Genomic DNA, 275,156 nt, shown 5'->3' on the forward strand with positions numbered 1-275,156 from the left:
GTTCTTTATCCTGCATGCCTGAGAGTTGACCATAATATCCTCAAAGGCATGTGGAGTCCACCAATCCGCAATGGGCCAGCGTTGTGGACTACGGCCTTAACCCTTCTTATCCATCCTCACAAACTTTCGCATTTATAATATTAGTAGGATGGTACGCATGCATTCGATGTTCTTTATCCTGCATGCCAGAGAGGAGACCCGGTAATGACGATGTTGATTAGCATTAAGATAATATATAGCATGATGAATAGCATGACCGGATTCGGTTGCAAAACTTTTCAAACGCGACCTAAAATGTTGCGTGGCCGCTCTGTGTACTTTTTTAATTTCGATTTTTTTAATTGCAAGTTCATAATTTCTTAATATAATTAATAATAATAATAATAATAATAATATTTATTTCCAAAAATCTTAAGTCAAAACAATATAGTAAAACATTTCTTATTATATAGGATGGGGCATCCATGAAATCTTAAAAAATTATATTACTACAAGCTTCTGAAGCTAAACTAAGAAACCTTGTATTTCAGCTTCAGTGCCTTCACCCCCTAGGGTTTTTGATTATTTTTAGCTCAAATATTAAACATGCAGTTATAATTACTTAATAATAATAGGAATATACTAACGGGCTAATTGATTTATAATTTTTGTAAAAGGTTGATTATAAATATGTTATATACTACTTGTTCCTCTCTATAAAAAATTAATAAATATAAAGGTGTATGTCTGTTGTTTGTGTGTGTGTGATGTAGTGAAGAGAGGGTGTGTATTGCTGTATTCATTGATGAGAATGAATGTGTGTAAAGGGTACTTTGTAAATAAAGTTGTTATTAAATAAATTAAACCAAAATAATAGTTATTCCTTGACGGCCGATTGGAGCAGTGGGCAGCGTCCCTGCTTTCTGAGTCCGAGGCCGTGGGTTCGATTCCCACAACTGGAAAATGTTTGTGTGATGAACATGAATGTATTTCAGTGTCTGGGTGTTTATCTGTAGATTATAAGTATTTATGTATAATATATATTATTAAAAAATATTCATCAGTCTTAGTATCTATAACACAAGCTATGCTCGTAGTATCAATGAATGAATGAATACACTTTTATAAAAAAAAAGTAGTTACAGAGATATAAATACATATCAAGAGAGTACAATTTGGTGGCCTTATCGCTACATAGCGATTTCTTCACCAATGGCGTAAAAGGAAAAAACATGGAAAAGAGGTAGGTGGTACAATAAATAATATTTAAAATTATACAAATATATAAATAAAGTATATATATAGAAATATAACTATAATATAGTATGTATATATTTATTTATTTATTATTATAATTCTTCTTAATTTTTTTTTTAGAAAGAGCTTTTTGTGGCATAGTTCGGGGAATTACTACAACTTCTTGTTTCTACCGCCAAGCAGTATTGAAGTGCTCGTAGGGTTTAACATCGCCTTAGAGCGATGTAAACTAGGCGGCACTTGATCGGATGTGTTCCTGGCATGCCCTGCGAAATGTTGCTCTATTCATAGACGATGTTTTCTACTTAACATCAGATGGGCCATGGTCTTGGTCCGTCAATTATTAATAAAAAAAAATAGATCATTATTTTTTGAAGTTACACTTCTTTTGGCGCGATGGAGAAAAAGGAGAAAGTGAGTTTTTACGATGCGCGCGCACACCGACACCTCAATCCCACATCGTAAAGTTAGTTCTAGGTGGCATCAAAACTATGTTCAAGTTGTATGTTCTAGTATTTTTATATTTAGAACACGTGTTTCGTAACAGTGCAAACAGTGTGAATAAATAAATATTATAACGTTAATAAAACATTTTTCATTTAAATAAAATCTTTTTGATTAATTTTAATATTTATTGTTAATCACTACTGCATTTTAGCTCCATACGCCAAAGCAGTATAACTTTTAACGCGTGTACATAAGTACACACACTCTTTTAAGTATTTTTTTTTACCGAATTAAGTAAAGTTTGGCATTGTACTTCCCTTTAAAAATTCATTTATTTGATGTAGGCTGACTTAGTAAGCATTTATAAAATGTCTGTCTAATTGGAGCTTGGTTGTAGTCAGTGGCGTGCACTTCATACATGTACAAAAGCACTGCATACCCTATTTTATATAACCCGTATTGGAGGGGAATTTGACTGTTTTACGCCATGTACCTGCTTTATGCATACCTTGGTCAGAAACCCTTTGCACGCCACTGATTGTAGTAACTCTAGCACTGGTTCGGAGGAGGATTCTATAAATCCAATTAGATCCAACTCGGCATGAAAGTCACGAGAATATAAACATAGGAAGTTTAAAATCTTTCGCGTGTATAACACACCCACGCATACAAGTAACTTTTTTATCAAATAAGCATACCCTTGGTATCGTAACCGTTGCCTAATTCGTTTCCCGGGGATACAAAACCGCTCAAATAACGATTTGTTTACGTTGGAAATGCAAATGGTAATAGGCTTCGTGACTTAATCCACTACAATTTGTCTAATTTATGGGGGTGATCGACCGGCTACTATGTTCATTTATGGCCAATTTTTTAATCTAGTTTCAGTTATAAATTTCGCAGATTTGTCATACAGTCTTAATGTATTTTGCTTTGAGCCTGACTACCCAGTCAGGCTCAGAGCGATTATAGCGATTTGTACAATATAGCGATTTTTACAAAGCAATTGTAAATTTTATCTGCCGTATTAGGGCAGCGTTGTGGCGGTCCTTAAACCCACTCTCTTAAATCGCGATTATGTGGACTTTTTCTTTGTATTACAGTTAAGCCTGAAGACAAAACCCTGAAAACCCGAGGGTATGCACTGTTGATGCATGCATGCAATGCACGCAGCTATATTTAAATATATTGGTGCGATCTGGGTAGGATCTAAAAACGGTTTAATTACATACGTACGGGTATTATCGTCGATTGGGCCGCCCGATTCAGGATCTTCGTGGTCGTTAACCTTATTATTTTCCATGGAAAACGAAGTTAGGCGCGTGAATCAACGTTGCTATAATCAATGGGTATATTCAGAATCATCATCGCCAATCAATCAAATAATTAAAAATACTTTATTGCACACAAGAAATAAATAAAAGAGAACAAAGGTACAAGTCATTTCGCGTATTGTTATGAAATACACGACAGCTATTGCTTGGAATGATTAAACTATTATAAAGAGCACTTGAGTTACAACAATGTTCACTTGTTAAAGTTATTAAGTAACCTACGCAGAAAAAACTTTTTAAAACTAAATGCTTAATAAGTTATTCACATCTTTGTATATACAAAGAGTTGACATAAACATTCCTTAGGCAGAACATAGAATTACTCGTGCCCAGGGGCCAAGAGTGCCAAGAAGATGGTGTAAAGTAGAAAAATCCTCTTACTATACTTATATATGAAAAGTGTTGGGTAGGCAGTGCTTTTGTGAATGTATGAAGTGCACGCCATTGCTCGTTCCTTTGAATTTATGAACCATAGAATGATAGACAATTAGTAGTAGTAAATATAAAGGTTGCTTGGAAGCAAGCCGCTCCGCTTTCATCTCACACAAGATAGAACAAAGATTGTTAATTTGTAACACTAACTAAGGATAACGACTTACTCTTCGTACTAACTCTATGTTCGCCGGTACTGAAAATCTTGAACAGATAAAAAGCCAATAACTAACAATTCATAGCCCGACCAACTACACCAACGCTTCACTTCCTCCCAGCTTATTACAATATAAAATTCAAAATTGAAAACACAAAATTCATTTATTTCAATTAGGCCTAATATAAGCACTTTTGAAACGTTAAGTATGTCTGTTTGTAGTTCTACCGACGGTTCAGAGGGCAGATTCTACCGAGAAAAAGCCGGTAAGAAACTCAGCAGTTGCTCTTTTCCAACATCGTTTTACAATTTAACAAACTTTGTTCTATCTCGTGTGAGACGGCTTGCTTACAGGCTACCTTGTCATTAATACTCCAAATGATCTACTTATGAAATTGACAAGCAAGAATCGATTCAAAGAAAAGTAACGGCCGTTTCTTACACTATGATTGACGCCAACTATGCCGCTAAATTATGAAAGCAGCATAACGATTGCAAGTAATAAAGTATAGATTTATTTCTACCAAACTAGTGTTTAAGAGTTATGAGAATTCTGCACAATGTTAAAAGGTATGAGTGGTAAAGGCTAGCGCCCATTGCCGAAAAATTACGCAATGTGATCCTTACACATATTATAAATGCGAAAGTGTGTTTGTCTGTCCCGCTTTCACGCCCTAACTATGGAACCAATCAACTAGATTTTTGCAATTAGTTGAGAGGATGGAAAAAAACAAAGGCCAAAGGTTACTTTTTTTTTCAGTAATACAATCCCTCGGTAAAAAAACGCTAAGAATGCGGACGGTGATAGAACAGCTGTTAATTTATAATTCTTACTTTATTTGAAAACAAAACTTCCTTCCAATCTCAAAACACTTTCAATAAAACATTTTACGCAAAAGTTGAAGAAATGACACAGAAGTGACCTTCCAAGACTCCAAGGTATGAGCGTCATACCATCAGGTCTCTTGCCATCGTTCCGCGCCAAACCAATAGGTTCTAATACAGCTGGTACGTGAGTGGTAGTAAGAGATCGTCGGATGATGTCGTTGATGGTGCTATGGCGAGAGAAGCGACCAGCGCTTCTTGAACAGGAGAGTCCATGGTGACCGTAGGTGTCAACGCTGTCACCGCAGTGGCATCGATGAGGCTGAATTATAGAGGCGCCAAGCCTAAGACCAATCACCACCGACAGATTTAGCCCAGGTTATCTAAAGGGAGAGCATGTAGCCAGTAGCCGGACTCCTTAGCAGAAAGAGCGAGAAGACGAGCACGGTCTCTTTTAGATGGCATTTGGTCTAAAAGTGTGTCAAAGGTTTTTTTGCAAATAATGTCGTCCCATTGTCTCTGTTAAGAAAAAGAAACCGGCAAAATACTGGGACTAAGAGCAGACCAACTATTTCTTGCCTCTGCCAAGTATGACACTTCTATGGAACCCAAAGAATTGGATTAAATTTTTGAAAAAGTGTGTGTACTGTACACAGAGGAAAGAAAAGCTGGCAGCGAAACTCTCGAAATTTTGCGAATTCCAAGACTGTCATACCCTATCGGAAGTGAGGCCTGGGTCCATGCCTGATTACTTATAGGACAATTTAAAATAATAACAAGAATATTTTTTATAAAAGTATCTAATTTTTGTTTTTATTTTTATTTTAACCATGACTACCAATATACCTTTCTAGTGTAATACTGGAAAGTATAGCATGTAACTATTTTGTTATATATTCACAGATTCAAAGAGTCCTACGTTACTAATATCACATCATACATAATTTTCTTTGTATAGTATTGCAGATATTCAATTTCAACTTTTGCTTTGTTAGCTGATTAGATTTTAGATTATTTTAATTAAGCATGCTGTGGTAATTTCTAGAAGGTTTCAACCTCCGGTCTTTCTCTTAAATTTTTGTTACTCTCACAACCAGTTTAATGATACAATAAAAAATATATATATCACATAATCCCACATTTTTTAAGACATAACAGTTGCAATTATTTATATGGGACTGGGCTGGCTATGTCACAGGAGAGTTACATGTACAGCTACGCCTTTGATTTCGTTTAAATGCCGACATCGTCCTAGCAGAGTCACAACCGTGTATAGGTAGGTCCCTTAATAATGAAGGGCAAGGCAAGTCTCCTGTCCCACCCAAAACGATTGCTTCTTCTAGACGGCTGCATTGGACCTCTGCGTGACAATTTTTATTAACTCTATGACATCTGTGCCACCCAAACAGAGTGCGCTAGCCTTAAGTGTTTAAAAAGGTATAATTTAAAGTTTGTCAAGTGTTAAGCACTCGACACTGTTAAAAATATTTTTAAACTTTCTGCACCAAGAGTTCATAAATTTTCTTAAACCACTTAATTCAACATGAGCAATGTTTTAGGTATTTTAGCTGTGTGGCATTACATTTAATTTCAAATACACCAGCAGGTAAAGGACATCGACGTTAGTGGTAGGCCAAAAAGGCATGTAACCTAACTTTTAGAATGCAGGAGGGGTTTTAGCCGGTAGGAGTCCGGCACTATCCATAGTGAAGTCCATGAGGATTTTCCCCTCATAATAATAAAAAAAAAAATACACCAGCACGATACACATATATTATTTGGATATTATTCCCACTTGTGTGCCAGGGCTCTGGGAGTTGATAAAGCTGTGGGAGAAGATAAATTTATATCCTTTCCCCGGGGAGATAATTGTCTCCTGCCCGTGCTAGCCCTGCTTAGGTAGCTACTTATAACCTTAGTGGGTAAGGCTTCAGCTTTCCTGTCGAGGTTGCAGAGAGTTTCACGAACTTTTACATGATTACTAAAGGCGTTAGGCGCCGTCTAAAGTTGCGAAACTAATTCGGCGGGTCGTAAAGTTTAGGGGGACTCGTAAACTGTTATAACAGCTTAATTCATATTTACATTATTATTTTTAATAGTTTTTAGTTAAATACTTATGTTAGTTTTTATTTTTTTATAATGCGACCGGAGATAACAACGATAATGCTGTAAACACCTATAATTGTAATGGCACTAGACAGAATTTGTAATTCTAACACATAATTTAAGAAAATTAAAAATATGATAAAACAAACACTCAACAAACAAAATTAAGTTAAGTGAGTGCCTAGTGAAAATCATTGGTGAAAGGTAATTTTATGCCAAGGAATCTTTTCTTTTAAAATAAGCGTTACTAACTTAGTACTTACCTACCATTAAGGATTTTATTCCGCTACAAGTCAACTCTTGAGTGCAATCTTACGTTGTGGGCTGACCTGTTTGGGATATGGCAGTTTTAAATCAAACCCAATAAAACCCATCAACCCTAATCGGTACCTACGCGACATCGTTCCGGAACGCTAAATCGTTTGGCGGTTGGGTGGTAACTAGCCACAACCGAAGCCGCCCAGACCAGACCAGACCAGAGAAAATTCTGAAGTTATGAATTTCCACTCAAATTCACAGCGCTACAAAACCAATAATACCAGGGAGGTCGTCAAAATATGTATCGTGATCTTCCCGTACGCAATCAACCTTTAGTAAATGGAACATCTTATTGATCAATGAGTTATATCGCGCATCTGTTGGCCGGGTACTCCGAGACCCGACGAGTTGACGACACACGACCGACAGTGTCCGACGCGTCCGACCTGCATCGTGGTAGGGGGGCTGAACGAAAATATTGCTTCACGAACTCCGCGGGTGCGCCCACATGTTGTATGGTGATGTGCGACTCGAGATTTATCGATATCGATAGCGGTTCCGTCCGGAGTAGTTTGGATAGTATCGTCAAGCGATACACAATACTTGGTAACTCATATTGTATTATCCACATGTGACTTTTCTTGATGGGTTTTTCAGAGTACAGAACTTCTTTTCTTTCGGGTGCGATCATCGAATAACCACGTTTTTTATCAGGTACGTTTTGAAATATACGTCAAGCATGTCAACTTATACTTGGCGATATAACTAATTGATCTCATTGAGCATCAGTTGGCCGGGTACTCCACGACCTGCCGAGTAGACCGACGCGTCCGACCTGTATCGTGGTAGGGGACTGAACGAAAATATTGCTTCACGGAATCCGCGGGTGCGCCCATATGTTGTATGGTTGTGTGCGATTCAAGATTTATCGATATCGAGTACCTGTGTCGTTTTAATTTTTTTGAACTTTGAGCTGAGTTCCTTAAATCGGCTCGCGGTAAATTTCAACTAATATTTATCTATTGATTAACAAAACTTTATTTATCTTATAAATAAGCTAATTCTAAAAATAAAGAATATAAATCACGTAAGTAAAAAGCGTTTTACCCCCGCCAAGCCACTCATTTGGTTCCGTCAGGCGTATTAAGCCACACCTGGCATCTGATACAGTGCTAGTTCTAATAGTTACATCTCTGGGTGAGTACAGAAGATCTTACAGGGGTACTTTGACTAACTACGTCATTTTACTAGGGAGTTAGATGAAAGACTCAGTTCTCAAAATAGGCATGAAATAGACTATACCCACGGTTTTCGTAAAATACCGTAAGAAACATGGACGCAGAAAGCGGGCAACAGCTAGTATCCATACTAATTTTACAATAGGAAAAGTAAGTTTGTTTGTTGGTTCTTACGTTACTCCCTAACGAAAATACTAATCGCTTTGATTTTTGGCATAGAATTAGTTGAAAGGACAAAAAGTAACATTGGCTACTTTTATCCCAGGAAAGCAATTTTTTTTAATAACAAAAACTATTTTTTTTTTAAATGTTAAAAAACACGGACAAAGAACGCGGGCAACATCTAGCAACACGATAATATAAATCAAACACCACGCACTTCCCTAATTCCTGCATCTCCCGTCTTAAGGAGCGGCCGCTCGGCGCTAGAGTAGTCACCCAGTAGCCGGCGCGCGCGCATCCCGCTCAACGGAGCGCGATCCAAAAATACCGACACTACGCAGCCGGGCCGGGCACGCAGCAGTGAGCAGTGTAGCCCCATTTCCACGCGTCACACTCGTTCGATTTTCAAAATCCCATTTAAACCGCGTATATTTCAGCTTGAAATCAGAAAATTCGATATTCAAATAGTTCGATAGTGTTAAAGTGGCTCAAACGACATCCAGGATTCGATATTTATGGATATCCAAAACACTATATTCAAACAGTTCATATTGTTGAATTAGGTCTCGTGTTAGGCATCCCTAATTGGATTATTTATCAGTTCTATAGTGTTAAAAGCTGTTATTTATTGACATCAAGAATTCGACATTTAAACAGTTCAAAGTGTTGCATTGTGTTCCGAGAACCGATATTCAGTTTTCGATATTCAAAAATTTTTCGTTTACCGACATTAATTCGATATTCAAACAGTTTGTTAGTGTTGTCGATATTCAAATAGTTCGATAGTGTTTTATTAGATCCGGTTTGTCGACAACTTCGCATGTGCAGTGCAGTTTTGAGTGCCTCACGTCATACGGATGTGGCGATGTCGCCCACCGCCATCGGCGGCGAGTTGCCCCAGTGGTGCGGGAAGACTGAGAGCTGCCCACAGGCCTTGCTAGGTTGGCTCTATCTGACCCACGATCAAAACGATCAGGTATGGACATCCCTGGTATACAAAACTTTACAATTGTATATAAGCGGTTTTTTTATTCAAATCCAAAACATTAGCTCTACCCACTGTTCTAGGCGAATGTGGGCTGGTGGGCTCTTTAACAACGATAACCTGACAAACGTTAAAGAGCTTTCAAATCGTGACGTTTAGTCTACCACTTTTACAGATTTATTTTGTTATCGATTTCGATACTTACTTGATTTTTTTTACCAGGAGCCCAGAAAGTCAAAAGAAGTATCGACAGTTGTACGCTTTCATCTTCATCCTGAGTCTGGCTTAGCATTAAAAACTGACACATGCAAAATTGAATTTAGTAAAAACGAAGACTCAAATTAAAGAGGAAAGTCATGTTGCTCGTTAAATGATTGGATCTTGAATTTTGAATTCTGAAAATAGAATTTAAAATTTTGATTGGATTTATGAAAATATATGATTCATAAATCCAATTACATTCATCTAGCATTCACTCGGGACTTGATCGCGTAGGATATCTGTTTTCCCATTTCCCGCGATAATATCTGAGACAGACGAGCATCTTAAAAACGTTTAGGCCGTAGTTCCCATACACGCTGGCCCAGTGCGGATTGGTAGACTTCACACGCCTTTGAGAACATTATGAAGACCTCGCAGGCATTCAGGTTTTCTCACGATGTTTTTCGCACATAACTCAGGAAAGAGGTGCATGCTGGGATTCGAACTCAGCCACCCGAAAGTGCAGCCGAAGTCCTAACCACGGGGCTATCATCGGTCTATTAAACATGCTACATTAAAATTTATAAATACCCACCAAAGTTTCTTGTTCCCTCGTTGTTTCTTTTTAAGGGCCTTTTTGCTGAGTTTAGGAATACAAATGTCTCTGCATTTGTGTCCTTAAGCACAGTAGACAGTGAGTCTTCAAAAAGGGTTCTAATAAAAAAATAGACTGAGAGGTTTTTTTGAAAGGGACCTGTACATGTTTGGAGGGTTACCATTTGCAGCTCCTTCATGAAAACATTCTTAAAATATCACTTGTTTTTATATACTATTTACTTACAAATTAATAAGTCGAAATAGTTTTATCAACTAATAATTTATTACTATGGTATGTTATAAGAGAGCCGATCCCGCCAACAAACTGTTCTGCAGTTTGACGGAATGTTTGTAATTTATCTTACTGTGCCGTAATTGTTTGCTGACATTGTTACTGAAAATAAATTTAAAAAGGAAAGGTGCTTATTTTTAAAACACAGAAACGTTACGTGCCTTTCACCTTACAATAAATTTTGTATGAAGTAGAAGATTATGGATGCTCCGGTTTCGGAGCGAAACGTGCATAGAATTGCCGAAGATCTGTTTGGTGTGGAGAGTATAAGGATTGAAGAAATTATAAATTACACCATACAGATTCTCCGGCTTCGTCTACGTAGACTTCAGGCTTGGGTCTAAAACTTCGCTGGATAACAATTCTTAATTCTAAATGTCCTTTTCCATAGCATAGGTGACATGCATACCAAATTTTAAAGCAGTCTGCCCGCGGCTTAGCTCGTAAACAATTTTCAATTTTTCTTCGGGATAAAAGGTAGCCCATGTTCTTTTCATGTTAAGGGCTACATGCATGCCAAATTTTATCCAAATCCGTTCAATCGTTTTTGCGTGATTGAGTAACAAACATTTTAGTAGTAGGATTAATCAAGAAGTTTTTAATATTCCTGAATTAGGTTTGGAGCTAGAGCGACTAATATTTCAGTGTTTCGCGGGATAAAATAATGCCAGACTGCATAGGTTCTTTGAACATTTATGATTGTATCTGCGACTCGCACTAATTAAAGACAATTAAAGAGCCAGCTGTTAAACTAGCCTCTTTGTTTACGAACTCGGCTGGCCTTGAAAGTTAATAGACATCGGGGCCCAGATTCTGGATTAATAAAGAAGAAACTGTGATTTGTGACGTTAACTTGTTACTGTTACAGTTGTCTAAAATTGACATAAAAGAACATGTTACGTATTTAAGACTCTGGGCTTATGATTGTTGAATACGAAGCATTTAATTAATGTCGTGTCCCAAAATTGATTCATAATTCTCATGGCCCAAAGTTAAGTCTAGCAATTAAACGAGGAAATAGCGCTAGAGTTTTGGGTGCCATGATCATAAGCGAATAGTTTGAAGGCATTAATAAATTACGAGAGCTCTAAGTTATGATTTAACTTATCCAAATTAATTAATTATGCTCAATATAACGTAACGCACCGCTACATAATTAAAACAAAGTCGCTTTCCACGTCTGTCTGATTATCCGTTAACTCCAACCTTAACCACGCAACAGATTTTCATGCAGTTTTCATCATTCTGAAGGTAATTTTTCACAAGTGGTTTTTCACATAAAAATAGGTAAAATTCGCTTGCCATTTAAAAATAATTTTAAATAGCTTACGTTGGCTAAACTTTCAGGGTTACTCTAAACTAGTATACAAGAGGATTGTAAATCATTATCCTATGATTCCAAGGTTTTAAAAGTTGTGATAGCCTCGGGGCTTCCGTTTCGGGAGGACTGAGTTGGATACCCGGCACGTATCTCTTACTTTAGAAGTTATGTACGATTTTATTTTCGAGCAATAAACTTCACTTGCTTTAACTGTGAGCATACCTGCATGCCCTTAGAATGTTGTTCTTAAGGGCGTGTAAGGTCTACAAATCCGCATTTGGTCAGCGTGATGGACTACGGCCTAAACTCTTCTCATTCTGAGAGGAGGCCCGTGCTCTGTAGTGGGCTGGTAATGAGTTGATGATGATGACGATATCAAGGTGTTGCATTCCCAGCATACATGTAAAGTACAGCGTTTCGGTGCACAAGTGATGTTAACCATACAGGTAGCGGACTAAAATTAGATCTGTGACGTAGGGTCTCCATGTACTGTAATGAATTAAGAGACATTATTTTTTCTTTATTCAGTGCCACGGATGCGTAAATCAAGACATCAAAATATGTGGACCAGGAAACCACTATTTTTATAAAGTTTTGCGTCAGAATTTAATAGAATTCACGCGTTTTCCATATATTTACTACTAGAACTGCTCGCAGCTTCATGTGAAGAAAGAAGTAGGTACAGTATCTACTCATTCACCAATGTTATATATGCAAAAGTTGCTGCGTGATAGAAATACAAACAAACTCACCTTCGCTAGTTTTTAATATGAATGGCTTTTCAGATCATAAAGTATCCTCACTATTACTCCAAATTCTAAGGAATTTAAATGCCAAATTTCATTAAAATCCTTTCTTCCTATTTCAATAGAAGATGCAATAAATTAATTGGGCTTATAGTTACGAGTATAACCCAATAATTACTTATCAGGATTTTTTTCAGATTTGCCTGATTTCGATTACCTACGTCTTTAATTACTTAATAAAATTTTATTAAATAGGTGTTTTTCTGTCATTTATTAAATTTATCCCAACATTGGTGCCATTTGAAATAAGAAATTTACTTGAGACCAGGTTAATGTGGGATTATGGTTTGATTTGCTAGCGGTAAGTCAAAATTAGATACTAAAATTGTTAGCTTAGGTATTTTTTAAAACAAATCGTTTTTTCTCAGAAAGGTTTTTGTTATTAAATTCAACGAAAGAAATAAAGTCATGTCAGGACATGTCCGAGAAACTCCTAAATGATGTTAGCCCTATTTCCGAACGACTTCCCGATGTACAACATGTGGTCGACTGTACCGTATTTCTATTGGTTTTACTGTACCAGCATCGTGTGGGAATGTTGCTCACATGGTACTGATTTCAATGTTACTGCTTCTTTTTGAACCCCAACGCAATGATGGGGCGTAGAGTTTTACTGAATTTGACTCATTAACTTTAAGTTTATGTTACTGTAACGTATGAATGTAGTTTGAAAAAAAGGATGTACATGTATAGTGAAAGAATATCATGAACGTACCTACTTCGTTCATACCTATACTGAGCTATAATTGAAACGTCAACAAAAGGTTTTTTACATTTTACTTGGTCGGTCTACCCTCATTTTAAATGGTAATGTGTAACATGGAATGATTTCGTAGCATTAAGCTGAATGTAAATATACTTACCTACTAGATTAACCAAGCAAAACTTTGTCTACGGCTGAGTGTACGGAAAAATTCTACTGAGTTTATGCTTCATCACATGAACCCATTGCACGGGTCTCCTCCCACAATGAGAAGGGGTTGAGTCCACCACGCTTGCCCAGTGCGGATTGGTGGATTCCACACACCATTGCGACCATTATGTAGGTTTACCCAGTGCCGGATTAACCACGTAGCAAGAGTAGCAATTGCTATCGGCCCCGCGAAAAGGGGGCCCGCATATTTAATACAACTCATCTCTTTGCGTAAAATTGAGTGAAACTTATTATTACTAGTAAAACAATACACATCAGTCACTCGGTAGCCGACGCACAAGTTTCAGGATATGTAAGTTTAAAAACTTATTTTGGCTTTCTATCGACAACGATATCTCTCAGACAGACAGACATACAGACATTATATTTCGCAAGAATATACTGAAAAATGTATTATTTAACCTTAGTTTTTTTTGCCTAACGTATCGAGATGAACAATTTAATCTATTTTCTATCTATCTATATATATATATAAAAGAGAAAGTGTGTGGGTATGTTCCGTATAGGCTCCGAAATGGCTGGACCTATTTCAATGAAACTTTCAGGGAATCTCCGGATTGACCTGGCGAGTAATCCTGTAAAGTTTGGTGACGATCGGAGCACTCCTATTTTTGAACTGTCCAACTGTCAAATACAGCTTTTATTTACTATGATGATATCCTATTGTTGGGTCTACATGGGTGTAGATAATGATCTTAACCCGCTCGAGAAGAGAATAGAAGAGAATGAATACGGAGATAAATAAATGTTTTTATATATTATGACACTTTAATTAAAAATGTTATGATGTATATTTATTGTTTAAATAAAATAAAGCAAAATCTAGCCCGGCGAAGCGGGCTGGGTACGCTAGTACACTATATAACTTGGTACACACAATCAATTAAAAGTAGACAAAAGGCGATTACCATAGGAAAAAAAAATGGACCGTTTTTCTAATGTTCTATTTTTAAACCTCCCATAGTCCACAGATGGAGTCCTAGTTACGGCAATTTGATTCATATACCGATACGAGTATATAGCAAGAAGCTGCAAGTTAATAAAAATCTTATCTCAATATACATTTATAGAAAGAATAAAGGACTGTATACTACAAAACCCCATCGAATATGGTTTTTTTTTTTAATTAATCAGGAGTATTCGATATTCTAAGCTTAAAGCACGAAAGCCACCTAACTCTCATAAAAATTTGGACATTCTCCTTTTATTTATTTTTATTACTTTTACTTTTATTGGTACCGTTCCAAGCAGATGGTTAGGAGACCATAAACAATGCGGTTCCTTTCTCATCTTCACCGAACTGCTAAAATAAACATACCAAATTAAGAATAGAGATATCGAGTTTATAGACCAAGGGTCGGTTAACGATTATTCAACGCATTTTGTACAGATTCAAAGTATTTCACCGATAGAATTGAAATCCAATTAATAACGGGACATTAAAAAAGGTATGGACTCTTTACGAAAAGCTTAGGTAGTTGTCAACTTAGTCAAAATCCCGATCAGCAGAGCTACATATTTAATGTCCATTCGTACGGTACAAAATTAATGATTGTCATCATCATATTCTATATTTATTCTATATTATTTACATTTTAGTGGTGATAACTGGTGCATATCATGCTCTTCGAGGCACAAAGTGCAAATGCGATTGCGTAAGAAAATCTTATTCATTTGCCAGCTTTAAATTTTGTTTTCATTGTTATCGATGCATTCGTCTTTTATATTATAAAAACACTAGCACGAAAAGTTGTATTATATTTGTTTTATATAAATATTGAATAAAAAGTATTCTACAGAATTTGTCTACAACGATTTTGGGAAGTTTAATAAAAGGGATTATTTCAACCGACGCGACGGATGCAAAATGTATGTAACTTTTTTATATCCAAGTCAACGATATACGTTTGAGCTAGCAATCGTTGATCAGCTCTTAGCCTATAAATATATGACAAATATTAACAATCAGGTGTCAGAACTCAATGGCGGCTCGCAGTCTCGCACGTAATGAGGTAACTTAGAGCAACATGAGATCGTCTGTGAGTCATTATGGAGCTTCAAAACAATGATATTTAGATTTAGTAGAGATTATGTTTGGATCAAACGGAAATCTCCTCGTAAACAAACTTGTGACCTTTTTGCCACTCACATATGCAATCTGCATTGCGTCACTTAGCTAAAAACTTTTATTTATAGTATTAATTGTCGGACCAAGGTGGGATACCATCAGTGGCGTGCATAGAGGGTATGCAGAGGGTATGCAGATGATAAAAAGTGAAGAAAACCTCCAGTACGAGTTACAAATACTTGAGGGTAGGATTGTTATAACTCTTACAATGCCTATCCTTAGGTTTTTAAAACTCATACTGGAGATTTTCTTCATTTTATATCATCTGCATAACCTGTGCATACCCTCTATGCACGCCACTGGATACCATCGACTATAATCAGAGCAATATTTCGCGAAGCCATGCAAGAAACACGTCCTACGAGTGCTCATATGCGTGCAATTACACCCGCAACCCATTAACGGCCACTACAGGGTCTCCTCCCACAATGAGAAGAGGTTAAAGCCGTGGTCCACCACGTTGGGTGGACTCCACACACCTTTGAGAACATTTCACCGAACTCTCAGGCATGCAGGCCTCACGATGTTTTCCTTCACCGTTGAAGCAAGTTATATTGACCGCCGACTGGCGCAGTTGGCAGTGACCTTGCTTTCTGAGTCCAAGGCCGTGGGTTCGATTCCCACAACTGGAAAATGTTTATGTGATGAATGAATGTTTTTCAGTGTCTGGGTATTTATCTGTATATTATAAGTATTTATGTATATTCATCAGTCATCTTAGTACCCATACGCTAAGCTACGCTTACTTTGGGGCTAGATGGCGATGTGTGTATTATCGTAGTATATTTATTTATTTAAAAAAAAAAAACAAAAAAAAATATTGAATTACTTAAATGCGCATAACTTTGCGCGCATAGAAAAGTTTGAGGCGCGTGCTGGGATTCCAACTCGGCCCCCCGAAAGGCAAGTCGAGCTCCTACCCACTGGGCTATCACCGATCCAGTGTGTTATTTTATACCTCAGAGAAAAAACAATAGAGCGATTAGGTCGAAAGCATTAAGCAGCTGTGTGTTGTGTTCCTAAAAGATCCCAGAGCTTCCCAATACGAAGCGAGGGTGGCCACCGAGGAGGTTTTAGTGTAAGAATCCCACATAACCTATACTTGTCCCCCAGGAAGCTGGATATTTCACCAGGAGATTTCCCACTCATAAAAAAGCTAGAAGTAACAATTTGGCGGCCTTATACCGATCTCTTCACACTCTTGGCACTATTCCATTCTCTTGCTGTAAGTCCTATGTACAAGGGTTGCCCGTAAGAGATTGCTTGCAGCAATAAAGCCGCCTTTGCATGTCTACATTGTGTATTGTATACTCCTTACTGTTTCTTTTACTGTATGTTATACGTGCAATAAAGTGTTTCTTCTTCTTTTCTTCAAGGCAACTAAAGGCGTTAGAAGAATTTTTGAAGTTATACTTCTTTTGCAAAAGTTATTCTTCTTTGAAAAATGCTGAGAGTTTCTAACGATGCGCGCGCACACCGTCACAAAAAAACCGACACCCTGAAGTTAGCTATAGTCTACATTTTGGTTTTTCAAAAAAGGTTTCAGTGTATTAAATACCCTTTTTACTGTCAGTGTCGTTTTTCTACAAACTTAGAATAGCGTGAAAGTTTTTTTTTTTGTAAAGATTATTATCTTGTTACGCCAAAGAAGTATAACTTCTAACGCGTGTACATAAGTACACACACGTTTTTTTTTGTAATCGACTAAGTACAAATTGGCCCTTGTCTGCAATCGCACCCGGTAGTAAGTGATGATGCAGTCTAAGGTGACGGCCGATTGGCTCAGTGGGCAGCGACCCTGCTCCATGGCCAACGTCCAAGGCCGTGGGTTCGATTCCCACAACTGGAAAATGTTTGTGTGAAGAACATGAATGTCTTTCAGTGTCAGGGTGTTTATATGTATATTTTAAGTATTTATGTATCCTATTCATAAAAATATTCATCAGCCATCTTAGTACTCATAACACAAGCTACGCTTACTTTTGGGCTAGATGGCGATGTGTGTATTGTCGTAGTATATTTATATTTATTTATTAATTTAAGATGGTAGCGGCCTAACCTGTTAGGGAGTATTTTAGTCATACCCCTAATCGGTTACTACACTCGCTCGCTTAATCGCTTAGCGGACGTCTCTGTCGGTAGGGTGGTTACTAGCCACGATGAAAGCCTTCCAACAAACGAAAATACTATAGATTCATTGTACGGTGGGTGGTGAGTGGTGAGTCACGGCGTCAACGCACGCGTCTCAGAATTGGAGCGAATTGGTACCTAATTCGTTAAACACATGCGCGTGCACAGCGCGTGTGGGGCGACCAGAAGCGCGCGGACATTAGGACAATGTGCTCAGAATTCAGAAACCAGTCAAATCCTCTCACCTATTCTATCTCATCTCATCTATTATTAGGATGTCTTGGATATACCGGCATTGTTCCGCCGCCAGAGCCTCTTCTATTGTCTGGCGCGTGAATGAATGAATGAATACACTTTTATTGTACACCATAGATAAAATTTACAGAGATACAAATACAACAGCACAATAACGTAGAACGTACAATTTAGCGGCCTTATCGCTAAATAGCGATCTCTTCCAGGCAACCAAAAGCATACAAGAAAATGCTATACGAAATTACGCGTGCAGGTTAGATTGACGTTTGATGCCGACCAGATGTGTTTATCGTTCTCCCTCTTACTGGGTCATCGGTTTGTTCCGCCAATTATTACAATAAGAAAACTTTAAGCCACCGTCCTATTTCATAATCCGTTCTGGTGCTTGATTCACTAACTCTTCCAACATGTTGCCAACTGGTCGTCTTTATACATCATATCAACCCATTACCGGGCCAGGGCACGGATCTCATCCCTCAATCAGAAGAGGTTAAAGCAGTAGTCCACAACGCTTGCCCAGTGCGGATTGGTGGACGTCTTTATACAAAATGCATAATTTTATAGCGACAGTTGTAAAATCATCGCATATTTCTGGCAGCCGGTTGCGTAGTTCGCAGCAACCCGGCTTTCTGAGTCCAAGGCCTTGCGTTCGATTCCCGCTATTGGAAATTGTTTGTTTGACGAGCATTTATGTTTATCTGTATTTTCTAAATATTTATGTATATAATTCATAAAAATATTCATCAGTCATCTTAGTTCCCATAACACAAGCTACACTTACTTTGGGGATAGATGGCGATGTGTGTATTGTCATAGCATATTTATTTCGTACTGAATAGGGTGAGGAAGACTTAGCAGAAATCCCGACTTTTTGGGTGACCTGAGATTTAAGGACCTTGATATCATCGGCGGTAGAACATTTTTTTTTTCATTCAACTACAAGTTAGCCCTTGACTGCAATCTCATCTGGTGGTAAGTGATGATGCAGAATAAAATGGTAGCTGGCTAACCTGTTAGGGAGTATGGTAGTTGTACCCCTAATCGGTTTCCCCGCGACATCGCACCGGAACACTAAATCGCTTAACTGCACGTCTTTGTCGGTAGGGTGGTAACTAGCCACGGCCAGAGCCTCCCATCGGACCGGACCAGCAGTGGCGTACGCTGAGTTTCTTCCCAGGGTATGCATAACTTAGGAAAATTGCATAAAACGGCAAAAATCCTCCTATACGAATTATATATCAATTTTAGGGTAAGCAGTGCTTTTTAGCATGTATGAAGTGCACGCCACTGCGGACCAGAGAAAATTCAGAAATTATTTTTCCCAAATTGCCCCTGTTGGGAACCGGGAGCTCCTACTTAAATTCACAGCGCTCACCGTCACGCCAGGGAGCTCATCATATCACGCTAAAAACTAAACTTAAAACGCAATTCTCTAAATTTTAGGACTTTTCTTTGAAATACCCGTATAGTTGGTATTCCTAGTTGAGCAATGGAAGTGCTGGCATCTTATTAACTCCGATTTTATTTGTCTAAATCGACCCCCCTACGATGTTGATTGGAATCACGCACAGTTGTTAGCGTCTGCGGCGATGTGAAAACGATCATATTTTCAGTCCCTGTTAGTTGAGAGACGCTCTTAATGATATTTGCGTCATCATTATCACGACGAACTCGCTGGCGCAACGGTCAGCGCTGTGAATTTAAAGTCCCGGGTGCGATTCCGGGCAGGGCAGTTTGGGAATTTATAATTTCTGTATTTTCTCTGGAATGGTCTGGTCCGTCGACAAAGATGTGCACGCAAAGCGATTTAGCATTTCGGTACGTTGTCGGGTAGAAACCGTTTAGAAAGATGGAAAGAAACGTAAAGACGACTATTATTATTATTTATTTATCTACTCAAATTATTGCTCTAACCAGGTTGCTCTTCTAATAATTTAAAATGACGTTGTGAGATGGTGATAACAAAAAAAAAAAAACACCCGGCTAAGTTTGTTGTGACCGGCTTCTTCTCAGACCAGGACGCGTTTGGAACCCTCGTAGCTTTAGTTTTAAGTTTACGAATGTGGTTATCGCCATCATCTCACTACCGTGTGGTTCTTATGTACGCATCAAAAGTGCCACCTGTGGGCCTACTTGAATAAAGATATTTTTGACTTTGAAAACTTTGACTGTGACATATTTAAGTATTTATGGTATATTAAGATATAAATAAATAAATAAATAATAAATATTTTTTTAATAAATGTAGATATTCGTATGTATGTACTAAATAGTGTACCCCAAATATTGGTTTTCTTTTTAGTTTTCCTAATCCTAAGGTTGCCTGGCAGAGTTCGCTACTTAGCGATAAGGCCGCCTATTGTATCCTGCTTTATTCTTCATGTGTTTGTTCTTTTTTTGTCTCGTTTTTCTGAGTGGTGTAAATAAAATAAATAAAGAAAGAAAGAAAGAAAAATTTATTTTTTACATTGCGCCACACATTACAATATTGTGAATATTGTTATGTGTGGCACAACCTAGAAAAATGGTGCCAGCTCAGCATTGTGCTGCATGCGCCATACAGCACTGTTTTTCAGTTGGCACCTTGTACCAGGTAATACCACGGAAACACGTAGCCATCTACGGACCACATTTGAATATTTAAATTTAAATGCTTAACAAAAATCAATCGAAAAAAATATAATACAACAATAAAACGAATACTACTAAACTAACTAAATAAATCCACAACTATTAAATTAATAATTTAAACTAACATATACTTATATAGACTTGAAAATGAAAATGAGTACAGGTTTCATATAAGTGCTGTACTCCCTAACAGGTTAGCCCTCTACCATCTTAGATTGCATCATCACTTATCACCAGGTAAGATTGCAGTCAAGGGCTAACTTGAAGTAGAATAAAAAAAAAAACAAGGCCACTACAAGGCTCGTGTCTCCTTACCATTTTAGTAATAAATAATAATAAATAAATAAATAAATATACTACGACAATACACACATCGCCATCTAGCCCCAAAGTAAGCGTAGCTTGTGTTATGGGTACTAGGATGCCTGGCGAATATATTTATGAATTATATAAATAAATACTTATAATATACATATAAACACCCAGACACTGAAAAACATTCATGCTCATCACACCAACATTTTCCAGTTGTGGGAATCGAACCCACGGCCTTGAGCTCAGAAAGCAGGGTCGCTGCAAACTGCGCCAATCGGCTGTCAAAAGTAAAAGTAGAAGTATTCATAAATCTTTTAACTTTGTACTATGCTCCCCGTGTGAGCATTTTCCTTTCTTACTATGTAAATTCTATCTGTGATAACTTGTAATTGGCTATACTTGATTAATTTACTTTCATTTTTTTTATTTTCTGTTATTAGCTGTAAGTTTTCCTGTACAATAAAAAAAAAAAAAAAATAGAAGTAGAGCTTTTCGTCGGTCTCCCTGCAACGGTGAACGCTGTGAATTTAAGTAGGAGGTCCCGGGTTCGAATTCCGGCAGGGCCAATTTTTCTCCAGTCCGGCCTGGTGGGAGACTTTGACAGTGGCTAGTTAGGTACCATCATAACGACAAAGACGCGCCGCTAAGCGATTTAGTGTTCCGGTGCGATGGCGCATAGAAACCGATAAGAGTTTGACTACCATACTCCTAAAAGGTTAGCCCGCTACCATTAAAGACTACATCATTTTACCACCAGGTGAAATTGCAGTCAAGGGCTAACTTGTAAAAGGTATAAAAAAAGAGCTCGTCTGGGGAAGTACTAAAACAATGCTTCTTTCTGCCGCAAAGAAACATTGCTGCCATATGAGGCTTACAATCAACGCCTCAGATTAATGCCCAAAGGGCGGCACTTTGCAGGACGTAATATGCCCTCGTATAATATGCGAAGTGTTGCCTTGTTCATAGGCGACGAGTTTCCATTTACCATCAGGTGGGACATCAGCTTGGGCCGACGATAATTAGTTTAAAAAATACTTTACAATGCTTTGCTGCTTGGTGACAGAAATAAGCATGTTGTAGTACTTCCCCGGAACTCTGTCACAAAATCTCTATGTACGGGAGGTGATACGCTCGACCGTAAAAATAGGAAGATCTTCCTCCCAGCGGGTGATCGTGCTCGGGGACCGAGGTCCGAACATTCAATTTTGGAAGTTGTATATATAGGCATTCTTCGTGAACACTTCGCTAGCGCGATGCAGGATTTTTGTGGCGCCATCTGGTTCTGTAATGTGGAGACCGCTACATCTAATTCTACTGAAAATGTTTTAAAAACGATTCACTCCGAGGCACGGGTAAAGACTACATACATTTTGTTGCCACCAATTGAAGCGTACGTAACAATCGACCTGTGCGCTTGACTCAGAATTCAAACTCAGAATTCGTGATCATCATATACACTCATTACTGGCTCACTACAGGGGTCTCCATCCACAGTGGGAAAGTTTTAGGCCGTAATCCACAACGCTGGCCCAGTGCTGATTGGTGGACTTCACACGCCTTTGAGAATATTATGGAGAACTGAGTGTTATCCATAATGTTCATGCAGGTTTCCTTAAGATGCTTGCCTTCACCGTTGAAGCAAGTGATATTTTAATTGCTTAAAAAGTACATAACTTAGAAAAGCTAAGTGTGCGTGCTGGGATTCGAGCTCGGCCACGAAAGTGTAGTAGAAATCTGGGCTATCACTACTGGGCTATCACTGTCTTAAAATTCTTACTTTTAAACAAATTCCTCAGCTATCCCTATCCCTATACTTACTTATTTAATTACTGATATTATCTATGTAAATGTAAGTTGGTTTATTACGCTTTCACGCAAAAACTACTTAACCGATCCTCATGAATTTTTGTACACATATTTTTGGAAGTGTTAGAAGTAATATAGGATACTTTTTATCCCAACATTAAGCTCGGCTCCTTTGGGAGAGAGGATGAATGTGTTTGACACCGTAACTTCGACAAATTGTAACCGATTTAAATAATTATTTTTGTACTGTAGAGGTTATAATATGTGTTTAATTTTGCCCAAAGCTTTGTGTAAATCTGATGAATGTGGTTGGAGATAGAGCACAGAACTCCTCAGCGGACAGCAGCAAACCCCTCATTTAAGGCTTAGCGATACTGAATACTATAATTTTTTTTAGAACTACAACTAAATTGAATGCCACATCAAAAAACAAAATCAATATATATAGCGGTAATAGCTAGTATACTATAAGTAGGCGACATGTTACGAATTAGTGTTGATTAGAAATACTCGCAGATGTTTAGTTCACTCAACGTTAGCATGCGTAGCCAAATCTCATATCACACTTCGCTGTGATTCAAATTTTTCATTAGCCTAAGATGTTAATTCTAACTAATATTATAAATGCGAAGGTGTGTTCATCTGTTTGTCATTCTTTCACGCCCTAGATGATTTACTAGAGTGCTAGGTTTGTTCATCAAAGTCAAAAGATAAAGTCCTATTCTGTAACTTCATTATACTTAGTAAAAGCTAGAGTGCTATATATATATATATATATATATATATATATATATATATATATCAGCTATGTATATATATTCAGTTACAAAATAAATAAGATATAAATTTTCATAATAGTATTTCTGTCTTGTAAAAACAATAAAGAAAAGCGATTGTTAAATCGTAAAATTTTGATGTTGGAAAAGAGCGACTTCTCAGTTTCCGACATACGCCGGCTTCTTCTTGGTAGGATCTGCCTTTTGAACTGGTGGTAGAGTCACTACGAACAAACTCATGTCGAAGTATCTCACTTTATGTTTATAATATCGGCTACATTGATTAAGAAAACCAACTGTTCCCACTGGTTTCATTAAAAAGTTTATAAACATTTTTTGATTTGAAATAATATGAAGCGGTGATAGCGCAGTGAGTAGGAGCTCGACTTCACTTTCGGAGGGCCGAGTTCGAATTCATTCGTCGTTCATCGCAAGCACCTCTAACTTTTCGAAGTAATGTACGTTTTAAGCAAACAAAAAATATCACTTACTTCGGCGGCGAAAAAAAACATCGCGAGGAAACGTGCATGTCTGAGAGTACTACCTGTAACACATGTAACAAAAACATGTAAGTAACACATGTTCACAAAGATATGTGGAGTCCACCAATCCGCACTGGGCCAGCGTGGTGGACTCGGTCTTTAACCCCTTCTCATTGTGGAAGAAGACCCTGTAGTGGTTTTGAATTTTCAAACTCTTTCTCAATTTTCAGTGGGTGCCAGGCTCAGTATGGGGTCCCCTGCCAACAGCGGCGACTGGCACCACGCAGCAAGCAGACGACACCAGCTCACTGGCAGATCAACTGGCAGCGATGTCGCTGCGCCGGCCGCCGCGACATCCGCCGCCGGCTTACATGTGTCACTTGTGCTTCAAGAAAGGTCACTACATTGGCGACTGTCCACAGGTAATTTTTTTTGTTTTTTTTTAATCAGATAGTTCTTATTTGGCGACGGCCGACTGGCGCAGTGGGCAGCGAACCTGCTTTCTGAGTCCAAGACCGTGGGTTCGATTCCCACAACTGGAAAATGTTTGTGTGATGAGCATTAAGTGTTTTTAAGTGTCTGGGTGTTTATATGTATTTTCTAAGTATTTATGTATATATAATTCATAAAAATATTCATCAGTCATCTTAGCACCCATAACACAAGCTACGCTTACTTTGGGGCTAGGTGGCGATGTGTCTATTGTCGTAGTATATTTATTTATTATTATTTATTTATTTCTGCAAACCCCTCTGCTATTATCATCGTTATATCAACCACTGGATCTCCCTCACAGTGAGAAGGGTATAGGCCGTAGTCCACCACGCTGGCCTAGTGCGTATTGGAGGCCTCCAAACGCCTTTGAGAGCATAATTGAGTTCAGGTTTCCTCATGCAGTTTTCCTTCACCGTTGAAACAAGCGATTTCTTAATTGCTTAAAATGCATGAAACTTAGAAAGGTTAGAGCGAGCTGGTATTCGAACTCGGCCTATTAAGCACAGCCCACTGAAAATAAAGCCGTAGTCCTAAACATTAGACTATCACCGCTTATCAGAGGTTGACAACCATTAAGGCTATCTGAATTTTAAACACTTCTTCACGGAACAAGGACTGGGTACTTTTTCCATACAATTGGCGTTAAATTTTCAGCAAATGTCCCTTTTCCACCGAGTGTCCGACGATTTTCCCCTGAATTACGAGCTTCTATAACCCTTTAGTTTAACGTACGTTCATGAATGCCCAAAAATTGAGTAAAATGATATCAAGAACCGTTCATTTGAAATTGTGAAAACATAATTTTGATTCGCATTTACAATTTCAATAGAGGTTTGAATTGAATTGAAACAACGATATCACATCTCGAGTATTCTGACGATGACAAACTGGGCCCGGTGTGGTCGAATATTTCTTTTATAGAGAAAAATATAAAAATATTTTCTTCTGAACGTTCTGGCACGAAGCCAGGGCGACTTATGGCGGAAATAGCCACATTACAGAGACGTTGCTGATTTGAGCTATAATTGAAGATATTTCGAAGAGTAAAAACCTGTCGAGTTTACAAAACACATCAGGGATCTATGACACAGCAAGGTTGATGTCTGCTAGGAGAATCTATTAATATTGGCTTGGCAGCATTGGGATAGCTAAGTAAAGTCTTCTCATATTTAATATCTCAATGTCTTACCACGGTATCCTTTCAATTTAATATGTAAATAATAATGTTTATTTTCAAAAAATCTTAAGTCTATACAATATAGTATAAGGTTTTCTTATTTTATAGGATGGGGCATCCATGAAATAAGTACGTTTTCAGTATCGTCATTATAAACCCTTCAAATATGTAGTTATGGCTTTTTTACAATTTATTTTGTTATCTTCCTCACGTGATCGTTTCATCTTCATAGCTAAAATGAAGACTTACGGATAAACAGATCCACAAATTTCAGTCCCTCACCAAGCTAGGAAGAAAGCTAAGTAACTTTTTCTTGAAGGATATAAATTAGAAACAAAGATAACCAAGGTCACTGACACAGAATTAAGATCATACAGAACCCTCACTCAGACATTATTGCATGCAGCGCATTACGTCCAAAAACAGTGAAAACGCCCCACACACGTCTCACTTAACACTCGCCTGATATTTCTATCTCACAAAATTTTCCCCGTTTTATAGAAAACGTCCAGAAAAATTGAGGTAAAATAATTATTGCCAACTGCTAAATGGAGTGCAGTGACTGACCACCTGTTCGAGAAACACTACTAAAGTGGAGTGGTTTTTGAGGCTTCAATTTAAGTCGTGTACACGTTTTCTGTATGTGCTTAATTCTCTGGTCTCTGGCATAGCCCATTGCAAGCTGGAATTTTAATTGGCAGGCCAGGCCTGTTGTATGTCTAATGGCTCTTAGACGTGGAGACTCCTGTTATGGCGATCGCTAAGGGGGCGTCCATAAATTACGTGAGGTGTTTTTTTTTAATTTTCTGTCCCTTCCTCCCCCCCTGGTGAGATGTCGTGAGATTTTATTCAACCCCCTCCCCCATCCCCTTGGATTGGATTATTATTGTAAAAAGACCAATAGACCAAATTAGTATAATTTGTTTATGTTTCAATCAGAAAACTTAAGATTAGATGAGACTTGACTCGCCCCCCTCCTCCCCTTAAACATCTCACGTATTTTATGAACGCCCCTTACAAGTAAACGTATTGTGAAACGCCAACGACCAATCATATATTTAGACAGTGGCGTGAATGACAAAGATTGTGGAAAGGACCGTGTTGGCGTTTTTTATCAAAGTCCTATGTCCTGCAGCCGTGGACGAACGCAAGCTGAAATGATGATCATCATCGTCATCATCATATCAACCGATCACCCGCCCACTACAGGGGGTTAAAGGCCGTAGTCCACCACGCTGGCCCAGTGCGGATTGGTGGAAATGATGATCATAATTTGTTAATTGATATTTGTGCGATGAATACCGTATTTAATTGGAAATGATTCACTTCAGAGTATATTATTCTATTTGTATCCTGTTTCGCTTGTCAGGTAATGTTGACTTTACAGTTTCAGTTCTATTACCTGTTCCTAGCTTCTGCGAGCCACGTCTGTGCTTGACCGGTCCACGTTGACCTTTAGCATGAGATTGCGAAGTAATAAAAAGTATACGTTTTTGACCCACTTCACAACGCATAAAGGCACCTTTATTCTGGTACAGATAACATGGCACTCAAAGTCCATCGAAGTTTAAAGGAAGCATTGATTGCGTGTCCTATTTCAAAGATAATATTTATTTTGTAAATTTCTACAGATATGTTGAAATTCTGTATATTTTTATGGACGATAAAATTAAAAAGTGCTAAGATTGGTGGAGTCCCATCTTCGACATTTTACACGAATGTCCAAGAATTGTATTGTTTTCTGGGTTCACGTTTGTATGTATGTATGTGAGTTTCTTTATCCCCTGACCCACCATGACATTTACTAACGAATGGTCACAAACTTAGATTGCATTATTACTTCACCTCAGTTGACCAGCGCAAGCCTATCCCTATCCCTATCCCTATCCCTACTTCCCTATCCCTACTTCCCTATCCCTACTAATATTATAAATGTGAATGTAAGTTTGTTTGTTACGCTTTCACGCAAAAACTACTTAACCGATCCTCATGAAACTTTGTACACATACTCTTGGAAGTGTTAGAAGTAATATAAGATATTTTTTATCCCGACATTAAGCTCGGTTCTTTTGGGAGAGGGGATGAAAGTGTTTGACAATTTTACACCATAACTCCGACAAATTATATCAGATTTAAATAATTATTTTTGTACTATAGTGGTTATAATATGTGTTTAATTTTGTCCAAACTGTGGTTGGAGATAGAGGACAGACCTCCTCAGCTGACAGCAGCAAACCCCTCATTTAAGCTTAGCGATACTGAATACTTTTTTTTTTTTTAGATCTACAACTTAATTTAATGCCACATCAAAAACAATATCAAACGTAGACGAAGTCGCAGGCAACAGCTAGTCTAGTATAAAAAATAAAAGGTATCATTAGAATTCTACAATGATCCCGAGTAACACATGCAGTATGCCGGCTGTATTGTATAATTTCCAATATGAAAATGTGTTGTGTTTTTATTTATTTATCTTATTTATCGCTTTACCATAAAAACGGCTACAAAAAACAAAAGGCAGACCTAATGCCAAAGCATTTTCTACCATTCCTTCGGACGTGCGAGCAAAATGAATGAGGTTGGAAGGTGAGGGGAGGAAAAACTTTAGAACGTAAAAATAAACATACAAATACATATATATACATGTAAAATACATAAATATAGATACACAATTTATATACGTACGTATTGGTACGTTTATATCCGAACGTGTATTTAAAATTTAAAAAAACGTGTAGAGAAGAAGAAAAAAAAACGAAATAGATGTAAGAACAGTGTAAAGAGGAAACCATGGAGACATCCTTCTAGGCGTAAGTACTCGTTACTTACGCCTAGAAGGATGTCACACAAACCTTTTTTAACAGATATTCCTTGACCAGTCTCTAAAACGACGGTTTAGAAGTGGCTCTTTTTATCGACTCCGTCAAGTGCTTGTTTTTAGTTGGATTGTTATGTTTTCAGGCTCGACCGAAAGGCGAAGGTTTGACTCCGTACCAAGGAAAGAAACGCTGCTTCGGCGAGTACAAATGCCCGAAGTGCAAGCGCAAATGGATGAGCGGGAACTCTTGGGCAAACAACGGCCAGGAATGCATCAAATGTCGGATCAACGTCTTCCCGCACAAACAGGTACCTTTTTTTCCCTTGGGGAACTCCACATGAATACCACCACGCCACGGTGAGGCACGGTGATTATGTCGGGCTCGTACCGACTAAACCCCCACGGTGTTCCTACCAGTCGCCTGGTGCCTGGGCCACAGGAACGCTTTCCACTTTTATTCCACTACAAGTTAGCCCTTGACTGCAAACGCACCTTGTGGTTGATGCAGTCTATGATGGTAGCGGGCTAACCTGTTAGGGAGTATGCCATACCCCTAATTGTTTTATACGCGACATCGCACCGGAACATTAAATCGCTTAGCGGCACGTCTCTGTCGGTAGGGTGGTAACTAGCCACGGCCAAACCCTACCACCACAACAGACCAGAGAAATTCAGAAATTATAAACTCCCAAATTGCCCCTGCCGGAAATCGAATCCAGGACACCATACTTAAATTCACAGCGCTCTAAATTCACAGCGCTCTAAATTCACAGCGCTCTTAATTCACAGCGCTCTAAATTCACAGCGCTCTAAATTGCGCCAGGGAGGTCGTCATATATATTTTGGTATAGTTTTCGTATTTTATCTCCTTCAAATTAATTTGTGTTAATATCTCCAATTTTCAGAGGCCTTTGGAAAAGCCTGACGGCCTGGACGTGAGCGACCAGTCCAAGATTCATCCCCAGCATCTCTGCCAGAAGTGTCGCTCACTAGGCTTCTACTGTCGCCGGGAATATTGAACTTTAATGCACAATTGACCACGCGGTAGCCATCTGGCAAAAACTAAGGGCTTCATCGAAATTTTATATGTCCATATATATTTCATTGAGATTTCATATTGTTCATTTGACATAATAAAATAATAAAAATCATTTATTCACACGATTATTAAATTGTGACAGAAATCATAGTTTAGTACTATGTATGGTTGAATCACTGGTACCTAAACTGAGTAAAAACTCGTACTATTAATATATATAGATATATAGATATATATATATATATATATATATATATCTATAAATAGATATCAGTGCTCTCCTCTATATAGTTATGTTTGATACAACAACATAAGACTACGACAAGTATATTTTATTTTGGATATAGATTTAACTAACATGCAACATGCAAAAATATTGAAGAAGTCATATCAACCTATCAACCTATCAGTATAACTAAAAGTAGACCTAAATATAAGTAATAACAAGTTTTGTTCTAAGCTACAACCCAAAGTATGTTTGCACATCATTACAGATTTCCGTGTATTATATTCATAAAGATATCCATCAGCTATCATAGTACCCATAACACAAGCTATGCTTACTTTGTGGCTAGAGAGTGATATGTGTACTTTCGTAATATATTTATTTATTTATATAGTAGAGAATTCCAAATTCCACGATCTTGTGACGATTGTGTCGCTTACTCGCAATTTATTACGTCTTTCCACAAAGGCTAGAATTTAACAACACAACGCTTATTGGTGCTGCGTTAACACCTTGGGTCCCCCTGTTCTCAGAGTTATGTAATGCCCAACCCGTTGCCACTACAGGTTTGCGACCTCGGCATTAGCTGCACAAACTAAATAGTCTTGCCTACAAAAACTTACTCAGGTAAACATTGAAAAAATACAAACTTTTTATTCATCAATAGGTGTGTATAATTCAAATTCAAATTCAAAATTTCTTTATTCATGTAGCCCTATCACAGGGACTTATGAAGCGTTCATACATATATGTTTACATAATTGTAAGGGGATGGTGATAACTTTGTTCGCCAACTTAAACCTAAAGCTACGAGGGTTCCGAACGCGCCCTGGTCTAAGAAGAGCCCAGAATTATTTTTTTTTATTTATATATAATATAATACATCATATATTCATCATTATTTTATACATAATACATCATCCTGATCCAAATTTTTAGGAGTCTTAGTAAACACTAATCTAGAAGAGTCTTTATAATAATATGCTCTCTATTTATAGGCCTTCGTCAGGCTGTTATTTTGGACATGGTTATTCCATATATTATGTTTAATGTTATCTTAAACTCAGTTTCATTTTAAAACACCATTTCATACACAATTCTGAAAGTACAGAATGAGAAACAGTTACATTTGATGCTGTTATATTGTTATAATATTATCCCGATAACATCTTTCGAAACGAAAATATGAAAAATTAGTTGCTCTGTACATTACTAAGATAATTCCAAAAGTCTTTCATATCGTATGTTATATTATTTTATTTTAAATTCAGTCTCATTTTCAAACACGATTTCGTTTTCAATTCTGGAAAAACAGAATAGGAAAGAGTTACATTTAATAATGTTTAATTATTATTTTTGTCTATTATTATGATATTAAAATGTTCATTGTACTTAGATTTGTTTAACTCACACAGAGCTCGATCCATAAACCGTTTAACCAAAAACTTATTCCCAAAGTAGGTATAGGTTATAATTTTTTGTATTAAGGAAAGTTACAGTTAGATTTGAACCCATAAATAAAATAATATATATTTAAATTCATGGACACTTATAAGTGCAAGATTTTAGCTTAAACCAATTTTTTTTTTATGGGGTATTCTTTTATTTTGTCTTAAGATTTTAGGTATTACCTTTAGTTATAAGGCTCTAAAGATATATGAAAATGTATATTTCGAAAATGGCTTTTATATAAAAAAAAGTATATAAGTACGTAATTATAAGAATTTATTGTACTCCAAATGGCATTAAAGTGACTTATGAAATTTATATGTATATAAGATATATAAATTCGTAGTTATTGTTTAATTTTTGAATATTATTTTCAACTGTGTATTTTACTAAATATCTAATTTTTATTAACACTAACACGGCGTAAATAATTATAAACGAGAATATTATTCAGTAATAAATTACTGGTTATAACTGATTATTTATTATCAGTAGCTTATTAAATTAGTTAATATTTCATATTAAACGTAAATTAAAAACTTCATTGTTAAAAGGTTACATTAAATAAGAACTAACATCCAAAGAACCAGTGAATTCAACGTGCCAAAAATATTTAGCGATTAAGTTTTTATGTTAAAAAATCGTTATCATTCAAGTGCCATAACATTGAAATTTTAGGTATGTATTTTTAATAAAGTAGGAGAATATATATTTCCCGGCTATGGATATTTGCGCGCATTCGTCTTCACCTAACGTGTTGTCTGAATCTTGTGTGAACGCACTGGGCCAGCGTGGAGAACTACAGCCTTAACCCCTTCTCACTCCGTAGGGGGCCGGTAAATGGGTTGTCATGACGTATAAATTTAAAGCTATCCTTTTCACTATATCGTCCATAGAAAAGTACAGCACTATGTTTGGTAGTGTTAATTTAATTTTCGAGTATTTTATTTTAGAGATTATGCAAACGAGAACCGAAGAATATGGATTATTGAAAAAATACTCTCAAAAATATTTATATTTCATCATCATCATCATATCAACCCATTACCGGCCCACAACAGGGTGCGGGTCTCCTCCCACAATGAGAAGGGGTTAAGGCCGTAGTCCACCATGCTGGACCATTGCTGATTTGTGGACTTTGAGAACATAGTGGAGAACTCTCTGGTATGAAGGTTTCATCATGATTTTTTCCTTCACCGTTGAAGCAAGTTAAATTAGCAAAGAAATAATTAGTTAGGTTAGTCAGTTAGCATATTTTAATTGCTTAAAACGCACATAACTTATTGGATAGAAGCAGGCGTTACTTTGCGGAAATCCATGATATATTATCAAAATTAAGCTTAAGTCTTAACAATTATTCATTGTAAAGTCAACATCTCCTGATGATGCTCCGGTGCCGGAGCGAAACGTGCGTAGAGGGTATATTGCCGAAGATCTGTTTGGTGTGGGGTATAAGGATTGAAGAAATTATAAATTACACCATACAGATTCTCCTGCTTTTCGCGGAGTATAGCAAATTAAGCTTAATTTTGATAATGCACATAACTTAGAAAAGTAAGAGGTGCGTGCTGGGATTCGAACTCGGCCCCCGAAAGTGTAGTCAAAGTCCTACCCACTTTATTTTTATTATTATAAAGGATAAGTAGCTAGCATTTAGTAACACACGTTTGTCACTTTATGCTAGCTACATATTCTTTCTTAATTTAACAATATAAGCATCAATTAATTAATATGTATAAAATGAACTGTAGGTACTTACAATGTTGTATTTTTATAGTAGTCAGGTTTTGGTTTTTAAACTGAATCTTGTTTGTGAGGTATCTATAATTTGTTTCTTTGAAAAATGTTTAATTTTAAGATTGCTGAATTAATGGTGCTTAATGAAATTAGAAAATAAATAAAACACCTGCTGTGAAGCAAGACGGTCTGAAACAACATCTTGTATTTAACTTTATGGCGTGTGTAAATACTTTTTCAAAAACTGCGATTTTGGATCAAGTTTGATCTAATTTAATCTGGCCGACTGGCGCAGTGGGCAGCGACCCTACTCTCTGAGTCCTAGGCCGTGGGTTCGATTCCCACAACTGGAAAATGTTTGTGTGAAGAACATGATTTTTTTTCAGTGTCTGGGTGTTTATCTGTATATTATTAGTATTTATGTTTATTATATTCATAAATATATTCAACAGCTATCTTAGTACCCATAACACAAGCTAAGCTTACTTTGGGGCTAGATGGCGATGTGTGCATTGTCGTAGTATATTTATTTATTTAATCTGTAATCATGGCACTGATCTGAGAAAGTAAACCGTGGTCGTACAAGGCGTATATATTAAAAAAAAGGAAAGGATAAGGAAGTGAAATATCTCAAAGATATTTCAACTATTTGACTAAAGTGTACTTACTATTGCGCGAAATATCATTTTTTTAAGTGTATAAAAATCAGAACTTGCAAAAATTCTATTCAAAAAAGAGACAGCCCTTTTATCAGTCGACTTTTTTTGTAGTTAGACTCATCTAAGTCAAACTTACTTAAATTTTAAATTATTAATTAAATTTTAAATATCTTTAAACTGTTTAGCAAACTTCACCAAAAGTCGAGCCAGAGACAAATCCAATTCTAGGATTTCGATTACACTAGTTTTTAAATTATTAAAAGCAAATGTACTCATCTAAGTCTAATTAATACGGCTAAGACTGATAAAAGGGCATATCTAAATTTCAGCTTGGTTTAGTTTGCAAAACACTGAGGCTGCGTTAGCCAGAAAGAGGCAATCCCACCTTTTCTGAATTCTTTATATGGATTTAATAATTGCTAATGCAATCTAAAATGAAGTACCTACTTACTTATCCACTTATTTTTTTTTTCACTTTTAAAGTATACTCGGTCTAGGACTTACTACATCATAGGTTATAATTATCTTGCGAATCAGGCTTGGCATGGCAATGACTAAAGCCTAGCCATTTTAATAGGCCACTTTTGCATTTCAAATTGGAACCGATAATTCGTGTACACCTACGCTTTATAAACTGTTTTTAAAAAATTAAGTAAGTATTGCAAACTCAATTCCTGACTCTGGCATATTTTAACATTTTTGACAAAATAGAAAGCTTTATATAATAATTTTGTTAAAACCTACTTAAAAAGTGTTTATTCTTTCACTTCGAAGAAATATAAATTTTATAAATTTTCGCCACAGTCGCTATAAGAATAATAAATTGGCATATGATAATTTCGGTATCGATGATATGAGAACCGTGGCTTAATTGGCAGAGTGTTTTGCCATGCCATTGTTTTGTGATGCCAATGTCGGAGAGATTGAATCTATTTACTTTCTCTAGATTAAATTCTTTATCTTTATCTTTAGAAAATGTCTATTTTTGAATTTTTATATAGATTTTAAATTCATAAAATTAAAACAGTTGCCTAAAATACTTACAGAGGCAACTTAGTACTTGTCTGAACGTTATTTACCTCTACCAAAAGTGGCCTTTTGGGTTGGAAATATACTAATTCTTAATGTTGAGATTAAGGTACTGCCCGTCGTGGTGTACGCAAAGCTTTATGGGTATATTTTCTTTCATTTTTCTATTATTGATGGACATATTATTGTAATTTGTTGTGTACTTAGTTTTATTTTATCAAATGTATGAGATTTTAAATTTTATGAATAAAAAACCATTTTTAACTTAAAATCTGTTGTTATTTTATTTACCTTTGCTTTCAATAATAAGCCGCCTGTCAAAATTCAAATTTCAATTATTTCCAGTAGGCCTACTTTATAAGTACTTTTAAAACGTCAAGTATGTAGTAGTTGTAGTAACATTACCACCGGTTCGGAAAGCAGTTTCTACTGAGAAGAGGCAAGAAACTCAGTGTGTCCAGCGGATCCCAGCAACTCGTTTGATGTTGTCTGTATTATTCGAATAGATACTTAAATAATTTGATCAGCTGCTTCCAGCTAGTTTCTGAAGATTGGATATTATCCTAGATATGCTGTCAGTCCTAGGTATGCCTCTCTGGGGGATGACATGCTGCGCGTGTCCGTAGGATTTACCATATCACCCTTCTAGAGAGTCACCTTGGGCTTAAACGTGCCCCTACAGGGAAAGCACAGGCAGGAGAAAAAAATTGTATCCCCTATGTATTTTTATAAATATGAAAAATATAATTGACGTGTCCACCTGCTAAAGTACGGGTACATGGAATAGGAGAAGTTTACCCCCGTTTATTATTACGCACATATTACTTTGATATTATTACCACTTGTGCGCCAGTGCTCTGAGAGTTGAAAAAGCTGTGGGAGAAGACACATTTATATCCTTTTCACGGGGAGATTGCCGTGCTGGGTGGTGCTGTTCTAAGCGTGCAGCAATGCGGAATTTTGGGCGGCATCTAAATATTCAACATCCAAACAACGTGCTGTAGCGGTCTCTACATTACCAAACTAGATGGCGCCACAAAGATCCTGCATCGCGCTATCGAAGTGTTCACAAATATGGACAATATATACAACTTCCAAAGATGAATGGTCGGACCTCGGTCCCCGAGCACGATCACCCGCTCGGAGAAAGATTTTCATACTGTTACGGTCGACCGTATCACCATAGCTTTCGTACAGGGTGGTTTCCAGTGGCACTTGGAATTAAATTTCCATAAAAGACTGTTGCGAAAGGATCTAGGAGCCCACCGTTTTATTATTATCCCGAGAAAATCCCACACTAAAGCTGACTTAGCTGTGTGGCGACGGCAGATCATAATACAGTTGTCTATCCGTCGGTGTCATACGAGGCGACTAAGGGAATATAACGGAAAACTAGCAGCAGCGTTCTCAGTGCAACTATTACCATCATGGAAAAACCCTCCTATTGGCAGAGGTTTTTAGTCCAACAGTGGACTGATACAAGCTATTGATGAAGGCAGACTATATTTGTATAGTATAAGTATTTATTACTAAATTAGTAATATTAAACTAAAAACCAAAACTGAAGAGTTTGTTTGAACGCGCTGATCTCTTAAACTGCCCAATACCATTTAAAAAACACCTGTTGCAGTTAATAATTCTATTCTTGAGGAAGGCTATTTAACAACACAATCCGTTGAGGAACTCACATCGCTTCTTCAATGAGGAGTCGAGCAAGTTGCGGGTTATGCGAAGCGATAGGTCGTAGTATGAAAGTTTGTATCGGTAAAAATTACTTACTAAGTTGTAATCAGTGGACGTGGGACATTAAATATCTGATAGCTTTAAAAGATGATGTGCCTCTTAATGCTTAGCAATAAGTTAAATAAACACATTTGTTTTTTTCATATTATTATATTGTTATTATTCAATTTACAACAGGTATACATATATAACCTGGATAGCAGCTTCATTTTTGTGCCTTTTGGAGTAGAGACTTTGGGACCGTGGGGTCCGGAGGCAAGAGCCCTTTTCAAAGAATTATCGAAAAGGGTTATCGAGTCTTCCGGTGATCCTAGAGCGGGCAGTTACCTTGGCCAACGAATTAGTTTGGCCATCCAAAGGGGCAATGCTGCCAGCATCTTAGGAACTGTGCCTCGCTGCGGTGGTTTCGAGTACGTTTTAGATTTTATTTAGTTTTAAATAGTTTACTTGTAATTGAATAAATAAATAAATATTTCATAACAGCTTTATCCAGTTAAAGTTATTAAGTTTATATTAATTGCAAGATAGGTTTTCACTGGTCTTAAATCATGACTAACAGAAAGCAATGAACCGTATATGTTTGATTAGGGCTAGATATTATAGATTTAACATTTTTATACTTATATTCAGAGTATATAGCCGCGATCAAGAAAAGGAGACAGTTTTAAACATACTTTAGCGTGATTTGCATGACAGTAGATTTTTATTTTATTCCACTACAAGTTAGCCCTTGAATCCCACCGGTTTGTAAGTGACGATGCACGATGCTAAGATGGTAGCGGGCTAAGCTGTCATACCCCTAATCGGTTTCTACGTGACATCGCACCGGAACACTTAATCGTTTAGCATCACGTCTTTGTTGGTAGGGTGGTAATTAACCACGGCCAAAGCCTCCCACTTCCCATAACCAGACCAGAGAAAATTTAGAAATTATAAAATACCAAATCGCCCCTGCAGGGAATCGAACCTGAGACCTCCTACTTAAATTCAGAGCGCTCACCGTTGCGCAAGGGTCGTCAAAAATTGTATATATCGGTGGCGTATTATTTAGTACGATACAATCGTCTTGCAACGACATATTATGGCACTGGGCATTGAAGAATCACGTAATACCACCCGTAACTTAGGTAAAGTGCAACAATGCGTAATTAATTAAATTTTTAATAACTTTAAACTGTTTTGCAAACTGCACAAAAAGTTGAGCCAGAAACATATCCAATTCTAGGATTTCGATTACACAAGTCCTTAAGTTTATTTATTTTATTTACTTTTAATTAGATATAACTTTTTTTGCGTCGCCTCGTTGAACTGTTGTATCATATTGCGAACTTTCTTAAATAATAAATAAAAAACACATTCTTGTTTATGAATAAATAATGTAAAAAATAAAAAACAAATTTCTAACCCCGATGAAAATTTTGTGTTTAATATACATATATAATATCTACTGAAAACAATTTATGTGCATCGCACAAACATTTTCCAGTTGCGGGAATCGAACCCACAACCTCGGACTCAGAGAGCAACATCACTGCCCACTGCGCCAATCGGTCGTCAAAACTTACATGATAATTATCGTTTACGAAAAATCTAGCACTAAAATGGCCGTTGAAGGTCATTTTTCCCTTTATATGCATTATTAGTTAGTCCTCTACATGCGTTATATCATGGTTACATATTTATTTCCCAAGACGTATTCTTATCGTATTAAGACGTATTCTTATACAAGACTCGGTATTCTTATCCGTCGACTTCATTTTCAGTGAAGAAAACCAGGAAGAGCTCGTAATCTATGAGGTCCATCGAAAGCGTTCTCATATCTCACTGGGAAATCCACGTCGCCATCTTGTTCATCAAGGGAACGCTTTTCAAAATGGCGGTTTGCAGTTTCAATGTCCAGAAAGTTATTTTCTTGAAGTTTCTCGTTATTCTGGAGGCTTGATTCTTCAAAAGGTTTCGCAATACTTCCAATAATACAGATTAGTAAAATTACTGCCGTTAATTTCGAGATAAGCTCCATTTTTTATGTTTAGGTAAAACTGACAAACTTTTAGTTGCCTCAAACACTCAAAGCATCAAAGGTTTTTTTTAGTATTTTCTTCTTTCCTGGGCCTTCACCTGACACTTATCAAACACAGTTTATTTTCCGGAAATCACAAAGTATTATAATTACTGAAATAGGCACGAAGGTTTTTATAAATAATTTTGGTACAAAAGTGTACTTCTGTAGCAATACAAGTTTATAAATATCCTGCTTGCATCGTGTTTTCCGTTTTATATTGGATAATGTTTATTATTTCAATTATCGTTGCAAGGCAAAGGATCCAAGCCTCAAGGCATTATCTGTTATTTAGCGCCTGATTATGGGAATATAATGTGTTTCTTCTTCACAATATTTAGTTTAGCCGCTCTAATTTGACCCTTAAGGGCCCCTAACATATTTAAAGGAATTAATTTAAGATATTTTTATTGAATTGAAAATATTTAACTAACGTTGCTACTACAGTTGTACATCATCATAAGGTGTCATTTTAAAACTACTACTTGGAACTAAGCCGGCGATATATATCTTCATAGTTTCCGGATAAAATGTTTTTTTGCCTATCTGCCTTATAATGTAAGCAATCTTTGCGTTACTTTCTAGTTTACAGTTTATTTTAAATTGTTAGGAAAATAATAAAATCACACTTATATAAAGTACTTAAATCGCTTTTTATTTTGTTGGTTTTGTTTATTTAGTAACCCTTGTTTTTTTTATTTTCCTAAAACATACACTAAAAAAATAAAATATTGTTTACATTATAAGACATGTGAGAAAAAATGGAGTGTAGCTATGTTATATGGTCCTATATTATATGGTCGAACTATTCCTATAACTTCCTCCGAAGAGGGTATATAAAGATTATCATCAGCCCTCCTTTATATTTGGCTCGTTGAAATACTCAAGCACCTGAGACGATGTCCATGATAATACAGGGCTAAAGAGTGTAAAGAGGCTAAAGTGGCAGTCTTATGATAATATTTCTTTCGGGGTACGTTGCTTTTGGACCTGTCATTTAAGTTTAGTTTTGGATAATGCGATAACGATAGGTACCAAAAACCTTGATGTCACTAATGATTTGAGTCTTTTTATTACACTGCAATGTTTTTTATTATTCATCACTATGATAATCTAAGTTTCTAGGACCGTCGTGAAGTTTTGTTTGTTTAGAATACTTATAATAAAATTGTAACTGGAAGATTTCTGTACATTAAATATATTTTGAAAATTTTGACCGGGGGATGCTTTATAATCGACACTGGGTCCAAAACAGATTTATATTTAATTTTTGTCTGTCTGTCTGTCCGGGCAGCACGTGAAAACTACTCAACGGATCTAAATAAAATTTGGTATAGTGGTAGCTGATATATGTGGTCAACATATAGGATACTTCTTATTCCGATAAACAATAAGTTTCCTCCGGAAAATGGGATTAAATTTTTTATCAATTTTACTTCATAGCTCCGTTAAATTTCAACCAATTTTTATAATTATTTTTTTATTTGAAAGTGTATACTATCAAGCATGTAATGAAGATCTGATAAATATTATCGGAGATAAAGGACATAACTCTTCACGGATAACAGCAAGTCGCGAGGCAAATGAGACAACGATCGAATGCATGCGTAACATCCTACTAAATACTAATATTATAAATGCGAAAAATAAAGTAATATAAATATTAAGTTTGATTATATACCTGCAAATTCAGTTTTAAAATATTCTTGCAAATAGTTTCTAGGTTTTTTTCTAGGTGCAGACGAAGTTGCGCGGGTCAGCTAGTTAATAATAAAAATTATTACAAAAATGATATTTTTATGGCTATATTTGTTAGCGTATAGAAGGGAATTCTCATTAAATTCCCTGTCATAGTTCAGGCTGGCCCTTAATACATATTTTATTTGCTAAACTGTTCAGTTCTGGTAAATGTTTACCTTTATTTGCGTCAATGAAATTGTATGACGTGAGTTTTAGGAACGAGGAATAACGACGTACCAAATATATTTACACGTTACATGTTATTTTAAATCTTTCTTTGAACCCATTGTCAGAAGCTAATTCTATCAATTTCGAAACTAATATAACGAGCACATTTATGCTGGGTCTATCATGAATCAATAACATTAGATGTTACTATGTCATAGCACGTATATTAAACAGGGTTAAATAAAAAAAAAACAGAAAGCTCTCGGCCTGTAGTTGTTAAAATGAAAATTACGTTCTACGCCTTTTTTTTAACGCGAGAGTTTGTAAAATAACATTAACACTAGCTGTTGCCCGCGTCCTTCGTTCGCTTTTATTACGGTTTGGTTTTTTACAAATCCGGTGAGAAATAGTTTGGTTTCCTGGACTGAAGCCTATGTTACTCTCCGTCCTTTCGACTAACTCCACAGGCAGGCGGGTAGACAGGCGGTCAGGCAGGCGGGTAGATAGGCGGGCAGGCAGGCGGGTAGACAGGCGGGTAGGCAGGCGGGTGTAATGTAACATCAGCAACAGCTCGCCAGCCACGATTATATCGCGTCTATGCGAGGTTGACGAATCACATTTGGATGCGATCTCACTACAGAAATAGCATGGTTTTTTTGGATGAAATAAATTAATACAGAATTTTTTAGTCGTTGAACAAAAGTTGTTACTTTTAATGACAGGAACTTCAAGACCCAGATCTTTCTGGTATGTTTTATTTAACCCTGTAGGTATATAAGGAAAAACACACCTGTAGTAAATACATGCATACATCCATTTGGTGATGCAGAACACACTATTATCAACCCACGGTTTGGGTTAGAAGGAGAGAACGCGAGGAAGTGAGTACAATTTGAATACAGGTAGAGCTCTTTACCACTAGTTATAATGTTGGACAACAGAGAAGTCAGCCACAGTTCTCGCCCGGATATCACGTGTTGCGAGACTCCTAGAGTTATTGAAGCGTGAAAAATACATGTTAATATGCACACTGTGTACTATCACGGTGAAAGCCTAGTCAGTAAGACTTCCTTGTGGCACCGAGTTCGAGCCCCGGACGCACCTCTAACCTTTCGGAGTTACGTGCGTTCTTAATTTAAGCAATTAAATATCACGATTTAACTTAATGAGAAGGTTGTTTGAAAGCAAGCCGCTCCGCTTTAATCTCAGACGAGATAGAACAACGATTGTTAAATTGTAAAATGATGTGGGAAAACAGCAACTGTTGAGTTTCCTGTCGGCTTCTTCTCGGTAAAATCTGCCTTCCGAACCGGTGCTAGAGCCACTACAAACAGACATACTTGACATACTTTCAAAAGTGCTTATATTTAGCTTACTTGAAATAAATGCGGGCGAAAGCTAGTTGGGAGCAAAGTGCAAAATATTAAGTGACAAACGTAAAACCTTTGAAAAGAAACGTCTAGAACACCTTGGCTCAAAGCACTACAACAAAAAGATTAGGCCTAAGCCTTCCGATACATATTATTATAATATAAAATAAAAATAAAAAGCCTATATTCTACTACCAATTATTACATTATTAAATTTTTCTTTGATAACATTTTTCAAAATTTCCAAAAAAAAAATTATATATATTATTATACCAGCGGTCAAATTTGCTGCGGGTCGTGCAATCGAATCTTTAAAACTAAGTTTGGCTATCTAGTCATATCTGTGCACAATCCAGCAGGGCTAACAAGACGGGAGATAAAAATTATATCCCCCATTATATCCCGACAAGGGATACATACTTAACGTGCCCACCTGCTAAATCACTGAAACATGGAAAAGGAAAAGTAAACCCCCGTTTATAAATACACATATATTATTTGGAGATTATTTCCAATTGTGCGCCAATGCTCTGAGAGTTGATAAAGCTGTGGGAGAAGATAAATTTATATCCTTTCCCCGGGGATATCAGTGTCATAAAGCCAAGGTGTCGCCGTTGAGGGATACGTCATGACATCATCATCATAGCTAGTTGGGAATGAAATGAAAAACGTGTAGAACGATTAAGTTCTGATGTTTATTGCGCTAACACGGGCCCTGCTTCACGACGGTGACGTCAGGGTTGTGGCACAGCATGCACATCTCGTTGTCGTACGTGAGGCCGTCAGAACCGCACACGGGCCGCAGCGTCAGCGGACAGAGGCAGAGCACGTACCCCGTGCTGCGCGACACTGTGAGCAGCACTAGGAATATTACTGTGGACAAAACCAATCGGCACCAATTCGGATGTATTACCCGTGTCATTAAATAATCCCTATCCCTATCCCAACTAATATTTTATGATAATTATAAATGTGAATGTAAGTTTGAGAGATTCTGAGATTGCATTTATATATATACAAGAATTGCTCGTTTTAATATATAAGATAAAATGGTACTTACCCAGCTTGATTTTCATATTATTATTCAATGCAATACGCCTCGTGCATGAACAACTAGAAATAAAGTGTGAAGTTATGTCGTACCTATTAAAGTAGAAAATTGAAAAGGTATATTTATTTTCTAATCAACAAAGTGTGGATAATGTTCAACACGAAAATTCGCGATATGTATATAATTGATAAAATTAATTTTCATTTTAATTCACACATCCTTTAATCCCTATCCCTATCCCTACTAATATTATAAATGTCAATGTAAGTTCGTTTGTTACGCTTTCACGCAAAAACTACTAAACCGATCCTCATGAAATTTTTGTACACTTATTCTTTAAAGTGTTAGAAGTAATATAGGATACTTTTTATCCCGACATTAAGCTCGGTTCCTTTGGGAGAGGGGATGAAAGTGTTTGACGATTTTACACCATAACTCCGACAAATTATAACCGATTTAAATAATTATTTTTGTACGATAGAGATTATAATGTGTTTAATTTTGCCAAAACTTTGTGCAGATCTGATGAATGTAGTTGGAGAGAGAGGACAGAACTCCTCAGCGGACAGCAGCAAAGCCCTCTTTAAAGGCTTAGCGATACTGAATGCTTGAATGCCAATTGAATGCCGCATCAAAAAACGAAATCAAACGCAGACGAAGTCGCGGGCAACAGCTAGTCGTATTAAAAATGCACGAGTGTGTTTGTTTATTTCTTTATTTCTTTTATTGGTTGTCCTTTACGCCTTAATTAAGCAACCAGTCGACTTGTTATTTCGCATACAGTTAGTTGAAAGAACGGAGAGTAACATAGGTTTTAACATCACCAACAACCATGTTTACATCTGCCGCTAAGCAGCATTGTTGCAACGCTGTGTTCCGGCTTGAAGGGCGTGGCTGCCGGTGTAATTACAGGTACATGAAGGCCTCAGATTTATGGACACCCTGGCGTAGCCGTAAGCTATGTGGTGGCGATATAGGTGAAGGTCCCGGACAAGATTCCCAGCAGACAAAGACTTGATAATTACTGAATTTACTCTACTCTGGTCTGGTTGGAGGTTTCGGCCGCGGCTAGATACCTATCTTTATCTATTTATATTCTACTAGATGTGCCCCGTGGCTTCGCCCGCGTAATTTTGTGAGGCAGCATACTGCTACATAGTCTACACCTATAGTCATATATGAGATTTTTAGACAAACGTTTTTCTATGTTACGTAATTTTTTTTTTCAATGAAAAGTATACTATATTATTTCTAATACCTTCAAGAATATGTATAAAAAGTTTCATGAAGATCGGTTCAGTAGTTTTCGCGTGTAAACGTAACAAACAAACTTACATTCACATTCATAATATTAGTAGGGATGTATTGATTTCTATATTATTTGTATTTGTATTAGCTGTTTGTGTATTATTGTTGTATGTAAGTTGATGTAGTTAATGTTATGACGGCCGATTGGCGCAGTTTGCAGCGACACTGCTTTCTGAGTCCAAGGCCGTGGGTTCGATTCCCACAACTGGAAAATGTTTGTGTGATGAGCATGAATGTTTTTCAGTGTCTGGGTGCTTATATGTATATTCTAAGTATTTATGTATATTATTCATACAAATATTCATCAGTCATCTTAATACCCATAACACAAGCTACGCTTACTTTGAGGCTAGATGGCGATGTGTGCGTTGTCGTAATATATTTATTTATATTTTTAAAATTGCATTATCCCGTTTCCATAATCATTTTCTTCTTTCATTAAGGATTGTCTGGAGGAGATCGCTTAAAGCGATAAGACCGCCTTTGCGCATTTTTATTTTTCTTGTATTTATGTTTTCAATATATATTATCTTTATCCCTTAATTGTGTGCAATAAAGAATTTATCTATCCATCTATCTATTTATCTGCAAAAACGTTCCGCCAAGCGATAAAGCGTACCGGTATGTCGTAGTGTAGCGACTGATTCGGGTTATACGTTTAATATAACTGCCATACTCCCTAACAATCAACAAAAGGGAGACAATCTTAGACTGCATCTTCATGTCTTACAGAGAGGCAAAGCTGCAATCAAGGGCTAATTTGTACTGGAATAAATAAAAATAATAATGTATATTTATAGGAACTTTTTGTTTTATAGCGCCACATCAGTAATAACGACTTAAGAAACCGGGGGGTATCTTTGCATCGTTCGAGTCCATACAGGACTAAAGTGTATCGAAAGTGCGCTCGTATTTATATTAAAATACCCAGCGGCAAAATGTAATGAAATAGGAATTATCAGCACTTTTGTTAAAATGTTTATCAGTTTAATAAAATATCTGGGACATTTAAACTTATAGTTATGAAAACTTTAATTATTTACCCACTTAATTATTACTGACAGTTTTCTTTCATTTTTGATTCAAAATTATTCCACCAGAGGTTAGCTTTTGAATTGCATCAAATAGAAGAAGTACCAAAACCCAAGGAAAGAGTAGAATACGAAAAACAAAATTATATAAAATAAATAAATCTTTTATAATAAAACCTTTTTAAAGTAAACATTTCTTTGCTCTGTTAAACTTGCTGGGCGAACTTAATAGAACGCCTGACGAAATTAAATAGCACGAGAGTTTTCATGCGGAATTGCGGAATTCTTCATGTTAATATGTACCTTAATTTTCACAATCCGCTAGCCTAACGTCTTCTACAGGGTACCTACAGGGCTCGTCTCCAAAAGGAGAGATAGACTTAGAGCATAAACCCACTATTCTATTCTTGACTATTCATCATCATCAACCCATTACAGGCCCACTACAGAGCACGGTTCTACTCCTCTAATGAGAAGGGGTTAAGGCCTAAGGCTAATAATAAATAAATATACTACGACAATACACACACCGCCATCTAGTCCCAAAGTAAGCGTAGCTTTTGTTATGGGTACTAAGATAACTGATGAATATTTTTCTGAATAATATACATAAACACTTATAATATAGGTACATATAAACACCCAGACACTGAAAAACATTTATGTTCTTCACACAAACATTTTCCAGTTGTGGGAATCGAGCCCACGGCCTTGGAATCAAAAAGCAGGGTCGCTGCCCACTGCGCCAATCGGCCGTCATCATCATATATCATCTCACTTAAGTACACGGATCTCCTTCCACAATGAGAAGCCGTAGTCCACCACGGTGGCCCAATGCGGATTGGTGGACTTCACACGCCTCTGAGAACATTATAGAGTACTCTCAGTGATACAGGTTTGCTAACTATGTTTTTCCTTCACTGTTAAAGCAAGTGGTATTTAAATTGCTTAAAACGCACATGACTGTAAAAAGTTAGAGGTGCGTGCTTGGATTCGAACACGGCCCGCGCAGATTGACGCCAAAGTTATAACCACTAGGCAGTGGCGTGCACTTCATACATGCACAAAAGCACTGCCTACCCAAATTATTTTATTTAACTCGTATTGGTGGGGAATTTTTCCATTTTACCAGCTTTATGAATCCCTGGTTGAAGACCCTGTGCACGCCACTGCCACCAAGCTATCACCGCTTTTAACTTAATGAATAGTAACTAAGCTATTATTAGATAGGATAAGGATTTTTTACGGACAGCCATAAATAAAACAGTCACGTTAATAGAACAAGTATAATTAGAATAAGTTCAACGTTTATATAAAACGTAAGCTTACAGAAAAATCCTATTATAATATTAAGGATTACTTAAAACGATAAAAACAGCTTGGGTGTGAATTGCTCTAGCTTCGTAGCTTAATATAAATCAACTGTGAGATGGTGATAACAAAAAAAAATACCCGGCTAAGTTTGTTGTGGGCTCTTAGACCAGGGCGCGTTGGCAACCCTCGTAGCTTTAGGTTTAACTTGGCGAACAAAGTTATCACCGTCCCCTTACAATTATGTAAACATATATGTATGAACGCTTCATAAGTGCCTGTGATAGGCCTACATGAATAAAGAAATTTTGAATTTGAATTTAGATGAATACTATAGGAAAAACAAAGATCTATACAATTGAAGGTTTAATATGGGGACTTGGGTGCTTTATCGCAGAACGCCTTGACCTTGGGAATAGCTAATACTGTTTCCTGCAGCTTCTTGAAGCTCGGATACTTCTCGTCGAGGTCTGGCATCTGCAGGATCGTCTTTAAGCAGTCATACATGCCCGCGAATAGGAAGTCAGCCCATGTCAACTGAAATTGGAAACAAAATCTTATATATAAAAGCCAAAATAATGGTTCGTTGATATTTGCTTGAAAAAGATACCAGATTACGTAGTTTTATGTTTGTTATTACAAATAGTACAAAACGAAGCTGTTTCCGTCCGTCACAACTTCGTCCGTTGCCCGTTGTGAATATGTCACATGCCAAAAATAAAGGGGATCTGTTTCTTTTGAGACGTGAATGAAGCGCCATTTTCGCCTCATATAACAATGTGAGATGGTGATAACAAAAAGAAACAACCGGCTAAGTCTGTTATGGTCTTCTTAGACCAACAACATAATATGACCAGGATATTATGTAAACATAATACGACCAGGGCTCGGTTTGAAACCCTCGTTGCTTTAGTTTTAAATTGACGAATTTAGCTATCGCCGTTAACTCACTTCTATGTCATATTTTATTTACATGTTCTATTTGAATAAATTAATATTTGACTTTGGCTTTTTTATTATCATTTACCATCATACCGCAGTCAAGTGCTCGTACCTATATACATAAAAAAGCTTTCGTTTTATTAAAGCTTTGAATATACTGATATTATTATAAATAAAATTTAAAAAATACCTTTCCAATAGCCATATGACCCTTGTTCTTTGTGATGATTTCATCCAGCTTCTTCAATGCGACTGGATAGTAATTCTTCTCAAGCTCAGCCTGCTTACTCGCTTTCACCTTCTCGTCTTGCTCGTGGAAGACACTGCCGGCTTCTACGTATTAAAATTACACGATTATTTTATCGTCACCTTCACCCACATTATCAATTTTAGTCCCCTGATTATATTGCCCGTCCCCGATGACGGCCGATTGGCGCAGTTTGCAGCGACCCTGCTTTCTGCGTCCAGGGCCGTGGGTTCGATTCCCACAACTGGAAAATGTTTGTGTGATGAGCATGAATGTTTTTCAGTGTCTGGGTGTTTATATGTATTTTCTAAGTATTTATGTATATTATTCATAAAAATATTCATCAGGCATCTTAGTAGCCATAAAACAAGCTACGCTTACTTTGGGGCTAGGTGGCGATGTGCGTATCGTCGTAGTATATTTATTTATTTATTCACTGACAATTGATAAAGTTGACTTGTCCAATGTCCATCAAATTCAAATTTTTTCAAATTCAAAATTTCTTTATTCATGTAGGCCTATCACACTTATGAAGCGTTCATACATATATGTTTAAATCATTGTAAGAGGATGGTGATAATTACGTTTGTCAACTTAAACCTAAAGCTACGGGGGTTCCAAACGCGCCATGGTCAAAAAAGAGTCCACAACAAACATAGACAGGTTTTTTTTGTCATCACAAGCTCACAGTAAATTTATATCAAGCTATGAAGTTAGAGCAATTCACACCCAAGCTTTTTTATCGTTTAAGTAATCCTTAATATTATAATAGGATTTTTCTGTAAGCTTACGTTTTATATAAACTTTGAACATCTTCCAAGGCACGGTAACAGAGAAGAGGAGAACTTATGAGTATATGTGGATATTATTTCCGTCAGATCGCCCATGATGGGAGAGGGGATAGAACTGTGGGAGATGATAAACATTTTCTCGGTTTACCGTAGAGAAAATGTATCCTGTCTAGCCGTGCAGTGACGTGCGCAGAGTATTTTTACCAGGCTAGGAATAACGCAGTATATAGCATAAATGCTTCCTTGATAAATGGGCTATCCAAAACTGAAATAATTTTTCAAATCGGACCAGTAGTTCCTGATATCATCGCGTTCAAGTTAACAAACAAACAAACTCTTGTGCTTTATGTAAGGTAGTTATATACAGTATAAGATGTAGGCAGTGCATTTGTATATGTATGAAGTGCACCGCCGCTGCGCTGTGTTTGTGCCCCGTGGTCCCTGCCAGAAATACAATGCGGCCGAATTAAAAATTTACCAAGTCGTAATACTTGTAACGTTATAGACATAATATTTACTTGTGCGAATGTCAGTAAAGAACTCGATGTTTTGATCGATTTCGAAGTCTTCCTCGATATTCTTGCCAACGAGCCCGTACTTGCGTCCGAGGTAGCGCACGATCGCCGAACTCTGCGCGTACTTCTTGCCGTCGATTTCGAGTATCGGCATCTGACCGAAGGGCATCGCTATAAACAATAAAGCATTTTTTTAATCATCATCATCATCTTATCAACCCATTAATTTCTGGGTCTTCGACCTCTTCAGACTCCCATTATCCACCAATACCGAAGAACAAAACAACAACCCATCAAGAACACTCACTTGGCTTCACATCGGCCCATTCTTCTTTGGTAATCCTGCAGTCTTCGAACTCCTCGCCTCCGTACGCCAGCAGAAGCCGGATACCTTCGCCGAGCGCCTTCAGAGGGAAGTAATAGACTGCGATTTTAGGCATTGTTCTGAAAAAAAAATATATAAATATTATTACATAAGAAATTGACGTTTGGTCGCACTGGCCACTTTGATCTCAAATATCTCCTCTTTGGTTAAGAATTCCAATTTCAAATTGATACTTGGTATTTGTTTCTTGAAAATTCTAATTCATTTATTTTTCCTTTTTTAAGTTTTTCCTTTCCGTCACTCATTTAACAAAATGGAAAACTAGAAATATCGCGTTATTTACGAGTTTCATCGTGCCACCACTGCAGAAACTGCTCGAAGGATTAACGATGGCGGTGGTATCGCAAAAGAAAACACAGCACACGGTTTTTGGTTTTTACCACCAGTAGAACAGAACGAAACACAGTAACGTTTTCGTTCTGGATATTTCGACCTCCAGAACAAGCCCTGAGGACGCCCGTAGACCAAAGTTGATAATGAATAATTGAAGGCTATTGTGGGAGCGGATCCTTCGCAAACGTCGTCCGGGCTAGTTGCAGGCTGCGGTCATAGTTATAAAACTGTTTTAATCAAGTTGGAGAATATTGGGAAGGTAAAAAGCTAGAAAGGTGGTTACCTCATGAATTGAGTGCAGCAAACCGACAAACGCGCGTCGACTGCTTTGTAACATTACTCAACAAGCACAAAAATCAAAAGTTTTTAAACCGAATCATTCATCACCTGTGATAAAATATGGATCCGGTACGATAGTCGGAAACACTCTAAGCCCTGCTTCAGGGCAACGCTAGACCACCCACTGCACGTGTACCAAATTAGAGGAGCTTCAATTGGAATATCTAACACATCCACCGTGCTCCTCGAACAGAATATTGCTCCAACAGAATACCATTTTTATCGAAATTTGGATAACTTCTTGCAAAGCAAAAAATTCAACTCCGATGGGGCAGTTTAAAACGCCTTCATAGTTTAATTGATTCCCGTCAGAATACTTTTAAGTGTGCAGTAAAACCTACTGAGTATATTTTACTGCTACTTCCTGTTTTGGAATGAGTACACGTTAACGATACAATAGATGTTATGCAGAGTTCTTCCGGACGACGCGTTTGTATGGAATGAGAGTATCAGTTATAGCATGAATAACATAGAGATGTTCGCGACTTTGTCAGCAGATTAGATTACAGATTACAGATTACTCTAACTTCATCATCATCACTGTCAGTACCTACCAGTACCAGTACCTACAGGGACTGGGTCTCCCGTCAGATTGAGAAGAGTTTAGCCCGTAGTCTACCAAGCTGCGCATTGGTAGACTTCACACGCCTTTTAGAGCGTTATGGATAACTCTCAAGCATGCTCTCCTAAACCGTTAAAGCAAGCGATATTTTAAGTTGAACTATTATAAAATTCATTTACAAAACCAAAAAAAATAGATTGAAGTAAATTCCTACTTAATATTATAAATGTCACTGAAAGTTTGTTTCTTACGCTTTCACGCAAAAACTACTGAACCGATCCTCATGATACTTTGTACACATGTTCTTGGAAGTGTTAGAAGTAATATAGGATACTTTTATCCCGCCATTAAGCTCGGTTCTTTTGGGAAAGGGGATGAAATTATTTAAGTACTATAGAGGTTATAATATGTGTTTATTTTGCCCAAACTTTGTGTAGATCTGGTGAATGTGGTTGGAGATAGAGGACAGAACTCCTCAACTGACAGCAGCAAACCCCTCATTTAAGGCTTAGCGATACTAAATACTTTAAATTTGTGTAGAACTACAACTAAATTAAATGGCACATCAAAAAACAAAATCAAACGCAGACGAAGTCGCGAGCAACAGCTAGTAAATTATAAAAAAAAATCAAGTAGGTACACAGCTAATAAAACATATTATACGTTTGTATAGTTAGGTTTATAGTGAGTGAATCATGAATAATGATTTAAAATTAAAATATGTGATTTTAACATTGCAAATACTTATACTTATGTTAGATTCCCAAGCAATGATTGCATAATTGCCAGTGATTTACCGACTTCCGTCCTGTGTGTCAGGAGATTTTCATGTGATAAACGACTAAGACACCAGGAGGTATCTTTACAACATTCGAGTCCATGTAGGACTGCAGTATATCGATAATGCAGTCGTATTTATATCAAAATACCAACCAATTTCATGTTATTAATCAAATATTTAATTATTTACCCACTTTACATAAATTACTGTAACACATGAGATCTTTATCAAATACTAGCAGTTACTCGCGGTTTTCTTCACGTTATCAAAAGCTTGACATGTTTATAAATACCCCACTTCCTTGGCTTTGAACACCACTTTACTGTTATAGTCCTGATATAGGACACAGAAATATGCAATATACACTGTACCAATGCGGGATTTGAGGTGCTGAGAAAAACAGGTTGGAAGATCTAAGATATCAATCTAGTTCTTCACAGAGAAAAAGTTGCTCTGGGAGTTCTCCATAATGCCCTCAAGGGCTTGTCCACCAGTTCGCACAAGGTTAGCGCGGTGGACTACGACCTAATCACTTCTCATTTGTTGACCCATGTCCGATGATTTTTTGATGAGCTTTTCAAAGGAATCAAACAGTTCCATTACACATGAAAGTAATGCCGTATTTTTATGTCACATAAACCAATGAAGTTTCCACAACTTATACATAAACGATAATATTGACCACAATTGCTTAGGAATTAAGTACCAAGCGAAAATTATACAACCAAATTATATTGAAACAAAAAAAACAAAAACTAATATCTTATAATACTTATTTTGCCATTATTATTTCCTAAAAGTGCCAAATTTGACGTGAAAAATGTCCGTCTCACATTTGCTGTGGAAAGCATTGCACGCACGAGATAAAAAGTTATTTGCCGAATACCTTGTCTTCAATCTAGCCCACGCAAAGGGGAACTTTTACGTCTTGCATTTATCCTACGACATGCAAAATCGATATTTAACTTAGATGGTTTTTAAATGATGATGAACCGACTTCTTTAAATCTTTATATATATATTTCTTGTGTGCGTGTGTATGTCACTGAACTCCTCTTAGACGGCTGGACTGATTTGAATGAATTTTTCGGTATGCGTTTGTGTTATGGAGGGTAGAGGTAAGGAGGATCATCTGTGTATATGAAAAAGTGTCGTCAAAATGTATTAAATTAGGATGGCGCCACATTTGCATCAAGGTAACTCCTAAAAGAAGCGCCGCATATAAATATTGTTAGAGTAGGCTTGAAAAATAAACAAGGAAGTAAGGTTATATTTACCACAATATTTTGTACAACGTAAGTTGTTGAAATTCTCAATAATTAACTACTTTAGTCGATAATGACATTAAATTTTTTAACTCGGCATACTTCAATTCATCTACGATTGCTACATTCATACCATACCCTGTGCATCCACCAGCGCCATTGTGGAGGATTTTTGAACTGTTATTTAGCGCATACAACTGGACACTTTTTCAACTTTTCTCCCATATAAGATGACTCTCCTTACCTCTACCCTCCATAGTTTGTGTGGCACCCTGGATGGTTTAGATTCACAAATCAGCCCGACAGATGGCGCTGGGGTCAACTAGTTATATATATATTTTTTAACTTCGATTGCTGCACCAACCCGTTCCTTCGTCTTTTATAACGTCAATGGTTGGAAGAGAACAATTTAGCGATAAAACCTTTTGACACCCTATTTACTATTCTAAGTTTCTTCTATACATGCGTTTACTTTGCATAAAATGTGTGTGTGTAATAAAGTTTTCACACAAACAAATTTCTAAACAGGTTCTCTATTCGTGGGTATTTTTTTTTATTTGTTTCCTGTTTTTTATATTACTTTTGCAATTTTTAGTAGCCAAAATAAAATTAAACTTTAGCTATGTTAATATAAAGAAAATAAACAGTATTCCCCACATTATACCTATGTTATACCTAGTAGGTATAGCATTTTTATATTATCCAAAATTTTTATCAAATAGCTAAGAAAACAGCAAGTTACAAAATTACCTTTAACTTGCAGTAAGTTACGGGTACTTTTTTTTTCACTGCCATACCTACTCCTTTACAGATTAGCTCGCTACCAACTTAGACTGCATCAGCACTAACCACCAGATGATATTGCAATCAAAGGCTAATTTGTAGTGTAATTTTGTTTTCTTTAATTTACATTTTACCTACACCCATCGATATCAATACAGCGCCAGGGGATAACCAAAAACCATTGCCTGGTTAGAATAATTATGGGCACATATCTTTATTCACAGTAAAGGACTTAACAATAGTTAACATTGTTTGAACTTAATTTCGCAATTACCAGAATCTTAATATTACTCAGTTCCCAAGCTCGATTTTAAACCGGTACATTTTAACTTATCACAAAACACATCCTACCGGCCGGCTTTACAGAAACATATTATTAAAAACAGTGTACAAACTTAACCACTTAGGTATATCTAAATACCTAGATTGATATATATTTTACCTCATAACAACTAATGAAAAAGTACGTACTAATAAAGGTACAAAAAATCTATTAACATACCTTTTTAAAGTAAAATCGTTGAACAATCTAGCTACGAGCGAAAACGACGTGGCCTCTGTGTTGAGAATAACAAATTACTAGTTTGCAACTCAAATAGGCAGACCGTTGCGGGCGCGCCCGGTGTCCTTGAATACATGCAATGATCTCGTTAATATAAAACGCCCGAGATCTGAGTAGAATAGAATAGAATATAAAATGTTTTATTTATTGACCCGAAAGACATTTTGTTATGTAATAGCTATTCCCCGCAGTTTGGATAATAGATTACTCACGAATGTTTTTGTGTAGTTCTTTTATCATGTACAAAATATGTTTATGTATCATTAGGAAGAGAGAGAGAGAGAGGGAGAATTATATCCTCTTTCAGCCATTATTACATGGAGTGCATTGTGTCCAAAAACAGTGAAAACGCGCCGCGCACATTTTATTTTTTATTCTTACAATTATAAGTAGGTTAGGTAGGTACTTATAATTGTAAGAAAAGAATAAAAAATAAAATGTGCGCGGCGCGTTTTACTGTTTTTAGACACAAAGCCCTGCATTCAAAAATGACTAAATGAGGGTTCTGTATTATCTCAATTCAGTGGTTATTTAGATTTTATAATTTATAAACAACGAACTCAAGATACGAGCAGTAATAGCCCGGTGGGTAGTGTTTCGTCCTTCATTTCGGGGGAACTTAGTTCGATTCCATGCATGCACCTCCAAATCTTCAGAGTTATGGGTGTTTTATAGTTGAAGCAATTAAACTATCACTAGCTTTAACGACGAGGAAACCTGCAAGCCTTATAACTCTCCCTAACTTTCTCAAAGGCGTGTGTAGTCCAACAATCCGCACTCTGCCAGCGTGGTGGACTACAGCCTACACAGTGGGGTGCATTTAATACATGCACAAAAGCACTGCATACCCAAATTATTTTATATAAGTTGAATTGGAGGGGAATTTTTCCATTTTATGCCACGTGTCCATTGCACGCCACTGGGCCTACACCCTTGTCGTTCTGAACGGAGCCCGTGCCATGTATTGGGGCAGTAATGGGTAGATAATGAATATACTTCCAAGCGAAGCCGGGATGTGTCAGTTAGTGTTGCTATGAAACTCCTGTGAAGTGTTTACGCATTAAACAGCACTTACCCACTTACTAAACAAAGATAACTAATGTAATCTCATACTTATTGCACTTCAGTGTTTCGTAGAAAACACTTTACAACATATCTACTCGCGAAAGGTAGATATTTGTGTGAATGACATAAAAAAAAACAAAATTCAACATTTCATTATTCATATAGGCCTACCACAGGCACTTATGAAGAGTTCATACGTATATTTCAAAATTAAAAAATTAAAATACTTTTATTTGAATAAGGCCTAATGCTTTTGAAACGTCAAGTCTGTCTGCTTGTAGTTACTCTACCGCCGGTTCGGAAGGCAGATTCGGAAGAAACAATTTACATTTTACATTTATCATTCATTTTTCTACCTTGTGAGAGATTAAAGCGGAGCCGGATGCTTCCTAGCAACCTTGTCATTAAGAAATTCATCAATTGTATAGTAACCTATATGTTTACATAATTGTAAGGGGGTGGTGATAACTTCGTTCGTCAACTTAAACCTAAAGCTACGAGGGTTCCAAACGCGCCCTGGTCTAAGAAAAGCCCACAACAAACTTAGCCGGGAAAATTAATGTTATTTTATACACATATCGTATAAATAGGCTAAATTGACAGGTCGCAATGTATTGCGATCTCTTTCACACTGTATCCCATGTCAAAGGACAGCTCTATTTTTATAGATTTCTTAACTATATTGGCAGGTCTAAAAGTAGGGATATCCTTTTCACAATGCTGCCTATAAGAGCGTCTTTTCAAAAGTTATCACATCCTGCCAATAAATTCATATACAGAAAAGTTCTTGTTATGGCCTAACAATGGTTATTTGTTTTCAAGAATGAATGAATGAATACACTTTTATTGTACACCACATAAATATACAGAAAAAAAGAAAATGAAATCTAACGCAAAGTATACAATTTGGCGACCTTATCGCTACATAGCGATCTCTTCCAGGCAACCAATGGCGCAAAACACAGCTCAAGAAGAGAGGTAGATAGTACATGTAAATAAACATATATATGTGTATCATTATCATCATGTCAACCAATCGACGTCCACTGCTGGACATAGGTCTTTTGTAGGGAGTTCACAATACACGGTCCTGGGCCGCTTGTCTCCAGCGGCTCCCAGCGACTCGCCCGATGTCATCTGTCCACCTCGTTGGGGGCCGACCTACGATGCGTTTACCGGTGCGGGGTCGCCATTCCAGCACCTTAAGACCCCAACGTCCATCGGTTCTCCGAGCTATGTGCCCTGCCCATTGCCACTTCAGCTTCGCTATTTATAAATATATATATAATTTTTATATCTTAGGAACTGTGCCTCGCTGCGGTGGTTTCGAGGACGTTTTAGATTTTATTTAGATTTAAATAGTTTATTTTGGGTTATATTATATTTATATTTTAAAGAAACAAATATGTATCATTATAAATAAATTTTAAATATTTAATTTGTATATATATACCTTATATATTATATATATATATATATATATATATACAAGCCGTTTCCCGCCCGCTTCGCTGGGCGAATTGAAAAAGGAAATAAATTACATTTTATGTTTCATTTTTATTTATTTTTTTCATATTTCTATTATTCTCCTTTTTTTTTATTTTTGTATGAACATAAATAGGCCCCGCGGATAGAACTGTAAGCATCGATATTGTTTAGATTTACTCAAATTCCAAATTCCATCGATTTAGCCTGTATCTTTCATCCAGGTGATTTTTCTCACTAATATTTATTGTAACTTTCAATGTGCAATCATTATAACATTTCCGTGCCTTTCTTCCAAAAATTAATAATAATTGACATGAAGAAAAAAATTTGAAATGAGCATTGAAAGTTTAAGTTAAAGTCATTGCAAGTCTCATATGTGAAGTTGAAATCTGTCTAGGTTCAAGTGCGACGAATTTTCTGTTAACTAAAATTTTCTCCGTGACATCAATTTTTTATAGAAAATTAATTGTGCATGTTTTTTATGAATTCTATTGGAATAAGTAACTAAATTTCTTTTCCACATCTCATGTGCTTGGAAAATGCATTCATTTTAATCTGTTACATTTCCGCGATCCCGCAATAAAAGAATTCGTCGGTTATGTAGTCTGCAAAAGTAAAATGAATGTAAAATTCTTAGTCCGTTGATTGGATAGCTACATGTAAAGTTAAGTTTTTGAAACCTCTCAATGACTTTTTCTCCGCTGCCAAAAAGACGATTGTTGTAAGGAAATACACGAATATCCCTACATACACGAAGATCCCCACCAAATTTGGAGTCTGTAGAAGTTACAGGTTAGAAATAAAAATTTTAGATTTTAACACCCACCCCCGCAATTCCTGTCGGAAGTAGACTTTATTGAAATCCATTTTGAGATGTTCTTTATGTGAATAATAAAAGATTCCTACCATATTTAGAATTTTTAGAAGCTATATTTCGAAATTGAAATTTTTTATTGTTAACACCCACCCCCGCGAACCTTATTGGAGGTGATTCATTGTAAAATCCGCTCGAAGATCATTTTTATATTACATATAGAACACTCTCGCTCGCTTGGAAATTGATAATTTTCATTGTTAACGCCCCCGCAATTTGGGGTGGGATATCGTAAAATTTGTTCATAAATCATTTTTACATCACTTATAGAAAATTCCTACAAAATTTGGAGCTTGTAGGAGCTTTAGCTGGAAAATTAAAAATATTAATTGTTAATACCCACCCCCGCAACCCCCTGTGGGGTGAGCTATCGTAAAATTCGTTCATAGCCTATTTCTACACCTCTTACAGAAGATTCCTACCAAATTTGAAGTCTATAGGAGCTATAGTTTAAAAACGGGAATTGTTCATTGTTAACGCCCCCGCAATCCCCTTTGGGGAATGAATTTCTTAAAATCTATTCATAGCTCACCTCTACATAGCAAAAGTAATATTCCTACCAAGTTTCACGTTTCTAAGTCTTATGGTTCCCGAGATTTCGTGGTGAGTGACTATATAGATGGGAATTCTTCGATTATCATCGAAATTTTTAACTTTTTATCGGGCTTTTTTAAAATTTTCTTACATACAGAACTTTCTCCTGACAATTCTGAAGATAAAAAAAAGCCCAATTGGTCCAGCCGTTCTCCACTACCGTGAGTAGATTCTTAGCTGAATGTAAATAATACTATATGAACAACTTATAATGAGGGGTGAGCGCTGTGTGTGGGACGTCCCGATTCCCGGCAGTACGGCTGGCATGGACAGGAGACAATTGTATCCCTGGGGAAAGGATATAAATGTATCTTCTCCCATAGCTTTATCAACTCTCAGAGCACAGAATAAATAAAAAGACCTTATTTACACTCATTCATTTAATAGTTAAATTCTGATTTAGGCGCATTGCCACTGTAGGCTTTCACGGCCGGCACTGCGTAGACGTTGTCCCGGGGAAAGGATATCAATTTATCTTCTCCCATAGCTTTATCAACTCTCAGAGCACAGAATAAATAAAAAACCTTATTTACACTCATTCATTTAATAGTTAAATTCTGACTTAGGCGCATTGTCACTGTAGGCTTTCACGGTCGGCACTGCGTAGACGTTGTCCCGGGGAAAGGATATCAATTTACCTTCTCCCATAGCTTTATCCACTCTCAGAGCACAGAATAAATAAAAAAACCTTATTTACACTCATTCATTTAATAGTTAAATTCTGATTTAGGCGCATTGTCACTGTAGGCTTTCACGGTCGGCACTGCGTAGACGTTGTCAATGACTTGTTTGAAGCTCGGGTACCTCTGTTCCAGGTCGGGCATCCGCAGCATGACCTTGAGGTAGTCGAACACCCCAGCGAACACGAAATCACCCCAGGTCAGCTGGAAACCATATAAAGTATTGTAGAAAACATAATTTCGTTTCATAATTTATTTTATCTAGTAAATTACATACCTACCCTTCCAATGTGACCTTGTTGATCAGATAGTTAATTTCAACAGGTAATCTTTTTTAAATACTCCAAAACTCATTTATTACACCTAATAATATTTTAAGCGGCGTGGAAAGCCGGCCTACGCTTACTCACATGTACACACACACATACACAGACACACACACACACCTAAGAGAAGGCTTTAGAGCATAAACCCACCATACTGCAAAACAATTAATGCAAAAGTAAAGTTTATAAAAAGTAAAATCATCATCATCATATCAGCTCATTACCGGCCCACGGCAGGACTTGGATCTCCTCTCACGTTGAGGAGGAGTTAAAGCCACCACGCTGGCCCAGTGCGTATTCGTGGACTCCACACACCTTTGAGAACATTATGGAGAACTCTCAGACATGCAGGTTTCCTCACGATGTTTTCCTTCGCCGTTGATGCAAGTGATATTTTAATTGCTTAAAACTCATATAACTGAGACAAGTTAGAGGGATGGAGCCTGCTGGGATTCGAACTCGGCCTCCCGAAAGTGAATTCGAAGTCCTACATACTGGGCTTTCACCGCTTCTAAAAAAAAAATAAGCTCTAAAAATAGTAAAATACATATAAGGAAGTCGTGAAGAGGGAAGGTCAAACAAATGTAATCGATATTATGATATGCCTGTAGATTTTAAGGTAAAAAACGAGGTATCCGTTTCGCAATCTTAAGCGACAAGTTTTTCAATATGCAATCTTAATATATATAAATCTCCTGTCACGATGTTTGTCCGCGATGGACTCCTAAACTACTTAACCGATTTTAAATTAAATTGGCACACCGTGAGCATAGCTTAGATCTTTAATTATAGTCGCAATTTTATTTTATTGTAAATTATTTGTCTATAATTAATTGACAGTCACATGTTACATATATATATATACTACTATAGTCATTTAAGGCTTAGCGATACTGAATACTTTAAAAACAAAATCAAACGCAGACGAAGTCGCGGGCAACAGCTAGTATACTATATAATAAGTACAATATGTTGAATAATACGTCTAGACCAAGATTGAAGTCAGTTTGCCGGTCTGAGGAACACAGTGTCTATTTACACAAAACATTTTGAACTGTTTTATACCTCTCATTATTCAGTTCACGATGTTATTGACATATCATGTATAATAGGTATAGGGGGAATAGAAGAGAACGACTCTTTGTCCAGGGAAAAGTGGAAGGGGGTCGATCACCAACGCGTTGGACATCTATACTTATAATAAAACTGTAACTGGAAGATTTCTGTACATTTCATATATTTTGAAAATTTTGACCGGGGGATGCTTTATAATCGATACTGAGTCCAAAACAGATTTTTATTTAATCTTTGTCTGCCTGTCTGTTTGTCCGGGCAACACGTGAAAACTACTCAACGGATTTAAATAAAATTTGGTATAGTGCTAGCTGATATACCGGGTCAACATATAGGATACTTTTTATGCCGATAAACAATAAGTTTCCTCCGGGAAATGGGATGATGTTTTTTATAAATTTTACTTCATAGCTTTGTTAAATTTCCGCCGATTATAATTCTTTTTTTATTTGAAAGTGAGCATCAAGCATTTACCGTCCAATTAATGAAGATCTGATAAATATTGTTGGAGATAAAGGACATAACTCTTCACAGATAACAGCAAGTCGCGAGGCATAAGGGACAACGATCGAATGCATGCGTATCTGCCTACTAAATACTAATATTATAAATGCGAAAGAAATAAAATAATATAACTATAAAGTTTGATTATATACCTGCAAATTCAGTTTTAAAATATTCAAATTGAACATATCGCTTAGAAGTTGCGACGGGTATAGAATAACACGAACGGCCGCGAATAACATAGTTTGGAAATAAAACCTACCTACCAACCTGTTCCTGAATCCTGGTAGGTAGCGCTGCAATTAGTTTCTAGGTTTTTTTAAGATATTAAAACAGTTTGGTGCAGACGAAGTTGCGCGGGTCAGCTAGTACCTTATAAAAGCATAGTCCAATATTCCCAAAACGCTGAAGACCGGATAATATAGAGGCGCATTGAATGAATGAATACACTTTATTGTACACCAAAGAAAAAAGTAGTTACAGAGAAATAAACATAGAGCTGTGATTACAATTTGGTGGCGCATTGTGGGGGCTGGCCAGAGCAAACGCAAATATAACTTCTTCGACGGTGAATGAAAACATCGCGAGGAAACCTGCATGCCTAAGAGTTCTCCAAAAAGTTCTCAAAGGTGTCAAAAGGTCTCAAAGAAGTCCACCGATCCGCACTAGGCCAGCGTGGTGGACTACGGCCTTAACCCTTTCTCATTGTGGGAGGAGAACCGTACCCGTGGGCCAGTAGCAGTAATGGGTTGATATGATGAAGTACGTACATAAAACTGATTTACACACACAAAAAGCTGTGACTTTGGATGTCACTGCGTATTTTTAGAATTTGAATTTTGAACTTGAATATTGATTTTTGAATTTCGAATTTGAATTTATAATTTAGAATTTGAATATTGCATTTAAATTATCCATCTTTAAAAGCCTTATTGAAATTGTAATTGAAATTTATACCTTTCCTGTTGCCAAATGGCCGTTGTTTTTCTTAAAAATATCATCTAGTTTGTCAAGGCTGTTCGGGTATTCTGCCTGGACGTTTTCCTCGTGCTTCTTAGCCTTTATTGCCTCGTCTTGTTCATAGTAGACCGATGATGCCTCTAAAATCAAATTTATTACTGTAAAAAGCCCGATCAATAATAACCACTGTAATTCATTGACGTCATCATCATATCGAATTATAAAAAAAAAAAAGGAATAACTCGACCTGAAATTAACGTAAACCGATATGTACTGAAATTAAAAAGTTTAAATTTAACTAATAATAATGTATTTATTTATCGATACGTTGGATTGATATATTTTTAAATTTTAATTGCTACGTTAGGGTAATTGTTGTACGGGTAAATGTGAATTCACCTTGCACCCACTGCACGGGCAGGAGACAAAAATTATATCCCCCGATTATATCCCCTGACAGGGGATATAAGTAACGTGTCCACCTGCTAAAGCACGGGTACATGGAAAATGAGAAGTTTACCCCCGTTTATTATTAAAATTGCGAACCCAATTTACTATGGTCCATATATTTGTGATCCGTATTTTGTCATTTTTGACAAAATGTTTATTATTTCCAAGATGTTCATGTTTTTTTAAGAATTCTAACAATCGTTGTTGTTACCAAATAAAGTAAAAGTCAAAAATATCTTTATTGAAGTAGGCCCATAGGTGGCACTTTTGATGCGTACATAAGAATTACACGGTAGTGAGATGATGGTAACCACATTCGTAAACTTAAAACTAAAGCTACGAGGGTTCCAAACGCGTCCTGGTCTAAGAAGAAGCCCACAACAAACTTAGCCGGGTGTTTTTTTTTTGTTATTACCATCTCACAATGTCATTTTAAATTATTAGAAGAGCCAAATAAAAATAATTATCGAACTGTAGAAATAAGGCTTATAATTATGAGTTTTATTTCAAAAAATCCTTATGGTGGTCCATAATTGGCGCACGTACTCTAATAATAGAGGAAAAACTGCCTCTGTTGCTTTGTTCGTTAGTTTATCCATTTATATCTTTACCATTTCGAAGGTCATTCAAGTAATCTACATTTTGGTCGATCTCCAAGGCTTCTTCAAGGCAGTCACCAGCCAAGTGATGCTTGTGTCCTAGATAGCGCGCGATTGCTATACTCTGTGCGTACTTCTTGCCTTCGATTTCCAGTACCGGCATCTGGCCAAACGGCATGGCTGTAATCAAACCCAGTGCTTATAGTTTATATTTGTTGTGCACTGCCATAAAAAGAATACGGTAGCAGAGTCACTACAAACAGACATACTTGACGTTTCAAAAATGCTTATATTAGGCCTACATGAAATAAATAAATTTAGAATTGTTTAATTTTATGACTTATTTTAATGTCGGGTTATTTCGGTTTTTATTCAATTCTGCGGGATAAAGAGTAACCTATGTGTTAAGCCAGGATATAATCTATCCCATTTCCAAATTTCAGCCAAATTGGTCAAGAAGAAGTACGTGAAAGAGTAACAAACATCCATCCATCTATCCGTAAAAACTTATAAATCGAACTTTTATTATAAATGCGAAAGTTTATATAATACATAGGCTTTTTATCCCGGGAAAACGTACGGTTCCCGCAGAATTCATGAAAAACCAAAAAACCGCGTACAACGCCGCGGGCAACAGCTGGTTTATAATATTATGGGATGCTGCTTAAACACGAGCGCATTCCTCGTGACCCAGACTTCTGACTTTTGGACGAGGTTTCCATGCACGGACTTCGGTCAGGTATGGACTTTTCTCAGTCGCACCAGTCAATTTCCGATAAGTTTCCCATACAAACTAACTTCCGCTGTACTACAAATATTAGGTTGGGGAAAAAGTTTCTTCGCATTGTAGTTTATTTACATTTAACTACAGTATGTAGGTACCATTTTGTTCGATAACTTTTTGCCATCTCATAGGTAGGGTCATAATCCGATTGCTATAGAAATTTTGGGGCTTGTACCTTCTTTGTAGTAAAATATTAAAATGTATCGAATTACTTCATTAGATTCACTCATCTTCACAATGCGAAAAACAATTAAAAATCACACATTTTCCTAATTTGAATTTGGAATTATCTTCTTTAAAATTTAAAATTTTAATGATACCAAAACCAGCCAGATACAAATAGTATAGCCAAAGAGATTTTATTACAATTTCATACATATTATAATGCGAAAAAACTTTTTCTCCAACCTATTATACCACTATACTATACAAACACATAAGTTTGTATGGGACTTTATTGGCAGTTGTAACGCACGAAGTCGCGACTCGCGGCCGACCGTTAAACTTTAATATACCTACATTCAAAACCACACGCCATTGTACCAAGCATGAGATCTAGCCGTCCTTGCTGAACAATTACCATTGTGGGTGACTCGATTCGCGAATTATTCTATTAGAGGATGTTCCTACTATTTGCGATTGCAATTGATAATTCCGTGTGAAGAGGCAACACCTAACATATCAACTATCTTATTTATTTATTACGTTCGATAGCAAAACTGGGTTGCGGTCTACAGGATAAGTTTGTTAATCACCACGCCGGGCAGACAGGTACGTGATGCAGTACATGGTAGCAGTGCAAAGAAAGTAAAAAGCAATTTAAATATTGCTTTAAACTGTGAAGGAAAACATCGTGAGGTAACCTGCATGCCTGAGAGTAATGCACAGTATTTATGGTTAATCTTTTAATTGTCTGCGGTAAAGAAAACTTCCTGTGTAGTCTTATTCTATGACGTATATGCAGTAGCTTCAAATAGTTAGTAGGGAATAAACGTGTCGACTAGACAAAGTCATTCAATAGATTTCCAACCACCTAAATAATTTAAGAATAAAACATAAAATTAAGTCAAGTATGTCAGAATTAAATGTGAATAGGATTTTAGGCTACTTTTGTGTTTATGAAGATAATTGACACCTAGTTGGAAAGGTGGGTCACTATTGTAATACGTTAGTCGGCCGGGGCGTTGGAAAGGTGTGGTACGGCGTTAAGATAAGATAAGGAAGAAGAGTTTATTGAGATACCACTGACCTAATATTGATATTACGTCAGTGTGAGAAACATTTGTTTAGTCACTCACTATAATATGAGTAAGAACCATACAACTCATCGACTAAGCAGATTATATGATATCTAGTATCTATAACAAAGCTATACCTGAAAATGAGGGCGTATTCAAATACCTACTGCGTTAAAGTATGTAAAGCAATGAAAGGAATAAGAAAATAAGAACCTTTACATAAATGGAGATTCAACACAATCCCGATTCACTAACTTCTCTAAGAGTTGCCAAGCGGTGGCCATCTGTTATCCCCATACAAATTATGCAACGAGTTGACAATGACGGTCGCGTGGATATGAAGACGACGACGAGTTATCTCTGATCTCACTCTGAAAGATCTGGAATATTTGTAATAGTTTCATTTCATCATACGGGCTGGTGTTGTAAGGTCACTCCAGATGTTATAGGTCGACTAGTGTACAATAGATCTTTAACCTTGTGATTTTTTTAAATTTGAATATGAGATGAAAGGGGTCGAATATTTTAGTATGGAGCCTGCTATACCATGGTTTATCTAGTTCCTTTCTGGGGACCAAGGTCGTTCCCCACCTTTAACTTTTCGGTGTAAATTTCGTTTTAAATATAACTTGCTTTTGCAAGACAATCATCTGAGAAAACATGCATGCCTGAGAGTTCTCCACAATATTCTCAAAGGCGTCTAAAGTATACCTATCCGTACTAGGCCAACATGGTGGACAACGGCCTAAACCAATCTATTTCTGAAGGAAAGCCGATGTACTCTAAATTCCCCGCCTTTTACTTTTCGGAGTAAATATCAATTGCTCTTACACGAACGATGAAGGTAACGATCGTGAAGGTAACGATCGTGAGAAATGAGAAAACCTGCATGCCTGAGAGTTCTCCGCAATATTCTCAAAGGCGTCTCAAGTGCATCTACACTTTTTTTTTACGTGGGGAAATCCTCATGGATACCACCGCGCTACGGGGAGGCACAGTGATTATGTCGGACTCGTACCGACTAAAACCCCACGGTTCCCACCAGTCGCCTGGTGGCTTGGCCACGGGAACGCTTTCGCACACATCCCCAACATGTGCATCTGTACTGGGCCAACATGGTGGACTACGGCTTAACACTGTCTAATTATGGGCAGGTATTGGGTTAATAATCACGACTCAGGTTGATTACAACTGGGTAAGAAAACTTACACGGTTTAACCGAAGGCCAATCCTCCATCTTCACGCGTTTATCTTCAAACTCCTCTCCGCCATATGCAAGCAGCAGTCGTACAGGCTCGCCCATGGCTTTTGCGGGGAAGTAATAGAATACTGTCTTCGGCATTTTGCTGCTGATCAACATATATATGTGTCTCTTCTATCTCACTAAGATCAAAAAAAGAAGAAGAAGAAATAATCCTACCCTTTTTAACACAAGAAGCGGCGATACCCTAGTTGTTAGGACTTCGGCTTCTTTGCCTAATGGAAAGCAATCAGTGGCGTGCACTTCATACATGCACAAAAGCACTGCATACCCTAAAATTTAAATATAGCCCGTATAAGAGGCGGATTTTTTTCCATTTTATGCAATTTTCCTTCTGTATGCATACCCTGGTAAGAAACCCAGTGCACGCCACTGAAAGCAATGATGTAGCTGATGTGCTTGCAGTGCTGTGAGTTAGGGCGCGTTTGCTCAGAAAATGCCTAATTTCCCTCGCCTTGAAAAAGTTACAAGAATACAGATGCCGGAAAAGCGTTTCACACCTTAGCTGTTTGTATCAAAAATTATCGCTATTGCGCTGTTCGATGGTAAAATAGTGTAGGAGGAACAAGATTGTGAAGTTTCTGAGCAAACGGTCATCCGAACACTTTTAATGTCAGAGTAACAAGGGAGTTATACATCCCTATCCCTACTTATTACTAATATTATATATGTCAATGTAAGTTGGTTTGTTACGCTTTCACGCAAAAACTACTTAACCGATCCTCATGAAACTTTGTACACATATTCTTGGAAGTGTTAGAAGTAATATAGCATACTTTTTATTGCGACATCAAGCTTGGTTTCTTTGGGAGAGAGGATAAAAATGTTTGACGATTTTACACCATAACTCAAATTATACAAATTATAACCAATTTGTATAATTTTTTTTTTTCTATAGAGGTAGTAATATGTTTTTAATTTTGCCCAAACTTTGTGTAGATCTGATTAATGATAGTGTGAGATATAGGACAGAACTCCTCAGCGGACAGCAGCGCATTTAAGGCTTAGCGCTACTGAATACTTAATTTTTTTTTAGAACTACAACTAAATTGAATGCCACATCAAAAACAAAATCAAACGCAAACGAAGTCGCGGGCAACACCTAGTTTTTTGTAAAGCCTTTTAAAATAATGATAAAGCCTTTTAAAGCAATGATGTAGCCTAGTATTTGTCCTTTTCGTTCTTAACTCTCACTATTTCCACCAGCGTTCGTGGTGGAAATGAAAGTGAAAAAAAAGAAAAACAAATAAACAAAACGGGGAAAATAGAAAAAAAAATCAACATCGAAATATATGACCATGATTATTTTACAACGCAGATGAAGGTAACGTCAATATAACGTTCGATAACTTGAAACTTCACTTGGTCCGGTCACACTATACAAGTACTGCACTTCTACACTTACTACCTACTGCCACTGTTGCATTTTTTTTTGCATGATTTTGGTTCACTGTACTGCACTACTGCTAGTGAGCCTTAACAGTCTTTATGAGAAAGAAGGACAAAACCTACCTGGATTTGTAACTGTATTTTAATTTGATAAATTCTAAGCTCGGACTGTCTTTATTGAATGCTACGTGTTGAACCTATTTGTAATTTGATAATAAAAAAATGTTGAATGGACTTTAAGGCCTCTTTGCACGCACTTTTTTTTGCCATGGAAAACTACTGCAAGGCTAGCATGGGCAGGGGACAATTACACTGGTCTGCAAAAAAAATTTTTGTTCTCCTTGTATGCATGAATTCTTCATATTTCGTGCTCTAAACACGGAATCTGACATAAAACTAAGTACCACACGTAGATTTCCAATATAATATTTATTTAATTAACAAATAATATTATTAAAACATCAATTATTATAACGAAATGAATAAATATTACAGTCTAAGTTTTACATTGAAAAATCCTAAATTATAGTCACAAAAAAATATAGGTCAGCTATCTCATTATATGGTGAGAAAATTTGTTATTTTGTAGTTTTATTCCTTTTCATTGTTTCTTTTGGAGTTTCTCGGCGAATTGACCAATAGAAATCAGCAAGCATTGCTATTGACCATATATTTTAAATTTATTGTTTCTGCTGATAAAAAAATACATAAACTACACGTAAAATACTCAAAACCAATTTAGGGAACATGAACTTTATGCAAAACTTACCAAAACATTTGATACAAAACGTAAACAATTAAGACACAAGTTTTCACTCAACTGTTGTGGAGTCACAGCGAATACTACGCATGCGCGTATGTACTACCATAAAAATCACCTTCGGGACTTCCCTTCTTTCCCTTACAACTCGCTAAAACTTATTTTGTACATACACTGTTTGTATATACACTATTTGTAACATTGACTCGCAAAATAATATAAAAAAACCCCAAATTTTTGAAATTTGAAAAAAAAAATTCTAGAAAAAGAACATTTGAATCGTCATATTTATGTAAAAAAAATTTAAAGGAGGATTTCATTGCAGACCAGTGCTATCTCCCCAGGAAAAGGATAAAAATGTATCTTCTCCCAAATCTTAATCATCTCTCAAAGCGCATTTTGCATTAGCGCACAAATGGAAATAATATTCAAATAATATATGTGTAATGATAAACGGGGGTAAAGTTCTCCTATTCCATGTTCCTGTGCTAAACATGTGGACACGTTAATTAAATGCATTGGCAGGGGATTTTTATCTCCTGACTGTGCCTAGCTGGATCACTATGGGAGTTTCTTCACACGTGCTGACGTTATGGCGCGGTACCAGTGCCGCTGCCTCAGTGTCGTGCACTGGGTTTCTTACCAGGGTATGCATACAGCAGGAAAATTGCATAAAACGGCAAAAATCCTCCTCCTACGAGTTATATATCAATTTTAGGGTAGGCAGTGCTTTCGTGCATGTATGAAGTGCACGCCACTGCGCTGCCTTATGCATTGCGTCTGCTTCTCAGCGGGCCACGCTGCGGATGGCGTGATTTACATCAGTGCCGTCAGAGGCACGGGATGTTATCTCGGCGACAATTCTATTTGTGACAGCCTGCTAATGCTGATTTGGTCTAGCTACGTAATGGTTTGCCGTTGAATGTACAAGCTCACACGATTATTCCACGCCGCGGCGTATACCGTTAAGAAACCGTGCCGTGTACAAGAGGCTTAACGGTGATAACATATTTGATAGCATATTTAATATCTGATTGGGTACCTATCTAAAAATAATACAACTTTATCTTATCTATGTATGGACAGAAGTTAATAATATTCAATCAATAGTCCGTTAAATATGACTTTTCTGTGTGCCATACAGTTTACGCGTCATGTTATGATGGAAGGACTATAATTCAAAATATTCAGACCTCCGATTGAATTTTGCAGTGCTCTAAGTATATCTGCTGCTGTCTATCTTTTTTTTTTATTACCGATAGGCCAGCGCTTGACGACAATCATATCCGTTAGAAAGCAATGATGAGGTCTTGGTTAAAGAACGCTCGCCTAGAAAAAGCCTATTAACTCTTCCTTGAAGGTACTCAAGTTATACGTGGCAGGAAACACAGTTGCCGGGAGGGCGTTCCACATCCTAGCGGTACGTATCAGAAACGTGGATAGAAAACGTTTCGTGCGCGTTGATGGAATATCAACCACATAAGGATGCCACCGCTCACGATGTCGCTGTTATTTCTACTAAGTATCTTTTTTATTATAGTAATAATTGACGGACTAAGCATGGCCTAGATGGTAAGTTGAAAACCATGGCCTAACAGAGCAACACTTCGCAAGGAATGCATGCAGCACGTCCCGCAAAATGCCGACCACACCCTTATAAATTCCCACCTTGACCCTACCGGGAAACGAACCCGGACCCTTCCCATTTATAAGACCGCTAGCGATGTCGAGATAACCTACATATATATTACGTATTACTACAGAGTACAGGTTACACTGACAACTATTATAAAATAAATACTAAGATACGCCGACCTTCGTAATTATGACGTTTCTACGTGTTACTCATGCCAAAAACTTCTAACCGTGACTTGCAGTTTTATTTTATATCGCATGACAACAACCGTCATACCGAGAGTGATTACTGATTATGTTGGTACCTACTTTTATATTACACCAGTTGTTGCCCGCGGCGTCAAACGCGGTTTTTTAGTTTTCATGAATCCTTCGGGAACCGTACATTTATTTTTCCGGGATGAAAAGCAGCCTATGTGTTAATCCAGGGTATAATATATCTCCGTTCCAAAATTCAGTCAAATTTGTTCGGTAGCTAGTTTTTGCGTGAAAGACTAACAAACATCAATCCATACAAACTTTCGCATTTATAATATTAGAAGGAACGCAGCTCGAAGATAAGACACGCATTCAGATTTCCTAATCGATTTTGGCGACGGTGGTAAATCCCCAGTGTTTCCACCAATTGGTGCACAAAATAGTCTGCGCAAACGCAGGTGTACATTTTCCTGTCATAGTCAGGCATAGTCTTGTGCGACGGCTGCTTTGACACGACCGGAAAGAGATCAGGCTAAGGAACGGATAGCTTAACGTGCTCTTTGAGGCACGGGGGTGCTTCGCCACCAGTTTCCATACTCTGGGCTGTCTCTAAAAAATTCTTGATATAAAACCCAAATAAATGTCTCGACCCGGGGATCGAAGACCCAACGAGGGCAGTTTGAATCGGGGCAAATTGTTTTTGCAAGCGACATCGCAAACTACTGATTTACACCTCGGAGGCGAACTCGCGCGATTCAACATTCTAGTACACTCGCCTGTAACATTTTGCGTTACTGGTGCCAGAACCATGCACATACTTTGCACAAGTTATTGACTGGGGCATTATACTTGCACGAGCTATGTGATGCCACATTCCGATACAAACGAGGCTTAGTGTCGATCGCAACGACGATGTCACGAGTGTGGACGACGCTTTTGAAGCAAAGGAGCGCTGCGGTTTGCTTGCACAATTATTAATCACTATGAATGCCATGGAGCATTTTATACATTGATTTAATATGTTACTATATGCTTAAAACAGGCAGGTTTATATTAATATTGAAACCAGCCAAGGGTGATTCAGGCTCGATATCTAAATGTTCCGTATCTTAGGTAACAAACGTTTAATTTATTTGGTTATATTACTATTTACCGATTAGGTAACTTAATCGATTTCAATTATTATAGATACCTTTTTGTTTTAATAAATTATTATTCATTAGCAATTCAATAAATTGTATAACACCAATGCTTTGTTGTTATTTATCGATTTTTAACCCAAGACGGGCAGAGATGACCTAACGCAATAGATGACAGGCAGTTGAGATAAAATGCGGGAATATTTTATTTATTTAAACGCACAACCTTAATAACATGGAATGAAATAAAACAAACAGGTTTAAAAATAAATTTTAATGTGAATAGGTAGTACCTTATAAATTAAATGCTACATACTTAAAAACAAAAGAAAACTTTTTATTGTTTTGATATTTTTCAGTGCAACTGTGTAAACAACACCTGGCTTAATACTAATTTGAGTACTTCCTTTAAATTATAATATTTTGAGTATAATAGGAAAATGCTGTTAAAAAGAAATGAATCGAAGTGCTATGAGTAGTAGATATGTTAGTAGTAGTAGCTTATTCTTAAGATAGCTACAACCCTAAACTATGTGCCACTGCAGCTCAAGTGCACTCGCTAAGTGTAAACTAGACTTTACAGGTAGAAAAATGCTTAGATAATACCAGACAATAGTATACTGTAATATCGAATACTAAATTGGTCATTTAACATCATAACAGAAAAATGCTTAGATAATACCAGACAATAGTATACTGTAATATCGAATACTAAATTGGTTATTTAACATCATAACAGTTTTACTGGGCAATGATTAAATTTTTACACAACATTTTCAAGCGCGTCAAACGCGATCATTACAACACGCAATTGCGCATAAAACTAACAGGCCATTACTGCTGTCAAAATGAAAGTTGGGTATCATTTGATGACATATCTCGACCGCGTATTTATTTAAATGCAAATGTTTTGACAGTTGCCACTTGTTACTCCAACTGGGGTTTGCCAATGTCAGAACACTTAATGAACTTGAACTTGTTGTGTTAAAAAGAACTTTAGTTATAATTCTGGCCGGGAAAAAACGTAATTTTAGACGAGTGATACGTTGGCTAGGTAGTAGTAAAGCCTTTTCGAAACTTATATTAGTGGAACGATGCTTCTCTTGTGGGTTTTTACTCTTCAAGCAAAATTTTCCCGTGACAATGTCAAAAAGTTGCTACGTTTTCGGAACGTATAGACAGTAAAAACTTGTGCATCAAAAACGAAAAATGAAGAAAGACAAAAGCTTAGATTCGAGGGTAGTTCTAGAAAGTGGTTTCAGGGGCCTTGGCAACGTAGGCCTTAACTTTAGGGTTAGATAGCACGTTGTCGACGACTTGCTTAAAGCTAGGGTACTTCTGCTCAAGGTCAGGCGTTTGTAGCATCATTTTCAAATAGTCAAACAAACCGGCGAACACGAAGTCTGCCCATGTGAGCTGGAATAAAAATATCAATTAGGTTTTCTCGCAGAGGTTTTTGCACTGGAATTTTGCAAGGGTTTATTGGAAACTGACCAATACATAGGCAGTGGCGTGCATTGAGCGTATGCACAGAGTATGCAGATGATATAAAATAAAGAAAATCTCCAGTACGAGTCACTACGGGTCACTACTTTTGGGTAGGCTTTTAATAACTCTTACAATGCCTATCCTTAAGTTTTTTATAACTCGTACTGGAGATTTTCTTCATTTTATATCATCTGCATACCCTGTTTGCACGCCACTGTACGTAGGCTTCGACGGTGAAGCTCTGAATCATCATCGGGTCTCACTCAAATACTTCTTTGGTATTCCGGGCGCACGGTTTTTAATCGAAGCAATTAAAACTTTAGATGCTTTAACAGTGAAATGAAAAATTGTGAGAAACGCCATTCTTCGTTCTCTCAAAGACGTGGGAAGTTAAAGTTCGTTAAATTTTAATGACATTTTTACTATATTCATTCGACATTAGATGATTTAATATTGTTCGTTATTAAGTGAATGAATTTGAATAAATTTAGATTTGCATATCATGGATTGTGGCCTACACAATGTTTATCTACAAATAATTGATATGCATTACCTTTCCTACAGCAAGGTGTCCGTTGTTCTTCTTGATAATCTCATCGAGCTTGCTCAGCAGTGTCGGGTATAAGTTCGCGGCAAAGTCCGCGTGTTTCTTCTCCTTCAGTACTACATCGGCTTCGTAATGCACAGACGCCGCCTCTAAATTTCACATGAATTATAATTAGTAATAACTACTTGCAGTATTATGCATTCCTGGTACATGGAGGAAAGATTGAAGTGACTGATGGGAAATATACATAAGTGGTCATGGTTTGTTCGTGTTATGGATAAACTGAATGATAAATAGGTAGTGCAAAGACTTCCGGAAAATGGCAGGCATACATTTGACGCAGAAGGCTGGGAGTTGAAAGACTTGGCGCATCCTAAAAGAGGCCTAAGTCTAGAAGTGGATGCATATTAGCTGATGATGATTATAGAGAGCTAAAAGCGACGCGTGATTGAAAGCACTGAAAAGAAAGAGACCTACTTAGAATAGGAGAGAGATACAGAGAGGAATAAAACAAAACCCCTTTAAGTCCCATGCAGCCCTAGTATATCGACAACGAAATTAACTCAGCAAGACGCAGAATGCGAAGTGCTTGCAGTAACTAACTCAAATGTCCATAAGAAAGAAAGAAAGAGATAAATGAATATATATAGCACTTACTCGCTCTAATGTCGTTAAGGAACTCGACATTCTGGTCGATCTCGAAGTCTTCCTCGATGTCCTTGCCCACTAGCCCGTACTTGCGGCCGAGGTAGCGAGCGATGGCCATACTCTGAGCGTACTTCTTACCATCAATTTCGAGGACTGGCATCTGACCGAATGGGGTCGCTATAACCAAACAATGTTATAATTAATGTTGACCCTTTTGGATCATATTCTTGTCTTTTGTCTCATACCTAAGCTAGTTTTATTTGCTCATCCGAAAATTGGATAGTCACTTTTACACGAAAAAGATTTTTATATGAGCCTCGTTGACATTTTCAAGGATCTTGTAAAATTATGACTAACAATTACATTATTACAGCCTTAGTAATATAATAAGACGAGGTTACGAGTAGAAACCGATACTTACAAAAATTTACATCAAAAATATTTAGATATTATTATCTTTAATTCTACTCCGTTTAGTAAGAATCCGAAAAAAGGAATAACCTATGGGCTAGTCCCGACGACCAACTTTATTACTTGACACAAAGGTACGTTTATATGCACTAGCAAGAAAAATCTCCGAAATCAAGATTTCACCCAAGAACTCGTTTCAATTTACCGGGAAATTTTGGTTAATAGCCGGTATATCTTCTGCGTATTACCGGTTAAATGAATGAACGATCCGATGTGCTATAGGTAACCGTTCTTATTGAGCGAACGGTTTCATAAAGTTTCATCATCATCATATCGACCCAATACCGGCCCACTACAGGACAAGGGTCTCCTCGCACAATGAGCAGTGGTTAAGGCCTTAGCCATCCAGCCGGCCCAGTGCGGATTGGTGGACTCCACATACCTTTGAGAACATTATGTAGAACTCTCAGGCACGCAGGTTTCCTCACGATGTTTTCCTTCAACATCGTATTTCCATACGTGGCCGTGGTACTTCACATTTCGGGGGCCCCCCGAAAGTGAAGTCGAGATCATACCCACTGGGCTATCAACACTTCACTGCGCTATCACTGCTCCATAAAATTTATTAAACATAAATTAACCGGTTTATGCAAGACGCGCTAGAAATTGAATAGGAACCGGTTTCTTCATTTAACCGGTTAAAAAAACGAAACCGAAAAACCTTAACCGAAAAGATTAGATTCCAATACCAGAGTTAATGACAGTAACCGGTTTGAAATTTTTTCCCGTTTCCGAGATCTGCGATAAGTACAGTCAAACTGTTGTTTGACAAAAGCAACAATCCGTGACCGCAAAATATCAAATTGTTATTTCATGTATGAACAGTCATGAGTCAACCCGTAAAATTGGATAAACATATTGGATCGTTTACAGGCGACCTTAGGTATCGAATTGCAGTAAATAAACCCACAGTTGGTAACTATGTCAACAGCCAACGCTTGTATATCACTGTTATCATGCTACCATACGCTCATTCTACATTATCGGAACATTCGTATCTCGCTATCGCATGAAAACTTTTTGGAAGGCGCTTTATCAAGTTTCTACTAATAACTAACACTGTAGTAAAAACTACGAGTAGCCAATGTCGGCCCCCAACGAGGTGGATAGGCGACATCAAACGAGAACGGAAACAAGCAGCCTAGGACCGTGGCATCAAGCAGTAGGTACACGTTAATAGTTTAATGTGATAATGTTGATGCATCAGTCTCCCTTAAATAGGATAGCGAGATTAAGAACGTAGCTTACAATCTCTTCTTCTTGCAGTGCTGACTCGGCAGGTTGGCAACCATTTAGGCACAAAGATCGGGTACTTTTACCGAATCATTGGCGTAATTTTTTAGCCACGATGTTCTGGAGTTCCAGGTGGTCTTTTGCCGGCTATTTTCCCCTGAATAATGAGCTGAAGGAGTTCATATTTATTGTTTCTCATAATATGACCAAAACACTCTAACTTTAAGCTTAAGATCTACATTGTTTACAATGCGGGTTGGAAGAGCTAACTTTTTGGTGTGCTATTTTTTGAAATGAAATTTCTTCAGAATCGTGATTAGAAACACGATGAAACGAAAATGCGTCATGATAAAGAAACAAGTACATAAATGTATAGGAGAGAATGAGATATAATACATAACACATTTTGTTCAGTAACACTTAAACTATGGTATAGTATCATAGTTCAAATTGACTTTCAAGTAATATTACGAATCGCTTGTATGGGAGAATAAAAAAGTGTTGTTTTTAGCAATTTTTAAATTTTTTCTTGCCATAAGAACCATCTTCTAAAAAAAAGAATTAGCGAAATCGGTGCAGCTGCTCTCGAGATTTGCGCTTAGCAACACATTCAGCAATTCATTTTTATATTATAGATGAACGATTATAATCACATGTTAGTATTTAGTTATAATAACCTAGAGACGCGACCTAACCTGATGCGCGACGGCATGTGTCGATACAGGGGTCGACAGTAGGACAACACCAATTTGCTTTTTGATAATTTAGCTCAACCTGTTTTTGGGCCGACGCGCGACGTGCGAATCGACCCTGTGATCTCGTGATTCTTATATTACCATGACCAGTCAAATTATTTGACTAGATAGTCAAACATAATACGAGACTAGAAGAGCTGTTATAGTAAGACTAGATACACTAGACAAGACGAATTATTTAACTAGATACAACATGATCAAATTATTTGACTAGATACTTATCTAAGTACAATACTACGCGACAAATTAATGGACTAGTTATATGTGCAGATGATGTGTTATATGTGCGTTACGACTAAACGAATTATTGGAAGATGGAATTACACTAAGGCGAGACGAATTTATTATCAGACTAGCATGTGTTATGTCGCGACAAAGCAATTATATGTTGATTAGAGCGACCCATAATAAAGTTCAGTTAGCCTTAACGATTGCTAACCTTTGGTAGAAGATGGTATTACATATCTCAAAAAATAAGGATTTCAAGGAAAAAACGAATGTTGTTTTAAGTACAGGGAACTTAGGCTGATTATTTCTGTCAGCCGTGCGATAGTTGGCGCCACGTAAAATAAGCATAACCACATAAAAGTAAATACTTTTCTATGGTTACATAAAACCTTTTGTGATCGTGAACACAGAAAAGTTTATTTTTTTTATATGATCATTTTACGTGGTACAAGGTAACACACATTACAACTCTATCATTTAGCACACATGACTCATTGTTTTAGTTCATGAAGTTACCATAGCAGCAATGTTTCTATTATTCTACAATCTACAACTACAATCAATCTAAAAATACTTCATGACTATCACCTGACAATAATCGATACTAGTAGAGTCGAGCGTTAATTACCCTACCGCCAGGTTTTTAAATTTTTTTTTTTATTATTTGCAGATAAATGTGCTCTTGAATTAATATTTCATAATATTATGTTCGAATATTAAATTGAAATTTAGTATAATTCGTTAATATAACACATCTATCTCATCATCGTCATATCAACGGATTAACGCCCACTGCTGGAGAACAAAACTGAACAGAACTGCTGCTCCCTACAAAAGCCCTATGGGCCTAGTTCCAAATTCAACGGTTTTGTGCCGCTTGGATCCAGCGGCTACCTGCGACGCGCTTACTGTCCACCTCGTTGGGGTCGACCAACGCTGCGATTACCAGGGCTGCCATTCCAGCACCTTGGAACCCCAACGTCCATCATTTCTCCGAACTATGTGCCCCGCCCATTGCCACTTCAGCTTCGCGACTCGTTGAGCTATGTCGGTAGCTACTCGTTGAGCTTCGTCGGTAGCTATGGTTCTTCTACGGATCTCCACATTTCTGATTTGATCACGTAGAGATACTCCGAGCATAGTTCTCGCCATCGCCCGCTGAGTGACTCTAGGCCTAGCATTGCAGCCTGCAGTCGTCCACTGAAGGATATAGTTAGGCCAAAAAACCAAAAACCCTGCCGCATCCGTTACTCAGTCTTTTTAGAAAAACCCTTGGACTGTTAAAACATTTATAAAAATATTCTCCAGTAAAATGTGTGTTCTGTCGATTTAGCTAAGTCGGCGGTAATGAAGCTCGATATGGCGTAAAATAAGTTTCTTTTATATATCATGAGATGGTATGACGCCATAAGAGCGTCACGCCATTGACGTGACGGCGACGTCAAGTTTACTATCAAGGCTCGCCTCTCTGTCAAATGTGAAGAATAGTGACTATAAATTTGAATACTTACAAGGCTTAAACTCGGGCCACTTCTCCATGGGCACCCGGTTATCTTCAAACTCCTGGCCTCCATACGCGAGGAGCATACGGACTGCCTCGCCCAGGGCCTTCACGGGGAAATAGTAGAACACTACGTTCGGCATTTTACTGCAACAATACAACTAGGGAGTTCAACAAGAGAGTTTAACTCTGTACAGTATCCCCCAAAATTGGACTCCCTGAAATCAACTTGCCTGTAGTTCATTGTAATAATAATAATTTATATCAGACGTTTCCAAGAAATTGTTATTAATATACTAACAATCCATGGATTGTTAGTCAATTCCTCCTTAACCACTATGTTACTATTGTATTGATTAGTTTAAATAATAAAAATTATTTAAAAAAAAGTGCACGCCTCATTAATCTCATTCATTAAAATAAATTTGAGATTATTTGTAAATAATAATTAAACTACATCTAATTAGGTATACAGTGAAAAGTAATAGGCTTCTATTCCTCAAAATACTGAAGCCTATTAAAAAAAAACCAACTCGATAAGTGAAGTATTTCGCTCGTTATCGTGACCACAAGATACGGGATCCACACAAACAGACACACGGACGTCCAAGACAGAACTTTTTTTAAACAATTTTTTAATTAGTTTTAATACTAAAAATAAATTTAAAAATATCATGAGTGCTAGAAATAGTGTTTTTCTCAACATTTGTCTTATAAAAGCAATCCCTATCCCTACTCATAAATGTCAATGTAAGTTTGTTTGTTACGCTTTCACTCAAAAACTACTTAACCGATCCTCATGAAACTTTGTACACATATTCTTGGAAGTGTAAGAAGTAGTATAGGATACTTTTTATCCCGACAGTGTTTGACGATTTTACACCATAGCTCCGACAAATTATAACCGATTTAAATAATTATTTTTGTACTATAGAGGTTATAATATGTGTTTAATTTTGCCCAAACTGCGGTTGGAGATAGAGGACAGAACTCCTCAGCGAACAGCAGCAATCCCTTCATTTAAGGCTTAGCGATACTGAATACTTTAAAATATTTAGATCTACAACTAAATTTAATGTCATCAAAAAAACAAAATCAAACGCAGACGAAGTCGCGGGAAACAACTAGTAAAGAATAAAAAGTGACATTTTAAGTTGGAGAATCACTTGGTGTGCATAAACTGACAGTAATACCCACCTAAACGCTTCGCTTGTGGCGTGCAAAATAAACAAAAATAACAATACTACGCTCGCCCGATTGCTACTCTCACACAGTGGCACAGTATAGGGCAGGCAATATGTAATTAACACAGAATTAAGAACACACAGAATCCGTGTACACGACTAATATCGGAGCATCAAAAAACACTCAACTTTAGTAGTGTTTCTCGAACAGGCGGTTACTCACTTTAATCATTTAGCAGTTGACAGTAATTTTTTATCTTTTAATATGCTAAACGTTTAATATAAAATTAGTAAAATGGGAAAAGTTTGTTATCTAGCAACATTCCGTGGATGTTAAGTGAGACGTACTCGCGGCTTCTTGTTTTTGGACACAATGCACTGTTTGCAATAATGGCTGAGTGAGGAATCTGTATATTCTTAATTCTGTGGTACATACAATTAATTCCTTTTGATGCGGTGTTTCACTGCTAAAACTTCTTATTCTATTCTAGTATTTTTGCCTTAGGTACCTATGCCTTAGTCTTAAGAAATGGTACGACTGACATCCTTAACATCTGACATCCTGATATCCTGAATTTTAAGTCTCAATTGCAAATCGCAAATGCCACAGGGCAAAAAGTTTGATTTTATATAAATTAGTAGATAAAATCAATTTTTATCCCTTGCGGCGCCTGAGTTGATGTACTGCGCTTTTAAGCATAAAATATTCCAGCAAAAATATACTGACTTGACCGGTTACCTACTCTATGCGATTACCGAATACGTTTACCGGCCGGCGCGGCGGCGCAGCGTCCGGCGGAGTTTGATTACGAAAATAAAATTCATTTTTAGATAGCTATTGAAATCGTGTCTGTTTAAATCTTATTAGGTAACTTAAAATCAATTTTCTTAAAATTAAATGTAATTCAATAGAGTGAAAATAAACTTACAGTTTTAATTGTTAGCTAATACGACGTACAACAACCACGAGATTCGTACACAAAGTGTAAAAAGTTGTCGATTTCGACAAATATGAAGGAGAATATAACCATTACCTATAACGATTATCGAATAACGATGCCGATGCCGTGCGATGACAAGAATCGAAACGTTAGTCAATTGTCTCAAAGTAACAGATAAGATAAGATAACAGATTTGCAGCGGCAAATATCTCAGATAAGTAAAACCAGCTTGAAAATTTATATTTTGCCTTATATTTGTTCCGGACTATTAAAACTTGTATATTATAAAATATTCTAGGTGCCCCTAAATTTTAAAATTTAGACAAATCTGAGAGTTACTTTTGTACTTAGGTTTCAGGCAAGAAATGGTTTCTGGTGCCAGAACTTCGGCACTCCTTTTTGACGCTGCAGCTGCATGCAAATGATCATAGGTACATATAAACTATAGCGGGCTCCCTTCCCTTCCTAATTATGATCATGCCGTTATGGCAAACACTTTGGGGCAACTTAATCAATACTTAGTGGTCTCAGTGGTCTTAGACTTTTCCAACATGAAAAGAACAAGATCAAGAAAACATATCATATTAATCTGTGATCAAGAAGATATTATGTCTATTTCATTTCTCTAACCGCTGTAAAACTCTAAACTTAAAAAAAAAACTACTAGCATACAAGATTGAGGTGCAATTCTGAGAAAGATGAAACTTAACTTTAAAATGCAATGCAATGCATTTTTTGTTGTTTCTAATAATGGAGAATATTAAATAATAGCTTGAAGATTTTTTTTATTCTTCATTTGCAGTCGGATAACTTGACCATTTTAAATAATTCGCGATTATTTTTCTATTAAATTGCTAACTTGAACTTAATTATGGATTTATGGACTATCCGAATCATAAATATTTCAAGATTTTAGTAAAAAAATTATATAATATTCTATAGTTTTCTTTTTATTAGACTTCCAGTTATTGGAAATATTCGTTTTTTTTAACGATATTTATATCGATTTATCAAGATAATAAATAATATGACCTAACAAAATATTGATGTATCGCTTCAACAATATTCTATGCAAGCCCTTCCTCTTATTAATCTGTGCCTGAGAATTAAAAAAATAAGTCTGAGCAACAAGACAAACAAGTAAAAACAACAAAAAGTTAAAAATTACACGAGTTTAGATATTATGTATAGAATTGATTGTTAGATTTTAGTACAGTTGAGGTTTTATCACAATGAATCACAGTCAGCACGGATCAAATAGATCTATGGCGGAGAATGCGTGTCCTGCGGAGGCCGTGAACCAATGTGTTAAGTTCTTGGTCTGTCGCGAAGGTAGCAAGATTCCGATAAAAAACGCTGATATTGAGAACTTTATTACATCGGTTATCCAGACTCCGGTCGATAAGAAACTTGTTATTGAAAAAGCGAATAAAGTCTTAAAAAGTGTAAGTCAACATTTTTACTTGATCATATAATTCTAAACCTTTTTTTTTTTGCGTGGTGGAAAAGCTTTGTCCCTCCGACCCTTGGGATGGACGGAGGTTATGGGGGACTCCCCCCTCGAAAGGGGTATACCCAAACTAAAAACCACCACGGCATGTCTCCCTTGTTGGCTTTGTCAGACATAGTTCTAAAGCTGTCATTCTACAGATTTGAGAAAAATTCTTATCTGCGAAACTAATCAAACGATGGCATTTAAGTATATTCTAACCGCACAGTGCAATGAATTGTATTTTGTGACTACATTTCAAAGCACCATACAATTATTCAACTTTATGAAATTGTTAGCTCATTTAGAACAGTAACCTGAAAATTATGTCTGCTTAATAAACACAAGGCGGGCCCCACTCTCAATAAATTTTTCATTGATTATGAATTGTACTTATTTAAGACAGATCACCCGTCTGGCAACAACAAGCATCCCCTTTATAAATACAGTAAGCATATTATCCGTTTGGCAATGACAGGCATCCCCTCAATAAATACAGTATATATATGTTATATAATACTGTAGAAAGAAATATTTATCATTTTCAGGTATATGGCTACAAACTAGTAAAACTGAAAAGCAAAGGCATACAGTACATTGTGGTAATGAATGACAAGTTGCCAAGTACATTTGAAGTGCTGCACTCATCATACACTGAGCCAAATCATCGCAAGATCTTGATAGGTGCTCTCACACACATATTTATGTCAGGCGGGACTGTCAAAGATTGTGAGTTCTTATCATCAACTTAATCTATGGCCCTCTGTGGATCAATCATCAAGAGCAACAATTATGACATGTTGAAATATTTATATAGTCATTTGTTTATGTGACAGTAAGCCTAATTGGGAGGAAAAGGTGGAGTTAATGGACATTTCACAGCCGAGTGGCGCAGTGGGCAGCGACCCTGCTGTCTGAGTCCAAGATTGTGGGTTCGATTCCCACAACTGGAAAAGGTTTGTGTGATGAACATGAATGTTTTTCAGTGTCTGGGTGTTTATCTGTATATTATAAGTATTTATGTATATTATTCATAAAAATATTCATCAGTCATCTTAGTACCCATAACACAAGCTATGCTTACTTTTGGGCTAGGTGGCAACGTGTGTATTGTTGTAGTATTATATTTTATTATAGTTTATTTATTATTTATTTAATTTTGATGTGAAAAATGGCCGTCTCACTATATTTGTTATTGTTGTTGAAAGTATTACGCACAAGGTAAAAGTTATTTGCCAAATAACTTGTCTTTCATATGGCCCACGCAAAGGGAGTTTTACATCTAACATTAAATCTGTATCATGCAAAAGAAAAAAATAACAAAGGGCATGAAGAAGATGGGTGAATTCCTATTGGAGGAGCTCATCACACAAACATTTTCCAGTTGTGGGAATCAAACCCACAGCCTTGGACTCAGAAAGCAGGGTCGCTGCCCACTGTGCCAATCGGCCATCAAAATTGGCACTTTTAGGTAAATTATTATGCCACAACATTATGATAGGTTCTTTAAAGATATATTTTTTTCGATTTTGACTTTTCTTATTTCATTTTCACATGATTTGGATCCCTAAGCATTTTGTGGTTGATGTTATTGTTCAAGTATAACTAAGTTTTGCAAACTTAATAGGTTTGTTTGATAAAGAACAATATACTCTTATGTGTAACAGTACTGCTTGTTTCCCTGGAAAAGCTTATAAATAAATTCTTATTTGTTATTAAGGTTATTTGAACAATATGTAATGCTTGAGCTTGATAATGCATACAAATTAAAAGAAATTGTTTGGAGTAATTGCCCCTTCTGAAATCTTTAACCTAAACCATCCAAGTTGCAATTACCTGCATAAAATGAGAAATGACTAATAATAATTAAATTTCAATGTTGTATTTCAAGCTGACATGTGGAACTTTTTGGATAAGGCGAAGTTATTGGATATAAAAGACTTACAGGGACGAAAAATACTTACACAAACATTGAGAAAACAGTTGTACTTGGAGCTAAATAAAGTAAGTTATAAATTCTTTATTTTTTTGTTATGCTTAACTATTTGATCATGACCTTACAGTTAATCTCTCTGTAAACGTCAAAATAACTATAGCCGTTCTAAGTTTTAGATTATACCAATAAAGTATGAAAGATTTTAAAACTTATTTTTCTCTGCCTTTAAATATTCTTAATAAAGGATAGGTATGTTGTTTTTAAATCAGTAACGTTATATCGATTTCCATGGAATATAAAGCTGAATTTAGAATATAGTTGTATAGTTAATAATAAGTGTTGGTATATATTTATTTTTTACTTCACCCTCCTAAGCCAAAGAATATGGAAAATTCAGAACTCATTGTGTGTATCATAATGTATTAAATAATGATTACTCATGCAGTGGTGCGATTTAATGTAACCACTCAATTCAGTCGTATAAATAATAAATAAATATACTACGACAATACACACACCGCCACCTAGCCCCAAAGTAAGCGTAGCTTGTGTTATAGGTACTAAGATGACTGATGAATATTTTTTATGTTTTATAAGAAAAAAATGTGAAAAAACGCATCTAGTACAGCGAGGTTACTATACATTTGATGAGTTCCTCAATGACAAGGTAGATTGGATTGTATTTGAAGCAGCCAGCGTCGCTCTCATCTCCCGCAAGATAGCAAAATGATTGTAAATGTTGATGTTGGAAAAGAGCAACTACTGAGTTTCTTGCCGGCTCTTCTCGGTAGAATCTGCTTTCCGAAACGGTGGTAGAGTCACTACAAACATACATACTTGACGTTTCAAAAGTGCTTATAAAGTAGGCCTACTTGAAATAAATGAATTTGAGTTTATGAATAGGTAATATACATAAAATACTTATAATATGCATATAAACATCACAGACACTGAAAAACATTAATGTTCATCACACAAACATTTTCCATTTGTGGGAATCGAACCCACGGCCTTGGACTCAGGCAGGCAGCAGGGTCGTTTCCCACTGCGCCAATTGGCCGTCATCACTGGAATGTTATAAATCATCGGTATGAATTATAACATTCCACTGTGCTGGACTGAAGGTCTCTCTAGGAAGGTTTATTTTCCTGTTATGGCCACACAGGTTGTTATTAGTTGACAGGTTTGTGATGGCAGTAGCTGTGGCTAGTGTAACAGATGCTGCCCATCCAATATACTCCTTTCATCACCTCCAGTGTTACTACACCTGCGGGAAGAGGCAGGGTGGTGACAGCTGCATTCTGATCTGTCCTCACCACCACCACATGGCACGATTAACAATACCAAAAAGATAAAAAGGCAGCAAATAATAACATCATTTTATTAATTGATTTAAATTACAGTTCTTTTTATTTCAATTATAGTCGGAAAAATGTAATAGGCCCGTTTTGACATTTGTGCAAGACCATAGAATGTAACTTGGAACGAAACTGAAAGAAACAAAAACATAAAAATCAATTACATACAGTGTTTTAAAAAATACGTAAATTTTTTTGGGACGTTAAATAATATGAAAGAATATATCGCGAGTATTCTTTTTGCGCTTACTTCATAGTAGCATGCAATTTATAATTGTTGCGAAACGTTCCGAAAACAGTTACGTTCTCAGTCTTTTTTTTTTATACTAGAGCTGTAACCATTTTTTTACTGAATATCGAAATTAAATATTGTGTAGTTATCTTTATTGCAAAGAATGAGCTTGGTTCTCAAAATGGGTTCTAAATAATGAGTCTGAGATGATGTATCTGACCAAGCGGCACATGACTGAACGTCCCCGCGCGCACTGCGCAGTTTTTCGTTCCTCATCTTGTAAAGTTGACTGTGCGCTCGTTTAAGTTTGATATATATTGTTTACTATTACGTTAACTATGGCTCTTCTATTTTGGACATTAATTTAAACATTGTGATTTGACTCGATTTTTGTGTTTGTTGTTATATAGTACTAACTCTGTTTCAACATGTTGAAAAGTGGACGTATAATCAACAGCCAGTCACGCGTATTGGTTGTGAAATTAAAGGAATACTGTGAACGAACGAACTCTTTACAATACATAATAATATCAATCAAGTACTGATACAAACTTGAATTGATTTATCGTGAGTATCGAGTACAGAGTCTTATGGTTCCATAACTAGTTACGTCGCGATGACAAATGTCAAAACGGGCCTATTACATTTTTACGACTATAATAATTTATTATTGCGTGGTTTTTATGCTGTAGTTTTAACTTTACTGTCAGGGTGAAGTCATAAGTTAAAACTTATAAAATAATGAATACGTATTACAAAATTCCACATTTTAAGAAAGTATTTTCAGAAGAGAGTAACCCCAGGTTAAGATGATATGGTCTCAAACTTGGATTTCAGCAGGAATCGTCCAAATGTGGAATGGCTTGAAGATGTAGTGACTGCAGTATCACTGAATTAGTTTATGAATAGGAACATCAAAAAGACAAAGATCACAAGAAATGATATACACATGTTTAGTCTATTATATAATAATAATAAATCTAGTCCTATTCTTATTTAAAACTTGTAGTAACTTATAATATATTATATTCCAGTTTGGACCAGATGAACAGCAAAGGTTTGAGTTTTGTTGGGGACAGAGAGCTGAAGAAGAAATACCAAAGGAATTTATTTTGAACAAAATGGCCCAAGTTAGTATAGCATTGTTTTATTTTTAATTTATTTAATTAAAATAACTTTATTGCATGCAAACGGAAAAGTACAAGACTTAATATACATAATTAAAAAGCAAAAGGCGACCTTTATATCCAAGTAATAAAATAAAATAAAAATATATAAAGAAAAAAATACTGTCATGTGCAGCGGAATTGTTAATTAATAAAATAAAATTGAGTTTAATGTGTTAAAATGATATATTGTTTTTGTTATTTGAACAAACTTAATACAGTATATTATTACAAAGTAAATAAATATGAGTGACATTACAAGCAATGTTGGGTAGAAGCATGGCCCTCTAAATTACATGGGCTCTGTGGGCATTCAGTTGTCTGTCGTTAGGTGGACAGGGTGTCTACTAACACTGCATTCCTTAGTGAGGTTACCACCGCAGCACCTTGCGACCCAGACATTTATCGACATGTCCCAGCCATTGCTGTTTTTGTTTCACAACTCAATTTGAAATAGTTATTCTTTTTCAGGCCTTCGATAAGGAGCCAAATTACTGGAGGGAGCAATTTAAAAGCACACAAGAACAAGAAAATGTTCAGTAGACAACAATAAAATTAAACACTTTTATTGTGTTTTGTTTTTAGCAGCTCATATGAATGAATGAATGAAATACACTTTTATTGTACACCAAAGAAAAAAAAGTAGTTGCGGAGATATAAATACAAAACAAGAGAGTACAATTTGGTGGCCTTATCTGCTACATAGCGATTTCTATCACTACCACTTCCACTTATATATGTCTTTTAATTAATAAATAATAAGTAAACAAAATACTTGTTACATTTATGTTTTGGTAACGTTAACACTGATTGATATAGTGTTATGTTGGTGCACCTGACTGATCATTATCTATACCCATATTCATCCAACAATAGTATATCATCATAGTAAATAAAAGGTGTATTTGACAGTTTGACAGTTCAAAAATAGGAGTGCTCCAATCGTCACCAAACTTTACAGGATTACTCGCCAGGTCAATCCGGAGATTCCCTGAAAGTTTCATTGAAATCGGTCCAGCCGTTTCGGAGCCTATACGGAACATACCCACACACTTTCTCTTTTATATATATAGATAGATAGATACGCATCAATAGTGCCATCTAGAGGCCTACTTGAATAAATAAATACTTTGTTTTGTAAATCTCTTAAAATCGTAACCGGTAATGTCACATACTCGTATATTTATATTTTAACTTAGAAATAGGAATGGCGTCTTACGAATACCTACGTCGAATACGTCTTAGTCTTAATTACATACAGGTTATGGCGGTAATTCAAAAGGAACTTGTGAAAATACGCATTTTTTATGAATATGCGTAAACTTGAAGAATATTGTCTTTTAACTTTTCCTTCTACTTTTACAAAAATTTAACTATTAGATTTTTCTTCGATATAAATACTCAAGGCTAAATATATATACTGATAAGACTAAAAACAAATTTGGGGAAAGAAATAAGCTATGAATAACTCACGCGTCAAGCTAAGTTGAACGTACATTATAATCATGCTGTAGTTATGGTAATTTAACTTATCATTAATCTGTGCCATCGTATATCTATGGAACGGGACTTTTCACTGTTCAAATGACTTATGACACTAACTCCTAGTACCTACTCGGTCGTTTTTGTAGATAGGTATTTATTTGAACTTTCCTTTTTAAGTTTTTAGCGCTAAAGAAAGCCAGCAGCTGTTATGTTTTCAAAACCAGCTGCTTTTCAGGAATTTCTCGCGCAAAATAATCACATCGATGAAATATACGATGCCATGGCAACAGACGACACATCCGAGGTGGTTATAAGAGCCATGAATATCCTCAGGAAAACTAATCACTTGCCATCTATATGCAATATTAGTAAGAGTGAACTCAAATCAACAACGAACCGTACCGCAGGCAACACTGCCTTTCGCCAAGGCTTTTTCCAACACGCTTTGTCACTATACAATGAAGCATTGTTATTCGCACCAAAATATTCTCGGGAAATGAAACTTGCCTATAGTAACAGATCAGCACTGCTCCAAAAGCTATCAGCAGTTCAACCGTGTCTCAATGACATCAACAGATGCTTCGCTATGGGCTGCCCAAGTGATATTCTCGAAAAGTTAACTAGAAGGAAGGAAGAAGTCACACAGTGTCTTTTAAGAAAAGAATTCTTAAAGAACTCAATGACTCTAGCAGTCGAAAGTTGTATAAATCCTAGATTGATGATTCCTAATAAACTTATTCCATGCGCAAGTGCTGATGTTAATGTAGACACTTCAACTGGGAAACTTAAAATTATTGCTTGCACAGACATAAAAGTTGGAGACGTAGTAGCATCTGAAAAAGCTTTTGTAAGCTTCACTGACATGAATAACATATTGCACTCGTGTCATTTTTGCCAAAGGAAAGCATTGGACCTAATACCCTGTGACGGTTGCGTTTTTGCATTGTTCTGTGATGAGGAATGTAAAAATAAATGCATGGAGGAATACCATCAATATGAATGCAAACTAATGGAAATTACTAGTTCGTTGTGCTTTGGTCCCTTGCCTAATTTAATGGTTAAAGCGTTTCTGAGATTAAGAACTAGTAAATGTTTGGGAGATCTTATCTCTGCCTCTAATAATATGGGAATAGAAAGAATGAAATCTAGCTCTATTCAAGAAATATATGACACAAATAACGTATACTCAGTTTTGTGTTCCTATGATGACAGAACTTTTTTGTATGGCATTCTGTACAATGCTTGTTTTGTCTGTGCTGCTGTTCTGCATTACCTTGATTATTTCATACCTTCATTTCTACCAAAAGATCCCAATGAAAAACAGAAAGCCATGGCAGCTTATGCCAAAATCATGATGTTTTTGGCTGTACACCAGAAGCCTTTACACATCCAGCAAGGTCAAAGCAACCTTAAATTGGATAAAAGTAACTATGGAGACCCAAATTATGGATTGTTTCCTTTTATTGCAAAATTGAAGAACTCTTGCAATGCCAACTTAGTGATAGTTAATAACAACAAGGAATTAGTACTGATTGCTCTTCGTCCAATTGAAAAAGGGGAAGAACTGACTGTCCCATTTATGTAAGTACCCTTTAATTAAAGTCAAAGTCAAAAATATCTTTAGTCATGTAGGCCCAAAGATGGCACTTTTGATGCGTACATTACATGAGAAATGTGTACCAGGTAGTGAGATAATGGCAATAACCATATTGGTAAACTTGCAACTAAAGCTACAAGGGTTCCAAACTGTAATATTATTGGAATTGGAAAACTGCATTTAGGTGAAGCAATAAGGGCTACCTAACAAATATGAAAAAAGAATTGGTGTATTGTTTACGTGTTTCTCTGAAACCATTAAATAATTATAGAATTGTAATTTTTTCTTCCTTGGCTTACATTGACTTAATCTCAGAAAAAGTGTAATGAAGTTGACACAAACTTGGAACATGCAATTTACCTAAAAATTGGTTCAATAAACTAGTTTGTTAATATTTAACCAACTTCCTTCAAAAATCTTCCTTGGGCAAAGTCTGTAATTTATTCCAAAATCATCCCTGACAAGGGATAAAATTAACGTGTACACCTGCTAAAGCATGGGAACATGGAATAGGAGAAGTTTATTCCATGTTTATTATTACTATGGAGGGTAGAGGTAAGGAGAGTCATCTTATATGGGAGAAAAGTTGAAAGTGTCCAGTTGTTGCGCTAAATAACAGTTCAAAAATCCTCCACAATGGCGCTGGTGGATGCACAGGGTATGGTATGAATGTAGCAATCGTAGATGAATTGAAGTATGCCGAGTTAAAAAATTTAATGTCATTATCGACTAAAGTAGTTAATTATTGAGAATTTCAACAACTTACGTTGTACAAAATATTGTGGTAAATATAACCTTACTTCCTTGTATCTCCATACTTCCTTGTTTATTTTTCAAGCCTACTCTAACAATATTTATATTTGGCGCTTCTTTTAAGAGTTACCCTGATGCAAATGTGGCGCCATCCTAATTTAATACATTTTGACGACACTTTTTCATATACACAGATGACTCTCCTTACCTCTACCCTCCATAATTATTACACATGTTAGCAAATCTGCCATTGTATGTACAATTGGTTAAAGATAAAAAAAAGGTATCTTTAGACTGGTCAAAATTGTGCATAGTCTGTGGTCAGCATAACTTGGACTAGAAATTAAAAATGACAGGAACCCATATCAAAAAGGAAGGTCATATAAAATGGCGGGAATAATAGAGATACAGAGGACTCTATCTGATGATTTTCCTTAAAATCGAACTATCCCTCCGTCACAAGGTCGCCTTGCATAAAACGTGCATACATCCCATAATTACATACACCAGCATCGTATTCGCCCATCGCCCTCACAGCTTTTACAAGAGCTTTGTAGTACTACAGAACAAGTTTATGCAACGTAGATCTCCACCGAGACCTCGATCTTCCCACCATAGCCCAGTACATGAAATCATTGTCAAAGACCTATTTTGAAAACGCAGTCCGACACCCCAACCCCCTAGTGGTCGACGTCAGACGTCAAGCTCAGGCGGCGACGTCCGAAGCCTGTCCTTGATGACAATGACGATAAAATAACTACCGACAGTGTGTCCCAACAACAGACACACAAACAGTAAACACAGCGTCTTCGTCGGCGAAGATGAGAGCCTCGATTTCTGACCTCATACGGGTGTGGTGTTACCAAGGTCACGGGGTGTCCAAAAGTCTACCAACTTTCAAATTAACTTCGAGCCGAGCCGAGGTCCGATTCCTCGCAGGATGCACCTGCCTCTTGGTAGTTAATTAACAGTGTTCTATAAGCTCAGCTAGATTGATGTTTGAGTTTATAATGTGTTATGTTGTAATAAGAGATACTAAAACGATTAAACGCCGTAAGATATGAATATGGGGTTCCTTTTATATATATTACTAGCAATTGATTTTTGTAATCGTTTTGAAAATATATATATACTAGCTTTTGCCCGCGGCTTCGCTCACGTTAAGTTTTATTTTTGATTTGTTAAATTTACTACAAAGGGTTAAAAAAAGGTCTTGCTGCTTATAGAAAATATGAACGGAAATTACTTAGAAAATCAGAAACTTTCATATAAATTTTGATCCCCTATGAAATACGTATTTCTTTATTATAAATCGAAAACCTAAAATCAAAGTTTAATTGATGTAGCTTGAAAAATAAATTGATAAATGAAGAATTTTTTACAAACTTTCATCCCATATTTAACCCTGATTGAATTTTAAAAAATCCTTTCCTAGCGGACGCCTACGTTGTAATAACTATCTGTGTGCAAAATTTCAGCCCAATCCGTCAAGTGGTTCGAGCTGTGTGTTGATAGATCAGTCAATCAGTCAGTCAGTCAGTGACCTTTGCCTTTAATATATTTTGATAATATACAAGTTATCAGCTGCTCAATAAATATTTTACGCAAAAAGGGTAGGTTAGGTATACTTTCGAAAATTTGTGCAGTTATGCTGATAATGCGTTTGGTGAAAATAATTGGTCATATACAATTACCAATCAAGTAATCGGTGAGTACTAAAGCAAAAATGATAACTTTTAGTTTTTTAATCGATGAAGTGCGTTTGAAATAAAAAAAAATATTTTCTAAGATTACGTTGACGAAACAGAGACAACTATTGCCATATCCTGTACAACCAATAGCTTGGACATGGTAATTATTAATGATATTATCACTCGCGTTTAGATGTAATTAATGTTTTAAAAGATAAAATTTAATTAAAAAAAAAAATTAGGGATTTTTCATAAAATAAACTTCTTTCTAAAAATATAAGATAAAATTAAATTTATATTTAAAAAAAAATGAATTAAAATAAAACGATAATTGTAAATAAGAAATGTGAATAATAAATGATTAAATGTAGATTAAAATTGTAGCTATATTGAATTAAAAATCGATTAAAATAATTTCTCAGCTTGAAATGACAGCTTAATTTATGTTATTTTTATTTATAAATAAAAAAGACAAAAACAAAAGGTTATATTGATAAAAAAAAATCTATTTCAGTTTCATACTCTATATTTAATAGAAGTGTGAAGTTGTTTACTCAAAACCTATTATGTCATTATTACTTTATAAAACTATTTACACTGTAACTTATAATTAATCTTACTTAAATTTGTATTGTTTATCGAAATTATTACAATTTAAATAATATTATTTGTGTAGCACCTGTTTTATCTATTTACATAAATAATTAATTAGTTAATTCTTTTCTATTTACAATTTAAATTAACTATTTATTATTATTAAAGTCTTGAGTATACTTACTAATTAACAGTATTATTGACTTTCATTAAATTACACTTACAATTAAAATTACAAATCAATTTTTTTAGTACATGATCATGTTATTTTAAAATTATTATAAGTTATTTTTTATTTTATTGCTTTATTTTTATTTTCAATAACAAATGATATATTTGAAGTTAGCTGATTTGCTTTTTAAATAAATTATATTTTTTTGTTTACAAAAGAAGGTTAGTTATTTCTTTTATTTTCTTATTTAATATAAGTTGTAAAATAACTCATTGAATTTAATGAGAAAACATTTTATTGCATTCATTGCCGCATATAAAATTTTGAATCAGTTGATCGCTATAGAACTTAATGCATTGAAGCGCTATATGATGGTGATATTTAATAACATGGACATCATATTTACATTCTCCGTGGAAAAATACATGGTCATACCAATTTTTATGACAATCGGTTGAACGGGGCGGAAGTCGATACTTGACAGCGCCGCCTGGTGGGGAGTTACATCAATGGACATAGCATTTTCTTTTTCTCCGAGGAAAAATACATGGTCATACCAATTTTTATGACAATCGGTTGAACGGGGCGGAAGTCGATACTTGACAGCGCCGCCTGGTGGGGAGTTACATCAATGGACATAGCATGTTCGTTTTCTCCGTGGAAAAATACATGGTCATACCAATTTTTATGACAATCGGTTGAACGGGGCGGAAGTCGATACTTGACAGCACCGCCTGGTGGGGAGTTACATCAATGGACATAGCATGTTCGTTTTCTCCGTGGAAAAATACATGGTCATACCAATTTTTATGACAATCGGTTGAACGGGGCGGAAGTCAATACTTGACAGCGCGGCCTGGTGGGGAGTTACATCAATGGGCATAGCATTTAAACCTTCTCCGTGAAAAAATACATAAGCATACCAATTTTCATAATGATCGGTCAAATAGTTTCTGAGTTTATCGATGACATATATACAAACATCCTCTTTTATATATATAGATTACATATATATTATTTGGACTATATCTCTCGGAGTACCATACGAACAATAGGAAATAATATCTAAATAATTCTACATAAATAAATAATACTAGGTAAATAAATCCAAATAAGACAGTGCTAAACAAAAATTATATCCCCCTATTATTTCCCACGACAACGGATATTATTAAAGTGTCCACCTGCTAAATCACTGAAACATAGAATAGAAGAAGTTTACCCCCGTTTATTATTTGGATATTATTTCCACTTGTGCGCCAGTGCTCTGAGAGTTAATAAAGCTGTGGGAGAAGGTACATTTTTATCCTTTCCCCGGGGAGATAATTGTCTCCTGCCCATGCTAGCTTTGCTGTAACTACTTTTTCCTTTTGGTATACAACAAAAGTGTTATTTATTGCAGATGGCACGTGCATGATACTCATATAAAATGGCGCATGCGAAATGTGGACTCATTCCTGTATTACGGCACAGTTTGCGGATGCCAACGATGCAATAATGGTACGGTTGAGACGGGAAAAGAAGAGCAACTATCGAAATTTCAAAAAAAATATTTCTCCAAACTGAATATGAAAGATATCCAATCTAAACTGAAAAATATTGAAATACCTAGTGTTTACGCAACAATATTGAAAGCACTAACAGTTCTAAAAGATGTGCGAAATTCAAGCGAGTACATTGAACTGTACTCATGTTTTCGGAAATGCTTGTTTTTCTTTGAAGTCGCTTGGGGTGATAATAATATTCTTGGTTCTTCATAGTTAATTAACAATATTGTTTTAGAAAAGGTAGATTATTGAATTTAATATCCTATCTTAAAATGCAAACAATCTTGTTATGTACCGTTAAAGTTTATTTTCGAATTGTTTACAAAGTAATTAGTACATAGAGTAACCGCTTTTTATTTTGTTTGATTTTATTTATTTTGTCGCACTGGGTTTTTTTTACACTAAAAAGTAATGAAAAGAAAGTGAATATTATAAGACAAGTTAGAATAACTGGAGTCTAGAATCTTTGTCAAGTAATTACTTATCTCTTTATCAACACAGAATTTAGAACATACAGAATCCGCGTACACGAGTAATATTGAAGCATCAAGAACCACACCACTTTAGTATGGTTTCTTGAACAAATGGTTAGTCACTTCATACCATTTAGCACTAGACAGTAATTATTTTACCTCTAATGTTCAAAACGTTAACCATAAAATAGGAAAATGTTTGTGAGCTAGCAACATTCCGCGGATGTAAAGTGAGACAGGCGTGGGGCGATTTCACTGTTTCTGGACACAATAACGGCTGAATGAGGATTCTGTATGTTTTTAATTCAATCTTTATCAACCATTCCTGAACATAGCTTAATATTGAACAAATTAAGCGATCTAAACATATGTTTATTAATATGATTTTTACAACTGTTGAAAAAGATGTAAATTAACATTAATTAAGATTAATTTCGCGTATTTTTTAACGTCTTGACGTTACGTCGCGCACGTTCGCGTCGTAATTTTCTCTCGTAATTAATGTTTAATGTTTGTCACTTGTCACTGCACTAGGGGCGCTGCGTTCCGTTCGGCCCGAGTCGGTCACCGTCGGCTGTCGTCGTCATATTGGCGCCAACATCGGTTAAAAATAAACTATTGTAGGTACATATTACAAATGGTTTCGAAAAAAAAATCTTTATAAATAATGCAAAAAATTGCATTATTAGCTTTAATATATTTACTGTGTTACTAGTTACTAAAAATCATTTTTGAACTCCTGTTCAATTTGTTATCTACATGCCAAAGATATTTACAACTTTCCCAATTATAGACGAAAATTTAATTTCTTTATTTTTTAAATATGTGAAATATCTCGTTAGAATTGAATAGTATTTAATTTGACTTAACACGCGTCGCGTGTTATAATTTGTTTAAGGCTTTTAATCTTATCTATTATCCATATAGTCAAAAGAACATTAGCTTGTTAGATTAAAAGTTAATATAGAAAAAAATGTATACAAGGATGAGGGGTTTTTCACCATCTTTTGAACTTAGTTTAGAATTCCCAATACAATTTATTAATGTATTGTAAGCGTATTTTAAACATTTTTAATTAAATTTGTTGTTCTTGGCTGGAAATGGCGGATTTATTTGTAGTATTTTTATTTAAAATCTTAATCAATTGTGATACTAATAACTAGCTGTTGTACTTAGAATTATTGTTGGTTTTATTTCCTTGTAAATATAGTTCCTAAGTTCCATAAGTCTAGTTTCCTAGTACTTCTTATTAAATTATTATTATTATTATTTCTTAGAATCAGAAGTTGTCTCGGTGGATTTTGCACATTCGTTTTATGTTAAACAATCATATTAAATGTAACTGCCAATTCAAATATTATTGATTTTTTTTTGTCATATTTTGTCTCTGAGTCCTCTGAACATGGCAGTGGTGAATTTTGATCATTAGAGAGGGTCAAATTTTCTAAAGGATTTCTATTGAATTTTCAAGAGAGAGAAATGATCGCAACATTTACCTTGTCTACACTAAGAAAAAGATTGCCCTGGATGTTTCCAGGGAGAATATAGAGAAATACATTTGTATGGATAATCGTTACTATACTACCCTCGTAATATTAATATAGGTCTACTTTATTGAAATAAAAACATACAGAATCATCATTCAACCATTTTCCCAATTTGTGGTGAATGCTTAGAATATTAGAATTAAAATAATTATTCAACTGTTAGTGTATTTGATACTTTAATAAGAAAATAAGCTGTGTACACGGTTTTTGTATGTTCTTAATTCTGTGGTCTACTTGAGAATATTTAAAAAAAGTTGTTTCCTTTTTCCTTTGTGATCGAGTGGCAAAGGCAGTATATTTATAAGTCCTGGTAAAAGTTAAAATGTTGATCTTTTTTCATAATATTTAATTGCTCTTTTAATATTTTTTTATAAAGCCTTTACTGCTCTTGTTATTGTTGTGTGTTTAATTATTGTTATAATTTATAAAGTAACCTCAGATAATGGAAGTTTAGTAGTTACTTGTATAGTTAAGTAAGAATAATCATTAAAATTTCCTCAGGCTTTAACTACCTTGTGTAACTACAGTCCATTCGCTATTAACTTTTCCCCGATATTTAGAGACTGAGATACGGGACAAATGATAGTGAATGGACTGTACTCTATCGCTCCACCACATTTAGGGTATAAAATTATAAAATATTGTTATTTCAATTAAAAAACTATCTGAACTGAAGTTTTATTGTAAAAAATAGTTTAATTAATAAATATTTTAAAAAAGAAGGTAGGTATTTAATTTACGCTGACCTATGAGAAGTGATATTATTAGTTATTCAGTGCCTGCGAATAATGACTATGATGTTTACTTCAAAGACTTCCTCAACAAACAGCTGCCCGTTTCACTAACTTCTCCGATAGTTGCTGAGCGATGGACACCTGTTATACAGAATACCCGATGAGTCAACTTACGCTATCAAATTAAGCGTTATGTGTGAAGACTATTTTGCAACTTGTTGGAATAGTTAATGAAATGGGCATAAACTGTATATATGTGTAGATAAAATTTGCTTGCCAAACTCTGAACCAAAAAAAAATTGTACCTAGTAGAACCTCAAAAAGTCAAAATATTACAAACAACAACCGATTTGTAGGTTCTTGTTACAGAACGAATTGACTTACATCATTTTGCGAATTGTCAACGTCAACACAATTCAAATTTCAAAATTCAATGACAGTGACAGTCCTAGAACTCTTGTCTTGTCTTGTGTTGACTTTTATTCAATTTCAATTATTTCAAACTGAATCAGAATTCTTTTAAAGTTTTGAGAGAGTAGTTTTACGCAAAGTGCTTCATTCACAAAGTTTTCGACTTCCTAATATTAGTGTGATACTGTCGTGGTAAGGGCAAGATGGCTCAACAGGTGCCTCCTAAGGAACGTTATATCCCGAATGGTCTCAAGTTTGCCTTCGGTGGACTTGCCGGGTATTTATTCACCTTGTTTTTTTATCAATGTCATTGCCGTGTTACCACAGGTTATTGCAGTCTGTTAAAAGTTCTGTTCAAATTTCAAAATTCTACTAAATTCAGACATAGAAAAAAAACTTTCAGCACTTGAGTGAAAGAAAGATAACACGAATTTTAAATGATTTTTCATTGAAATGACTAGCGAATTAGTAACTGTATAGTAATTGTTTCGACCTCGAGCATAGTTAACTAGTTGGAAATGATAATATTTATTATTAAGATTATGTAATAGACTTTGGTAGAGTAAACTGGCTACTATTCAAAATCGAAACATTTCCTCTCAAATATTTTGCATTTATAAGGAAAAACCACCTACCAAATACCTTATGGTACAATATCCCAAATAGGTATACATACAAAAATTATAGAACCCATGATGGTTCTATAATTTTTGTAACAGCTGGTTTAGGATTGCTGAAAATTTATATAACTTATGGAACCATTAATATATTACCATCCATGTAGATATAAATTAATAGATATGGTGAAACTAAATATCTGGTAGACTGGTCCTTAAGTGTTTTGGCACCAATGTTCACCTTTTTGTTTGTTCAACAATACTTTTTTAATCACATAATATTTAATAAGGCCATGTTACAAGCAAGATTATTATTGGGGTTGTAGACCGCAATTGATATTGGTTTAAGTGTATACAACAACAAAAATTTCAGAATGGCGGCCACATGCGTCGTGCAGCCATTGGATTTAATAAAAACCCGTATGCAGCTGAGTGGAAGCGGTCGCACATCGTTTGCAGTGGCAGGAGAGATAGTGGCCAGGGAAGGGTTCTTCTCTCTGTACACAGGGCTCTCTGCGGGGCTGCTCAGACAAGCTACTTACACAACCACACGGCTTGGGATCTATAATCTCCTGTTTGATTCATATAGAGAGTGAGTACATTGTTCTACTAACAGATTCTTCTTAGATGAGCAAAGTAGAGTAATTTGATTTTAAAAAACACTAATAGTTTGAGAGATATTTGCCAGTAATCTCTCTAATTTGACTAGTACTTTATTTGTATTACAAAACCCTATACCTACTAATACTATTTATTGAAGTTAACAAGTATTTAAAGAAACTATATATTATGATAATATTTTATAATTTATGTTACGTTATTAATGTGTATAGGTAATTGATGTGAAATAAATTATGAACCTATAAAATGTTTTTATGATACAAGGGGAATAAAAGTTTTTGCTACATTATTTTTATTATCAAGCCTACAGTTCGTTCAAGACTTAATATACTCGTAAACCCTTTATGAAATTCCCTTCCTAAGTGGGTTAAAGTGGGTTAAATCTCTGAAAGTTCTGAAGTTTTTAAACAAAATTGTAAAGAAAATAATAATAAATACACAAATATATCTCATTCTATTGTGTTTGTTTTTATTTATATTATCGCTGTTGTTTTCGTTATATGTTTAAATCATACTTTACACTAAAAAATAATTAAAATATTGTTTGCAATATAAGACAAGTTAAAAAAAAGGAATGTATGTATCTAATAAAATAACTATTGTTTGAAATCATCTAATTCGAAATCGCTGGCAAGTAGTAAAAAAAAAAGTAGTAAAATAGGTAGGAAGAATTTAGAACGCTCGACCGGTGAAATTAAAAAACGAAGCGAACGTAAAAACATAGAATTCGTCGTGTCTCACAAATTTTGATTCGAATTGGCACCATTGTCACGTACATGAATGAAAATACATGATCGGTTCTACTGCACACACACACACACGCACGTACACATAACATCATCGCACTCACACTGCATGTTTTACTCGCATGTCAGAAATTAAAAAAAAAAAAAAGTAAAAAAAAAAAAAGTATTATATAAATAAATTGAGATAAAAATGTGTTTTGTAATGGAAGAGCGAGATCTTCTGGCACAGGTTTTAAACTTAACAGAAGTTCTCCGCCTTATCTGCTATTGTTTTATGTGAACAAATAAATTTTCATTTCATTTCATTTTCATTTCAATTTTCATTTCATTTTCATTTCATTTCATTCACTGCAGGGCTAGTACAGGTTGAAGATAAAAATTATATCCCCCGATTATATCCCCTGACAGGCATAATTGCTTGCTGAGGTTAAAAAATAATCAAGATTAGCAAGTTGACGAGGAAATTATTATATTACTAGCGTTGCCCGCGACTTCGTCTGCGTTTGATTTTGTTTTTTTATGTGGCATTAAATTTAGTTGTAGTTCTAAAAAAAATTAAAGTATTCAGTATCGCTAAGCCTTAAATGAGGGGTTTGCTGCTGTCCGCTGAGGAGTTCTGTCCTCTTATCTCAAACCACAGTTTGGGCAAAATTAAACAAATATTATAACCTCTACAAAAAAAATTATTTAAATCGGTTATAATTTGTCGGAGTTATGATGTAAAATCGTCAAACACATTCCTCCCCTCTCCCAAAGGAACCGAGCTTAATGTCGGGAAAAAGTATCCTATATTACTTCTAACACTTCCAAAAATATGTGTACAAAGTTTCATGAGGATCGGTTAAGTAGTTTTTGCGTGAAAGTGTAACAAACAAACTTACATTGACATTTATAATATTAGTAGGGATAATATTGGAACTACGGATTACGGTTGAAGGGTGCATAAGTATACTTCATAAGGAATCACCCTGTAAAAATATAAGTAAGTAAATCAAAAGAAGCATAGATATTTTTCCATTTATACAAACTAATTTAAAACTTTCTAAGTGTTTACTTTTGACAACCCTTTTGACGACACGTGCATAGTACTTACGCTACGCGACGCGTATTTAATAAAGTGACAGGAGTCAGTTGATTTTAATTTTGCATGTGTTTTTAGGTTTGTAGTATGGAGGGTAGAGGTAAGGAGAGTCATCTGTGTATATGAAAAAGTGTCGTCAAAATGTATTAAATTAGGATGGCGCCACATTTGCATCAGGGTAACTCTTAAAAGAAGCGCCAAATATAAATATTGTTAGAGTAGGCTTGAAAAATAAACAAGGAAGTAAGGTTATATTTACCACAATATTTTGTACAACGTAAGTTGTTGAAATTCTCAATAATTAACTACTTTAGTCGATAATGACATTAAATTTTTTAACTCGGCATACTTCAATTCATCTACGATTGCTACATTCATACCATACCCTGTGCATCCACCAGCGCCATTGTGGAGGATTTTTGAACTGTTATTTAGCGCAACAACTGGACACTTTTTCCACTTTTCTCCCATATAAGATGGCTCTCCTTACCTCTACCCTCCATAGTTTGTAGGTACCTATCTGATTTCTTTCAGTGTTAACTATGACAGTTGTTTACTCATAACTATCAGCGTTTCGGTTTGTCAGATAAGTCTCAAAGATATAATGTACCTTTAAAGCCTGTGAACTATTATTTTGGTTTACATTTACACGTTGTACATATAATCATTGTTGACAAAGCAAGCGGCGCATTAAATGGAACCTTAGGTTTTGGTTTTCCTTAAAATATCGCGGGAACCATTTGTTTACCGGGACGAAGTTATGTTTGTTCCCCATGCTGCATGCTATACATGTGTCAAATTTCGCCTAAATAGGTGCAGTGAATAAGTCTTAAATAGGTTTGTTACCTAACAGACAAATAAACAGATAAACTTTCACACTTATAATAATAGTATACATACGTTGCTTATGTATAAATATACCTAAGTTGATAATATTTGAAATATGTATGTCTGCACATGACCTATAGGTCGATTGCGTAAATTCTGATTATCACATTGTGATTGTCGCTACTTATTTGCTAAATTGGGCTTATTTATTAAGTGACTCCTAAAAATTGAACAGGTTCTGCGTATACCTTTTTTTCACTGATATTATAGTAAATTATTATGTCGTATGGTGGCAGATCAGAATACACATACCAACCCTCCTTGTCTTTAAAATTTATATAAATAAATAAATGTACTATCAGTATGACTATACATATCGCCATCTTATGGAAACTACGGAGACGGATGATTTTTTTTTATAAATAGTGTAAAAAAATCCTTATTAAATACATATAAACACCCAGACACTGAAAAACATCAAACATCCTGTTTATCATACAAACATTTTCCAACCCACGGCCTTGGGCTCAGAAAGCAGGGCCGCTGCCCACTGCGCCAATCGGCCGTCTAAGTTATATATTTGTGTAATGTTTATATCTTATTTATTGCTCCACCTCTTGGTTGCCTGGAAGAAATCGCTATGTAGCGATAAGGCTACAAATTGTATTGTCTTGCTCTATTTTTATATCTCTGTTACTACTTTTTTCTTTGGTATACAATAAAAGTATATTCATTCATTAATTACCAGCCCGGAATTTGTGAAATTGGCGCTGAATCGACCCCGTACTTCGAAGAGCACGTTAAGCTGTCGGTCTAGCGCCCGATCTCTTACCGGTCGTATCGGATTTGCCGTCCCATCAGACTATGAGAGTGAGAAAATAGAGAGTGAACCTGTTTTTGCGCACACACTTGTGCACTAAAATAATTGCCGCGTAGTTGGAAAATCTCACTGGAGATGGACCACAGTTGGCTTAAATCGGTCAGGGAAAACTGTTTTTAAAGAGCTTCACTACGCAGCTATCCGATTTGTTGCTGCTTTAAAATAATAAGAATAATCGATTGTATGGTGACAATAATATTGAATGAATGAAAGAATGAATATAGGTACTTTTATTGCACACAACTAAAAGTACATAGAAAAAAAAGAAAAGTATAACAAAACAACGTATACAAATTGGCGGCCTTATTCTTCCAGGCAACCAATTCTATAATAATCGACACCGAAGAGTATATTATACAATATTTTTGGTGTGGGTTCAAATATTGATATGGTTTATCTGAGATTATCGATTATGTTATGTTCGTGATAACACGAACGGTTGACAACATCCAAAAGCAATAGAGCAAACTCATTCAAATTTGAGGTAGGCTCTTTTTATTAAAAAAAAAAAAAAAAAATAATTATTTAACACTTTATTTGTACACCACTGAAGATGGTGCTGAAATAAAGAGTTGAATAAATAATGAGTTGAAAAACTCTCAGAGCATTGAAAATAAGTATAGTGGACCCCCGGTAGTCCGACAAACATTTTGCAGGGCAGTGTCGAACTATCGAATTCGTCGGATTATAGAGTACTGCCTAAGACCCCCTATAGTCCGGATTTTTTTACAAAAGAGTACCTTGTAATCCGACCACAATAGTAATGGTGCGTACAAGTTGTAACTTGTTCAATCATGCTTAGCGAATACGTGTTCAATAATAAATAATAGACCATGTCGGATTACAGGGGGCGCCGGATTAGACAGGGGCCGGACTACCGGGTGTCCACTGTATTATCTGTAATAATAAACAGAAAAGAAATAAAATGAGCAATAAACAGAAATAGCATGGGCAGGAGACAATTATACCCCCGGGACAAGGATAAACGATCCCCTGTCAGGGGACATCTTTGTCCCCGGCCTGTGCTAGCCCGGCAGGTGAGATTGCAGTCAAGGGTAATTGCCAGTTCTTATTTTTTAGCCTCTATATCATGTCAACTGGATAGCAGATATTTTACGCGAAACATCTAAGTACATGCAAAATGATGTAAACGTGATAACTTGATATTTATATCGACGGTTGAACAATGGTTTCTTGAAAACAATAGTTCATTAACATCCATATAGACAGAGGTATAGATAATCTATATTCATACTAATATTATACATAAACTAATAAAATAAATAAATTTATTACGACAATACAAACAGCCCCAAAGTGAGCGTAGCTTGTTTAATAGGTACTAAGATAACTGATGAACATTTTATGAATAACATACAAAAATACTTAGAATATACAGACCAGCGGTTACCCGCGACTTAGTCTGCGATGAAATTCCATTTTCCTCGAAATAAAATGAAATCCGCAGGATCGCCTATGCCTATTTCCAGCACCTTAAAATCTGTTAAATGAATTGTACGGTGTCACAGTCAAAAAGGAATACAAACTCTCTATATCTCTCTACTATATTACAACTGATTTATAAAAGCGCTATTTAAAAAAATACTGTTAAGAAAACTCATGCATGCTGGTTAAAATATTGCCTGAACTGATGTATATGCTTTAAAAGAAACCAATTTTCTAACTTTCAGGTTTGTAGAGCTAATAAATTATATACATTTTATTATTTAAACCTAAATAACTTAACCGTAACCGTATCTAACTTCAAAAACATAGTACTTTCATATAAACATTTTTACGCCTTTAGGGGGGGGGGGGGTAAAACGCGACTACGTCTACTTTGGATTTTGTTTTTTGATGTGGCATTCAATTTAGTTGAAGTTCTAAAAAATTTTAAGTAAACAGTATCGCTAAGCCTTAAATGACGGGACTTCTCAGCGGACAGCAGCAAATGCTGTCCGCTCAGGAGTTCTGTCCTCTATCTCCAACCACATTCATCAGATCTACACAAAGTTTAGGCAAAATTAAACACATATTATAACCTCTATAGTACAAAAATAATTATTAAAAGCGGTCATATTTTGTCGGAGTTATGGTGTAAAATTGTCAAACACTTTTATCCCCATAGGAACCGAGACATTAAGTCTGGATAAAAAGTATCCTATATTACTTCCAACACTTCCAAGAATATGTGTACAAAGTTTCATGAGGATCGGTTAAGTAGTTTTTGCGTGAAAGCGTAACAAACAAACTTATAATATTAATAGGGATTCGTAGGGATATTCAAGTCTTGTTCTTTGCATGCCCAGCGAAGTGTTCATATGTTTATAGACGGTGGTTTTTAACTCACATCTCGGTCCGTCAATTAATACTGACTGATCACGCCATTGTTTTTTCTAGACGCAACGATGGCGCGGCGCCCGGTTTCGCCGTGAAGATGTTCTTGGGAGTCACCGCCGGGTCTGTTGGTGCATTCGTCGGGACGCCTGCTGAGGTAATACCATTGAAATCTCTAAAGAATGTGAACCTTATGAAGGTTCACATTAGCGGGCCAAAAAGTTGAGAGAGTGCGCAATTATAAATATTTAGGTAGGTTAGGTAGGTAGGTAAGCAAGAGCAGCAAGCCTGGAGCAGTGATCAGGAAATTAGGGCTCGGAGGATGGTAGCTAAAAGTATCTTTACCAAGATGAAAAAAAGTACTCTACAACCGCAGACTTAAGATCCCTTTGCGCATTCGACTCCTGCGTTGTTGCACATCTGGCCCATACTGCTATACGGAATGACAAGGTTGCTTGGAAGCATCCGGCTCCGCTTTCACCTCTCACAAGATAGAAAAATGAATTTTAAAATGTATAATGTAAATTGTTGATATTGGAAAAGAGCAAGTGCTGAGTTTCTTGCCGGGTTCTTCTCGGTAGAATCTGCCTTCCGAACCGGCGGTAGAGTCACTACAATCAAATTACCAAATTGCCCTTGCCGGAGATAGAACCCGGGACCTGCCACATATAAGACCTAATTGCTCACCACTGTGCCAAGGATGTTGTGAAATTTGTTTCCCTACCTGTTGCGTATTCCTGAGTTTGTATCCTCTTTTCAGGTAGCTTTAATAAGAATGACAGCTGACGGAAGACTGCCTAAAGAACAGCGTAGAAACTACAAAAATGTCATGGACGCACTAATAAGGTAGGATTCATCATCATCCCATCAACACATTACAATGAGAAGGGGTTCAGGCCGTAATCCACCACGCTGGCCCAGGGCGAATTGGTGGACTCCACACACCTTTGAGAATGTTATGGAAAATTCTCAGGCATGCAGCCTTTATACAAAATTTGTTCTCTCGCATTCTATTTTGAGTATTGATATCTGTATCGTCCAAGTAAAGCGGAATTTTTTTTTTTTCTCGTGGGGAAATCCTCATGGATACCACTACGGGGAGGTGCAGTAGTTATGCCGGACTCTTACCGACTAAAACCCCACGGTGTTCCAACTCATCGTCTGGTGACTGGGTCATGGGAACGCTTTCGCACACAACCGCAACCAAGTAAAGCGGACCTAATGTAACTCTTAAATTCTGTACTTCCGTTATTTGTTTTAAAACGTTCTGTCAAAGCCCGAACTGAAGATTTGTTGGCAAATTTGAGCTTTAATAGAATGTAGTTAAGATCCATTTCACTCCGATTCTCGTTATTACATCCTCGAAAACGACTCTTATACGAGCGAGCAAATCTTGCATTAAGTCTACATTCAGGTTTCCTCACGATATTTTCCTTCGACGTTAAAGCAAGTGATATTTGATTGCTCAAACTAAAAACGCATGATGAGAACTTATAAATTCTGTCAATCCGCTTCAAAAATTATTACTTATCTATGTTATTTTATCATAAATAACTATTACAGTAGTTAATTTATTTAAACTCTTTATTTGTACACCACTACACAGTTAGGAAAATAAAGGACGAATAGAGTGAAACACAAAAACTGGAGTAGAATACATAAGACGGCCTTATCGCATACGAATACAAAAACAAAATGTACACAAATAAATATATATATATATATATGTACATATATATAAAATTAATAAACGTTATATATAAATTTATATCGGTATTTTTGTAGTTAATATGTAAACTAACTGACCCGTGAAACTTCGTTGCACCAAAACGGTTATTACGGGAAAACACAAATAAAATGACATTTTCTAAAAATGAATCCTAGCTAGATCGATTTATCGCCCCCGAAACCCCCTGTATACTAAATTTCATGAAAATCGTTGGAGCCGATTCCGAGATTCCAATTATATATATAAAAAAAAATCTCGTTTAAAGATATAAGATGTAGTATGTATGTTCATGTAAGTTTATTTTATTCTTTGTAACATCCTTCACGCACCATCCACTTTCCACTTTTTTATCGGCTTCGTACGCTCAGGTTGCCATTAAAAGATCACATTTAGTGATAAGGCCGCCTTTGCACCCTAGCACTAAGTACTATTACTGTTTTCCTTGTGTTTTTCCTATTGTGTTGTGTTGCAATAAAGTTTTTTCTATTCTATTCTATTCCGCACTTGACTAGCGTGCTGGAAACCCTTATCATTCTGAGAGGAGAATCGTGTTCTGTAGTGGGCCCGTAATGAGTTGATGACGATCATGAAAATGATAGGAAAAACTTGAAAATGGCAGGAATGCTTCAAATCTTTTGCCACTCCAAATTACTGCCAAGCTGTGCTTTTTAATTGATAACAAGTTCATCTGGTTTATATATAAATATGTTGTATAGGATAGTACGCGAGGAGGGAGTACTGAAACTGTGGCGTGGGGCGACGCCCACTGTTGGGCGAGCGATGGTTGTCAACGCGGCGCAACTTAGCACATACTCACAGGTAAGCAAACCATCTAAACTGATCATGACGGTATTTTTTTTTTAACTCCACTACAAATTAAAATAAATAATAAATAAATATACTACTACGATACACACATCACCATCTAGCCCCAAAGTAAGCGTAGCTTGTGTTATGGGTACTAAGATAGCTGTTGAATATTTTTATGAATATAATACATATAAATACTTATAATATACAGATGCTGAAAAACAAACATATTCATCACACAAACATTTTCCAGTTGTGGGAATCGAACCCACGGGCTAGGACTCAGAAAGCAGGTTCACAGCCCACTGCGCCAGTCGGCCGTCAAAAAAATTATCAAAGTAAATTTAAGTAAATTATCTATTTAAGTAATGAATTTTGTATACAGGATTTTTTTTATTTGTATATGTATACAGGATAATTTTGAAAACACTGCGTATTTTTTTTTTTTGGTGGTTCGGTATCGGAAATGGAACATATTTCAACTAAATTTTTCATTTTTTTTTACCATGTCCGAGCATAAAATAAGCAAATCATGGCTACTCGTAATACGTATCTACCTAAATAAATAATAGCCCACTACCATCTTAGGCTGCATCATCACTTACCACCAGGTGAGATTGCAGTCATGGGCTAAACTGTAGTGGATTAAAAAAAATACATCGTAATGTGTGGTACATAGGTAAGAAATGGGTTTTATTTATTTTAATTGTTTAAGTTGTTCCAAGAATTAGTGTACATAGTTTCATGAGGATCGGTTTAGTAGTTTTTGCGTGAAAGCGTAACAAACAAACTTACATTGACATTTATAATATTAGTAGAGATTAGTAGGAAATAGATTACTAGCGGTCCCTGGCGACGGCGTCCGCGTATAAGTCATTCTTAATAGATAGACATATGCTGTCGCGGATACGTTCTTAAAAACTTTTAAAGGGGAACTACTATGTCATACATGGTTTATCGAAACTTTAACCGTTTACGCAGTTATGCGATTCTCAAACATTCTTCATTGGTGATATGCTCCTATAGCCTCCCTCGATAAATGAGCTATCCAACAATGAATTTTTTTTTTAAATCGGACACGTTGTTCCTGAGATAATCGCGTTCAAGTAAACAAACAAACAAACTCTTCAGCTTTATATATTAGTATAAGATAAGATTATTAATAGTTCATTCAACCTCATTTAGCAGCACTCAGCGTCTAACATCTATCTCAATAAGTTCAAAGTTTATATTAAACTTAAGCTTTTAAAAAATCCTTTTGTTATATTAAGGATAAGGATAACATGTTTGATAAAAAAGCTTGGGTATGAACTGCTCTAACTTCATAGCGAAACATTAACTCGACTGTGAGATGGTGATAACAAAAAAAATACCTGGCCAAGTTGGTTGTGCGCTCTTAGACCAGGGCGCGTTTGGAACCCTCCTTTAGGTTTTAGTTAACGCCCTCACCATCACCTAAAATTAGTGGTAACATGTTAAATGTATGAACGCTTCATAATTGTCTGTGATAAGGTCTACATGAATAAAACATTTTTTAATTTTTTTAAATATAATAATCGATATTATTTATTTATACTACGTATGTAGTAGAAATAAACAGAGATAGACTGCAAAGGCGTCCTTATCGCTTATTGTTATCTGCAGGCTAGAGAGATGTTCGTGGGATACGTGCCCGATGGTATTTCCCTCCACTTCTGTGCATCCATGGTGTCCGGTCTCGTCACCACCATTGCCTCGATGCCGGTTGACATCATCAAGACGAGGTGAGTACGCTGTTTGAATATTATGACATAGTGCTATATGTAGTAAAAGTAGAGGTTTTTTTTAAACCTATAGACGCTTGACCGCAATCGCATCTGAAAATAAGTGATCGTAATGCTCTGTTACGAGAAAGGCCCCTTCATATTAAAATATTGTTTCGTGAAATTAAAATCAAACGTAAGACCATTATTTATGAGTATTTACTTATTTAAAATACTGTATTTAATTTTCATTTCATGGAAATTTGAGCATTATTTTGACAATAATCTTTGAGGTAAATCGAAATTGTTTTACTGGCCAAATACATATTTACTTATTTAAATACTTTACATAATTGCCTTAAATATGTTTGGAAATTTGAGCATTATTTTGACAGTAATCTTTGAGGTAAATCGAAATTGTCCTACTGGCCAAATACATACATATTTACTTATTTAAAGTACTGTACCTATAGAATTTTCTCAAACGTGCTTGGAAATTTGAGCAATATTTTGACAATAATCTTTGAGGTACACACATATATAGGTAAATTAAATTTAGCTGTCGAGGTTAAGCGGCCAAATTAATTACAGAGAATGGAACGATCTTTTACTCCAAAACATGGCAACCAAGAAGTTATTTTAATTTATCAAAGATTTTTTAAATTTCGAACTACGAATAGCAAGCTCTTTATGGTCTGTACGTTGATATACCTTTGCCTTTTCCCTATAGAAAAGAATAAACAAGAAAAAAAAGAAAGCTGTAAAAACAATTGAACACTTTCGCTTGGGAAACATTATTGTTGTTCGTTTTTCGTTATTGATTTTGAAAAGTACCTAATTGTATTTGACGAAATTAGTTTAAGTAAAGACATGCAATGCTTTTAACAACAAATATTGTGAGACGGACATTTTTCATGTCAAAAAAGGCACTTTTAGGAAATTTGTTATGACAAAATAAGTACTATAGCTTTAAAGTTTTTGTTTTTCATTTTTGTTTTAATTAAATTTTTTTTTTTTTTGTATAATAATTGCTTGCTAGGTACTTATTCCTAAGCAATTGTGGTTGATGTTATCGTATTATATGTATAACCAAGTTGTGGAAACTTCATTGGTTTATGTGATACAAAAATACGGCATTACTTTTATGTGTAATAATACTGTTTGTTTCCCTTGAAAAGCTAATAAATAAATAAAAATAAATAAACATGTTTGAGAAAGAACTATACAAGGCTTGGGCACAACTAAGCATTGATGGACTTACGTATTTCAACCGTCGTTAAACGTTGTCTATCAATGTATCTTATGCTACAGTAATGTACTATTTGTTTTTTTTTAATATACACTCATCGCCATCTAACCCCAAAGTAAGCGTAGCTTGTGTTATGGGTAGTAAGATGAGTGATATGATTTATATAAATAAATATATATAAACACCCAGAAACTGAAAAATATTCATGTTCATCACACAAAGATTTTAAAGTTGTAGGAATCGAACCAACTGCCTTGGGCTCAGAAAGCAGGGTCGCTGTCAACGGCGCAAACGTACGTCCAAAAATCGTGTAAGAGATTGGGCAAATCCAAATCACCCTATCTCCATCTATGCTTTTTTTTTGTTCCCAGGATCCAGAACGCGGCTAAAGGCCAGTCGCAGTTGGCCGTTGTGAGCAGTTTGCTCAAGAACGAAGGAGTGTTCTCTCTGTGGAAGGGCTTCCTGCCTTACTACGCACGCCTCGGCCCTCACACCGTGCTCACGTTCATCTTCCTCGAGCAGATGAACTCCGCCTTCTTCAAGTACACGTAGACCAAGGTATATTGACGGCCGACTGGCGCAGTGGGCAGCGACCCAGCTTTCTGAGTCCAAGGCCGTGGGTTCGATTCCCACAACTGGAAAATGTTTGTGTGATGAGCATAAGTATTTTTCAGTGTCTGGGTGTTTATATGTATTTTTTAAGTATTTATGTATATATAATTCATAAAAATATTCATCAGTCATCTTAGTACCCATAACACAAGCTACGCTTACTTTGGGGCTAGGTGGCGATGTGTGTATTGTCGTAGTATATTTATTTATTATTTATTTATATTCAACATTTCATAGTGGGAGGGACCTATACCCTGTACCGGCCCGGTAATGGATTGATATGATGATGATGATGACGAGTTTTATAATAATTTGTTTTTTTTCCTATACAGATGGATGCAATGCTTCAAAGTTCAAACTCTTGTTATATTCAAGACAGACTTAAACATACATATAATGACAAGTATCCGTTATAGACCTTAATATAATAAAAAAAGGCTTATGGCGTTATGAGCTTTGGCATGTCGCAATTATATCCAAATTAAGTTAAAGATAAGTTATCAACAAGTTAGTTATATGTAACTTAGCTATGCAAGCGATTAGTATACCATAACCAAAATCATGGAAAGCTTATATATCCACTTACTTTATTCGGCTGATTGGCGCAGTGGGTAGCCTCCCTGCTTCCTGAGTCCAACGCTGTGGGTTCAATCCCCACAACTGGAAAATGTTTGTGTGATGAAAATTTATTATTTATTTATTTATTCCCCATCTTACATTTTTGTCATTACTGGAAAAAGTTATCCTAATACGACAATGCAGCATATTATGTAAATTTTAATAATATATATAACTATAATGTATATGATAAAATCCAAATCGCTGTATTTGTGAGTTCACTCAGAGTGCAACAAAATAAATCCGTCTTCTCGGCTGTCACATATGAATGTTGAATGTTGATGAATGTTTCTCAGTGTCTAAGTGTTTATCTGCATATTATAAGTATTTATGTATATTATTCATAAAAATAATCATCAGTCATCTTATTTATTTTATTTAGAATACTTTATTGCACAAACTTAGAAACAATACAAAAAAAACACAAGAAAAGAAAAAAAAAATTAAAAAAAAAGTTAAAAACAGTTGTGTGCGAAGGCGGTCTAATTGCAAAAGCAATCTCTAACCGACAACCCTTGGTGAAAGTAATAATAGAAAACATGAAAGAGGGACAGTGCAAACTATGAAACATACACAGACGAGAAAAAAAAAATATTATATACTATTTAACATACACGTATAAGAATTAATAAAATATATAAATATATATATCTTAGTTACACACGCTACGCTTAGTTTTGGGCTGATCAGAATCAGATGGCGATTTATGTTTTTTTTGTAGTATTTATTATGATAAGGGCTAAGTTATGGATAACTAAGCTTTACATGCGGTAATTTATTGATAACTAATCTATTGTTAAAATTAGTTTTACATAACTCATTAAATAAATTAATTCCGATTTAATTAAGTAAGCAATTAATGAGATGATTATAACTAATCGATAGTAAAAATGAGTTATAAATAATTCATTCATTGAATAGTTAAGTTATGGATAATACAAACGATAAGTTAACGATAACTTATCTTTTGTAGTGATTAGTTTTCAGTGACTAATTTCTAAAGTTAGTTTGGTAAATGCACTAAAAAAAAATTTTTGTTTATAACGGATGTTAGAGAGTTTAATACGCGTATAGATATTGAGCTAAGAATAGATTATTGAGTTTGTTCTTAAGCGTTCAGTCTTAAGACTGAACTTGCTGAGAAGCTGTTTTTATCTCGATGTATGTTCTTAGTACTGGCCTCAGACTCTCTTTACCTCGATAAAGGTGAGTTCACTAAAAACGAGCACAAATCAATAAAGGTCTTTAAAGTGCCAAATATGACGATTGCTTAGTGTTTTTTTGTTTAAGTATTTACGCGCTTCCTTTTTTTTATTAATGTACAAAATAGTAATTAGTTGGTAGAATATTAAGCTTCAAATTGCTGCAAAGTTCAAAAAGTGTTTATTTTTTAAGTGATTAATTAATTATTTTTATTTATTAATTCCACTTGCATTGTTTTTTCTGTTAAATATATAGCTGCTTATATTTTGTTTTTGTGTAAAATCTTGCACGGAATGTATATTTTTGCTAAACTCTTAATTTTGATTATTTTCTTTTTGTACTACAGTGTATTTTGTCTTTTATTTTTGCTACTGTTTTGTCGTAGTTTTATAATATGAAAACAAAAGCGCACAATTATTTTTACAATACTATCTTATATATTTTAACAATAATATATACTAGCGGACCCCAGCGCCATCGGTCGGTATCTGGCGGGCATCTGTGGAGGAAATATCGAATTGATAAATAGTTAAAATTCATAATAAAAATTTCGGAACTGACAGGATTTGAACCAAGTTAAATTTTCATGCATATATAAAATTATATGCATTGTGAAAGTTTATAAATTGAATAGTAAATAATTTTGTTATTTTAACCTTTTTTTGGAATACTCGAAATCTTAATAGTTCAACCGATCGTCAAAAAATTTTGCTACACTTTGCCAGGAGCACAAAAAGGGCATGCGGGTACCTTTTTTCAGAAAAAAATAATTGTTTAATAGGGATTGAAAAATAACTTTAAAAAAAAAACCCCGTATTGCTTGCAAGTTAATGCGAGTAAACCAACAGGGAAAGCAAGTTTTTGATTAAATAAATAATTGCGGATGTAATAGGCTTATATTAATTTATCTTTTGGCTTTATTAAAGCATATTTAAGAGGGGCTTTTAAGATCCTGTCTTCTGACATGGCTAATGAGTAACCTAATTTGTACTTAAACCTATTCATTTTAGATTCAACTAAAAATAAGTTATTTTCACTTTGATTTTAAGTTCTCTTTGGTTACATAATATCATAATACCGCCCAAACACCAGTTTCGCTTACTGCCCTGTTCGTCACTGCACTGATCATCACTGCCCTGTTCGTTACTGCACTGATCGTCACTGCACTTCAATAACAAGCCGAGGTTAATAAAAAGGCTAGTCTGAAACAATGACGTAATTGTGTAATACAATATTTTTTTGTAAATTTTATTGAGCGACTTATGTTCTACAACTAGGCTGGGTACCCAAAGCTAGCATTTTGTACTCATATATATTTTTTTTGTATATTTGTTTGTACTTTTACTTTGTACGGATGTATTGTATACCTAATTGTATGATTTAATTGTATATTAAACGAAGTGATTCGTGTGATATTGTTATACATATTTTAATATATAATTCCATAAATATATTTTTATAGAGAGCAGTTTTATGTAACTAACATATAAAGTGCATTGTTGCTATTAAAGTTTGTTATGAAATATATTAGTTTGTTTTATTTTTTATTCAAAACTAAAGTGATAAGCAATCGCTTGTATCTTATTAGGCTTCATTTTTAGGTCACTCCTTTAAACTTAAGATTATTAAAGAAAAACTGGTATATTACAAATAAAATTTAAACACTGAAAGAGAACATAATAACACTATGTTAGTAACAGAATGCATATGATAGCAAAGAGGATACAAATCTTATTTAGAACTATGGTGATATCAAAGAAGATACAAACCTTGTGTTAAAACTATCAAATACACCATTAATTAAAAAAGATTAATTTGTTTATATAATATTTCGGTATGTTGAGACCACTGACCTCTGTTATACTAAGAGATCAGTGGAAGAGATAAAATTATTTCTCATTAAATAAATGACATAAAATGCCAAATGAATAAAACAAAAAGAACTTAAATTTTTATGATGTTATAAATATTTGTATTTAGAAGAATACCAATAAATATGGGTATTCCGACCTACTTAATGGACACCAGAGATATGCTGTCACCATGATCTTGCCATGGCATTGTACGCAAGAGATCCACCTCCGAAGAAGAAAGTACCATGGCCCGTTGCGATGGTGTTGGGTGGAATGGCTGGGTGAGATATTTTATTAATCATATTCTTCTATAGTTCTGTTTGCACCAGGGCTTGTAAACCGGATTCGAAATAACCGTTATTTATTATTAGGAATTAACCGATTTCTTGGACATTTACACCAGGTTAAACAAATTTAAAAACCGCCTCCCTGGCTCTCTGCCCGCTGTTAAATGGATCATAGAACTTGAGCGGTCAATCAACCCAGTCAACGTTCACATGTGAAAACCGCACATTTATTAACCGTTTCCCAATTAACATAAACCGTTTAAAATGGTTTATACCAACCAAATCACTACCTTTTATTTATTTTGTCTTAAAATGATACTTTTTTTTAGATTATTATATAAAGTAGCCTAGAACAATTTCCTATCCTCTTACTACATAACTGAAAAAATCAATTCACACTACATAATACACGCCCGATATAGTATTTTGTCTATACCAGATTGTGAAAGTTTTGTGAAAACCGGTTTGATGACTAGCCGTGACAAACATATAATTCGTATGTGTGAGCCCAGGTGCTATGTCGGTACTAGGGAACTCTGTTTTCTCTACGGATCTACAGATTTTTGATTTGATCATGGAGATATACTCCTAGTACGCCCAGTACCGATATGAATTTGAGACATCGTAGGAGAATTTTTGGGTTGGTTGGTTGGAAGATCGTCCGCGGCTGTTTTGTGACAGTTATTTTAGAGGGCTTTCTATAATCGATTGTGAAGCCAAAACTCATTTCCAGTCGGGGAGGGCAGCTCCCTTGCGTACGCAACTAACCCGTTACAACTCTTCTGTCCTACAGTATGGTAGCAACAACAGCAGTACATCCTCTGGACTTAATAAAAGTGCGTCTCCAACTGCTACCGAGAGCCTGTTCGACATTAGAGATGGCATCGTCGATCATAAAATGCAGAGGGAGCAGGGCTTTGTATGCCGGCCTTTCTGCGGGATTGCTCAGACAAGTTACGTATACCACAACCAGGCTCGGGGTCTACCACGGATTGTTCAATGTTTTGGACAGGCAAGTAATATGTAATGTTCTAGAGAATACCGAATATGGCAATGATTTTTTTTTTAACAGCCAGCGGACGGTACACAAATAATACACAAAGAAAAAGCAAAAAGCAAACTAAACTAAGGACTAAGTAACATTGTACCTATAGGTACACATTAAAAGCTAACTCAACGTGCGGCTTGCGGCTAGTGAAAGGTCCCGGATATCCCTCAGAACCAGATAAAATGTCGCTCTTCGACACGTAGTTGGTGCACCACTGACCGGCTGACGCGTCAACTCCGCCCACATCAAAGAACTGGCACCATATCACAGCAGACCTCCTCCAGACAAAACACCATTCCCGCGCGACCTCCCGGAAGCCATGATGGCATCCAAAAAAAGAAGCCTTAAGATGAAGACTTACCTCTACGAAAAGCGGCCCCCACACCTGGCCGCAGGTCTCCTTTTGCTACGCCTCTCACCAGTGGGTCTCCCAGGCAGGAGCAGACCGCGACGGTGACCCGGACCGCTTTGCTATAACCTCTCCGTCTCTCTCTCTCCCTCAGAGGAATTATCACACCCTTGGCCTAAATAGGCACACAAAAGTACCCCGCTGTGTTTACAGCGACCGATGTGACACCACATGCAGGAAGCTAAGCCCCGAACATGCTTACATCCATCCAGGTGTGAGCGACAATAGAAGTAGAGTAGAGACAATACCTCTTATAACGCGTTGATCTTTTCCATCAACCTTAGGCGAAGGTGTTAAGCGTCATGTGCCTTTAAACAAGGTGACACTAAGCAGGGCCTGCAAGGATCACGCCCTTCAGACTGCAATAGAGTACTGCAACAATGCTGCTTTATTATTATTAATTAATTAACTCTTTATTTGTACACCACTATGAAGTTAGGAAAATAAAGAAAAAACAATAGAAATACAAAGACAGAAATTGAATACATAAGGCGATCTCTGCCAGGCAACCTTTGGATTAGGACAAGATGAGCGAGAGAGGACAGGTGGTGTAAAATTATTATAAACCTACATTCAAATAGCTAAATCCAAATACATAAACAAAATTGCACAAATAAGAAATATACAATAAATAAATTTAAAATAATAAACTAATATATACTCAATCATACATAAATACTTAAGTAAATATAGATAAGAAAATAAACATAAATAAAGGTACTAAAAGTCGTCATTATTGTGCAAGATGCTTGCTTGCATGCTTTCACCGCGTTTTTAAATGTTTCAAGCGATTTTGCCTCACGTATATTTAGTTCTGCTTTGTGGCGAAGTAAGCATGGTGTCGTCATAACTTCCCAGGATGAACTTTATATGTGTCCCCTATAACGTTATGTCCGCAGGGATTCCAGCAAAGAACCAGTACTCTCCGAGAAGCTTGTGATCAGTTTGACGGCGGGGCTGTGTGGAGCTCTCGCGGGGAACCCGTCGGAAGTGGCCCTCGTGCGGTTGATGGCGGACGGACCTTTGGAGCCCTGCGTTGCCTGCAACTGTCCCCGCCTGTACCGAGGCACTTTCGACGCGCTTTACAAGTTAGTTTTTCTTCTCAAGAAATTGTTAATATAAGATGGTGATAACTATTTTCGCCAACTTAAACCTAAATCTACGAGGGTACCAAACGCGCCCTGGTGTAAGAAGAGCCTGCAACAAACTTAGCCGGGTAATCTTTTTGTCATCACCATCTCACAGTCAATTGATATTAAGCTATGTAGTTGAATCTTCTTGCTATCTGGTCGATCGCCGACCGTTTGTATAGTCGTTGAAAAAAAACCAATAATAAAATTGAATCCTTTCCCAATAGAATATGTGCACAAGAAGGCGTGCGTGCGTTGTGGCGGGGCGGAACCCTCACTATGGGCAGATCAGTTCTGGTGAGCATTTCGCAAGTATGGAGCTATACTCAGGTGAGGTTAACTTATAAACGTTTCACCAAATCTTATGTGTTGACTAACGACATAGGCGCCGTCTGAAGTTACGACATTTGACGGTGCCGGGTGGGTACTGGGTACTGCTTAGATGTGGTACGCCCACCCGGCAACTGTGTTGCCTGCCAAGTATAACTTAAGTTCATTCAAAACAAGAGTGAATAGGCATTTCATAGGCAGGCGCGCTCCATTCTTGACCTCATCATTGCTTTCTAACAGGCATGATATATCGTAAATTATATATATACTAGCTGTTGCCCGCGACTTCGTCTGCGTTTGTTTTTGTTTTTTGAGACATATGTACATTAAATTTCGGTGTAGTTGTAAAAAAAATCTTTTTGCATAAACAATATCTGAAAAGAACTGTCTGACCAGTCTCAGCTCCCCCTATCACTTACAAAAAATAGTAATCGTTATAGGACGAATCGAAATCGCATTGTTAGTGAACATTTTTAGCATTTTTTATATAGTCCTTGTGTAAAAACGTCAAACTTTTTCATCACCTCTCCCAAAAGAACTGAGCTTAATTTAGGGATAAAAAGTATCCTATATTACTTCTACTACCTCCAAGAATATGTTTCCAAAGTTTCATGATGATCGGTTAAGTAGTTTATGCGTGAAAGCGTAACAAACAAACTTACATTCACATTTATAATATTAGTAGGGATTTATATATCCTCATATATATTATATAAACAACGTGTAAATGAAAACAGAAATAATACTTCACACGCTTTAGAGGTACATTATGTACTGTCTCTGAGACTTATCTGCGAAACCTAAACGTGTCTGAGTAAACCACTGCCATAAGTTTTTACTGAAAGTAATCAGATACGGCCCTAACATCACATGCAAAATTAATATCATGTGACTCCTGTCTCTTATTAGGTACGCGTCGCGTAACGTAAGTACTATGCGTGTGCCAGTCTTTTAACTTCACTATGATTGTCATAAGTAAACACGTAGAATGTTTTGAATTCGTTTGTGTGGAAAAATAAATATGCTTCTTTTTTTCTTTTCATATTTTTACAGTGTTCTTTTTGAAATATACTTATGCATCCTTCAATATTATTTTGTTATTCTGTTACACGTTGTATATATGTATATATTTCATTTTCAGGTGCGAGAGTCGTGTTGCAAGAGCAGTTTGGCAAAAGGACTATCGCTGCACATATATGCTTCGTTTGTGTCGAGCTTCCTCACCGCTCTCATCTCCTTGCCTATTGACCTCGTTAAGACTAGGTAAGACTTAGTCAAATATTTCTTTATTCAAATAGGCACATAGATGTAGGTTTTTTTTTTTTGTATCATTTTAAGGTATTAAACTTGCATGCCATTATATGGCGGATTGTAGCGCTAAACTACCAATACAAACTATGTAAAACTCAATCTGTAAATAAATGAATGGGATTGAAGCGTTGATGGCACTGGGTAGGACTTCGTCTTCACTTTCGAGGAGGCGACTTCGAATCCCGGCACGCACCTTGAACTAACCGAACGAATACCAGCATGCAACTACTTATTTTCTAAGTTATTTGCGTTTATTCCAATTAAAATATCACTTGCTTTACCGGTGAAAGGAAAACACCGTGAGGAAACCTGCATGCCTGAGAGTTTTACGTAATGTTCATGCCTGAGATATCTACATAATGTTCGCAAAGGTGTGTGGAGACCACCAATCCGCACAGGGCCAGCGTGGTGGACTACGGCCTTGACCCCTTCTCATTGTGGGAGGAGACCCGTGCTCTGTATTGTCCCGATAATGGGTTGATGTGCCAATGATGATGGTGATGGTACATTACATGAAACGTGTGTGTATGGTGTTTGCGATAACCAATATTATAAGAACTAAAGTTAGGAAGATTCCAAACGCGCCCTCATCTAAGAAGAAGACCACGTTAAACTTGTTTTGTTCCAGGTACCAAGTTAGACACCGTGGCCTATCACAGTCGGAGATATTCTCGGACATTGTCCACCGGAAAGGTGTACTGTATTTCTGGAAGGGTTTCGTTCCCTACTACATCCGCATGGCGATACACACTATCGTTTCGCTCATTATATTCGACGAGTTACACCAAATATATGAGCATAACAAGGGTTGACGCACTAAAGACTCTTATTAAAAATCACAATTAAAGTAGGTACTTACTAATACTAAATTTAAAAAAAACCTTATTTAAGTATGACGATGTTTGATGTTTGGCCTCTGGCGCAGTGGTGAGCGGTGTGGTCAGTGGTACCGGATTCCGAGGAAATTTGGGAATTTAGTTCCTGAATTTTCGTCGGTCTCGCCAAATTCTGACGGTCTCGGAAGGCTTCGGCCGTGGTAACTACCGCCAAAAAAGTGATGCTAAGTGAATATAAAACACAACAAACAACAAAAAAATAATAAATATCAATTTCCTACTGTTTAATGATAGCAACTTCAAGTTAAGGTATTTTTATATCGTTTTATTGAATATTTATTATTAACAGTGAATAAATTTGGATTTTAGCCTGGCAAATTTTTTTTGTTTATTATATTAGTACCAAAACACAAAACATAATAATAAATGGGAAAAGATGTGAACGAAAAGAAAAACTTATCTTTATTAGAGATCTCATGAACATTTACCAATGCAATTGAATACAAAAAAATACGATATATTTAATATTGTGTTGTGGGAGTCTTCGGCCGTGGCTAGTTACCATCCTGCCGACAAAAACGTGCCGCTAAGCGATTTAGCTTTACGGTACAATGTAGCGTAGAAGCCGATTAGGGTTATGGGATTAATGTGACTGCTATAACCCCAACAGATTAGCCCGTTACCGACTTAGATTGCATCATCACTCACCATCAGATTAGCTTGCAGTGAAAGGCTAACTTGTAGTGGAAAAAAAAATAATAATAGGTAGATATGAAGCGGTAATAGCCCAGTGGGTAGGACTTCGATTTCACTTTCGGGGGTAGAGTTCGAATCCCGAACGTTAAATCTAACTTTACACACTGACGACTGAAACTTACATATACAAGAACACTTACTTACATATACTCCGTGCAAAAGGTGACCTTAACACTATAAGTGATATCTTAGAGGCTACGGAATAGGTAATGAGAGGCGGGAAATCGCAGTTAAATACAAATAATTACATAGATTAAACCACTAAAAAAATACATACTTACTACATATATACATAAATAGATATATTATATATATATATATCTCACACACCCTGTATAATATACAGGATGTCTCTATAACTATGTCGGCCATCGAAACACTAAGACAATATTATCGGGACATTATACATGACTGCGTACCAGCTAGTCACTTCATAACCCGGATTAAACATTCGTAGGTCTTCAATTAGTGGCCACAGACTAGCGGAGTGATAAACGGAACGCTAAGGCATTAACGCGTACATATAAATGACTCAGCCTGTTAGTGTCCCACTGCTGGGCACAGACCTCGTCTTTCCTAGGAGTGACGGTTTTATAGCGTAGACCCAACACACTGCTCTAATGCGGGTTGGTGGTCTTTAACGGCTATTATCACAAGAGGACTGACACGCATTGACACTGCTTATTTCCTAACTCCGGGCTGGTACTGAAAATTCTATTTAAGTTGTAGATCCCAAGTTCGATTTCCGGCATAATGGGCATTTATTATTTCCGGATTTCCTCTGCTCTGGTCTGGTGGGAGGCTTCGGCCTTGGCTAGTTACCACCCTACCGATAAAACATAACGCTACGCGATTTAGCGTTTCGCTGTCGGTTAGAAACTGATTAGAGGTATGGGTTAAATATAACAGCCATACTCCTTAACAGGTTAGCCCACTACCATCTAGGACTGCATCATCACATATCATCAGGTGAGATTGCAGTCAAGGGCTAACTTGTAGTGTAATAAAAAAAAGCATTGCTTTGTCCCGGTGTAAAGGGCGTGGTTGTCGATGTTATTACAATCACATAAGGCTTGACTCTTTTGAAGTTTTGAAGTTTTGGTCTATTTTTAACTATAAGACCACCTTTATATATAAGATCCGCAGTGTATAAATTGCAGACGTTGCTTTCCGCTGTATGAATTTTAGTTTTGACGACTGTATACAGTGTTTTATCGTAAACAGTTTCATAGTTAGTGAAATAGACATTTACTATTCTTCTGTAGCGATGAACACATGGCAGAGCATGGCGTTAAAGGATTTTAGTTTTGTATTAATTTTCTTCTTAAATCGCCATGCCTGTTTCCGTCTATTTTTTCCCACTAGTCTATTAGTTAGTTCCAAAGTACGTAGTATTACCGCGGACGCAATGGGGTTGCGCCGTTCTACATATTTCGACCACTCTAATAAAATAAAACGCGATTACACCCCACAAAAACGTTAATTTAATTATTCAAATTACCACACAATAGGTACTATACCGTCCCGCTTAGAGCTCGTTATTCAAATTAGTTTTGCGCTAAGAGCCCATAATAAATTTATTATCTTCACCTAATCCGAAAATCGCTCATCCTTTGTCTTATTATAAAAAAAAAAGTTGTCAAACTTAGTTCATAATATAATTTCATAATGTCAATACATATTTAAAGGTGCTAAGGTGAAAGATTATTTTTTTCCTACGAGTTGTCTTTTATTTTTTATTTCGTGATATTTTTTATGTTCGATTTATTAGTTGTTTGTTTTTGAAATTTCATGTTGAAAATTAAAAAAAAGCACATCAGCGAACCAAGAATTTCTTGAATCTATCGACAGATTAATTTAAAAATAACCATCCTATTTACAATTATTTTTTAACAGAGCTGTTTTACTTAATTTAGTCTATGCGTCGCCTCGCTCGCACCATCGCAGATAAATGTTATTTAAAACTTAGCATGAATTCCAGTTTTCCAATTCACTATTCCAAATTTGATTTGATTTGAAATTTATTTTTATTTTTGTACCAACCAGGATATTGTTTCTGGATTTTAGGTCTTCCATAGCGCTATATTTAAAATTTAAAAATAAATATTACATAGACCAACAAAAGTGTAGATGCGCTTTAAGTACAAGGATTGTAGAGAATATTTACGTCGGATATCCCGGAAAATGTTTAACTTATACCAACATATAAAATCCGGTGAAAGCAAGGAACAGAAGGAGCCGGAGACCACTGGTCACGACAGGTTCTACCAGGAACGTTCGAGGTCGAGCTTTAGGAAGAAAAAACGGCGTGGGGCCTGCCGTAGAGCGCAGTCTGCCGCGGAATTGGACCCAGAGTCTGTCGCTGCTGCTAATAAGAGAGATGCTTTTCGCATACGCTCTGTTTCTACGGACAAGGAGGAAAGTGAAGGTATTTATATTTTTTAAACTTACATATCACATTCGTCCCTTTAAGATAAGGTGTCATTCCAGCAAAGAATTGAGAACATAAATAATCCTCATTCAGCCATTATGTATGCAGTGCATTTGTCCAAAAACAGTGAAAACGCTCCACGCACGTCACGTCACGTCACTTTACACCCGTGGAATGTTACTAGCTCACAAACTTTTTCCTGGTACTTTTTCATTTTATGGTAAACTTTTAAAACCTTGGAGGTAAAATAATTACTCATACACTTATATCTAGTGACTTACCGTTTGTTCAAAACACTTCTAAAGTAGAGTGGCTATTGATGCTTCAACATTAGTCGCGTATAACACGGTATCTGTATGTTCTTAGTTGAAAAATGTGCTTTCCAGTGTTTTTCTAAATACGATGTATAATTAAATTTTACGCGAAAATAAATTAAATTATACATCATATAAAAGTGATATAAACGTATGGTAAAGAGTAACCCAAAAAAAACTGATTCATAGAAACTCGAGGGGCGGCCTTGAACTGGATATCGCAGTGTTAGTAGGCCCCTCACTAGGACAGATAACAATAAGCAATGTCGATAGAGCCAGGTTGATCATTGACCCCGCGGCCCAATGTTAGAGCCGGTCTAATTATAGAGACAGTCTGATGATAGAAGAACCGGTCTTCTGATAGAGCTAGTCTAATGATAGAGCCAGCTCGATGATTGAGCCGGACAGATGATAGAGACATTCTGAGGATAGAGGAGCTGGTGTAATTATGGAGTAGGCTAATGTTAATGATAGATCCAGTCCGATGATTAGGCCGGACAAATGATAGAGACAGTCTGATGACAGAGGAGGCGGTCTAATGATAGAGTTAGTTTAATGATGGATCCAGCGCGATGATAAGGCCGGACCGATGTTAGAGACAGTCTGATGATAGAGGAGCCGGTCTAATGATAGAGCTAGTCTAATGATAGATTCATTCCGATGCTAGAACCAGTCTGTTGATAGAGCCAATCAAATGAGTGAGCTGGACCAATTAGAGACAGACTTCCGCTATTGGAACACACAGATTTTGGGTTCTTCTCATTTTTGACAGATGGCACAACGTGTTATAATACAGCATGCACTATTAAGAAATTCTTAGTACGGGTTAAGCAATCGACCATCGTTCCCAGTTATTATGACTAGATAGTAAATATGAGACTTTTCTAATCTTGCCCTTAATTACTATTTTATTGTTTAGCCAATTTACATTGATAGAATATTTAGGTACATAAGTCATGAACATTTTATTATTTCTTAGACTAAAGTTATTTTATATCAAAGTAGTACGTAACTTACACAGTCGTGTTAACTTGAATCTGTCTTGATATACTTATTTTAATTTTTTCTCTATTAAAAGAAAGACTATTTTTTTAACGGAGGGAAATATATTTTCTGTAAGTACATTTATTACTTATTGAGGTTATATTTGGGTGTTATGAAAATTAATCTTAATTTGCTATACTCCGCGAAAAGCAGGAGACTCTGTTTCTGTATGGTGTTATTTATAATTTCTTTAATCCTTACTCCACACCAAACAGATGTTCAGGTATGTTTCCTGTACACACGTTTCGCTGCGGAGCATCCTTGGTTAGGACTTCGGCTTCGCTTTCGGAGGACCAAATTCGAATCCCGGCTCGCACCTCTTTTCTAAGTAATGTGCGTTTTAAGCAATTAAACATCAATTGCTACAACGGAGAAGGAAAACATCATGAGGAAACCCGTACGCCTCCATAATGATCTCACAGGGTGTGGAGTCCACCAATATGTACCACCGCACTAGGCAAGTGTGGTGGACCTAGCCCCACTGGCGTGCATAGGGCATGCAGATGATATCAAATGAAGAAAATCTCCAGTATGAGTTATAAATCCACAAGGGCATGCTTTTTATAAGTCTTTCAATGCCTCTACTTAAGTTTTTTATAACTGGTACTGGAGATTTTCTTCATTTTATATAATCTGCATACCCTGTGTTTACCCTCTATGCACGCCACTGCCTAACCCCCTTAATGGCCTGAACCCTTCTCATTCTTCGAGGAAATCCGTGCCCGTGGGCCGGTAGTGGGTTGATATGATGAAGATGACTGCAATTTGGATAGGATCCTTTTCATTTAGTAACGTCCAAATGCCAATGCGAATTCCCAAAAAGTCCTGTCGAAAATTATACCCGGAAATTGACATTTATAGAAACGAAACATGCGTCAGAGCATTTATAAACGCGTCCATTAATTGAATTATGATATCATAAGCCTCATTATAAGAGTAATCGTGCATAATATTATTACTAGTTATTAGATACATACAGGAAGTCATACATTTGACTACACTTTCGAGGGGGTGAGTTCGAATCCCAGCCTCTAACTTTTCTGTGCGTTTTTGGCAATTGAAATGTCACTTGCTTCAACGGTGAAGGAAAACATCGTGAGGAAACCTGCATGTCTGAGAGTTCTCCATAATGTTCTCAAAGGTGTGCGGAGTCCAACAATCCGAACTGGGCCAGCGTAGTACTACGGCCTTAATCCCTTCTCATTGTGGGAGGAGAGCCGTGCTCTGCAGTAGAACGATAATGGATTGATATGGCGATGTTGGTGATTAGTACATACTATATCACAACAGTTTGTACTATACAATTTATTAAAGATTATTATAACTCCCAAACTCCTCGAATCTAACATACCTAGTTTTCAGCACTGATGCAATGTTAATCGGTTTTTTATCGGATATAAAAGTGCTGTGTGCACAGAACTTCACCATCTCGTTCCTCCGTCCCCAAGCCCCCGGCTCGTGTCAGTGTAACGCTGGCTATGGAGTTGACTCCTAGACCTTCCTAGTTTGCAGCACCGACGCAATGTAGCCTTTTTATCGGTTTTTACCGGATATATGTGAGCTTCATGAACTTCACAATCTTGTTCCCCCGTCCCCGTTCTACCACAGAACAGCGAGTCGCCGTAAGCGTAAGTATATAAGTGTATAATGGTTGATATTCCATCACACGCACGAAGCGTTTTTATCCACGTTTCTGAAACGTACCGCTAGGTTATGGCCTCGAGCTCGACCAGTGTTTCCTGCCACGTACAACTTGAGTACCTTCAAAGCAAGAGTGAATAAGCTTCTTCTTGGCCAGCATGCGCCATGTCCAACCTAGACCTCATCATTGCTTTCCAACAGGCAAGATTGTCGTCAAGCGTTGGCCTATATAAAAAACATAGATTTTTGTGTTTGTAGAAGAGAGCTCCGAGCGTGCGCCACTTGTGTCACAGAAAATAGACTCGCTGGCAAAACTACTGTTCAACAAATCGTTAATGGGTTCCGGGTCCGGGAAGTCGTCACCCTCGGAGCCCGCTGCTTCACCCAAGTAAGTGCTACAATATTGGGTTCTTCGGTTTTACTTGCTGATGACCTAGAATGAATAAATAAAGATTAATTTATGTTTTTTTTTTTTTCATTTTCCTTTCTAGACACGGAGAGCGTTCTATGGAGAGTTCAGTCGCGTTGGCTATCTGTAATGAATATTTAGCGCACACTCCGAGGTAAGTTTTAAGTTCATAAGTTAACCCTAATCGGTTTCTACGCGACATCGCGCCGGAACACTAAATCGCTTAGCGGCACGTCTTTGTCAGTAGAACTAGCAGCGGCCAAAGCCTCCCACCAGACTTAAAGAGCTCTGTCACAAAACGGTAGAGCTTTTACTACTTAAAACGTATGTATGTTTATAATATAAATACACCCCACCAACCGGTTTCCCTTCGTTTTCCTAATCTTAAGGTCGCCTGGAAGAGATCGCTACAACATCGATAAGTAATAAGGCCGCCCTTTGTATCCTACTTTTTGAGTTTTTTTTTTGTGTCCATTGTTTTTTTTCCTCTTTGTGGTGTACAAATAAACAGTACTAAAGAGGAATACAGTCAAACCTGGGTAAGTGAGAACTGGATAAGTGAGAAAACTCTTTAAGTGAGAGTAATAGCCAGGACCCGTCATTTTAAGCTCCCGAAACCTGTATTAGCGAGAAACAGAAACCTTTGTAAGAGAGACACGGACCTCCGTAAGTGAGACTGCTACTTATCTATACCTCTATAAGCGACAGTCGAGCAAGCAATATTCGACAAAATTTATGAGTTAGAGAAAAACATTCAAAATACAAAAACAGAAACCCAAACGAAATTCACGGATTTTTTTAAATGTACCTGAATAAGTTCTAAATAAAATAAAATTACATAGTGCATGAATACTGCTGCGTACCTCTATAAGAGAGAAACGCTACCCATGTACCTGCATTAGCGAGAAACTCGGGTTAGTGAGAAACCTCTATAAGCGAGAATGAGATTGTGCTCCCTTGAACTCTCGCTTATCCAGGTTTGACTGTAAATAAATTAAGTGTTGTTCTGTTTATGGGCAATGGTTTTCCATCAGGCTATCTGGATTGCTTGTTACGTTAATTATAACTTTAAAAAAAACACCCAGACGCATGCAAATGTTCTTGGGTGGTGATATCAATCAGATAACGTCAACCATTTTGTATTTTCAGGTACCACATGCTAGCTCAGTTGAACCCAATTGGTGCGCGCGCAAGTAAGAAGTGGTTCGCAATACACGACAACTCTATAAAGGCTGACAGACTCCTAATTCTGGTCAGCAAACCCACAAAATTGTTCATAGGTTTAGTTTTCGCCTCACACACTTGCCTATATTGCTATCTTCATTGACCCATCTCCGGCCCTCTACACAGCACGGGTCTCCTCCCACAGAGAGAAGAGGTTAAGGCCGTAGTCCACTACGCTGGCCCAGTGCGGATTGGTGGACTCCAAAAACCTTTGAGAATATTAAGGAGCATGCAGGTTTCCTCACGATGTTCTCCTTCACCGTTGAAACAAGTGATTTTCAATTGAAACTTAGATAATCCTATGTTATATATTTCCTAAAGAACCACTGTAAGCATTTCTATATTTTTACATATTACAATACTAGCTGACCCGCGCAACTTTGTCTGCATCAAATCGGTTATTATCTGATTTAATATCTTTTAGCATTTCTATACCCGTCGTAACGTCTATAAGATAGGTCCAATTTGAATAATTTAAAGAGGAATTTGCACGTGCATAATTAATTTAACTATAAAACTATTTATTTGGATAAGGATCTGATAGGAACGTCCCTATCTTAAGATTGTACCCGTCTTTTGATTGACAAATTATAACAAAAAGCGGTTATTGTGACTTAACAGTTAGACATTTAGCCTCCCGGACTTTTTTGTAGATAATAATGATTACTTTAAACTTGATGTCCATCCATCCATACGTACATACATAAATCCATCCATCCATACATCGATACTCTCAAACTTTCGCATTTATTATATATGTACGCATGCGTTCGATCGTTGTCCCATATACCTTGTGACTCGCTGTTATCTGTGAATAGTTAGGTCCTTTATGTCCGACAATATTTATCAGATCTTCATTAAAATTACACAAAACATATTTGATAGTACCTATACACTTTCAAATATAAAAATAATGATATAAATTGGTTTAAATTTAACGGAGCTATGAAGTAAAATTGATAAAATATTTCATCTCATTTCCCGGGAGAAACTTATTGTTTTAAATCCGTTCAGTAGTTTTCACGTGATGCCCGGACAGACAGACAGACAGACAGACAAAAATTAAATAAAAATCTGTTTTGGACTCAGTATCGATTATAAAGCATCCCCCGGTAAAATTTTCAAAATATATGAAATGTACAGAAATCTTCCAGTTACAGTTTTATTATAAGTATAGATATACGTTGTGCATTTCATGTAATCAAAATGAATATATTAGAGGATAGCAAAGGCTCAAAAAGCGGGACAGAGAGGCTACAGGCACAACATTTATACTCCCGATAAGTTATATAGATAACTACATACATTGTATCCATGCGAAGCCGTCAATCGTCAAACGGCAAACGTAATTTAACACTTGTACTCTTCCCCAGATGCCTTTAACGAGTCAGTGCCCCATAGAGCCCAACGAGACGTCCCGCGGTCTCATCATGGAGCTGTTCCGTGCGTTGCACCACCCCTATATCTACCCGGTGCTGGATGTGGAGCTGTGCAGCGGACACGCGCTCGCCGTGCTGCCTTACAGCTCCAGGGGAAGCTTGAAGGACCTCATCTTCAAGGTAACAGCTGCTAGACGTCTCCGGCCTCATGATGGAACAGTTTCATCGCTCTTATTTATATCCTTAGTATACTAACAGCTAGCCTATACATAGAGGTACATTACAAAAAATGTAAGTTAATTTATCAGAATATAATTTATGAACTTAGTTAAACTTATATTAAATAATATGTAAATTTGTTTGCGCGAAATGTTGGAGCATAATGCGTACGTACGGAACCGAGTGAAAATAGTGGTAATCTTCCGCTTATATGTACCACTGCTGAAGGTATGCCTGTACAGCAAAGTTTGGCTTGTAGTGCCCCCATCCAGCTCAAGGCGCGGCTTGAAGGACCTCATCTACAAGGTAACAGCTGCTAGATGTCTTCGGCCTCACGATGGAACAGTTCCATCACTCCTGTATCCAACCGGTGCTGGAGGCAGACCTGTGCAGCAAAGTTGAGCATGTAGTGCTCCCATACAGCTCGAGTGGCAGCTTCATCATCATCATATCAACCCATTACCGGCCCACTCCAGGGCACGGGTCTCCTGACAAGGGGTTAAAGCCGTAGACCACCACGCTGGCCCAGTGCGGATTGGAGGACTTCATACACCTTTGAGCACATTATGCAGAACTGTCAGGTATGCAGGTTTCCTCACTAAGTTTTCCTTTACCGTCGAAGCGAGTGATAGTTTTTAATTACTTAAAACGCACATAACTTGTAAAGTTCGAGGTGCGTCCTGGGGCTCGAACTCAGCCCCCGAAAGTGAAGTCAAGGTCATACCCACTGGTCTATCGCCGCTTCATAATTATACTTAATCTAGCTAAACTTCATATTGCAGACAACATGGAGCGAGGACTACGTTCGTAAATATGACTCGGTCGGCACCGGCCTGCCGCCCACCCAAGTGGCGAGGTTCGGGCGACAGATGCTGGAGGGCCTGCTGTTCCTGAAAGAGAAGGGCTTTCCTCCTTTCCGCCATTTGCACACGGGCAATGTCATGGTGCAGAACGGTGTGGCGAGGTCGGTATAGTTCTTTATGTCTTATTTCCTCTTCCATTAATTTGATTCCAAGTTATGTTCCGATCATCAAGCCATCGAATCTTGCGAAAGAACAATGTCTTAATGTTGGATAGCAGCAGGCGTTACTTTGCGGAATTCCATCATACATTACGAAAATTAAGCTTAATTTGCTGTACTCCGCGAAAAGTAGAAGTAGTACTTTTCGCGGACTACTTATAGCAAATTATAGTGTAATTTATGAAATTTTAAATTTAGGATCGAAGAAATTACAAATTACACCTTGCAGATTTTCCTGCCTTTCGCGGTGTAAAGCAAATTAAGCTTAATTGTTATCATTCCCAAACACTAAAAAACATTCATGTTCACCACACAAATTTTTTCCAGTTGTGGGAATCCACAGCCTTGGATTTAGAAAGCAGGGTCGCTGCCCTCTGCGCCGATCGACTATCGCCATCGTCTCACTACCATGTAATTCATATGTACGCATCAAAAGTGCCTATTTGAATAAAGATATTTTTGACTTTGACTTTGGTCGTGTTTCCTCTCGACAAAGACGAACGCCGTACCGCCGATTTAGTTTCAATCCAGAAAATTCAATCCAGAAACATTCATTCACAATTAAACTTTACAACTAAAAAGGAGCATGTATCAAAACTTCGTAGTGCTAATAACATTTGCTTAAACAAACCACGAACAAATTACGGTGAAAGACAATAGCTTTGAAGGAGCATTAATGTAAAATAAATTACCTAACGACATTAAAATAGAACAAAATTTCAATATTTAAAAAAAAAAACTTAAAACTTTTGTAATTGACAAAATCTAAGTGCGGTCCTGGCTATGAATGAATGAATGAATGCACTTTTATTGTACACCACATAAACATATAGTAAAATTATAAGTGTAAAAAATTAACAACAAGTACCTATACAATTTGGCGGCCTTATCGCTACATAGCGATCTCTTCAAGGCAACCAAAGGCGTTAAAAACAGCTCAAGAAGAGAGGTGGTGCATTTAAATAAACATGCATATATACATATATATATATATATATATACTGGCTATGTATGAAAGTATGAAGTATTTATTTATAATTTTACCCTCAAGTTTTTTATATAATTTCTGATTGTTTCGTACGTGCCGTTGCTTGTTGTTTTAATATTACCTACATGAAATTAGTTATAAATATTCTCATTGAGTGAAATTTTAATTTATTTATTAATACAAAAGTATTTTTGAAACAAAAGAAGTGTATTCGGGCCATATGCAACAAAGGTCCTATGCAATAATGCAAGCCGCTCTTTAAATCTCTCAAATTACTAACGCTGCCAGGTATCTACATCTTAGAATCAGCATGCTTCGTAAATAGGTACAGAAGTGATTTTTTTGAAATATGCGGAAATATTGTACCTTTCAATACCCGTTACCGATATAAGTGTTAATAATATGATTTTGATTTAAAACAAATTGCCTATAGCTATTAAAGATTTGCCATTTTTGAAATTCAAGGCAAAATTACGTGACTGGTTGGTTGATAAATGCTATAACTCGGTAAGGGAGTTCTTGGATAATAAAATATAATTATTAGTTTAGTTATGTTTATTGTTCCATACAGTAAAATTAATGAAATTTTATTACATTCAGCCGATTATTTTGTTTTTTTTTTTTTTTTTTTTAATCTTTATTTATTTGGGACTTTTATCCAACACTGATATGCCAGCCCTATCATCCCTTAAGTAACTACGAAACAAAAAACCCAATAATTATATTAATATAAGGGAAATGTAACAGATACAATCTGTTATTGCTGCCTATGCATTGTTTATTTTGATGTTTTTTTAGTTATTACGTAAATGAATTTGTTTAAATTAAGATATGCATGTCATATATTATGACTAAACATGTATACCTACAATGTTTTATGCAAATAAAATGTTTTGATTTGATTTGATTTTGATTTGTCTGTAACCACAACCGTTCTCTCCTCCGTGCAGGATCTGCGGGCTGGAGAGCACGTTGGTGGGCGCGCCGCCGCGCCGCGCCGCGCGCTCGCTGGCGGCCGAGCGCGCGGAGTCGCTGCAGCTGGGCCACGTGCTGTTCGAGATGTGCGCCGGCGCAGCCTGCGACCTCACCCTGCTGCCCGCGCTCAGCAACACCTACCCGCAGGCGAGGAGCATGCGCTATCACACTCACTGGCTCGTTGCTCTACGGCATTGACTCCTGAAGTTGTCCAGGAGCCACAGAAACAAGAGCCTACAGAACCCTCATTCATTGTACCCAAAAACGGTGAAAACGCCCAACGCACGTCTCATTTCACAACCGAGGAATGTTGCTAGCCCACACGCTATTTCTTATTTTCCCGTTTTTGTGGTAAACGTTTAGAGCATTAGAGATAAAATAATTACTGTCAAAATTCAAAATTCATTTATTTCAAGTAGGCCTTATGTAAGCACTTTTGAAACGTCAAGTCTGTCTGTGTGTAGTGACTCTACCACCGGTTCGGAAGGCAGATTCTACCGAGAAGAAGCCGGCAAGAAACTCAGCAGATTGCTCTTTTCCAACATCATTTTAAAGTTTAACAATCTTTAGTAATTTTCTGTTTGTGAGACATGAGAGTGGAGTGGCCCAAGCTTCCAAGCAGCCTTGTCGTTAAGCAATTCATCAATCGTGTAGTTACCACGATTTGTTAAATGTGTTTTAATATATTGTTTAAACTTAGGTAAAGGTAGATCTAATATTACCTTCGGTATCATGTTATAAAAGCATATACCCATCCCCACAAAGGATTTCTGTTCTTTTACCCTCTTCCAGAACCTTTGAGGTCCCAGCAGTGGTTTCACGCGCAGCTGGACGTATTATGCTTGTGTACAGGTCCTGTGGCCAAGTCCCCAAACGCCGAATTGAAAAACTTTGGACTATAGTCGGTAGGAGTCCGAAGTAATTGCAGCCGCAGACACGCCTCGCTATAGACGTTCGCTTTGGAAATTATTTTGAAACCGATTAAATTGATAAAAAAATAATAGGTTTCCTGATTATCAGAAAATAGTCTGAAATCTGAATCTGAAAAGATTGTATTACTACACCTATTTAGGACAAAGTAGCAGTTTTAAAACTGTGAATTTATTCAAAGATATTTGCAAAACTGAACTAAACACAATCCACTCCTTTCCTTACTGTTCCTGGGTTTTCTAGTTCGTTCGTTTTGAAGGAGGTGGGAATAATCGAAATGATCTCACTTTATCCTTCTTACTTTATCACTAACTGTCCCTGCTTTTGGTTGCTAGGTAGTGGAAATTATCCAGATGATCTGACTTTATCCCTAACTGTCCCTGCTTTGGGTTCTCCAGGTGGTGGAAATCATCAACATGATCTTATTTTATCACTAACTGTCCCTGCTTTTGGTTGCTAGGTGGTGGAAATTATCAACATGATCTTACTTTATCACTAACTGTCCCTGCTTTTGGTTGCTAGGTCGTGGAAATTATCGAGATGATCTGACTTTATCCCTAACTTTCCCTGCTTTGGGTTGTCCAGGTGGTGGAAATCATCAACATGATCTTACTTTATCACTAACTGTCCCTGCTTTTGGTTGCTAGGTCGTGGAAATTATCGAGATGATCTGACTTTATCCCTAACTTTCCCTGCTTTGGGTTGTCCAGGTGGTGGAAATCATCAACATGATCTTACTTTATCACTAACTGTCCCTGCTTTTGGTTGCTAGGTGGTGGAAATTATCGAGATGATCTGACTTTTTCCCTAACTGTCCCTGCTTTTGGTTGTCCAGGTGGTGGAAATAATTGAGATGATCTTCAGCACGCGACCTCCGACCCTGCACGAGCTGGTGTTATGCGAGCTGTTCCGGAAGATCGACTTAAGGGAAATGAAGGGTTCTTGCTTACCAGTAAGTGGAATAGATACAACTTTATGCCCGTTTTAACTAAACCTAGGAATCGCCTTAATAGGATGCCTAGTGATTTAGGTGATTCCTAGAGAGAAAAAACGTTTCACGAACTCTTATGTCATGTCAAACATCATAGACAAGTTAGGTTATATGAGTTTCCTAGTGAACATCGATTGGTGGAAAATGTATGCTTAGGAATCTCTATCTCCATATCTCACCTATCTATAGGCTCTGGTGAGTGACAGGGACACCTTCATATGTTAGAGCGAGATAGCAATATTATGATTAGCTTATTCAATTCCAAGCCTCTAGGAACTCCAGTACAACATTGCTTACCCGCTAAGCCTGTAGGATGTGCCTTTATTATATAATGGTTGCCTGGAAGAATACACTATAAGTGATAAGGCCGCCTTTGTTACACAAATTTAAATTATTTGTACCTTTGTTCTTTTTATTTATCTCTGTTTTGTTCTTGTGTGCAATAAAATATTTTAAATGAATGATTTATTGATGTGTTGACGTCTTTGATCTTTCTTTTCTAGGCTATGTATTTGGCATTTTCGAGCGAGTGGTGTGTATAAATACATATACAACGTGTAACAGAATTACGAAATAATACTGAAGTATGCATAAGTATATTTCATAAGGAATCACCATGTCAAAATATTAAATCAATATAGGCATATTTATTTTTCCATTCAAACGAATTCAAAATATTCTAAGTGCTTACTTATGACAACCCTATTGAAGATAAAAGACCGACAGGCGCATAGTACCAACGCTACGCGACGCGTACTTAATAAAGCATCGCTTTAATGCATGTGATGTTAGGGCTGTATCTGATTGCTTTCAGTAAAAACTATGGCAGTGGTTTACTCAAAAACTATTAGGTTTTCGGTTTCACAGATAAGTCTCAGAGACAGTAGATAATGTACCTCTAAAGCCGGTGAAGTATTCTTTTGGTTTACATTTTCACATTGTACATGCATCGCAAGTGCCTTTAATAGTCCATAAAAATATAACCAAATTTAAAAAGAAAATGGACTGTAAGAATATTAATATTAGAAGCAAAAATAAACTCGTGCAGTTTACTACACAAAAATGCAAATTCATTCAAGGGCAATAGTATATATTTTTTCATAACAAATTACCAAATGAAACCTTTGAGATGTCTCTCAATAAGTTCAAAGTTTATATAAAACGTAAGCTTACAGAAAAATCCTATTATAATATTAAGGATTACTTAAACGATAAAAAAGCTTGGGTGTGAATTGCTCTAGCTTCATAGCTTAATGTAAATTAACTGTGAGATGGTGATAACAAAAAAAAAAATACCTGGCTAAGTTAATTGTTGGCTCTTCTTAGACCAGGGCGCGTTCGGGACCCTCGTAGCTTTAGGTTTAAGTTGGCGAACGAAGTTATCACCATCCCCTTACAATTATGTAAACATATGTATGTATGAACGCTTCATAAGTGCCTGTAATTTTGAATTTGAATTTAGGGATAACTATGGAAAACAGTTTTGACCTTGACTTTTGGCAGAACTTCAGCCAGCGTCTGTCGGCCCCGTGCCTGGCGCTGCTCAGCGAGGTGGCGCGAAGGCAGGCCGGGGCGCGGGACGAGTGCACCCCCCCGCGGCGCGGGCCCGCCGACCCTGCCACCCCTAACACCCCCCCCACGCGCAGGTTAAGATCAACAGTTTTTTTTATAGTTATAACTAGTTGCCCGCGTTTTTCATCCGCTTTTATTACGGTTCCTTACAAGTCCCGTGGGAACCGTTTGCTCTTCTGGGATAAAAAGTAGCCTATCTTAAAAGCCTATCTCTCTATGCCAATAATCAAGTCGATTGGTTGCAATTTCACCTGGTGGTAAGTGATGAAACTTATAAAGATGGTAGCGCGTTAGCCTGTTACGGAGTATAGTAGTAGTGCCCCTAATCAGTTTCTACGCGACATCGCTCCGGAACACTAAATCGCTTAGCGGGACGTCTTCGTGCGTAGGGTGGTAACTAGCCACGGCCAAAGCCTACCTTCCTACCAGACCAGACCAGAGAAAATTCAGAAATTAATTTCCCAAATGGCCCCTGCCGGGAATCAAACCCGGGACCTCCTACTTAAATTCACAGCGCTCATTTTTCGCCAGGAGGTCGTCAAAATCTTAATGAAAGAAACACGTCGTGTTGGCAGCAGTGTAGGGATGATTACAATACTCCCTAACAGGTTAGCCCGCTACCATCTTAGACTGCATCATCACTTAGCACAGTGAGATTGCAGTCAAGGGCTAACTTATAGTGGAATAAAAAAAACAACAATTACCAGCAGTGGCGTGAACTTCATACAATCACAAAAGCACTGCCTACCCAAAAATTTATATATAATATGTAAGAGGAGGATTTTGCCGTTTTATACAATTTTCCTGCTGTATGGTAAGTAACACAATGCACGCCACTGATTACGAGGTCATCGGCTTGGCAGTAAATTATTGCCACATAACAAAACTTGTAATCTTAATATATATAAATCTCCTGTCACGATGTTTGTCCGCGATGGACTCCTAAACTACTTAACCGATTTTAAATTAAATTGGCACACCGTGAGCTAACTTAAGAGATACCTTAGATCTTCTTCTTAATATTATAAATGTCAATGTAAGTTTGTTTGTTACGCTTTCACGCAAAAACTACTTAACCGATCCTCATGAAACTTTGTACGCATGTTCTTGGAAGTGTTATAAGTAATATAGGATTTTACTTTTTTTTCCCGACATTAAGCTCGGTTTCCTTGGGAGAGGTGGTTTTACACCATAACTTTGACAAATTATAACCGATTTTAATAATTATTTTTGTACTATAGAGGTTTTATTTATTTATTTATACTCTTTATTTGCACACAAATAAAAATACAAAAAAAGAATAAAAGAAAACACAGACAGAATATAATATGTATTTAATTTTGCCTTAACTTTGTGTAGATGAATGTGGTTGGATATAGAGGCATAGCGATACTGAATAGTTTAATTTTTTTAGAACTACAAATAACGGGCAACAGTGAACTAGTGAAATATAAAATAAACATATTTACGTTTCAGACGTTACGTGGTAGAACAAGATTACACTGAAGAATGGGTGCATCAGTGGTGACCCGTCGACTTCGCGATGCGTTTTAAATATTAAGTGTTCTCAGAGAGTTGTTATTACCTCCGCACGTCACGAAGATTTACATCTACATGGGAAACGAAACGATTTTTTCTACTACAATTTAGCCCTTAATTATTTTATTATTTAGATGGTAACTTGCTAAGCTGTTTCTAAGCGAAATCGTAGCGGAGCGCTTAATCGCTTAGCGGCACGTCTTTGTCGGTAGGGTGGTGACTAGCCACGGCAGAAGCCTCCGACCAAACATAGCATTGAGTGAGAAGGTAGTATGATATGTATGAGCAAGAGTGAGAGGGAAGATAGAAAAATGCATAATGGCGTCAGCGGAGAATTGGATGCATAATCCGTTGTGGATAAAGTTGAATTAAAAAGTTGCTTTACCAAACATTTTATTAATTTACTTTTAGCATCTCGAAACAAATGTAATTCCTAGATTGACTCTCTCATTTTTTTTGTTTTTAATTTGAATTTATTTGGTCAGTTGAGGTGCTAACAGATGGATTTGGATTTTGTAGGCAAATTTATTTTTTATTTTATTTGGCTTTGCAGTTCTAGAGGTAATAACATTTCTCTGACTATTTAATTAAGTAAATTATTTATTTGTATAGAATATTAGGTTACATTAATAATACAATTATATACTAGAGATTATGTAATAGAATAGCAACATATTGAAATATAAAACGCCTGAGTATTTTGAAAACATATGTTTTTATTTACTAACTTTGCCTTTGACTGCAATCCCACTCGATGAAACTTAAATTAAAAATGTAATGATGACACGCACAATCATACACTCAATCATCGAGACAACAATTTAAGGAGAGCACTGTCGCCTGTAATACAGGTTTTTACCTAAATCAGGGACAGTAGATTTTAAATTGCACCATTACATACATTTATTACAAACACACCAATATAATTTGTGAGGTACGCATTTGTTTGAATAAATATTATAATATTTACTTTACTATATAAAAACTATATGTACCTACATTCTTGTGAATAAACTATTTTATTATTATTATTATTATGTAAGTTTATTGCTTAAATAAAATAAAGCAAAATCTAGCCAGGCGAAGCGGGCTGGGTACGCTAGTATTTACATAAGAATCTACAATAAGGACTGAAAACAAACATTGACAAACATTTAAAACTCAAAGGTCGGGGGACTTTGGGAGGAAGAACGTCATAGGTACTTGTACTGGCAACTATCATGTTATATCACACGTCAATCAAAATCAACCGACACGTTGACGCTTAAAAGCTCGACACAATCCAAAAAACCTACACGAAAATGACTGTTAATTAAGTAAATGCTTCATTTAGCAAATGTTTTTCAAATACTACCCAAATTTTACCAAAATAGGCAATAGCAAATAGCACATAGGTAATACAAGCAATACTATATATTTTGTCGGCAATGGGAGACAAAAAACCAGACCGGAAACCTATACCAGGATGGTTGAACTTTGTATTCGGAGGAATGAGTGGGTAAGTTCTACAGGATAATTTTGTAGATGGCGTCTTTTTACCACAACCCTGTAGGGTTTGCTGCTATAAATAGCTTCCAATTCGCATTGCTCTAGCATTACAATAATAATAATATATATACTACGGAAGCGGTGATAGCCCAGTGGGTAGACCTCGACTTCACTTTCGGGGGGTCGAGTTTGAATCCCAGCACCTCGAATTCCACGCACCTCTCACTTTTCTAAGTTATGAGCGTTTCAAGCAATTAAATATCACTTGCTTCAACGGTGAAGAAAAACATCGTGAGGAAACCTGCATGAGAGTTATCCAAAATGTTCTCAAAGGCGTGTGGAGTCCACCAATCCGTACTAGGCCGTAGTCAACACTACGGCCTTAACCCCTTCTCATTGTGGGAGGAGAACCGTTAACTGTGCTGTGCCGGTAATGGATTGATGAAAATAACATTATTACGCAAAGACCACAGAATTAAGGATATACAGAACCCGTGTAGTAGTGTTTTCGAACTAACGAATAACTGCTTCATATCATTTAGCAGTTGACGGTTATTATTATACCTCTCATGTTATCAACGTTTTTGTTATTTTATAAAATGGGGAAAATGGGAAAGTTTGTGAGCAACATTCCGTGGGTGTGAAGTGAGATGAGCGTGGGACGTTTTCACTCTTTTTGGACACAATAATGGCTGAATGAGAAGAAGAAGTCTTCATTGCACATACATAACAAATTAAACGTTAATACAAAACGTATGCAAAAAGGCGGCCTTATCGCTTGCAGCGATCTACTCCAGACAATCTTTGGTTGGAGAAACATATTACATAAAACGGGATAGTGCAATATCCAAATTTGCACATGAGGTTTCCTTATGTTCTGTGATTCCAGCATGATGGGCATATGCGTGGTTCAACCAGCTGACTTGGTAAAGACGAGGATGCAGCTTATGGGCCCAAAAGGTGACAAGTCTGTGATGACAACCGTATCTGGCATACTTAAGAACGAAGGCGTTTCTGGGTTCTACAAGGGGCTTAGCGCTGCATTGTTCAGACAAGCTACATATACGACTGCGAGACTGGGTATCTTCAACAGCATAAACGATTATTATACGAGGTTTGGGATTCCTATAATATTTAGGTTTAAAGACAAATTTTATTCTCAAAACAACACAAACAACTTAACATAAAAAAGTGGTAATATATTATTTATTTATTTATTCAAAGCGCCACCAACAGAATCACAAATAATACATTGTCAAGTAATAATAAAAACACATATGATTCAACTTATACGTAGCTACAACATGCTTATTAACTATTCAGTCGAAGCTAAATGAAGATCGAAACTATAACACGAAAAGAAAATGTAAAAAAAAAACCAAACTAATTCTTTAATATCCAGTTAGTGTATAGGTACATTTAAAATGATACATATAAACGATGTCTCATACAAAAAATCTCTTTAAGTAGACTATTCTCTAGTAGTGCTTCCTCGACCTGTATATTTGATACCTTTTTATCTCTCGTCACCAAATTGTACCTTTTACCTAAACGCTCTATTTATCTTCGTGATTTTTCTGTTTATTTATTTAATAAAAGTGTATTCATTCATTCATTCATTCCTCACCTCCCTCATAGGATAGAAAAACAGAGCTTAGATTTTAGTAGGTAACACTAAATTACTGGAATGTAGGTACCTACTTAATAATTATGCTTACCTTCGACTTTAAGCTACGGATAATTACTTATCAACACCGTACCGTCGACATATTACCAATTGTCAGGTTTTAGTGACACCGGTAGTCCACGTTAAGCAATCGCTCGTCGAGGCAGGTAAGGTCAAACATGAAATTGTTACTTTCGTGTTCTAATTCTAAGATCGCGCTTGCTTACGAGATCTTGTATGCTCGAACACGATCGGTCAATCAACCTAGCCTACGCTTACAAAAATAAACCGCTCATTACTTTATTTTAGTAGTAGTAGAGTTTTTTGTGAAAGAGCTCTTCTTCTACTTGGTTGGATGGTTGTCCACTAACCATCAGGTGGGCCATCATCATGATCCGTCGATTAATACTATTAAAAAAAATAAAAAACTCGTTATAAGGATAAGGATAAGGATTTCGTTCGAGTTTCGTTTCGAGCTATATTATTTTCAAATAGTTACTGTTTTGAGCCATTTTTTTAATTTTATCGCTTTTATACAGGTCCATACATATAGCAGCGCGTGTGTCATTCAGAAATCAGTAAGCAAAAACAACGCTGGTTTCATAAATAAATAAATAAATATACTACGGCAGTTCGCACGGTGCTCCGAGTTTCCCAATGAAGCTGGTAATCGGCATGGTTGCGGGAGGACTGGCCGCGTTCGTCGGCAATCCAGCGGAAGTGGCTCTCATCCGCATGACGGCTGACGGTCGCCTGCCACCCGATCAGCGACGGAACTACAAGAATGTATTTAATGCGCTTTCCAGGTACCTACATCATCATAAGCTTTCATTATCAACCGCTGGCGTTCTAGAAAATTTCAAACCAACTTTCATGGGACCGGCAACTCTCTTTCCACCAAATCTTGGGTTCTGTCCAGCACGGAGTCGCCACTCAAACACCTTGAGACAACAACAACTATCTGCACAATATATGTGAGCTGCCAACTTAGATTTTTCTTCTGACCTCATTCCATATAGCAGCTACATTATCATTTCAAATACTGGACTTTATTATATTAATGGTATTTACTATATTATTAAGTATCGTCAGCCCAATAATTTCCTACTGCGCACATGCTCCCCTCTTTCTTGAGTGAATGGACTTAAAGCTTGTATCACTGAACAATGTTAGTAACAGACTGGGACTGTTCCTATACAAATTACAGTTAAAATGATCTCTCCATCGTCATATCAACCCATGACTGGCCCACTACAGAGCACGCATCTTCTTTAACACTGAGGGATTAAGGCCGTAGTCCACCACGCTGGCCCAGTTTGGATTGGTGGACTTCGCAAGCCTTTGAAAACGTTACGGAGAACTCTCAGCCATAGATACAGGTTTCCTCCACCGTTGAAGCAAGTGATATTTTAATTCCTTAAAACGCAGATAACTCAGAAAAGTTAGCGGTGCATGCTGAAATTCGAACTTGACCCCACGAAAGTGAAGTCAAATTCCTACTCGCTGGGCTATCACTACTTCTTTGTCTCCATTTTTTTGTCTCCATATGAAGCGCAAAATGTGACGAGTGACTCTGAATTTATAAATAATAAAGTCTTTTTCGTGATACAGCGACAATGCAAGCGCAGCGCCAAAATAGTTTCAATCAATGTTTTGAGACAAACTCAAAGTGATAGCTTGTAGTGGTTATAACGTTTTCAAATTCAAATAACCACATTGTATTACTGCCACAGCGTGGTATAACGCCAAGAGGTAGAAGATATATTGTGATCGTAACGTGCTATTTAAGACACGAGAGCAAAAACCGCCCAACTGTCGGCTGTTAGAAAAATCACATTTTTATTTGTAGTTCAACATTCTAAGCGCTAGACCGACCAAGCAGTTCTTATTAAGATTTAAGACGGTGCAAAAAATTCTTGCGATCTACATATCACCGCTGTTTATTGCCGCAACTGGTGACAGAAGGCTTTCCTTTTTTTGCGCAAAGGACCAGTCTGGCTGATCATTGCGGAAATTCGGCATTCCACGCGTGCATGAACTTTACAGCAATGAGTTTATTTAAAAGTTGTATTTAACTTTTTAACTTTAACTTTTTGATTGACTAAAACTTATCTTGCAGGATAATTTCTGAGGAAGGCGCGGCGACGTTGTTTAGGGGCGCGAGCGCGACCGCCACCCGAGCCATGGTGGTGAACGGAGCGCAACTGGGGAGCTACTCACAGGTTTATTTTCTCTTCACAGATTTTCACATTCCACTGGCTATAAGTGGTGCAACTGTAGGGCTAGACGGGGAGAGTTCCAGGACCCTCAAGCTTCCACATGTTATGAATTAATCTCCTTTTCGTTTCACTAGCTAGCCCCAAGTTAGCCCTTGCAGTCAAGGGCTAACTTGGGGCTATAACAAAAGCGCAACTGGGGAGCTACTCACAGGTTTCTTTTCTCCTCACAGATTTACACATTCTACTGGCTTTAAGTGGTGCAACTGTAGGGCTAGACGGGGAGAGTTCCAGGGCCCTCAAAGCTTCGCCTTCCACCTCTTATGGATTCCACTTTTTATAGATCCACTTTCTTTTTGTTTCACTACAAGTTAGCCCTTGACTGCAATCACCTGGTGGTAACTTATGATGCAGTCTAACATGGTAAGGGCTAACCTGTAAGAGATATGGCAGTTGTATTAAACCCATACACCTAACCAGTTTCCACGCGACACAACAGGTACTAGTGACAAATCGCTTGGCGGCATTTGTCGGTGGTAACTAGCCACGGTCAAAGCTCCCCACCAAGCAAACGTAGATTGCAATCATGGCTTACGGCTAGGTGAGAACGCACAAAAGTCCCGGCTAAGTTTGTTGTGGGCTCTTCTTAGGCCAGGGCGCGTTTGAAACCCTCGTAGCTTTAGATTTAAGTTGGCGTACGAAGTTATCACCATCCCCTTACAATTATTTTACATAATTGTAAGGGGACATATATGTATGAACGCTACATAAGTGTCTGTGATAGGTCTACATGAATAAAGAAATTTTGAATTTGAATTTGAATTTGCACTATGAAACGTGTTACTATGTTGCAGGCGCGGGAACAGCTGTTGCCAGTTTTAGGCCAAGGGATCGTCCTACATTTTATCGCTTCCCTGATCTCCGGATTGACTACAGCCTTAGCTTCTCTGCCTGTAGACATCGTGAAGACACGGTGAGAATCCGTTTCCGACTCACACTATTCTTGTACCTACGCTTTTTTTTTTGGCTTGGTGGAAAAGCTTTGCTAACTCCGACCCTTGGGCAGCACGGAGGTTATGTGGGACTCCCCCCGTCTAAAAGGGGTATACCCAAACTAAAAACCACCGCGGCATGTCCCTCTTGTTGGCTTTGTTAGACACCCGTCGAACCCGTTTTAACTTGTAGGTTAACATTTATGTTAAGTTAAGAAACCGTCTTGTGAACGGTAGCCGCTTTATACCTAAGCTTTTAGCTACCTCCGTTTACCTTTTCAACACACGTTGTGTGACCACAAGCAACTATGAATATTTTGCATAACGTGTGGTGACATGAGTACTAACCTAACTGACTTTTATAAGACTAACTTTATCATTTTAACTTTTTTATACTGTTTATGGTTAGCCACGACCAGCTAAAGCCAGTGACGCAACTAAATCAATAACAGTAAACTATAAACGTACGATTGCTATCTTTTTCAATAGAAAATGGTGGAGCACGGATAAAAAGTTTTATACCAGCCACTTTAGCTTTAGTTTACTTCTACAGATTCAATGCTTAATAGATATTCTATTTCGTAATCATCATTATCAACCAATCACAAGCCCACTTCGGGGTACGGGTCTCCTTTCGGAATGAGAAGGGTGGCAGATTGGACTTAACATGTCTTTGAGATCAGTTTTCTAACAATGTTTTCCTTCGCCGTTAAAGCGAGTGATACTAAAAACGCACGATTATTAGTATTAATTCTAAAAACGAACGATTTTCTATTAACAGTGTACAGAATTCAGCAAAAGGGGTCAACCAGTTTCAAGTACTGGGCAGCATAATAAAGGAGGAAGGAGTTCTCACCCTGTGGAGGGGGTTCATCCCCACGTACGCCAAGATGGGACCCCTGACCGTGCTCATGTTTATATTCTTGGAACAATGGAATGCGTTATATTATAGGCTCACTGAATAAGCGACTTAGTGTAGTCTTATATATAATATAATATAATAATAATAAAATCATTTATTCACACGATTATTAAATTGTGACAGAAATCATAGTTTGATTCCCACAACTGGAAAATGTAGCTGTGATGAACATGAATGTTTTTCAGTGTCTGTATTTTATAAGTATTTATGTATGTTATTCTTAAAATTATTTATCAGTCTTCTTAGTACCCATAAAACAAGCTACGCTTACTTTGGGGCTATATGATGATTTGTCGTTGTATATTTATTTATTTATTACAAGCCAACTACAGGGCTCGGGTCTCCTCGCAGATTGCGAACAAAGACGTGTGGAGTGGTGGACTACGGCCTTAACCCTTCCCATTATCGGAGGAGACCCGTGCTCGGTAATGTGATGAATGTGATGCAAACCGCCATACCTATTCGTTTACAACAATTTAATTTCGTATCGATAGTGATACATATTAGCGTTTAGGAATTCCGTTTACGGGCTGTAAACATTTTTAGTTATTTTCTTCTGTTTGTAAGATTATATTGACATTAGACATTTTTGTATACATCAGATTGACATTCTTTTTTGAAAATATAATAATTGTGTAATCTATTATCAGTTAATGAAGAGTGTATTTTTGCGGGATTAAATAAAACTAAATATATACAAACTATATTTTATTTTATTTTATAACACACAGCCCTGAGTGTCCAATTGGCCACAGATATAGAATACCTACCTATATATATAATATCTTCAGTATATATAAAGGTGGAAACATAATTCTTAAAGGCAACGCGAGTAATTTTTTTGTTTGATTCAGTCACCGCAAATACAACTATTAATTCATTTTAACGTCATTGTGTTGCGTTGCGTTTCTAAAGTATGTTTTCGCTTTTACTTCCTTACCATATTTATTAAAATACTTTACATTTATTTAGCATTAAGTAGATAGGGTACGCATTTACATATATGCGTATACGCATAAATGTAAATGCGTACCCAACGCATAAAAATAGCTATACATAAATACACATATCACCAGTGTGACTTAGCGAGAATTTTTTAATTCATTGTAGGGTGTGTCTATTACATTTTACATAAATATACACAATGTACTTTACATATATGTGCATAAAATCAATACTGTAACTTAACATTTTGTATTAAATAATAAATCCCAGATCCTGGAATTTACAGGTAAATAATTAGTTAAATTAGGTTAAATCATAACATAAAAAGGGATAAGAACATTTAACCAAAAATATTAGTGGGGGAAGGAGTCAGTTACCGTAAGGTAACGCCGCTACAAAGTTACATCGTCCACTCAAATTACGACTTGACAGAACGCCTTCACTTAACGATCGAATTATAATACCCCCGTATATACTATATACCTAATATCCAAAATGAAATTAGTGACACTATAAGCCATAAATTTTTGTTTCAAGGACCATTCAAACGGAAATATTACTCCAAAAATTCTGCTATCACTAGAATAGCATGTATTTATAATAAACTTTTAACAGATGTTGACCTTTTCCGTCCCTCTAAAATAACTTTTAAGCGACACCTTGTAAAATCTCGAGACATCACAAAGGGAGGGAAAGACATACGCACACACACGCACACACACGCACACAAACACACACATACACACACACCACACTCACACACAAGACAAGAGTTTTTTCTAACTTTCTTTTCCTGATCTCCGTATTGTAAGATTTGTAATTTGCTATATTACTTGAACATATATAACGCTCTTTCATCAATAAATAAATACGTAGAACAGCCGAGAGTCGAGATATATCGGTCAAAAGTCTTCATGAACTAATGACAAATGAGTGAATAAGGTAACGCCACTTCGAAGTTACATCTTCCGCTCTATTGTGCTACCTACAGCCTGCCTTAATACCTGCCTTAATATATCTATACTATAGTCTACTGAACTAATTACAATTAACTTGCTCACTTCACAGTGAGTAAGTTTACTCACTGTTGAGTGAGTGAGTGGCACACACCGTCCTGATATTATAAAGAGGACATATTTACGATTACACTCTATAATTTATCATGAAAACTACGGTTTAGGACAACAAGCGTGGAGGACTGCGGCCTTAACCGTTCTCATTGTGGGAGTAGTGGGTGTCGGTAATGGGTCGATTTGATGTTAAAATTGTGCGTTTGTATGACGAGTTGGTAACTTGTTGGAGAAGTGAGTGTATCGGGCATCTGACGCTCTTAAAAAATTACAAGGTACAAGTACACAAACATTCGGCTTTAAATTTGGCACAGTTATACAACTAGCTAACCTACAAAGTACACACAGCGAAGCGACTTTAATTTTTTTTTAATTAAAAACACAGAATTAAGAACATACAGAATCCGTGTACGCGACTAATATTGCAGCGGGCGTCAAGTGAGACGTGCGCGGGGCGTTTTTTTGGACACAACGCAATAATGGCTGAATAAGGATTCTGTATGTTCTTGATTCTGTGATTAAAAATGTGTCAAATTTAGGTGCCTTGTTTTGTTTTTGAATCTATTTACTGAAGGCGTCACCACTACTAATTCGAAAACCTTTATTATTTTGATAAATAATAATTACTACGACAATACACACATCGCCATCTAGCCCAAAAGTAAATGTAGCTTGTGTTATGAGTACTAAGATGACTGATGTATATTTTTTTATGAATAATATACATAGACTTACTTATAATATACAAATAAACACCTAGACACTGAAAAACATTCATGGTCATCACACAAACATTTTTCAGTCGTGGGAATCGAACCCACGGCCTTGGACTCAGAAATCTCAAAAATCAGGGTCGCTGCGCACTGCGCCCATCGGCCGTCGAAATAATTTGCATAGATTTCACACAATTATTATAAAGTTTAATTTGGCTGCCATACAAAACATTATAATATAAAAAATAACCTATATTTTTATATTAAATTGTCTAAAAACTGTTCAATGTATTAAAGGAATTTTGAATAAAAAAATAAAAAAATTAGTAGTTTAAATTTACGCTTTCGAATATGTATTTTTGTGAATTTTCGCTGTGATCTATGTATATACTCGTGGAAAGGAAAAGGTGACTGACTGACTGACTGATCTATCAACGCACAACTCTAACCACTAGACGGATCGGCCTGAAATTTAGCACACGGATAGTTATTACAACGTAGGCGTCCGCTATGAAAGGATTTTGTGAAAATTCCAACCCTAAGAGGGTTAAATAGAGGATGAAAGTGTGTATTTTCCAAGTTACATCCATGAAACACTGATTTTAGGTTTTCGATTAAAAATAAAAATTCAATAATAAACTTTAAAAATTCCAACTCCAAAGGCGTTAAATAGGGGATGAAAACTTCTATGATAATATTAACGTTAATATTTTCGGATTTGTCGATATTTCGACCCAGTTGCATGGATCGTGGTCACGACGGGACGATCCATGCAACTGGGTCGAAATAACGACTATTCCAAAAATATTATCGTGGTGTGTACCCGTTGAACTATATTTAAGAAAGGTTGATTAACCACGAAAATATTTAACTTCTAACTTCACTTCACCGGCTAACTTCCGCGACTATATTAAGTTTGAATCAGACTGTAGCACATCATTAAGTAAGTTTATGACAAATAATATCACATAGTTTTCTATCTGTATACGATTAATAAATAGTTATTTGGTGCTCAGTGCACCGACCGTCAGCCGTAAGCCACTTCCTCTACGATGGTCTCCCAAGAGTCCGTGGACTCCGTCTCCCAGGAGTCGTCTTCGTCGTCGTTCTCATCGTAATACGCCAGCTGGAAGGTGGAAAGATGCATTGTTTAAGCTTAATATCGAAAGCAACTAAAGTGTCGGTCGTGCATGGAGTACTGCTGTACTCTTTATGATTGTTCCAGCTTCTAGGCTGTTTTGTTTAACTTCTTTTTAAAAGAATATTCCTCTTTAATCCATACTGATGCCAAAGCTAAATTAATTTATTTCAAGTAGGCCTACTACAAACACTTTAAAAACGTCAAGTCTGTCTGTGTGTAGTGACTCTACCACCGGTTCGGATGGCAGATTCTACCGAAGAAGCCGGCAAGAAACTCAGCATGAGGCATAACAATACGCCTCAGGTTTATGGACACTGGGCAGCACGATCCGGAACTTGTTCCTTGCATGCCTTGCGAAGTGTTGCTCTCTTTATAGGCGATGGTTTCACTTACCATCAGGTGGGCCGTCTGCGTCTTAAATATTAATTGCATAACCTGTACGCATTGAATTAAGAACACACAGTATTCTTCAGCCATTATTGCATGCAGTTCATTGTGTCCACAAACAGTGAAAACGCCCCGCGCACGTCTCACTTCACACCCGCATAATGTTGCGCTTGCGTAAACTTTTTCCCATTTTATGGCAAGCACTTAGAAAAATCAGAGGTGAAATAATTACTGTCAACTGCTAAATGATGGGAATTAACTAACCGATAGTTCGAGAAACACTACTTAAGTGGAGTGGTTATTGATGTTTCTGTATTAGTAGAGTACACGGTTTCTGTATGATTTTAATTCTGGGCCTGTAGGCTGTATATATAGGTGTATATTAAGCTAGCTAACTATTCCACAGAATGTTTAGGGAAATTATATTAATATATTTTATAAGTGTTTATTTTTTGTTTCAACTTAATTCCAAGTTTGTTCACATACTTTGGGTTGTAGCTTAGAACAAAACTTGTTGTTACTTGTACTTAGATCTTCTTTTAGTTATTACCTGTTTTGTGTACCTAATAACAATAAATAGACAACAATAAATTTATATTATCTGATTTTCAGGTGGATGGCTTCTGCGGTGGTTAGTTACCATACTACCGAAAGACATGTGCCGTTAAGCGGTTGTACATCCGCAAAACTGACCTCGTTCTCATGCAGCCGGTGCACAGTGTGCACTCTGATCTGGAACATCCAGGCCTGCCCGAGCAGCGCGACGGTGCCGCTCAGCAGCAACGGCATGCTGAAGCGGCACTTCCACGCCAGGCTCATCAGAAAGATGAACAGGCTCTTGCGACCCCCCATTGACCCTCTGTGGAGAACCGCTCGATTATAGCTGGGTGCTGGGGTGGTTACTAGCCACTGCCAAACCAGACCAGACCAGAGAAAACATATAAAAACATTTCACACCCCGCCGCTTCAACTCCAATAGCAAATTAAAATGCTATTAGAGAGAAGGTAATCTAAGATAATACACTTTTATTGTACACCAAAGAAAAAAAAAGTAGTTACAGAGATACATATCAAGAGAGTACAATTTGGTGGCCTTATCGCTACATAGCGATTTCTTCCAGGCAACCAATGGCGTAAAAGGAAAAAACATAGAAAAGAGGTAGGTGGTGCAATAAATATTTAAAATTATACAAATATATAAATAAAATATATATATTCTATATAATATATATATAATAAAATATAAATATATATATTCTAAGATATTAAATACATGTTTGAACGTTTTGTTTTTTAATAGTTTTGAATTTTTGGTAATTGTTATTTTTATGTTTTAATTCAATTTAATTTGTTGTAATTATTACTTGTTGTTACATTATTTTAATAGCCCGAAGGAAACGAATTGGGCAACTGTGATGTCTTCACGGGGTGCGTTGCTAAATAAAAAATAAAAAAAATACAAAAATTATAAATTGCCAGGAATCGAACTCGGAACTTCCTACTTAAATTCACAGCGCTCCCCGTTGCGCCAAGGAGGTCGGCTAAAACTTACTTGGCAAAACTGTACAATATTATGTACAGTTTTGCCAAGTCTGTCTGTCTGAAGGGCGCGGTTGACGGTATGATTATAGGCGCGTTGGGTTTAACACCACCAATCCGCACTCGGCCAGCGTGATGGACTACGGCCTTAATACCTTCTCATTGTTGGAGAGATGGCAAAAGTATATACCTACTCTCCACGCGACCTGTAATCTTAAAATCTATCAAATTATAGATTTTAAGATCGTCGACGCGATCGCGGAGCGGAAGTGAAGTGAATTGTAGCCTTTGGTTGTTACAATACTGTATTTAGAAAAGTCGTAGAACAAAAGTTGTTAATTTTAAAGCAAGATATTTTTTTTAATTACTTAATAAATCATCACCGTAGCCCCACTACACCATTAGCCCTTTCCCAATGCTGGGAAAAGGCCTCCTCTATCATAGGAGGTTTTAGAGCATAAACCCACCTCGCTGCTCCAATGCTTTAACAACTATTATCACAAGTGAATCATAATAACCGGGACAGGAAGGCGTAACGTACTCTCTAAGGCACGGGGGTTAGCATAGCCAATTCCCTAATGGTTGGTAAAGAAATATCTCAGAATTACATTTCACAATTTTGGCCCAACCCGGGATTCGAACCCAGCATTTAAAACACGTAAACAAAACCGCGTAGACAAATAATTTCAAGTATTTCCGGCATATATCGGATCCCGATATAAATTCCGTAAACGATTCCGTAATCCTTTCAAGTCTAATCTGGCATGAAACATCTTTTTTTTGTAGAAAATCTTAAATGTTAATTCTAAACCCTACATGTTAATTTAAAACAAATATCATAAAACAACCAAATAATAACTTATGAATGTAACTCATTTCAGAATTCAAAAACAAAATAATATGAAATAGGGTATGAAAACACACAATCGTTCCAATTGAAGCACTTTATTAATATGAATTGCATTCATAAAATATTTTGATACACGCATAGGGTACAGAGATAAATGGAATGTTTTCTAAAGTATGGCCAACGGGACGAGATACAGAATGGCACTGTTGGCTCTGTATGCATTTTTTTTTTAATTATAATCGTCACATGCACGCTACTAACGTGCTATAATTTCATCATCTTGTCTCGTTGGCTTTGATTTAAGAGTATTAAGCTAATTGAACATTACAGCACGCACCGCAGCCGCAAAAACACCTTTCGTACTGAAAATGCGATAAAAATAACGTATAAAACCAAAGGTAATACGGGGCGTTTTCACATTCAAAATAGTGAAAACTCCATGCACACGTCTCACTTCAAACCCGCGAAGTTGCTCACAAACTTTCCTATTTTCCCTAAATGCTAAATGGAATGATGAATGTTCGAGAAACACTACTAAAGTGGAGTGGTTTTTGAAGCTTCAACATTAGTCGTGTACAAACTTTCTGTATATTCTTAATTCTGTGACTATTCTATACGTATTTGACAGATAAAATGAACTCCATATCGAGCACTTTTTAACATAACCCGTCATGACACATTTGAGATTAAATTTGACAGTTCGCGTAAGGTGGCAATGACGTCACAAAATTATATGCATTTTGTACGTAATTACTTATCTGATCTGGTACACCTGCCGGGGCTAAATGAAAATATAGGGTAAGAGTTTTATATAACTGACACACATTATCACTTAGTGGGGGATTGCAGGTCAATGTATACCTTGAAGTGGAAATTAAAAAAAAAAACATTTGTTGCGTTTGGCGTATGCTGTAATGTGCAATGAGCTTTACCGTTACACATAAGAAACTTACTTCGCTATACTAAAACTATGTTTAACAATAACATATGCGCTACACAGAGGAACACTCATATATATATATATTAATTATAATGGCAACAGTTCTTAGCACCAAATTTGTGATATTGAATCTATTAATAAATGCAACCAGTTATGGGTTATAATGCAAACCATGGCTAGGATTCCAGTGCAGTTTTCTGTTAGGTTTTTCATAACCGCAACTAAACTAAATTATATCAAATAAAAGAGACATCACCCTAGCACGGCTAGCATGGGTAGGAGACAATTATCTCCGCAGGGAAAGAACTGTTTGTGATTTCTGTTTCGTGAAATGTTTTTTTTTCTCTCTAGGATTCACCTAAATCAATAGACATCTGATCAAGGCGTTTCGGAGGTTTTATTTATTTATTTATTCAATTACAAGTCCATTACAATGTCATATAGATTAAGAAAAGAATGTCAATCTAAAGTTTACATTTGAAATGGAATGTGAGGGCGCTGTAACCAGATTGAGAGGCGGACTTATTATTGTCAATATTTAATATTCTCATTTAGGAAGTCGTTTATTTTATAATGAGTTTTCTCCAGCAAGTAATGTTTTAAGGATTTTGTAAATAAGTTTATACTTTCTTTTTCATTTATATGTTCCGGGATTTTGTTGTAAATTTTGGTGCACATGGGGTTTGGGCCGGTGCTGTGGATTTTTAATTTCGATGGCGGTAGGACCAAGTTGTGTTTGCGCATGCGCCGCAATGTATCCTGCCGGGGCATGTCTTGGAGTTTTAAAAAAAATTCGGGATGGTTTATTTAAATCTGGTATTAGAGTTACCAAGATTGCTCGAAAGAGTTGCGAAGGTAAATTGGCAAACGGGGTACGTAGCACGGAGGACATATGAACGAAGGGCTCTTATGTCCTGGAGTGACAGACGATATCAAATAAATAAATATACTAAATAAATAAATATACTACGACAATACACACATCGCCATCTAGCCCCAAAGTAAGCGTAGCTTGTGTTATGGGTACTAAGATAGCTGATGAATATTTTTTTATGAATAAAATACACAAAAATACTTTTAACATACATATAAACACCCAGACACTGAAAAACATTCATGTTCATCACACAAACATTTTTCAATTGTGGGAATCGAACCCACGACTCTAGACTCAGAAAGCAGGGTCGCTGCTCACTGCGCCACTCGGCCGTCTAAATCAAGCGGGTCGTTGGACAGATGTGGCACATTATATATAATGAAAATTAAGCTTAATTTGCTATACTCCGCGAACAGCAGCAGAATCTGTATGGTGTGATTTATAACTACTCCAATCCGTATACTCCACACCAAACAGATCCTCGGCAATGTACCCTCTACGCACGTTTCGCTCCGAAACCGGAGCATCTCAATCACAAGTTGGGTGCTAAGTCGGCAGCGATAACAAATATTCGAATGGGGTATATGCATGTATTTTTTTTTATTAAAACAATATACAATTCAAAAAAATATAAAAATTCAATCTTAGCTCAGAATGCGTTATAAAAGTCTGATTAACTGACTGGTCACAACCTTACTTATATTATACATGTAATTGTAAAAGTGTGTTTGTCCTTCCTTAACGCCATAACCAAGCAACCCATAAACTTTTTTATAAGGTGTATGGCATAGAGCTAGTTAAAGGACGGAGAGTAACCAAGGAAAATAAAGAATGCGGGAAACACTTAATTTTACTACAATCAATGGTTTATATAGGCAACTATCACCCATCTCGATATTATATAACAGAACAAGTAAAACAAAACTAAATAAAAAAAAAAGGTTAAGTTTAGCTATTTTTATTTAATAACAAGATCATAACTGATCTTCCGTCGATATCGATATAAATTATTAAGCACATGCATATTCCCTATTCTGGTACACATAAAAAGCGGTCAAATGCAAGTCTAGACGAAATATGACACACTGACGTTAATGGAGAAGATTATTTAATACTAAAAGTTGAGTTTTAAATAATCTTGAAAGACAGAGGGCGTTGCTTCCCTGCCAAAAAATTAGTATTCAACATTCGCATTGTTATTAAATGCTGTAGAGGTTTTTTAATTGCGTTGTTTAACAATGTATTCTTGTATTTCAAACAAATTTTTAACATGGTTTTTTTTAACATGTGTCTACTCAATGACAAAGTTTGTTTATATTCTTTACCTTGTCACACTGGTCTTGCTTTACACAAAACCGTCATGTGAAAAGTTAAATTCATACACACTCTGTGGCATATTTGTTCATTATTATCAAATAGATTATTGGTATCAATAAGTAATTGAATCGGTAAATGTCATATGATGCAACCAATTTTATACAGTGCCCTTTGTTCCTACCTTTCTTAAACTGTAAACAATATTTTCATTTATAGATAAAGACAAATATATTATCCAAATTCGGTAATAAATCTCAGGGTTTGGAGGTTAGAAACTTAAAATTTTGATTGCTGTCATTAATTGAAGTGTTCCGTTGTCTGTCTCAGAAACTCTATATCAAATCTGTATGAAATATTACAGGTTCATTTTGGAATAAAGCTCTTTCTTACAAAAAGAAGAAAATTTGAAAGTCAGATTATACATGACATAGTAAGGCATACAAAAAATAACACACACAAACATTTCCTTGTGGGTTAAAAAAATTATATTTAAACAATTGAAAGATTCATAAAAATCTCTTTGAATTTTAATACAGCTTTTTACCCATTTTAAGTAAAAAGCTTTTAACCCATTTTAAGTAAATAAAATAATTATTAACTCTTTTACATTAAAAAGTACCTAAAAGATTATTTTACAGATTAAGATAGGTAAGAAAAAACTAAACTACTATACATATCAAATATACTATAAGGTTATACATAATTGGATATGATCTAATATAATATATTCTAGTAACAGACAACACTTTATCAAATAGAAAATAGTCTAATAGACACATCATGTACTTATCTACTGGTATATCAAAAGCAATAGAAATATTACACATATAATAAATTGTATGATAAGAGTGTTACCGTATTCTAATATTATTTTTATGAATGTTTTGAGCTTAAAGTAATTTTGAGTTGTTGCAGCAATGAATGTTTTGACCAATATGCAAAAATTTACAAAGACATTAATATAATAAATTTTACTTTGGATTAAATATTATAACACATATTTTAAGCCAATCCAAGACGGAGTAATATCTCAAACTAATGACACTTAAATATTTTACTTCATCTTTAAGTACTGAAGATTTTTTTTATGAAAATTAAAATGCTATTAATTCAATATGATTTATTTGCCAATTTTATTACAAAAAGCCCCATTTATACACATCTAAAGGAAGAAAAGTTAGCTTTTTTTAATATGGTTAAAGAGAAGATCAATATCTTTAATTGACAATGTCATATGATCTTAAAGAAAGGTCAGCTGACACAAACTTATTCCTGCCAATTTATGTTGAGCTACGGTTTCACATACAAGAGATTCTTCTGTATCTTTTAGGTAAGATTTGTTAAAACAGCCATGATTAAGAGATGCCAAATATCTATGAGAATTTAATATTACTCATCATCAAAATAATCAACGTGTTCTCCGGGAGAAAATTTTGCAGCCAACAAAACTGCCACACACTTTCTGGCTGTAACTTCCGGCTTTAACAGTGTACCTTGGTTTTTAAAGGATGTGAACACCTCCCTGAGATTTTTATTTATGGCCTCTTCCAGTACATTTTCAATCATAGCTGTTTCAACTGGCCCTGGTGAGTAGTTTAGGACTTTGATATTTTTCTTTTCCTCTGCCAATACTCTGAAATACATTTCTCGTGCTGCTTTTGCACTGCAGTAATAAGCCATACCTCCCATAGGTTTGATAGCACATAAAGATGTTATATTAACGATAACAACCTGTTCTACAACATCTTCAAACAGTTTGAGGAACTGAGTGTTAAGGGAAATTACTTTAAATACATTCAAATCGTAATATTTACGCATCTCTGGTACGTTCTCCATGCGGGAAGTTTCAATTGCTAAATTGCCAAGAGAGCCAACATTATGGAAAATTAAAGCTCTTTTAAAGTTGTTTATTTGATATCCAGCTAAGGCATTTTTCAGGATATCCATCATATCCTCCTCGGATGCAGTAGATAGATCAACAGACTTATGTATAACTTTGACATTTCCAGACTCGCATGAATCAGCAGTAATAGAAAGCTCTTGGTAATTGCGCGCCAACAATAACATAAGGGATCCAGGATAGAAGCATTTTGCGATTTCTATAGAGATTGCACGACCTATACCTTGAGACGCTCCTGTTACAACACAGAAAGATGGCCCTGTCATGTCTGCAACAGATGATGATGACGCCATGACTACTTACAGTGGTTCACAGGTGTACGAAAGAGTTGTATTATTCTTGAAGGAGTTTTTCAGATTCAGTGTCTCCGATGACAGGGTCCAAGTCGCAGCCCTCTCGCATTAAACGATCAATACAATCTGCTCTGTACGCTGCTAAATTGTCCACTACTTTGTTCTTATTTTTCAACTTCTGTAGTTTTCTCTCTGAAAATGTATAAGTCAATATTTATAATTGTATATTTTTCAATGAATTGCACAACCTTTATTCATAGATAATACAAAGCAAATAAGTTAAATGTTAATGACCAACTATCTGTTATAATGACATCTGATGACCTTAACAATTATCTGTGTATTTAAAAGTCGATATCGAAAAGTTATTTAAAGATAAAACACAACTATTGCTACCGAGTAGTGAGTAAGATATGATCTTCTTTATTAACCCATTGCCGGCCCAGCAAAGGGCACAGGGTCTCCTCTGAGAATGCGGAGGGTGTAGGCTGTAGTCCACCAATGGCCTCGTGCAGATGGGTAGACTTTACAAACCTTTGTGGACGTTATGGAGAACTCCGAGGCATGCAAGTCTCCTTACAATGTTTTCCTTTACAGTTAAACCAAGTGATATTGATTGTACTTGTTTTAATGCTCATATCCCTTCACAATTTCATAACACAAGCTGGGGCTGCTGGGGATTCTGTAGTGACTACAGAATCCAGTTTAAGAATAGACTGGATAAACATCAAAAAGACAAAGAGCGCAAGAAATGATTTAATAATATACTAGAAAACATTTGCTGTCTGAAGGCTGAACCTAAAAATTAGGCCCTGTATCTGAGCTAATAACTATGAATGACTGACCTTATTTGTAAGTCAAGTCCCACAAATATTTATAATCCCAAAAACAAAAAAATTAATAAGCTTTAAATGTATATATTATATGTTTTGTTCTCTCTTTACTATTATTCTCCAATATTAAAATCCTTCAAAATAAAAGTGACTGTAGAATCACTGAATCAGTTTAAGAATAGACTGGATAAACATCAAAAAGATAATGAGCGCAAAAAATGATATAGACGATAATCAGAGAAAACGGCTTAGTCTATTATATAATAATAATAATAATAACATAAAAAAAAATATTAAGGCGATTGCAACTGTAAAACCACTAATTTATGGGGAATTTTACTTTTACATTAGCGTTTTCATACTAGAATACTCTACAATTATTTTGAGTTTAATAATCTCATACTAACAGTAAAGATGATGCAGTGGCGTGCACTTCTTACATGCACAAAAGCGCTCCCTACCCTATAATTTTCATAAAACTGGAAACAGAGGAGGATTTTGCCATTTTATGTATTTATGCTTATCCTGGTCCAAAATCCTGTGCACGCCACTGAATTCAAAATTCATTTATTTCAAGTAGGCCTAATATAAGCACTTTTGAAACGTCAAGTCTGTCTGTTTGTAGTGACTCCACTGGTTCGGAAGGCAGATTCTACCGAGAAGAAGCCGGCAAGAAACTCAGCAGTGGCTCTTTTCCAAAATCAACAATATACATTTTACATTTTAACATTCATTTTTCTATCTTGTGAGAGATGAAAGCAGAGCCGGATGCTTCCAAGCAACCTTGTCATTGATGAGATGATGACATATCATATAACATTTTTCTATAATGTACAAGTATGCACCAAATGTGATAATCTAAAGCACATAAAGAATTTTGAATTTGAATTTTGGGAAAGGTTCTTTGGATGAGGAAACTACAAAATAAATGGGTAAAACCTAGGAGGGTCTCACTCTATACATAGATAACTGAAGTGATATAAGCAGAAAGTAGTCAAAGAATAAGATATAGATTACCGAGTATTGCTAGATACTCTGCAGAATCAGCCAATTTATCACTTTTCTCCGGTTTGAAATTGTCCTCGAATTCTGGAACAGTAGACTTGTTTATATTTTGACAACCCCAGGGATCCATCAAAACCTGCACAGAGAATAACTGATCACTATATTATGTTCGTACCAAGCAGATATTTGCTATTGATATAGGTAATTAACAAACTGTAAGGCATTCTTAGATGTATTTTTATTTAAAATCTGAAATATTACACAATATACAGCAATATGACAGCCAAATTTTATATTATTATTATTATTATTATATAATAGACTAAGCAGCTTTCGCTGATGCGTCTATATCATTTCTTGCGCTCTTTGTCTTTTTGATGTTTATCCAGTCTATTCTTAAACTGATTCAGTGATTCTGCAGTCACTACATCTTCAGGCAAGGCATTCCACATTTGTGTAACTCTATTGCTGATAAATATCCTGAGTTTTATCTGCTTTCCCTTCTATTTATGGCGTACGTTATTATCAACCCATTGCTGGCCAACTTTAGGCAGTAGAGTGCACACAGGATAAGCACTAAGCGGGCATGTTATATATAATAGAAAAAAACCGAGAATGATTTATAAAAAAGCTAAGGGTAGACATTGTATAAATAAATAAATTAATAAATAAATTAATAAATGTATTACGACAATGTACACATCGCCATCTAGCCCCAAAGTAAGCGTAGCTTGTGTTATGGGTACTAAGATGACTGTTGAATATTTTTTATAAATAATATACATAAATACTTAGAATAAACATATAAACACCCAGACACTGAAAAACATTCATGCTCATCACACAAACATTTTCCAGTTGTGGGAATCGAACCCACGGCCTTGGACTCAGAAAGCAGGATCGCTGCAAACTGCGCCAATCGGCCGTCAAATATGAATGAGTTATAAAAGGCTACCATTAAGTTTTTCATTATCAACATAATATTAAATGAAAACAAATCTCCAGTAAATGGGAGATTTGTTTCTATTTAATATTATCTGGCCACTTTAGTGTATAGTGTATACTCTGTGCGTACCCTGTACGCATGCCACTGACTGCAGGTCTCCTCTCAGAATCAGGTGGGTTTATGCTTTATACCATCTCATGCTAGCAAGTGCAGTTTCGTAGACTTTACACGCATCTTGAGAACATTTGGGGAACTCTCAAACATGCAAGTTTCCTCATAACGTTTGCCTACACTTTATAACCATAAAATATTTTTCATGGCTATAACAAATATACACAACATGGTTAATTAAGTTAAAGGTGCGTTCTAGGGATTGGACTTGTTCACCAAAAAGTGAAACAGAAGTCCTAGCCACCAACCACTAGACTAGGTTCCAAATTTCTACCACAGAAAATCGAGACGTGAAAATTTGCGCCTTTGCGGAACAAAATACAAACATGTGAAATGTCCTTGAATGACTACCTAGCCCAACTTTATCATTACTCTACATCGGGCATGATTGTCGGTAAGCGCAAAACCATTTAATTTAAACTAAGTAAATAAGACATTATTTAAGCCTTTTATTTTGTAAAGCATGAGCTAAAACACTAAAATTTTACATGATGACAATATCAATGTTAAATGTACCTACTCAGATGTTCCACACGTGAACAAGTAACAACCAACACTATCAGTAATGTTAAAAATGTACTTACATGAATTATGAAGGCTTTGTAAGCCAAATGGGCGATTGTATTAGTTGTGAAAGGGATTAAAAACCTTGGGCAAAAAACGGAACCATCCGGCATTCAATGAAAAGATTGACAAGAAAATTGACAACTGGGCACCACAGCTAAGCACAAGCCACATACATTGCTAACACAGGACACAGACTAAGAAAACCTTTGCCATAGATAATACACTAATATACTCAATATGCTAGAGGACATTTGCTGTCTGAAGGCTGACCCTAAGAATTAAGTCCTGAATCTGAGCTAATAACTAAGAATGACTGACGTTATTTTTAAGTAAAGTCCCACAAATATTTACAATCCCAAAAACAAAAAAAATAATAAGATTTAAATGTAGGTATTATATGTTTTGTTCCCTCTTTACTATTCTCCAATATTAAAATCCTTTAAAATAATCCTTATTATAACTGCTAGTTTGTTTGTTTGTCCTTTCTTCATGCCCTAACTTAGCAAGCAACAATTTATTTTCAGCATAGAGTAAGTTGAAGGTTTCCACGGGATTTTTAAGCACCGTAATTAAAGCGGAAGTAGAACGCTTTGAACAGCTAGTTTATAATAAAAATAAGGCTTCGAACCTACCCCTTAAGCCCACTTCCATCTTATTACTCTTAAGGCAAAGTTAACTGGCAACAAAGTCAGAAGAATACTTCTAGTTTCTTGGCGTCAGGATTACGAAAAATGAGCTTCAAAGTCGTACTGGTAGTGCCATCCGTATTTCATCCGTACAAAACAAAAGTACACGCACCTTTACTATGAACGCCTTCAATTATTTCGGAGCAATATTAATTCCTAGATTTTAAGCTTTTTATAAGTTCCTTTCTTTTTTACTGTTACCTAGTTTGAAATAAATTAGTTGCATTATTTTAGATGAAAACCATCTTAGTATAGTGTAATAAACATATCATCATTATTTTCATATCAACCCATTACTGACCCACTACAGGGCGGATTAGAAGACGTGCCTGGTTTCAGGTTTCCTCAAGATGTTTTCCTTCATTGTTGCAGCAAGTATATTTAAATTGGTTAAAACGCACATAACGTAGAAAAGTTAGAGGTGCGTGCTGGGATTCGAACTCGGCACTCCGATCGTGAAACTGAAGCCCTTAACTATCGCTATCACTCCTTCAGAAAATATATAATTCATGCATATTAGTATTGTGTGTGTAGTGTAACCAAATACTCCTTAACTATTCCAACGTTATGGTACATTTTTATTTATATTAGATTAAAATTTACATGAAAAATGACAGGACATGCATGAAGACAACTTATGAAAAAAGGGGTTTCTTCCAGAAACCCTCTTTGTTCAACGTTTATTCTTAGGTTACGTGCCCAGGACAGGAAACCGGAAAAAAATGTAAACCAGTTTCGGTCGTTAACCCTGGATGATGCTAATATCATTTCGTTTAACATTCCGGTTTCATTTTTTAACTGGTTAAACAGAGAAACCGGTTCGTATTTGATTCAATCGATTAAAATTAACCGGTTGAACAAACTTAAATTTCAGTTCTTTTTGTGATTTGCCGCGCGCGCTGCTATGAGTAAGAGTAATTTGAAGCCGCAGAACGTTTAGATGGTCGGTAGTTGCTTTGTTCCTATGATTAAGATTTTTCTATTTAAACATATTGATTTATAAGAATCGACACAAATCTATTTAAAAAGATACCATTTTCGTTCTAAGTAAGACTCGCACGCTCTCCGAAAGTCTTGCATAAACCATTTAACTTAGGTTTATTAAACGTTATGAAATTGTTCGCTCAATTAGAACGGTAACCTGTACCATTTCGGTTCGTTCAATCATTCAACCGGCAAAATGCGGAACATTAAAATAAGCCGGTTATTAACCAAAATTTTCCGGTAAATTGAAACCGGTTCCGAGCCCTGTACGTAATTCGAGTTAAACTTTGATAGCTTACACCTTAGGGACCTGATCAGTGCCGGATTTTTTTTTTTTATAAGTGTAGGCAGGGCACTTTATTTCCGCCGCCATTTCCTGAAATATAATAATTTTTCATTCGTAGTAAGGCTGAGATATAGAGATGACATAATGCTTAATCGTTTTGTTTAATTTTTAACAAATATGGCTGAAGGGTGAATGAGTTTCCAGGAATTTAACGTATTGGTATAAACACCATGAGAACACCAGTGAAACTTTTAGATGTTTATCCTCTGTAATCGACGGAACGTCCTCTAAAATATGCGGCCCCCGCCGCGGCCTTATTGATTATTGATAAATACAGTAGTTCTGTAAATAATGATAAATAAAAGTTACCTAAGATATTTACACTAAATGATGATGCTTTTAATGCAGTCCCAAAAATTATAAGAGATTTTTATAGAAAAGGGAGGGTGTAAAAAGAATGAATATTAATAAATCATACAATAATTATATTAAGTGATCTTTTTACAATCTTTCACCCGCTATTTTACGCCCGCTCGCTTGTACTATTTGGTTTCATTAGGCGTCGTTATTTCAGACTTTTTTTCTTATTGCTCCACTTCTAAGGATTGAAGCGAAAAATCCGGCGGGTAGAGGGGTGGAGGCTAAGGTAATGTATATAATATAGATAATTAGTTATATATCCGTAAATTGAAGGATTTTAGAGATGGCATGAAATCTACCGCGTTTCCACCTGCAAGTACATTTGCGTCATTTTATTTTTTTATTATTATTCAATAATGGGGCCAAAAGCCAATTACGTTGATTAAAAATAGATAAAAAGAGCAACACACCACAACTGAAAAGAAGCAATCTCGTGCTGAGTTTTTTGCTAAGTCATTCTTCTTTTGGCGCTTTAGGGAAAAATGATGAGAGTCAATTTTTCACCGTCACGAAAAAACCGACACCCTGAAGTTTGCTATTTAAGTTAGGTTTGACAGTGTACACACTACAATTGTCAAAGTGTTGCGGACTCATTTTGGTGATTTAAATGATTCAATTGTACAAAAATCTCAAATTTTAATGTCGCGTGAAACTTTGTTGTCCGATAATGTCGTTTCTTATACCTACAAAAGTAGAATAAGGCAAAAATATTTTTTTTTATAAAGATTTTTATCTTGTTCCGCCAATGAAGGATCTGCCTAGGTATAAATTTTAACGTTTGTACATAAGTACACACTCGATTTTTTGTATTCATATAATATGTTATTACATATTGTCTTGCTTTTGGTTGCAAACTTTTTTATTGCTGGAATTTTAAGTTTTCGGGATGTAAAAAATATTGTCAATATTATCCACAGAAAAGTGATCATCGTTACAATAGACTGTATGTATGAAATGGACGGGTAGGTAGTAGGAAGGTGGTAAACCGATAAAAGTCAATAAATAAGAAGATGGCTTAGGAATCAATGCAACAGCCAGAGCAGAGTTATACATGAATTGGCGGCTACGTCATGAAAATTATTGTGAACCTATTTTTATTTAGCTTTAGCTCAAAATTAATACTATGTTATGATGACGCAACGACTCTTAGCAAAGTATCGCAGCAAAATACGGAGTATAATGTATGGGTACTCAGAAGCATGATTACAAAACGCTTTGTTTATCAACACATATAAAACTGTACTGTATTACTGTGATATTAAGTGTAAATTGCGATAACACATTAAACCAGTGCTAAAAGTCTATCACTTTGGAATGATAATTTGAAAAAATGTTATCTAACTATTTTAAAATAGAGTTCTTTTTGCATTGTATGTTGGTTAAGTGATAAAAGCAGTTTTCACGGAGCTGCGAGCGGTCGCACTAGACGCAGCTGCCTCCCCGCCCCTCGCCCCGTACTGCCGCCTGCCCCCTCCGCGCCCCGCACGTACCCCGCGCGTGTCGCGCTTTCAAAGAGTAATCAAACAGATAACCAATGCTGTTGCGTACTTCAATAGTATTGTCTCTCAGATGCTTTATTTCAAAATATTAATTTAACATTTTTAGTTCATAGCGTACAAAAGGAACTTTAAAAAGTGTATAACAATGCATATTAATTTGCAAGTGCGATCTAATTGGAATGGTTCATTAAATTATTTTCGAAAACCAATAAGAATCTGGTCTAAATGATTTTTCCTTAATTTATTTTACTATCAAATTTTGTTGTGTTAGGTGCTAAGGTATGGTGCAGCTAGGTAAGGTGTACTCAAATTTGCAAACCATTGGTGAGCATCCTGATTATTTTATGGAGATATTTTAAATATTGGTGAGTTTCGTGAGGTTGAAAAGGAAAGTAAAACAAAACATTGCCAAGTTCTTCGTGTCGCGTGTGCGTTACAACTCTTTGCTGCAGGCGGAGCACGGCTCGCGCCGCCATTCTGGATATTTTGACGGGAAGGTCGGTCACGTGACGCGGCGGCGCGGCGCGCGGGGGGCGCCGGCTAGACTCTCCAGTAGCCGAGCCATCCGTCTGCTGCTTTGACTGCGCCCGCTCCTCGGCCTCACCGCCCTCGCCCCGCGCCCGCACTACGGCGCCGACCGACTCGCGCGGCCGACGTGTGAGCGAGTTTCCATCGCGATCGTGTTCTCTACGATGTGTTCTGTGCGGCCGGGCAGCCGAGAGCCGACCCCACGCCACGCGAGATAGAGCGGCCGCTCGTGCGGACTCAATTGCAAGCCGGCATCATTTTGGCGAGAGCAGCCTCGGCCGCGTATTTTTGCACGGCTTCGCTGGCGGGCGGCGGGCGGCGGGCGGCGCAGGGGCGGCGGGGCGGCGCCGGGCGCGCGGCAGACATGGCCGGGCCGCGCTCGGGGCGCCACGCGCGCGCCGCTTGAGGGTCCGCCCAGCTCGCCATGGACGTGGTCGCGCCGCACATCAGCTCCGTGCTGCGGACGTACCAGGCCAGCGCGCCGCGCAGCCTGCAGGGCCCGGGCGGCGCGGCGCCGGGCCGCGCGCCCGCGCCGCCGCCGCGCGCCGCGCCGCCCATCCCGCTGGGGCCCGCCGCCGACGCGCTGGGCGAGCGCGGCGAGACGGCGCTGGAGGGCGAGCGAGTGGCGTGCTTCAGCGTCGGCGGCGAGCGGCGCCTGTGCCTGCCGCAGATCCTCACGTCCGTGCTCACGGACTTCTCGCTGGAACAGATCAACCGCGTGTGCGACGTGCTGCAGATCTACTGCTCGCGCTGCTCGCCCGAGCAGTTGCACGAGCTCAAGGCCACGGGCGTGCTGCCGCGCTCGGCGCCGTCGTGCGGCCTCATCACGCAGACGGATGCCGAGCGCCTGTGCGCCGCGCTGCTGCACGCGCCGGGCGCGGCGCCGCGCAAGCTGCCGGGCTTCCGCGTCTACCACGAGTGCTTCGGCGGCGCACGCGGCGTATGCGCCGCCGAAGCCGGGCTAGTGCAGTGCGCGGAGTGCCGCGGCCTGTTCGCGCCGCGCCGGTTCGTGTGCCACTCGCACGGCACGGAGCACCGCACGTGCCACTGGGGCTTTGACTCGGCGCGCTGGCGCCGCTTCCTGTTGCTGTCGGACGACGAGCCGGAGCGCGAGAAGTGCACGGCGCTGCTGGACGACCTGGCAGCGCGGGACGCGCGCGACCCGCAGCCGCAGCCGCAGCCTCTCGTGCTCGCCAAGCATCAGATACCGCTCAAACGAAAACAGGTAAGTCGACTTGTTCTTTACTTGACTTGTTTCGAGGACTAGACAATAGTCATATTTCTAGAAAATAAAACTACTCATTAAAAATTTTGACAGGAACAAACATTTATATGTCCTAAGATTGCAGCGTCAGCCAAAGAACGTATACAATTTTTTTAGGTAACTTATTAAGTAGATAATATAAGCACATCTAAAGACATAAAAATCCCATCACAGCAATGTCTACTTCCACGATATGTCCAAAATTTTATTCTTGGCAAATGTGTTAGGTACCTACCCAAAATTGCCCGAAATCTTGGGCAACATGGACCGGTGACAAAAGTGCTTTACCTTCCAAATAAATCAAATTTTGAAATATCTCCTTTCCTCTATTTGTTTCGCTAATATTATATTAATTTTGTAAATCAAGATGATGCTAGTAGTATCCTTTTGCATTGGGAAGCGCAAAATGCCTATAGAATTCTAATAAGAATCTTACTTATTACTAAATTCTAGAATTTCTACTTTCATCTGCCTGTTTTGCATTCCGCTCACCGAGCTGGGTGTTCGATAATTCTATTGTTTCTTGTTAAAGTAGTTAGATACTGTAGTAAAACTAGATATTGATAATCGGGGTTAGCCCGATGAATAGCGTCGATCGTTGATTACACCATCATGTTCTGGAACAAGTTTTGCGATCCGATTTAATTATGCTTAGCACTGATATTACGATTGTTGTTGCTGCCAAAATATATGGCATTGCAGCTAAAACTGTATAGCCAAAAGGTATTATAAGTTTGACAGTCACACTGTCACTATCAAAGTTGGGTAACACGTAATTAATTAATTATTTAGAAAGACACAATTGCTTTTAAGACGTACGTTTGGTGCAAGGGGATAAGCAGCTAGAATGTAATAATTGCTTTAGAACAAATGCTTTTGTACAATACACAGTTTTGACACAGGTACGGTTAATCCACACATTTCATTGAAGGCTGCTAATGGGTTTCGAGTCAACAAAACTCCTCAATGCACCGCGTCTGACTGCCAATTTCTATTACAAACCGTAAATAAAATCTTTAGGATCGATGATAATTTCACTGTTGTATATCAAACGTCTAAACGAATTGGTGGTTCTCTCGAACTCCGCTGGATTTCCCCCAAAAGAACTGTTATTTTTTAGTAGTTTATTCCACTCTATGAGACTGATAAGCAAGAGGCCACATTCTCCTCTTTTTTTATATTTGCAAAAACTATTTCAAATCAATCTGTGAAGTTAGTTGGGATTGGTTAGATGGATTATTACCTATTTTTGCAGGCATTGCCTACCAGATTCTTTCCGATACTATGTTTTTGGGTAAAAACCATAACAATTACATTTTATTTATTTTAAGATAACTTTCGAAGTATCTAATAATATTTTGTAACTTTTTACACAATCCAGTTTAGTTTACTTTTCAGACTTTTGTTACAAAATTACTTTTAAGACTCCAAGAATGTCAATACGGAAAATTTTCCTTGCAATGGCAGGAGATTTCAGATATCTATTTTCGTTAAGACCAGATCATAAATGTTTGGCAGATCGTCCTGAAAAAAGACTCTTGTCCAATAAGAAAACGTCTTGCACAATTTAGGTACAGCTAGCGAATGTTTTTCGTTTGAGTTAAGGTTCGTTTGAATATATTTAGCTAGGATTTGCCAAATCGGTTAATAAATGACTAAGTTGTAACAAGCATAAGAATATCTAAAAACTAAATCTATGTACATATAGCTTATGGAAAGCATGGGAAGAGCGTTAAACGCACTTCATCATCACCCGATGATGACGCGAGTTTCACGCTCTTTGTGCATCAAAGAAGTGCTCAACGCGCTTAGGGAAGTTTTCACTTCTAAAATATCAGTTCATCATGTGTGTACGGAGACGCAAGGAGGCCTCAAGCGCAAACTCACGCAAGGGATCGGTAAACACGTGTTGTTTGACGAGCGGCGTAATTGCACGTCTGAGCCTGCGTCTACTTATCTACACGCTTTCATTCGCCAAGCTGGTCGTCAGACACGCTACTCCTATTGGGGTCACTTTCTGTATACTGTTATTGTCGTTATTATTTTGAATACTTGGTTGCATAAAATTTGTATCGTTTACACTTGACGGCTTAACGCATGGCGCCAGTGGCCTCCGGTTTTTGAACCACAATCTTCACTTTTGAATTTTGAATTTGATCGTTTTTAGTGAGTAATTTAACGAAGAACTTTATAATGCATTCTAAATTATTAGCCTGTAGAGTACAATCGATATAAAATTCAGTGTTCTTTTCTTCTTCGATTTCAGTTACACAATTATTGTAAACAACGTTCTTAGCTTGTTTTAAGTAAATATATAGATTGGTGCCAACTCTATTGTACTCAAATCTCTTAACTATATTAATTCGTCTTAAAATAGTGCCATCATCATCCACGGCAAACATTGTGAAAAGGACAGCACTACTTTTAGACCAATCAATTTAGTTTAGTTAACAGATTCGTGTAAGTACTACAGAATAGGAACCAACAGCATTTTTTGTGTGTTCAGAAACAAGTTTACGCCGATTGTATGCAATGTAAGCCATTTTACCTGATGAGGTATAGGTCCCCGTAGGTAAATAATTGTTTTCTGACCTTCGAAAGGACCTTCTCATTGGTTCCATTAATTTTTGCGTAATGCTCACTAACAAACTAAATATAATTCAAACGGGATGAGAAGCCTTGTCCTACCGGCTTCCTTTTATCTCTTGGCGAGGACGTTTGAGCTATAAAGAGCTTTAATCCGAGAGCCTGGTTATTTATAAGAAACAGCCAAAAAACAACATTTTCAAGATAAAAACATAAGTGATAACTGGAACACTTCGGTGCACTATTTTCACTTCAAGACTTATTGAATTTAGTAATTTCATTTTAAAAGGTTTTGTTAAGCTTATAATGCTGGCTCTACCATTAAACCCTGATACACCATATGTCAATTAACCTCTTACTGATTCCGAAATAGAGAATCCATATTCACATTTAAATTCATAATTACTGCTGGGATATCAGATTTTTTTTATATTTTTAGACTAGTGAGTTGCATATTGTGCTGTATAGTGACGGCAGACCATTAAAGTTGTCACGACTTCTGCTCTTCCCGCGGGTATCGTACGAGGTGACTAAGGGAATATAACGGAAAACAGGCAAGTGTATTCTGTGGTACTACTACCATTTTCTTCTTCTTATTATATCTATTATTCCAATTCAGTTAGGGTCAGCCTAGTTTCCCTGCGCCACACCGTGCGGTTGTGGGTTGTCTCTTCTGTTGTGTTGCTCGCGATTATGTTTTGCTATAATGCTACTTCGGTCGCATTTAAGAGTTTATGTTTCGGAGAGTTTTCTCGTAAGTAATCACCAGATTACTTACGGGCAAACCCTCCCGCTGGGAGATGTTTCTAGTCCATAACTGGACTGTTTATAGACTGAATGATGAAGAAAGTATATTGGAATCCTTTTACAGTACGTATAATTCCGCTTTGGATGGCTTTTATTAATCTTGCAATCATCAGCCTGCAAGAATCCACTATTGGACATATGCCTTTCCGAGAGCATTCCACCACACACGGTCCTCAGCCTTTCTAATCCAGCCTTCCAGCTACCTTTTAGGGTCAACGGGCATCTTCTAACTAATCTTCCGAATAACATCCAATTAAGAATACTTTTCTCACGACAGTCAAAGTTACACTGGAAACCAAAGCTACCAAATTTGACGGCATTAAATTGCAACAGTGATATTTGTTGGCTTGGTAACCGGCGTCGCTGAGTCGGCACTCGACGTACGCGGCGGTTGTATTGAGGTCACTTTGGTAAAATTTCACTATGTAATCACACGAAAGACAACTTTTATGCTTACAATGCGCAGTTTGACGCCGAATAACCCCGGCGTTGTTGTTTGTGTACCCCTAGGCCCTGCGCCAAAGGAGATACTTTTTGTTACCAACGCTATCGCAGGAAATTGCGGTTGCTGTATAGGCAACAGGACACAAAAATCCAAATTCATTTATTTCAAGTAGGCTTAAATCCATTTTCGATATTCAATCAAAAATTCATTCAAACAGCGTTGCTAAGTAATAGATAACGGATAGATTGAATATAGAAAACGGACATTAGCAACGTTGTTATTGTCAAAAAATAAATATGCAGATGGTGGAAGGCTTCGACAGTGGCTAGTTACCACCCTACCAATAAAGACGTGCCGCTAAGCTATTTAGTGTTCCGCTGCGATGTCGCGTGTGACCGATTAGGGGGATGACTGCAATACTCCCTAACAGTTTATCCCGCTACCATCTTAGACTGCATCATCACAAAGTGAGATTGCAGTCAAGGGCTACTTGTAGTGGAATAAAAAAAAGAAAGCAATTTTTAACAATAATAAGCAACTTATCATCAACAGATAACAGATAGATTGAATACGGACGTTACTCTATACGCAGTTTTGAAACAATATAGCGTTTATAGTGCAATTCGTCCTTTCTTGCTCTTGGATATTGATCATCAGTCCAACAACAGTCCCCTGCTTCTGGGCTAGCACGGGCAGGAGACAAAAATTATATCCCCCGATTATATCCCCTGACAGGGGATATAATTAACGTTTCCACATGCTAAGGCACAGGAGCTAAAGCCAGGAGAAGTTTACCCCCGTTTATTATTACACATATATATTATTTGGTTATTATTTCCACTTGTTAATAAAGCTGTGGGAGAAGATTTTTTTTTTCCTTTCCCCGGGGATATAATTGTCTCCTGCCCATGCTAGCCGTGTTGGCGTCAACACTCCTTGAGAATGTTTTCGTTACTGGAATAACCAGCACCTTATGATTTAAAGTGGTGAGTAAGGATGTAATCCCTCTTTGAATCGAAAAATGAGTAAGTTTCCCTCAGCATGCGCATGCGCATCATTAAGCATTCCAGAGCCTTTTGGAGAAGTCTTTCGCGCTAGGCTCATTTTCTCCTGCCCATGCTAGCCGTGCTGGACTAAAGGCCTCTTCCGATGGGAGGGAGGTTTTGCAGATGGGTTGGTGATCGCAGGAGATGCTAGAAGCAGAACAGAGGAAGCTCTGTTACATTCTCTTAGTCGCCTTGTACGACACCCACGGATATTTGACACATTCTAATCTACCGTCACCACACGAATATTGGTATCAGATTAACTAGTAAACTAGTGTTTCTAGTCCGTTTGCTGCGTCTTCTCTGCGGCTAAATAAAATAAATATTTGTGTTAATTCTTACAAGGGCATTTTAAGCACTTTTCTGCATCAAAAGTATGTTTGTAATGACTCTTCCACTGCACCGGTTCGGAAGGAGTATTGTACCAACAAAACACCGGAAGAAGCAGTTTTCAAACATTTTTCACATTCTATACTATCCATATCCATATTTACGTAATTAACACGAAAATATATTAAAAAAAAATGTAATTATAACTTAACCTTCGTCTTTTTAGACTGCCTCAGTGGTCTCAACTTTCCTGCATTCCACCTGTGACAAACAGCTCTAATCCGATAAAATTAAAACTTAGATGTTGTAAAACATATTCATCATGAGATTAAACTCGTACGTATGTGTCTAATAAATATTCATGCTGTTACATCATTAATACGAAAAAACAAGCTAAATACACATAACAATAATATAATAAACATAAGCTTTTTGTTACAAAACAATAATGAAACCAGCCATAAACTTCATCTGTGCAATAGACTTCATGAAATGACTCATATGCTTCTCGTAATAAAGCTTCGAATGCAATATCACTTAGATGACAAGTTCAAGCATGCATGTGCTCATTAATATGCAATTACAATACGGTTGCATGTATCGCTGCCTGGCGTGTCGCGAACACGTTTGTTTGCTACTGAGAAACTCATGAAAGAAAAGGTGATGTTTTTAAAATTGCTACTGACTATCTAAACCTTCTGCGCCCCTAGTAGTTCTCAACTTAACGCTAGTACTATGAAGATGGCGTGGCATTGTTCTTTGCCCTACGTCAATTCATACGCAATTAGTGCCCTAATAAGATTATGATTCAAATGTTTAGAGATAAACAAGGGAAATCCCCTTTGATGTCTTGTAGTCGATCTCTAAACGTTTAAAACGGAATCTTATTACCTCTACTTAAGTATGAAGTTGTTTTAAATATAGAAAAAAATGCTCTGTTCAGACGAACCCGGTGTGTACAGGCCATATTATACGTTAATCTGCCGCATAGTTTAATGGATAAGTTGCCAATAACAATAAAATATGTAGTCATACATATTAATTTAAATATTTACGCTAACGACCATGTGACGTTAGTAAATGAGAAAACCTACACTGATTTCATAGACCCTCTAGTTTTATTTTATATATTAAAAAACGATGTGACATTACATAAAATATCGAGTTACTTCCTAGATAACATCTCAACCTCGACACGACTATAAGGGCTGGAAAGACTATGATAAAGAGTTGTTAATTCTATCTCTCAAAATCCATACCAATGTTATTATTGCAAATGAGCAATGCACTGATCTTTTTTTTAAATTTCGTTTAAAGACAGCTTGCTACTGTCCTGGAGGTTTTAAAAATAGTCCTTGTTTCCTTCTGCACAGCTTTATAGCTAAACCGATCATGCCGAAATCTTGTGATTAGATAGCTTGCATCCTGGAGAAACATGTTACTTTTCATCCTGGAAAAACTAAAACTTTTTGCGGAATTTCTAAAATAATCGAGTAATAAATAAAACAAGATACTGCACGAGATTTTAATCTGTAGGCCATTTTAACTTTTTCCAACTCAGCATTTCGCAGGGTCTGTTTTTAATTCTTGTCAATCTGCCAGCTTTTTGCCACGGCTTGATTGCCGTTACTTCCGCAACCCGCTGGGAATTAAACCACTAACAATTTATTATTTTACTCTGCATTCAGAATTAAATTGTATAGTTGAGTTTGAATCTCCAAGGGACGAAGGTGTTGAGAACAATTAATTGTAACTATTGATACCATATTGAATAGGTCGCCAGTTACCACAACATAAAACTACTTACGTCTGTCATGTTTATTTCCGCACGCAATTGTTTTTAAGTTATTTAAGCAATTAAAATATCATTTGCTTCAACGGTGAAGGAAAACATCATGTTCTCAAAAGTGTGTGGAGCCCACCAATCCGCACTGGGCCAGCGTGGTGGACTACGGCCTTAACCCGTTCTCATTGTGGAAGGAGACCCTGTAATGGGTTGATATGATGATGATGATGATTGTTATTAAATCTTGCTGGTACGAGTACATTACATTTTATTTCGTTTTCATACTTTGCAGATATATTTTACTGACCTCTGATACTCTCAGCTATCTAAAGGTTTCCAATGTGTTAATTTATCACTTGGGAACAATCGGCACGTAAAATAAATCTCAGAATTTTAGATTCAGCGTGACACGGCATTAAATTTCATCGAACTTATTAAACTAATAATTTTCTACTCTGTAATTGCTAAAATTATCAAATTTACCAGCCTAAAAGTAGTAACGTCCTTGTCGCAATGTTCCCTGTTGGAAAAGATAGGACTTCACAATATGTGTTTTAAATATTTTAAATTTATTATGTCACTATAAACTTCGCTAGCACTATTGGCTCCAATTTAATTACACAGAAATATCTAAACTATATAAAACTTATGGAATTCTAAGTTTCATAACATATAATACGACTGACGAACTGTAGATTTTTAAGAACTGTTCACGTCTCAAATAAGAACTCTATGCGTATTTTCTTATCTCAACAATGATTATTAATCATAGAAGGTTGAATAAAATTATTCAAGACCCAAATGCAATGACGGGTGTAAAGGCATCCATTACAGCCATTGAAAACCCATTAATGGTCATTATAAACCATTTACTAAGTATTTATTATCCGAAACAAATAAGTTTAGCACAAAGCATTTTTTTTTTTCGTTCTAACGAAACCAAGATTTTAGAAACAATCTTGGGGAAGGAATTCGTAATCTTTCTTAATTACACAGGTTTGTTTAGATATTGGATAGAAGCAGGCGTTTCTTTGCGGAAAACCATGATATATTATGAAAATTAAGCTTAATTTGCTATACTCCGCGAAACGCAGGAGAATCTGTATCGTGTAATTTATCATTTCTTCAATACCAAATAGATCTTCAGCAATTTACACTCTACACACGTTTCGCTCCGAAACCGCAACCTCAGGAGATGTTGACTTTACAATGAATAATTGTAAAGATCCTGAGAATGCTCCGATTTCGCAAATTAATCATAATTTTCATAACAGGTATGTTTGTATCGTAATGTCCACTGATAAATAACCTGTGCATGGATCTGTTACAGTGTTATACCTTGACGGGTTTTTTATGTGATAAACCACCTGCAATATTGTTTCTATCATCAGCTCTTTTATATCGGTTGTATCAACAAAAGTAATGTATAATGTGCGCAATGGTTTACCATGAAATAGCAAGAGAATTCGACATAACAGACTAAAACTTGAAGGAATCTTAAGTTTCAATTAACATTTAGATTTAAGTTATCATGAAAATCAAAAGCAATTTTGTACAAACAATGTAGGTATTGGAAGCTTAAGATTATAGGATTATTTAGAGCTCGAGAACCGGTATGGCTGGAGTGCTAAATCAGAAGGTCCAAACAATAGTGAGAATAGAACATCCTGCATAAACCACTGGAGAGGAACAATATATTCTTTGAGACTCTTTGACAGAAATTTTATGTTAGTGCAATAAACGAACCAATAACTATTAATTAATTAATAGATTCATGACACCATTAAAATTATATTTGATTAATAACCAATGTTCATGACATTGAGTTGGTGGGTTTGATATAATTACGACTGCATTATTGATATACTCCAGTCCTACATGATGGACTCGAACGATGCAAAGATACCTCCCGGTGTCTTAGTCGTTTATCACTAGAGTTATTTGATTTACATTATCCCAAAGTCTATGAAATTCATAATTGATTTTTGTCGTAAATAATGACTTTCTTAGAATTCTGAAATGGTAACAGTGCCCAGTGGTAGAGTCATTTCAAACACAACTTGACACACTTGAGTATGTCTGTTTGCAGTTCCTCTTTCACTAGTTCCCTTTAGAATTCCCCCATCATCATCATCCATCTCCTAATTGAAATTTGAGAATCCCAAGGAAAGGAAGGGAAGGAAGGGTGACCTTGGGAAACAAATAACAATATCCGGGATACTAATTCCTTATTCTTCTTTTGTTTGATGCCGCCATAAAGTTAGTTGAATTCGGCTTTGCGAGCCAGAGAGCGTTTACGGCCCGTCAGGTCAACGGAACAATTTGCGACACTTAAAATAAAGGCAAAATTTAAAAATAAACCACTATTTAGTATGCTGACAATACCGGCGCGTCCATGCAAATTGTATGCGAAGTACATACAGCACCATTAGAATTGCATAAGCCGGCCATTTCAAATTTACATTTCGTGATTGGCGATCGTTCAGTTGGTAACGGTCTCCCCAATTTGGTCGGGCAGTGTTTGCACTTGGTTTCACGACACGCTGCAGGATTTCGAAGCGGTGGAAACGTTAAATGGAGTGTATAGTTTGATGACTCCGTGATTTGGTCGGCGTGTTCTTCGCCTAGTAACAAGGATAGGTATGGTCGACCACTCAGTGGAGGTACCTGTACATCGAATTAAAACCTTATTTATTAATTGTTAGCTTTCAAATTGCAATGTCTTTCCAGATTGTTCTGCATAGTTGTTTATAGACGCGAGGGCGACAAGCCGGTCAAAGCGGTTTTAATTTAGTAGGTACTACTACTATAATAGTATAATATTTCACAGGAATGTTAAAAGAAAATAATAAATAAATTCTAAAGTTTAATTTATTTCATTCACATGCCTATCAAAACATCTTTCAAACATACGTGGTCGTATGGTGTAGGATAATTATTTGATGTCTGCGAAAAACCTAGGACGATTGCAAAGGAACACAGACCTGGTAATTAAGAAAGATTTCGAATTCCTTCCCCAAGATTGTTTCTAAAACCTTGAGTTTATGTTACGGTTTCGTTAGAACGAAAAAAAAAATGCTTTGTGCTAAACTTATTTGTTTCGGATAATAAATACTTAGTAAATGGTTTTCTAGCTAACAGATCTAGCTCGAATGACTACGGATCGCCAGAAACTGTCTAACGCCCGAAATTATTAATAGACTAGGTATTGCCCGCGACGACGTCCGCATTTGTTGTTGTTTTTAAAGCATTATGTGTATTCATGCAAAGAAAATCGTGTGCAGCTATAAATAAGATTTTTTTCAATTACCATACGACTTAACTATATCATTACTTATTTAGTTCGATAAACTCCCTCGCCGACCTTTATGTGGGTAATAATGAATACTTTGATTAGGCAACATAGTTTCTAGGTATCATCAATAGATTTTTCAGCGCACGCCAAAAAAGGAATTGCATCCAAATAAGGAATTGTATAGGAAACATTTTGCCACTTTGGTTTACATTATTGCAATTTTTGAAAGGATCTATGAAGCAATGACTTAAATCGGTCCAGAACTTTCGGAGCCTATTGGATACTAGCAAACACACAAACAAACGAAAAAAACCTTTTCTCTTAATAATATTAGTATAGATAATAAATCAAATCCAATAGATAAAAATGAGGCGTGCTTTCCTTTTCTCAGTCGATAAGGATGGCTCTACCAACTTTATTATTAAATCTGACCTAGATTGGTTTTACGAAATTCAAATCATTCATTTCCTTTGCAATAATCATCAAAGCTTCCTAAATGTTCTTCCACAGATCCCAGCCCACAACTGGACATAGTTCTCTTATGGATAATGGACGATCTAGAATTTTTCATTCTTATGTAAATTTGAAACTTACATAGCTGGTAGTTCGCCTTAATGTTCTGAAAGATGTCTTAGTCAAGCAATCCGCACTTCGCCAAGGTTTGATTACGGTCTAAACCCTTCTTATTGTGGGAGGAGCCCGTGCCCTGTAGTGGACTGGTAATGGTTTGATAGTGATGACGTTGTCCATACATATTTACCCCAAACCTCATGTTGATAAAACCCGGTGGGTATTTGTTTCTAGAATACAGGATGAAAATTTGTATGGGAAATTTTTTTTTATCAGGCAATGGCAGACGAACAGATTTGCTGGGCAAACAGACCGGTATCCTCAATAAATAATAACTAAAGCCGGGCATACACCTCTTAAATTTCCAAAGGACAGGCTGAGTAATTAGTATTTACAATTGACCACGCTTCGGGAAAAACGTCGTGAGGAAATCTACATTTTGCGGACGAGCACCCCTTATTTAAACACGATGATGCTGTCCATGTATAATCGGTGATAGCCTCATGGGTGAGGCTTCCAGAGGATCGAGTTCAACCTTGGAATGCGCCTTTAAGTTCTCGGAGTTATATACGTTTTTAATTCAAGCAATTACATATCACTTGGTTTAACGGTGAAGTAAAACGTCGTGAGGAAACCTGCGTGCCTGGGAGTTCTTTACAATTTTGTCAAGGGTGTGTGGAGCCTTCCATTACTCACTTGTCATCATATTCGGAAAGAAGACCCGTGCTCTGCGGGGTTAGTATCGTCAGCACGGCTAGCATGGGTAGGAGACAATTATCACGGAAAAGGATAAAAATGTATATTCTCCCACAGCTTTATCAACTCTCAGAGCACTGGTGCACAAGTGGAAATAATATCTAAATAATAAATATGTTAACAATAAACGGGGGTTAACTTCTCTTATTCCATGTTCCCGTGCTTTTGCAGATGGTCAAGTTACTTATATCCCTTGTCATGGGATATAATGGGGGGATATAACTTTTGTTTAGCACTGTCTTATTGGGATTTATTTAGTATTATTTATTTATGTAGTATTATTTCTAATTGTTCGTATGGTACTCCGAGAGCTGATAAAGCTGTGGGAGAAGATAAATTTGTTTCGTTTCCCCGGGGATATTATTGTCTCCTGCCCACGTTAGCCGTGCTGAAGGAGATATAAATTATATCTCCTTATTGAATAGGAGAAGTTTAGGTACCCCCAGTTTATTATTGCACGTATATTATTTGGATAGTATTTCCACTTTAACGCCAATAAAGCTGAATAAAGCTGAATGAGAAGATAACATTTTGTCCTTTCCCCGGGGAGAATAATGCCCCCTGCCCTGTCATCCGTGATGTCGCCCCGTGATGGGTTGATGAAGATGATAATAGTGATGATGATGCTGTCCATGGGAACGCCTTAATTCACAGCTTTGATATTATTAACCTGTTAGGCCATATTCCTTACAGGAGAACACTTCCGATTAATTCAACTTTCGAACAAAAACAAATAAAATTCATAAAATTCATCTACAAGTTACATTTCGGAGAGTGTGCTCAGGAGCTATTCGATTTGGTCAAACCATCTCCTTTCTACCATCGAACTGCGAGGCACCGAAAGAATCTGCACCGTTACGTGGTTGAAATACCATCAACACGTACGAAGCGTTTTGCTTCTTCCTTTCTGATCCGCACCGCAAAGGCCTGGAATGCCCTCCCATCTTCCGTCTTCCCTGATACCTATAATCTGGGTACCTTCAAATCAAGAGTGAATAGGCATCTTCTAGGCAAGCGCGCTTCATCTTAGGCTGCATCATTATTTACCATCAGGTGTGATTGCAGTCAAGCACTTGTCTATATACTTAAAAAAAAAAAAAAAATCACAACCGTTTGGGAGCTATGATGCCACAGACGGACACTCCACGCACACACACACACAACATACACAAACTTATAACACCGATATTTTCAGGGGTTAAAGCCTGAACTTCGAAACCTTTTGTGCTGAGGTTGGTGGGCACTGGTACTATTCAGAGTCGAAAGTCAGACTTTTTAGCGCGTCAATTCCACAATTCAATCAGTATGACAGGACTCGTCATATGAATTGTAAATTGGAATCAATTCGGTTGTCATTTTGCAACGAGTAGCGTCAAGCACGCCGCGGGGAGTCTATTTACAGCCTACGACGTGACAGACTAGTTGTGGAATCACTTAGTAAGAATATGTATCAAAACAAAAACTTGTTAGTACCTACGTGTGAATGGTTAGATTAAATTTCTATTGTTTTATCAAATACTAGCTGTCCCGGCGAACTTCGTACCTCGAATCTTTTTTTTTTGATGAATGTTAAATTTTATACTTCGTATCCTATTCCGGTCTAAGAGAAATCCAAAGATTCAAATATCATAAAATTAGGTCCAGGTTAAAACATGCATTGTTGTGATTTTTTTAAACTGCGACTAAAAAACATGATTTAAAGGGCAATGTTTATCTTCATAAGATTGTTGATAATAAACTAATACCCGTTTTAGCTAAACCTAGGAATCGCCTAAATCGAATGCCTAATTTATTTCGTTGATGAAATTATTCACGTGCGTATGTATAACAAAAACGTTTCGGGAACTCTCGGTGCTAACTATTGATCGAAGGTCCTAGGAATGCTTAGGAATATCCTTAGATTCGGCGCTACTTATTCATACTAATATAAAGATATTAATATTGTATGCCTATATATTATAATTTACGATTGAAAATCACATTTTAATCATTAATTCACATTTTGACTTGGCTTAAGAATGGGTACTATTTATTATTTTAGGCTTGTATTTTATTTAAACTCAAATACTGTTATCGTATAAAATTGCTTTCTTATGGTGAAAGAATCATTAAAATCGGCTCGGTAGTGTTTGTGTTTATCGATTACAAATAAAGTAATTAATCTTTCCTCTTCATAATAAAAGTATAGCTATATTGTTCTATAGTGTGTTGTTGTATATTAAAACAATGTGAAACCTAATTGCTTAAATGTTGTCGATGGTGTCCTGAAGTGTACATTCTTCTAATGCGCACTTGGCCAGCATTGTGGACTACGGCCTATAGAACTATAGAATGAGAAAGAAGGAATTATCTTCTTTCTCATTCTGAGAGAAGCCCTGTGGCCGCTAATGGGTTTATAATCTTTCTTTGTAGGGTAGTAACTAGCCACGAACCCATTTCATTCATTTATTTCAAGTAGGTTTACGTACTCTTTAGTTAACTTAACGTTTTAAAAAAAAAAATTATTCCATTATCATTTTCAACCCATTATCGGCAGACCACAGGGCTCGGGGTGGTTAGACTTCACACACCTTTGAGAACGTTATGAAAACTGTCTTATTTTATATTATTATTTTTTTTAACTCACGTAACTCTTACTCCTCGGCTTTTTAGGTACGACCGCTATTTTTAAGAAGCCAACAACAAATTTCACTTTAGATATAGAGTGTTAGAATCCTGACAACAACAACAAAATTTGAAGCTGGATCTATTTATCATAACACTGGGTCAGCGGAGCAGTCTGTATTTACCCAATTTAAATGGTTATCAATAAACCGCCGTTCCTTTGACAGGCCTTTCTAAAACCGGTCGGTGTAAGTATTAGCGCGATGTATTCCGCGAGGGTTTTACATTTACAAGTTACGGGCACGATAAGACGAGTCGTATCGGCTTTTCTATATTTTTGTTCCGAAAAATCTAGTTCAACGGTCACAAAAACAAAAATGTAGGCGTGGCAAGGCAAAGTGGGCGTAAAGCGTAAAATCGATTTCCATCTTTTTTAATATAGGTAATAAAGTTTTTTTATTTCGTTATAAAGCTACATATAAAGCGGTGATAGGCTAATGGTTAAATCTACGGCCTCCCTTTGAAGGGTACCGCATTCAATCCGCGACCAGCACTCGTATGTTTTCGAAGTTATATCCGTTTTAAGTCATACAATATAACTTGCTTTAACAATAAAGGCAAATTTCTTGGGGAAAACTGCACGTTGTCGATGCCTGAGCGTTGTCGATGGTATCCTCAAAGGTGTGTAAAGTCTTCCAATGCGCACTTCGCCACTGTGGTGGAGTACGGAGTACTAACATTGTTATATAACTAGTATAGGAGGATAATTTGTGCCGTTTTATGCAATTTTCCTGGTGTATACCCTGGTAGGAAACCCAGTGCACGCCACTGGCAGAGACCTCCCACGTTTAAGACCATAATGCTCACGAGTGCGCCAGGGAGGCCGTTAGTAAATTTTAGAGATATACGTATAACCAAATGTGAAGTATACTTAGGATACTGGGGGAAAGTCTGATAGTATACTTAGGATACTGGGGGAAAGTCTGACAGTATACTTAGGATACTGGGGGCGTGTTTGTTCAACAATGTTGTATGACCTAGTAATTACATGACAATGTAATTGTCTTATAACAGGCTAATGAGACGACAATGTTAAAGTCTTATAGGTACATGCCTACTTACCTACCTTTTAACTTCGTTATGTGACGTCGACTTTAATCTTGTAAGTAAACCATTTACATTTGTCCTTATAATCTCATCACGAAAACTTAGTAAGTTAAGTACATCTCTCGGCACAGTTAGAACTGAAAGAAAGAAAGAAAATTCTTTATTATGTATCCTACTAATATTATAAATGTGATAGTGTGGATAGTGTTGTTTCTCAATCACGCAAGAACAGCTGAACGGATTTGGAATGCAAGTAGCCTTTGACATGGAAAAGAACATCGGCTACCTTTCATCCCGATTCTTTAAGTAGTTCCCGAGGGAAAAATGAAAATTGTTTACGAGCTAAGCCGCGGGCAGAAAGCTTTGAAACTTGGTATGCATGTCATCTATGCTATGGGAAAGGACATGTACTTTCTATAACGATCTGTCAAATAGTTTCCGTGGTAGGTTTAAAAATTGTTAGCGAGCGAAGATTTAGACTGTATTATGATGCCACGAAGACGCGGGTACACGCTAGTTTTGTCATAATTTTTTTCCCTTTAAGACATTCGCTCAAAGTATAAAGCACACGACTTTTTTTCTACGCGCGGCTATAACTCCGTAGAGGTCTAATGAGTTGCTGTATTTGATTGATAGAATGCTTACTGCTATTCTAAAGTAAAACTTATTCAACCTCGCAGATACACACACACACACACACACACACACACACACACACGTACACATATAATAATATAATAATAAAATCATTTACCTGAGCCAAGCTTCCTGAGTCAAAGGCTGTGGGTTCGTTTTCCACAAATTGAAAATGTTTTGTGTGATGACATGAATATTTTTTCATTGTCTGGGTGTTTAATGTTTATATATACATTGTTAGTATTTATGTATTTTATTATTCATAAAAATATCCAACAGTTATCTCAGTACCCAAAATACAAGCTACTCTTACTTGGGGCTCAATGGCGATATGTGTATTGTCGTCATATATTTATTTATTTATTATATACACACACAATATTCTACACACACAATATTCACACATAAATACGCGCATCACAAGATACATAACACACTTAAATAAGTTTTTAATTATAGAACATTATAATTTAAAAAACTCATTTTGAATTTAATTAATTAAAATTATTTATTTCATGTTCTTTTAATGTACAGTAAATTATTTAATGTGAAGAGCGAAGCGCTGATGTCTATAATTTTATAAGTTTTAATTTTCAGGATGAGAAGTGCTCGTTTTTCTTTTAAATTCTCTATTCTTTATGATACTTTGAAAAGTTTGACGTTCCACTATCGCGTAAATTCGTGCAAAACATCATAGATGTATTTCAGACCAGTGCAAAACCCGTGCAAAAAGTCGATGGTAAAAAAAACTTTAGTCAGCTATAGGCAGTTTCTTAACACGAAATGTTATCTTACACGAGGCCTAGAAGGTTAGTCTTTGATACAATGTAGATGTCGTACAAAGCCATAGACGATAACACACACGTGCCATTCATTATATAGTTCATTGATCTGGGTTAATCTTAACTAGGTATAGGCGAAGAACAAAATAATGTATATAGTCCATGATTTTTTTTTAAATCTTTTTTTCCCTAACGCAGTTGTGTTATGAGTGGAGTTCCTGTTTTCGATCCCCGGCAGAGGCAAAGAAAAAAAAGAACTGTGGTGAGGCTTACCTTCTTACATCATCATCATTATCAACCCATTACCGGCAAGTTTCGTGCACGTCATACATGCACCGAAGCACTGCCTACCCTAAAAAAATTGTATAACTCAAAAAAGCGAAGGATTTTCCTTTTTTACCTACTTACTTCTTTATTGCACACACAAAAACAAAATACAAAAAGAAACACATAAAAAAATAATAAAAAAATAGTTTATGTGTACAAAGGCGGTCTTATCGTTAAAGCGATATCTCCCAGACAACCTTCGGCGGAAGAAGCTCTTGCAAGGAATCTTAATCTTTATGCGTACCCTGGTCTAAACTCTGTGCACGCCACTGCTACCGGCCCAATACAGGGTACAGGTCTCCTCTCAAAATGAGAAGGGTGTAGACCTTAGTCCACCATACTGGCCAATTGCGGATTGGTAGACTTTACTCGCCTTTGAGAACACTAGGAAAGACTTTCAATCATCTTGAGGAAACCTGCATGTCTGAACATGCAGGTTTCCTCAATGGTGGATAATTTCTTAGCCTAGTGATATTCTAGTGACTTCTTTATACATCACGCATTAACAAGAAATTCTTAGTACCAGTCCGGACTCCGGAGGAAAGAAATTTGCGGTGATTCGAATAACACTTTAATCTTTCGGTCTTGCGCCTGATCTCTTACCCGTCGCGTTGAAGTTGCCGTCCGAGCTGGCAATGAGAGTGATTGAATAGAGAATGCAGCTGTTTTTGCGCACACACTTAAACATTTGTTAAACACTTAAATAAACTACGGAATCCTCATTCAGCTAGTAATGTACGCAGTGCATTGCGTAAAAGAACAGTAAAAACGCCCCGCGCACGTCTCACTTTACATCCGCAGGATGTTGCTAGATCACAAATGTTGAAACCCATCTAAAGTGGAGTGGTTTTTGATGCTTCAATATTAGTCGCGTACACGGTTTCTGTATACATCGGACCGATGATAGAAAATGAAAAAATCTCCAATCGGAATTGTTTTATAACTCATTTTTTCCTTTTTTTGCCATCTTACCCTGGACTAAACTCTGTGCACGCCACTGTTGCCGGCCCACTTCAGGCAGTGGCGTGCATAGAGGGTATGCACAAGGTATGCAGGTGATGTAAAATGAAGAAAACCTCAAGTACGAGTTATAAAAAACTTAAAGATAGGTTTTTTAAGAGTCATAAAAAGCCTATCCTTAAGATTTTATAATTCGTACTGGAGATTTTCGTAATTTTATGTAACCTGATTACCCTGTGCATACCCTCAGTGGCGTGCATAGTGGATAAAGGTATGAAAAATCTCCAGTACGAGTTATAAAAAACTTAAGGATAGGCGTTGTAAGAGTTATAAAATGATTTTCTTCTTTTTGTATCATCTGCATACCCTGTGCATAATGTCTATGCACGCCAATGCATACCCTCTATGCACGCCACTGCCCATTTCACCAATCCACACTGGGCCAACGTGGTTCACTACAGCCTTCTCATTGTAGGAGGAGCCCGAGATATATAATGGGTTCATATTGCGATGATGATTTGTCTATTTTTGTCGAACGACATAGATTTATGATATATTGATAACATCTTGTACCTACTGTGAAAAACATGAGGCAAAAGAAACAGATAAAAAATGTACGACGTAATACAATAGACTTAAAAATTCCACCTATTTACATAACATTCAAATGCCACTTTTGAGGTTATCATATTAACATCATAGTTGAGTTTGAACGCTTATCTAGTGGCACGTTTAGGCAAACTATTTTTGCGCTAGCTGATAACGCGATAAAAGTCTTGGCGTTTAGAATTTCGTGGGTGGTATCTATTCATATTGAAATTAATTGTTGAATTCAAGAATGCCTCATTTACATTCTCTTTTTCAGTGTACCTTTATAGTTTTTTTTTCGTTTATATTACACGTTAAACGTTGTGGAGTTTTTTTTTTTTTTATAATATTTTAATGCCTGTAGCGGTGGTGCGATGATCACGTCGGGTGTGAGTCAGGCATAAATCGCGGTGCTGCGATTATCACGTCGGGGTCACCACTGTACGGGAGCTATGGTGATACGCTCGACCGTAAAAATAGGAAGATCTTCCTCCGAGCGGGTGATCGTGCTCGAGGACCGCGGTCCGAACATTCGATTTCGATTTTCGGATAGACACTTGCCGCTAACCACCTGAGGGGTTGCTACGGCGTCACCGGGGGAGTGGGGCGAGCGCGAAAGCTCGCCATGAGAAGAGCCCCAGGGCTCGGCGACATCGGGGGGAGAGTGGAAGACGTCGACCCGAGGGTGCCTTCCTGCGAGGGCTTGGACCTCGGCTCGGTTCGACTTTAATCTGAGTGTTGGTGGACTTTTGGACTAATCATTGTTTAATGGTTTTTTGGAAGTTGTATATATAGGCATTCTTCGTGAACACTTCGCTAGCGCGATGCAGGATTTTTGTGGCGCCATCTAGTTCTGTAATGTGGAGACCGCTACAATGCCATTTTTAAAGTCAAAGTCGGCGGTCATAACGACTGTCTCTGTAGCTACGTATGTTCATGTCTTATCAGTTATAAGCCACAAGGGTTGATATTTATAATTCTTAACTTTACAATCCTCCACAACCACAAAATCGACTAGGATTCCACGTGTGACTACTAAACCAGAAAAAACTGGTTTGCTTAACATGCGTAGATATATTAATGTGCTACTGACATGATTTACATTTCATACTCCAATTGACATCGGGCGTTGGGGTCTTGAAAATGCAGGGTATATAACTTACTAAAGTTAGAAATAAGGTACTACGATCTAGAGTAGTCAGTACAGTTGCTGATTAATTGCCCATGCGTCGCATACGCCCTGACAGGTTAGCCTGCTACCATGTTAGACTACATCATCACATCACCAGGTGAGATTGCAGTCTAGGTCTTACTTGTAATGGAATAAAAAAAAACAATACAGCCTATTAGTGAACATTGCTAGTCACTGATAGTTACCGGGATCCATACGGGATCACCAATGCTCAATGGCATGAATGAATGAAAACAAAAAAAAAAAAGAAGAAATGCAAATACAAAAATCAGGAAGGTACAATTGGGCGGCCTTATTGCTGCATACGCTATGTAGCAATAAGGCCGCCAAATTGTAGGCTGTAGGCTGTAGATGCATGGCAGGTGGTACAATAAATAAATTTACAAAAACATATAAATAAATACATACATAGACAACGATCCTCAACCATAAAATATATACATTAGAAAACATATCAGTGATAAATCCCATTAATGCTCGACCGAATGTTGATCGTATAACTGCGGCGAAGTTGACGTTGGGGTCCCATGGTGCTGGAATTGCGACCCCACAGCGTAGTCAGTGCAGCGTTAGCAGACCCCCAACTAGGTGTACAGTCGTCATTAGGCGCGTCGCTGGGAGCCGCTAGACACAAACTGCACACAACCGTATAATTGAGAATGCCCTAGCCTATCTCCAGCGGTGGATTTCCATGGGTTGATGGTACTGACACAGGTTTTCTTGATAGAAACCAATTATCTAAAAATCTGAACCGGAAATGTAACCCTCAACTTCGAAATCGAAATCTTTCACCAGAATGTAGTGTTGTTTACACAGTACATAATTCCTGTTACCTAGGAACATGATAACATAATATCTTTTGCCAAGACTGGCCTGTAAAATAATTACTTTTAAAACTTTTAATTAGATAAATTACGAATTAATTAAGTAGTACACAAAATTTTATAATTAATTAAAAGCATCCCACAAAAAATAATCTTGCGACCCGTTGTCGAACAAGCTAAAACTAGATGAATCAGGCCCGTTGATGAAATGCGTTTATTTGCTTGAGTGTTTTCATAGTATTGGAAGATATTTTGCGTTAGATTTATTTTAAGTGACAGTTGGCACAGCTAGCGGTATACTCATTGATACACTTGTCGCTTGCAGCCCATTGGACCGCAAAGCGTAGCCCAACTACATGCTCTACGTCGCGTCGTCTCTAGAACGTAGTACATTACCTATCATAGGGGTAACTATACCGCCGCAGCATGTCTTTATAAAGGGCTTTGCCACATCAGCTATTTCTTACCGTAGCTGATGATAAGCGACTGCTGAACCGAAGTCAGCAAATAACTACTTCATAACGACACCCTCAAACAAATAGAGAATACAATTAAATATACAGAGAAAATTTTGTTACTAGGTACTTGTAAAACTAATTTAGGGTATCTTAAGTATAGTTCAACGGGAACATACCACGATAATATTTTGAATCTGTCGATATTCCGACCCAGTTGCATGGATCGTGGTCACTACGGGACTGCAACTGATCCATGCAACTGGGTCGAAATATCGACATATTGTATTAAACGTAAGCTTATAGAAAAGTCCTATTATAGTATAAAGGACTACGTAAACGATAAAAAAGCTTGGGTGTAAATTATTGCTCTAACCAGGTTGCTCTTCTAATAATTTAAAATGACATTGTGAGATGGTGATAACAAAAAAAAACACCCGGCTAAGTTTGTTGTGGGCTTCTTCTTAGACCAAGACGCGTTTGGAACCCTCGTAGCTTTAGTTTTAAGTTTACGAATGTGGTTATCGCCATCATCTCGCTACCGTGTAATTCTTATGTACGCATCAAGTGCCACCTATGGGCCTACTTGAATAAAGATATCTTTGACTTTGACAAATTCGAAATATTATCGTGGTATGTACCCGTTGAACTATACTTAAGAAAGGTTGATTAACCACGAAAATCATAGTTTAAAATCTTTAATTACTTTAGGGTAGTCCACGGTCAATCTATGCTTCGGGTGGTACCTTTTGAGCACTTGTTCGTAGCTCGATTGGTTAGCATGGACCATAGCGTTTTATTTTATTCCATTACAAGTAAGCCCATTGCAAAAATCTCACCCAGTGGTTAGTGATAATGCCGGCTAAGATGGTGGTTAAACTGTTGTATGGTAGTAAACCTCAAATTCTTTTCTAAACTGTATCATACCAGAACGCTTAATCACTTTGTCGTAGGGTGGTAACTAGCATCGGCCGAAGCCTCAAACAAGACCGCCGGGAATCGAACCATAGCGCTCAGCACTGCGCCAGAGAGGTCCTCAAAATGAATGTATTCCGCCGAAGACGCAAAGGTTGCATCTAGTTCCCTTACGCATCAGGGGCTGTGACGTCACGTCTCGGCGGCCATGTCGTTGCGCCGTCTGCGCCCGCGCCGGCTTCCCCCCCGCGCCCCGCTGTCTGAGAGAACGGTTGACCAGTGACCTTGTCGCTTCCTCTGTCGCACACCCTCGGAACGAGCGAGACGGAATACGCCATGCGGTGCGGTGTGGAAATAAGTTGTTTTGTGCACGTTGATATACAAAATATCAAGAAATGTGGAGAAACACTCGCGTAAAAAAGTTATAAAAAAACAGAGAAAAGTTCCACAAAAATCACATAAAAGTAGTAGTATAAAGATTGATTCTTAAAATTATACGTCTCGTAAAATTTTAAGTACCTATGACCTTGAGTTGTAAGGAAAACATATTTATCTCTAGTATACATAATTTCTACTTTGTTATAACTTATAAGTGTGCACGAGTCTGCCTATTCATACATGGAGTACACGTATCGAAATAAGGTATGTTTTGTAGTAGACTTAAGTAACCTCGAACCATAATGTTTTGGTAAAATAAATAAATATAATATTTGTGCTGCGTTTAACCTTCTAACAGTACCCCGCAATGTGGGATTTTGCAGACGAGTTTCAGAAAACGGCGCGATTAGACGAGCGTTTTTTTTATAGAATATACACGCATCGTTACAACATAGAGTGCCTTTTCCAACTTCTTGCCAACCGGTTGCCTTCATTAAAACCATAACTTAACAGCGACAGTTGTATCATCGCAAATAACGCGATGCCGATCGCTACCGGTTAGCAACTGACAGTAAAGTACTTACTAGGAAACCAGACAGTTGGTAATATCTTATGATTCTCGTATGTATATCTGTAAACGCAAGCAATTTTAATGTGGTTTAATCTAAATATGCGTTTAATTATCTACGACATCGCCTGAATTTTTTTCGGAGCTTCAAGTAGTATTTACATACTTCACCGCACGTACTACTTCTGTGTTTTTATTATTAACTAGATGAATGTTATATTTTAATATAAAAAATATCATTAAAATTGGTCCAGCCGTTCTTGAGTTATAAATGGTGTAACTAACATAACTTTCTTTTATATATAGATAAAAAGCTTTCAAGGTTGTTCACCTTTTGTAAATTACCAAAATCGACGACCGACATCTTTGATATTTTTTATATCGATGGTTTGTGCACGAAAGGTTTTCTTGTGTTATTTATTTTAATGTTTTTTTCGCGTCGTAACAACGCAGGCTTTACTCTTTGTTGTGGTTAGGGGTAACGACCTTGAGACTCTACATTGGACGCCGACTGGCGCAGTGGGCAGCGAACCTGCTTTCTGAGTCGTGGCCGTGGTTTCGATTCCCACAACTGGAAAATGTTTGTGTGATGAACATGAATGTTTTTTCAGTGTCTGGGTGTTTATCTGTATATTATAAGTAATTCTGTGTATAATATTCTTCGCTAACTTTGAGTCTAAATGGCGGTGTGTGTAATGTCGTAGCATATTTATTTATTTATTATTTATTGGGATCGCGTCGCGAAGGCGCCAGATCCGTGCTCTACAGATTACCTATAACACAAATATATAAAAAAAAAATATATTGTCGACGAACCGTGGCTTTGACTCATTGTATGCTAAGTTAATTTACTTTGAACAAGACATGTTGCCATGGTTACTATATGGGCAAATTTAATTATTTTTTGGCGCGAGATACACGCACCATGTAAAAGCACCATCCCTACTTTATCGGCAACCGAAAGTAGAATATTAAATCAATGCCAAAAGGCATATGTTTAATAGATGTATAATTTATGCTTTTTATATATATATATAGACGTAGATTTTATTAATTCTGTTTTACACAAATTTATCGAAATTGACGGGTCAAAATGTACTGCTGCCCTTTTATCATCATTATATCAAACAGGAGACAAAAATTATTTCCCCCGATTATATCCCCTTACAGCACGGCTAGCATGGGCAGGAGACAATTTTATCCCCGGGGAAAGGATGTAAATGTATCTTCTCCCACAGCTTTATCAACTCTCAGAGCATTGGCACACAAGTGGAAAAAATATCCAAATAATATATGTGTAATATAAACGGGGGTAAACTTCTCATATTCCATATATCTGTACTTTAGCAGGTGGGCACGTTAATTGTATCCCTTCTCAGGGGATATAAACGGGGGATATAATTTTTGTCTCCTGCCCGTGCTAGCCCTGCAGGGGATATTGTTAACATTTCTACCTGTTAAAACACGGGAACATGGAATAGGAGAAGATTACCACCGTTTATTATTACACATATTATTTCCACTTATGCGGCAATGCTCTGAGAGTTGATAAAGATTAATTATTATCATCTCCCCGTGGAAATAATTGTCTCTTGCCCATGCTAGCCGTGCCAGGCGAGTATAATCTAGGACTAACCTGTAATCGAATAAAACAAATAAATACTTACGAATTTTTGGCGACCGGCTAAGGCCATCTTAAGATGCTAAAAAAATTTAAAGTTCTTATACTTCGAGTAGTTCTAATATAAGCACTTTTGAAACGTCAAGTATGTCTGTAATGTACGTTTGTCCGCGAAAGGGAGAATGACCTGGCGAAAAATTGAGGATTTGCTGTTTTTCAAAATCATTTCAAAACTACGTTTAAAAGATCGTAAAAAGCTACATTAAATAGAGTCCGTTTTCACAGAACTGCTACCGATATAACTAGAAGTGGAGATAGAATGTCAGATAATGCGGGTTCGTTGACTCCGAGGGCGTTTTCCGTCAGCTGTTTACAGGACGTCAACCTTTGCGAGAGCCTTACATTTTACACTCTGCTCGCGAATAAGTACCTACGACGAGGGGTTGAGATTGCGTTGAATTTCGTCGGCAATCACGACTACAGCGTACCTAAGAGTTCATGTACCTATCTTTACCCTAAAGGGGTTCAAACACGGGCATTCCGTCGAATCGCTTGGCAATCTGTGAAGCGATGGAGCACTTGTATGTTCATATTCCTACAAATAAATAGTCACAGTGTATTACCGCAACGGCCAGCAAAAGAGTCGTTGGTGGACGAACATTTTAATGTGGGCCGAGGTAAAGCCGAAGCTCACGAACGTAACTATATACATATTTAAAACATTTCCGCATAAAAAAAAGAACAATCCTGCGAATTGTGTTATGGGAGTAAAAGAGTAAAAATTAAAGGAAAAATATTGAAGAACGCTGCTCCGGATGCCTAAAATAAAATAATAAATTCCGGATTAATTTTAAGGGTTCCGTCACCAGGTACCGCGTACCGGCATCTCATGTACTGTGATATTCACAGACGATGTATTCCTGTTGCCGCTATAGAAACAAATACTAAAAAAAATATCATAAATATTTAATGAGAGGGATTTTTTTTTTTTAATATTTGTGTTATAGGTAATCTGTAGAGCGTTTGCTTTCTATGGAGTACACAAACATTTATTTAACGACTTAAGTACCTAATCAATAAAGACATTTGCTAAGTCCGACTCGCACTTGACCCCGCGTGTATAAAACAATGGCGTCTCGCAAGGTCAGCTGTCAAGTTCGTTTTAATTTATTTACGAGCGGCGACAATACATGTGGCATGCAATTCGCAAGGAGCATAGACCTTTGTGATATAAAGAATGCATGTAAAATAACCCAAAAACCGGCCAAATGCGAGTCGGACTCGCGCAGGAAGGATTCCGTACCATCTTAATATATAAAATTATCGAGTCATAGTGTTCGTGGACACACTCTTCTGAAAAGACTAGACGGATTCTTATGAATTTTTTTTTGCATTTTCTGTTTGTCTGAGAATCGGTCGTAATCATTTTTTCCAACCCCTAAATGACATGAAGCGGTGATAGCGCAGTGGGTACGACTTCCGACTTTAATTACAGGTGACCGAGTTTGAATCCCAGCACGCGCACCTCTATCTTTGCAAAAGTTATGTGCGTTTCAAACAATCAAAATATCACTTGCTTCAACGGCTGAGAGTTCTCCATAATGTACTCAAAGGTATGTGAAGTCCATCAATCCGCACTGGGTCAGCGTGGTGGACTACGACCTTAACCCAGTCTCATTGTGGGAGGAGACCCGTGCCCTGGCTGATAATCGGTTGATTTGGTGATGAAATGACATGGGTGACTCAACCCTAAATATTGTTTTTTTTTATTTTTATATAATTTAGCATCATAAAATATATTTTAAAGAACCAAAACAAGCGCGGACGAAGTCGCGGGCTGCATCTAGCAAAAAAATTATATAGGTCATAATTTAAAGGGCCTTATTTCACTCGTTTTAGAATCGACAATCTTTCTTGTACATCTGATTTTTATTTTACAAACGTTCTGCCAAACGCCCGAGCTGAAGAATTGCACGCAAATTTGAGCTTGAACTCAATATGAATAAAGATCGATTTTACTTTTTCGTTCAAGAATTTCGATACTCGAAAACGACTCGTCGATTACGTGCGAGCAAATCTTGTACTCATACTAAGAGTGCTGGTGCCGATTAGGTTCCGCCCCACTAATTGCTTCCTACACACTAGAGTTTACACCCGTTCTGGGTTGTCTCGGACAAGTCCTATTGAACGAGGGTTTCTGACACGGGTCTCATACCTTGTGATCTAATAAATAAAGTTATTTTTTCATCCACCAAAAATTCTCAGCAAATACACCAAGCCGCACTTAACCAGCGTGGTGGACTAAAGGCCCGTGGTCCGTGCCCTGTAGTGGCCCCATTTTTAAAGTTGGTATTGTGATGATGAAATCATCTCAACTGAAATACATCGACTGCTATACATACTCGTAGTTAAACCTAATTACCGAATAATACAAAGTTGAATACAAAAGCGCGAATTCTCTTAGGTCTGTCATTGTAGACCAATGAACGAAATGAGTGCATACGTAGTGCTATTCAAACTCAGCTATATATGGTAGGTGACCTTCTATTTACTTTTTAAAGAAACTTTAAAACTTTAAGAAATAATTATTGCATTAGATAGACAGTTTCTTATGCAATTATTATGTTAAATTCGAAAATTTAGATGTTATAAAAAAAAAAAACTCCTTGCCGGCCGGTAGGTGGTATAGTCTTTGTAAACCGACAGTTTTTTTTGAAAAAGTTATTAAGGTGAATTGAAATAAACGATTTTGTATTTGTTTTAAATCTTAGCATACGTTATGCATGTATGAGGAAAGAACTTTAAAATCTATACTAAAGTAGACTAAGTATTGTTAATCTTAAAGCCTATGCATAAAATTAAAGAGTGAAAATGAAGAAAATCTCCAGTATGAATTATAAAAACTTGAGGGTAGGCTTTTTATAACTCTTACAATGCCTGTCCTTAAGTTTGTTATAACTTGTACTGGAGATATTCTTCATTTTATATCATCTGCATACCCTGTGCATACCCTCTATGCACGCCACTGCACTGAATACGCTACGCGCAGTAACACGTAAATAAATTTAGTCGCGTTGGTATCGATAGAAATCTGAAAATACGTCGCTAAAGACATGCTGTGGTCACGCATATGCCAATCATATGACACAGATCTCTAAATCGCTTCATACTCGCATTTATATAGCGTTGATACTAAAGTTGAGAAACGTTGACACAGACGCGCTTTAGTCGCGTGGGAAGTCGGTACCGGATCAATACACATGTAAGAGCCTTTGCCGGATCAATACACATGTATTGATCCGGTAAAGGCTTCTCGCGCGCGTCAGAATATGTTGTATCGAGTTGTACGCGCGTTTATTTCGATAAATATAATACATAACGCTTCATTGAGCATGCAAGGACCACGTTCTGTAACGTGTCACCCTGTGTCTACCAACCTGAGGCGTAGGTGTTAATGTATGTGTCTAATGTAGCCTGTGATTACACCGGTAACGCGCTACACGCGCTTTAGAAATAAGCTTAGCGGTAGTAGGTACTTCTCCGGAACATCTGTCATAAATAGCTCTACCACTACTTTATGGGCGCATGCGGCACCAGAAACATGCGTTCATGAAACGCACGTAGTAAATACATTATGTGCATAACGCTTTAAACCTTATTTCGACCCTTACTTCCGTTGTTGCCATACATACTCGCATTTGTATAGCGTTGATACAAAAGTTGAGAAACGTTGACGCAGACGCGCTTTAGTAACGCGTGGTAAAGGCTTCTCGCGCGCGTCAGAACGCGTTGTATCGAGTTGTACGCGCTTTTATATCAATACATATAATACATAACGCATGCCAAGGACACGTCCTGCAACTTGTCACCCTGTGTCTACCAACCTGAGGCGTAGGTGTTAATATATGTGTCTAATGTAGCCTGTGATTACACCGGTAACGCGCTACACGCGCTTCAGAAATAAGCGTAGCGGTAGTAGGTTCATACTTCTCCGGAACATCTGTCATAAATAGCTCTACAACTACTTCAAAGGCACATGCGGCACCAGAAACATGCGTTCGTGAAACGCATGTAGAAAATACATCATGTGCATAACGCTTTAATCCTTATTTCAGCCCTTACTTCCGTTGTTGCTATACACCCCGCGTTTGAAGCACTCAGGAACAGTACTTCAAAATAAGGGTTTATTTCAAAAGGGTATGCCGTAACGCATAAAACACTAACTTTCATAGTAAAAGCCCTATTCAGAGGCTGCCTTCAACTGGGAAGTTACTCGCTATATAGCTACCGGTAATATTTAAACGAAAGGGTGGTGGTGTAAAGTAATTAAAATGGGGTAGTGCTAACGTTAGCTATATATCATCATCATCATATCATCCAATTTGACGGCGATTTGGCGCAGTTTGCAGCGAACCTGCTTTCTGAGTCCTAGGCCGTGGGTTCGATTCCCACATGTTTGTGTGATGAGCATGAATGTTTTTCAGTGTCTGGGTGTTTATACGTATGTTATAAGTATTTATGTATATTATTCATAAAAATATTCATCAGTCATCTTAGTACCCATAACACAAGCTACGCTTACTTTGGGGCTAGATGGCGATGTGTGCGTTGTGTTAGAGCGGAAAGTTCGGTGTGTATAAAAAAAAACACCGATTGTTCTTAGCACCACTTTATTATATATATATTTTGTAAACTTGTAATTGCCACATTAACCACTTAGATATTTACTTGGGTTATACGAGTCGCGGAACCCTAATGAAGGGTTTATTCGAGCCGGAGTAACCTTATCTTTAATGTCCTTGCTGAAAGCCAACCGGCAGGCAGAAACCAGGTCCGTCCGTCCAGTTCAAAATGCTGCCCAACTGGCAGCATTTTGAACTGGACGGACTGCTGACTGAAAAATAAGAACTGACTGGATTTGGCAAAATGTATCGATTTTATAGGCCCATATTGCTGATCGACAATTTAATAGTGACATAAATTAGGAAATAGCAAGTCAGCAATATGCAGCCAGTAGCTAGGGTTGTCACAGTTGTCGTAATATGTTTATGTTTAATGCCGGAACAGGGCACGCGTCTTCTCCGATAAAGAAAAGGGTCTAGGCCGTAGTCCCACTGCGGATTGCCCCACACGTCTTTGAGAACTCTCAAGCATGTTGGTTTCCTCACGGTGTTTTCCTTCACCGTTGAAGCAAGCTGGATGAGAACCATAGTTAGCGACCACGTTTCGGAGCCCTAAGTAACCACTGGCAACAGGCACTGTTCGAAGACTTTGCTTTCTTCAGGCAGGCAGGTATTTTGGATGAAAAGTTGTCACGGAGTTTCGAACGCTGCCCATCCGAGCTTGAACGTCGATTCACCTTTACAAATAACTTGATACAATTTCAAAACATACTTTTATCATGTTTATTACATCTTCAAGTTCCACATATCATGTTTATAATTAAAAAGCAGTTATCTTATTTGCTTACGAACATAATCGTATGAACACGGGTGCCGGAGTGACCTATTTCACCGTATTGCGTAACGTTAGTGAGACGTGGCGTTAATAAATCCCGAATCGGTTGACTCTTAGGAAAACAAATGCGACCGACACGATTAACTCGCAGCTATACCGGCGTCAGGCGTGTCCACATTTAAGTGCGTTTTCATCTTCAATCTTGCTATAATCTTTTTGCCCGTCTTATTTATTTTATTCAAATAGTGATAAGGCCGCATTTGTTGCGCAAATTTTAAAATTAACTTTGATCTTTTGAAGTTATACTTCTTTTGGCGCGTTAGGAAAAAATGGCGAGACTAAATTTTTAAGATGCGCGCACACCATCACAAAAAACCGACACCATGAAGTTATAGCTAACTTCTCAGTCAACATTTTTGTTTTTCGAAAAAAAGGTTTGACAGTTGACTTTCAATAACTCAAACTATACGTTTTTTATTTATTTCAGTTGTCTTGTAAGGTTTATTGTGTCAGACTTTGGAATTCCCTGCCTCGACTTACGAAAGGCGAAAAAAAACAATTTTTTATGTATGTAAAAATATAGGTTGTTATATTTTAATTGTAAGTGTATTATTAGAATTAATAACCATGTAGTCTTAAGAAGAAGAAACAGTTTAATACACGCAAAACATAAAATAATACAGATAACACAATAAAAATAATAAAAATATTTAGGTAACATATATTGTAATAATTATATACAGGCCTAATTTTTAATTGCGTCAACAACCCCGTTCCTTAAAATAATTACTTTCTCCAAAGGTTGTCTGGGAGAGATCGCTTTAGCGTTAAGACTGCCTTTGCACACCTAAACTAGTTTTTAAGTAACTCTATTTTTTCTTTTTGCATTTTGTTCTTATGTGTGCAATAAAGAGTTCAACTAATCAACCCATTAGCGGCTCACTACAGTTCCCAAATTGAGAAGGGTTTAGGCCTTAGTCCACCACGCTGATCAAGTGCAGATTGGTGGACACGCATTTATAAGAAGGTTATAGAGAACTTCCAGGCATGCAGATTTATCAATGTTTTCTTTCACCGATAAAGGACACTACTTTGAAAAGTTATAGGTGCTTGCCGGGTTTCGAACTCGGATCCTTACAGTGAAGCCGATGTCCTTACCGCAGGGCTATCACCGCTTATAAGGAGATATAATATGCATCGCCAATTATGTTGTACACTAATCTCTAAACTAAATTGACAGTAGAATTATTATGGGCAATAGAACAAGAACCCCTGTCCACTCAGCCATGTCTGTTTTCGTGTACGTCAGGCCCTTTATTTGAGAGATCCTACTCTCGAGTAGATCTCATAAAAATATATCCTTCTAAATAGATCCTTTTTGAAAAATTTGGCAACTGTGGTTTGCATAAACACCATTGTTTGTATCCTCATTAGTGAAGTAAGTTAATGTTTGTATCCTCATAGTGAGAGAAATTTAACAGTTAAAAACGCAAGTCGAACGTGAAAGCGTGCAAGTGTGGACAAATCTATTCAGTAAAGCATCAATAAAACAAATGCGAGTGGCACGATTAACCCGCAGCTATATTTCTTCATAACCAAGAAGCGTGATATTTCTGTGTTCCCGCCAAAAATAATCCGCCATTATTTTCGAGTCCCGCTTGACAGATCTGGATCGCGCTCTTTGCCAACGCGACGGACGCTTTGAGGTTTTTTTAATGCATTTTTTTTTGTATTACGCTGTTTTACAAATTAGCTTACGAAATGATTGCAAATTGTTGACGTAAGTACATTGCTAATTCTGTTTTAGAGAGATCTCTCAATCAAATTTGGTTTAAAAGTGTGTTTTTGTAGAGAAATATAGCAATTGTATATAAATATATGTTCTTATGTACCAATGATTTAATAAGTTAATATTAGCACCAATTTAATAACTATGTCTGGAGAAACTAATTAGGGATTTAATATAACTGTTAACTTTCCCCTAACAGGCTAGCCCGCTAACATCTAGACTACATCATGTACCACCAAGTGAAATTGCAGTCAAGAGCTAATTTATGGTTTATGGTTAAATAAAAAAATATCAGCTCTACTATACGAGATTAGCATAAAAAAAAAAATTACTTTACCAAATTAAATACGACTTAGTGTTTGTATTTTCTTTGAGTTTAAAATAAAGGGAACTATTTTTAAGTCTATGAAAAGTAAATAGTTATCAATTCCCTCTCTAGTGATTAGCATGTTCGACAATGGGTCACAGGTCCTGTGTTCAATTGCTGGTTTGAGCTAAAATTGTAAGATATTGGTGCTGTTTCTGTGCACAATGCATCTATCTGACTTTTATTATCTGCCTTGTGATAATATTTTGCGGGCCATGGGGAGAACTATGCTCGAAGTATCTCTACGTGATCGAATCAGGAATGACGATACGTAGAAGAACCAGAGTTACCGACATAGCTCAAAGAGCCTCGAAGCGGAAGTTGGCCACATAGCAACCCGTTGAATAAAAAAGAAATGTCTGATAACTTCATTCTTGAGGAAAACTAATAAGCTGTTTATTACACTCGTAGGATTCGAGCAATGGAAAGGCTTTGCTACGCAGATGGTTGTAGAATGAAATTTTTTATGAGATAAATTTTCTTAGTGTGACTTTGACGCGATGAAATAAATAAAAGTTGTTAAAAAATCTCACACTAGACACACGGAAGTTATACGCAGAGGATGTCGCGGGAAATCGCTAGTAATAAATAAGGTTGACGATAACACTTACTCTGTGGCATCGTCTAAGGTGAGTAAAAGACGCGACTCCTTTACTCACCTTACAAAATCGAAAAACGAACCAAAGCACAAACAATTTTTTTTTTCTGTACAGTTTAGCGTTTAGCATTATAGCCTTTTGAATAGGTAAGTTTGTGTTGATATGACTAATTAATTCAAGGTAGGCCACCTGTTCTGAACAAAGTATTTGACACGTTCATCCTTGCTATCATAAATGCGAGATTAGTTTGTCCAGCGCAATTGATTGACGTGATATTTTGGATTGATATCAATACTAATATTATAAATGCTAAAGTAAGTCCGTTTGTTTATTACCTATATTCGGCTGAACTGTTCGTCCTATCCTAACGAAATTTGGGACACATGAAGCTTGCATCCTGGAAATGGACATAGGATATTATTCATCCTGTAAAAGATCCTGGTTAATGTTTTTTTTTATAGTAATAATTGCTGGATCAAGCAGATGCCCCACCTGATGTTAAGTGGAAAACCATTGCCTATAAACCAGTGGCGTGCATACAGGGTATGCACTTGGTATCCACTAAGCTGTTTATACCTCTTACAATGGTAAGAGGTATAAACAGCCTACCCTTAAGTTTTTATAACACATACTTGAGATTTCTTCATTTTTTAATCTGCATACCCCACTATAGTTTACATTGAAGACGACTTGTAATAGTATTTACTGTTGTTAATTTATGTATGATATGCTATAGTATATATTAGTTTATTATTATTATTTTTTTTAAATCTTTAATATATAATGTATTTTTTTTTTTAATATGCACAACCTGCAGTATGTTATCCTTTTGTTTTCCTTATCCTAAGGTTGCCTGGAAGAGATCGCTACAAAGCGATAACGCCGCCTTTTGTACTGTAATACTTCTTCTGTCTGTGTTTTCTTTTATTCTTCTTCTGTATTTTTATTTGTGTGCAAATAAAGAGTATAAATAAATAAATACCCTGGGCATACCCTCTATGCACGCCACTGCTATAAACAGAGCAACACTTTAAGGAGCATGCAAGAACTTGAGGCGTAGGTGTTAGGCCTCATGTGTATGTAATTACACCGGCAACCACGCCCCTTAGACCGGAACACAGCATTGCAACAATGCTGCTTAGCGGCAGAAATAAGCATGGTGGTAGTACTTCCCTGGACGAGCTCTGTCACAGAAAGCTCTTCTACTACTAAAAGTTACCACGGGATTTAAAAAAAGTATTTGTTATCTAGGCATGGCTTAGCCGCCTACCTTATCTCGGTGAAATTTTGCATACAAATAATTTCTTTTTTTTTTGTTTTTTCTGGATACATTTTGTAATAAGTGAGATATAATTAATATGTAATTCACCAAACGATACTTTTGATTCAACCATAATATATAATGACAAATTGAAAGTCAAAAGAACCATATAATTATATAATTTAACCATTCACCAATTAAATTAATATTCTATTTATATATTTTTTTAACTTTTATCTACGAGTAAATATGGATCTTCATGGGTTTACTATTATTATTATGTTTCTTTATTTGTTTATTTTACATCCGCAACACAAAAAAATAAATAAATTGGAATCCTATACGATATATTTTGTCCCGGGAAAATAGAGGGTACCTGCGGGATTTTTAAAAAGATAGGTATTTAATAAAGTAGCAGAGTTTATTCAGTTTGGATTGCTCATGCGCAGTTTTTTTTTAATTAATTTAATCTTGAGTAATTTTTTGCACTTTTTTTTATTTTGTCATAATTTTTTGTTTCTACTTCTGTTTTCTTGTAATTTGATAATGGTTGGTTGGAATCTATTGAAAATGGTTTTATTTTATTTATAAATATTTATTGGTTTGGAGAGGACCCAACATTGAAATTGGACAGGGACTCACATTTTTCGTTATTCCGACGTCATTCGTGTGTCACGACCGAGATCATTCAAAACTGGAGGAAATATGAAACAGTTTTTGCAGCCTTTTAATTAAACACAACTGACTTAATTATGAAAAAACAAGCTCGGACAAATCTGCCAACGCCAGTAGCCAGCTCATTTAATTTTATTTCTTAAGTGGATTAGCCCATTTGTTGTGACCATCCAGCGTTTGTGAAATAATTGCTTTCTGTATCATTAATTTTATTATCTGTAGCGGTTTCTTTGATTTGCGGCTATTTATAATTTAAAAAAATCTTAAAAAATATATATATATATAATACCTATAGTTTGGTTATACTTTTCCTCAAGAATATTTTTTTTTTAATTCAACAGGTTGCTATGTGACAAACTTCCGCTTAAAGATTCTTTGAGCTATGTCGGTAACTCTGGTTCTTCTACAGATCGTCATTCCAGATTCGATTACGTATATCATCCTTATTAATAAAATCCTTTTTTCTGTTGCAGGTAAATATCGTCTTAATGTACATTCCGCGGAACGAATGTGAGTGGGCTAATAAAGTCATTATGTATTATTTATTTTTAAAAGTTTGGTTATAAGCTACTTTTTGCGGTCCAGTGGGCTGCAAGTGACAAGTCAAAAACATAAGTCTTCTAAAAATGCTTACTGTGTCAAGACACATGACTTACAGAAAATGTGCGTGAGAGAGGCAGAGCCGTGAGCGGCGATAGTTGTGAAAATTGCATTATAAGCTCTGAATTAAAACCATTATAATATAATTATTTATATTAGAAAGAAGATTTAATTTATAATTATAATATATTTATATTTAAAGTATAATTACAAATAATCTCTAATTTAAACCATTTCACAAGACATTCACTCTTTTGAGCTTAATAAGCTGGGCGGATGGCGAGACGTCATCGCATACCAAGTTTTTGAGCTACTCTCCGCGGTCCAGTGAACTGCAAGTAACTAGTGCACGAAAACATAAGCTAATTCTTTACTAAAGCTTACTGTGTCAAGACTTTAAAAATTAGATTTTACAGAACCCTAAGCGGTCAAAACCTCACTAATATTATAAATGCGAAAGCCATTTATAATTTTAAAAATTATTATTATAACTTTATCTATTTATCACGTCAAGAATATACAACGTGCAACCGACATAAGATCCATTTATCTTTGTCTGGATTCGATGTGCGAAAAAGACTCATCAATTGGGAGAAAGAAAATCTTGTACTAAGGCTGCAGGATTTGTCCCGCGACATACAGCAACATGGGGCCCGTAGCCGCCGCCAACATAACAAAGTCGGCGCCGCGCCGGGTCGGTTGCGTCACGCGGAGAAATCAATGGCGGATGGTCCAATACCACCAGTTGTAAAGTTGACCTTGCGAGCCACTGCCCGGCGGTTTCGATCGCGATCGATATTTTATACAACGCATTTTGATACGAGCCGATATAAAATATGCATATTTATTTTCTTAATTTTTATTGTTCGCTGTTTATAATCTCATTCACTATTCTTACAGTCATACGCACTTAGTGGGATCTCGACTCGCTTTTTGATACGTTGGCTATCCCAATCCCCATGTTAATTTTATTGCTTAAAATAATCGAAATACTATAATGAGTTTTAACTTATAATGAAATAATACTACGACAATACACACAACGCCACCTAGCCCCAAAGTAAGCGTAGCTTGTGTTATGGGTACTAAGAAGACAGATGAGAATTCTTATGAATAAATTACATAAATACTTATAATATACATATAAACGCCCGGACATTGAAAAAAATTCATGCCTAAAAATCATTCATATAGAAAAGCAAAAATTATTATACGCACATAAATACAATATAAATATAAAATAAACATAACTTATTAAATGAGCAAGCATATACGCAACGTACACATGTACAAGTTAGAAACTTTTAATTATACCTATTTAATGTTTGTTAAGGTTAGCCTAGGCGCTAGTTTGTGAGTACGAATAGCGCAGGATTTTAGTCAGACTGTCATGACCTACGCGCCTTCCTGTGGCGTGGAGGTTGTTATCCATGACGTTTTCCAAACTAAAATGTTGACTATAGCTAACTTCGGGTGTCGCTTTGTCGTGACGGTATGCGCGCGCATCGTAAAAATTTACTCTCATAATTTTTCCCTAACTCGCATAAAGAAGTATAACTTCAAAACAAAAACAAGGCGAGGCGCTGAGTTTGTTGTACCCATCCGTGCATTGATACATCTGTACTGATATATTCTGCTATAGTTGTCAATCGCAACTTCTGTCATTAAATGCGATATCATGTTTTCGCTAAGCATCTCTATATGTATCTATCTATATATATATAATGAAAATGGTCTTCGTTTGAGGCTCAATCACGCCTAAACCACTGATCGTATCGACATGAAACTACCACCATTCGATGCGAAATTTTTCCTAGATGGTTTATGGCTATCTATTTTTTGAATTCCAACATTCCTTCATTTTTTTATTGCTGTTTTACTTTTATGAACATTTATCCCGCTAATAAAAACAAAAGATAAGCATTTTCTCTTGATTCTTTTGTTTTCATGGATTTCAACAAAGTTTTGTATGTAAGAAAATTTTAAAAAAGCCCGATAAAAAGTTAAAAATTTCGATGATAATCGAAGAATTCCCATCTATATAGTCACTCACCACGAAATCTCGGGAACCATAAGACTTAGAAACGTGAAACTTGGTAGGAATATTACTTTTGCTATGTAGAGGTCAGCTATGAATAGATTTTAAGAAATTCATTCCCCAAAGGGGATTGCGGGGGCGTTAACAATGAACAATTCCCGTTTTTAAACTATAACTCCTATAGACTTCAAATTTGGTAGGAACCTTCTGTAAGAGGTGTAGAAATAGGCTATGAACGAATTTTACGATAGCTCACCCCACAGGGGGTTGCGGGGGTGGGTATTAACAATTAATATTTTTAATTTTCCAGCTAAAGCTCCTACAAGCTCCAAATTTTGTAGGAATTTTCTATAAGTGATGTAAAAATGATTTATGAACAAATTTTACGATATCCCACCCCAAAGAAGATTGCGGGGGCGTTAACAATGAAAATTTTCAATTTCCAAGCGATAGCTCCTATAGACTCCAAATTTAGTGAGAGTGTTCTATATGTAATATAAAAATGATCTTCGAGCGGATTTTACAATGAATCACCTCCAATAAGGTTCGCGGGGGTGGGTGTTAACAATAAAAAATTTCAATTTCGAAATATAGCTTCTAAAAATTCTAAATATGGTAGGAATCTTTTATTATTCACATAAAGAACATCTCAAAATGGATTTCAATAAAGTCTACTTCCGACAGGAATTGCGGGGGTGGGTGTGAAAATCTAAAATTTTTATTTCTAACCTGTAACTTCTACAGACTCCAAATTTGGTGGGGATCTTCGTGTATGTAGGGATATTCGTGTATTTCCTTACAACAATCGTCTTTTTGGCAGCGGAGAAAAAGTCATTGAGAGGTTTCAAAAACTTAACTTTACATGTAGCTATCCAATCAACGAACTAAGAATTTTACATTCATTTTACTTTTGCAGACTACATAACCGACGAATTCTTTTATTGCGGGATCGCGGAAATGTAACAGATTAAAATGAATGCATTTTCCAAGCACATGAGATGTGGAAAAGAAATTTAGTTACTTATTCCAATAGAATTCATAAAAAACATGCACAATTAAGTTTCTATAAAAAATTGATGTCACGGAGAAAATTTTAGTTAACAGAAAATTCGTCGCACTTGAACCTAGACAGATTTAAACTTCACATATGAGACTTGCAATGACTTTAACTTAAACTTTCAATGCTCATTTCAAATTTTTTTCTTCATGCCAATTATTATTAATTTTTGGAAGAAAGGCACGGAAATGTTATAATGATTGCACATTGAAAGTTACAATGAATATTAGTGAGAAAAATCACCTGGATGAAAGATAACAGGCTAAATCGATGGAATTTGGAATTTGAGTAAGTCTAAACAATATCGATGCTTACAGTTCTATCCGCGGGGCCTATTTATGTTCATACAAAAATAAAAAAAAAGGAGAATAATAAAAATATGAAAAAAATAAATAAAAATGAAACTTAAAATGTAATTTATTTCCTTTTTCAATTCGCCCAGCGAAGCGGGCTGGAAACGGCTAGTAATTGAATAAAACAAGAAAATAAAAATTCCCATGTATAGAAAATATCTCACATACTGTTGCTTTTGCGGTAGTACATAAATATCTAACCGTTACTAACACAAATATAATATATTATTTCCAACTATCACTTGCGGTAGGTATCATTATCATCATCACATCAACCCACTGGCCCATTAGGGGTTAAGTCCACCACGCTGACCCAGTGCGAATTGGTGGACTCCACAAACATTTGAGAACATGATGTAGTAGAACTCTCAGGCATGCAGGTTTCCTAACGTTGTTTTCCTTCACCGTTGAAACAAGTGATATTTCAATTACTTAAAACGCTATGTGCGTTTTAAGTAATTTAAATATCACTACTACGTACTTCGGGGTTTTCTGGGATTCGAACTCGGCCCTCCGAAAGTGAAGTCGAGCTCCTACCCAATGCGCTACACCGCTTTTCACCTATTTTCAGGGAGGTATGATATATTATTGAAGTAAAACTTCTTTAGGCGCGACTAGAGAGTAACTCAGATTCTTTTTGTCGTACGTAAGCGTTACTTCCATCAGACGTCTGTGTAGTTTCCGCAATTTAAAAAAAATAATTTGGTTTGGTATATGGATAGTATATGTCATATACTCCTTGACTTATACGCCAGCTAGTGGCAAATATCATAGTAAATTAGGATTATTTATTATTAGTTATCTTTTTTATACCTGTCAATATACTCTGACTAATTTGGACCTTGCCGACCGGACTTGTCCTACGTTATTCGAATTCATGGACATAGCACTGCTGACGTCTAGCATTTTTCTTAAAGCTGGTTGCTTTATATCGTGTGAATCAATTGCAGGTTTCGAATGTCAGGTGTAAAGTTGACCTTTCTTGTGCCGATCTGTAGAAAAACTTTTCCGTCAATAGACAAAATTATTTACAACTTGATGTATTTTGTCCGTCAAATGCGGATTTTCAAATACGACCTTTAAGATGATCTTGCTTCTATTCATGCAAAAGGTGGAACTAGAAGAGTTGTCTGGCAATTGACCATTTTGCCGAAAAATTGTGTTTCTCGCTTGGCCTGTGTTTGTGTCACGTCTAGGAGTCGATAGCGATGGTCGTATGCCAGTTATAAAGTTTACCTTTGTTGAACTTAGAAACTTATCCGGCGTTATTCGTTTGTATTATGTCACCTTTCGGTTTAAAGGGGTACGGTGGTACTTGTAACCCCCCTTTTGGAGTTTTTCCATATTGGCATAGCGGTGAGCGGTTTTAAGCGGCAGTTCCCAGGTTCAATTCAGAACAAAAATTTTAACATTTTTAATTTCTTAATGTTTGCTGGTCTGGTCTGTTGGGAGGCTTCATTCGTGGCTAGTTACAACCTTACCGATAAAGATAAGCCGCTAAGCGATGACAGTACGATGTCGAATAGAAACCGATGACAAGTGTGGGTTTAATATAATTGCAATAACCCTAACATGTTAGCCCGTTACCATGTTAGACTGCATTCATCACTTACTAATTATAATGAGGTGAGATTGCAGTCAAGAGCTAACTTGTATTTTTTTTATTCCACTACAGGTAAACACTTTAATGCAATCTCATCTGGTGGTAAGTGAAGATGCAGTCTAAGATAGTAGCGGGCTAACCTGTTAGGGAGTATGGTATTCATATCCCCTAATCGGCTTCTATACGACATCGCACCGGAACACTAAATCGCTTAGCGGCACGTCTTTGTCGGTATGGTGGTACCTAGCCACGACAAAAGCGTCCCACAAGACCAGACCAGACCAGAGGAAATTCAGAAATACTTAAGTCCCAAATTCAATTCGTTTTGAATTAAAGTAGAAGGTCCCGGGTTAGAATACCGGCAGGAGCAATATGGGACTTAAGTATTTCTGAGCTCACCGTTGCTTCAGTAGAGTCGGTGTTGATGCGATATAGTGAACGAAGGCCATTAGGCGCCGATGCACTTGGCAATAAATTAAGGATTCCGACGACACGACAATGTGTCGCCTTGCGCCTTGCACGCCCACCGGGAGCGGAGTTGAGTCATAAATAAATAAATAAATATACTACGACAATACACACATCGCCACCTAGCCCCAAAGTAAGCATAGCATGTTATGGGTACTAAGATGACTGATGAATATTTTTATGAATTATATATACATAAATACTTAGAAAATACATATAAACACCCAGACACTGAAAAACACTTATTGCTCATCACACAAACATTTTCCAGTTGTGGGAATCGAACCGACGGCCTTGGAATCAGAAAACAGGGTCGCTGCCCACTGCGCCAGTCGGCCGTCAAAGCCATGTCATGAAAGCGAAGCGTGGAATAATGTGCGAGAACCACTTGCCTCACGCAAACGTGTGTTAAAATAAATATACTGTGACAATACACACATCGCAATCCAGCCCCAAAGTAAGCGCTAGCTTTTGTTATCGGTACTAAGACAACTGATGAATAATATTTACATACATAATTATTTCTTCTTCTTCTAAGGATGCCGTCTTCTTATGAAGGTTGGCAATCATTAGGGCTATATCTCCTTCGGACACCACTGCTTTAAATCATGATTTTGTTTTTGAGCCATGATATTCTTCTCCGGCCAGGCCTTCTTCTGCCTGCCACTTTAACCTTGTATGATAAACTGATAAGCATAAATATTTATAATATACATATAAACACCCAGACACTGAAATTCATTCATGTTCATCACACAAACGTTAACCGTCACTGTACAAAGTCAAAGTAAATAAAAACAAAATAAAATAAACTTTTCTTCAATTATTTATAGTTTGTAATTTTCATATTTTGTATTTTCTTTTTTGTCTTATGTCGTTTTTTTAGTAAGTAATTTTCATATTTTGTATTTTCTTTTTTGTCTTATGTCGTTTTTTTAGTAAGTAGCTAATTGTGTGTAATAAAGCCTTTTTCTAACAATCTATACCTCTAGATGTTATTATAATTTAGAGGGATAGTGATTTAGGTTGAGCGGACGTTCCGTTTATTTTGCTTGTTTGTTTTAAAGCGCTGACTTTTCAATTCTGGGACCCAAGTGGATTTGAAAATATTTTTAACATTTCTTACCGTAATTATTAATGAAGGTTATTTGTTACTTAACTTCACGTTACAACCCTTCTCTTGACTGCTGTCCGAACGCGTGCTTCTTGTGGCTGGCCGCAGCGTTGCGTCTAAAATGCGTCCTCGTAAAACTCTTGCTCGGATGCAAACTTTGACGCCGCTAATGACGCTACTTGGTGCCTGCGGTTTTGCGTTGCCTTAACTGCTTACTGCATTACTCTCGCAGTCGCATAGACGGTAGACGTTCAGCTTTACGAACTTCGCTAGAGATTAATTGATTCATTCCATTGAAACATTACGACGGAACTTTCTAAGAAGTAATCCATACTAATATTATAAAAAGGATAGATTTGTTTATAACATACCACTTTTTGTTAGTCAACAGTTTTAACAGTCGACTTACAAGAAATGGTCATAAATTAGTGTCCTCTGCATATCGTCTTCAAAAGGTACAGAAGTCATTTGTGGGATTGAGTATACGCTTTTATAATATGATTCCTTAGGTGATTTTGGACCTACCAATGCATAAGTTTAAAGAATATGTTAAAACACATTTATTACAGCGAGTTTATTATACAATTGATGATTTTTTTAATAACAAGGTTGCTTGGAAGCTTCCGGCAAATCTAAATTGTTGATGTTGGAAAAGAGCAACTGCTGAGTTTCTTGCCGGCTTCTTCTCGGTAGAATCTGCCTTCCGAACCGGTGGTAGAGTCACTACAAACAGACAGACTTGACGTTTCAAAAGTGCTTATATTAGGCCTACTTGAAATAAATGAATTTTCAATTTTCAAATTTGTTTGTTTATTAATCGGTAAGGTTTGAAACAACTGTTTTTAAAGTTATTAAATCAAGAAGTATATTTAATATAAGAAACAATAAGATGACCCACTGCTGGGAATAGGCCTAGCCTCCCATAAAAAAGAGGAATTTTGTATTACTGAAAAATTTATCTACGCATAGACAGAAATACCCCTATCGTCTGGTGGGAGGCTACCACCCTACCGATGAAGACGTTACGGTACGATGTCACGAAACCGATTAGGAGTATATAACTGCCATACACTCTAAAAGGTTAACCTCAAGCAGTCGCTTGCAGTTAAGGGCTAACTTGTAGATAAATTAAAACAATCGACAAGCTATGAAACAACTGAACTGATTTCTGAATTGGAAGCTATTTTATCCAAAAGTAGCGTAGGCTAGATTTTATTTCAGTATTAATAATTAGGTGTCCATAAGCCCATTCCCTCACAAGAAAGTAAGATTTTGTGTCACTGGAAAATATATCTATAAAAGACCCAAACTTTGACAAAACTTTGTATAGAAACAGATACAGAAACTTTTTAGCCAGGGAAAACCAATAGTTAAATGGAAGAAGCGGAGTACAATAGATTTTGAATAAAGCAATTTAAAATAAGGCGACCGCAATAAACAACGCCTAACGTTCAACGAACGGGATATCAGTAGTCGAATCTTAGTTGAATCTATCGAGCTCGTAAAAAGATACAATATTCAAAACGGATGCCACGCGACCTCGCGCTGATCGTAAACACCAAAAAAAGTGTTCACCGAAAACAATAAACGCGTCTGGCGCGACTGCCTCACGTCACAACCTAGTAAGTGACACTTTAGAACTAAGTTTAGAAAGTAATATATCAAAACTTTATTTATTAAATAGAACTGGAAAAGGCATGTCATCGATTTTGACTAAACGTGCATGCCTACAATGTTTTATGCAATTAAAAAAATTGAATTTAATTGAAAGGTACTGCTATCTCAACAAACTGACTTTAAGGTTGTGTTTAATATTCTAAAATTTTCAATATCCAGAAATGAACATAATAAATTATAACTTAGCCCTATAACTGCCCACTATTGTTTTAAAAATTGCAATTATTGTTTTAATAACATCTAATCAAACATCAATAGCCTATAGTTCACTGCTGGACTAAAGGTCTACACGGTAAATGGTAGTAGAAGCTAAAATGACGTCTCTGCCCGATCTATGTTATATTGCCCCGTCAACACACGGCTTGTCTAATAAACCTATCATAACGCCTAATCTAATAAAAAAACGTAAATTGGTGATTCTAAAACTTATATTTCAAAAAAACATATTATGATTTTCCAACATCGAAGTTTTCAACGCATTCTTGAATTTATTACAACACAGTACAGCAACGGATTTTTACGCACACGGCATTACATAAATACACACATTACACAATTACAGCGTAGTTTGATTTATACGCCTTTGAAGTTGATCTTGAAATATCGAGGATGAAGTATTTGTCATCCTATCCACCATGCTGATTTGATGCATTAGTTATTAGTCGGCCTCGTTATACTAGCAAATAGGACCGCCGTTATCGTTTGACGCGTCTCGCGGTCATGATTTTTTTATCATTCTGCCTTGTCTTTATAGATGGCCCCATAAGGGCAAATAAGTTCTATAGTTACCAACATCTAAATGTATTGCTATGTTTGCTGTTTATAATAAGACGCCGAAGATGATGACTGTGACTCTATACTAGTGACGGTTGCATATCGTTTAAGCGAAGCGCGCGTGGGTTTGAATATGTTTCTAATAACATGATTACCAAATAGTAATTTTGGACTTACCAATGCATACGCTAAAACAATGTGTTAAAACACAATTATCACGGCGAGATTACTATACGATTGATGAATTTCTTTATGACAAGGTTGCTTGGAAGCACACCGCTCCCCTTTCATTTCCCGCAATACAATACTAATTGATTATTGTAATGACACTAGACAGAATTTGTAATTCTAACACAAGTAGTTACAATTAATTATTGGTTTCTCTTATGAATAAATAAATAAATATATAAATACAATAATTATTGTAAAAATGATGATGTTGAAAAAGAATAACTGAACCGGTGGTACAGGGACTGCAAACAGATAGTCTTGACATTTCAAAACGTTTTATATTAGGCCTACTTCAAATAAATGAATTTCAGAATTTGAATTTATAACATGTAAACTTGAGCAGTATAACACTACTTCAGATCAAAACACAGTAAAAGATTTTTATTAAATTTTTTTTAAACTAAGACAAAAATTACTTTGTGTCACACACTTATAGATTTTGTAGCATATTTAAAGTAAGTTCTATGTAAACAGATGTAAAATATTGACTTTTTTTATTAAAACCTGAGAAACAAATAAAATAAAAAGGTAAATTATTTATTACTGAACGAGTTTCATATAAACATAATTATTTAATGTATACCTGCGGGGTATAATGATACGTACAGACAAATATAGTCTGCTAATATCATAAACACTCCGTAGCCGGGTGAGCACGGTGCGGTGACCTCGCGACAGCACATATCAATCCCCACTCGTAGACCGCCCACGGCCGCTGGCCACCATAACCCGGCCGAGTTTGTTTACAACTCAATAACAGAAATGGAGTGGCCGTAAAAGCGCTTCGCACAGCGGTCGTGTCTTATAACGTTCACTTGAGCTGTTGATGCTTCGGATCATAACCCAGTAACAGACATTTTATTATTATTCTATTCTATCATTTATTGATTTTCATTTTTTTTTTTTTAATTCTTAACAATGCTTATAAAAACAAAAAACTATTAAAAATTTATTAAAAAAAAAAACATCCACCCTCCGCTTGCGGGGCTTTTGAATGCCCAAGCAACCGGCGGTCAAGTCTCCAGAGTGAGGAAGCTCCTCACAATACGCGCCGTTTCAAGTACTACTGCCTTCTGTATCCGACCCTTGATCCAACAATCAAGCGATAGCTTCTTAAGATTTTGGTCGAAGCTTTTCGCGAGAAGACCATTGACTGAAACGACGATCGGAACAATAACTGTCGACTCAACATTATTATTATTATTATTAAATTCTTTATTGCACACACAAAAACAAAATACAAAGAGAAACACATTAAAACGTAAAAAAAAATAAAAACTAGTTTAGGTGTGCTAAGGCGGTCTTATCGCTAAAGCGATTTATTTGATGTTAGTTTTCTTTTTTTAATTTCACTAGCAAAAAATAAATACAAGAATGAGTGATGAATTTTAAATGATGTTGGTAAAGAGGAACTTCTGTGTAACCTCTTCTTTTCTCTGTAGAATCTGCTTTCCTAACCGGCGGTAGAGTCACTACAAAAGACTGACCAGACGTTTCATATGAAGTGACTATTTGAAATGAATGTTTTTTTTACTCTCTGGTTTTGCGTTGCACTATTTAGATACTGAATAAGTGCAATCCTTAAACCACCAACAGTCGCAAAAGTGCGCTACAACAAAAAGTCAAAGAACTCTTCATCTTGTTTTTTTTTATTGTTCACAAGCTGTTGCCCGATTCTTCGTCTGCGTTTACTAACGGGATTTGTAAAATGTGGGAACCGTTGGTTTTTGCGGGACAAAGAGTAACCTATGTAACTCTCTGTCTTTTCACCTAACTCTTCTGACTCTACACGGGCAAACAAACACTCTTTCGCTTTTACAATATTAGTGAGGATTATAAAACAATGTACATCATTCATAATTTAAAAAGAAAGATGTAAGCACTCGCGATGTCTTAGAAGATGCATCCCATTTAGATCTGTGCTACTTGTAGCAAGAGTTAATTTAGTTTTTTTCTAGTAATCGTTTTAAAAAAAGTTTTAGTTTAAACGGGTCCCAAAAATTGGGCTTAGAGATTTTTTTTTGAGGGACCTGTAAATGAAACCATTTATAAAACATCATTTGTTTTTATACACTGTCTACTTACCTATTTACAAGTCGAAATAGTTTCCGATCCCGTCAACATCAGTTGCGTGCACTCCGTTCATGCCCGAAAGCTACATACCCTAAAATTGAAATATAGCTCGTGTAGGCGGAGGATTCTTTCCATTATATATAATAATATATGTATAATATCATATACATAATATATAATTCCATATATAATAATATAAATAATAATAATAATAGTAACAAACGTAAACATGTGCTCACAAAAAAAAAACACAAAGAAAAAATAATCAGGAGTATATTTTATGTTTGCTTTATTGTCATATATTTTCACACAATTTGTTTTTTTTTAATCCCGCAGAAACCGTTTGTTTTTCCGGGAATAAAGATAATCATTTGTCCATTCCAGTATGCAAACTATCTAGAGAGATTTAGCTGAACTGCTGAACTGATTTGGAAACTAGGCGGAATCCTCACCATCAAGATGAGTTCATTAGTTGAGCTGAAAATAACACAAACACGCAGACACACTTGCATTTACATGCCTAGTATACAGATGAAGCAAAAGATCCATTGTATTATCCAATAGTTATTCAAAAGCTTATTAAAGTAGCCCTACAATAGGTACGATCTAAAGGAAAAGGAAACTCAGTGGATCTAATGGCAACACTGGATTACCGCCCGCCGCGCTGCGTCTTGTTCAGATTTCAAAATGGCGACGTGAATAGGGCTGGCAGATCAGTAAATAAAATACATCTGATAATTTACCATATATGACTTCGTTTTGCTTACAATTATCTGCACAATGTTGTGTCAAATTTAACACCTAATTGACGCTTAATAAAATTTAAACGCAAAAGACATTAATTCGTTTCATAATAAGCTTGGGTGTAAACAATTGCTCTAACCAGGTTGCTTCTTAAATATTTTCTAATGACAATGTGAGATGGTGATAACAAAAAGAACACCCGGCTAAGTTTGTTGTGGGCTTCTTTTTAGACCAGGGCGCGAATGGAACCCTAGTAGCTTTAGTTTTAAGTTTATGATTGTAGTTATCGCCATCACTACTCACTGCTATGTACACATTTTGTATATAATAACGCATCAAAAGTGCCATCTATGTGCCTATTTGAATAAAGAAATATTTGACTTTGACTTTGAATAAACACCCTACACTGAGTCCGAACGCTCGCATTGCAACGGTGGTATCATTCACTGTACCGGTCATTAGCTCTAATGATTCTATTTAGTTTAAAAGTAGGTATTTTATTTGAATATTGCCTATACTTTTGATTGGATAAATATAAGAAGTTCGGCGCGCGTCCATAGGGTATATTATATCATGCATATAGTAGGTTTAAATTAGTGACATTTATGTTCGATACTTCAGAGGCTCCTAGATCAGATCGCCATATCCATAGCGCTAGCCAAACCCTCGTTTTGGAGAAACGGAGACCTCTAACTTTATGGAGTTACGGGACGTGCGGTTTTAACAATTAAATATCACTTGCTATTACGGTGCAGAAAAACGTTGTAGGGATAAGTGCTTGTCTGAGAGTTCTTTATAATGCGTGTCTAAGTCGAGTGAAGGCTATCAATCCGCACTCGGCCAGCGTTGTGGATTTCAATTCTGATATTAGTACCCTGTAATGGCCTGGCAATAGGTTGATAATGTTGATAAAAGGTCTGTTCCTTCAAAAGTTTAGTGCTTATATTGAAGGTACAGAAGCGTACGGTGACAAGTTTGGTGCTAATGTTAAAGGTACAGAAGTGTTCGGTCGCAAGTTTCGTGCTAATGTTAAAGGGGCAGAAGTGTTCGGTCGAAAGTTTGGTGCTAATGTTAAAGGTACAATAGTGTTCAGTTGCAAGTTTGGTGCTAATGTTAAAGGGGCAGAAGTGTTCGGTCGCAAGTTTGGTGCTAATGTTAAAGCTACAGAAGTATTCGGTCGCAATTTTGGTGCTAATGATAAAGGCACAGAAGTATTCGGTCGCAATTTTGGTGCTAATGATAAAGGCACAGAAATGTTCGGTCGCAAGTTTGGTGCTAATGTTAAAGGTGCAGAAGTGTTCGGTCGAAAGTTTGGTGCTAATGTAAAAGGTACAATAGTGCTTAGTTGCAAGTTTGGTGCTAATTTTAAAGGTACAGTAGTGCTTTGTTGCAAGTTTGGTGTTAATGTTAAAGGTTCAGTACTACTCGGTGCGGTCCAGGCCGGTTGGCAGCCCTGGGCCGCGCACGTAGGGCGTATTTCATGCGTATACTATAATTTAGTGTAATTTATATTCGATACGCCGGCGGCTCCTAGATCGCGTCGCTATTGATGTGGCGGCGCGATCCGGCGTGTCCGGGTCCGCACGGAATATTGATCGCGGATGCGCCCGCACTGCATTATGCATCGCTCATAATCATAGCTCAGAAAGATGGATAGATAGAATAACTTTATTATACAAGAAAACGGTGATAAAAAAAGGATTTTGTTCTAGTATGTCTTTTTGACTTGATCGCTTACTATATAGGCCTCATAAGAAGGCTTAGAGTCACTCAGTGAACAATCGAAAGAGCTATGCGAGAAATATCTCTAATTAAATTGAGATAAGAGCTAGAGTTACCGACGTAGCTCAGTGAGTTGCGAAGCTGAAGTGACAATGGGCGGGGCACATAGCTTGGAGAGCAGATTTACTTTGTGGTCCCAAGGTGCTGGTATGGCGACCCCGCACCGGTGAACGCAGCGTTGGTCAAAGCCAGAAATCAAGCGAGTCGCTGGAAAAAAGGGCCCAGTTCCGTGGATTTTGGAACTTCCTACAAAAGACCTATTTCCAGCAATAGACTTCGGTTGAATATGTATGATGTCGATGGCTTTTTGAGACAGAGCTCATCCGGGGAAGTACGGCCATGTTATGTCTGACATTAAGCATTGTTCGAGTGCTGTGTATCGGTCTGAAGCTCTGGTTGCCGGCTTGAGGCTAAGCATCTTCCCCTCAGGGTGATGGACAGTGCGGGCGCGTTGCAAGACTTGTTCCTTGCATGCTCTGTTAAGTGTTTATTAGCGGTAGTTTTCTACTTACCATCACGTGGCTAGCTATATACACTAATACATTGAATATATATCATATAACTATATCATATTCATGATTGTCTTTTAAAATGAAGAGTTTGGAGGGAATTTTATGTGAATTACATATATATTTATATGTGATATAAAGACTGGTATTTAAAGATCAAAGCAATTTTCTCTATAGTTAGTTTACCAAGTTATGTACTATCTAAAGCCGCATAAACGCCTAAGATGCGCAATTAACTACGCGTTTAACCGAACCAGCCGAAGTAAAATTAAACGTTTATCTGAAATTCATGCGCATTCTTAACGCATTCACACTTTTACGATCTTTTACGCTCCGCTCTAGTAGTAAACATATTATAGTGACAAACAAGCAACACGTCTAGCCGAAGACATACAGATTTCGCGAAAAGGAAGGCGGTCATTGTAATACCATCAAGAAGATCGCGAAATCAGAGTTCAAACGTCTCTTCTTTACTTAACTAAATTTCATTTATTTATTTATTTATACTCTTTATTCGTACACCACTCAGAAAAACGAACAAAAAAGAACAAACACTTGAAGAATGTAGGATACAAAAGGCGGCCTAAGTAGCGATCTCTGCCCAGGCAACCTTAGGATTAGGAGAACTAAAACTGTCATCTAGTGCATTTCGTAAAAGAAAGTTATATTAATATAATTATAATATTACGTGTAATATTTAAAAAATTCACACGAAATTTTTAGTTTTCTTCTGATTGTCAGTAGCCACTTTCCCCGCCTGTAAAAGCTGATCCCATAGAACATATCCTTTCCGATTACACAATCCAATAAACTGATCCATAATATTATAAATGTGAAAGTATGTCTGATTGTCTGTTTCCTATATTCCGTTCAAGTGCTGTATTGATATTGATACAATTTATAAAGATAGTTGACATCCTGGAGACGGATGTAGGTTACTTTTGATCCAAGGAAAACTAACTGATACACCACAAAAAGAACAAAACAGAAAAACAATAACAATACAGCATGTACATTTTGGCTGCCTTATATACATAGTGATCTTTTCAAGCAAATCAATAGCATATTAAAATAAATACAGAAAAAAATAATATATGATCCATCGAAAGCAACAATAGATGTCAATACTCACAGGAACTTCGCAAACATTACGAATTAGCATTTGCTTATTTTTTGACCTACTGGTCTTGTACTTTGGTACACGGTGTATAACACCTCCTCGAGAGGAGCGTCCGTCCGTATTCAGTTCCCGTAGTATAAACATGGTAACGGAGTAGAAAAACAACATTTCACATCGAGTCCGATCGAAGCGTAGATAATGGCATTCTAATGGTGCTACATAAAATGAAATGGACACTAAACGTCTCTTGATGCACTAAATACATATCTTAGCGTCTGCGAGTCTTGCATGTTTCAATATACCCGGCTCTGTTATAGAAACACGGGCAAAAGAAAAACTATTCTCTAATTTATCCGCGGACAAAATCTAAAAAAGGCAATGAGAGGTCGTTCGCCTAGTGAAGGGGTTAACAACATTTTACTCTTCTGTTAAGATTTTAAAAAAAATCTTCAAATATTGAAAAGAAACATTATTGAAACCCTAAAATACTAAAATAACCTATCCCAACCGAATCTAAAATGTTAAGGACCTGACATTTTCTTTTCTAACATTTGGTCCACGGGTAAATTGGCCACTTGTGACATACAAGTGCCTCTGGAACTAACAATATGGTGACTTCAGTCATTGAAATTTTGTTAGATAGTACTTTGCCTCGCTGTGACTTGAACAATCCTATTACAGCATCACACTTATAGCAATTCATTAACAGCGTCACACTGACACCGTATCACGGACAGCGTCACACTGACAGCGTCACACTGACAGCGTCACACTGACAGCGTCACACTGACAGCGTCACCCTTACAGCGTAACCCTTACAGTACAGTGTTTCACATAATAGCGTTACACGAACAGCGTTACACATATTATAGCGTCACAGTCAGCATCAAAAAAATGGAGACAAAAACAAAGTAACAGCAGCGGGTCCATTGGTAATAATAGAGGTCAGTAGTTTTAAGCTATCCAAATTTTAGTTCTTTCAATTCAATTCTTGTTTATGGCTTTTGTCTGTGCCAACTGGGCACAAGGTACTTCGCCAATGTCTTGTAGATGGAGAAGGCACGAAGGAGATTGATCGGTGAAACTAATGAAAACTTTAGTTCTTTGGACACATGTATTAAAGCGTCACACTGACAGTATGTCCCGTGATAATAAAAATAATATAAGCGGTCATTGGCTTATCAAATAATATGTCTATTTGAATAAAGAAAGTTTGAAATTATCATTGCAAACAGAGTTACCCAACCCGACGGTGCTCTAGTAAAATACTAAATACAATAATTTACATTTTATCGGCAGGCATATCGCGGTCCAATAACACACAAATTGCCGTAATGGCAGATAAGTTAATTAAATTAATTTATAATAATTAATTGATCAATCGCTACATTGCCCAGTGGCCTTTTAACATGCAATCATTTATTTAAACTGCTATGCTAAGTGCTTATGTTTGCGTATTTAAAATCAACACCTACCTAAAGTAGTGCGCATTTCATAGAGTCTTAAGAGCACTGTCTACCCAAAAATTTTTTTATACCCGTTAAAACATTTTTTTTATTATCATTGATATGCCTTTTGCTTTTTTTAAATCCATGCGCCCTCCAACTATAAGTACAGATACATTTATAAATATTCCTACAAATTAATAGAAATGTGAGTCATGAAGTTGAGAAATTAAGTTGTCAGTCTCTGATTTTAAAACAACTGCCTCTTAATATGTTTCTATGATTATTTGAACAAAAGCATTTCTAATTCTAACACGTTATTAAAATGTTAAACGTCTTTTCTAATTCTTACCTCGGAAGATACTGTGGTACTAAAAGTCCTATCTACACTCCATTTTTCTAACGTGTCCTATAATAAAAACCAGTGGTACGATAGTAATATATTAAATCAATGATATATTTAATTAAAGGAAGTGTTTTATAAAATAAATAACATAAAATACTCAAATAAAAATTATATTTTTTTGTGTAAACTTTACACTAAAAACTTAAAGATCGTAAGAAAAAATAAGAAAAAATAGACTTAACCTAAGTAGTATTATCTACCAATTACAAGCTATATTTACGTACTAGAAATCCTGCCAAAGTACCAGAAGAACTATCTGCATACTAGACGTACTTACTAGTAGGTAATACTAGGAGTATACCACCATTTTACTCCCTACCTAGCAGTACTAGAAGTACTTGTAGATGTACCAGGAAGACAGGACATGGAGCGGTTCAACGTTCTCTGCCGAGAGCGAGCGATATCACGTCCCAATAACATTGCGATAACACCAGTCTTTGTTTATATAAGCAACTGTAATAGCTAGTGCCTCTTAAAGCTAACTTACATGAGTAGTAGTGGAGCTTCTTGAACTGGTCGTCCGGGGTACAGTACAAACGCCATGCTCTTTTCTGCATTGCTGTGTTCCGGCAAACTCTTCTCATTCTGGGAGAAGACCCGTGCTCCGTAGTGGACCGGAAATGGGTTGATATGATGATGATAATGATGATCATATTGTTTTCTGTAGTAAACGTTTTATTTTTTTTCAATAATTGTACTCCACACCAAACAGATCTTCGGCAATGTACTCTCTACGCACGTTTCGCTCCGAAACCTCAGGACACACAATTATAAAAGCAGACTTGGGATCTGGTTTATTAACCTATTAGCATTTACGACCCATAAGGGTCGAAGTGCTAAATTCATGTTTTCGCTATTTTTTTATTGAACTAATGACCCTAAAATTTAGTTGACTACTCAGTAGGTCCGTGCAAATAAGGCTTAATTAAACATTCTAGCTATCGCATAATAGGTTTATTACGCGATAGGGTCCAAGTTTTCTAGTTTCTTTAACTATACTATAGGTTTATTACGCGCGACTTCGTCCGCGAATGAGTCGACTTAGAAAAATAGTCGTATGTATAATATAAATGATGAATGAATGAATGAATGAATACACTTTTATTGTACACCACATAAACATAACAAATTAATATTCCGAATAATGATTCCGAGATTCAAATATAAATTTTTTATTAAGCTTTAAATATCACTCGCTTCAACTGGGGGTCCTATTCGACTACTACTTGATAGCTTATTACGTGTAAATCAGGCTTAACTATTGACTTCTAGTTATCGCGGCCGGCCGATGTACTTACTAGTTCGATACTAGAATATCGATGGACGAAAAATTTTATTATTTATAGATTAGACGACATTTATTTAAAGTAGGCCTAATTAATAAGCACTTTTGAAACGTCACGTCAGTATGTTTGTAGTGACTCTACCACCGGTTCGGAAGGCAGATTCCACTGAGAAGAGCCGGCAAGAAACTCAGCAGATTGCTCTTTTCAAACATAATTTTAAAGTTTATCAATCTTTAGAATTTCTCTGTTTTGTGAGAGATGAGAGCGGAGTGGCCTGCTTCCAACCAGCCTTGTCGATAAGGAATTCATCAATCGTGTAGTAATCACGATTTGTTACATGTGTTTTAATATATTGTTTACGTGAAAGAAATATTTACGTACACTAAAAAAGGTTCTACATTGGACTGGAAGCAGGCTTCACTTTATTTTGGTTGTCGTTGCTGTGTTCTTACAGGCACATGTGGTAGGTATAATTACTATAAAAAAAACAGTAAAAAAAAAAATTGTTTCGTTTATAAGTATCCTTTGTTGAGTGTCAGAGGCGTGGTGCGACGTTTCGTGCAGCAGAAAACACATTCGAATATTTACTCGTACTTGATTCAATTTTCTTCTTCATATCAATCCGGCCTACTACAGGGCACGGCTCTCCCACAATTATAAGGGTTTATGCCGCAGTCCACCACGCTGGCCCAATGCGGACTGGTGGACACTTGATTTGATCAGCTGCTTACAAATTCCTTAATGCAGAAATTATTGTTGTAATCTTTTATCACTAGTTTAGTGAATTTCAATTATTGTTCAGTATTGATCTGTAACTATTATTACAGAAGATCCTTTAGATTAAAGAGGCTATGGATGTTCGATTTGAAAAAAACCGTTTATAAGATATGTTTCAATCTTAACATCCTCACTAATATTGAATGCAAAATGTGTTTGTATATTTTTGTTTGTTGGTTTGTGCTCCCTTAACGCCCTAACTAAGCGATCAGCTTGATTCTTGGCATTTGTAATTGAAAAGTTGTAGAGTAATGTAGGCTTTTTTTAATCCCAGAAAAACAAAAGGTTTCTTAAGGGATTTGTGAAAAACCGTATTATATTCAACGTAACCGTAGCATTTTCTTTATTCTACTACAAGTTAGCCCTTGACTGCAATCTCACTGGGTGGTTAGTGAGGATGCTAGTCTAAGTTGGTAGAGGGCTAACCTTTTAGGTAGTCATAAGAATGGTAGTCATACCCCTAATAATCTAGTATAAAATAATCTAAAGCACGATTACTGTTAGAAACTTTACGACCAAACTAAAAAGACCTCACACTGCCAAAAAGCTATAAACTGTCGCATTTACATACCCGCCATCTCGGATAAGCGCGTGAGGCGACTTTAATAACGATATCCTTAGTACATGTTTCTTGCAATGTAGGAGAGTTACATAGCTGAAGAATTGTAGGCAAATTTGAGCTTTAAAACAATGTACATAAGATCCGTTTTGCTCTGATGTTAAAGTATTGGCCTACCCTACCTGCATCACACATCCAGACCACCCCGACCAGTCTCCAACCAGTGCCGAGCAGGCGTAGAAGCGTAAATATGAAAATCTTCATAGCAGTTTCATTTTTGTGCCTTTTGGAGTAGACTGCGTGAAATAAGGACACACAGACATTCGCATTTATAATATTAAAGAAGTATAGTGCAATGTGTCACTCTTCAACTATCGAACTATCTATATGCAAAAATTCCTACGATTGCTCCATTGCTGCGTGAAATAAGGACAAACAAACACACTCGCATTTATAACATTAAAGAAGCACGGTGATTGTAGGTTCGCTGACCACGGTGGATAGGTCAGTCATGTTCGCTAGCTACTTAACATTCTAACATTCTACCTACTTCAGATAGCATATCTGTTAAACAATTTGCATGTAAATAAGCTTTACGATTAGGGTTGCCACCTCTCTTTATTTTTGAAGTTTTACTTCTTAAAATATTGAGAGTAAATTTTTACGATGCGCGCTCACACCGATAAACTGACACCCTGATGTTAGCTATAAGGTTTGACAGTGTACACTTTCAATTGTCAAAGTCTGCGGGCTCATTCCGGTGATTTAATTGATTCAATTGTACAAAAACGCTAATTTAAATGTTGAGATAAACTTGGTTGGCCGATAATGAGTCCATTAGTATTCTAAGTTTAATTATGTTTATTATGTCCATTTAATTAATGATGTAGAAATATTTTTTTTTGTGATATTTGAACAAACTATTGTTGCGTTAAACTTGATAATGCGTTATAATAAAACTTCCAATGTGTTAAATAGCTTTTTTCTATTTTAGGTGCTTTCGTTTTTATACAAACGAACAAGGCGAATGATAAAATTGATAAAAAGATTTTTATCTTGTTAGCAAAAGAAGTATAACTTCTAACGCGCATACATAACACACCTTTTTTTATTCCACATAAGTTAGCTTGACTGCAATATCATTCCATCAATCATTGCTATCTCAGGTTTAAGATTAGGTTTAAAGACATTTACCCCCATATTCCCATAAAATAACAATCCATCTATCATAATCGTATCATTATACGACCCGGGGAGGACAGCAGCTTGCCTTAGCCCATAGCTCATGAGGTCAGGGGATTTTTTTCCCGGGACGAGCTCTACATGCGCAGTACGAGGTAGGCACCGGTGCGTTCTTAGGAGATCCCTTAGCCTCCCAAATATGTGCCGAGGATGGCCACCGATGGGTTTCAGTGGGTAAAAATCCCACACAGTCCGATCTTCCCTGAGGTCGGGTATCTTAGAAAATTTCCCCCACCGTAACAAAAAACCGTATTGATTATTGTCATAGTATATTATTTGAATACATTATGGTATAATTCCTAATTTGGCCATGGTGTGGGTGAGTATCTGACTCCTAACTAGATATTACTATTTAGGATATCACATATTCTACCGCGGGCTAGTGCCCTGAACAGTTGAGTATTATTAATACTGTACTGATATAATATACTGTTAAAACACATCACTTATTTCTTAAAATTAAGTAACTTAGTACCAAAACATGATTAATTATGCAAAATGTATAACTGTTTGTTATCCAAATATATAAAATAAATAAATGAGCTCCGAAACAGCGGGCATGTGTCAATACTTTTTTTTTTGGCGTGGTGGAAAACTTTATTGCTACTTCTGACCCTTAGACAGGACGGAGGTTATTTATTCATTCATTTATTTATTAGCGTTCACAAATAACAACAAAGTATCACATTACACAATTGTATACATAGTACAAATAATTACTCACTGCGAGTGCGGAGTCAACTGCGTAAACCAAGAAATATTTGTTAATTGGACTTATTCAAAACCTAATAAAACATTATTGTTGTAACAATTTCTATAAAAATACAAACAAAAAAAAATTTTGGAAGGAAATCTTATAATTATTTATTAATATATTGTGATCGCAAAACTTTGTCTGTAACAGTAATTGATTATCACCCGGAATATTACGTATATAATTTAATTTTTAGACTATTTTAAACGATCTATGACCAACTTCTTAAAGGCGCCTATTCGCGTAGAAAAAGACTATATTATTAAAGTTCTCGTTATATGATTGTGTCATTCTAAACGCTTGCCTGCATTGGTGCGACAAATAGTAGTAGCAAAAAGCTGATGCATTTTTTGCACGTTATGTGGGACTCCCCCCTCTAAACGCCATGCCACGCCATGTCCCTCTTGTTGGCTTTGTTAGACGTCCAGGTGGCAACCCTAACAGTCAAAAACGTTGAGTTCTATAAAAAGACTTTTACCTAAAATATAATGTGGAATGATAATGAGTTTAATGAGTTTTCGTGTTTTATCGCTTAGCTAATTAGTGTAGTGTTGCTGCGAGATAAAAGAACACTGTCAGAAAATGTAATTTAATGTTCACTTAAATTTACACCACGCTACTGTAGGTGGTCAGGCAGGCTTGTTAAAAAAAAAACGTATGCGTACTTATGTACACGCGTTAGAAGTTATACTTCTTTGGCGTAACAAGATAAAAATCATTTTAGAAATTTTATCTTACGCCTTATTCTACGTTTGTAGAGAAAACGAACCTAACAATAGAAAAAAGGTATTTAATACATTGAAAGTTTCATTATAACTCATTTCACTGACAATTAAAATTTGAGATTTTTCTACAATTTAATCAATTTAATCACCGGAATGAGCCCGCATCACTTTGACAATTGAATTGTACACTGTTCAATCTCTTTTTGCAAAACGTCTACTATAGCTAACTTCAGGGTTTCGGTTTTTTGTGACAGTATGCGTGCGCATCGTAAAAAGTGAGCTGGCGGACGATGCTTTTCCCTCTAACTCGGTTTTGCAACTACCTTCGTCAAGTTAAAATCGTGTACCAGTGCGCGCGCATTTCGTTACATCGTATAATTTCACTCCCATGATTTTTTCCTAACGCCGCTAAATATGTATAACTTCAAAAATCGGCTTTCTCATGAAAGGTGATCGCGATATAAACTCTCCATAATCACTACTATCAACCCGTTACCCGCCCGCTACAGGGAACGGGTTTTTCTCTCAGAATGACAAGGGTTTGGCCGTGGGGACTACGGCCAAACCCTCGCCGTAGTCCGCTGGCCAAGTGCGGTAGGTGTCATACACCTATGATAACGTTATGGGTAACCCTCTCTCTTATCCAACAGTTACTAAGAACGTTATAAATATATCAACCGGAGATAGCCTAATGGTTAGGTGTCCGGCCTTCCTTTCGTAGGGACCAAGTCGATCCCCGCCACGCACCTCTAACTTTAAGGAGTTATGTGCATTTTTAATTAAACAACAACATTTGTGTCGGTCTCGTTGTAATAGACAAACATACAGTAAATTTAAATATATAAATAAATTATTAAATAATATATAAAGAAATCTACCACGACAAAATAAACATCACCACCTAGCCCCAAAGAAAGCGTAGCTTGTGTTACGACTGCTGAATATTTTTATGAATAATATACACAAACAAAACAAAAAAAAACAAGATAAACAGTGTATGTAAGTTTTTGGCGTAACTAAATAATAACAAATATATCAGTAAAGGAAAACCTCGTGAGAGAGTTTTCCGTAACGTTATCAAATATTTATGAAGTCTACCAATCCGCACTTGGCCAGCGTGGTGGACTTCGGCCTAAACCCTACTCGTTCTGAGAGGAGACACGTGCCCTGTAATGGGCCGGTTCATAATGGTGAATAAAGCCACAGATTAACAAAGATCGCAACACCGCGGTAGAGCTTTGTCCAGTTCGTCCACCCCTCGCGAGTCTATTTCCGTACCAACACTTGCTCTTATTGCTAACTATTCTCGTTGCGTTTAATCCCGTTTGACATTTTCCGCAGGAGCACTACGAGTGGCGACTGTCGGCTATTTTCACAGAGCAACTTGCCTGGGAGAGTAGACATAACACTTTCTTTTTCATTCCAAGCAAGCCCTGCAATCTGTAATCGAGTCCTTATTGTGACTCATCAAGTAAACAGAGTTTCTTCTTGTTCTTCTAGTGCTATCTTCTATCACATGTTGGCAACCATTAGGGCTAACTGAACTTTATAAACAGCTGCTCTAAACAGTGACTTTGTACTCATGTTAAACCACTGGCGTAGTAGCCAGGAAATTCGCCTTCGACCATGCCTACGCTTGCCCTTGTGTCTTGCCTTGTAGAGTGAGTTAGAGCTGGTTGTACTTTGGATTGCGCATTATCGTCATATCAACCCATAACAGGCCCACTACAGGGCACGGGTCTCCTCCCACAATGAGAACGCTTTAGGCCGTAGTCCACCACGTTGGTCCAGTGCGGATTGGTGGATTTCGCATTAGATGACAATGAAGATATTCGAGCTTTCTCCTTCGCACACTTTTTATCATCTCTTTGGACTTCCCTATTCTCTGCAACACATTGGTATTGCGAACACGGTCTCTAGATATTCGAAGCACCTGCCTGTATACCCACATCTCGAAAGCTTCTAGCTTATGTCAAAAAAACAAGCATTGGAGTTACGTAAATCTGTTAGATTTTTATGGAGTAGTGAAAACTTGAACCAGAAGCAACTGGTTCGCTATATAAAAAAAAACCACCAGTAAGTTACCATGCGAAATTCGAAATTTGTCATCTTAAAGAAAATTCATTTTAATTAACTTTTCCCTACTGGATATATTTAAAACTTATGCACACTTAAATGAATTTGTGACCAAGTGGTCCAATACAATGGCCGAGGGGAAGGTTGCTTACAATATCTCCCATCTTAGAAAAGCGACCGCGTTGCTTTACGGCTATTTCTGTTCGGTTCAGTGTTTGAAGTCTCAAGCAGTCTGTATCCTTAGTACAAAATTTGCACGCTCGCAATCGTAGCATAGCTTTCTCGTATCGAATCATTGCACCGTCATAGCAAAATGAGCCTATTGTCAATCTTTGCAACGTATCAACCCATTTACGGCCCACTACACGAAACGGGTCTTCCCTACACTTAGAAGGGGTCAAGGCCGTAGTTCACCAAGCTGGCCCATTGCGGATTGGTGGACTCCACACATGCAGGTTTCCTCACGTGAACTCGAAGTCCCACTCACTGGGCTATCGACGCTTTCAGCTCCAGCGTTTCGATACTCGTACTAATCTCGTGCTTAAGGTACTGGTTTCGAATGAAATATGAATCGCTGTCATTTACGCTGGTGACTAATTCATTATCTTTATTCCAAGCGTTGAGTATTGTTCAATTATGGTTGTATTCTTCTTTGTAGTTTGAGCTGAACTTAAAATAGGCTTTAGTCATTGGCTTTATTGAGATATGCTTCAAGTAATTAAGAAGCTTTATGGGTATGAGTTTCATAACTGCCATAGGTACCCCTAACTGGTTAGCCCATTAATATCTTGGACTACATCATCACCAGTAGGTGAGACTGCATTGGACAAAAGCTCATGAGATTTTTCGAATCATCTCGAAACTGTTCGGATGCATTTGGTCTTTGAACATTCTTATTAGGAATAGTCTGATGCGAAGAGGAATTCCTCAAAAAGGGTCTGGGATGATATTGCGCCGAAAGGAGGCAGTTTTTTTATGTTTATAGACGAACGCTTGACTGCAATCACACCTGATGGTAATCTATGATGCAGCCTAAGGTGGAGCGCGCTTGCCTAGAAGATTCCTATTCACTCTTGATTCGAAGATACTCATATTGTAGGCACTGGAGAAAATGGTAGCTGGAAGGGCATTCCAGATCCTAGCGGTGCGGATCAGAAACGAAGAATCGCTTCGTACGCAGTAATATTACCAACAAAAACAAATTCATTTATTTCAAGTAGGCCTACTTTATAAGCACTTTTAAAACGTCAAGTATGTATGTTTGTAGTGACTCTACACTACTCAGGTTCTACCGAGAAGAGCCGGCAAGAAACTCAGTAGTTGCTCTTTTCCAACATCAACATTAACAATCATTTTTCTATCTTGCGGGAGATGAGAGCGAGGCTGGCTGCTTCCAATCTACCTTGTCATTGAGGAATTCATCAAATGTATAGTAACCTCGCTGAACTAGATGCGTTTTTACACATTTTTGAAATGTATGCATTGGTAGGGCAATAATTTCCTTCTAACCACGATGAACAACATTTTTATGTAATGTCGTTATTAAAAGTGCCACTTGACTTTTCTGACTTTGACTTTTACAACAATGCCGACTCCACCTAGATAAGAGCAAGAAAGAGATACTTTAAAAAAAATATTTTAAGCAAAAGAAACTCAACTTATATTTTACTTAAAATAAAGATTTTAGCATGAAAAAGTGTTTTAGCGTGCGCTGAGATAATGCTCTGATATACATAAATAAATACCTACTAGAAAAAAAAAAGATGATGTCTTAAAAAACCTCCATCGAACCATATTATATATCCATCTTATAAATAAACCACAATACCGTATTATATGGAAGAAATAATTTGAAAGGCAATTTTCTTATCTTTATTAGACATAGATGTAAATACTTGTTGTTGATAGACGTCCGATTGGCGCAGTATACTGCTTTCTGAGTCCAAGGTCTCTTCTCGAGCGGGTGAAGATCATTATCTACACCCATGTACACCCAACAATAGAATATCATCATAGTAAATAAAAGCTGTATTTGACAGTTCAAAAATAGGAGTGCTCCGATCGTCACCAAACTTTACAGGATTACACGCCAGGTCAATCCGGAGATTCCCTGAAAGTTTCATTGAAATCGGTCCAGTTTCGGAGCCTATACGGAACATACCCACACACTTTCTGTTTTATATATATAATTTATGTAATATTAACTTATGTATGCTTATCATTTTTATCCAAGTTGCACGGGCGCGTAATGGAGTACAGCTAGTATACAATACAACTTAATATTCGTTCTTTGCGTCCTCTACATCAGCAGAGGTTGGTAGCCTGGGTTGGCGAGTTTCCAGCGTCCATTCCGACTATAATTATTACGACTTCTGTCCGTACATAACTATTGTGTTGCCATTTGCCACCTGCACCTGCTAGCTTTGCAGCCCTTGGACGTTATGTCTTGCCAGTGGCGTGCACTTCATACATTCCTAAGAGCACTGCCTACCCTAACTTTTTGATATAACTCTAACAGTAGGCGGATTCTTCTACTATGAGTATCAGTAGGCGGATTCTTCTACTATTGACTATATGATTCTTCTTATATGCATGCCAGTGTCTTGACAGGCCCCGTGTTAGTCGCCAGTTAATGATGACGTCATCTAGGCCTCCTAGATGACGTCATCATTATCTTCACCTTACTATCCAATCCTTTTACATGATCCATCTCTTCTTTGGTCTTCCTCTACGTCTTTGGTCCGTCCGCATTATTTACTTTCCTCTGCATTATATGACAGGACCATAGACACACCATGCCAGTCTTTTAATAATCATCTTTTCTGTCTATACACTGTTAAACAAACAAAAAATGTGTGTTTGTGTATTAGTGTAAACATGTGAAGTTAAACTTCTTTAAGACATTTTTTTTTATTATTACAATTAATTGATGTTTACTAGATTAACAGTCGTATTTATTAATAGTTTCTAGTTTTAATAGAATTATATACAATCAAAAACTTGTGTTAACCAGATATAACTTTTAAAGAAATAAATATAACACCCACGTGGTGAATGTATTAGAAATAAATATGGCGCGTAACAGAAAAACGTTACATTGCTATAATATTTCTCCCATTCGTCGATAAAGAACGTTCACTTCAGAAACCAATTCTTTCAAATTTGCTTAAAATTTAAGCACTTTAGAATCGTCAAATCCGTATTTACGTAGTGACTCTACCACCGGTTAAAAAGACAAACGTTACCAAGAAGAAGCCTTTTTTACCCTCCCAGGGCACTGATTGTTTTCCTGGGATAAAAGGTCGCCTATGTTACTCTCCGTCCTTTCAACAAAGTCTGCGCCGAAAATCAAGACAATTGGTGGCTTAGTAAGGGCGTTAAGGGAGGACAAACAAAGAAACAAAAATATACAAGCACATTTCGCATTTAATTTAAGTAAGGCAGTCAGGATTTCAAACATATTTATACACGGTTTTATTTTCGTCGAACGTCCATAGACTCAAATTCAAATTCAAAAATGTAAAGTTTTTCTGTTCATGTAACGTTTATGATGAAAAAGCTTGGGTACGAATTGCTCTTACTTCATAGCTTAACATTAACTCGACTGTGAGATGGTGAAAACAAAAACAAACCTGGCTAAGTTTGTTGTGGGCTCTTCTTAGACCAGGGCGCGTTTGGAAACCTCCTAGCTTTAGTTTTAAGTTAACGAATGCAGTTAATAACATCTCTAAAATATTAAATGTATGAACGCTTCATAAGTGCCCGTGATAAGGTGTAAATAAATAGAACATTTTTGAATTTGAATTTATTGGCGGGAATTTCTTTTTTTTTTTGCGTTGTTTGTTGGCACACGACGCCGTGACTCATCCGGCCACCTGAATTATTCTCAGTTGGAAATGGCCACTCCAAGTGGCTTAATGATGCGTGACTAATTAGTGATGAGCGACGGAGCGTCTCCCGAATAAATTGAATGAAACGTTTCACAATCAATCAAGGTTGTTCATCTTGGGAGTGTTCCCGGAAAAATTTTAACGGTTTCGGTCACGGGCAAGTCAGCATTTACCGTATATGCCGATTGGCGCAGTATACTGCTTTCTGAGTCCAAGGCCGTAGGTTCGATTCCCACAACTGGAAAATGTTTGTCTGATGAAACTGAATTTTTCTCAGTTTCTGGGTGTGTACCTGTATTTAATAAGTATTAAATACTAAAACTGATGTATATTATTCATAAAAATATTCATCAGTTATTTAAGTACCCAGCTACGCTTAGGGCTAGATGTCGGTGTGTATTTTGTCGAAGTATATATTTTTTTTTATACTATAATTTGTATTGATTCTGAACTGCCTCTGAAATGTTTCGAAGTTACGAAAAGTAACCATATAGTAAGCGTAGATCCCCCTACTTAAGAGTACATAATATATTTATTCTTGCAAATTCTTCAACTTAAATATAAATTTTAAAACATTATCGGAAAATTTGAGTCACGACCTGCTAACATGATCTAGATTCTATCGTCGATCTCCATTAACATCTTATGGAATCCCGGTTTTTTTTGCTGAAATGAACCCCATCGCAGAACCCCGGGGATCGATACAGTCTGTATGTCTCATCGACCTTTATTGAAGCTGAAGTTATATAATATTTATTCTAAGCTAAGTTCTGCAGTCAAATTTGTCAATAATCTTAATATATATAATTATGTATATATTCCATTTTGTTATGTACGATGTACACAAATAATGTATACAAGATATTCCTCTTTTAGTTTGCCTGTTAGAGATCGCTGTTTAGCGATAATATTTCTTTATTTCTCTACGTATGTATATTGCATTTCATATTATTTCACTTCATCGTCACCATCATTCGCAGCCTATTGGCGTCCCACTGCTGGGCTTAGGCCTCGTCTCTCATATGAGAGACGGTTTTACAGCGTAAACCCACCACGCTGCTTCAATGCGGGTTCGTGAAATGGGGTTTGGACTCACTTAAAATTAAAAAGTAAAAATTCATTTATATCTAGTAGGCCTACTCTACAAGCACTTTTGAAACGTCAATAAGTCTGTTTGTAACTTTTCCACCGAGAAGAAGCATTTATATGCAAAATTTTATAACATGCATACGTTGATATTATCACTTAAAGTGATGTTTCCAGTATTTTTACTAACGAGAAAAGAATTTAGACAAGTAGGCAGTATGATAAACTTGATAACAATGTAATTGGATACGTCAATGATACCACGACTGACGTATGTACTCATGGCTCTGCAAAGTAATGTTGTGTCTGACCGTATTTTTGGGTCAAAAGTTAAATGTAATCTCATTCTGTTTATTTTTCGACTCGTTTCCCAGAACCGAGGCCGCAGATAAACTGAGGGCTGTAGTAAAAACACAGCGATACGATAAACTGTCATTCAGTGAGCAGTAACTACTTCAAATACTTAAAAATAATACATTAATTAAGCTAGCAATTTGTTAAAGTGATAATTGGAGCGGTGATAGCCCAGTGGGTAGGACTTCGACTTCACTGTCGGGGGGGCCTAAAATAAAACAACGTATATGCATTAACAAGTGCCACAGACTAAATTTTATTATAAAACCACAGAATAAACAAGCATGTCTATCGACAATGCAAGACAGATGGTATCACTAGTAACATGTTATGTAGATATTAGACCTTTGACAGCGCTGAGTTCAAATCCGAGCACACACCTCTAATTTCTAAGCTATGTGCGTTTTGAGCAATTAAAATATCACTTGCTTTAAACGTGAAGGAAAACGTCGTGAGAAAACCTGGTTGCATGAGTTCTCCATAATGTTCTCAATGGTCTGTGGCGTCCGCAGCGGGCCAGCGTGGTGGACTATAACATATTCTATAACCAGAGCAACACTTAGCCAGGCATGCGAGGAACAGGTCCTGGAAAGTGCCGTCCTGTGTCCATTAAACTGAGGCGTAGGTGTTAAGCCTCATGCACTTTTAATAAAACCGGCAACCACGCCCTACAGACTTGAACACAGCAGTGCTGAGCTCTGTCACAAAAAGTTCTACTACCAATAAAAACATGATCTTCAAATCCTATGAACCTTTAGGTTAGATAAAGAACGTTCGGAAGGTATGCCATGGGTTCCCCGGGCGTCCCAAACAAGGGGGACATGACGTGGTGGATTTAAGTTTAGGTATACCCCCTTTAGTCCCGGACCTCCGTCCTACTCAAGGATCGAAGGTAGCAATGAAGCTTTTACATCGTGCCAAAAAAAAAAGGTTAGGCACTGACCTCTTCTGTCACAAGAAAAGGGGTTTTAGAGCATAGCTTTTATCACATGTTAATAATCGGGACCGGCGGCTTACATGCTCTCTGAGGCATGTATTCCACCGATTTCTAATTCCGTGATACTGGTACCGAGATATTTTGGACAGAAAATCCCTAACTAACGAATCTTGACCCTATCTCGACCTTACCTTGTATTGAAGCCATGACCTCGTGGTCCGTACAATAGAATAGAATAGAATATTTATTTGCAAAATATGGGTTATTTAACATCCAAGTTAAATAAATAAATAAAAATATTACGACAATACACACATTGCCATTTAGCCCCAAAGTAAGCGTAGCTTGTGTTATTTGTATTAAGATAACTGATGAATAATATACAATAAACACTTATAATATACAGATAAACACTCAGACGCTGAAAAACATTTATGTTCATGTACACAGTTTCCAGCTATGGGAATCGAAACTACGGTCTTAGACTCAGAAGCCACTGCCCACTGCGCCAATCCGCCGTGAAACTAGATCACCGAGGCATTACAATACAATGTTATTGAAGAATCAAATTACGTAACGACCGACGTCGCGTAACTGACTGACACATTAACACGTGTTTGATGTACATACCGGCAACAATTAACCTGCGAACACGTTCCGTCTAGACGCTGAGCAAGGAAAATACGCATAACGTGCTCATTTTATTAATCGCCTTCAAAATATTACGTATATATTACGTTTGCGGCCATGACGGATACGTAATTTGACGACCGATTGGCGCAGTTTGCAGCGACCCTGCTTTCTGAGTCCAAGGCCGTGGGTTCGATTCCCACTACTGGAACATGTTTTTTGTGAGATGAGATGAGATGATATTTATGTGTATTATTTATAAAAATATTCATCAGCCATCTTAGTACCCATAACACAAGCTACGGTATATAACTCTCTGGCATGCAGGTTTCCTCACGTTGTTTTCCTTAAGCAAGCGATATTTTACTTGAAATTAAAATTAATAATAATAAAATAAAAGAAACTCCATATTCATATTTTGCAACGTGTAATTTTTTTAGTATCTATAATTACGACTGCGCATTATAGACTCAAACATCAGTCCATCTGAACTTATAGCACAATGTAACTACAAGAAGATAACTTCTTCAATATTCCCTTCCCGCCATTTTATATGACCTTCGTTTTTGATCCGGGTTCCTCTTATTTTGAATTTCTACTCCAACTTATACCGACCACAGATAATGCATAACTTTAACCAGTCTGATCGAAGATATCTTTTTATCTTTAACCAAATGTACATAAAAAAAAATAGCAGAAATAAAAGGCAGATTTGCTAACAATAATAACAAAATTATTAACACATGTCGTATAACCCGAATTTTTTTACCATCACCATTATCTTCATATCTCCTTATACAAATTACTACGACGCCGTTACGCTTGGTTACGACCCGTGTTATCAGTTTATTTATCCCTTTTTAAAGTGGAGATTTATTTGCAAGAATGTTAGTACAATATCAAGATGTTAGTAAACAATACTGTCAGTATAGAGGCTCTAACATTCTGCTAAATTGATAGCGTGAAAATTAGGTTACTGTAGAGATTAATAATTTTAATTGCATAACTTTATTATATTAAGGGAATATAACGGAGAATGGGCAGCTTGCTCTGCGATCATAACTTTTCATCTAATATTTATATTTTCATTGCAAATGAAACAAAAATGTAGGGTTGAAAGTGGAGTTATTAGGTTTGTTTTTTAATTATTTTAACTGACTAAGGACTCTGAGTTTGAGCTTATTTGCTAACATAAATCTTGGTAGCCATAAGTGTTTCCTTTAGATAGACGTTGAGGAACTCCTAGTTGCTAAATTAGTAAATATTAAGCAGGATAAGTGATGGATGCCAATGCCGTGTGCCCAACGTGGCAATTTTGGGCAATGCCTCCCCTTGGGAGAGGCCTTTTGTCCAGCACTGAACTATTAATGATAATAGAAAAACGGAGCAGTTATATACATCCATATATATGGTAATTTTTGTCACAAAGAATTTTAGATATCCCGTAGAAGTTAATGCTGAACGCTTTATTGCCAGACTTCTTTCGCGATGATTTGGTTTGCCCATCCCCCGGATGTAAAGATAACTCACTGATCTTTCATTGCTTAGTATAACTTGCTTTTCATCGGACCAGTGTACAAATGAAAAGAGACTAAATATAAAATTAATATGTATGAGAGTATTCTCAGTAATTCGGATGATGAACGTTCGAATAGCTACGTACGGAATTTGGCTTCTGGCCGCGTGCCTTGGACAGTGCATTCTCACTGTTGACATTCCTGGGTGTTGATCTTATTACGCGGGAATCAAATGGGAATCCGGGAATCCGTGAAAACAATGCAGAGGAAAAATATAACGCTCTAGATTCCCAAGAGTTAGGAGATAAACAAATGCTATTTTTTGTAGAAATAACTTTTTTTGGGTGAAGGAAAACATCGTGGGGAAACCTGCATACCTGAGAGTTTGTCCATAATGTTCCCAAAGGTTTGTGAAGTCTACCAATCCACATAGGGCCAGAGTGGTGGACTACAACCCCCTCTCATTGAAGGAGGAGACCCGTGCGATGTAGTGGGTTACCGTTATAAAGATTATCAGATGAGATTTTTTTTTTTGGCCAAGATATGCGGCCAAATGAATTATATCTTAAGGTAATAATGCTGGACACAAGTGGCCCAGGACAATGGATTTGGAACTCCCTACAAAAGACCTATGTTCAAGAATAAAAAGTATGTTATATGCCCAGAATATGTAAGCTCGGTATATGTACGAGTATCTACTAAATTTCATCAAGATCGGTGCCAAACATAGTCGTGTGTAACATACAAACCAATTTGTATTTATAATATTAGTATGAATAAATATAAAGATACTCAGGTTTTCTAACCTATCAACATTCTACTAGTACTACAAAGTATTTACAGTTCTCGCAGCGAAATTTAACATTTTTGCCAAATCGCAAACACACAGCGTACTTGGCCAATCATCTCGCATATAAGTCACTGGCACCGATTATTATTACTCATGAATATCACAAAACTTGGCAACCGGAGTCTTGGCATATATCATTGACAACACTGGAAACTCGTGGTTGGAAACGTGCTCGAGATCGTTTTCTATCAGTCCCGTGGTTAAAAAATTTATTAAATTAAAGTAAGTCTAATATACAACTTTGAAACGTAGAGTATGTTTGTGACTCTACCATCGGATCGGAAAGCAGATTCTAAGGGACGTAAGCCGGCAAGAATCCAAGCAGTTTAACTTTCCCAACATAAACATTTTACTATTAAATTTAAGAATCAATATTCCATTTTGTGAGAGATGCAAACGTAGTGGCCTGTTTCCGAGAACCTTGTTATTGAAAAATCGGTCAGTTCTTAGTAACCTTTATGTTAGAAATGAGTTTAAGACATTTAAACTTATAATATATGTTTAGTTCATTAGAAAACAGGTGACGCAACGTACTGGGATAACCCAGGATCAATGAAACCTATAACATAAATAAAGATTCAAGCTCAACAAATATCAGTTCAATGTGATTTGTATTGTTGCGCTCTGAGTGAATTCACAAGGATCGCGATGTGGGTTATTTGTTACGGGAATAGACAATTAAATATTATAGGATGTAGCATTAGGATATTAAGATTTTTTTTTAAGCTACACTATCGCATTAGGTTAAAATATTCTGTCATGATAAGTGTTAGAATAATATATTTATAATTAAACAAATAAATAAATAATAAATAAGGTAAGGTTACTATGTAAACCTTGATAACACTGTGGTTGTGGGGCAAACTGAAATCCGCAATCGATTGAATGGTATAGATAGTCGTATACCTAGCAATGGATTGTCAACAACCTTGAAGCAACAACTTGTTTGTGAGCAGTTAAATCTACAATGATCAGGGTATTTATTTTGGATCCTCTAAACCTAGTATACCTAATTACACCATCGCGTTAAGAAATTCTTAAGTCAAGTTTTAAGAAATTTTTAAGCGCCCTAACCTAGCTAGTTAAAATACCGATTGGTACTAGTTAATTAAAAACAAAACATCTTCATTATCAAACTAATAAATAATATATATTAACAAAGAATTAAGAAAAATAAAACGATTGGGCTGGTTGATTGTGGTGGAGATACCACAAAATTTTTCTAAGGTGTTTGACAAGTTCGTGACTCCGCTGTACAAAAACTATCAAAAAAAAATTAAAAAAAAAAAAAAAAAAACTATACTTACTACGACAATACACACTGCGCCATCTAGCTCCAAAGTAAGCGTAGCTTGTTTTATGGGTGCTAAGATGAACGATGAATATTTTTTTTATGAATAATATATATAAATACTTATAAAATACATATAAACACCCAGACACTGAAAAACATTCCTGTTCATCACACAAACATTTTCCAGTTGTGGGAATCGAACCCGCGGCCAAATGACTCAGAAAGCAGGGTTGCTGCCCACTGCACCAATCAGCCGTAAAAAAAAAAAATACTTTAATATAGTACAGTACTTTCTACGGCGACCCAGGGCGCCGCGGCTATCAGGTTGGGAAGCCCTGCTCTAAACTGTTAAAACTTTGAGTTTAGGCGGCATAAAATACTCTAAGATTCTTCGTGTGGAATGCAATCCTACGTTTGCACAACGAAGTAGAATTCTCCGAAAAGATCCCGTTAAATTGGATTTGGCATTTAAGAATTTGAGTGCGTATCTATTCCTGGCAAGGTCATTTTTTAATCGTCTCAGCGAATGCCATCGAAGTTGTTTTCTGATTATAAAACGAATAATCCGAGACGCCCCGCTCGCTTGTGAATGGACCGACAAAAGAGAACAAATAAAACGCGTTGTTTGTACTATCCACATTGGCAAATCCGCAATTTTGTGTTTACGTTCTTCAGAAATACTTTACGGTGTTTTAGAATCATAATAAGTAATAACTTAACTAACATAGATTTTAATTAATTACATAATGTACAAAATTATAAATATAACCTAAAATAAACTATTTAAAAACTAAATAAAATCTAAAACGTCCTCGAAACCACCGCAGCGAGGCACAGTTCCTAAGATGCTGGCAAAATTGCCCCTTTGGATGGCCAAACTAATTCGTTGGCCAAGGTAACTGCCCGCTCTAGGATCACCGGTAGACTCGATAACCCTTTTCGATAATTCTTTGAAAAGGCCTCTTGCCTGCGGACCCCACGGTCCCAAAGTCTCTACTCCATAACTTAACTGTATTTTCTATAAACTTTCTTATTATGTAAACAAACATTTCAATTATTTTTAGTGTAACTTATATTTTGAAAATAGAAAATAATAGTTAAAATAAAGTCAAACACAAGAGATTTTCATTATATTACTCTACAATATATATTTAGGCTTTTTATTACTCGTACAATGCCTATCCTTAAGTCTTTCATAACTCGTACTGGAGATTTTCTTGATTTTATATCATCTGCATACCCTGTGCATACCCTTTATGCATGCCACTGCTTATTTAAATATTACCGGCCCACTACAGGTCAAGGGTCTCCTCCCACAATAAGATGGGGTTAGGCCGTAGTCATCGTAGATTGCTGGACATGGGCATTCTTTTAAATAAACGTATTGTTGAGGATGATTCTAATGAAGGTTATTTTACTGATTCACCCCCTATGTATTTTCCACTTGAATTTCCGGTTAGTAGATAAACATAATATATGTCCCACATCCGCTGTATATATATCGCAGTGACAAATAAATCAGGCACATCAAACAATTGCGTATCATTTTGATGGTTATTGGCCGGTGACCAAGATTTTGAGATGCGATAGAAAACCGGAAGTGGGAAAACTGAACGTTTTCCCTCGCCTACCAGGAATTCATCAAATTCATTTTGAGTTAGTCACGACCTTCGATCAATAATAATACTTATAATAATATATTGATATAAGTATTTATGTTTTTTTTTATACTCTAACTATTCTTTATTCAAAATCAGACTACGTTTTAACTATTAAGGGGCCATCCATAAAGTACGTCACACGTTAATGGGGAGGGAGGGTATCACCGAAGTGTGACATCGTGTGACATCGTGTGACAAGGGGCATGGGGGGGTCAATACTTTTGTGACGTCACATGTTAAAATTTAAAATACTAAAACGCAAAGTTTGGATGTGAATTAAAAATTTTGATTTTATTAGATTATTATTTAATAAAAATAAGTAAAAAATGAAAATAGCTGTTTTCTCTCGATTATTTTTAAATACATACATAAATTTAAAAAATGTGTGACGTCACATCAGGAGGGGGGGGGGGGTTATAAAAATGTGACAACCTGTGACAGACCGGGGGGGAGGGGTTCAAAAGTCCTAAAATTCGTGTGACGTACTTTATGGATGGCCCCTAATAGTTACAAATTAAAATTTATATTTACAATAAATATAAGCCGTAATATAACCCAAAATACTGGCGCAATTGCCTCTTTGAATTGCTAGACTTAGCTGTTGGGCTAAATAAGCGCCAGCTCTTGGGTCACCAAATGTCAAGACCAATGTTTGGGACACGATGAAGTATTTATGTTATACATTTACATATTTATATACATTAATCATGGGTAATGTTATTTCATGAATGTTTTTATATCTTATTTGTATTTATATTTGATATATATATATATGCGTATGTTATAGTTTTATATTTTTTTTATATATTTGTGAGCTAGGCTCATTGTTATTTGTATCTCAGACAAATTAAATCTTAGCTTATAAGCTACGCTACTCTGTAGTGTCGTGGTTCGGGATGACGTTTAACAAGTGTGTTTCCGGCATAAATGATACGTGCCCCGCTTGCGTGTAAACACGGCAATAAAAAGTAATGTGCCCGTAGGTAGAGTATACGTGCCCGTCTAAACATCTACATCTCGATTAACATTCTACTGAACTCGTGGCAAAATTATATATAATTTTCTGTACCGTCAGAACAAAAATACGCTATAACGTATATAATCGCAATCTTTATGGAATAATTTTTCGTTATTATCATTATTATTGGATGGACCAAGCAGACCTCTACCAACCTGATGGTAAGTGGAATAACATCCTATAACAAAGCAAAAGTTTTATTTATATATTTGTATAATTTTAAATCTTATTTATTGCACCACCTACTTCTTTTCTATGTTTTTTCCTTTTACGCCATTGGTTGCCTGGAAGAAATCGCTATGTAGCGATAAGGCCACCAAATTGTACTCTCTTTATATGTATTTATATCTTTGTAACTACTTTTTTTTCTTTGGTGTGCAATAAAAGTGTATTAATTCATTCATTCATTCAAAACTTCCCAGATCATGCAATGACCACATCCTGCAAATTGTTTCATTGTGCCCAACAAACCAATTTTGATGACCTCCCCGGCGCAACGGTGAGCGCTATGGATTTAAGTTGGAGGTCCCTGGTTCGATTCCTGGCAGGTGCAATTTGGGAATTTATAGTTTCTGAATTTTCCCTGCTCTGGTCTGGTGGGAGGCTTTGGCCGTGGCCAGTTACCACCCTACCGACAAAGATGTGCCGCTAAACGATAGTGTTCCGGTGGGATGTCGTGTTAAAACCGATTAGGGGGTATACCATACTCCGTGACAGGTTAGCCCGCTACTATCTTAGACTGCATCATCACTTACCAGGTGAGATTGCAGTCAAAAGCTAACTTTTTAAAAAAATATCTGAGGCGTAGGTTTAAAACCTCAGGTGCCTGTAATCACACCGGCAACCCCAATCCCCTAGCTCCGTCATAAAAAGTCAGTAAAAATGATCTTAAATGAGCATTATACTAAACTTTTACTTAATGTTAAACATTATCTACTTCAGATTCCATACGTTAAATCTTTGCACAAAAACATCTCCGAGCTCAATTTACAAACTGCTGACTTTTCAAACTCATCTTATCTTATATATATATATAAAAGAGAAAGTGTGTGGGTATGTTCCGTATAGGCTCCGAAACGGCTGGACCGATTTCAATGAAACTTTGACCTGGCGAGTAATCCTGTAAAGTTTGGTGACGATCGGAGCGCTCCTGTTTTTGAACTGTCAAACTGTCAAATACAGCTTTTATTTACTATGATGATATTCTATTGTTGGGTGTACATGGGTGTAGATAATGATCTTCACCTGCTCGAGAAGAGAATAGAAGAGAATTAATACGGAGAGAAATAAATGATTTTATATATTATGAGACTTAAATTAAAAATTAAATGATGTAAGTTTATTGTTTAAATAAAATAAAGCAAAATCTAGCCCGGCGAAGCGGGCTGGGTACGCCAGTAAAATATAAATACAAATAGACAGATAAGCTAAAAGATCTTTTCGCTGGGATTACTTTTTTTTTATTTTAAATCCTCGTGAAAGCGCAAAGGTCAAAGTTCACGTGAAGGGCGAAATATAAATTGAAATTATTACTGAAAACTTTCAGTGAACAATTTCCATTTCACGTAACCATAATTTAGTTTGGCTCGCTTTTAACGTAATTGGATATTTTGCGTTACTTTGAAAATATAATGAAAATCCACCCTGTGTAAAAATATTATGCATAGTTGTTATACCTACGTGTTATGTTTTCAAATATAGAATAGGAATGGAATGAAATGCAAAATGAATAAATTTCGCATTTCATTTTGTGTGGGAAACCTGTGAAACTATCTGAGCAGGTATCATTTTAGATTTTACTTGTTTCTTAATGTCAAAGTCAAATATTTCGTTATTCAAATAGGCATATAGATGGCACTTTTGATGCGTAAATTACATGTAAAACATGACGTAGAAGCAGTGGCTAGCATAGAGGGTATGTACAGGGTATGCAGATTTTATATAAAATGATAAAAATCTCCATTGCGATATATAAAATACTTAAGGATAGCCATTGTAAGTGTTTTTACACTTACAATGCCTACCCTTAAGTTTTTTTTAACTCGTACTGGATTAATGTAACTCATTTTAAATCATCTGCATACCCTCTATGCACGCCTAATGGCGATAACTAAGTTCGTCTACTTAAAACTAATGCTACGAGGGTTCAAAGCGCGTAACTAACTGTAGTCTGTAAAACCCACCAGCCCACATTGTGTGCATCGTGGTGGGTCTAAACTGTGGCCTGGCCCAGTGGTAGATAGTGATTATTACTTATCTGATTTTTTTACCTACTAACAACATAATAACTGAAGAATATTTATATTAGTAATATACATAAATACTTATAAAATACAGATAAACACCCAGACACTAAAAAACATTAATATGTTCATATCAGAAAAGTTTTCCAGTTGTGGGAATCGAATCCACGGCCTTGGACTCAGAAAGCAGCGTCTCTGCCCACTGCGCGAATCGGCTATCGAGGTTAAACGTTAGTTGTGCGTGCTGGGATTCCAACTCGTAAGTGAAACCGAAGTCCTAGGTCCAGTAGGCTTCGTTGCGGCTAGTAAATGGCGGAAAGACGGCATCATTTATAAACAGAGCAACTTCGTGGGCATGCAAAGAACACGGCCTACAAAATGGCTGCCCTGTGCAGTGGCGTTCATGGAGGGTATGCACAAGGTATGCAGATAATATAAAATGAAGAAAGTCTCCAGTACGATTAATAAATACATGAGGGTAGGATTTTTATAACAATGCATATCCTTAAGTTTTTTATTGACGGCCGATTGGCGCAGTTTGCAGCGATCCTGCTTTCTGAGCCCAAGGCCGTGTGTTCGAGTCCCACTACTGGAAAATGTCTGTGTGATGAGCATGAATATTTTTCAGTGTCTGGGTGTTTATATGTAAATTTTAAGTATTTATGTATGTTATTCATGAAAATATTCATCATTTATCTTAGTACACAAGCTACGTTTACTTTGGGTCTAGATGGCGGTGTGTATTGCCCTAGTAGATTTATTTATTTATTTATTATTTATAGCTTGTACTGGAGATTTTCTTCATTTTATATCATCTGCATACCCTGTGCATACCCTGTGCATACCCTCTTTGCACGCCACTACCTGTGCCCGTAACTACACTGGCAGCCACGCCCTTCAGACCGGTCCACAGCAAAGCTACTAGGTGGCAGAAATAAGCATTTATTTATTTATTATTGCTTTTCCAGTGAAAACAAACTGAGTTAACATGACGCTTTGTCAATGCTATGTGCACTTGTAATTGACGTGCATATCAGTCCATGTTTTTTGTGTGTGTGTGTGTGTGCTGTTTACAAAAACGTATATGCATGTTGTTAGTGCTCTTAATAAATAAATAAAATAAACATTAGGTATTATAACACATAACAGTTATGTCGTATATTTTTATCACACGTAAACTAATCAAGTTTCCACAACTTAATATGGCGGTGGTACTTTTAAGGAGGACCTCTGACATCTAACTGTCATCATTATCATCATCAGTTCAACCGATTGAAGTCCACTGCTGGACATAGGTCTTTTGTAGGTTCCAAAATCCACGGTCCTGGGCCGCTTGTTTCCAGCGGCTCCCAGCGACTCGTTTGATGTCTGTCTACCTCGTTGGGGGACCATGCGTTTACCTGTGAGGGGTCGCCATTCCAGCACCTTGGAACCCCATCTAACTCTACTTCTACTTATTAGGTACTTACTAAGTATAAACACACGGACCAAGTACTAAGTGAGTCATATAAACTGAGTAATTTGGGTTAAAAGTCGCAAGGAAATGTCTTGGTCATTCCACTTAAGCGAAAGATAGAATCAACTCATCCTTTAACTTTAAGTTAAGAATCTGTATGAGGCCTATAACTGCCTACACCGACCTACCAAATAGGGTAGGTAGCAAGCGTTACTCACATAATATGAAATTGTTTACTTTCTCTAAGGCTGCGCGCACAACTACAATGTTACTAACAATATTATATAAGTTATATTGTTTTACCACACTTCAATTCTTTTAATACGGCACACAGGCAAAACTTTTTGCAATATGCAGAATATTTTCAATAATATTGACGTGTGTGCGGGCAGCCTAGCTTATCCATATGAGGCGATTTACGCGCAAGTCGAGTCGCCATTTTGACTTTAATCTAAAAAATATACGAGAAAATCTAAAATTTTTAAGAATTCATATTTCAAACGTGAGTTACCGCCAAAACAAACATTACAGAAGAAGGTTTCATCATCATGATCATCACATCAACCGATAGACGTCCACTGCTGGACATAGGTCTTTTGTAGGGAGTTCCAAATTCCACGGTTTTGTATCGCGCCTAATGTCGTCCGTCCACCTCGTCGGGGGTCGACCAACGCTGCGTTTATAGTGCGGCTGACATTCCAGCACCTTGGGAGCCCAACGTCCATCTCTCCTCCGAACTATGTGCCCCGTCCATTGCCACTTCAGCTTCGCGACTCGTTGAGCTATTTCGGTAACTCTCGTTCTTCTACGGATCTCTCCATTTCTGATTTGATCACGTAGAGATACTCCGAGCATAGCTCTCTCCATCGCCCTCTGAGTGAGTCTGAGCCGTCTTATGAGGCCCATAGTTAGTTAGCGACCATATTTCGGAGCCATAGGTCATCACTTTGAAGAAGGTTTATTTAATTATATTTACAGGTAAATATTCAATTAGTATATTCTATTAGAATGGGTTAAACGGCTTTACATGATATCAGATTTTATTTTAAAAGCACATCTCAAATCGCAAAAAATTGTAACAATCCACTGCTGGACCGAAGGCCACTCAAAACGGGAGGGTTTACCCATAATTACCACGCTCGCTGAACAGACGGGTTATCGAGGGTAGATCGCAGTAGATTGTAGTACTAGCACATAGCCCGCTGCTGTCCGTTCACCGTTATATATATCCTTATTAAAAAAAATATATATATGTACGCATAAAATTGCCTTTTTGAATGAGGAAAGAAAAGGCCTTTGACTTTGACCTTTGCAAGCTTAAAATGACTTAAAACTAAGCTGTAATGAGAAAGAAGCCTTCAAATTGTAGGTTAGCGGAGAACTTCCATGTAAAACATCGGTTCGCAACTCCATTACACGTTAAAACTCATAATCATTATAATGATTGCTTGGTTGCTCACCGAGCACTCTTCTTCTGTTTCAAGCTAGTTACCACAGTTTAGTAAACATACAGTGTGGAAAAAGCCCAGCCCGCGTATTCAATAAATTTTTAACCCTCGACGCAAAAACGACTGGGTGTTATAAGTTTGACGTGTCTGTGAGCCTTTGATTTTAATTTTATTTTTTTTGCTTGAAATGTGATAAGTCGGGAGTGTTCTTAGCTATGTTTGATGCAAATCCCGCTACACAATACCGAATTCCATATTTTTTCACAACTACCTCAATATTGGCATCAGATGAAAGGACTTCACTACATACAAATTTCAAAGCCAAGATGGCTATGGCCACCACAAAATGGTAAATTAAATTCCGTTTTTACAACTTTCTCTATATGGGAATCAATTGAAAGTCGAGGGTTTTCTAAATCTTTAATTTATATAATACTAGCGGACCCCAGCGCCATCTGCCGGGCTGATTTGTGTATCTAAACCATCCAGGGTACCTTGCCAAACGCATACCAAAAAATTCATTCAGATCGGTCCAGCCGTTTAGGAGGAGTTCAGTGACATACACGCGCACACAATAAATATATATGTAAAGATTTTGATATTTGCCAAGCAGTGGCTATTATCTCCGTACAAAGTATGCAATTTTGTGTTAAATCGACCAGTTGACTGCGGATGCAGACCGTAACCAGTTGGATACAGCATCACTACTTTAATATGTTTCGTACCTACTGATAAGCACAGGTCTCCAAAGACTAGAGAGAGCTATAGCTTTAGACAATGCTGATCCAATAACGGTCGACAGGTTTAGGGTTTTCAGGTTTTTTATTAATCAGGTGGTATGGATATGCTCTGTATTTAGGAAATATTGCAACGCTGATTTTCAGAAGAGGCCTACAACACCACGGGAAAAAGCGTGTACATAAGTATAAACAAAACGAACAATAACTGTTAGGGGAATATCACAAATCATTACATAAATTCATAAAATAAAACAAAAATTCTATCAAATAAATTCAAAGAGGATACAAACACTACTCATGAAAGTATCTATATAATAGTTTTTGGGGTTTATATGGGCTGCAAATTTGTTTTAGGTACGGCAAGTTATGACTTATTCAAAACAATACTGCTTTGAGCGTTGGCGGTAAGCTCAATGTACTGTACGTTTGCTATGTTGCGGCTTAAAGCCACTGGCCACCGGAGATCTCTTCCAGAAACTTATTACAATGCTCTGACCATCACATTAGGACTTCTCGGAAACTTCGATACTCACCACGCAGTGTGGGAATTATGTCCTTCGTCCCAAATAAAAAAATAGCTACAAGTCATTGATATAAAAAAAAACGAAGATTGGTATTTGCAGAAAAAGATATATGTCCAGATGTGGACCTCAATTGCTTGATATGTTAATGCAAAGTCTTCGTATAGAAGGGAGGTATCCAAAAACCTTCCTACTACGTGAGGTCTGTATCATACTGTCCATACTCACTAGTTGGCGGCTTTTAACGATCGCTTTGACATGATTATAATTTTGATTAGCCGAGGTTTCCCGGACTCTGTTAGGTCACGATTTCTTAAAAACGAGATAACCCTGCTTTCCTAGAAACAATGGTATTCCTAACAATTTTAGCACCACATGCCTAGCTAATACTTTTCGATTTGCTGTAAAATTAGCACTGAATTGTATAGCATAAGTTATCTTCTATTAATCCCTGTATTCCATTCTCTTCCAAGGCAGGGATTTAAATAAAGGGTCAGTGCCCAGGAGCGGGACAAATAAAATAAAGAAAGTACACCTACTTCATTCTACATCACGAAACACATACAATATTAACATACAAACGACACATTGAATTACAGTTGTAGTAGCGAGACGTCCATAGGATTATAATATAAAAAAAGAGAATACCTACTTATTCATTTATTTCTCGACTTTTTTGTTAGCATCTCGGATATCGTATACCAATGGCGGCCGTGGCATGAACATTTGTGAGAGAAACGCAAAAAGATCGTGACGAGGAATGTTTTGCTTTATTTGCGGCAGTAAAATCTGTGATGCCATTGGGGATTGCCTGCTTTTGTTTTTCCCACGACGGAATGTAAACGTTAGCGCTGCCTTGGGTTTTATATGTCGCAGGATTATTGGTCGAGTAAATTCTGTTGTTCGTTTATTTTTTTATTACGCTACAAGTTAGCGCTTTGTTGGAATCTCAACTGCTGGTAATTTGCTAAGCAGTAGGAGACGTAACGAGCTAACCTGTTAGGGGCATGGCATCAATGAAACCTAGGTACCATCGTTTTCCACGCGACATCGTACTGGAACTCTAAATCGCTTAGCGGCACTTCTTTGTCGGTAATGTGGTAACTAAAGCTTCTGTACAAATCTTGATTAAATTTGGCACATACACAACGTGTAACAGAATTACGAAATAATATTGAAGGGTGCCTAAGTATATTTCATAAGGAATCACCCAGTAAAATATAAAATCAAAAGAAGCATATTTAATTTTCCATACAAACTATTTCAAAACATTCTATGTATTTACTTATGACAACCGTAGATGAAAGACCGACACGCGCATTGTGCCTACGCTACGCGACGCGTAGGTGATAGTGTAGAATAAAGTGACAGGAGACACTTGATTTTAATTTTGTATCTGATTTCTTTCAGTATAAACTTTGTCTGTTGTTTGTGTTTGTTTCTTAGATAAGTCTCAGAGACAGTACATAAGTTATACATTCACACGTTATATAAGTTACATCCTGGAGGTGTACATAAGGATAATTTTTATAAAAAGCACTAGGATTACAAGATATATGGCAATAAATCCATTCTTCGCAGTTTAATGGCACGAAATTGACTAAACTAGGGGTAGCTTAACACACAGAATGGGTATTTGTATAAACGGTTACAAAATTTAACACCACAGAGCCATTTAGTGCGTATTTCCGACAGCAATGTCACCGAGCACCCAGGAAATGTTTCCAAACAACCAGCGTCGTCCGCCCAAATGAGCTGCTCTATACATAATTCATACAACCAGGTTGGTCTCATTGATTACCCGGAGTTCATACTACGCGGAATACTACGTCGCCGGGCCTCACACAAAGGAATTTAGACCAGCGTTCTATATGGATAGGTCACATCTTCGAATGGAATTTGGCAAGATGTACAATCATATGAATTCAAACTGTATTTCGTGTGAGCTAGAGTTGAATTTCCAGTGCAGGGCGTGTGGGTAATGACCTTGGTCGGCAGAGGGCGTTTGGGGGTGGGAGTCTGCCTCCCTCAGGGTGGTATGCGTTGTCGGTTTGCGTAACAGTGGCCTTAGTACAAAATTGATTCGCTCGCAATCGAGGAGTGGTTTACAAGTCTAAATACTTGAACATCTGAGTAAAATGGATTTTATTTTCTTTTTATTAAAGCTCAACTTTACCTAGAATTCTTCCGCTTGGGCTTTTGATAGCCTAGATTTGCTCGCTCGCATTCGAAGAATCGTTTTTGAGTATTAAACTCTGTATCTTCATAGTAAAATGCACTGAAAGCCACTCGGTTTAGAGTCGCAAATCCTGTACTTATAATTTTTGTTTTACAAACGTTCTGTCAAAAGCCCGAGCTAAAGAACTGTAGGCAAATTTGATCTTTAATTAAGTGTATATACGACTCATTTTACTCCGTAGTACAAGTATTTCCGTACTCGAAGATGACTCTTCGATTACGAGCGCGCACATGTTGTACTAAGACTACAGATATTTATATCGAGCCATGCTCAACTACACGAGTCTATTCCATCCAACCCACGCTGCATTCATAATTAGTATCTACTTACCAGCATAGTTAGCATAGGCTGAATACATACATTTTATCCCCTGTTTACATCCACTGGGGTTTACTTGTCCACATACCAAAGCTCGGTAACAGCGCTACTTGATTATAAGGGGTATGGGATTAATAAAAAATAAAAAAGCCTTTTAATTCTTGCTTACAGATTACACTGCAATACATATAAGGATGTTACGTGAAAACATAAAATACAAATAAAAGAATGAAAAAGAAAAAGAAAAAATTAAAATAATATAAATTAAAAAGTAGTTCTTAATTGCATTTATAAATAGATTAATAGATAGATAAACTCTTTGTTGCACACAATTAAGGGCTAAGGATAATATATATTGAAAACAGAAATACAAGAAAAATAAAAATGCGCAAAGGCGATCTTATCGCTTTAAGCGATCTCCTCCAGACAACCCTTAGTGAAAGAAGAAAATGATTAATGATTATTAACTGGTATAATAATATTTCTTCTCGCAAGAACCCCTCTTGACATCATAAAGGCCTCTTCCAGAGATGACCACCGGACTCTATCTTTGGCTACTTGCATCCAGTTTATGCCGGCAACTCTAACGATATCGTCTGACCATCTTGCATGCCGTCACGTCAGCCGCAAAATTAGGGGCAGGCATTTTATAATTCTTACAATGCAGATCCTAAGTTTTTTATAACTCGTACTGGGGATTTTTTTCATTTTATATTATCTGCATACTCTGTGCATACGCTATGCACGCCACTGCTGAGAGTTCACCATAATGTTCTAAACTGTAGAGTCCACCAATCCGCACTGGGCCAGCGTGGTGGACAACGGCCTTAACCCTTTTTCATTGAGGGAGGAGACCCGTGCCCTGTAGTGGGCTGGGTAATGGGTTGATATGATGATGATATTTACTTTACCAGGGTAACCCTGGAAGAGCCATCAGCATGACATCAACCGATTCTTTTTAATTACTAACTCACTACCAATCTGTTAGGGGTGGTTATAGCAGTAATATTCCCATAAGGTATTGGATACATGTTTGTTGCCGTCTATCAAAATTAAAAATTCATTTATTTCAAGTAGGCCTAATATAAGCACTTTTGAAACGTCAAGTCTGTCTGTTTGTAGTGACTGTACCACCGGTTCGGAAGGCAGATTCTACCGAGAAGAAGCCGGCAAGAAACTCAGCAGTTGCTTTTTTCCAACATCAACAATTTACATTTTAACATTCATTTTTCTATCTTGTGAGAGCTGAAAGCGGAGCCGGATGCTTCCAAGCAACTTTGTCATTAAGAAATTCATCAATTGTATAGTAACCTCGCTGTAATAAATGTGTTTTAACAAATTCCTTAAACTTATGCATTGGCAGGTCTAAAATAAACTTTGGAATCATATTATAAAAGCGTATACTCAATCAGATGACACTAATTTATGACCATTTCTTGTTAGTCGACTGTTTATGTCCACTTTTTATTTATAAAGACTAATATGTTGTCTTACAAATACTATATTGTTAAAAAATATATTGTGAAGCTACAGTAAGTATGCCTATTCCTTTAAACTTCTCACGGAGGGATTCGCGTGATTTAAGTTTATATGTTGACCGTACAGCTCTTTTCTGCAATATAAATATAGTTTCGATATCAGCTGCTTTACCCCATAACAAGATTCCATAGGACATAACACTAATCGCTTAATATGCTTGCCAAACCTGGAAATACACCTATCGCATAAAAAATAAAATCAAATATTGTCAAAGAAGTGTCATGAAAATAAAAATAATTCAAAAAATCCGCCATGACGTCTTACGACAAAAGACTATGGTAACAGAGGCTCTTCATTACTGCCAAAGATTAAAATGGCGATGGGCAGGTCACATAGCTAGGATGAGTGACGACAGTTGGACAACACGGCTGACGTGACGGCATGCAAGATGGTCAGACGATATCGTTAGAGTTGCCGGCATAAACTGGATGCAAGTAGCCAAAGATAGAGTCCGGTGGTCATCTCTGGAAGAGGCCTTTATGATGTCAAGAGGGGTTCTTGCGAGAAGAAATATTATTATACCAGTTAATAATCATTAATCATTTTCTTCTTTCACTAAGGGATGTCTGGAGGAGATCGCTTAAAGCGATAAGATCGCCTTTGCGCATTTTTATTTTTCTTGTATTTCTGTTTTCAATATATATTATCCTTAGCCCTTAATTGTGTGCAACACGACTTCACGACGCGATGTTTACCTTCTACGTAGAAGCAAGTGATATTTGAATCGCTTAAAACGCACATCACTTAACTAACAGGCATTCAAACCCGGCACCCCGAAAGTGAAGTCGAAGTTAGAGTTTGGAAGACAATAGAGAACGATGTTTTTCTAAATTAACTTCCGCCTGGAATTTGCGAAGTTGTGTTTTTATCTTTATTGATTACATTACGAGGACGACTGATAATTATAATATGTTTATTATCACGGAAATTGATAAGGGCCTATGCCCAGAATTAAGAACAACCAGAATCCGTGTACACGACTAATATCGAAGCATCAAAAACCACTCCACTTTAGTAGTGTCTCTCGAACAGGCGGCTAGTTACTTCACTCAATTTAGCAGTTAGGAGTAATTATTTTACCCCTAAGGTACAAAACGTTTTCCTTGAAATGGGGAAAATAGGAAAAGTATTTGAGCTAGCAACATTATGCGGGTTTGAAGTGAGACGTGCAGCGGCGATTTCACTGTTTTTTGACACAATACACAACATGTTGATCATTCTGTGCGTGTATGATAAAAAGGACACAATAGCAAAGACAAATGTAATCAAGTGCGGTAAATCTTTTGTTATCGCCAGAGACGTGAAACTTTACCACAAACAACGTGAATTGTGACGCCGTTGGCGAAGTTGGTAGCGACCCTGCTTTCTTAATGTGTGGCTGTGGGTTTCGAGTCCCACGAGAAAATGTTCGTGTGTTGAACGCTAATTTTCAGTGTCTGGGTGTTTATCTTTAAGATTATTATATGTCTTTATGTATATTATTCAATAATACCAGGCATCTTAGTACCCATAACACAAACTACGCTTACTTCGAGGCTAGATGGCAGTTAAATAATATTGAATTACGAAATAATATTGAATTCAAAATTCATGGGACCGCTTCCTGCAACGTTAAACATTATTTTTTATTAAATTAGCACACAGTTTTAGAAAGGTTTGCCAGCCCTGATGTAGACTGTCTTAACACCCCGAAAAGACATGGGCCCTTGGGCATTTCCAAAAACTTAAATTAACACAGCTAACTTACCTTTATTTATATTAAATTAGAAAACAATTCTAGAAAGGTTCACCAGCCCTGCCCTAGACTGTCTTTACATCCTCACGATATAAATGATAAGAGATGATAACAAATTGTCGAATACTTCGCATTATTTTCGAATAATTTGCACAATGACACTCAAGGTGATACTGATAAGCTGATAAGGTCTACAAAACAACTGATATCGGCAATTGTTATCAATCTCTATCGTAACAGACAACACGTAGACTTTGTTTGACTAAGTGTTTCCGAGATATCCATATTTACTCAAGTACATATTACTACTATTTGAGTAAATATGTATTCGGTATGACGGCCGACTGGCGCAGTGGGCAGCGAACCTGCTTTCTGAGTCTGGCCGTGGGTTCGATTCCCACAACTGGAAAATGTTAGTGTGATGAACATGAATGTTTTTCAGTGTCTGGGTGTTTATCTGTATATTATAAGTAATTCTGTGTATTATATTCATAGAAATATTCATCAGCTATCTTAGTACCCACAACACAAGCTACGCTTACTTTGGGGCTAGGTGGCGATGTGTGTAATGTCGTAGTATATTTATTTATTATTTATTATATATATATAAAGTAGCATAACAACCAATGTAAATTGGAGCCTTAACTACGTCTGTTTTGTTTTTGGTAAGGTTTTGGATTTAAAACGTCTAAATAAAGAAAAAAAAACAATTGCGGGACACTTTTTGAATTCGAATTTTAAAATTGGCGTCAGATAGTAGACTTTTTAAAATTATAAAACTAAAAGACGTATAGGTACATTCAAATCTGTTTGGGCGTTCAGAAGTTAAGGTGGATTCTACTACTATTATTTTATAGGGAGCGCTTGAAAGGGCCTGAGTTCGATCCCTGGCAGAGGCAATTGGATTTTTATAATGACTGTATTTTCTCTGGTCGTCTGGTTCAAATTTCATTTAGGTACTTCAAGTGGGCCAAATAACTTTTGAAACGTCAAGTATGTCTGTTTGTAGTGACTCTACCGTTTTCGAAGACAGATTCTACCGAGAAGAAGCCGGCAAGAGGAACTTGGCAGTTGCTCTTTTCTAACATCATTTTCCTTATGAAATATTGTTTATAAATTGCTACATGCACATACATAAGAGACATGACGCCCCGCCGGGGCATTGCAACAAAATTTGTCGAAATTATTTTTATTTTGTACTTAATTTAAATTTTTTATCAAAATTAAAATTTCTTATTACAATTGATTTAAATATTAAAATATGTGTCAACTTAGAGCTAAAGTAAAAAATAGAAAAATAAAATCAAAATATTAGTATTTGTCAACTTAAAACATAAGAATAATTTCGATTTACAATAATTATAGAATTAGGATTTAATGTCACACTATTATTAATAATTAATAATTGAGATATCATGTAATTTTACAAATTGGATTGCTGCAAATTGGTGCGTCTTTGTCACTAAGGAGTTCATCAATAGAATAGTATCCTCGATGTATTAAATGTGTATTATAAGCCAGTAGAACCAGTTGAAGGTTAAACCGAAGAGGAATAAAAAAAAAGCACCGATTAGTAGACTTTACACACCTATGAGAACATTACGGATAACTCTCAGGACTGAGAGTTCTCAAAGGCGTGTAAAGTCCACCAACCCGCACTTGCGTAGACCGGTGGACCAAGGCCTAAATTGTTCAAATGATAAATGAGCCGGTGCTCTACATGATCGTCATCATGAGCACTGGAAACGGACAAGCCGGTAAAAAAAGTCTTAGTTTATATCTATGTTATTATGTACCTCATGAACTCTAGCCCATTATGTACGGTTCGGACACGAGATGGGGCGATAAAACCTTAATGGCGCGATAGTTAAAACAAACGATAGTAGTCTCATTGAAGAATAGCCATGCTATAAACACGTCTGGCTCCGTGATCGAGTAATGAACGAAATCTACAGACTTTTAAGTATCTTCAGATATGCCGATTTACAACTAGATCGTCAAACCATCTATTGTGTACCCAAACTTTCCAAAATCTGGAACTTATATTAGTATTTCTTGCAATTATTTTTGACTTGCGAAAAACACTTAGTTCCTATAACACTTGTATAACAGCTTGACCGCTGGCAGCACCAAAATGGCGTCAACCATTAAATGAAATCGTCAATTGGAGACAAAGACAAAGTGACAACACCTTGTCCAGTGGTAGAGGTCATTGAAAGAATCGATGTTGCCAACAAAAAATATGATAATAAAAACGTTGTGATACGTCTGGATGTCTCGGAATAAAACATATAGCAGTTGGTACATCTATATGCGCTTGTGAACTCGTCTGACGCTGTAATCCCGTAATGAACGAAATCAACAAGCTTTTAATGAAGTAACCGACGACTTGCAGGAACATGGCGGCCGGCGGGAATCCGCGCCATTTCCAGCGCTGTTAAAACAAACGCAACGCGCTCATTGAAGGCGGGCGCAGGGTTGCCATGTTCAACAAATTAAATAAATGTATATCTGTGATTTCGAAATAACTTTTTGTACTTATCAGGGTGGATTTTAGAACTCCCTTCGAAAGACCTATGTCCAGTAGTGGACGTCTATCGGTTGATATGATGATGATGATGACGACTTATAAAGACAGCAAAACTCACTATTGAGATTTGAAATTTCGCCTTTTTTCCCACTACGAGTTACCTCTTGTTTGCAATCTCAAGTGGGGTGATGATGAAGTCTTAGATGGTAGAGACTAACCTGTTAAGGGTATGGCAGTTATATTTAACCCATACACCTAATCGGTACCTACGCGGCATCGTACTTCGCTTTTCGATACGATCGATCGAATCCACCAAATCAGGCAGAGAAAATTCCGAAAATATAAATTCCCAAATCGCCCACTCCCACTTATAAGACTGATTAATGAATACATTACTATTTTCCAAACTAAACAGCCACAAAGAAAAGTCACAAACAATGCAAAGACAAAATAGAGCGGTAACTTACAACCTACAATTTGGTGACCTTTATGGGATAGTTATATGCACAAACCAAATTAAAATCGGCATGAAATTTTTTCAACAGATTATTATCAAAATACCTAACGCCCAAGACATACTCGTAGCATAACGTCTACGTCCCATCGTAACAGCAAAAAAAAAACAGATTTCATGCAATAATAAAGGCGGGAAATGTCTACGCATCATTATTATATTTACGTAGATATCAAAATGTAAAACACGTGTAAAAGATTAGAAGTTCAGTAATTGTCTGATTAGCATTAACGAGATACATTATAATACATATTATTATAGCTCACTTCTCACCTATTTATAGAGACGCAGTTTGGGTAATTTATTTAAATATGTCAAGTGTGCGTCAGATAGGTATTAGAAGTTCCGCTGTTATAGAAACACCGTAGATAAGTTGAAAGCAACAATTAGAAACAAAATTGTTTTTGCGTATCATACTGTGTTAATTTTATATGAAATCCTATTGATTAAACATGTTAATTACCTAGATTGGTTATAAATTGTTTATTACAACTTTATACTTTATTCTATAAAATAAAGGAATATATTAAAAATGACTATATTCATATATGTAAAATTGAAAAAATACTAGAAATGGAATCAGGGACTGTAAAAATGCTAGGCTTTCCTAGTTTTTCAACAAAAAAAAATCGTTTTACCGGCATTTTCCAGGGGCTAATAGGGAAATACATTTGTAAGGAGAACCACACCGTTACTATACACCTAAGTGTGCAGATTAGACAGGCAGACAGCCAATCATGTCAAAGTAAATAATCCCTTGTAAAACAGTACCCGGAACTACGAAACTACGGAACCCCAAAAATATTTCCGATTTAAATAATTAAACATTTCAAAGGATTACTTATATTAAAATCTGTGCATTCATTTATTTTACAGCAGCAATTATTATTATATTATTATACTTTTTTTTTTAAACTCTTAGCAACCGTTATGTTTTGACGATTTCCTCAACGTTACTTGAGATTCGTTTTGATGCATCGTTCGTTCATATTATATAGAATTATTTTGGATTAACTTTCAAGTTTCAAATAGTATAGTCAGTAATAGTTAACTGAACAAATCAATTGATGAACGTCCAATGATCTTTGAAATGGATGCAATTTGGAAATACCTACATATTTCCAAATTCCACCTTTCTTTATATACGTTTTCCAATGTTCAGTCCGTTGCGCTTGCCTTTGTGCAAACGAAAGAAATATGGCCTCATACCCATGTATTTGTGGCTACGTATAATCTATGGTTGGTAGTGTGGCGGTATAATCTATGGTTGGTACTATCCGCTAATGCCTGCCTGGGCAAGCAGTCAGAAGAGGCTTCAGCAGCCTTGAGAATCAAAAAAATCAAAATAATCTCCAAAAACACTGGTGCAGAAAACAAGGGGAGACCACTGCTACAAATCTTCCCAAGAAAGTTATCGTGCAAGTACACACAGAGAGACCACGATTAACGTCAGCTCCAAACAGCGTCACTTCATGATGACCACCACTCTGACAAAGAAGAAAAAGAAGAAGATAATCTATGGTTACAACGCTAAACGTTTGATAAATAATTGTGCGGCATTGTCGTAATACGAAAGTCAAAAGAAAAAAACCGACTTTCTCTCAGATTTGAGGATTTCCCCGATCCTGACTTGATGACAAAATGATTTCAAACAATGAAATAATTTTCAAAATCGGTCCACATTTAAAGGGCAAATCGATGAATAAAAATAAAAGAAATCCTTCCGGCTTTAGTATTCTGTATACATAATTTCTTAAAATAAAGAGAATGGTTAATATAAGTGAATAAATGAATGTAATACAATGACAGGCGAACACAAAGCATTGCACTCTTTAAATGCGGTTAATAAAACAAACAACGAAATGTATTTTGTTGTTAACCGACTGACATTTTTAAAGACTCCACGACGAAATAATGATTATGTGAAATTGGGCATTTATGATTAGTGACAGCCCTGCGCTATGATAAACAATCTGCCAGTTCGTTCGGTAATGGACGTCGAAGTTGTTTTGTCTATTCCACATCGGCTAGAGATTCGCTGTTAATCTTACCAAAGTAGAAAACTAGTAATTCGTTCAAAACCTAAGTAGCTATATCAGTAGCCTTAAACTAAAAAAAAACTAAATTAAATTTACTTAAGTACTCGCATTTATGAAGCCAGCAAGAAACTCAGCAGTAGCGATAAGCTATATTCCATTCATTAAGACATCAGACAACTGTTAAATTGGAATGAGGTAACCAATGGCCTGTTCGAGAAACAATACTAAAGTGGAGTGTTTTTTGATTTTTTTAATTTCTTAATTTTGGAGCTTAATAAATAAGATTCATTTTACTCTGATGTCCAAGTATTTAGATACTCAAAAACGACTATCCTATTGCGAGCGATCTTTTTTATCTTACTCGTGTAACCCTGTACCCTTAGTACAAAGGGTACGGGGTTACACGTGGATTGTGATATCCGTGAGGCCTGCGCCTAAGGAGTTGGCGTGGCGAGGGTTCGCGCGTCACTGCAGGGCAGGGAGAGGCCGTCTGGGGGTCGTCTGCACCCCAGCGACCTACATACACTTTGTGCTCCCCCCCGCCGAGTTCACAATGACGCGTCTGCCCCAACCCACCGGGGTACGTCACAGCCCTGGCACCAGCCTACCTGCATTACGTAAGACGGGCGTGATTATGTTGTGGCGCTAGATATTAGGTTTTTAAGCATTTTTAACTCGCGTTCAAGTAAGTAGGTTTTATGCGACTTTTGCTCACTAACCAAAAATTACAAAATCAAAAATTCTTTATTCATCTATGCCTATCAGCTATCACAGGCACTTATGAAGCGTTCATATAAATTTGTTTCCGTTATTGTCAAGTGATGGTGATAACTATTCGTTAACTTAAACCTAAAGCTAGGAGGATTCCAATCGCACCCTGATATAAGAATAGCCCACATCAAACTTAGCCATTTTTTGTTATAACCATCTCAAAGTCAATAAATATTTAGCTTTAAAGTTAGAGCAATTTATACCTGTTCAAGCCTTCTTATAGTTTATGTAATCTTTAATATTCTATTAGGATTTTTCTATAAGCAGATATACAGTAATAAGAGACACAATAGTTCGAAGTCCGGGATGCCCTAATGGTTACGCCGCCGCTTGGAGGGACCTAGTTCAAGTCCCGCCACGCACCTGAAACTTTTCGGAGTTTATAATGTGCGTTTTATAATGACACTTGCTATAAATGTGGAAGAAAACATCGTGAAGAAACCTTCATGCCTGAGAGTTCTCCAAAACTTTCCCAAAGGCGTGTGAAGTCCACCTATCTGCACTAGGTCAGCATAGTGGAATACCTACACCCTTCTCATCCTGCGAGGTAACCGTTGCACTGTAGGAGGCCGATAATGGGATGAAGATGATGCCAATATTTCGACGCCTTTGATCTAGTGAGAAATCCCGACATCTACACTGTACGCGCGATTTTGCTTACGTTACGTACCACGGAGACCAGGGTTCCTTAACATGCCCCTTTTCTCAGTTTAAACGGCTTCATAGGGCCTCAGCATGACTATCCTTATCCTAAGAGCCCAAGTTCGTAACTTAAGGCATTAGCAAACCGACATCAAGTTAAGAACAAATTCTCAAACATCATTCAATCATTGAGAACCTGTACCTACTTAAATCGATGAAAAAAGTTAGTCTGTCATCCTGAATATATTTTTTACTTTTTATGTCTATAATCTTAAAACTATAAACTATAAAATTATGTTGGAAATGAGCAATCTGATGTGTTTCTTGCCGGCTCTTCTCAGTGGAATCTGCCTTCCGGTCAGGTGGTAGAGTCACTACAAACAGACTGACTTGACGTTTCAAAAGTGCTTATAAATCAGGCCTAGAAATAAATGAATTTTGAATTTGAATTTTGAAATAAAATTTAAATAACTAGTTATGTAGCTATAATGCAGCCAATCTGTATGCATTCTCTAAACTTGGAATTTACAATTTTTCTTAGTATTTTTATGTGGTGTTCAATAAAAGTGTATTAATTCGTACAATCATTCATAACTATACAACGTGTAACGGAATACTGTTGAAGAGTGCGATTCGGTTTCACAGATGAAGTCTCATTGACAGTATATAATGTACCTCGCCAAATTGTACTCTCTTGCTCATTATTAATATCTCTGTAACTACTTTTTTGTTTGGTGTAAAATAAAAGTGTATTCATTCATTCATTCATTCATACCTCTAAAGCCTCTGAAATATTACTTCGGTTTTCATTTACACGTTATACACTATAGTATTTTAAACTAGTAAGGTACTAATGGCTTTGCAATACCCAAGTTGTTTACTCGAAGTGAAGTGATAGACAGTAAGTAGGTAGGTACCTATACAGTAAATTCACGCTTATCAGTAGACTTTCTCCTTCCATTGACGTCACAGCGCGATTGTAAATAGTCAAAACAAGACGCAATGTTATTCGGAATGGAATACACATTTCTACTGTAGATTAAAATACGCAATACTACTGCTATAACATTTCTACAAATCTCAAAATAGCAAAACTTTTTTTTTACATAATCAAATGTAAATAAAATTATGTTTTTAGGACGGTTGTCGTTGTCGTTTGGGACTTTTATCCAACACGGATATGCCAGTCCCATCATCCCTTAAGTAACTTAGGTAAAACAAAAAACTTAAACAATCTGTTAATGCTTCCTACGCAAATATATCTCAACAACAGACTCTATAAAATACGTTATATTTTGTGTCAATAGATAATATAATAATGACAAGGTTGCTTGGAAGCACCCGGCTCCACTTTCATCTCTCACAAGATAGAAAAATGAATGTTTAAATGTAAAATGTAAATTGTTGATGTTGGAAAAGAGCAACTGCTGAGTTTCTTGCGGGCTTCTTCTCGGTAGAATCTGCCTTCCGAACCGGTGGTAGAGTCACTTGACACACACACACAGACAGACTTGACATTTCAAAAGTGCTTATATTAGGCCTACCTGAAATAAATGAATTTTTAATTATAATAATGCAAACGCTTGAAATCAGAAATTCTTTTAAATAATTATAACTGTGCTATCCCAGACCTGAGAGCGTGAAGGTGTGAGGTCATATCATTAGCATCATCATATAAACCCATTACTGGCCCACCAAAGGGCACGGGTCTCCTCCCACTTTGATAAGGATTAAAGGTTAAGGTCGCAGTCCACCACGCTGGCCCACTGCGTGCTGGCGCAGGCATTGGTGGCAAGGAAGGATTGGCGGGAGGTCACTAAAGACGCATTTTATTTTAAGTAGCAATGTACAGTTAAACAAAAATATTCAATACCCCTTTTCTCAATTTCAGGCTGTGGAGACGGTGGTATGCAAGCCAGAGCCTCCGGAGTCGCCTCCCAAGAAAGCAAGGAGCGAGGACTATAGCTACGCGATATATCTGGACCCCTACGCGCATCTGCGGTACAGAACAGTGCCAGCCTTCAGGCCCTGGGGGAAGAGGGAACCGGAGTTACAGCACCCAGAAAGAGTCGTCCGTGTGGCAGATTGCACTAGGTTCGAGCAAGACTTCCAGCCAAATGTAGCTTTAAAACCTCTAACACCTCCTGTGGATGACGTTACATCATCCACCTCCCCTCCGCCTTCGGATCCAGAACTAACAGCGCGGCTGCTAGACGCAGAAGCAAGGTTATCGGAAAGAGAACGACAGCTTAACGAAAGAGAGGAAGAACTAGCGCGGCGAGAAGTGAACCTCCAGGAAAGAGAGAGGGAGATTGAGCGACGGGAGCGAGCATTAGAAGAGAAAATAGAAACGAAGCGAGAGCCTACCTCTTCCCCAACGGAGGACCCCGATGGCCGGCCGTGTTGACCTACGCGAGTGATCGTCAGGTTACGATTTAAGTGAAAGTGATGAACGCTAGGATATTGCGTCTTCAGAGTACAAAGTTGTGAAAGAATTGACGTTTGGAAACGCGCCGCGTCGTCGAGCCGTGTAAATACGCCTACGTTTAAAAAAAACTTTTTCAAATCTTTGATATATTATTATTGTTAATCTGTGACAGCTGTTGCGACGCGATACGGTTTTGTACAACTCTATTGTCTATGATTTGATCAAATTGAATTAATAATGGCAATATTAAAAATAATGCTGCTGGATAACGGATACAAAAGTAATGTACATAATCACTGAAGTACAGTTAATGAATTTATAAGTTTTTTTTTTCTACATAATTTACAGATGATCTTGTAGTCTTTTTAATGTGTGCCATTCTGAAGGTACAGCTGTTACCTTTTTTGTATAACCTCATCTCTGCTTTTCAATAATAACATAATACTCACGTAATATAAATAAATAAAATAGTTTTTTAAAATCCTACAACCATAAGCATAATTTATACAGGGTTATTTTTAAGTTTTAACTTATGATTAGGTTTTTTTTTCCCCTTTCTTGTTACCATTTTGAATACAGAAATGCACTGTTTGATTCAACGTTCACAGACAATAGTAACAAAACATGAATTATGCACGGAATTAAGATCATACAGAATCCTCTTACAGCCATTATTGTATGTTGAACATTGTATCCAAATACAAAGAAGACGTCCCAAACATCCCACTTCACACCCGCGAAATGTTGTTAACTCCCATTTCTTTCATGTTATATGGTAGACTTTAAGAACATAAGAGGTAAAATAATTACTGTAAACTGTTAAATGTATGAAATTACTAACGGCATGTTCGAGAAACACCACTAAAGTCGAGTGGTTCTTGATGCTTCAATATTAGACGTGTACACGGATTCTTTATATTCTTAATTTTGTGGAAGTGTGTAAGAAATAACTCTGTATAAAAACCTCAGTTAAACCAAATAACATTAAAATATTAGATTTTTTGTGATTCACATATATCCACTTATATATCTGTTTGCATAAATTTATTTCATAAAAACACAAAATAACTCCGATGGTTGTTACGGATAAAGCAAAGTTAACGAGCCGAAGGACTCATGTTTATGATGAAACATTTTAATACAAATAAACAGCTAAATTCGAGTTTGATTTACTTTGAAGGGTTCTTTACCACGGGGCAATATAAAAGATAACATAATAACAATATTAAGATCGAGCGAAAACTATGTTTCTTGTATCATTCAATTTAAAACATCTGGCCCCGTCGGCATCCTTTTGATACGGAACCCTAAATAAATACGGATTTCATAACAAACGTTTGGCGTTATCAATAAAATTCGACTGTACCTTGTGAATTGCAAATAAGTAAATAATCTTTTTTTTTTTTTTTAATGAAAACTTGTTTAACTTAATTAGAACTTCCGTTGGCACCCACACAAGGCAAGCCTGTATCGTGGGTGTACATATTATCTAGAAGCAGGGGTAACTTTGCTGAAGTCCAAGTTGTATAAGGACAAAGATAAAATTACATTTGCAGGATGTTCCGAGTGTCAACTGCGAGATTTTCTGCAGTACGTTTACTTATTCGACCGCGTTATTCGGTATGGATGTAGCGCCATCTAGTTGTAATTATAGGAAACCGTACTGTCAGTATACTGTAGCCAAACTCGATGTGGAATTCATATAACAAACCAAAAATCACCATGTGTAGTAACAATCAAAAATTTTAATTTCCTTACCATTTCCAAGTTAAACATTAAAATGTTAGTTTAACGCCGCTTTCTGAAAGGTGAATTAACTGCCCAGTGCGTAATATGTAAGGAAAATAGCTTAGCACTAAAATTTACAATCAAAATACAAATTTTTAATTATAACTACATGTCTAACAATCCTATATTACGTACGTAAGTACTAATCATACAATGACCTACGCAGAATAGTAAGATTAGGTCTTTTTTTTGATCCATCGTCAAATTGATTACAAAAGATAACATAATGTTTTTTTTTTTCGATTAACAAACTTGGTCACGATGGATGGATGATCCTGATTTACCCAATTCGAGTTGACTTGGAAGCGTAGTGAAATTTTCATGGCAAAGGCACAGAGCGAACCCAGTATAATTTATTAGCTTTTAGAGAAACAACCCTTTCTTTAACACATAAGAGTAAAATTAAAGTTTGTGTTTTTATATCCCATAAACCAATTAAGTTTCCACAAGTTAGTTAAATACTACTAAAACTGTTGCAATTTTAAAAATATAGGTAAATATACATATAAATATGTCTAACAGTCTGATTTATTTATTTCAAGTATTCTTAAGAATAATTTCAAAAAATTTCAATAGGTTCACAACATCTGCGTGTCATTGGTCGCTAAGCAACGATTTGTTTGTAAACATTCCATATCTAATTTGGCTCATGTATAGATGTCGCTCTCTCGATATCATATAAATCGTAGTTAACTATGACGCCATCGAATAGGTAAAAAATCTCCCACTTCGCACTCTAATATCGAAGCGAGCAGGAAGTTCAAGAAATTAAAAAATTAGGAATTACACCGTACCGTTGCGAATTAAAGCAAGTTAGAATAATTTAAGTCGCACTCAAATTTTAAGTTTAATACTATTTAATAGATCGGAATATAGTGCATTTGGGGTCAATGGCCGCTATTAATTTATATGGATAACGCTTTAAAGGATTTTATGACTAGTTACGATTCAATGTTTTTTTTTAGGATTTGATGTTTCAACTCCGGCTAGTCTTGTTATACTAAATTGTTTTTATCAATTACATTAATATATAAGTATTAGTTTTTATTTATTCCAATAATATTCGGATTATTTATGTTACAAATATTTAAAGCGATGTCTAATGAAACAAAATCTGTATTGAGATCTGTCATTAACTTCTTAAAAATGCACTGTATCCGATCTATTAATAAGATTGCTAAAATCATGCAGAAACCCCTGGAAAATGTCTAAATTCATTATCTTAAAAAAAATACAGGTCGGCCTAAAAAATGTATGTAGGTAATCTCTATACAAAATGTAGAGTAAAATCGCATAGAATAATATTTTGTTTATTACGAAGCTGTCATAATATTAATAAAGGGTTAAAAGACTAGCCCGTGTTCTACCTCATTGTATATAAAAAAATATTTGGCTAAAATAAGAAATCGTAAGCATTCAAGGACTACCTGTAATTTGGAGCAATAAAAAAAAAATTAAACAACAATGTGCATAGTCACTGCCTGAATATATTAGGGCCTTTGGCAAAAAACGCGCGTTTCTGGCGAGACTATTCGCGAACGCTTTTGCAGTTAACATAGCTGAGAAATCGCACACTACTATTTTTTATTAGCTACTAGCTATCCCCGCGAATTTCATTTCGCCTTAATATATTTGACATCTCAATGTCTTTATAAAGTACAATACGTAAAACTCATCTTACTCCGGAACCTGTTTATAGGTCACATCAACAGTTTTACGATTACGTATAGACAACTTGACGTGCGCTGTCAGTTGTGTTTTGTTACTAATGAACGGCTAGATAATTGTTTTAATTTTAAATTTTAAAAAAAATGTACTTTAATATTTATCCTCCTATTCCGGATTAACAGGAATCAAAGAAATCAAAAATAATGAAAATCGGTCCATCCTTTCTAAGTTATAAATAGTGTAACTAACACCACTTTCTTTTATATATATAGATATCTATTAAAATTTACCTAAACTATCATTTTAACGATTGTTTAAACTAAAGCGACTATCCTTTGACTTTTCGTTGTATTTTTATTTTCAAATTCAATGATAAAGTAATAATACTTGTTAAGTACTAAATTTTTGTTAAATTTATAAGTCATTTTTGAAACTGGAAAGCATAATAAGCAAGTTTCAACTTTTGATTGTCCTTATATTTACCACCAGAACTTACTAGTACGAAAGTACCAGTTCTACGTAGTTTTAGGTTAATCCCCAATAGATGGCGTTAGGCTTAAATTAGAATTAGGAGTTCGGGATTCATTAAAAAAAATAAGTTACAAAATTAACGACACGTAGGTAATCTATGAAAAAGGGAGAGATGTGAAACATCGATAATATTTTGTAAAAAAAAAAAAAATGTAGTGCGTTCCAAAATGATCTCGCCGGAAACACGTGCTCAAACCGCCAGTGTGGCCCCTTAGGTAATGATTGTTCTATGCCTATATTCTATATTATCTAGATTTTTTTTCTAAAATTTTTTGAGAAAAACTCTGTTGTACTGATCTTCGGCATAATGACATCTAGCCATATACTCTCATCACAATTTCAAATGTTTGACGCCAAAAAGGCGCTTTTAGCATTTTCTATTATACTTTGGTGTTTTTATCCAGTAAAATAAATATGTATGTAGTTTTTCATAGCCTTTGCCAGTAAGAGTGCATTTTTTTTTTGCGTGTACGCAACATTTTTTGTACGTAATAGGTACGTAAAACTTTATCGTGGCGACTTGAGTGCGTAATCTCTTAATATAAAAGCCAAATAAATACAGCACCGAAATTTTGCAATCTCGGTTAATCAAAATCCACCGTAAGCCCAAAGGAATGTGGACACAACGAAATATCACGAAACGACAAAAACAAGACCCTTCACACCGAACTAAGTAGGTATGAAAGAGAATATTTTTTGAGTTCTTATTAAAAAAAACCATGAAGGCCCTCTAAAATGTAAGCTAACTAGATACTAGTATATACGTAAAGTTATTCTATTTCTTTTTTTGAAATCCATCGCCTATAAACAGAGGCACTTCGCAGGGCATGCAAGGAACACACCCTGAAAATCTCATCCTCCATGGATGGTGGATGAGATGGATGGATCCTGTGTCTATCAATCTGAGGCGTTAATGTTAAGCCTTATGTGACTATAGTTACACCAACAACGCCCTTCAGACACCGCAATGCTACTTAGCGGCAGTGGCGTGCACTTCATACATTCACAAAAGCACTGCCTACCCTAAAATTTATATGTAACTCGTATAGAAGGTGGATTTTTGCCCTTTTTATGCAAATGACCTGCTGAATACATACCCTGGTAAGAAACCAGGTGCACGCCTGCTTGGCGGCAAAAATAGGCATGGCATGAGTATTTCATCGGACAAACTCTGTAACAGTATTTCCGGGCTACGTAGTTCGGTAAACTTGATGATCCGTTGTCAATATTTTCTTTGTTACGATAATAGTATTTGGTTCTTTCGGCGTTCGATTAATCGGCATTGTAAACTCTCGGCACTTTATTATTCGACGCATCATATTTCGAGGTCGCAGAGACTTATGGATTTTCTTAGCTGTTTGTAGAAGCCTTAATAATTTTGACATAATGTGATGTTAGTTGGTAAAATAGTCACTTTATTCACAACTGATTTATAGACTTAAGTTTTTTACTTCTTAAATAACGGTTGTGAATAATGGGGCTATAAAAATGTAGATTGAATCCCAATTGATTAAATTTATCGAATAAAATTTTCGATTTTTTTTATTGTTCTAATGGCGGATTGCGCGCCATCTTGGTTTATCCGGTAAGGTCCCGGTCATAGATTATAGAAATGTGAAATGAGATTTCACTTTTGGGATGTGACTGTTTTATATTTTGGCAAAGCTCAAACGTTTATAGGCAATGTTTTTTTTTTTCTTTAATATATATATAATTCCTTTCAGAGTGCTGTAAAGTTCTAGAACGTTAGTTGTTATACGGTATTTCATTTCTAGATAAGATTGTATCTCTAGTCAAGAGACTTTTCGAAAAAATTACCATTTTACTTTTTAATAATATATTATTGAAATAGGTACCACAGGCAAGTGTAATATGAGTAACTTATTTTAAACAATAGAATTAGAGACATACTGTACATGCCAGTATGAGTAACGATAATATATAAGACATATATATTTTAATTATGAAACTTTTCTGTCAGTACCGTTATTGAATCACGTATTTTGGTGCTATAATAATTTTTGGCTTGGCTAACTTAGTGGTTAATTGTAAATATTATAATTATAATTTGACTATTTATTGGCAACTATGTTGTTTAAGTAGCGGTTTTAAAAAGGACAGTTTTTAAAAAAATATAAATCTTTATTATTCTATTAATATTATGTATGTTTTAGTTTTCTAGCATGGCTAAGCCATTCGTAAACAAAGACAAAAAAAACTGAAATGAGACCACATGTGTATGAAAAAGTATTTTTGTGCTAGCAAAGTCTACGCCTATTAGCAGCAACGTGTAAACCATTCATTTCATAAGATTTTATTGCATTAGAAGTGGCAGTTTACGTCCCGTTTCCACAATTTGCGATTTTAAAAGGAAACTTTTCAATGACAATTTAGTTTTTTTTTAATTCAAAATTTATAATAGTCGAATTGTACAATGTGAGTACACGTTGCCGGTAATATGAGCAAAGTTTTTAGAGAATGCTACGTTAGTAAAAATGACAGTAGATAATTAGACTCCAATTTAGTTTTCTGATAAAATATTGTAAAATAGAAACAGTTTAATGTACAGAACTCACGAAACTTGTGCAAAATAGAGTAATAAATTAAAGAAAAATGACAGTAGATATGTTCTATTTGGTTTTTTTTTCCAGCTAAAATGTATTTCTTTGCGACATTTTTAATATTAAAATTAACGCTTTAATCCATGTGTAGGTTGTAACATATTCTTTCGATAGAAAAGTTTCAATAATCTCTCACTGTCTTCTAATTATGGTGCTAAATGCAATATTTGTCTTCATTTGTCTACGCTGTGGCAAGAAATGTTGAACTGGGGCTTTTTATGACCTCATTTTAAGAGCTAAAATTAAACTAAATTTAAATTTAGTGCATATTTTTTCAATATAAAAAGGACATTCTAGCCCTGGACTTATTTGCACTTAAGTTTATTTAGTTTAGTTTTGCCCCCTTCTAGTTCGAATAAATCGGATGATTTATGAAAAAGCCAGCACTAGGTAGGAATGTTGTGCAACCGTATTTAAGGCGAGATAGTATTTTTTATATCTGCCTATACTCGTTGGGTTGTATTATAATAAAATTGGAATGCAACATGAATACTGAATGAAATTTAGATTTCGGTAAAGCAATAACTGGTACTATTCAATGTAGAGAAATTTAATCTAAGAAATTTCACTGATCGATTTAAATTTAAAGTTCTTTAAATTGTTATTATTATATGAAAAGGTTAAGTTTTCAGGGGACTTTAAAAATAGTAACCTCTTGTTAAAGGTCAATTCAAAATGAAATAACTTAAAAGTATTTATCTACGAATCACAGTCTTAAATTAAACTTGAAGGTAAGTAATTACTGACTAATATTGAAATTACAATAATTGATGTAATTCCGTACTTAGACCAAATTTCTCATTCTCATATAAGTTTAGCTTTTGCAACAATAACCACTCGCAAAAGCTCGCCCCATTTAAAATATAAAAAAAATTGAAATGACAGTGAGAGCATTTTATGTAAATACTTCCTTTTTATAATATGGTACGACAACGTGAGCGAGTTTAAGGCTGTAATAACCCTAAAAACTAGATTAGGCGCCTAAAACCCTCAACTAGGACCTTTTATCTACGTTTATAGACAACAATAACAGAAAAAAAATAGTTTTATCATTTACTTTATCATGCAGGTGACGCTAAGAGTTTTCAAGATATTGAAAAAATAAATAAAAATGCATTAAAATTAAAGATTTTAAACTAAGATTTTTATGGTTAATCAACATTTGTTAAATATAGTTCAACGGGTACATACCACGATAATATTTTAGATTTGTCGATATTTCGACCCAGTTGCATGGAGCGTGGTCACGGCGGGACTCAACTGCATTAAAATTGATATTTTATCATCCATTTATGACCTAACCATTTATGATCCTAAAATTCGTTGAACTAATAAGTTCAACGAATTTTAGGATTGAATTTTTGTTCACTTAAAAAAAAACTGGATCTGATTGCTCATATTGCATTTGGACTAGGACTTAAAAAAACGAAATTTAGCTAAAAATTGTATTATTGTGACTGCTGACAGCTTACTATGTTAATTTATCAGGTCCATTGGAATACAGAGAAAAAGTAGCACTTATACACTTTAGTTTTGGTAAGCTCAAATAAAAAACTAATATTAGTTTTAGTGTCGTCGACATATGATAAAAGATGTCTGCTTTAGGGTTTGCAGCGCAATTGGTGATTTGCCAGGGTATAACATACTCCTGTGATCTCAATGAATGAATGTTATTAACCGTTGTACGTTTTCGCTAAAGGAAACTGTGACAGTCGCAAAATAGAACCCTCTTTTTATATTTAAAAGTCAACCTTGAAGGTATTATTTAGAATGAAATGTGGAACGCTGTTAAATATTGACGGAACAATAATGTACATAGTTTTTTGTGTTGTTTCAGAGATAATCGTAACAATTCCTGTTTGGGGCTGTTTGAATGAATGAAACAAATTATATCCAAGTTTATTTTCGAATTGTTTGTCATGAACAGGGTACCTAATGTAATAATATGAGACAAATTAATAACATTGAATAAACATACGTCCTTGTATGTGAAAAGTTTCTCTGTCTTTATATTTATTTTATAAATATTAATACGGTTTTTCTCTGAAACTACCATTTTTTACTTATTGCTATATTGGATGTACGTGTAAATATACGGTTGATTTTTAGGCAATGTCAGAGACTTATTTTACTAGATATAATAGTAACAAAAGTCTTTCTTACTAAGTTTTTCATTAGTTTAACTTGAAAACCGATATTTAATGTAATTACATGTTACTTTATCCATCTTGAGTCTATGGAAGTTTAATCTTCGATTACTTACGATATAATTTTTTAAATTGTTTAAACAACCTTTTTGCGATGTAAAAATTGTCTATGGTTATGGAAAAGACAGTATCTTTTCCTTGTACTCCTGAATGTGGTTAAGCCTTGTGCCAATAATTGTTGTTATTACCTGAGATTGTGTGTTTTATAGCAATAAGTAAAAAAAATTGATTACACGTTTATTTTAATATAAATATTTGTTTATTCATAAAACTACCAAAATTTGTGTAAAACGTCATCTGTTTTAGGCACGCAATAATTAAAATAATTATACAACATATACCTATATAGAGACAATTTTTATTAATTACCTTAGAGTCACTTGTTACTTAGTTTTTCTCAAAATGGTAAATTCTGGCCAATTTTACTAATTTTGCTTTACGAAAATGTTTTTTTTTTACCAAAGCAAGGATATCACATAATTTCCAATTAAAATAAATTCGTTTTTCAGAAGAATTTTTCTTTTTTGAAAACTTAGTTTTTCTTTCAATTACCTTTCTTGCCGCACTGAAGTCTGATTTATAATTATTATAAAAATGCTCTAAAAATTGCATATAAAATAAATTACGCAATATGTAATTAACAAAAATAGTGCCTTGGCCCTGTCTACAGATGGCGTTACTTATTTCATTCTCCTAAAAACATATTCCCAATTTTGGTGTTAAAAAAACTAAACAAAATTACAATTTCTATTGAAATGTTTATCTAAATTTTATCGGGACTCTTAGTATCTCCATCCTTTCTTCAATTTTGCCTAATGAAAAGGATGGTCTCGTTTTTATTCTAGAAGATTGGTTACATTTTGTGTACAGTAAAATTGGTACAAAGTAACGGTTTAAGAGTTGCGACTTATCGTTTAAATGGAAATGAAACTGGTAGTTTATGAATTGTGTGTGTTTATATCAGAAGATAACTTTGCCTTTTCTTCGATCCTGTTAAAAATCGTGCCAAACTTTATGGCCATTCTAAAATTGGATTCAGGCAATGCAGGCATGCAAGAAACACTAGCGTTAATTATGTTGTACACACTTTATTAAAAATCATGCTGTCCTATTCCTCAGGAAGCTTTGTAAATTAATGGCATAACTTGTCCAAACTGTCCTGTTTATTTGTTTATTATGAAACAGTACTTATAGCTGTCATTGGTACGTCAAATTTGACATATGCATAGTACATAAAATAACTGTCATTTTTGATGTCCCAATTTGCAGTTACAAGGATGTTCAAACAAATAAACTCAATTGACGTTTAGTTTTATTTTATAGATTAGTGTACAACAGAATTCGCACCAATATTATGGTGAGTCCAATGAATCAGGTCCTAGTTAAGTTTACCATTCATGTAATTCACACCGAGCTATATTAATTACACTCAACTTCGAGTGGTGTTGGATGCTGTATGAGTTAAGCAATGCAATAAATCGAATGGCTATAAAGATTGACGCGCATTATAATATTAATGTTTTTTTTTTTTTAAATTAAAATGTTTTTGAATTGCCACAGAATTTAATAAGCAAAAACTTGAAACAAGATTGTGAGTATATTGTAACGTACCTGATAATTAGAGGGTTAAGATATTATTGTATAAATCGAGATGTTCTGTTATGCACACACACTTGTAACGCGGTTTCGAATGTGTGTATTCGAGTATGAAGCTTAATAATTATTGAGTACCTTGTGGAGCAATAAAATGAAATCATTTTCAAAAATATTGTTTGCTTTATTTTGTATATACTACCTAACCCTTTCAAGCTATGAGTAGAATGACCTATGAATGAATGAATGAATACACTTTTATTGTACACCACAGAGAAAATTTACAGAGATACAAATACAACAGCACAATAAGGTAGAACGTACAATTTGGCGGCCTTATCGCTAAATAGCGATCTCTTCCAGGCAACCAAAGGCATACAAGAAAATGTTATAAGAAATTAGTAGGTGGTACAACAAACAAAATTAAATATTAGGACTTAAAACTAAATTAACATAAAAAATAAATAAAAAAAAAAAAAAAAAAAACAAAACATAGTATATACTAAACATAACATATTAAAGATATGTACAAAAATATAAAATATATTCCATACATATATACAAACATATAAACATAATAAAAAAAAAAAAAAAATTAAAAAAAAATTAATAAAATAAAAGAATACAGTGATCATTCCCATCAATGCCCGGCCGATACAGACAAGTAGTGATCCTTCACTTGTTTCTTAAAAATGCCGATCGTTTGCGCCTCACGAATCTCTAACGGCAGGGCATTCCAAAGTGTAACGGCCTGAACCGTAAAGGATTTGTGGAAAAAAGAGGACTTATGACCAGGCACCTTCAGGATAAACCTCCTCGTAGAGCGAGCATCCTCAGGAGGCCCTGTGAATACAAATTTCTCTTTGAGATAAACAGGAGTAGAAGGATGGAACAAGATACAGTACAGAATAGAAAGAATATGCAAATTCCGGCGAAGTCGGATTGGTAACCACTTGAGACGAGACCGAAATTGGGAAATATGGTCATATTTGCGCAATCCAAATATGAACCGGATGCTAGTATTTTGAAGTCTCTCAAGCTTATTTAACTGGTCTTCAGTTAAGTCAACAAAGCTTGCGTCAGCGTAATCAATAATGGGAAGGAGGAGAGTTTGTGCGAGCATAATTTTGGTAGGAATCGGAAGAAAAGAACGAAGGCGACGCAAAGAACCCAAAGCTGCAAAGGTTTTTCTACTGACCTCTTTCAGATGATGTGTCCAACTTAAGGTTTGATCTAGATATATACCTAGATTTTTAACATTAACACAATAAGGAATTGTTACACCATCGAATTCAATAGGCGGAAGGGAAACCCAGTCAATCTTTGAGATTTGGTTTCGGCTGCCTATAATAATTGCCTGTGATTTCCTAGGGTTCACATTTAGGCCATGTGCTTTACTCCACTGTAGAATAAGACTTAAATCCCTATTTAAATCTGCAATAGCTATCGAAAGATTCTCAAAGGTTGACTGGGTGTAAATCTGGACATCGTCAGCATACATATGGTAGAGAGAAGATATGTTATGAGTTATCGAATTGATGAAAATAGAAAAAAGTAATGGTGACAACACGCCGCCTTGAGGCACGCCAGCAGTAATATTACACCATGAGGAGTTAGTGTCCTCAACGCGAATACGCTGCCGACGACCATGAAGGTAACTATGAAACCAGTCAATTACTGATGGAGATATGTTAAGAGAACGTAACTGACCCAACAAATAAACTATTTAGCTTTAAGTCACGTAACAATTTGGGTCAACCAAAAGAGTTATTGCGCTTTGTTCAAATGGACTGCAGTTAACTAGGTTCACCAAGAATGTGTACATTATGTGTACCTTCAACGTTGCATGGGGCGAAACTTGCGCCGCGCAAGTTATTGCGTTGGATACAATAATAGTGTTTCTGTTGTATAGATGAAAATGTGGGTTCAGTTTGTCTCTAGATTCGTTAAATAATTAATTTTTCATCACACTTGTTCGTAACAAGAACCTTAATACATAGATATAAGGCTCATAATCCAAGATATTTAAACAAGCGTGTTTTATTTTATAAATACCATACTCGTGCTTTATTTGTGATGACCCGTTTAAGTTTAGTTTGCACCTCACTGCAAGTTATATGTACGCAAATGTACCACTTTTAATTTAGCCGGGTGATACAGATTATTCTTTTGAATCATCAAAGAGGTTTTATGCGGCTTTAAATAGTAGGCATTTCCATAAATGAACAAATATATTCACCTTCTCAGTAATTATGATAAATGAACGTTTAATTTTATAAAATAATATTTCAAATATGTTGGAAATACGAAAATCGAAAATATTCCCTTTATTATATTTTTAATATAGCAGCGAACGAAGCTGTATGTCGGTTTACGTTGGCGCGCGAAAAAAAGTCGTCGCGCCATTTTCAAATATTTTCGCTTTTTGGTCTATTGTTAATTATTTAATGTGTCCAGTTTAAATTTTTCTCCGCTGGGAATAATAATCGAGGCACTATTCGCGAGTGAATAACCTGTTTCGACCAAAATCTAGAGAGCGGTCTAGGAAACTCTCATACAGTTGAAAAACAGCAAATAATGGACAGTTATTTTCTGTGAATGTATTTAAAAAAAAAACCTGTTTTTTTTGCAAGTATAATGAAAATTGTTGTATGAAACGCGTTTGGTATATTTCTCGTTACACTCTCGGCTTTCTTAGCGCATTCGCTTTTAGCTTATGCGCCTAATGCCTCCTCGACTGTAAAATACAATGTTACAAAACGAGATACAAAATTTTGTAACATTGTATTTTACAGTCGAGTCTATATTTGCATACCCAGAGAGACAACAGTTCCCAAATTTGTCCAGTATTTCTCTTTTTGTACCATTAAAAATACTTTACTCTATGGATACTGCAGCGACGCGAGGCTTGGCTTTAGGGGTGGTAAGACTGTCTAGTAGTATGAGTACTGACCTCTATTATCAACTTGGGATATCCTACTGTTCATTTGTTTTTGTCTCAAATGTTTGATGTCATTTTTATTTATTTAAGAAAGAATTAAAGTGTGATCTCTGGTAAACAAGTGCCTAAGAGACTAGTTTTGTTACAGTGACAGTATAGTAAATAAATAATAATAAATAAATATACTTTCGACAATACACACATCGCCATCTAGCCCCAAATTAAACGTAGCTTGTGTTATGGGTACTAAGATAACTGATGAGAATTGTTATGAATAATACACATAAATAGTTATACTATACAAAAACCACCACGGCCGAATGGAACCCACGGCCTTCGACTCAGAAAGCAGGGTCGCTGCAAACTGCGTGAATCGGCCGTCCAATAGTATAACACATTTGGCGCTTCAAAATTCAAAAAGCTGTCAGAGTCAGTCAGTCTAGTCTGTTAATAAAAATAGAGATTAGTGTGATACGACCACAACGTAGTTTAGGGTATTTCGAATAGATGGCGCTAGTGAACTTTTAAGCCAAGCGTTCCAAGCGCCGCTGTATCTGTGGATAAAAACTTATTTTGAATGTATTTTAATAATGATAAGATTAATTACGACTTTGAATTCATATTAAGATATTGTTATTAAAATTTGACTTGCATAAATAAATAGATAAGATATAAAGATAGATATGAGAGAGATATTTAGGTACGTAATTACGTAAGTTATATCTGGATACCTACTTGTCTGGTGGCTTTGGCCGTGCCTTATTACTAAAGTGAAATCGTACTGCCAAGTGATTTAACGTTTCGGTAGGTACGTAAAGACAATTTCAAATTACTTCTCAAAAAATATTTCAAGTAGGTAAACGGATTTTTATAGACAACAAAAAACCTAATGTATGACCAAAAAAATTTTGGGTAGAGACAAGGCTATGCAGCTTACAGTATTGCTTTGAAATCTTGGTTAAAAGCGAAACCTACGCGACATTCTACTAGAATGCTAAAACGCTTTTTGGCTCATTTTTGTCTAGGGTTGTATCTAGCCACGACCGAAGTCACCGCCAGAACAGACCACAGAAAATTCAGAAATGGGTAAGGGTTAGATTGCAATCAAGGGCTAACTTGTAGTGAAATAAATAAATAATAATGATCTCAGATAATGATTTCAATAACCAACTGATAGACGTCAAGAAGAGAAATAAGTAGTAGTAGTATAAGAGCTTATTGTATAGCTCGTGCGGGAGATACTACCTCCATGGTTATTTCTTCCGCCAAGCAGCATGTGTTCCGCAGGGTGATTACGTATCTCGCGACAGCAATGCGACAGGAGTAAATCTTGCAATCACTGCTGTCAAACGTCACTTTTCCATACAATAAATAAACAAAAGTGTCGTTTGACAGCAGTGATTGCAAGATTTACGCCTGTCGCAAACCTGTCGCGAGATACGTAATCAGCCTGGCGGTCTGAAGGACGTCGTCGTTACAGGCACATGAGAAGTGCCGGGTTAACCACGTAGCAAGAGTAGCAATTGCTACGGGCCCCGCGCGAAAGGGGGACCCGCATTTTTAATACCGCTCATTTCTGACTGACTGACTGACTGACGCACACGCACACAGACATCGCCTATAATAATTTACTACACAATTAATTACCCACAAAATTACTAATTACTCCCCTATAGATAGCAAATACGTATTGTATTTAAGATACATTTATACGTATTTAGGATACGTTTATACGTATTTAAGATACGTATTGCGTATTGCTGTGGTTTTATTCTCATTCCCACTAAAGATATGCCCGATAATGACCACGCTGGGCAGGCGTTGGTCATCGCAGCGCTAGACTGATCGCACCGGCGTCGCTGCTGCCCGACACCGGTTTGTGCCATTTGTTCAGCCTAGCCAATTCGAAGTGGTTATACCGCCACTGGTCGGTCGCCAGAGTATCGTCGGTAAGACGGCAGCGTGCACCACGGGCAGATGAGGATGGAAATTAGGGAGGCTGACTGGTACTAGCCTCCCACTTACACCGCCGCTGGATTCAAGCGGCACACATCCGTGAAATTTGGAACTCCCTACAGAGACCAGCAGTGGACGTCTATCGGATGATTTGATGATGATGATTGCGTATTGACTTGTATTTTTACCA

General features: G+C 36.6%; 12 protein-coding genes and 2 long non-coding RNA genes across 18 annotated transcripts; 8 read left to right on the forward strand and 6 right to left on the reverse strand.

Moving 5' to 3' along the window:
- The first annotated feature begins 8,502 nt into the window (after positions 1 to 8,502).
- Positions 8,503 to 29,473, forward strand: LOC120631074 (zinc finger CCHC domain-containing protein 24-like). Its single transcript, XM_039900491.1, has 4 exons — positions 8,503 to 9,171; positions 24,085 to 24,276; positions 28,488 to 28,652; positions 29,250 to 29,473. Exons 1-4 carry the CDS (start codon positions 9,016 to 9,018, stop codon positions 29,361 to 29,363), a joined length of 627 nt encoding a protein of 208 aa, XP_039756425.1. The 5' UTR covers positions 8,503 to 9,015; the 3' UTR covers positions 29,364 to 29,473.
- A 12,765-nt stretch (positions 29,474 to 42,238) lies between these two features.
- LOC120631201 lies at positions 42,239 to 42,654 on the reverse strand. The gene is made up of 2 exons (XR_005659049.1): positions 42,624 to 42,654; positions 42,239 to 42,436 (listed from the first exon to the last, which is right to left on the reverse strand). It is a non-coding gene; the product is annotated as an uncharacterized LOC120631201 (long non-coding RNA).
- Positions 42,655 to 46,615: 3,961 nt separating this feature from the next.
- On the reverse strand, positions 46,616 to 53,826 carry LOC120631297 (glutathione S-transferase 2-like). 3 transcript variants are annotated; one of them, XM_039900783.1, is made up of 5 exons: positions 53,709 to 53,826; positions 49,067 to 49,203; positions 48,763 to 48,930; positions 47,397 to 47,539; positions 46,616 to 46,801 (listed from the first exon to the last, which is right to left on the reverse strand). In XM_039900783.1, the coding sequence occupies exons 2-5, from the start codon at positions 49,197 to 49,199 to the stop codon at positions 46,631 to 46,633; spliced, it is 615 nt and encodes a 204-aa protein (XP_039756717.1). In that variant the 5' UTR covers positions 49,200 to 49,203; positions 53,709 to 53,826; the 3' UTR covers positions 46,616 to 46,630. The 3 variants fall into 3 exon arrangements, with proteins under 3 accessions (XP_039756717.1, XP_039756718.1, XP_039756715.1); XM_039900784.1 differs by lacking the exon at positions 53,709 to 53,826 and adding an exon at positions 53,481 to 53,555; XM_039900781.1 differs by lacking the exon at positions 53,709 to 53,826 and adding an exon at positions 51,133 to 51,252.
- Positions 53,827 to 58,496: 4,670 nt separating this feature from the next.
- Positions 58,497 to 79,852, reverse strand: LOC120631270 (elongation factor 1-gamma-like). Its single transcript, XM_039900755.1, has 9 exons — positions 79,771 to 79,852; positions 77,668 to 77,804; positions 73,479 to 73,646; positions 72,828 to 72,970; positions 72,035 to 72,202; positions 65,614 to 65,779; positions 62,395 to 62,562; positions 61,331 to 61,473; positions 58,497 to 58,673 (listed from the first exon to the last, which is right to left on the reverse strand). Exons 2-9 carry the CDS (start codon positions 77,798 to 77,800, stop codon positions 58,497 to 58,499), a joined length of 1,266 nt encoding a protein of 421 aa, XP_039756689.1. The 5' UTR covers positions 77,801 to 77,804; positions 79,771 to 79,852.
- A 1,044-nt stretch (positions 79,853 to 80,896) lies between these two features.
- LOC120630969 (MAGE-like protein 2) lies at positions 80,897 to 86,531 on the forward strand. The gene is made up of 5 exons (XM_039900339.1): positions 80,897 to 81,227; positions 81,820 to 82,000; positions 83,163 to 83,275; positions 85,832 to 85,927; positions 86,435 to 86,531. The coding sequence occupies exons 1-5, from the start codon at positions 81,015 to 81,017 to the stop codon at positions 86,504 to 86,506; spliced, it is 675 nt and encodes a 224-aa protein (XP_039756273.1). The 5' UTR covers positions 80,897 to 81,014; the 3' UTR covers positions 86,507 to 86,531.
- A 994-nt stretch (positions 86,532 to 87,525) lies between these two features.
- On the forward strand, positions 87,526 to 96,019 carry LOC120631104 (SET and MYND domain-containing protein DDB_G0273589-like). Its single transcript, XM_039900546.1, has 2 exons — positions 87,526 to 89,029; positions 93,658 to 96,019. The coding sequence occupies exons 1-2, from the start codon at positions 87,657 to 87,659 to the stop codon at positions 94,013 to 94,015; spliced, it is 1,731 nt and encodes a 576-aa protein (XP_039756480.1). The 5' UTR covers positions 87,526 to 87,656; the 3' UTR covers positions 94,016 to 96,019.
- A 993-nt stretch (positions 96,020 to 97,012) lies between these two features.
- On the forward strand, positions 97,013 to 110,818 carry LOC120631200 (mitochondrial 2-oxoglutarate/malate carrier protein-like). The gene is made up of 8 exons (XM_039900679.1): positions 97,013 to 97,244; positions 97,958 to 98,176; positions 104,141 to 104,234; positions 104,838 to 104,923; positions 106,523 to 106,625; positions 108,261 to 108,379; positions 109,979 to 110,165; positions 110,552 to 110,818. The coding sequence occupies exons 1-7, from the start codon at positions 97,171 to 97,173 to the stop codon at positions 110,157 to 110,159; spliced, it is 876 nt and encodes a 291-aa protein (XP_039756613.1). The 5' UTR covers positions 97,013 to 97,170; the 3' UTR covers positions 110,160 to 110,165; positions 110,552 to 110,818.
- Positions 110,819 to 115,577: 4,759 nt separating this feature from the next.
- Positions 115,578 to 117,163, forward strand: LOC120631271 (mitochondrial 2-oxoglutarate/malate carrier protein-like). Its single transcript, XM_039900756.1, has 3 exons — positions 115,578 to 115,681; positions 116,537 to 116,725; positions 116,995 to 117,163. The coding sequence occupies exons 1-3, from the start codon at positions 115,578 to 115,580 to the stop codon at positions 117,161 to 117,163; spliced, it is 462 nt and encodes a 153-aa protein (XP_039756690.1).
- A 4,949-nt stretch (positions 117,164 to 122,112) lies between these two features.
- LOC120630786 (slowpoke-binding protein) lies at positions 122,113 to 137,175 on the forward strand. Its single transcript, XM_039900061.1, has 10 exons — positions 122,113 to 122,428; positions 125,689 to 125,818; positions 125,922 to 125,993; positions 126,989 to 127,091; positions 128,437 to 128,622; positions 129,444 to 129,625; positions 131,621 to 131,792; positions 133,411 to 133,527; positions 135,070 to 135,212; positions 136,615 to 137,175. Exons 1-10 carry the CDS (start codon positions 122,131 to 122,133, stop codon positions 136,664 to 136,666), a joined length of 1,455 nt encoding a protein of 484 aa, XP_039755995.1. The 5' UTR covers positions 122,113 to 122,130; the 3' UTR covers positions 136,667 to 137,175.
- Positions 137,176 to 137,941: 766 nt separating this feature from the next.
- On the forward strand, positions 137,942 to 144,005 carry LOC120630787 (mitochondrial 2-oxoglutarate/malate carrier protein-like). The gene is made up of 6 exons (XM_039900062.1): positions 137,942 to 138,175; positions 139,055 to 139,279; positions 140,464 to 140,637; positions 141,951 to 142,053; positions 142,902 to 143,020; positions 143,821 to 144,005. The coding sequence occupies exons 1-6, from the start codon at positions 138,105 to 138,107 to the stop codon at positions 144,002 to 144,004; spliced, it is 876 nt and encodes a 291-aa protein (XP_039755996.1). The 5' UTR covers positions 137,942 to 138,104; the 3' UTR covers position 144,005.
- Positions 144,006 to 147,045: 3,040 nt separating this feature from the next.
- LOC120630789 lies at positions 147,046 to 159,612 on the reverse strand. Of its 2 annotated transcripts, XM_039900064.1 has the most exons (4): positions 159,473 to 159,612; positions 157,784 to 157,907; positions 155,944 to 156,125; positions 148,955 to 149,076 (listed from the first exon to the last, which is right to left on the reverse strand). In XM_039900064.1, the coding sequence occupies exons 1-3, from the start codon at positions 159,563 to 159,565 to the stop codon at positions 155,974 to 155,976; spliced, it is 369 nt and encodes a 122-aa protein (XP_039755998.1). In that variant the 5' UTR covers positions 159,566 to 159,612; the 3' UTR covers positions 148,955 to 149,076; positions 155,944 to 155,973. The 2 variants fall into 2 exon arrangements, with proteins under 2 accessions (XP_039755999.1, XP_039755998.1); XM_039900065.1 differs by lacking the exons at positions 157,784 to 157,907; positions 159,473 to 159,612 and adding an exon at positions 147,046 to 147,815 and having other exon boundaries at positions 148,911 to 149,076; positions 155,944 to 156,081.
- On the reverse strand, positions 152,697 to 155,955 carry LOC120630788 (sepiapterin reductase). Its single transcript, XM_039900063.1, has one exon. It carries the CDS (start codon positions 155,931 to 155,933, stop codon positions 155,130 to 155,132), a length of 804 nt encoding a protein of 267 aa, XP_039755997.1. The 5' UTR covers positions 155,934 to 155,955; the 3' UTR covers positions 152,697 to 155,129.
- A 4,625-nt stretch (positions 159,613 to 164,237) lies between the features above and the next one.
- LOC120630801 (ski oncogene) lies at positions 164,238 to 260,512 on the forward strand. Its single transcript, XM_039900091.1, has 2 exons — positions 164,238 to 165,083; positions 259,125 to 260,512. Exons 1-2 carry the CDS (start codon positions 164,283 to 164,285, stop codon positions 259,638 to 259,640), a joined length of 1,317 nt encoding a protein of 438 aa, XP_039756025.1. The 5' UTR covers positions 164,238 to 164,282; the 3' UTR covers positions 259,641 to 260,512.
- On the reverse strand, positions 164,515 to 166,374 carry LOC120630804. 2 transcript variants are annotated; one of them, XR_005659043.1, is made up of 3 exons: positions 165,942 to 166,374; positions 165,559 to 165,739; positions 164,515 to 164,558 (listed from the first exon to the last, which is right to left on the reverse strand). It is a non-coding gene; the product is annotated as an uncharacterized LOC120630804 (long non-coding RNA). The 2 variants fall into 2 exon arrangements; XR_005659042.1 differs by lacking the exon at positions 164,515 to 164,558 and adding an exon at positions 165,070 to 165,140.
- Positions 260,513 to 275,156: the final 14,644 nt, after the last annotated feature.

This window comes from Pararge aegeria, chromosome 17 (assembly GCF_905163445.1).
Source record: "Pararge aegeria chromosome 17, ilParAegt1.1, whole genome shotgun sequence".
Lineage (NCBI taxonomy): Eukaryota > Metazoa > Arthropoda > Insecta > Lepidoptera > Nymphalidae > Pararge > Pararge aegeria.

Bases quoted from the DNA above. Each gene is read 5' to 3' on its own strand.
- LOC120630786 (XM_039900061.1), top strand. From the start codon at position 122,131: ATGCGCTTTAAGTACAAGGATTGTAGAGAATATTTACGTCGGATATCC. The intron at 128,623-129,443 runs GTAACAGCTGCT...TTCATATTGCAG, and splicing joins TGAAGGACCTCATCTTCAAG to ACAACATGGAGCGAGGACTA. The intron at 131,793-133,410 runs GCGAGGAGCATG...TTGGTTGTCCAG, and splicing joins TCAGCAACACCTACCCGCAG to GTGGTGGAAATAATTGAGAT.
- LOC120631104 (XM_039900546.1), top strand. From the start codon at position 87,657: ATGTTTTCAAAACCAGCTGCTTTTCAGGAATTTCTCGCGCAAAATAAT. The intron at 89,030-93,657 runs GTAAGTACCCTT...TATTTATTGCAG, and splicing joins GAACTGACTGTCCCATTTAT to ATGGCACGTGCATGATACTC.
- LOC120630787 (XM_039900062.1), top strand. From the start codon at position 138,105: ATGGGAGACAAAAAACCAGACCGGAAACCTATACCAGGATGGTTGAAC. The intron at 140,638-141,950 runs GTACCTACATCA...CTTATCTTGCAG, and splicing joins GTATTTAATGCGCTTTCCAG to GATAATTTCTGAGGAAGGCG. The intron at 143,021-143,820 runs GTGAGAATCCGT...TTCTATTAACAG, and splicing joins GTAGACATCGTGAAGACACG to TGTACAGAATTCAGCAAAAG.
- LOC120631297 (XM_039900781.1), bottom strand. From the start codon at position 51,158: ATGCAATCATTGCTTGGGAATCTAAC. The intron at 49,204-51,132 runs ATAAGTATAAGT...TTTTTTTTTCAG, and splicing joins TCATTGCTTGGGAATCTAAC to AACAATGCCTAAAATCGCAG. The intron at 46,802-47,396 runs GTATTTTTTAAA...TTCCAATTTCAG, and splicing joins GTCATATGGCTATTGGAAAG to TTGACATGGGCTGACTTCCT.
- LOC120631200 (XM_039900679.1), top strand. From the start codon at position 97,171: ATGGCTCAACAGGTGCCTCCTAAGGAACGTTATATCCCGAATGGTCTC. The intron at 104,235-104,837 runs GTAATACCATTG...TCCTCTTTTCAG, and splicing joins TCGTCGGGACGCCTGCTGAG to GTAGCTTTAATAAGAATGAC. The intron at 106,626-108,260 runs GTAAGCAAACCA...TGTTATCTGCAG, and splicing joins AACTTAGCACATACTCACAG to GCTAGAGAGATGTTCGTGGG.
- LOC120630801 (XM_039900091.1), top strand. From the start codon at position 164,283: ATGGACGTGGTCGCGCCGCACATCAGCTCCGTGCTGCGGACGTACCAG. The intron at 165,084-259,124 runs GTAAGTCGACTT...TCTCAATTTCAG, and splicing joins TACCGCTCAAACGAAAACAG to GCTGTGGAGACGGTGGTATG.
- LOC120631270 (XM_039900755.1), bottom strand. From the start codon at position 77,800: ATGCCGAACGTAGTGTTCTACTATTTCCCCGTGAAGGCCCTGGGCGAG. The intron at 72,203-72,827 runs GTAATGCATATC...TTTTTATTCCAG, and splicing joins GACACCTTGCTGTAGGAAAG to CTCACATGGGCAGACTTCGT. The intron at 62,563-65,613 runs GTAAGTTTTCTT...GTTTGATTACAG, and splicing joins TTGGCCTTCGGTTAAACCGT to CCATGCCGTTTGGCCAGATG.
- LOC120630789 (XM_039900064.1), bottom strand. From the start codon at position 159,565: ATGCCGGATGGTTCCGTTTTTTGCCCAAGGTTTTTAATCCCTTTCACA. The intron at 157,908-159,472 runs GTAAGTACATTT...TTCTCTGTGCAG, and splicing joins ACAAAGCCTTCATAATTCAT to GTTTTGATGGATCCCTGGGG. The intron at 156,126-157,783 runs GTAATCTATATC...ATACATTTTCAG, and splicing joins AGAGTATCTAGCAATACTCG to AGAGAAAACTACAGAAGTTG.
- LOC120631074 (XM_039900491.1), top strand. From the start codon at position 9,016: ATGTGCAGTGCAGTTTTGAGTGCCTCACGTCATACGGATGTGGCGATG. The intron at 9,172-24,084 runs GTATGGACATCC...CTCAATTTTCAG, and splicing joins CCCACGATCAAAACGATCAG to TGGGTGCCAGGCTCAGTATG. The intron at 24,277-28,487 runs GTAATTTTTTTT...TTATGTTTTCAG, and splicing joins ACATTGGCGACTGTCCACAG to GCTCGACCGAAAGGCGAAGG.
- LOC120630788 (XM_039900063.1), bottom strand. From the start codon at position 155,933: ATGGCGTCATCATCATCTGTTGCAGACATGACAGGGCCATCTTTCTGT.
- LOC120630969 (XM_039900339.1), top strand. From the start codon at position 81,015: ATGAATCACAGTCAGCACGGATCAAATAGATCTATGGCGGAGAATGCG. The intron at 81,228-81,819 runs GTAAGTCAACAT...TATCATTTTCAG, and splicing joins CGAATAAAGTCTTAAAAAGT to GTATATGGCTACAAACTAGT. The intron at 82,001-83,162 runs GTGAGTTCTTAT...TTGTATTTCAAG, and splicing joins AGGCGGGACTGTCAAAGATT to CTGACATGTGGAACTTTTTG.
- LOC120631271 (XM_039900756.1), top strand. From the start codon at position 115,578: ATGAAGACTTACCTCTACGAAAAGCGGCCCCCACACCTGGCCGCAGGT. The intron at 115,682-116,536 runs GTGACCCGGACC...TTATGTCCGCAG, and splicing joins GGCAGGAGCAGACCGCGACG to GGATTCCAGCAAAGAACCAG. The intron at 116,726-116,994 runs GTTAGTTTTTCT...CTTTCCCAATAG, and splicing joins ACTTTCGACGCGCTTTACAA to AATATGTGCACAAGAAGGCG.